The sequence below is a fragment of the Candoia aspera genome, chromosome 4, assembly GCF_035149785.1.
Source record: "Candoia aspera isolate rCanAsp1 chromosome 4, rCanAsp1.hap2, whole genome shotgun sequence".
Taxonomy (NCBI): Eukaryota; Metazoa; Chordata; class Lepidosauria; order Squamata; family Boidae; genus Candoia; species Candoia aspera.
In genome coordinates this window covers 40,667,628-40,955,985 of record NC_086156.1, presented here as the reverse complement: position 1 = coordinate 40,955,985, position 288,358 = coordinate 40,667,628, and the positions used below count along the sequence as shown (strand labels likewise).

The 288,358-nt window shown below is 38.2% G+C and overlaps 2 protein-coding genes across 5 annotated transcripts; both read left to right on the top strand.

Moving 5' to 3' along the window:
- The first annotated feature begins 47,554 nt into the window (after positions 1 to 47,554).
- On the top strand, positions 47,555 to 141,780 carry SLC4A7 (solute carrier family 4 member 7). 3 transcript variants are annotated; one of them, XM_063303915.1, is made up of 26 exons: positions 47,555 to 47,705; positions 76,353 to 76,434; positions 81,505 to 81,648; positions 87,870 to 88,008; positions 88,491 to 88,651; positions 89,637 to 89,825; positions 91,265 to 91,603; positions 97,254 to 97,369; positions 101,495 to 101,652; positions 103,945 to 104,032; positions 108,899 to 109,045; positions 109,932 to 110,035; positions 113,203 to 113,377; positions 116,275 to 116,408; positions 117,785 to 118,030; positions 118,533 to 118,638; positions 122,269 to 122,430; positions 127,091 to 127,204; positions 128,395 to 128,556; positions 129,758 to 130,009; positions 131,371 to 131,439; positions 132,324 to 132,497; positions 132,678 to 132,809; positions 134,136 to 134,236; positions 135,828 to 135,935; positions 137,810 to 141,780. In XM_063303915.1, exons 1-26 carry the CDS (start codon positions 47,658 to 47,660, stop codon positions 137,889 to 137,891), a joined length of 3,732 nt encoding a protein of 1,243 aa, XP_063159985.1. In that variant the 5' UTR covers positions 47,555 to 47,657; the 3' UTR covers positions 137,892 to 141,780. The 3 variants fall into 3 exon arrangements, with proteins under 3 accessions (XP_063159985.1, XP_063159983.1, XP_063159984.1); XM_063303913.1 differs by lacking the exon at positions 91,265 to 91,603; XM_063303914.1 differs by lacking the exons at positions 47,555 to 47,705; positions 91,265 to 91,603 and adding an exon at positions 66,686 to 66,856.
- An 8,713-nt stretch (positions 141,781 to 150,493) lies between these two features.
- On the top strand, positions 150,494 to 278,444 carry NEK10 (NIMA related kinase 10). Of its 2 annotated transcripts, XM_063303910.1 has the most exons (36): positions 150,494 to 150,555; positions 150,845 to 150,905; positions 153,541 to 153,674; positions 154,784 to 154,882; positions 163,944 to 164,028; positions 164,946 to 164,987; positions 167,680 to 167,758; positions 168,429 to 168,496; positions 170,794 to 170,873; positions 173,572 to 173,658; positions 181,496 to 181,720; positions 183,455 to 183,594; positions 183,942 to 184,003; positions 184,744 to 184,821; positions 185,386 to 185,450; positions 187,590 to 187,692; positions 188,082 to 188,210; positions 189,173 to 189,310; positions 190,427 to 190,472; positions 191,716 to 191,837; positions 192,501 to 192,603; positions 204,868 to 204,943; positions 218,689 to 218,818; positions 220,144 to 220,214; positions 224,769 to 224,982; positions 227,088 to 227,265; positions 227,344 to 227,430; positions 230,940 to 230,988; positions 232,134 to 232,171; positions 232,282 to 232,422; positions 246,245 to 246,345; positions 259,054 to 259,164; positions 263,835 to 263,943; positions 274,014 to 274,066; positions 274,172 to 274,227; positions 275,447 to 278,444. In XM_063303910.1, the coding sequence occupies exons 1-36, from the start codon at positions 150,494 to 150,496 to the stop codon at positions 275,493 to 275,495; spliced, it is 3,471 nt and encodes a 1,156-aa protein (XP_063159980.1). In that variant the 3' UTR covers positions 275,496 to 278,444. The 2 variants fall into 2 exon arrangements, with proteins under 2 accessions (XP_063159980.1, XP_063159982.1); XM_063303912.1 differs by lacking the exon at positions 232,282 to 232,422.
- The last annotated feature ends 9,914 nt before the right edge of the window (positions 278,445 to 288,358 follow it).

Sequence of the window (288,358 nt, the reverse complement as noted above, 5' to 3'; positions counted from 1 at the left end):
AGTGTACAGTGAAGATACTTGTCTTTGCATGGATGTTTCTAACAGTGGAACCTCCCTGCAAAACATCCATGCAAAGCTCGCCAGGAAATATCTTTTTTTATATCAATTACCTTCAGGAAATATACCATACCTTTCTGGTTTACATGTACAACTAATCTATAATGTTGGTTCATGTTTGGCTTAGCATGAAATGTGAACTACTGAATAAGGCGTTAGTGTCATATGCAACCTTGTCTCTGATGACTTGTCCGAAGAATCAATATTCAAAATCCTGATTTAGTAATATTATATATGAACACTTCCATCCTTTCTTTCTGCCAAAGCTTTCTTCCAACTTTTCTTCATTGACTGAAGCCTTATCAAGATCTCATTATTTTCAGTTATTAGAGATTCTTTTCCATTCTCAAGAACCAGGTTTGTTAGTTGTTATTCCAGCAAACTGAGTATTGCAAAGCAAAACCCTTTGCAGTTCCTGATCACAACAGGCTTAGAAGTTCTATCCTCTGTTTATCTGTTGTCTTGGAATATAATATTCTCCATCTTCATTTCTATACAAGCTGTTTCTCCATATATGGTCAGTTCAACATAGGTCCTTCCACATGAAGATTCTGTCTCCATTTGAAAATGGACCCTGTTCCCACAAAATTGGTTATGTTTCAAAGCTCCTGGGTTGACTTGTTTCTGGCTCAATGATGATATATTGGGAACCAAAGAAAAAAATAATTATTCTTTTTATTTATTTATTTGTCAAATTTTTATCATTGCCCATCTCCCCCCTAAGGAGAGACTCTGGGCAGTTTACAATAGAAATAAAATTTAAAATTCAATACGAACTATAAATAATACATTATATATATATATATATATATATATATATATATATATATATATATATATATATATATATATAAGAGAGATAAAAATATAAAATACAATAAAATCCAGATGGCAGTAAGGTTCTACTTCAGTCTGCGAATATATAAGGGGCCATTCTAGGGTGCCAGCCATCCCCAAGGATGGCTATTCCCCTCCCCGCCCCGCCCCAGGCACCATGGCAAAACCAGGTCTTCAGTTTTTTATGGAAGTCCAGGAGAGAGGGGGCTTGCCTCACCTCCGGGGGAAGAATGTTCCAGAGGGTGGGAGCTGCTGCAGAGAAGGCCCGCTTCCTGAACCCTGCCAGATGGAATTCTCTTACAGACAGGGTCCATAATATGCCCTTTCTGCATGATCAGGTGGGGTGGGTCAATATAATGGGGATGAGATAGTCCCTCAGGTAACCTGGACCCATGCCATGTAGGGCTTTAAAGGTAATAACCAACACCTTGAATTGGACCCAGAAGCAGACTGGAACCCAATGCAGCTCGCGCAGCATAGGTGTTAGGTGTGCTGATCTTGGAGCACCTAGAATTGCCCGTGCGGCCACATTCTGGACCAGTTGTAGCTTCTGGTTACACTTCAAGGGTAGCCCCATGTAGAGCACATTACAATAGTCTATATGGGAGATGACCAGGGCATGAGTGACTGTTCGAAGGGCCTCTCGATCCAGGAAAGGGCATAACTGGTGCACAACATGAAGTTGAGCAAAGGCCCTCCTGACCACAACTGCCACCTGCTCTTCAAGCAGGAGTTGTGAGTCCAGGAGAATCCCCAGATTACATATCATGTCTGTCTGGGGCAGTGCGACCCCATCCAGAACTAAAGATGGCAAACTCCCAGATATCGAGGAACCATCAATCCACAGCCACTCTGTATTACCAGGGTTCAGCTGAAACCTGTTGTTTCCCATCCAGACCCCCACAGCCCCCAGGCACCTAGAGAGGATGGTCACAGCATCACTTACTTCACCTGGGATGGAGATGTATAATTGAGTATCATCAGCATGTTGATGATACCTCATCCTGTGGTGACAGATGATCTCACCCAGCAGTTTCATGTAGATGTTAAAAAGGAGCAGAGAGAGTACTGAACCCTGTGGCACCCCATAAAGGAGGGGTTGCAGGCCAGATCTCTTACTCCCTATCAACAGCGATTGCGACCAGCCCTGGAGGAAGGAGGTGAACCAGTGCAGAACCATGCCGCCCACCTCCAACTCCCTGAGTCACCCCAAAAAGATATCATGGTCAATGGTATTGAAAGTCGCTGAGAGGTCAAAAAGAGCCAGCATAGATGCACTGCCTCCATCCCACTCCTGCCAGAGATCATCCTAAGTGCAACCAATGCTGTTTCTGTCCCATATCTGGGCCTGAAACCTGACTGGAAGGGGTCTAGATAATCCATTTCATCAGAATCCTCTGGAGCTGCAACACCACCACTTTCTCAACCACCTTCCCCAAAAAGGGGAGGTGGGAGACTGGATGAAAATTGTCCAGTACAGTAGGATCCAGCAATTGTTTCTTGAGGAGGGGGCGCACCAGTGCTTCCTTAAAGGCAGCTGGAAACACCCCCTCTCTCAAGGATGTATTTGCCATCATCTGGACCCAACCACACATCACCTCCTGAGCTGCCTTCATGAGCCAGGAGGGTCATGGATCTAGTTGCTAAGTGGTGGCATTTACAGTCTGGAGGATCCTGTCCACTTCCTTGGGCCCAGCAGGATCAAACTGTTCCCAGATAACTGGGTAACTACATGTATGCTGCATCAAAGTGAAATTGTGGGTGTCTGCTTCCCCATTTGATGGAAGTCTTTCCTCATCCCACCTATTGGTTCCAGGCCTTCAGTCACCCAAGCAGGTCTTCCAAGGAAAAGGTTGCTTGATGGCTTTCCATCTTATGAGCTATCCCTCATAAGAACAGCTCAGATTTGGGGGTTTCTTTTCATTGTTGCTTTGCAAATAATGTTAAATAAGGACATAGAGAGGGGTGGGAATGTAAGCAGCCTTTCCCCCCCAATTTGCATAAAATGGTAGCGAAGAGACTTTTGCTACTTCAGGATTTGCAGAAGGTTGGAATGGGGTCAGTAAGGTTGTCTTCTTTTTTCAACATTTTGAGATCAGCAGAAGTGAAGACAATTGCTAAGAATGGTATCCACTAGGGTGTGTGTCCAAAGTTGCTAGGTGGTGGGGTCGCGGTCCAAGTCCCACCCTTTTATAGTGCATAGATGCACACATATGAATGAAAGCATGGGGCTTGGATCACAATGCCACACCAGTCATCTTGCAGATTTTAACCCTCCTCCTCTTAAGATGTCACTGTTTGCAGTTGCCTTCAAACTGCTTTAGAAAAATTGGCTGATGGAAGTGGTGTCAGTGGAGAAGTGCCCATATTTACCAATTGTCTCCCTTTGAACTCTTAATTCAGTATCATTATTATGTTGTGACCAAAACATTGTACTTGATATACAGATGCTTTATAATTATAGGAAAGGATGTAGCTCATGGCATTCAAAATACCAGGTCCAATTCTTGTCATCTCTAAGTACAGTTGTAAAGTTCACCTGTATGAAAATGTGGAGAGTTCTGAGTTCTAGTCACACTGCATTATGCCATAATGCGGTTTATTATTGATTTGACATAACATATGATCTGCTTTATTATCTCAAGTAATAAGTGATTCAACATATCAAAGGTTAAATTGGCAATGCCTAATATGTGAACACAGCTCAGTTGGTTGGACCAATAATTTAGGACACTTTTTAATGTCTTGGATTGAGAAGTTAAATTATTTCTAATGCAGAAAAATGGGGGCAAAAGATTCTCCTAATTAACCTAAATCAAAATCCAAAACACAAACAGATCAATTCATTACAAAATGTTTTAATTTTTTGAATGCATTTAAGACATGTGTGGAGTTCTTAAAATTAATGTATTCTACGAAACACTGAAGAAGATGGGTAAGGAGCTAGACTAAGGTCTGGCTAGAAGTGCTCCACTCTATAGCACTAACATAATGATAAATGTTAACTACATAGAGCTGTTCATCTTCAGGGCCAATTCACATTAGTGAGTGCACATATGCCTTTATGCTTACAAGCATGTAACAAGAGGAAAACTTAATTTCACCACTGCTTATATAAATCAACCCTTCATCAAATTCACAATGTATTCCTTGTGTTGCTTCAATATCAGTGTAAAACAATCATTCACATTTTGAATTCTGTGATTAACCATCAGACAAAAACTTGCTTATACTGGTTGGGTTCTTATATTTTGCTAAGCTATAAATGTAGCTTGCTTTGTTCATTTTGCCTAGCATTAGCATATTGTGCAAATTCAGGCAACAATGATTTATAAACCATTATTGATGGTTTACTGTATTGTGCAAAACTAGACAATTATGTTTTTAATAAACCATGGTAAAACGAACAATGGCTTCACATAATATGCATGTCAGGTCACTGAATCACACCACTCTTCCACTTAACCCAATATTTGACCATCAGAGCACTTCTCAAAATTTGGATAGGTTTTTTTTGCAGCCCTACATCAAGATGCCAGAGAGCAACAACTGGGATTTTGTGCAAAATTCTATATTTAGGGATAAATGTTGATCATTGTCAAAAATAAACAACCAGATACTAGATCAGGATGTTACTGAAAGAAGGAACAGACGAAAATTGTATCTCCTGTCCAAAAGAGATTTCTAGCCTTTTATGTAAAGCAGGTGAGAGAAAGATGCAAAAGATCACATTTGAGACAGAGCAGTTACTGGAATTCTTTCATAATGGCTTCATAGTTTTGCCACAATAAAACTACTTATTTGAGCCTTTGTATCCTAGAAAGTATTTCTGGTAGTGTTTTGTCTTGCCAGAAATTCTTCTCAGTCTTTCTCTTGAGAAACACTTGAGAAACACGAATATACATGACTGTATTCTGGATATTAGACTGCTAGGACCTGCGTCCCTGGGCTGTTTCAGCAAGTCTCTACCATACATGGAGAAGAAATAAAGTTTGACCAAATTATTGCAGCAGCGTCAATGCACAGCGAAGCTGTCATTTCACCAGGAATAAATGTAAGTTGTATGTAGTTAAGTTAGCTACAGCTGAGAATAAAATATAAGCAGTGCAGTGCATTAAGAACTCGTTAATGGAAGAAACTCCCAGGGGAGAAAAATGTGTATTCAATTGTATATCGAGGGAAGTTAGTCAAATCTTTATGGAAAATATCTGTTGATTGGATTAAATTGGCTCCTTTCTAGACTGTTCAGTTACATAAGGCTTTGTATTTGTGCTAGCAGCATTTTCTTAAAGGGGGAAAAAGAAGATTTGTAATAATAGAAAAACCCTTCGTTACAATCTTCTGATTGTTAATTCCCATGTTATCACCAGTAGGGGGCAGGTTGGTCTCATTTGCATTCTGATCATTTAGTTAAAGTTGAAACGTTGGTGGAAATGTTACTGTATACATAATATCAGATTGCTGGAGAGTAAGTACTGTAGAGAAAGTTAGATTGTCTCAGATGGAAAGGAACAACCATTCAAAATATAATGAAGACATTCAGAGACTAAGTGACTGTATTACTATGATTCTTAAAGCTCAAGGAACTGCTTGTAATGGGAATATTTTCCTCCCTTCAGTTCTGGTAAACACCAACATGTGTGGTTTAATCTGTATTGAATGAGGCTAAGCCCTAGCTAATTTGTCCCATTTTTAACGGAACCTGATTACAGTGAATATAGATTCCAAACCAACCGAGGACCTCTGGAATTGCAAAATATATGCTTGGAAAAACACCCCAAATATACAACTGTCACAGTTGATTGCTGCAGCTGTTCTAGTAAACATGTATCAACGGAACGGCAAATATGGATATAGTTGTAAACCAAATGGGAGAAGCATATTTATATCATCATCTACTGCATATTCTTCCAGAAAAGTCTGGAATTTAGACAAAAACCAAGGGTTCTTGTAGGAAGAGAGCTGTTTTAGACCCTAATATCATAATCAACATGTTTTGAAGAAAATAAAAAGGATTCATTCATTCATTCATTCATTCATTCATTTTATTCAATTTATATGGCTGCCCACTTCAACAAAGGGACTCTGGGTGGCAAAGAAACACAAAAGAAATACATAACTGGCAGCTGAGATAAAACAACAGACAACCATTTACACAACCACTTCATGGGCTATAACTGACACTTCGACCTCCATGCCCAGGAGTTGATGAGTGTCTGACAGCATGTAATCAATGATTAATAGGCAGTGTCTGTGATAGTGAGCCATACAGTATGCTTTGCAATTATACAACTCAGCAAAAGAAAATGTTCTTTTGAGGAAGAGTGACATTATCAGCCTTTTTATTCAGGTAGCAAATGATGAGTAGGGATATGGACGAATATGCGTTTGTGTATACATTCAAGAGGGTTGTATTCTTACAGTACAAAATTGGAAAGTTTTGAGTGTTTTGTCTCAGAGAACAATGGAAACTTGAAATAAACCTCTTGCTCCCTTGTTTATCATCTTAGGGCCACAAAAGTAGGTGGAATGGAGTGGTAGTCCATGCTGACTGCTATCTATCACTCTGTCTACAGACAAATTAGCCAAGGGGATGATGTTTTTAAAAATGAAACATTTAAAAACACTTTAAAAACTCCCATAACAAGCAGTGGAAACAAAAATTTGCCATGCAAACAATTTTTGCACAAAAAGCCATAGAACTGAGCCCAAGGGGCAGGAAAACATGCTATCCATTTATTCTGGAAACAACATAACAACCATTTGAAATATTTTGCACACTCCTGATATGGAGATAAGAAGACACTGGCATACCACTTCATATTATTGCTAAGATAACCACATGGCCATATCTATATAGTTGCCAGGAACTGCACTGGTTTACCTTTTAAAATCATGATACAGATGTTTCCTAAAGTCCCCAGAGAGCTGCTGTCTGGAAATGTGAAGATGTCCCTATAAAGCTCCTGCTTGGGGAAGGTTAGAGCTGATCATCTTGTACTAAATCAACAAGGAGTCAGATCTGGTATAAAGCAACTACAGCATATGCTCAAGTCCTGCTTCTACAACTATCTGTTTTCGTCAACAACAGTTCTCCACTATAACATAACGCTAAAGCAACCATTTGGGAGGATGGGCTGGGTGCACCTAAATGGACCGTTTCTCAAGAACAAGAAATCAGTTACCCAGTCTTGACTCTTTATTCCAAAACCTAGTTACATTTTTTAAAATCCTGCATTTTTGTATTGCCCCAATTGCCAGACTCTCCGTGGTTTGATTGAGTTGGTCATTTTGGACAGTCCACTCATTAGGAAAGTGTTGCTTTCGCAGGTACCCATAATGTCACAGTGTTACCAGCAGCCCTGAAAGCTTAGCATTAATCGGCTTGGCTTCTGCTTCAGAGAAAGTGCTTTAATTACTGTCAGAAATTAAAATTGAAAAGAAGGCTTACACATTCCAAACAAATAACACATGGAAAAAGATACAAACAATAAAACCATTGGGAAGCCTACAAAAGCATAACACAGCAACCACGAAAATAAAAGCACGGTCACTGTATTTATTTACTAGAGCAGAATAATGTTGTCTGACCTTTGCCATCTTCCGTTACTTCAGTATGACCTTGTTTCACAAATGCTGTTGTCAAAATTTAAAATATTCCATGCTGTGATTGAACCTTTAAACCGAGTGAAACATAAATATCCCATTAAATGTGTTGATATTTGCACTATAAGAAACAGTGCAAAGGTCACTACATTTTACACCGCACTGGTTACGATGTCATTATTGGATTCTTGCCTGATAGTTACTGAGTGACATTTGGGATTGTGAAGGGAGTCCCTCTGACCATCCATAGCATATAAAATTGGGCCCTGAGGCCCTGCTGGTCTCCTATAGATGTGAGCAGTGTTTGTTCTGTTTTTATTTGTTGGCCGCTCATTTCAGAGGGCGGAGGAGCCTGCTCTTCTCCACCTCCCTAAGAATGAATGATAGTGCAGCTGGTAAAAGAAGCATGCATGCTTTCTGCATCAGGAAGAAACCATGCAGAAAATCATTAGGAAATTTTAGCCTATGAAATTTTAGCCTTTTCAAATGCTCTTTGCATCAGTAGTATCCTTTGTTTATATCCCTTTGTTATAACTGCTTTGCAAGCTGCCTTGAGTCAGTTGATTTGGTGGGGTTTAACAGGTATAGGTAGTAAATAAATTTGGAAGTGAGATTTGCTGGCTGTGAGTGAGGTGAGATTTGGTAGATTTATTCTCTTTTCTCTGTTCACCAGCCAGCCTCCAATCATTTCTCTTCTAGAATATGCCCTCTCCATTAGCACTCCTTTTCTGAGTTCCTTTTGTACCTGTCATTCCCCACCCTATTTGTGAAACAAAATTCTCTCCAGACTTCCTGCAAGGTAGAGGAGAGGGGAGCAGACCACTACTATTTTATTTGTACAAATGGAGGCATGCTGGTGCTAACCTGCTTTAAGAGTATTCTGAAATACTATTCAGGAAAAGACGTTGATAAACTGGAGGGCAAGTTGTAAGAGGCCTGGGAGGAAAAGGATTAGGAGGAAAGATTGGAGATATGGGGTATATTCAGCCTAGAGAAGTGCAAGCTATGGAGAGATACAACAGCTATCTTCAAGTATCTAAAGGGCTGTTGTGTAAAAGATGGGGTCAGATTGCTCAGAGTTGTTCCAGAAGGCAAGAGACAATGAATTTCAATTACAAGAAAGAAAATGTTGGTGGGACATCAGGAAACACGTTGTAATGATAAAAGCTGCTCAACAATGGAGCAGACTGCTGGGGAAGCAGTGGATTCTCAGTTGCTGGAAGTGCTTAAACAGAGGCTGGATGGCCATTTGTCAAGGATGCTGTGTTAATGGATTCCAACACTGGTCAGGGACTGGGCAAGGTGATCTCAATATCGGGGATAGCTTTGACGGTGTGGTCAGTGAGCTAGAGCCAGACATCCTGAAGAGTGAGGTTGAGTGGGCCTTAAGAAGCATTGCTAATAAGAAGGCAGCAGGAGATGACGGCATCCCAGCTGAACTGTTCAAAATCTTACAAGATGATGCTGTCAAGGTAATGCATGCTATATGCCAGCAAATTTGGAAAACACAAGAATGGCCATCAGATTGGAAAAAATCAACTTATATCCCCATACCAAAAAAGGGAAACACTAAAGAATGTTCAAACTATCGCATAGTGGCACTCATTTCACATGCCAGTAAGGTAATGCTCAAGATCCTTCAAGGTAGACTTCAGCAGTTCATGGAGCGAGAATTGCCAGATGTACAAGCTGGCTTTAGAAAAGGTAGAGGAACTAGAGACCAAATTGCCAATATCTGATGGATAATGGAAAAAGCCAGGGAGTTTCAGAAAAACATCTATTTCTGTTTTATTGACTATTCTAAAGCCTTTGACTGTGTGGACCACAAAAAATTGTGGCAAGTTCTTAGTGGTATGGGGACACCAAGTCATCTTGTATGCCTCCTGAAGAATCTGTATAACGACCAAGTAGCAACAGTAAGAACAGACCATGGAACAACGGACTGGTTTAAGATTGGGAAAGGAGTACGGCAGGGCTGTATACTCTCACCCTACCTATTCAACTTGTATGCAGAACACATCATGCGACAAGCTGGGCTTGAGGAATCCAAGGCTGGAGTTAAAATCTCTGGAAGAAACATTAACAATCTCAGATATGCAGATGATACCACTTTGATGGCTGAAAGTGAAGAGGAACTGAGGAGCCTTATGATGAAGGTGAAAGAAGAAAGTGCGAAAGCTGGCTTGCAGCTAAACCTCAAAAAAACCAAGATTATGGCAACCAGCTTGATTGATAACTGGCAAATAGAGGGAGAAAATGTAGAAGCAGTGAAAGACTTTGTATTCCTAGGTGCAAAGATTACTGCAGATGCTGACTGCAGTCAGGAAATCAGAAGACGCTTAATCCTTGGGAGAAGAGCAATGACAAATCTCGATAAAATAGTTAAGAGCAGAGACATCACACTGACAACAAAGGCCCGCATAGTTAAAGCAATGGTGTTCCCCATAGTAACATATGGCTGCGAGAGCTGGACCATAAGGAAGGCTGAGAGAAGGAAGATCGATGCTTTTGAACTGTGGTGTTGGAGGAAAATTGTGAGAGTGCCTTGGACTGCAAGAAGATCAAACCAGTCCATCCTCCAGGAAATAAAGCCAGACTGCTCACTGGAGGGAATGATATTAAAGGCAAAACTGAAAAACTTTGGCCACATAATGAGAAGACAGGACACCCTGGAGAAGATGCTGATGCTAGGGAGAGCGGAAGGCAAAAGGAAGAGGGGCTGACCAAAGGCAAGATGGATGGATGATATTGTAGAGGTGACGGACTTGTCCCTGGGGGAGCTGGGGGTGTCGACGACCGACAGGAAGCTCTGGCGTGGGCTGGTCCATGAAGTCACGAAGAGTCGGAAGCGACTAAACGAATAAACAACAACAAGACGCAGCAGCCCTACTTTTACTCATGGCAGTGTTCAGAATATAATGAATTATGTTGAATAGGCTTTTATTCCTTCCCTGTTTCTCTGAGTGTATTAATTTCAATTACTCCCTTCACCCCAAGTAATGAAGAAAGTTACTCAGTAGATAGTCAGTTTCACTTATCAAACTCTCCAGCACCTTGCTGGTTGCATAATCATGGCTAGGCCTGCCTCTGTCTTCTTTGGGGCTACTTCTGCCCTAGTGTCTTCTCATATGTTTCTGTATTTCTCAAAAGTAATCTGAAATGGAATGAGGGAATAGGGAAAGACAAACCAGCCTAGATAAAATGCACAGCATCTTGAAGTGGGGTACATCCAATTCCTGCTGCGGAATCCTTATACAGGTAGTCCTCGCTTAAGAACCATTCATTTAGCGACAGTTCAGACTTATGACCGTCCTCACACTTACAATCATCACAGCGTCCCCATGGTCACATGATTGCAATTCAGACGCTTGGCATTTATGGCCATTGCAGCATCCCGCAGTCACATGATCGCCATTTTCAACCTTCCCAGCCAGCTTCCAGCAAGCAAAATCAATTGGGAACCATGTGATTCACTTAACGACCACATGGTTCTCTTAACAGCCACTGCAAAAATGGTCATAAAATCAGGACAGATTCACTTAACGACCACATCATTTAGTGACTGACATTCTGTCCCAATTGTGGTTGTTAAGCAAGGACTACCTGTAGATGGATGCTTTTTCTGCTGGCTAATGTGCTGCAAAGTCAAAAGAGTAAACCAATCACCTTGTCTGCAATGACTGACATGCTCACAAATCAGAACACGAATGACTCAAAATAAATACTGTACAAGACAGGGACAGCATATTTCAAGACAGCATTTTTTGTACCAACTCAAGGATGGGTGAGGGGCACCTTGTCCCAATACTGAGTTACAGGCCCATAATGTAGGATAGGGGCCAGTGGAAAAATGTGACATTTTGAGAGATGTGGCCCTTCAGAGAAAATGGCTGCTTACTCTTGCATGAAATCATTCCACAGTGGGTGTGGCTAATTATATAAACCACTAATTTACCAGAAGATGGGTACCCATAAGGAGGGGTCAAAAACTCCAGATAGCAGCCACATAATTCTGGTTTATTCAATAAACTGTAGTCAATACAGCATTGCTTAGTGCGTTCTGTGAATCAGTTCAGTATGTTCTTCAGCTGAGGGGTTTATGTTATCAGTTGCTAGAGCTAAAATATTTGAAGCTGAGACCTAATGGCTGTACACTTTTGAGCAGAAAAAGCCAAAAAGTAGATTCCTTTCATTTGGCCAACCCAAATACTTTATACCACAAGCAGGCCTGCAATGAGGGTCTGTGTCACCCGCGGCAAACATGGATTCCACACCCATTTTGGCGCCCCTCCAGTGCTCATTTTGGCACCTCCCCAGTGCGGCGGCCAGGGCACATATCCTGCTTGCCCCCCCTAGTTGTGGCCCTGACTACAAGTCTGAAACAATGTTACCTGTCACTAGTTAAACCAAGACATATGCCTAAGGCAGTATTTCTTAACCTTGGCAAGTTTAAGATCATCCAGCCTTGCTGGCCGGGGAATTCTGGGAGTTGAAGTCCACACTACTTAAAGTTGCTAAAGTTGAGAAACATTGGCCTAAGGTAACAGATATTTGGGGACAGCAACAAAAGCCTTATTTATTTATTGGCTTTAGAAGGCTGCCCAACTCCATAAGACTGTAGATAATTTAAAAAAAAAAAAATCAATAAGAAACCATGTACATCCAGAAAAACAATTACTCAAACTAATGAAGTCCTGCAGGGACTCAACACCTAATCTATGGCGTGGGAAGACAGCCAGACTTTCAGAGACTTCTTGAGCATCATCAAGGTGGAAACCATACAAATCTCTGGGGGATACAGGTGCTGCAACCGAAAGATACCTAGCTTACCAATACTCTTAAAGTCACCCTACTTCCATCTGGTGAGGTGGAGAAAGCTGTCCCTTCAGCAGTGCTGGAAAATATTCAGTTGCTTCTCATCTGGTACATGGAGTAGGAGAAGGTACCATCTTGTTTTTCATCTCAGGCAGACAAATATCTAAGCCAGGGTGGCATTGCCATTGTGCCTTGCTGCATTCCTTATCTTTATTCAGTGCGTGTCTCTCTTATTAATTTATTGCTATGGTTCCTCATGTTTGTTATAAAACTGCAAAATTGCAGGGTGAATTATCTAATTTCTTCATTTTATTGTCATATCTTTATGAAGAAAACTGCCTTGGCAAAAGTATAACAGAAATTATAGAAATAGATACATACATGTGCACATATACACAAAACAAATATACAGCAGGAACATGAAGCCATCTAGCTGAGAAGAATAAAAAAAAATAACCCTATTTAAAAGCTAGCAATTGGTTGGACATACTTCTCAGGGGAGAGAAATCTAAAAATAAGGAGCCATCACTGATGAGGCCCTGTCCTTGGTGCCTTCATTCTGATGTTTTTAGTAGTAAGCCAGAATGCAGGGTTTGTGAACTTGGCCTCAGGACTCAGAAAAGTCCTTAAATCTTCAGGATGTTTAGGTAAGCTGTCCTTGAACTACTCTGGAATTGAAAAGTAAATACTGGCATTTTAATTGAATTTGAAAATGAATAGGCAAAGAATGCAAATAGTAAGCCTCTCTAAGCAGCCTGAGCAGAATCTAAATTGCACTCCTCTCTGAGGCACCACTCTGTATTTTTTCATATGCACTTCCTACTCTGTTGGTACATTTTGATGAACACGGTGCAGCATTCTTTGTTAAAAATGCCAAGAGCAAGGAAAGACAACCTGGCAATCTTCTAGAAATCTTGAGCTACAAATCTGTTGCCTTTGGCTGTGCTGGCTGTAGCTATGTGGAACTAAGAGTGTGAAACATTCAGAAGGCATTTTAATTGTCTAACCCTGGCCTAAGCATGACTTTAGTGCAAGATGGTCATGTTTAAAAACTGAATCAGGGTACTTTTGGAATCATGTTTTGTCTTGGACAAGCTTGTTTATTGGCTTGGTGATGACAGGAGAAACTTGGAAGTGATCTCACAGTCAATATGCATTTTTGAAGCACACATTGTTTATCCCCAACTTTTGTATTGCTTTAATGAAATAATGGTCACAATTCAAAAGAAAAGGAGTGCCATTATATGAGGCAAATGCAAACTTAGTTTTGATAAATTTATTATCTGAAAATTAAATAAAAAACTGTATTATTAGTGATAGGATTTGCTATTTTTTTACTTCAGGCAAGACTGTAGCTGAACTTAGGAACTGTAAAAGGTAATAGAAATTGAAAAATCAAGGTATTTCTGTCCTTCTCTAAATCAGGGGCAAATGCCTGTATGAGAGATACCTGATTAACAAATATTTTTAAATGTTATAATAATGACTCATGTTTAGGGGTTGCACTTGAGGGAGGAGAGAGTGCTTGATACATGGAATGGTAAAAGAAACGATGGGGAGAGAGAAGAACCAAAAAGATCATGAGATTCAGAGGTGCACCTGAGATGAAATTCAGATTGGGACTAACATCTAGGGCTCCAGAGCCAACATCCCCCTCTGCCAATGGCAAGGATTTAAAAGGTTATTTAAACAAAAAACCAAATCAACTTATATTATCTATTTCTACAACAAAATGTTGCTTATTTCCAAGTAAACTCTATAGTAAACAATGCTATAAACTGAGTTTAAAGGACCCAAAGGGTTTCTTTGTTTGAAAGCAGCCTTGTCAAATAGAGCAAAACAGCAAAACAAAATAAAAACTGATACACAAAGAATGCAGAAACAAAGCTTGAAAGGGATGAAGAAAATCAAGGTTAATTGATGGGTCAGGAATGTGCTATACTGCGTTAGTACAACACAGCTGTTCATAAGAATATTAAATTCAAGATCTGTAACTACTTAGCTGCACTACTAATTGTGAGGGGTTTGGTTGGTTCACATTTGAGAGAGGGGGTAAAGGGTTCATTAACTGGGTGGGAATGGATTTAGGAGACCAAAGGAAACATTCCCTCAAGTTGCCCTTAACCTCTGATGACACCGTGAATACATCCTAGTTTTTTCTTTCTGACAACATTACAGAAGCATTTCATCTTTGCCACCTTCTAGAACTGATTTTGCCTTCTCAATCTACCCTGTACCCCTTGGATTTCCTGGTAGTATCCCATTCAACAACTAGTGAGATCCTGTGCAGCTTAGCTCAGTGCAGCTTTCTGCTGTGGTGTTTAGGGTGCAACTGGAGCCCTGTTCAGTTTAACAACAACAAACAAACAAAAATGGAGGGAATAGGTCTAGTTACCAATTGATCTGCACTTGGGAGCCATTTCTAGCCATGAAGCCTACAGAATTTAGCTCTAATTAGTTTCATCGATTTAATCTTGAACTTATTTTCATTGTTACTCCAATGAACTCTCTATACAGTAATCCACGTGGAAACAATCTGAATATTTAGGCGGACACCTGCATCTGCACAAAGGAGTTAGTATGGTAAGAATACAACATCTTTTTTCTATCAGCCACAGAATTTAAATCTATTTTGTAATAAACCATGATGATGGTTGCTTTCTACATCTCTCAGATGTCAGCTGACACACTCCCACTCCCATTCCCAACTGTAATTCTGGACCAGGGCCAGTTCCCTCTTTCCACTTACCTTAACACTTGAAAAGGGATCTCCTCCCACCTGTTTCCAAACTTAAAGCCCAACCATGATTCATTACAGGATTTAAATATAACTTTGCACTGACTGTTGTTTCTCCAAATATGGTTCAATTTTTTTTAGAAGGCAATTTGAAATTGAGGACCATATCCACAACAACATGAGTACAAGGAATATATGGAATTCTTGCAGTGGCATCTAGGGCAGGTTGAGGGGAGGTCAAAGTGATAAAAGCAGTGTTGCATCATTGTGACATAAGCCATGCCCCTTTCTTACACATGTTGCAACCTTGCACCCATGGCCAATTAGAAAACAAGGAACTTTTTCATGTAATGAAATTGGTATAATAGACCTATGAGTGGATAGATGTAGTGTTCAGCTACGCTGAAACTTGTTTGTTCTAGCTTCAAACGTTTTGCAACTTACCCAGCCAAATCTGTCAGGCCACAGCCCCAACAGCAGTCAACCAAGCAATGATGGAGGGAAATCAATACAGGTAGTCCTCGTTTAGTGACCACAATTTGGACCAGCAACTTGGTTATTAAACAAAGTGGTCACTAAGTGAAGCATCAAGATTTTATGATCTTACTTCAGCAGGCCTGCAACTAGGGTCTGTATCACCTGGGGCAAACATGGATTCCGTGCCCATTTTGGTGGCCCCCCAGCACTCATTTTGGCGCCCCACCAGCGTAGCACCCGGGGCACATGCCTCGGTTGTCCCCCCTCCCCAGTTGAGGCCCTGTACTTCAGCTATCCTTTGCTTTACAGACATGCAAAGGTCGTAAATGCAAGGACTGGTTGCAAAGTTATTTTTTCATTACTGTCATAACTGTGTACGGTTGCTAAATGAGGCAGTCGCTAAACAAGGACTACTAATATTGTTATATCACATTTCCCTCCCAACTATCCCATGTGTTGCTCATGGCAGTGTGTATGGCATCCCATTAACAACTTTGAAAACTCTAAACAATTTACCTGATACAAAATAACAGCTATTTGTAATGTACATATATTCTGAATGCTTGATCACATCTCTTTTTGCAATGACATGACTATATTGAAACATGATATTATATCTCTGCTGTAATGTTGTCATGCCAGGTTCAAGAAATCAGTCTTTTCCTACTTTTAAGATTTGTTCAAAATTATTTTAAAAGACTTTTCCCCATACAAAGCAGCTTTTTTCTTTTCCTTTACAAGGAAAGAAAAAAGATGTGGGGGCAGTACAGGTTGTAAATGGGTATTAAAGAAAAAACTTTTTGTTTGGTGGCTTCCACATTAAAAAACATCTCTCAAAATTAATTGGGAAATTAGATCAGATTTATTGTGGGTAATAGCAATTTCACTGAAAAATATCTGGAAAGCTGTCAGTCTTGAAGATTTGGGCAATACCTTGTGTCTTTCTAAATTATTTTTTAGAAGGATGGTAAAATCTCCAAACACTTCAACCATTTGATGGCAATGCTCCTGATGAGATAGGACTCTTTTATAAGATAGTGAGTCTCTTCATTCAAGATGTGGCTATGATTGGGCGACCTGCCCGTGAAGCGTTCTTTTGGAGCTGGCCCAAGAATTAACAGTGAGCATCCAAGAATTTCTCTCCAATCATGTTCTATTCCTTCAGCAAATACTGAGAAGTTATATACACATCTATATAAAACTGACCCTCCCCCACCTTTTTTTTTTAATCATATGGCATAGCAGTTCAGTGTTCATGCTGCTTTTTCTTGCTGGGAAATCCTTGTGAGGTCCAGTAGCCAGATGTGTAGACTATTTTGCCGTGACAAGTCACATTGCCCGGGGTGCACCATGAGGAGGCTAGTCTACTTTGCACCGAGTTGGGTTGAGAGAGAGTGACTGGCCCAAGGTCACCCAGCCGGCTTTCGTGCCTAAGGTGGGACTAGAACTCACAGACTCCTGGTTTCTAGCCCAGCACCTTAACCACTAGACCATATTGGCTCTCCCCCCACCTTATAAAATGTGGGAACAAAAGGGAAGAAATATTCTAAGGCAGAAAACATAAAATCTTAGCATCATTTTTTTTCACCCCAGTCTATATTTATTATTAGGATAAGTGACCTTACATGACTTTTCATGAATTGATTCACAGTTCAGTGGAAGACTCTGAATGGCTTCACTACAAGGTCCAAAGAATGGTCAGTACATTAGCAGGTATTTGTGCCTGCGTAGAAGAAATGGATGTATTGCTGTATAATGTATAATGGTATAAACACAACCTTTTCCCTTCAACTTGTCCTAATTTCTACTCCTATATTACCACATTATTTGCCATATCATCTTTGTTCTGCTATAGAAGTTGTGACTGTGAAGATCAGCCTGGCTACTTCTTTAGATAGGTGTATTTTTGTGCCTTATATGTACTAAAAAAAGAGGTTTACTTGGAAGTTAAATAGTGTCTGCATTTTGTTCTCACAAAAAAATGGCCCAATTGGTAAAGGGTGATGGAACTACTAGGAACAAATGTGGCCTTGATTTCTATTTTGTATGTATAACTGAATAAATAAGAGTTGCATACCTTCCTTTTCTGATTAAACTGAGGAGGTCTTCTCCCTGAGGACAGAAAATACTGTATTTCTCATTAAGAGCTATGATGCTGCATATATAGGAAACTTTTGAATTAGCTAGTTGAAAGTCCTGGCAGGAAATAGAACCCAATTACTAAGGCAGTGTTTCTCAACCTTGGCAACTTCAAGCTGTGTGGACTTCAATTCCCAGAATTCTCCAGCCAGCCTTCTCTGCTTCTAGTGTATGATTTCAACATTTATAGCTCCAATAGCTTTTAGACAAGAGTGGTTTATTTATTTTTTTTCCTGACCATGCTTTTTAGGATATTTTTGAATAGGATTTCTGCAGCTTTGTTTTTTTGTGTCCAGTGCATATATTTGCTTATGCAGAATGGAGTTTGAAAAGTTCTGGGGGTAGCCTGTGCAGCCTACAATACTGCTACTAATAAAAACATGGTATATAATAAATCACTGCATCCATTTAAGTGCATACGGGAGAGCTCAGAGGTCACTATTTTTTTATTGTACCATTAAATTGCTTTCTCAATCTTTATATCAGAACAATTAGCTGGTATACAGCAGGGTATCGCAGAGGTTGAAGCATTTGATCCCATTAAAGCTTCAGCTAAAGAGTCCAGCAAGATTAATATCTCATTAAAAACAGAAGCATTCTAGAACACTTTGTAATTGATTAATGCTTCTATTTCAAGGATTTTGTTTTATCGTAATTTACCAAAAGGTAAACAGCATTAAACCTAATGGTTATCTTATGTGCTAATACATTGCATGTGCCTCCTAATTTGTGGGATGTGAGAAACAGCATGCTGTGTTGGGCTTTGGTTGTGCTTATGGCATACTGGCCAGAATGTGACAAAACTGTTGTAACGATTAGCAGGGAATGCTGCTGCAGGTGGCATGGGAACAACAAGTATGGACTGAATGCAGAAGTGAATGGCCAGTATGAAAGAAGTACATTAAAGTGGTTTGGTCAAATAGAGGGAAGGACTATATATTGAACTGCAGAACAAATATATGAAGGAAGAGTGAATGGGTCAAAAGGAAAAGGAACATCAAGGTTGGATGGAGTTGATGAGATTCTCAAAAAGAGAGAGGTGAGAAGCTTAAAGCACAGAAGGCAGTACATGAATAGGTATATGGATGGGATAAAAGCAAAGACTGTTTGCAAACACAGAAAGATATGGAAAGGTCTAGTGAGTGGTGTGGATGTAAACTAGATTTAGCTATATTTCCTTTTCTCTTTCCTAATGCCTTTAATTTACTTTGTTTACACATTCTTCCTCTTTTTCTGCACTTTTTCTGCACTTTCCATGTTCATCCCTAAACAAGATAGGTATGAATGTATGAACCTAATGGGATATACTTAGGGGTAAACACAGCACTACCACATCACTCTTTTTTTTCTATTTCTTTTCTCTCTGAAGCCAATCTTCAATCATCATTTCTGCTGACCATGAAATGCAGAAAATGTCATGAGCCAATCCATATTCCATGCCCAACTGACCAACAGGCAAGTGCAAAAAAAAAAAAAAAGTTCAAGCTGTGCCCAGCCCTCTGACTACTATAAATCCCTGCACTCCTACTCAGAACAACATGGAAAGAAACTAACTTGCTACCCTGTTCCCCATTTTCTCTTGGCACATTTCTCAAGAACTGTAACTATAGTTTGTTTGTTTATTTGGTGATCATAAGACCAAAGTAATAAAAAAAATCAGAAAATGATACAGCATTTAGAGAGAAGTAAAAAACATACAAGCAGGAATGTTTAGTACATAGTAAAAGCTAATATGACATGGGTAAATCAAAGCTGGCAGAGAATAAAGCATGTTGTGGGGGTTGTTAAGGTTCTATACACAAATTGGTGGAACCCCCTATCCGTTATTTTCCACTATTTGGTCACCTGTTTTAAAAAATGATTTGTGAGGGTATCTCAGAAGCTGTCAGCCCTACTAGCTAGACCAGACCAGGAAATCAGCTCCACAGGAAGGCTAAAGACACTTTTATTGAGATTGGCTATAGCCAAATCTTGCAAGTCTGTTTGCGTCTTCCCTTCTTTCCCTCGGGGGTGGGGGTGGGGGTGGGGGTGGGGCTAATCTGAGTCTTTTCACAACACTCTCCTGCTTCCCTAATGGCCTCTGGATTCCTTCTCCAAAGTCATCTCCCTGGCTCTCTACAGGCATGAAGGCTATGATATTTAGGTATGAGAAAAGGAGCACCTGCAAGCTCACAAAAGTGAAGATGTGAATTTTTTGATCTCTTGTTTGGACATCAAGGTCCAAAGCTCTCTCCCTGAGCTCTGCCAAAGTTTATCTGGATCTATAGAGCATACTGATAGAGAGGGTAGCCCATAATAAGACAAATTATAATCTATTTGCTTTGTCAGAGGAGATGTAGCTATCCAAAAATGTAAGCTAGGTGAAGGACTCACTCCAGAAGGTTGGTTTTAGTCAGAATCTGTCAGCAGACTTTCAGGTGGGCCTCAAGAAAGATACAGCCAAGTTCCAGCTGAGCAAGTATGTTCACAGTTGATTGAGGGGCATGGAGAATAGCCTTCAAAAGATAGACTGAATTGCTTCCAAGATAGAAAGGTCCTTGTATGCACACAGTTGTGCACCATATAGCACCAAATGTAAGATTTGCTCTGAATAATTTGACTGCTTCAAGTGCATAGTTATTGCATTTGTGGCTTGCAAATCTGATAATCTTGTTGGAGGCTTTTGTGCTCTTGACAAGAGGTCACTTACTTGGTAACTGCAGGAGGTAGATGGTTGGAAATGAATACCTAAATATTTAAAGTTCTTGACTTGCTGAATAGGTTTATCATTTATTTTCCAGTTATAAGAAAGGTATAAATACTTGTGTATTCTAAAGATTGGAAGCATGATGGAATAGCTCCAGTCATTAGATAGCAGTAAGGAATTCTTGATAGTATAAATAGGAGAACTGATACAGAGGCCTACCAATCTGGATTTATTTTCAAGAATTCCTGGGGAATTAAGTCCCCTCCTGGCACTTTACTGTTTTTCAATTGGGAGATCAGTTTAAGGATTTCTGAATTTAAAAAGGGACCACTCAGGCAAGGGGGTCAGAAATTGGGAAGCCTAAGGTTTCTATCTTGACTGATGTGCAAAATAGATCAGGGTAATAGGTGGTGGTCTCAGGTGGGATTGAATTATTAGAGCTGGAACTTGGTCTACCAGCTGCATGGGATACAAGATGCCAAAACAGGCTGTGATTTTTGTTGAGAACTGCTGGTTGGAGCCTTCCCCAGTTTACTAAGAAAGAGTGCTGCTTTTTCCTTCTCAGGAGAAACTTAAATTCCTTTATCAATTAATTTTTGGGGGAATGTTGGTCATTATAGTGTCTTGCAGTTCTGTATATGGAAATCAGCCCAGCCCTTGCTGAAACACATTCTTCGTCAAACCAGGGTTTGGAGGTTCTATTATTATTATTCTATATATGAATGGAACTGAACTTTAAATGTACCTGTGCAGACCTAGTAATTTCGTGGATTTCCTCTTCATCCTTTGCAGCATTCATAGACTGTTTTAAGGGAGAAGAATTTAGAAATTGGATGGCAGCATTTGCAGATTTGTTTGACCATACAGTAGGTCAGAGAAACCTTTCAGATGAGAGTTTGGCCAGAGGTTGCTGAAGTTGATTTTCATCTCTCAAAGCAAGGTTGAAAAAAAAAACTATTAAAGGGAGATGGCTTATGATAGCCTTCACAGTGGACCTCAAGACTGTATGATGTTAGGATATAATTGGGGGTTGTTGCCCCTCCACCTTCCAAGAAAATGAATTTTTCCTCAGTGTCTTCTGGGGATGAGCCATTTAGTTTCCAAAGTACACATTTTACAGCCAATTGGAATTAGCCTCCAGTTCCCAGGGTAACTACCTTTATCTTTAGAGTAATGTGGTGCAAGGGTGGATGGTCTACGGGGCAACTGTGGTTGTATGTTGCTGCCACAGCTAAACAGGGAGGTATAATTTAAATGGGTATATCACAGAAACTAGGGAAGTGGGAAGTTGCTTTGAACCCAGGAGCTTGGAGGAAGGGATGGAGAAGAGTTCTCATCAATGGAAAATGGATTGCCTACAAACTCTGTAGAACTGCAGCTTTACAAAGAAAACACAAGTTTTGCTCTGATTTCATATCAGTCACAGTTGAGCCAGAAAAGAAGAAACAAATCTCATTTCTTAAAATTAGTTGATGTTACGCAATCACACATATCCAGATCTAATTCTGTACTGGTGCAAAGCTATCATGCTGAGGTGCTTATACTGAGTATTGCAGTGTGGATGAGTAAATGAGACTCACTGATTTGAGGCGTAATCCTATAAATGCTTGCATGTGTGCAATACAATGCACTGTTGAATAAGCACCATGCAGTTGCACTACAAATGTTCATCCTCACACGATTAGTTCCTCTTAAAAATAATGTCCTATTCCATGAAGTACTTTATATATTAACACTAAGTTAATTTGAAAACAATGAGCAGCTTTTCCCCCACTGGTACCCTTTAGGTGCACTACATCTTCTTTGTGGCTGAAATGGAATGTGGAACAGACCCTGGGAACCCAGAGGAGGAAGCAAGACTTTTACAGGAGCCAGCTGCACCACTGCAGAAAAGATTCCTTAGTCCAGGGAGTGGGAAAATGTAAAGAAAAGGCTTAGAATAACGCTGTCTTAATCATGCTAGGTGTAAGTTGATCTGGAGAACTGCTTTGACAAACTTTCAGGATACTATTATACTGCTCTCCTAGCAATAACATTCACTCCAGAAATCCAAGGGGTTCTTGTTTCCTGAGTTTGCCAGCCTCAAAGGGCTTGAATTAAAACTGAATTAAAATGCTATCCCACCAATCCTCGAGCCCTCAGAAAATTACACTGGCTTAACATTTTCTGCCCTGCTGGTGACCTGTATCCTGCCACAAGTGCTATGCTGACCAATGGTACTATCCTTGTTTGTTTATTTATTTACTCATCAAATTTTGCCACTGCCCATCTCCCTCCCGAGGAGGGATTCTGAGCAGTTTACAATAAAGGTAAAAAGATTTATAATACAATAAAACCATAAATAATACATACAATATAAATATGCATACAAGCTATGAATAAAAAATAAAATAAAATCCAGGTGGCAATGAAAGTTCTAATTCAGTTCATGCATATATGAGGGCCAGTTTAGGGCCGCAAGAATGACTACTCCACTTCCTGCCCCAAGCGAGATGGCAGAGCCAGGTCTTCAGCTTTTGTTTATGTTGTACAGAGCACATTAAGGACAGGAACTGGTGGATTCCCTGCCACAAATCATTACCAGCATGGCTGGAAAACCTCCATAAATTGCTAGGGAGGAGATGAGCTTTGACAGATGGCTAGACAGGTGGCTTTAGTCATCTGGTAAAACTTGCTGTTTTTGCACAAGTTTTTACATGGGTGTGTTCAAAGGGAGCCCAAAAGGGAGCACTATTCTGGAATGGCACCATGACTGGATGAAATGCAAGATGGTTTTTCTTCCTCACAAGGAGACTTTTTGTTAAACTTGTAAGTTCTAAAACCTGCTACTTGATTTGGAGCAGGCTTCTTCCTCCATTCCCTTTTTTTTTTTAAATAACAACCTCATCCCTGCAGAAGAGTTCTGGAAAACTTCACTATTTGCACCCTCTTTTGCATTATTTTGTTTGCTCCTACTCCTAGTATTTTTCTTTGTTTGTGCCTTCAGGTCAGTTATTGACTCCTGGAGACTGCCTGGACTAGTCCTTGCAGTTTTCTTGGTAAGATTTTGGAAGAGGTTTGCTATTGCCTCCTTCCTAGGGCTGAGAGAGAGTGACGTCACCCAGTTGACTCACCCAGGTCACCCAATTGGCTTCATGCCCAAGGCGAGACTAGAACTCACTGGTTTCTAGCCTACTACACCAAACTGGTTTTCACTCCTAGTAATACCCAACTATAAATTTGGAAGTTCTTCTCCAGCTTGGTGCCCTCAGAATGTCTTGGCCATGTTGGCTAGGAATTCTGGTAAGTGTTGTCCCAGGTAGGAGACTGGAAAGGCTATTTTAATAAGTGAATTTGAGTTTGTTGTGTTAACTGCTTTTAGAGACTTGCTTGACACCAGGGTGGCATATAATTTTTTAAAATGCAGTCTCTATATTTTTAAAAGGTGTTTCCTGTCCTCCAAAAGTTACTACTAATTTGCACTGTATTCAGCTAGATACTTACTGAAAGTTCGTATGTATCCCCCCCCCCCTCTCTCTTCTCTTTTTCCCAGTCTTGCTTCTAATTCATTATAGACTCTCTCCCAACAGCAAAACAGAGATTGATAGTAAAACATCAGGCTTCCAACACTGAAAGAATGTTATCAGGCTTATGACTTGGCATTGTTCTTCTGATCAAAAGTCCTTTAAATCATGTAATCAAATCCATATGGCTCTCTTTTTACCCTATCAACAAAGAACTTTGCCCTGAAAGACATAAGGAATTATTTGGGCTTTAGGCCCCTACTTTTTTATACTTGAACCATTCCTTGGCTATTTATGGCTTGTTATCATCAAATGGCTTGTTTTTCTTGGCTGCCTAAGTGCTAATGGTTCCCTTGACAACATTTTCTATAGTAATTTCTCCCAGTTTCCACAGGGCTGATCATTTCAATTATTCTCCTCATGTGAATACAGAGGTGCAGCACCAGTCTAAAAGATTTTGCTGCCAGAGGCAGATGGTAAGTTAGTGCACCCACCCACAACATTTCATTTACAGAAACTGGCCAGAAAAGCAGTTGGTGGTGGCATAAATTGTGCCCCCTCCTAAACTTCAAATTAGAAGGATATTATGGAAGATGTAGGACAGCCAATAAGACACATCCAACACTGAAATCACTGGCATTCACTTCAGACTTGGGAACAGCTATCTTCTGTGGCCGTATCGTTCTGCCTAAGAGCAGGGAGGGGAAATCATAGCCCTTCAAGGTGTGATTAAACAAGAGTTCCTTTTTCACTGCTGCTAAGAAAAAAGCCTCAGGGCATAAATATCTCAGGAAGCTATTGATTGATCGATTGATTGATTGATCGACTGATTGATTCAACCGATATACCTGCTCATTTTTTGCCACTATGATGCCAGTGTAATATGCTGGTGTAAATATTTCTGAACAAATATTGATATGGGCGAACAACTATAAGTGTCCATACTGAATATTATTTAAAATCATAAAGACCTGAAAAATATGAAGATTGGTGTACATGTATGTACACCCATAAACCAAGATAATGCTTTCTGCCATCAAGATGCACTTTTGCTCCAGTAAATATTAATATATGTTTATAAATATGTTTGATAAAATAATCTTCTAATACCAAAATGTTTTTTTAATGATAATTTTGGTACATCAACATACATTGGAATTTGGCTACATATATATATATATATATACACACACACACACACAAACCGTGAAGGGCCACCCAAAATGGGAAGGTCATGACAGAGAGGTCAGACTAAATGTGATCCCTGAAGAAGGTAATGGCAACCCACCCCAGTATTCTTGCCGTGAAAACTAAATGGATCAGTACAACCAGAGATATGTCGGTATACCATCGGAAGATGAGACTCCCAGGTCAGAATATGGTCAAAATGCTACTGGGGAGGATCAGAGGATGAGTTCAACTAGCCCCAGACGTGATGACGCAGCTAGCTCAAAACCGAAAGGACGGCTAGTGGCCAATGGTGCTGGTGGTGAATGGCGAATCCGATGTTCTACGACTGACAGGAAGCTCTGGTGTGGGCTGGTCCATGAAGTCACAAAGAGTCGGAAGCGACTGAACAAATAAACAACAGAAGATAGATAGATAGATAGGTAGGTAGTTAAAGTTGATGCCTAAAGAGCTACATATAGTTGTTCCCAGGCTCTAAAAATATTTTCCTTTTACACTTTAACATTCTATATCTTTAGTCCTAAAATTATTAATCTGAGAGTAAGTTCCATTGAAAATTAACTTATTTGGGACTACACTGTCACTGACTTGAAATCAAGGTAGCTGAAAGTCCACCTGTCCCTTTAAGATCACAAGAACATTGGTGATGGAGCACAGTATAAATCTAAATCTGTAACATAAAGAATAATTCTGAACTTGGAGTGCTTTCCGAAACATCCCCCTCTTTCTCAGGCACCAAGAAGACCAGGAATTTGACAAAATCAAAAGAATAGGAAAAGCAATAAAGGGACAAGGTGCTGTAGATGTTTCACAGGCCTATTGCTACCTTTCCCTTCAATTTGCATTTAGCCCAAAAGGTTAATTATGATTATTTTATAAATGTAGATGGATATAGTTCTGTCAAAAGAAACTTTGGACTAAGTTTCCTTTTTTCCCCTCTTATATCAATAACTCAACCTATGCTTTATTTAGCAAGCTTTTAGGGCTGGAACCATTCAGAAGCACTATTATATTCATATTTGTAAATGTGGTATTGATGTTCCATCTCAGGGAATAGCTAGACATGATGGTAGCAGACAATTGTGTCTAAAAGTGACTTCCCCCAAATTTTTGTGTAGTAGAAGTGGAATAAGTAGCTGACTAGACAGCAATCCATCTCTCCCATCTCCCTTCTCACTCAGTTCATCCTCTCTAGACATTTACTCCTTAGCCTTGCTATAACCCACAAACCAACAAAATCCCTCCAAAACATCGTAAGCAAACCCAAAAACCCAATAGCAAAAAAAGACAAAACAGAAGCCATTTACAATATACACTGTAAGGATTGTAAAAACAAGAATGTACAATTAACATTGGCAGAACACATCCACAAATCTTAACTGGCAGGTAGAAGACATGATGAAAATTAATTAAGTTCACAGAACATAGACAATTTAAACTGGGAAGCTGTAGACATTTTAGATCAAGAGAACGTTCTGACAATTTAGCAATCAGTAGACATATAAAAATAAACCCCATTTATGACCCATTCAAAATGAACAACCAAAGGATGAAGAAAGGGGCTAACAGCCCTGACAACATCTTCCTTACCACATATCTATTACCTGACACTATATTAAGCAGGAACCAGCAACTAGTCATCACAATAAGCACCAGACAATAGCATGCCAGTCAGAGAAGAAACAAACCACCTATCAACACATCAAGCCAGAAAACCTCACTTCCCCACATCAAAGCATTTATGATGTTACGTAGACTAATGATGAAACATCTGCAAGAAGAAAGCCAAGCTCAGAGACCACCAGGAAAACTGTTAATTGGAGCAGCATAAATTATGTCAGTGTACCTTTCTGATGACTCAAGGATGGGAGTAATACACATTAATGCAACATGAGGAAGAACCCCCCAGAATGTCTCCATATAGTCCCAAAAGTGCAACTTGTATAGATTGGTCTGTGATTAGCATGTCCATCCTAATTAGAAGATTTTGATCCATACATGTTAAGCCATGGGTTATTTACTAAATAAACTTTAACTGGATATACATATTGGGATAAGCCAAAAATCATGGTTTATATACTAAAAAGTCAAATGCTGAAAGTAGGGTCAAATAGTTTCATGTCCTGTTTTTATAATTCTAGGGAACTTTGGTGAATTTAATAGTGCCAACACATGTTTTTTCTCACACAGGCTTAACACATTCATTTCTAAACTTATCCTCCCTACGTCATAACAATATTAATGCCAGAATCAGCCATTTTCCAGCTACATTCAGCTGTGATATAGGAGTATCTGGAAACTGCAATAGGGTCTGGAGGTAGGAAGCATCCTCTGGGCCAGAGGTGTACATTAATATTAATATAATGTCTGAATCAACTATTCATTTGGCTGTAACTTCCATTGATACCAAAGGGACAAATAAATGTGCTCAGAAACAGAAGTTGGGATTGTTGTTATACCTGTAGTTCACTTGCTTTAAACCTAGGATGAGGGATCTTTGGCTCTGTAGAAATTGTTCAACACAGTTCCCAGCAAACTTCACCACTGTCTGCACTATTTACATCTGCAAGGAGATGTAGCTCAGAAATACCTTTTGGTCTACTTTTTCCTCATGTTTGCTTTAAGCCATTATTGTCAATAAGTTTATTGGAATGGTACATGATGTAATCAGTTTTCCAGCTTTATGTCATGATGGCACAGAACATCACAGAGACACATTTATTCTTTATTGACCACCAGGCTAACAAATGGGGAGTTGGCAATACCTTTAGAAATGATTGTATGTTATTGCCAGTTCTTAATTCCACATTTATAACAAGATAGTCAATCTTTTCAGTGCTGAAAAGTATACTATTTGGATTATCTTCTCATGGGGAAGAACTGGAGTTAATTAATCCATATTAATTGACTACATGGTTTTTAATGTACTTTGTATTAGAAAGTGATATTCACTCTTTGGCAATGGCTAGGGCTGTGGATCCTGATGGAGTTTTTAAAGGTTAACAAAAGAACTCCAAGTAGCTAACAGCAATCTTGCAGAGTAGAAGCGTGGACCAAAAAATAGAACTTGCACATCAAGCTTAATTATGTTCAGAAATAAATTCAGTCTTCACACAGCAGTTAGATGAAGAAAAGTAGACGTAGCTTAGTTTTATTCAGCAGATCTGGATGCAGGTAGGTTCATAGTAGAAAGGCACTTTATCACTTATTCTTTGTAGACACTTTCTATGTGGAACAGAAAGCCTGTGTGCAAGCAAGATGGTAGAGGGAAGGCTGCAAGCCTGCAGCCCTCCCTGCTTGCATGTCTGCCCATGAGGTAAAGATGGAGACTATGAATCTCCCAGACTCAAGGAGGAGGAGGAAGGGGGAATCAGGTGACCTATGTGACTTCCCACAAGCACAATAGAGGCACACCTACCAGATAAGCCCTCTTATTATGCTTGTGAGACAATGCTGAGTTGACCCCTGATAATTCCAACAGATCCTACTGCATAAAAAGTGAACTTAATTTGCTAGGGGGCAGAGAGAAGCAGAAAAGAGAGCTTATTTCTCTTTTTCAGTTTGCATTTCTCCCTGATTACTGTGTTATGGAGTGCCTACCAAATTTCCAGACCCGTCTTCTGAGTACCCCTTGCTATTTTTCTTGCAGTCTGTGAGCCTCTCATTCATTTCCTCTGACATTATCAGCCTTATCAACATATTTTCCTGCAAGGCATGTATTCTAACTGAATCACATTTGTATCATTGTCTGTGAGTACTAAATACAATAACTAAACCTACTCAAGCATTCCATATGCTTTTTTTTTCCTTGGATCCCTTTGAGTCATTTTTTTGACTCCTGGTGACTGTCTGGACAAGACCGTGCAGTTTTCTTGGCAAGGTTTTTTGGAAGTAGTTGGCCACTGCCTTCTTCCTAGGGCTGAGAGAGAGTGACTGACCCAAGGTCACCCAGCTGGCTTCATGCCTAAGGCAAGACTAGAACTCATAGTCTCCTGGTTTCTAGCCTGAGGCCTTAGCCGCTACACCAAACCGGCTCTCTGTGTGCTGCTGTTCCATAATAAAAGACACAAACAAATTAGATGTCCTAATATTCTGCCTGGACATTTACTGCTGAAGGGGAAATAAGTGAAGCACAGAGATAAACATGGTTTATCTAAGACCATATTCATTCCCATTTTTAATTCTATATCCAACCATTCACCCAGAGATACAAAAATAATGTAAATTAATATATTGTCCTTTTATAAAGAAGAGCTAAAGGCAAGAGGATTATTGCTTTCCCATTCAGTAAATTTCCAGTAGACTGAGCATTGTTGTTTATTTGTCTAGTCGCTTCTGACTCTTCGTGACTTCATGGACCAGCCCATGCCAGAGCTTCCTGTCAGTCATTGCCACCCCCAGCTCCCCCAAGGTCAAGTCCATCACCTCTAGAATATCATCCATCCATCTTGCCCTTGGTCGGCCCCTCTTCCTTTTGCTTTCCAATTTACCCAGCATCAACATCCTCTTCAGGGTGTCCTGTCTTCTCATTATGTGGCCAAAGTACTTCAGTTTTGCCTTTAATATTGTTTCCTCAAGTGAGCAGTCTGGCTTTATTTCCTGGAGTATGGACTGGTTTGATCTTCTTGCAGTCCAGGGCACTCTCAGAGTTTTCCTCTAACACCACAGTTCCAAAGCATCTATCTTCCTTCTCTCAGCCTTCCTTATGGTCCAGTTCTTGCAGCCAGATGTTACTACAGGGAACACCATTGCTTTAACTATGTGGACCTTCATTGTCAGTGTGATGTCTCTGCTCTTAACTATTTTATCGAGATTTGTCATTGCTCTCCTTCCAATAATTAAATGTCTTCTGATTTCCTGGCTGCAGTCAGCGTCTGCAGTAATCTTTGTGCCTAGAAATACAAAGTCTGTCACTGCCTCTACGTTTTGTCCCTCCATTTGCCAGTTATCAATCAAGCTGGTTGCCATAATCTTGGTTGTTTTTTTGTTTTTTTTGAGGTTTAACTGCAAGCCAGCTTTTGCACTTTCTTCTTTCACCTTCATCATAAGGCTCCTTAATTCCTCCTCGCTTTCAGCCATCGAAGTGGTATCATCTGCATATCTGAGATGATTAATATTTCTTTCAGTGATTTTAACCCCAGCCTTGGATTCATCAAGCCCAGCATGTCACATGATGTGTTCTGTGTACAAGTTGAATAGGTAGGGTGAGAGTATACAACCCTGCCGTACTCCTTTCCCAATCTTAAACCAGTCCGTTGTTCCGTAGTCTGTTCTTACTGTTGCTACTTGGTCGTTATACAGATTCTTCAGGAGGCATACAAGATGACTTGGTATCCCCATACCACTAAGAACGTGCCACAATTTGTTATGGTCCACACAGTCAAAGGCTTTAGGATAGTCAATAAAACACAAATAGATGTTTTTCTGAAACTCCCTGGCTTTTTCCATTATCCATCGGATATTGGCAGTTTGGTCCCTAGTTCCTCTGCCTTTTCTAAACCCAGCTTGTACATCTGGCAATTCTCACTCCATGAATTGCTGGAGTCTACCTTGCAGGATCTTGAGCATTACTTACTGGCATGTGAAATGAGTGCCACTGTTCGATAGTTTGAACATTCTTTAGTGTTTCCCTTTTTTGGTATGGGGATATAAGTTGATTTTTTCCAATCTGATGGCCATTCTTGTGTTTTCCAAATTTGCTGGCATATAGCATGCATTACCTTGACAGCATCATCTTGCAAGATTTTGAACAGTTCAGCTGGGATGCTGTCGTCTCCTGCTGCCTTGTTATTAGCAATGCTTCTTAAGGCCCAATCTACCTCACTCTCCAGGATGTCTGGCTCTAACTCACTGACCACATCGTTAAAGCTATCCCTGATATTATTATCCTTCCTAATCTTCCATATATTCTTTCCACCTTTTCTTGATCTCTTCTTCTTCTTCTTCTGTTAGGCCCTTGCCATCTTTGTTTCTGATCATACCCATTTTTGCCTGGAATTTACCTCCAATGTTTCTAATTTTCTGGAGGAGGTCTCTTGTCCTTCCTATTCTATTGTCTTCTTCCACTTCCGCGCATTGCTTGCTTAAAAATAATTCCGTATCTCTTCTGGCTAACCTCTGGAATTTTGCATTTAATTGGGCATATGTCCCCGTATCACTGTTGCCTTTTGCTTTCCTTCTTTCTTGGGCTACTTCTAGTGTCTCAGCAGAAGGCCATTTTGCCTTCTTGGTTTTCTCTTTCTTTGGGATGTATTTTGTTGCCACCTCCTGGACAATGTTGCTGACTGAGCATATTCACATTTAAAGCCAGCTTGTAGGTTGCTGAGGTAAAAAAATAAAGATGCCCCCAAGTCAAGCTCAACTCCTGCTGATTATGTATAATGCATTCAATCTTCTTGGCAACAGTAGAGAAATGATTTACAATTGCCTTCTTGGAGGATGCTTATTCAACTTCCTAGTCTAGCCTACTATTACAATTACTTGTGGATCACCCATCTAAGTACTAGCCAGACCTCACTCTGCTTAGCTTCAAAGACCAAGCAAGATTCCCCAGGTGCTGCTACCTGCTGAGACCATACCTCCTCCTCTCCACCATTATCCTCCTCTAACCCTTTCTCCCTGGCAACATTTTTTACACAATAATTATACTGGGATGTATTGAAGTTACATGTTAGTCCCACTGAAATTAATGGAACTTGTATTATTTACCCAGTTTACATGGCTGCCAATTGGTATTCTTTGTGTATGAAACAAAATTGATAGGGTCTCTGAGCAGTGAACAAATGCAATACTGGATTAAACTACTACATATGCTGATGAAAATTCAACACTAACAGTACAGTGTGATCTAAAAATGGGAATAAGGCACAACTGGCAAAGCTCATATGATGTGTAATTTATAAACCACAGTAACTTAAGTTCATATATTGGGATAATCAAATCAAAATCAAACAAACCACATTATGGATTGAGCAATGTATGAACTCAGCCACTGAGTTGCTCTTTTTTTCCATCAGAGGCAGCATCTTCCCAACCTTTCCAGAAGAGATTTGTCAGCCATACCCAAACATAATGGGTACTGAAATCTTTATAGTCTCTTTTATCATATTGTTTAACTGCCTTAAACTTACTCCCATTAAATACAGAGATTCTGACTTAAATATGTAAATATGAGTAGGATCAGATGATTGGACATATAATATGTATATTAATCAATAGTTACTGCAAAACTAATTTTAGCACTGTTCTTGTGTAGATATGTTCAGAAGCTATTCAAGATAGGCTACAATAGACAGGTAAGTCTGAGATTCTATGCACAATTAATGCAAAATAGATAGGACTTACTTCTAAGCAAATTCATACATTCTTTTCAAATATGGCTTTGAAAGGTTTCAACAAGAGGATACAAAATATCTAGTTATAATTTCCCTATAATTTGCTTTACAGCTAAAATTTAGGATGACAGGAGACATCTTAAAGAATTTTACATAATAATTTGTGTGGGTTGTGTGTAGAATGGGTGAGAAGTAAAAGTCTAGCTCCAGATGGTAGTATTTCCCAACCGTCATTATGAATATGCATTCAGTTAAGCTGCCATCTAGCCCTTCCAAATGAATGACTTATTTTTTTTCCCCATGAGTCATATCAACTCTAACAATTACCACCACACCTTTCCACTTTAACAAATATGATTACTTTTCTTGTGTGTGATTAAAGTTCACATGGCTCTTTACCCAATATCTGTGTTCTACTTCCTTTTAAAAAATATTATTTCCTGCCTTTCCTCTTTCTTTTCTGTCTCCACATGAAACTGGGACTTGAAACCATTTCCTCCAATTCAAGAAAAATATTTTAAGATGATTTCATAAAACTAGGCATGGTATAGAGGTGATTGGAGGGTGTGGGAGAGCTGCTAAAGCACTCAGTTTTAACAACCGTAATATATATTTTTCAAACGTAACAGAAACAGGCAATGAGCTACAACCATCCCATAACATTCAGTAACCTGCATCAACTTAAGATATCTCTTCTACATAATTATTAAAGGAATATGAATTTTGTCCTCCATTTTTTCCAGTCCCTTAACACAGTTAAGCTATAGGTTTGCCATTTCACTTACTTTGTGTATATATTGGCTTCTTTTCCTTGTTCAGGTCTGGGCCAGAATCATTAAAGGGAAGGAGAAACTCATAAAAAAAAAAGACCTACTGTATGAATGAAATATATATATAGGTTTGGATCTACAATTTGGAACTGGATTCACATATCAAGCTGAGCAACAGTTTATGTAATCATGGTTTACTGATTAAACCCACAATATTGTAGGAATAACCAAATGAAGAGTTCATAGGAGACCTAAGCAAAAAAAAGTTGCAAATATTTTTTAAATGTGCAACGTATTTAGGAGATTGTCCTCTATCTTCAGTGGCAATGCTTGCTAAAAAGCAGGTAAAAGTCAATGCAAGCTTGCTCAGTTAGAGTGGAGCAATAGGGCATACTTGGTAATACCCACTGGAACTCTGCAAATACAAAAATTTTCTCTTGAAAAATGGTCTTGGTGCTCTCTTTGGATAAGTTAAACACAAGAACAGTGGCTTGAGTCACTGATGCTTATTTCAGTATCCTATATTTGTTGTTTCTGCACTATTAATAGATAACTATAATACTGAGTTATTTGTCAGAATGAGTAGTAATAGACATGGACTAACTACAATTCTTCCACCTTTAATAACACAGTTTAAACCAGATGCCGCACTACAATGATCCATCTGATTCCTTGTCCAGAAAATACAAGTTTTGCTTCTGGTTATTTTCCCACATGCCCTTTGGACACTCAGAAAACTGCACATGCAATTAACTTCAGGAACAATTTCTTCAGTTAATTCTAAATTATGTGGGATTGCAACTTTCACAGAGTTCCAGAAGATTTGCTATTTTCTTCTCTGAGAACTAAAGGATGGTGGATGGATGGTTGGCCATGCTAATATATTACTCCCCAGGCTGCTGAGTGTCTGAGTGCAGCAGCTGCCAGGGAAGTTATTGTGGTGGTTATGGAGGTGACAGTGAGGGTGGATAGAGATGTACCCTATGACTTGGGAGTGGGGAGTGGGGGGGGAGTTGGGAAGAGGAGAAGGCAGGCAGGCAGTTCCACCAAGGTTGTGGTAGGCAGTAGCAGTCAGGTGCCTATAGATTTAATAAGTAAGTAAATAAATAAAACTATGCAAATTGAACAAATGCACCAACATCCATCATTTGTTATTAGTCTACAGACATAATGTTCTTGTTGAGTATTTTCATGAAAGGGGGAATAAGATCCTCAACTTAATTGAAGTATGAATAACTTTATAGATCATCAAAGCAATATGCAAAAATTAGAAAAACCCAATATAACCATAAAATCCAATAATAAAAGCATTCCAAAATAAAAGAGTAAAGCCGTATTCACATATAATACTATATCAGAATTTATTTAACCATGTTTTCTTAAACTACAGTGAGCTGGTTTGCACATTATATTAAGTCACCATGGATAGATTTATAATTGCTTGAGCATTCCTGACCTCCTGTTTGGAGGTTTAGTTCCAAGGTGGCTAAGGGAATGTATGAAAAGAAACCATGAAATAAAACCAGTTTATTTAATTATCTAATTTATCCCTGCCCATCTCCCCCTGTTGGGGGCTCTGGCCGGTTTACAACGATCAATTAAAAACCATAACCATAAATACACAAAATAAAATACAGTAATAAATAATATAAATAGAGGTAAAAATAAAGAATCCAAGTGAAGAATCTAAAACAGTCCAAGTGTGGGAGGAGTGGTCTATAGCAACCATCCCCATGTAGATCTATTCCCCTCTCCACCCCAAGCGAGGCGGCAGAACCAGGTCTTCAGACTCCACCGAAAGGCCAGGAGCGATGGGGCCAATCTCACCTCTGGGGGCAGCATGTTCCACAGGGTGGGAGCTACTGTGGAGAAGGCCCATTTCCTGGACCCCGCCAGATGAAATTATCTTACAGACGGGGTCCGCAGCATGCCCTCTCTGCACGATTGGGTGGGACGGGTTGATGTAATGGGGAAGAGGCAGTCTCTCAGGTAACCTGGCCCCATGCCATGTAGGGCTTTAAAGGTAATAACCAACACCTTGAATTGGACCTGGAAGCAAACTGGTACCCAATGCAGCTCACACAGCAGCGGTGTTACATGTGCCCTTCTGGGGGCACCAAAAACAGCTTGTGGGGCTGCATTCTGGACCAGCTGGAGCTTCCGGATACTTTTCAAGGGTTGCCCCATGTAGAGCGCATTGCAATAGTCTATATGAGAGATAACAAGGGTATGAGTGACTGTTTGAAGGGCCTCCTGGTCCAGGAAGGGGTGTAAGTGGTGCACAGCACGTAGCTGCGCAAAGGCTGTCCTGGCCACGGCTGCCACCTGCTCAGTTACTCTTGTAGCTTCCTGGTGAAGGCCATATATATTGGAGGGTTTATACTTCATGATAAATCAAAAGCAAACAAACTACATTATGGCTCAGCATTGTATGTAAGCCAGACCTGAAAGTAATTTAAAATGACAAAATAAAAATATGTGTCAATGCCTTTTTTAAGAATCAGGCTTTAACACTGAATGAAATAGACTGAAGAATTTGGCAGTGACAAAGGAGAAAATCACTGTCAATGAGCATAACAAGCAGATCCCTGTGTGCAATAGTGTCTTCAAAATTGCCTCTCTTGTGAACTTTAGTAATTGGTGGATTTATAAGGAAGCAACAGATCCCTTAATTCTGGGTTTTAATGTTAAACAGCATACTTTGAATTGAGTCTGAAAAACAACTGCATATCATTGCAATATGCTGATGCAATGTAATGTCAATATTATCATAATAGAGCACACTTGTACACATATGCACAAGGATGTGATGGATTGAACTTCCTGGCTCCTTTAGGGAGGTTTTGGGATCTTCTACCCACAACCTTCCTGTATCCTCCTATATCTTATTCAGTGAATGCTGCCACCATCCAGTTTTTTTAATTAGAGAAATTTCTTTTCTATTCTGGTTTACTTATAAAGAATAAAGTGGCATTTTTTTTCTGCCTTTTCTCAGTAGCTTAGTCAAACAAGGGCAGTAAGCTAAAGTTAAATTTCATTTGGAATTAAGTGATGATTCAGAAAAGAAAATCAAGTATTCTACTATGTACTGTATATCAAGGCTACAGAAATGAACAGGATGAAAGATGGAGAAAAGGAAATAAAATACTGAATTTTGCAAAGGTTATCTTAGTGGTTACTCTCCCAATGAGGAATGTAAATACATAGAACAAAATAAAACAATAGAGAACAGATAAATCAGAGCATTTCCCATAAAAAAAATTAAGATTCTAATTCACACCTGCAGTAACTTCTGGCAGTTCCTAGATTTATAAGTATCTCCTATATCTCCAGTTTGAAATTCCCAAGAACTGAGTCTTTGTTTATTTGGCTTTGAGCCAGCCAGGAAAAGAGTTGCTTTGCTCCAGTCATGAACAACAAGTTACAACTTGTTCTCCAGCTCTTTTTAAAAGCTCACCTGAAAGAGATGGAAACTCTCCTGTTCCTGATTAATTGTTCAGAGTTTGAGTTTCCTGCATTTGAAGGTCTCTGCTCACTATCTAGATTAGTGTTTTTCAAATTTGGCCATTTTAAGATGCGTGGACTTTAACTCCCAGAATTCCTGGTTGGCTGGGGAACTCTGGGAGTTAAAGTCCACACATCTTAAAATGGCCAAATTTGAAAAACACTGATCTGGATTGACACATCAAGTTGAAACTTTCCTTTAATTCCTTTGTGTTTAAATTTCTCAGGATGAGATTTCTGTTGTCCACTACAACTATGTGCATATCTTACTTCTCATTTGCATTAATGAGTGTCCAAATGCCCAGGTATTTGTAAGGATGTCTTATGCTTTTCCTACTCTTTTAATTCATGCCGTTTTTCATGCAGGGTTTTCCTGCAAAGACTGAAGTAGACAGGTGGTGGTATAAATCAGATAAATATATAAAACATTTCTTTATTGAGTCATTATATGATCCCATAGTTACATTCTACATTTCTAAAGTTTGAAATTGCTTTGCCTTTGAAACATGAAAGGTGCAGTCTCATTCTTACTGAACACAGTCATACTTTATTTTGAATATATATGCATATGACCAAGCAATGCTCTAATCAGATATGTTTGGGCATGGATTGAGAGAGACTCTGTCTAAAGTAGGTTTGTATCCTGAATTCAAACCTGAGATTTCCTGATTTGTTCTACTAAAGACTTGAGATGTTGTACGGTTTCTCATTCTACTTCTGACAACCCCATATTCATTAAGGAAGATATCTGGGTTTAGATTTGGTATTTATTTATTTATTTATTTATTTATTTATTTAATTTATTTAATTTATTTTTATTTGCCTGTTGCCTCATCTGATGATTCTATGAGGCTTTCATTTCATAAAACCATGAAACATACACTAAAACCATAAAACAGTAAACTGATTAATACACAAAATCAGCTACATAAATTAATATCCATCCAATAATGGTCTCCACTCATCTTGCACCCTCTCTTCCAAAGGCTCTGTAGAATAGCAGTGTCTTAACAGCCTTCCTGAATGTTAATATATTAAACATATAATTGTCATATTAATCTAGTCTATTCTTTGAGGTTTTGGTTTGATATAGCACCATATTTGCTTGCTGAATTCAAAGCACTGGACACATATATTGATGGACTTCTAATAACTCAAATTCACAGAGAAGAAATAAAAAAGTACTATTTGATTGCTAATATTGGTGAGTATTACTAAAATATGCTATGAAAAACATAGAAATTGAAACCCCAAGATTTTTTTCCTTCATGGTTTGCTTAGCCATAACTGGCTGATTTTAAATGTAATGTTAGACCAAACATGATTTACAAACCACAACAATTTAGTTCTCACCACAGATGAACCAAAACCATTAGAGTGGCAAGTGAATCTGGTCTTAAGAGTATGGATAGGATCCAGTTAATTGCACTTAATTGTCATTGAAATTACTAAAGTTGTTAGGCTAACTTGCTCTTGTCTTCAAGAGGAACTAAGTTCAGCTGACTTAATTTCCTTCTTCATCTCTGCCTTTAGTGAGACAGTGACATTTCCACTGTGACGAAGTTATGCAACCATTACTACTTTTCTCTTGTCTGAAATATTTTGTTGAGCAATACTGAAATATTTGTAACTGTATTACCATATGATTTTTTTGCACTCTGACAAAAACAGTGCTGGCGCTCTAACATGCAAAGGCTTGTGGTGCATCTTCTTGGCTGCACTCCAAATACAGTTTTCATGCTACAATGTTTGTATGGAGAAATGTTCAATGGTACACTAGGGGTGTGCTAGCTTTGCATCAACGAAGTTTTGCATGAAGCTCTTTGAAGCTGCTTTATGAAGCAATGCACCCCTCTTCTCCATTCCCCAAACTGAAAGAAAGTGACTGGATTGCTTCATTTAATTATGGTTTGAGCCCCTTCTCTGGCAATTTTAATAGCTGAAAGAAACATCTATGCACATGCAAAAACTGATGTCAAGAAGAAGTACACTGCTGCCATGGTATGAAACACCTTACAAAATGAATTAGGGCAGACCTCCACAGCTTCTGTCTTCAGTCAAAATGTTGAAAGATCTTGCCCAAAACTCTGGAGGGAGACAGCCAGTCAGCCCGGAGCCAGATGAAGCAAGACTCCAACTTAAACTACAGCAGTTTTCAAAGTTTCTATTTTTGCTCAATGAACACAGATTTGATTAACAATCTTTTTCTTGGTAGTCTCGACTCAATAAAGAAGCAGATTTCCCCCCAGAATATTGTTTTTCAGGGGAAATAGTTCCTGAATATTATTACACTGTAGTCTGCTGTGAGGAGCCAGTGGTATATAAGCATTGTAAATAAATTAACAAACCCATAGTTCCCATTTCTGTTCTTAATATTGTCAATTTCATTGTCCTCTGCAATGTTTAGAAATGCAGACATAGGCACAGCCAGATTTTTTCTTCTACTAGTCTATTCTGCAACCTTTTCATTAACGTTATTTCAGGAAACATGCTAAACCATCCATACCTGGCACCCATGACTCCAAGACCTATCAGTACCACTTTACTTATCTCTTTGTCTACATTCACTTTCTTCCTATTTGCAGAGAGCTGCAAGCTGCCCTTCAATTTTTTTGTAATGTTCCTGAATAATGCTATAACAGCACTGTGTAAAACTGAAAACGGAGGAAGGCTTAAACCACTGCAGATTATAGAGCTCCTGCTATTACCCACTACTGCTTGTAAGGTCATCATCAGACCTTGCTAGTCACTCCCTTCTTGAATCTAAAGCAGGTCCATCTAATCAAATAGCATTCTGAGTCATACAGGTTATAGTTCCTAATGTTAGTACAGCAGGAATGAAACTAGTTATGTGCCCTGAACAGACATTTTTGATCTATCAACACTTCTGGACCTTCCATCTCTCAGCCCTCTTGATTCCAATATAAAACACACCCAAGATTAACCCAGGCTTACTTTGATTGTGGATCTACTGCTTCTTTTTCCTTCCTTGCAACTCTTCGCTGTTTATAGTAGCTCATGGAACAGGGCCAGCATGAAACTGACATGAGCTAATTACAGCCCTCCTGCTGCAACTGTCTTTTGAACTGTATTTTTTTGGGGGGGGGGAGGGGTCTACTGAGTTACAAAGACCACAATTGTCTTGAAAGAGGAATTACACAGATATTTTAGAACATTACCTTCAGTGAAAAGAAATGTTGAAATTTTTAAAATATTCTTTGGCTTTGAAGATCTTTCTGCATTTTTAGAAAGTATTAGCTAGTCTGCATGCAATATTAATTATCCTAATCAGCCTTTTAAATAATAATTTTTCAGTTGCATACACCAATTTCTCCACTAACGGGCTATAGTTACAGCTTAGTTAAAAGCTTGCCTGTCTTGTTACCTAGGGCTAAGAATTTCAGCTAACAACTAGTAGAACAAAGGGATCTTACAAAAGTTAGAAAACTGGCTCCATGTTACTGTACATCCTGTAGAGGATTGTCTACCTGTACAAATAATTAAATACTACAACAGGGCTGCAAATTCTGGATAACTATCTAGCAGCTGTCTGGACTCTTTGCAGACCAGATGTGGTAGCCTATGTGGGATCATACGATATGAGATGCTGAAATCAAACTCTCTCTATACATAAGGATGCCTGTAACATTTTCCACTATCAAGTCTGCTCTAGAATATTAGTGTGATGGTTTTGCACAATACTTCATAAAAGCACTTTTAAATATAAATAACTAATTCAACATTCTTGCCTTGTATGCTTTATAAAGATTAATATTATTGACAAAAGACTATTTGCTCTCAAATGAACTTCTTTAATGGTTTAACAATCATATAGGAAATGATGTTCAAGAAATATTTTTTTAAAATTCCATTTGACTTCATAGTTTGCCACTTTGCTGTTTGGTCCATCAGTAATCCGTCAGCACTTTGTAGCACAAGGGTGTGTTGCTGGAATGCTTGTAGATACTTTACCAAACTGATAATCATATTAGTGACTCTGTTGTTCTATGTAAGTCTAGTGGAACTTCCACTGAGATAATGTTTACCAGTTATAAATGGGCTAAATTTTTCTACATACCATAAAGGGATTATATATTAAAAAGCCCAGGCTCAGAAGTTTACAGTCTAATAAATGAATTTTTAAAAGAAAGAATGTGGAGAGAAAAGGCAAATTGGCATGCCAATTTTTGGTCTGAGGTATCTGATTGCAAAAGGCAAGTGTGTCTACCATAAATTAAATACATGTATATGTCATTCAGAAGTTTTCAGTCCACATGGTGGTGGCAGAACATACTTCCACTCAGTTCTGCAGCCTCAAGGCAATCAAGGTTTTTGGAATGATTTAGATTTAGATTTACATTGACTTTGATAATGATCTCTCCCTTCCTCCTCCATACACTCTATTGCCAGAAGTCATTTTACATTCCTTCGGAGAACACAGTTTACCCTTTAAAGCCAGAGGGTGTAATGTCTTTTGGGCTCTAGGCTGCACTTGACCTTTGAATGGCATGTGAGGGGTTGCACTCCAAGATGTGGTAGGGCCAGGACAAAACTAAAAATGATTTAAACAATATTATCTAAATACAAGTATCATGGCCGTCCCCTATGTATGGAATAATTTCTCCCTTTTGCCAAATTAAAAGTTACAGTTCTGTAACTTCTTCCAAGTATTCTTAGAAGAGGTAAAAGAAATAAAAGGCAATTTTGTCTTCTAATGTGCCAACTTCCCATTTAATTTTTTTTAATTTAAAGGAGTGCTTTTGAAAAAGTTAAGTGTGTCAGGGAGTCTTGAATGCCACTAGGAAGTGTGTATTTGTGTGTGTGGGTATGCATGTGTGTGGGTATTAGCAACTACAGTTGCCACTTTAAAGGACTTACAATCAGAGCCAAATGTTCTGGTTAAAGATGGAACTTGGAAGAATATAGTAGAAAACCTAAAAGAACAATGATCAGACTTTTCAGAGCCTAATATACTGGTAATAACCCTAACCTTTAGAACAGTAAAGGATTTGCTGATTAGCAATTTTATGTCCGTGTGATTTTACTTTATTTTTAGACTGTATTGTAAGGTTCATTCACAAATACCATCAAATTATGAAGCATAAATAGACCAAGTTTGCTAATTATGAATAGTTTTTAGAACTCTAAGCAACTGTGTCAGAGAGAAATTAAACACACAAACCTACTTCCAGGGAAGAAATGGTGAACTGAAGACAGCTCCATCAAAAGCAGACCTGACAACCACGGCAGAACGAAGAACCAGCGAGTAGACCGGCTCTACGTAATTCCTCTCTAGACAAGGAGAGCACTTGAGATTGCCCACAAGTGCTCCAGACAATTACTCCCTGCAAGGAGACCACAACACAGCAGTCTTTGGTGGGTTTAGAGCTCTGGGAGACGAGGGAATAGCCAACTTGCTCAAACCGCGGTCAACGCCTTTAAAAAGAACACTGGGTTTGCATACTTCCTTTTCTAATCACTTTCAGAAATTGCTTGTTAACGGCTTTTCAGCTATTATGAACCTTTGGATCAACAAGTTTTACAGCACCAGATGAGTTTCCTTCAATCCTTAGCGAAATAAATTTTAAACACAAGTTTAAGGACTTAATTTTTTTTTCTGGAATAAGCAGCAAAAGGGTGATTAAAACTTTGATTTTAGAAAGTTACCATTAGAGAGTGACTTGGATAATTTTCCTATATTGGATTTACAAAAGACGCTTGTTAAAGCTTTGAAGAATTTTGTGAGAAGGGACAAAGAAAAAAATGAAAAGAAATAAAGTTCTCTGACATTACTTGAAGGACTAAAGATCAAGATCGTTAGAAAAGGAAGGAATATAAAGTGGATTTATTTGATCAAGGTTAAAATAGATATGTTATCTCTGGTAACCCTTAATGGACTTTTGATGACATCGGGGCAGAAATGACAAGGTTTTATGGATTTGTTTATCAAGAGATGGGGTAGGGGAAGAAGAGATCATTTGTTGTATTTTAAGAGGTGATAAGTTACTAAAATTGTTTATACTTATTGTGATGAAGGTTAGAAGTCACTTCTTTATATATTTTTTTTATTTACAATATTATTTTTTCTTTTTCTATTTTTCTTTTCTGCACTATTTTTTCTTTGTAGTCTTATTTTTTTTAGTTCGTATTAGTTTTTATAGTTGTAAATTGTAATCTTTAATAAAATTACTATAAAAAAAGAAATTAGACAAACTGTTGGTTTGATATAAGAAGCATCTGTTAGAATGCCATGAAATAAAATTTGAGAGAAAAGATATATAACATGTAGCCTCATAAGTCATGACCTTGGTTTACAAACAGGTTTTTCATTTTGCTTTCTGTTCTCATTAAGAATATTTTAAATCTCCTCCTTAGGAACTGGCCTCAAGCTAAGGAGTAGCCTTCTTAGTTTACTAGCATACTTTGGGGCAAATTTCTTATGAGTTTCTTAGATCAGGTTTCTCTTGACAGATTCATCCATACATGGAACATTAGAATTATGCAACTTCGTATTATAGGCAGCTTTAAAACAGGGTGGATTAAAAAAACCTGATTTGTAATTTAATTATGGTTTTAATGAACATTTCATTTCATTCAATTTCATGATACTGAATTCCATGGAACTTACATACCATGTAAATGATCTTGTGTAGTATCCAGCTCTTGCACAGAGAATTCAGTAACAATCCTGCTTCACTAAGCAAATAAAAGCACTATAGTGCAAGAAGAATATGGTTTCATGATTCAGAGGTTGCAGATGTTTTGTTAGCAACACTTAGTGGAATGCTCATTTAGGAAACATCTAGTGTGTAGTTCATGCTCATGCATAAAGAAGTACATTAAGTCATTAAAGTTTTGCCTTAACATGTTGTTTGTACCTAGCCATTATTTTTATTTTTATTATTAGCTTTTTATCCCACCTTTTCTTTATATTTGGTCAACCCAAGGCAGCAAACATACCTAAAACTCCTGCTTCCTATTTTCCCCATGACAATAACCCTGTGAGGTAGGTTGGGTTGAAGAGAGTGACTGACTCAGAGTCACCCAGCTGGCTTTCATGTCTAAGGGAGGCCTAGAACTTACAGTCCCCTGGCTTCTAGGCCCACCTTAACCACCCACACCAAAGTGACTCTCTGTGTGAAGCTGCTAATTGTTAGTCAAGAATCTGAAAGTAAAAGAATTCTGGCTCAGTGGAAATTCAACTGCCCGACTATTGAATAAACTATTGAATAACTTCAGTTCTCAGCATTTGTCAGTTTTGGTTGTATTCGCTGAGTGTTGGAAACATATGTAAGACTGCATACTGCATACTTTGAACTACTACAGGATTTCTTAAATAGATAATACCCAGGGTAAAAACTAAGATTCCTTCAATTCTATATTCCCTCTGCCTATAGTTAGCTAGTTAGAAATTTGAATTTTGGAAACTTTAAATAAAATTTGGAATCACTTTGCGCTAAATTATGTTTGTATAATTTAATAATAAAAATTCTTTTAAAAACTTTAAAAATGAAACCAAACATTTTAATTTATCTACTTATTGGTGCTGGCAGCCAGCAAAGTAGAAACTCCCTGGACTTGATATTTAGCAGCTACAGACTGGAGCACATTACTTAGTGCCTCTCTACTGAGATAATTCAGCATCAATCCCACTCATATTTGATTGTTACATTTGTAGCATGTTCTTCCTCCTTAAAGGACAGTCAAGATACATGTTTATGTGTACTCGATTAGAAGTGGAATTATATATGGCATCTAGTTCAAAAAACAGTTTTCATTGCATTTAAGGATTTTTATATTATAATCTCCTACCAACTAAAATAGATTCTGGAGATATAAAGTACATTCTCCTGTTTCATTGTACTTAGGCCTTTTTCACATTTCCATTGAAATAAGTGAACTTACTGGCTTAATGTCTTCAATGTATATGACATACTTTGCTGGAAAAAAAATCAGAATGCAAAAATTTCACAGAAAAAGTATTTTATGGATATCTTGCTATGTACATTTCACCTAAGAAATGAATTAAGAGATCATCGAAAAGATGCCAACTGGAACAGATGAAAAGCTCTTCCTCAGCAAGGAAGATCACTGAAAATGTAACACTATGTTATATGACCTGGATCAGTAATTTTAAATAGGCACTGAGGTTCACTTGTGATAAGCCATCAAATTACTGTTAATAAGCTACAGAACATACATCTTGTCTTTCCTAACATGAGTAAAGCCAGCATCAGCTATAGTAGTAAGTGAATAATGGAAGTATTTACTGGAAACAAACTTCTTGACTGGCATAAAATTATGATTTAACAATTCCTATATCTGCTCACTATTTTACCTACAATTTTATAACACAGCTCTGGTTATTGCATTTTGTAATTGCATTTTATCACAATATTTATAAATAACACAATATTCTCTAATTTATTTCCTACATAGATCAATATCATGTTGTTGTTGTTATTGTTAGTTGCCATCGAGTCATTTACGACTCATGGCGATCCTATGTATAACAGAATGAAATGCTGTTCAGTCTTGCGCCATATGCCTGACTGTTCCAATGTTTGCATCCATTGTTGCGGTAATTGTATCAATCCACCACATTGAAGGTCTTCCTCTTTTCTGCTGGCCCTCCACTTTACCAAACATGATGTCCTTTTCAAGCGATTGGTCTTTCCTGATGATGTGCCCAAAGTATGTGAGTCTAAGCCTAGTTATCTTCACCTCTAGGGAACATTCTGGTTGTATTTCTTCTAAAACTGATTTGTTTGTTCTTCTGGCAGTCCACGGTATTTTCAATAATCTTCGCCAACACCACAATTCGAATGCATCAATTCTTCTATCTTCCTTTTTTAATGTCCAACTTTCACAGGCATATGTGGCAATTGAGAAGACCATGGTGTGAGTCAGACACACCTTTGTTTTTAAACTGACATCTTTACCTCTGAAAACTTTAGATGCGTCATTCATGGCAGATTTTCCCAGTGCAATACTTCGTTTGATTTCTTGGTTACTATTTCCCTTGGCATTGATTGTTGATCCGAGTAGACAAATAGTCATGTACCATATCTAATAAGGCCTTTTTGGAGGTTACACTTTAACTGTGTCTCTGGAAGAAAACTTGATATTAATGCAAATTAATCCTTATTTGAAAAGGGAAGAAAATAATTATGGGATAGAGAATGTATTAGGGAAGAACATGTATTCTATACATAGATAGTCACATTTCTTATTTTTATTTATAAAGATGCAGTAAAACAGGCTGGAAAAGAATCTGGTCACATCTGGAGAGACACTTCCAGTCAGAGTAAGCACTAATAATTGCTCTAAGATATCAGCTTGGTCCATTATAGAGGAGCAAGCTTTGAAGTGTATACTGAGATATTGTTTAGTTAAAAATATCTAAATAAAACAGTTCATGTCTCACTAAACCATAAGCCTACATGCTCTCACTGACTCTGTTTATGAGAAGATGCAGCTAATCAAACAAAGGTAAGATTTTATTTGCAATAGAAGAAATCATGTTAAGGCTTGTTTACATCTTATCTGTTAGCCAAACTCACTTATGGGTGGAAGTAATGGGTATTCAAAGATATATTTGCTGTCAAGCCAGTGTATCATGTAAATGAGTTCACAGAAAATTTACTGTCACAAAAGGTTTCATCTCATAATGAAAGGCTACAATTCTTTGCATGCTTCCTTGTATATAAATGCCAACCATCAGTGGAATATACTTCTAAGTATGTATCTAATCACTATTAAAGTGTCATACATTTGCCAGTTACTCCAATTCAAAGGCAGACTTGCTTCAAGTTTTAAAATATAAATTAACATATTATCCAATGTTCAGTTTTATACAAGCTCTGCTTAATGCTGTTTTAAGAACAGAAAACAGTCTGAGATGGCTTATCTACAATTATGCTCGGGAAACAATCTTTCCTGCTCAAAAGAGATATTAGTAAATCTGACTAAGCCCAACATTTTTACAGACCCAAGGGGTGGAAAAGCTGAAAATCTCAAGCCACCATTTTGTGACCCCCTCCATCGGTTTTCAAATACAGTTTCTAGGGAAAAAAAAGTTTCCCACTGCCAGGAAGCAAAACCTGTAGCATAAGCCCTCAAGTTTTGTTGTTTTTTAAAAATTAAACTCACTTGGTGGCTTTGGACCAGTCTCTCTGGCTCCACATTCTGTGCCTGGTTCCACGCTGAAATTTCACGTAAGAGGCCCTACCCTTACTAATCTGAATTTGATCGAAGATGCATCCAGATTGCAATAACCTGAGCTAATGATCCAAAAGTGCAGGCTATTTTCAAACAATAAATTATGGTTACGTTAGTCATGTTTTATTCAATTAAACGAATGTTCTGGCTTCTCATGAAGCCCTGAGCCAACAAGTAACCCCACAGGCTGGGTTCCCCAAACACAGAAAGCTAAAATAGGGTCGGACAGTTTGCAGGGCAACATGCCGTGGAAGCACAGACCCCGAGTTCGGGCTCCATTCCCAAAGGCAGGCGATTGCGCCCTAAAAGCTCCGCCTGGAAACTCTCCTTTAGCTTAGCTCCTCTCCTCCTGCTCGGTTCTCGGCACCGAGAATAAAAAAAATCCCGTCTGGTCCGCGGGACTTCTATTTCTAAGCAGAAGAGAAAACCACCGTCACCTGAAGAGGCTCCCCTTGAGCGCAGAGAAAGGTCGCGTTTTAATCCCTTTACCCTCCGAAAGTCCGTTCTGCCCTCCCGCCTCCACAGAACCACTTCGTCTCTCAGCGCCTTTCTCCCCGTAGAGGAGGAGCCGCATTCTTGCGGCGATTGGTTAGGCGTGCTGCCAATCGGGCGGTCGAGGGGCGTGGCTAGGCGCGAGCCGGCTAGGCTTGGCTAGAGCAGAAGCGGGCGTCCAAGTGAAAGCCTCGTTGTTGCCGGAGCCGCGGCGTTTCCTTTTCCTCACCCGACGTAGCCAGACAGCGAGCGCAGACCTCGACTCCCAGCGCTGTCCGTCTTGGGCGCGCCATGGAGGAGGAGCGGGCCGGGGAACAGATGAGACCGCTACTCACAACGGTAATTCAGCGCGGGGATGAGGCGGAGGCGGTGAAAAAGTTGGGGAGACAGAAGGGAGGCGCCCCCTTTCCCGCTTTCCTCTCAGCCGGGGCTCTGCGGTCGCTGCTGCTGCTGCTTGCTGCTGTTCCCCTTTGTGGGGGCGGAGCCCGGCGTCTCTTCCCTCGCCCGGCAGCCGGGAGGAAGCGCCGCCGCCGGGCATTTAATGCCCGCGGAGATAACCCAAAGCTCGGCGCTCGTGCTCTCGGTCTCTCTCTGTCACAGGTGTCAGTCCGGGAGCCATGTGGGGAGGGTTACGGAAGACTTCGCCCTCCTTCGTTCTTTTTCTTCCTTCCTTGGTTCATCCCCAGGCAACATTGCGTGCACCCAGAGCCCAAAATAATAGTATTGTTGTCGCCCAGTGAATTCAGGGGTGGTTAGGATAATCTGAGCAACAGTCCGTGTAATTCTAGTGTTAATTCTTCCCCTTCCTCTGGGCGAAATATTTCTCGTCAGCATCTTCTCATGCCCCAGTTGCTCGTTTCCTGTTTCTGTGTATGCGTGACAGAGAGACAGAAAAAGACTTTTCTTTTTACAGCAGCTCCTGGCCTTCTGTTCGTTGCTTTTGTTTAGGCCGAGCCCTAGATACGGTGAGGACAGGCCAGAGAGGGAGCTTGGGCTTTGTTCCCTGGCTCGCTCTCTCTTTCTCTCCCTCAGCCTCTTCCATCCCACACACTCATTTCAGACCATAGTACACACTGAAGAGTGTCAAGCAAGGTAAAGGAGTACAATGAGCAGACTGTAAAATCAAACCTGGTGTATGTTCTGGGCTGGAATACAACTATGTAGGTGAATCTCTGGAGGCAGTTGCTGTGTCTGCTTGTGAGACTCTGCTCCCCTGTTCTTTACCGTTTAACTCCCTTTGGGAGTGCAAACACATGGCTTGCCAGCACCAGTTCTTTTGTCCTCAGAGCTTGCTGTCATATGGAGCTCAAGGAAATGATGTACTGTTTCTAGGCCCTTTTCATTGCTGGTGTTTATGGAGGTGTTCATCAAGGGATAATATAACAATGATTCACTTTACTTCCGTTAGAGACTGCAGTTGAAATGAAGCAGACACAAGCCTGTTCAGTAATAGTACTGGGGTTTTTTTCCACTTTCTTTTTTTCTTTTTTTTTTGAGGAAGTTTGATTTGGGGGGGGTCAGTTTAGGTGAAGTTTTTGTTGAGTTTCTGCCACTTGTCCTAAAGTTAACCTTGAGTTCATTGCCAAGGTTTCTTGAGGCTATGCTTTGGCAATTAATCTAACTTAATTGAGTGGTAAAAATGGGCACTAGGTACTGGAAAGCTTTTCTGACAGGATGATAAACACTTTGCTGTACATGCTTTTTTCACTATTATTTTTTCCTACTACATGATCTGTATTAATAAACAAGCTAACTAGTAGCTTTAGCCACAATATGCGTTACTTATAATGCAAAAGATTGTGCACAAACATTTTGGATAACATCACAGTGGCCCAGAAAAGCAGTTTAACTAATACCTGGTCAGATCTTGCAGGTCTGGTGCACTTGAAACCATATCCAAGCAATGCCTTAAAATTCCTATCTAAATGCACAAAATGTTTATAATTCAGACTATTTTGAAGTCAGAGCATCTTATTTCAAGTTGGAAACTATTGTTTCAAGTAAAATGTTTTGCATTCAAAACAGGCTGCATGGTTCATTTTGGATGTGCTTTGAATTCAAAATATGCATTTTGAATTTGAAACAAGTTAATTTTGAAATGTTGTGCACATCCCTGTTTCGTAGGGTTTGTGGTTCCCAGGCAAGAGCTCATTTAAACCTCTTGGCTACAGTGGGGTCTCCAGAAGCGGTGCAACAGAGATGGCTTCTGGACTCCATATATGGCTGGAAGTTTTGAATGAACAACTTTGTAGTTCCCTGAAATGCCTAATAGCAAAACTTTATTGTGAATCAGGCCTTATATTTGTGTGATAATGACCATGGTAAAACAGGGGAGGATACTTTTTGCCTGCATTTGGGCCAGTTTCCTTCTCATTCCCCTCCCTAAAATGGCATAATGTGTGAAGAGAATGATTTAACATAATGTTTTCTGGTAGTTTACCATAGTTTCCGTTATGGAAGAAATCCATCAGTACTCACTTTGTAGGGTTTAAGTGTTACTGTCTTTGGACTGCTTTCATGTACAGTATATGCAGTACTTTTAGCTCCTCTTTGCCTCCTCTAAATATTATAAGGCTAAGTGTCTGAGAAGATTGAGTGTTATTCAGTGAAGAGTTGTATATTGAGGACAGGGGAATGAAAGTTTGATTGTATTATTTGTTCTGTGATAGTTTTAGCTATATGGATTCTCCTTGTCCTTTTCTCACTGCTTCAGCTATTGTCTCATTGGGCTAAGTATAATTTTGCATATACACATTGGACATTGTTTTCTGTTCAAAGTATACTTGAAGGAATAATTTTGGAGCTTTGAAAGATCACCAAAGGTGGCATTGGCTCCAGCCCATTTTCTTCTCTGTGGCAAAAAAAGCACTAATTTATGTTAATTAAAATGTTTACATAATGAAATGGATATAGATTTCTTTCTTGTGCAGTATTTAACTCTCCAGTTAGCGGTAGTTTATTTAAAAGCAGAATATTCAGTTGCTATCTCCTTTTTATTTTAAGACACTGCTTTCTGATCAACCCTTTCTGACCATTCACAGATGATCATACTTATCCTACTCCTTTCCTCCCCACCCTGCGCTTCTGTGGAACATACTGTCCCTTGAGGTACAGTTGGCTCCTGCCTTCCTCTCATTCAAGAAGGCTCTTAAAATCATCTTGTTTCAATGGACCTTTGGAGCCTACACTGATTGTAGGTGTCCATCTATTATTTATTTCCAATATTATTGTGATTGCTGATTATTGTACTTTTTAATTGCTTTGTAATATTCTGTTTTTTTGTTTGCTTGGTATATCTCTCAGTCAGATTGGAGTGATATATAAGTGTTGTAAAATAAATAAGCATTCTGGTGCTTTCCTCCTAGCACTACAAATACCTTTAAAAGTTTGTAGATAGTGCATAGTATTCTTTTTAGAGGGTCTTCACATGGAATATGCAAATACCACCTGTTAAAGTCCTTCTTTTCTTGTTTTTACAGTGTATTTTCCCGTTTCACATTTTAACTAAAGTGTACCTGTAATAAGGGGGACGCGGTGGCGCTGCGGGTTAAACCGCTGAGCTGCTGAGCTTGCCGATCGGAAGGTCGGCGGTTCGAATCCGCATGATGGGGTGAGCTCCTGTTGCTAGTCCCAGCTCCTGCCAACCTAGCAATTCAAAAACATGCAAATGTGAGTAGATTAATAGGTACCGCTTCGGCGGGCAGGTAACAGCAGTCCGTCTAGTCATGCCGGCCACATGACCATGGAACTGTCTATGGACAAACACCGGCTCTTCGGCTTTGAAACGGAGATGAGCACCGCCGCCTAGAGTCGGACACAACTGGACTTAATGTCAAGGGAAACTTTTACCTTTACCAACCTTTAATAATCACTATTTGGAAAGTAATTTATATATAAAAGTAAGGTTTTATCATACAGTAACATCCTACAGATACCTAAAACAAATTAACAAATAAGTGCATTCTCTTATTTGTTAAAAAGCAATGCTAAATTATACACATATAGTATCTGACATATTATATAACTACATCTATTGCATACTGAATTATTCACTGAAATTTGTTCTACTGAAGGACATTAACAGGTGAAGCAAGCTTCACATACATGCTCCATGCATTTTGGTACCAAGTAACCAACATCATATTAACCGATGGAGCCCACTTAAAGGTCCTCCTAATTTGCCCCTGATCATCCATGTATTTTCCAGTTTGCAATTAGCTTTGCCAGATGGATCCTGGATGTGGGAGAGATGGAATGATTTTTTCCATTGCCTACACAATTTATGCCTTCTTCTCTCCCTACCCCATTTTAAGTTATCTGAAATAAATGAAGAGAAAGAGATGAACATGCTGTCAAAAGGAAGTTATTTCTCTGTGCTTCCATACCTTTCTTTGTTTTGTCGAACATGGAAAACACTAGAGATTCTAATTTAAATGGAATCCTAGTATTAATAGACCTGATATATTCTATATGATTTGATTTTGAAGCAGTCTATTACTTGATAAGGATGAAGGATCCAGACTTTATTACAGAACTTCTTAAAGTTTACATTTAGCTTTGATTTGAACCTGCATGCTTACAGTTAAAATTTCAAAAAGTAAAGGCTTTCTATGTTTTTCATCATAACATAGTAACTTAAGATGAAAATGTGGTGAGTATATGACTATCGTAAAAAGAAAATAACTATTCAAGTACTGCTATATAATTCTTGTTCTTTTTTTAACAAAGTATAGTTTGAATAGTGAATCTGAGAATTATTTTCTACCTGCTCTTGCTTTGACTTTTCACTGTCTTATACATATGTTCATATTATGCACAGGATTCCATAGAATCCAGAAAAATCATCAAACCTCTATGGACATAAGGTGGTTGCCATTTGTTATAGTATACTTACTTTAAAATGGTATTGCTTTTATATCTATCCATCTAATATGTGATATGATATATGAGGCTGATGATGTGAAGACCCGGAAGCTTCTAACAATGTACCGAGGCTTCCACACCAAGTCCAACACCCAGAGACTGTACACCAGGCGAAAAGAGGGAGGGCTGGGTCTGGTGAGTGTCCAAGCCACTGTCCTGGATGAGGCTCAGAACATCCATTTTTTACATCAGTAAGATGGCACCTATAGATGAGCTGTTGAGAGAATGCTTGAGGCAACAGCAGACCTGGAAGGAAGATCAAGTAGAGGAAGTGCCATGGCAAGACAAGACCCTGCATGGGATATACCATCGACAGATAGCTGAGGTGGCTGACAGGAAATCCTACCAGTGGCTGGAAAGGGCTGGACTAAAAGACAGCACTGAGGCACTGATCATATCAGCCCAAGAACAGGCACTGAGCACCAGATCCATAGAAGCAGGGGTCTACCACACTAGACAAGACCCAAGGTGCAGACTGTGCAGAGAGGCCTCAGAGACAGTCCAACGCATAGGGGCAGAGTATAAGATGCAGGCAGGAACAGCATACACTGAACGGCACAACCAAGTAGCTGGCATTGTATGCAGGAACATCTGCACAATGTATGGGCTAGACCCTCCCAAGTCCAGATGGGAGATTCCACAGAAGGTTGTGGAGAATGACAGGGCTAAGTTCCTGTGGGACTTCCAGATCCAGACAGGCAGGTACTGGCCAATCAACCAGACATTGTGGTAGTAGACAAGAACCAGAAGACAGCGGTGGTGATAGATGTAGCAGTGCCAAGTGACAGCAACATCAGGAAGAAGGACTATGAGAAGCTGGTGAAGTACCAGGGCCTGAAGGAGGAATTAGAGAGAATGTGGAAAGTGAAGGCCAAAGTGGTCCCAGTGGTGGTAGATGTCATTAGCACTGATGGTGATCAGGAGGGGGGCCCTATCCAGGGGGGAAAACGCATGCGTAGTAGCGAGGATTTAAACAGTCATTCAAAGAGACACAGAACTGACCCACCTTGACTTCTGGGGTTTATCTGTAGGGGTTTTCCCAGGCTTCTTCAGTTTGTTAGAATTTTCTGTCTAATGAAGCAGTAATAAAACACTAGAGACTTATTCCTCGTCTCAGCGTGGTTCCTGCTTGTTAGGACATCAATCCTATCAAACTGAAGAAGTGTGAGAAAGCCCCTACAGATAAACCCCAAAAGTCAAGGCGGGTCTGTTCTGTGTCTCTTTGAATGACTGCTCAAATCCTTGCTACTATGCATGCGTTTCCCCCCCTGGATAGGGGCCCCTTCCTGCTCAGCATTGGTGCTCATGACAGTAGGGGCACTTGGGACTGTGACTCCCAAGCTGGGAGAGTGGCTCCAGCAGATCCCAGGAACAACATCAGAGCTCATTGTCCAGAAGAGTGCAGTGCTAGGAACAGCTAAGATACTGCACAGAACCCTCAAACTCCCAGGCCTCTGGTAGAGGATCCGTGGTTGAGAAAGACACATACCACCCATAGGGGTGAGAAGGGAATTTTATACATATACACATACACACTGTATATATGTACTGAGTTATCAGCAGGCAATATCTCATACTGTAATTTTTTTCCTAAGTCACTGTTAACAAAGCTGTCTAGGTGCTCAGCATATTTTGACTTGAAATTTCTTCTGTTTTTATATTTCTTGTTTTCTTTAAGTCTCTTTGAAATTAGAATATTGCTTTCTCCAATTTAAATATAATAAACCTAAAAGATTTACAGGTAGTCCTCACTTACTGACTGCCAGTTACAGCAACCATTTGAAGTTATGATGGTGCTGAAAAAATAACTTTACAACCAATACCCACATTTATGAACTTTGCAGTGTCCCTCAGTCATGTGATCACCATTACAGTCAGTACATGTTGTCCTATGCCTGACCTGTTGTGTTTCTCCCCACCCCCCTCTTTGCAGAGTGGAGAGATTGGAGAGGAAGGGATTACAAGAGAAGAAGCAGGCACACAATGGGGAGTACACCCAGCTGTTTGCGTAGTGTGCTTGTGGCTGCCGGCACCAGTGCATTGCTTTTGTGTATTCCTCATAGTCTACTTGCTTACTCTCTTGTAATCCCATCCTCTCCAATGAATGTAAATACAAACATTAATTCCCTTCTTGTTAATTATCCCAGCACCAGGGTGAGCATTCCAAAGGGTGGGGGAGTGGCTAGGAGGCAAACAAAAGCTGAAGATGTAAAACTGATTAATCTTGTCAGTTTTGAGCCAACTATGCCAATGCCTCTGGGATGAGCATTCCAAAGAGCAGGGGAGTGGGGAAAAGGAAAGCATAATCGCAGTCACATGATTTCCCGCTTAGCTACTGCTTTACTTAGTGATGAGTTGCCAGTCCCAGTTGTGGTTGCTAAACAAGGACTATCTGCATTGTTTCTTAAATAGTGAAAATAACTAAGATACCTTCTAGCTGACTACCTAAACAAGGCATCTCTTGCAAAAAGACTTGCCATAATAATATTTTATTGGTCTTGACTATAATTATGTTATGCTATGCCTTAACTGAGTTTGATGTATTATTACTGGTTATTTATAAATACAGTAGACTCTCAGTTAACCAGAACTCAAGCAACTGGCACACAAATTGAACTAGAAAAAAACTGGCATTCTCAAACAACCAGAAAAAAACAACAAGCCAGCACTCTCAAGCAACTGGCACAAAAATTGAACCAGAAAAAAACCTGGTACTCCCAAGCAACCGGCAAAAAAGGTCTGTATCTCTCTGCTGCCATCTAGTGGGTATTAGGGTTTAATAGTAACTCTCAAGCAACCAGAAACTGCATTTATCTGGCATCTACCAACCCCCATGGGTGCCGGTTAACTGAGAGTCTACTGTAATTACGTATATATTTATAGATAATATAAAATTATGGAAACAGTTTGAAGTTGTAATGTGGGATTCATAAGTAGATATGTGGTATTATATGCATTAATTTTACCTTAAACTTTGTGATTAATTTTAATGATTGAAATAATCAGATCTATTCATTAGGTATTAAAGAGTCCACTCTAAAAATAAATAGGGGCAGTTCTACATGGCTATTATATCCTGTAACTGTTTCTACTGCCTGCCTCATAGTGCAGCCGATGCATACTCCAGCCTATTTCCCTGATACTATTTTCCTTCAAAAATCTTCTTTAGAAAAGCTAGTTTATGAAAATTTATTCTCAGATATATCTAACAAGGATGCATAAGCAGAACACAAAGGCAAGAGCAAATTAAAGCCAATCTTCCCTAGTTACTGATGTTAAGAAATGTCCTGGAAGTATTCTTTTGGAGAGCTTAACTGCCTATTTTTGTTATAAAGCATTATTTATTCTTTAAATAATAGCGAGTTACTCTTCATCCTTAACTTCAAATAATTTGTGAACTAATTAGAAGGTACCAGTTCCCTAAACAAATCATTGGAAATACCACAGTTCCCATCGTTTTACTGTGAAAAGTTGATAAAAATTGATTTGGCATATCTTTCTATATGTGCTATGTTCTACCAGTGTGCTCCAGTTCATTTTCTTAATAAATTCTTCTCTAAAAGCAGTTTTTCTCTAGCTGCTTTTATGACAGATTTTTTGGGCAAGTACAACTTTTGTAATCTGGTAAGTACAATGTATTTCAAAGTTGCAACACTATCATGTTACTTTTAAGATGCTGTTAGTGAAACGTGTATGCTACTTAAATAAAATGAAAATCTAATACAGTAGGCATTGTGAAAATGACTTAAAGGAATTCAGATCTGATTTGCTGATAAGATTTATTTATGAAATCAATTAGAGAATAGACATTTCATGGAGAGGAAGTTAAGCGCCAAGTTGTTTCCAGCAATAAATTGATAACTAAGGAAGGATTTACAGAAACAAACTGTGTCATCACCATAGTACACAAACCAACTAAAGCCCTCCAAAACATCTTAAGTAACCCAAAAGACCCAGTAGTCCAAGAAGAAAAAAACAGGAATCATCTACAGCATACAGTGTAAGGGCTGTAATAGCCTCTATGTAGGACACGCAGGCAGAAGACCAGCAGAGCACATCCACGAACACCAACTAGCAGTCAGAAGACACAATGAAAACTCCTTAACTTCACAATACATGGACAGACTCAACCATAGTTTCAACTGGGAAACTGTGAGCATCCTAGATGAAGCCAAATCCAAAAATACTAGGGAATTCCTGGAAGCTTGGTATTCAGACAAATCAGCCATCAATAGACACATAGAAATAAACCATATTTACACACCATTTAAAAGAGACAAAGAGATAAGGAAACAAGAACAGACAAGTACACATCCCCTCTAGCAGCCAACACCCAGATAAGCAGGGATTAACACCAGACAAACAATCAAGTGGAAAACAATACCCTAATCAAGGAACTACCAAGGAGAAAACCACACCCCCACCAACACTGGCAGGGCAAGCTACTGTATATAAACAGGGAGCAAACTCCACACTCACTAGCACTGATGATCTTACCTACTTGGGTAATAAAACATCTGCAAGCAAACAACCAAGTTCAGAGAGCACCAAGGACTCCACAGTTCAACCCTGAGCTACATATATTCTCTTGTATTGAAACTGTGTTTTATGTGCAAATATGACTGTTTGTATATGTTTACTGGAATATGCACCTGTGTTATACTTAACCATCACTTCCTTAAAGGAGCACATCTTTTCTGGGCTTGCAGTGGTAGCCATACAGGTTTTTGGAAAATACGTTTCTGAGTTAAGGAGGTGGCCACAAGGCAGTGATACATGACTGCAGCCTGTTGTTGCCTCGATAATACCTCAAATGCGTATTTTCCTGAGGTGCACAGCTACTGTGGTGTCGGCTCTTCAAAGTAGTTCAGACAAGAAGCACAAACCATGAGTACTAACACTACATTTATTGTAAGGTTATAGCAGCCTTTCTCAATCTTTTGACCCTGGAGGAACCTTTGAAATATTTTTCAGGCCTTGGGGAACTCCTGCACATTCAGGCTCAAATATAGGCCACAAGTTACAAAATTATTCGTTTCATGTGTAGGCCTGTATATATGCATTAACAGTGTTCTTAAACTAAAAATAAAGAATGAAACTTACCTCTTTAATGTGAAGTTGCCCAAATTTGAAATAATTTTTTAAAATAAAGATCTCCCAGGAAACTCCTAGTGATCTCCCAGGAAACTCCTAGTGATCTCTCATGGAACCCTGGTTGAGAACCCTGGGTTATAGTAACAGAATTTTGCAACTCTGAAAGTACTTTTTTCCTCCTTTATTTTTACTTTCCAGAAAACCAGGGAAGATCCCTTCTGAAATGCTTCTCATGCCCCTTTTCCTTCTGTGGGCTGAGATACCTTTTGCATTATGGTTGTCTAAGCTGTGACTCTTCCTCCTGTCTCCCAAGATCATTCCAACATACCATTACATGTGGTGGGCTCAGGAAAGAATTGCTGCTTCTGTAAAAAAACTGCCACAAGGCTCTACTAGGATGCCCAAGCTGAATTCAAGACACCTTTGTCTGCTTTGAATCTGAATGTTACACATCTCTAAAGTTAGCACCTTGAATTTAAAAGTGTGTCTGTGGTAGCCTATGACCATTATGCTAGCACTCACCCAAAACACGTTGCTTTTCTAATGTCTCCTATTTCTTTTTATAAGGCATGTGTCTCACATGCTCCCATTATAAAATAGAGGACATTTTGTGGCACTATTTGTCATATGCCTTCTGAGCTGCAATCGCATTTTAGAAAACAAGTACTGTTGCAATGCCTCACATATGGAAGAAATGTTAGTGTAAATTGTATCTTAAAGTTTAGATATAACCAAAAAACCCCTCTAAGAAATAAGTGAAGCAGAGCTGATGAAGACAAAAAGTTTCTAAATGAAATATAATGTAAGAATAACAGAAGGAAAATAGAGGAAATTAAGTAGGCTATGTGGTTTTGGAAGTTTGAGGAGCTGAGGAGAGCCAGTTTGGTCTAGTGGTTAAGGTGCTGAGCCAGAAACCAGGAGTCTGTGAGTTCTAGTCCCGCCTTAGGCATGGAAGCTGGCTGAGTGACCTTGGGCCAGTCACTCTCTCTCAGCCCAACTTGCCTCACAGGGTTGTTGTTGTGGTGAAAATAGGAGGAGGAAGGAGTATTAGATATGCTTGCCGCCTTGAATTATTTATAAAAATAATAAAGATGGGATAAAAAAAATCAAATAAATAAATAAATACATTCTTAAGTCTAATAGAGTATTCAAAGGTAATAAAGGTTTCAATGGGCTTTTTCTAAAAGAAGGCATCCACATTAGTTTTTTACTTAGAAAGTTTTTTTGTTCTGGGATCCAGATTGGATTCTGCTGGGGACAACATTGTCTCATGAACAGCTCTGATGCTGCATAAAGCATTAAAAATGTTGCTTGTCTCCTTCTGCCATTTCTTGGTAGTTCAGAAATGTGTTCTATCTCCTTTTTTTAAAATGCAAAACTGGGAAGCAGATAAGATAATAAGATAAGATAAACTTTTATTGTCATTTCACTATACACCACAGTGTGCATTAAAATGAATTAAAATTTCGTTGTATTGGTTCAAGGAATAAAATAATACTATAATTACAATATGTAATATACGTTCTTTACCCATTCCACTCCTCTAATCTTTATCCTTATAAATATCAGTTCTACACCCAGCATGTGTTCCCATGGAATGAGAAGGGATTATTAAGAGTTCAGGAGTCTAATAGCCCAGGGGACAAAACTGTTGCCTAATCTAGCTGTTCTACGTTGGATGTGGCGGAATCTTTTCCCAGAGGGCAGCAAGGAGAACAAGCCATAATGGGGGTGGAAGGGGTCACTAACAATATTTCGGGCAGACAGCGTGTATGTGCCATGTCCTGAATGAGAGGAAGTGAGATCCCAATTATCTTTTCTGCTGCCCTCACCACCCTCTGCACAGACTTCTTATCTGAGGCACTACAACCTCAGAAATGCAGGTCATCTAAGATGTCTCAGTTTACTATGTCTTAATATAAACTTCATAAAACTTCAGTTTTAACTTGAAATGTGAATTTGTGTTTAATGTTTAAACTCGTTTAAAAAAATGAATACAGCTGCAGTGTCACTAGAGGGCACTGTCCTCATGTCTTGATTAGAGCGTTGAGTAATATGTAGAGGACAAATAGCAAATTAATTGATACTATTTAAGGTTTATAGACTATTATCTAGAAATTCTATTGACTTCAGTGGAACTGGCCTCTGAGTAGTCACATGTAACAGACTAACAGTCTGTTTTAGTACAAGTGACCAATAATTGTAAAAGGATTAATTTTCTTTTTATGTCAGATAAAGAATCAGAACATTTGAGTATTTTCTCTTGAAGTATGTGTAGAAAGTACTGTATGTGGATTGCTTTTTAAATATAAAAGATTGAAGTTTATTAATTTTATTTGGCTAATAATACAGAAACAGCATGTCTAATTATGACCTTAAACATTTGTAAGTAATGTACAATACGTTGCTTGATGAACATAAAAAATTAACTGAAATGTGATCAGCAATATGTCACAGCCTATCAAATTCCTTTTAGATAAGGATTCCTGATTGATTGATTGTATAATTGGATGTGGGATTGCTTCTAGTTTTAAAGCTAAGTCTTCTGAATGAACATTAGAATCTCTGATAACTTTTGCTACAGTACTTTTACTGTGATTAAAAGTATCTCATGCCTAAGGATATCTGCCTGCCCCACCAGGTTGGAAAGAATGGACACATTCCAGGTCCCTTCCCTGAAATATTTCCATCTAGTGAGACCTAGAAGGATGCTTTTTCTGTGGTGGCCCCTACCCTTTGGAACACCTCCCCCAGCAATCTGGCAGGCCCCCATCCTTTTAGCCTTCTGAAAGGCCATAAAGGTCTGGCTCTTTCACCAGGTACTGGGTACAGTGATGGGAGCGTATGGATTGTTGCTGGAGCATCCCAGGAGGATGACTGAGGTACTAAGTTTTTAGTGTTTGTTTTTATGGCTTTTATGGTTTTGTGGTTTTATTGTTCTTGTAAGCTGCCCAGAATTGTGCTTTAAGTTAGATGCCCATACTGCTACTTCTACTACTATAATAATAGTAATTTAATGCTTGATTGGTAAAATCCTAATCACCTCAGTGTAATTTGAAAGATTCATGATGTTAACCAACTGTGAACCCTTTTTAATAATTCAGAGAAAAACCAGGGTCATAGGCAGTTAGTTAGCAAAAAATTGTACATTTCACTCTATATTTTCCATATGAACACTTAAGGGAGAGAAGAGACTGCAGTTTTGTGATCAGTAGCACAACGTGTCACAAGGAATGAAGTTGTCTGGGCTCTCTGCAATGCTTTGAAAGAGATGTGAAATTAATATATTACTTGAGTGTTTTTGTGTTCAGAAATGTTCAGAGAGTTTGATAAAGGTCTGAGGGTTGGGAAACTGAATATTCACTTCTCTGTGCTAGTATGCTCTGTATCTGTTGCTGTATTTTCAGTGACTTTGGTACCAGGTGAGTAGAGAACTAAGAAAAGCATTACATTGTTTTTAATCTATTATAACTTCCTGTCCTTCTGAAATTTTGTAGATTCTTGCTGTGAACATGCATATAGTTCCCATTTTGTAGATTCTTGCTGGGAACATGCATATAGTCCAAACTGCAAAAATAGATAAATAAAAATCTATTGAGGGGGGAGGGAGAGGAAGGAATAACAAATACATTTTTCATTCAATATTTGAAGATTCCTCTTTGACAAAACCTGTTGTGCAGGTTTGCATTATGATTTTTTACCAATTTCCAACAATTATTTACAGGGGTAGTAGATATTGTAATGTTTATTCTGTCAAGACCAGCGAAATTTAAAAATATGTAACACAAAAGTAAAATCTGGCTATGAAATAAATAATGAAGGGTTTTGAATCTTCTAGATGATGATTCACTAGAAATTGTCTGGCCTTCCTGGGAATTTACATATTAGGGGCAGAATGTTAGTAGATCTAATATCCCTATAGAATTTACAGTATAATATGTGAGAAATGGATTTGATCTCCTTGTCACCACATGAGCAAGTGTGCTCAGTTAATGGGATTCTGGAGTATCTTACAGCGATGTGGATGGTAAGATATTATGCCTGGCTTTGAAAGATGCTATTCCCATCCTGGGGAAAAGTTAGATTTTGTATTCTGTTGGTTCCTAAGTGCCCTTGTTTATCCAATTTCTGCAATGTTGGGACAACCTATTAACTCCATAACCTTTATTTTTTGGGTGACCAGTTGTTTGGCTTGGTCATACCCTAAAGAAATTAGGAATAGCGCTGAAAACCTGTACAATGCCAACTTCTGCTCCATGGCCTATTTATTTATTTTATTTTATTTATTAATTTGATTTCTATAGCCGCCCATCTCAACAAGTGACTCTGGGCAGCTTACAACAATAAAACCATAAAACAATTAAAACAATTATAATTAAAACAGTTAAAATATAAAATAAATACAAAATAAATATATATGGCTGCCAAGTGAGCAATGCATAGATATTAATACAGCCAAGAGACGGGACCATCCACACGCTCGAGGCCCTAGGCCCGGGCACAAAGCCAGGTCTTTACGCCCTTACGAAAGGCCAACAGGGTCGGGGACATCCTAATTTCTGGAGGGAGGATGTTCCAGAGGGCAGGCACTATGGAGGAGAAGGCACGCCTTCTAGTTCCCGCCAGCTGACACTCCCTGGCTGACGGGACCCGCAGCATACCCAACCTACTAGATCGAATTGGACGGGCAGAAACAACTGGGAGAAGGCGGTCCCTTTGGTAACCCGGCCCCAAGCCATGTTTCCAGGGAGAAGGAAAATTATCCATTTAAACTAGAAGGGTCAGGCAGCTGGAAAGAATTGGATTTTCAGCCAGTAATTTAACATTGTCCTCCAGGCCCTTACCTGGATTGTGGGCATTCCTGTCTCAAGCCTTAACTGGGCATTTGCTGTTCCATTGGGTGCAGCAAGGATTGATCTCAACAATTTTGTTTGCACTGATTCCAGTGCATCCTTCTTTGCATAAATTTCCAGTTGAGCAATGTAAAAGATTTGGGCCAATGATTTGATCTCAAAAAGTTTTAATGCTGCAGGGATCTCTTGGCCTCCGCTTGTGTAATCACTACATGATTCTGGTGTGCATTCCAGGTCCTTTAGATAGAAAACCATCCCATGATATTTAAATGCAGTAATCTGCTCTATTTTATGCCCTTCTACTATCCAGGATTGTTGAATGGCTCTTAGCAAAGACCAGAATTTTAGATTTTTCAAAATTAAGAAATTAGTTGATTTAGTCTGCAGTACCAAAATATTGCTGCCATTGCTTGTTTCAATCCTATTGGGGTTTGTGAAATTATAGTGGCACCATCAGCATAGAGGAGTATAGGGATTTTGCACCCAGCTAGTTTAGGAGCATAGAAGTCCCAGTTACGAAGAAGGTCCACCATTGAATTGATGTATAAGTTAAAAAGAGAGGGGGCAAGAATACATTCCTGTTGTACTTCTTTCTGAACACTTACTGTGCCAGAGAGGGACCCTTGGGGAGTACACTTCACTCTTGAGGAAGTGTTGGAGTATAATTTCTGTATCATACAAAATACAGGGGTAGAAAATGCTTGCTTCCTCAACAGGCTGGCTTTTTTTTTTTTGGTGAGAGAAACAAGTTTTCTTACTGACTTTGTTTTAAAATATCAATTTATGATTTGCTCTGATCTCTGTCTAATCAGAGGAGATTGCACTCAAAAATTGCAGTTTATTCTCAAGTAATACACTCTACATGGGGCTACCCTTGAAGAGTATCTGGAAGCTACAGCTGGTTCAGAATGTGGCTGCGCGAGCAGTCTTGGGTGCCCCAAGGATGGCACATTTAACACCTTTGCTGTGGGAGCTGCATTGGGTGCCAGTTTGCTTCTGGGTCCAATTCGAGGTGTTGGTCATCACCTTTAAAGCCCTACATGACATGGGGCCAGGTTACCTGAGGGCCTGTCTCACCCCCATTACATCAACTCGTCCCACCCAGTCAGGCAGAGAGGGCATGTTACGGACCCTGTCCATGAGAGATTGTCCTGCCCTATGGAACACTCTTCCCCCAGAGGTGAGGAAGGCCCCCACTCCCCTGGCCTTCTGGAAAGGGGTGAAGACCTGGCTCTGCCATCTCGCTTGAGGCAGGAGGAGGGGTAATAAATCCTGGGGGTGGTTTGCACCTTGAAGAGACCCCAGTCCCAATTCATGAGTTTAAATTAAGAACTTTTAATATCTCCATCTTGGATTTTATATTTTACATTTACATTTAAGAAATACTGTTTTTATTGTATTTTAATCTGTATTTTTAGTTTTATTCTAAACCGCCCAGAGTCGCTCTTTGAATGAGATGGGTGGTGACGAAATTCAAAATATAAATAAAGTATGGTATTAGATTCAATGCATAGATTTTGTTAATGTGAAAAGACAGTGTATGATACCTAGATTTGATCTTAAATTTTTGAGCACATACTTTGTGTCCTAGAATTGCACTTTAATTTCAGGGGAAAGCTCAGATTATGTGATCAGTGGTGGTTCAGGGGAAGATGATCTAATTTATTTTCATTAATACATATTATGCTGAACCTATTATATACCTGATTTCAAGTGATAATAGTTTAGTGCAGTATACGTTGTCACACTGATGAAAGGAAGGCCATGCTCTAAATGGCAAAAAGTGATACTGCTCGTGACCTAGTTCTATGAAGAATAAAATACATTTGTTTCATTTTCTGCAGAGACTTCATACATTCACTGATTCTGTATTATCTGTCTGCAGGTCACACTGTTGATATTGTTCACCTAAATTAACCATCTGTAATAGAAGCTTCTTAAGCTGTGTTTTGCAGTGACAAACTGCTTAGTGTAAAAAATAAACACTTAATCAGATTAAAATATATACCTTTTCTAATTATTCTTAACTATATTTAAATGGCATAGATAAGACAATGACAAATAAAGAGTTAAAGGACAATTATGTTCCCCTTCCCTCTTCTCTTTAATTTACTAGTGCCATTAAACTAATGCAACTTATATAAGCCTTGTCCTCAGAACAAGGGAGAGAGTTGCACCTAATTTTTATTGATAGGGTCTAGGAAGCAAGCTAATATATTTTTAGGTGATTCTCAGCCAGTAATCTATTTAGATCTCATTATCATAGTCACACTAATTGGATCACAAGTCAGTTTTGGAGTTACTTTATCACACCCACTTTTTTCCAGGAAGTGCTTTTTATCCATTGAGCATTTGCAATAGGAAATTATTAGTAAAGTTTTATGATATCAGGATGGTTTGCTTTCCCATTAAACAGGCAGCAAAGCTGTGGTTTGGCTGCTACACTCAGACTGTATTTTGGTGGAGTATTCTGTGCTGTCCTAAGTTGGCAGTGAATTCTGCAATGAAAGAGCTTGCTTTTTCAGCCATTCTTCCAATAGAGCAAATGGAGGACTGACATGTCTCTGAAAACACAGAGATGTCCCTGAGGCTGGGAACCAAGACCAGGCTATGGGCCCAGACCAGCAGACCTTTTCTGGACAAGGAGAACCCAAAGAGATTGCCCATGTGTGCCCCGGAATGCGGCCCCTTACGAGGAAGCCTGCAGGACCCAGAGGGACACTGCAGGTACCTTGTGAGTAAGAGTACTAGAAACCGAGGAAGGAAGATCAAGCTTGCAGACGTAGCAGAGCCTTTAATGGACACTGGGCCTATGTTATGGAGATTGCTGATGAAGAAGAGGGGGGCCCTCTCCAGGGGAAAAAGCACACATGCAGTGTTGAATCTCTTGGGCTCCCAGCCCAGAAGTTCAGAAAAGACCTGCCTTGGGTTTCTGGGTTTTTTTCTAGTAGAGTTTGCTAGTGCCTTTCAGTTTAGCAGGATTCTGTCCAGTAGAGTAGAACAATAAACACTAGAGCTTCAGCTTCTTGTCTCAGCGTGGTTCTTCACTCTAAATCCTAATAGCCCAACCCTACTGTTGACAGCTAATTTTAACCCCTCAGGGTTAATTAAATGGAACAATTGGCTTATTTTTGGTATCCCACAACACAGTATCCCCTCCACTGACCCAGTTAGGTAGGTTATGTGAACTGGGCAAACAGTTAAAAAACGTTCCAGATCAATAATCAGTCAGAGTTGATAGTTGGATGGCATATAAATTTAATCAGTTGTTGTTGTTGTTAATTATATGCTGTTAAAAAGTATGGATCCCAAAAGCAAAAATAGAAAAATTTACGTTTTTTCATTTAGAACTCTAACAGCTAATAGCACTTGTTCAAATGGGGGCATAGGTAAAATCAAGAAATTATCATGGTGATAAATATCTGAATAATGTTCTCTGTGCAGGATGATACAGTTTTCATATTTTAAAATGATCATTTCCAATTTAGAGAGATAGCTGTGATTAGAACACATTAGAATCATGTGGACTGAATAATGATAGGTTATAAAAAATTGCCAGATATTTTTTATCACCTAGATAAAAATGACAAGGAAGTTTACCTAAATGAGGTTTTGAAACATGAATGTATAAAATAACCTGGTTAGTTCAAGTTATTTAGACAACTTTAATTACTGAGGAAAAGTGAGTTTATTTAATAAACTCTGAATATTTTAAATGTATGACTTGGAATATTATTATAAGCTTGATATGGCAACTCAGTTGACTTTCTTAGCTGAGCGACCTGCCAGATAGTTTTAGACAAAGAGAGACCTTTTGGACCACAAATGGCTAATATGGGCAAGTACATTTAGATGCGAAAGGTTAAGAATTAAAAAGAAATCCATATATACATACACAGACAAAATAAAATATGAACTTGATGGCAAAACTGGTGACTTTTTGTTATTCATTCTGGAATAAGCCACATTCCAGTTATATTGGAAGTTATACTTCAAATAAATAGCTTTTAAGAAACAACATATAAAAATAATTCTTGACTTGTGCTTTTTTTATTGGGGATCATCTCCAAGCTTTTCTTAGAACCCTAAAAGTGCTTTTTAAAAATGATGGTACATTAGGAAATCTGTTTTTAAGGCATTAAGACAATCTAAATATGTTTAGTGCTTGATTTTTTTTTTTTTTCAGATTTTGGAATTTGAATCAAATATTTGTAGTTAGTAATGATGAAACCTTGGCCTTCAAAGAATAATATTTCAGTTGGGAGGCTGTTTTTAGTTACTGCTGTAGCTAAATGCTAAGTCACAAACCGCATAGTTTCAGCTCCTTTTTTGGTGTTCCCTCTGTGGGAATTGAAGCCATGCCATGTTCCTCAATTCTGCTATTCTGTGACCCTGTGCTGGTTGCAGTTACTGGCTTGAAAGATTAAGTATCTTTGTTAGATAATTGGCTGCAACAGGGAGTTTTGTACCAGTATACATCTGCGTTGGATATAATGTTATAAAGAGGTTATGTACAGTCTGGTATCTTGAAGCACATTACACTGCAGTCTTCCACAAGGACATTCTCTCTTTTTCTGCATCGGCATGGAAGGAATGCATCTAGACAGAGAGCTGCTACCTGTATGTAAATATTTTTTTCCTTTTTATCTTTTCATATTGCTAGCATAGAGGTTATCCTTCATAGTTTACCTTCCTAATGTGCATAATTATTTATCATCTGAAAAATATTTGCTAAATGTTATAGTAAATTTCAAACAGTGATGAAATTCACAAAGACAAATTCACCATCATAACCTAAATGACTTCTTGTAAGTTGTTTTTAGATGCAGAAAGTTAAGTGTATTAAAAACCTTTGAATCAAATGCATTTTGTATTGCTTAGTAGCTAGTATCTCTTTAGTGAGGGATGGGGGAGGGATATCTATTATAGTGGCTTTTTGAATAGGAATTAATGGAGGAATATTTATCTAAAATATGTTTCATTAAGATTTCTTTGTCATCCTTCCTTTGCACTGCTTTCTTAAGACTGGCATATCTCATTTTTATATGCTATAGAAACACTATTGATTGTGTGTGTTTTGCTGTAGATTATTTTTACTGATAACACTCTAGCTTGAATTCTTACTGAAAATGCTACCATGAGTATTTATATCATCAACAAATTCAATACAGATGTCATTATAAAATAATATTCAACATTATCTCAATAGGTAATAAAGGGGGGCATGTTTAATCAGAATAAATCTATTGCAGCAGTTTTTTGGAAATATGTAATTTATATATGCTTACGGCACAACAAAGACATTTCTTTAACTCCCTTTCCTGCTATTTTCTTGTGAAAGCTTATCCCTTGAACTGCATTGTGTTCAGGTAGGAAAAACATACTTGCCTGCTACCATTTTTTTCTGTACCAGGCAAAATAACATTTCAAGGTATGTAGTCAGTGAGGGAGCAGAAGTTTTAGTGAGGAACATTGTAAACAAGTAAAATATAAAGCTTCCTCTCTTTAATGTTAGTGACTGTGGCACCAAAGTCTAAGTTAATATATCCTCCAAGGTACTATTTGGGAAAAAAAAGTTAGATGCCTATAATCCTCATATCAGTTTTGCCCTTAAAATGGATTCTGATCTATTTTGAATATGGATTATGTTATACCAGCTTATATAACATACAATTTTGAAATTTCATAAGGCTTTCACATTAGCCAGGCTGGATGCTCTGCCCTAAGCACTTGTTTTTGGACATTTTAAGGGTACTCCTGTGCACCTTCAGTTATGTCCATGTGGTGATGGCTCAATAGAAACTCTAAGCCATATGTTATTACACCGTTCCTTTTATAAGGACTCTAGACAGACCTTTATATACCCGATGTTGAAGAAATTTCCAGGTAGGGAGTGTGATTTCTATTTAATGCTACCACTTTCGTACAAGGACTTGAAGATATCCTCCCATATTGCCCAGTTTTGTGCTACCACCTGTACAATACGCCACATCATTACTTAGGTTTAGAATTTCTTAAAATAGTTTTTTATTTTGATTTATTTTAGTATTTTCTTAATTATTTTTAGATCTTATCATACTTACTGTTTTTCTGTTTTATATATATAGAGAGGGGGGGGGAGAGGGAGAGAGAGAAGAATGTGATACTGCTCTTACTAGATATTTTGATTATATCTGGCCTAAGGGCAGTAATAAACTTGATTTGATTTGATCACCAGCTTATAGTCTCTGTTAATCATTTTGGAGAGTAGGTTACAAAAAAAAAATTCGACAATAAACAAATAAATATTCAGATGGATGCCCACAACCAATCAAATGGAACTTAAAGCCTGATGGAATAGCAAAGTTTTCATGATTTTCTGGCATGTAAGAAAGGGCACTACTTTAGCCTTTGGGGGAAGCATGTTCCATAGTGCAGGAGACACCACAGACAAGATCTGGAATCTCAGCCAGGTCCTATGAACTTCCCAAGGGGGAGTGGCTTTCAGAAGGCTCTGTTGAAATGACTGGACTGGATGAGCAGAGTCAATAATAGCAAGGTAGTGCCTGACATTATACAATGCCATGCTGTAATGACTTTTTATAAGGGATAATTATCACTCTGAAGTGGGCTCAGAAGCTAATGCAAAGCCAGTGCAGCTACCGCAAAATTAGTGTTATTGCAGTGGCAGGATTGTTCCACCAGTAGTCTGGCTGCTGCTTTCAGCACTGATTGGAGCTTCTGTGACATCTCCAAAGAATGTGGTGCATCTTTCTGAGCCTTCTTGGAGTAAAGTCTTGAGGTTTTGCGTGTTACGCATCTACATACAGTTTTGTACATTAGGTGCACTATTGTACATATAGTTGTTCATGCCCAGGCAGAATTTGAATGTATAAAGCTAAGAGCTGCTTCATACTCTGCATCCACGTGCAAGGATATGGCTTCTATCTTTCCAGCTCAATTTTTCTTTGACTACAGCAATGGTACCTTCAGGGAGAGTGTTCTCTGGAAGGTTGTTTACCTGAGAAGACTGAGCTGATTCTTCCACTTTATTTTTGCTTGCTTTCCTTTTTAATTACTTATTTTGACTTGTGGATATCCATAAGGAACAGTAAATCCTTAAACATAGGAAAGATGAAAAAGGGCAGTCCTAAATTATCACAAGCTCAGTTATGTTGAAAGGTTGTCTCCATCCTGTATTGGTTCCAGTATTCTGAGATTTCTTTGTTTGAACTGTTGCTTTGATTCTTTGAATACAGATTCTCCCCCACTGCGATTAATGAGCCAAGAGGTTTGAAAGAACTATGGTTTTAAATCTCAGGAAAGCAGGTTTCTAATGTATGTATGAATCCTTAGAACAGAATGGGAAACTGTTCTGAAGAAAGAGCACTTGACAATAAAGATGAAAACTTCCTCTTTAGCATTCAGCTGATAAAATTGAGAGGAATGTTAATGGAAATGCCAGTACTTTGGACAGTTTAAAGCTGTAGAAGGCATTTAAAAGCAGATTTAGATGTAGCCTTGATTACTATTATTCCCTCATGTATAACTTGGTAAATCAATGAAAGTGAAGGAAAAAAGAGAAAATAATTAGATGAAAAGACTAGTGCAACATTCAGCTGAAGAACTCTAATATCCGGGAAATTTCTAAAGGGAAGAGGTTTTTTACAAATCAGCTTTATCCATTTTCTGTATGAATTATGAAACTGGTTAGAGCTGCTTCATGGACTGTTATTTCCAGAGAGTACAAGTTATATGTAATTTCTGAAGTGACTTAACAGAGATGTGCTGTAGGTGAACAGTGGAAAATGTGTAAGACACAGTGTATTTAGTACAGCTTTTTGATGTGTGAAAAAATCAAGCTGTGTTAACTTTAATTTGTTCCTAGCTTGCTAGACAAGATGTTCACAGCAAACTATTAGCAAATCCTAGCAAATATTTTATAAGTGTTAAGCAACTAAATACCAAATATGTTTTTGTTAAATGCATGTTTTATAAAACATCAACATCAATGTAGATTTGGATGGAAATTATTATCTGACAGATAAATTTTGTGTCTAAATACTGGAGATGCAATCATTCTTATGATCACAGTATCTATTTGAAACATTTCATCTGATAGATAGGTAGATGATTTGAGAATGTCTATAAATCTGGATTTGCAAGGGTGATAAAGTCAAGGCCAACAGCTTAGCAAAACTAATTAAGCCACCATACTATTAGTTCATGTTACATTCAGATGAAAGCCAATAGCCTATCCTTGTTTCAAATTCTCTGTTGCTGTTGGTGGAGTGGGAAGCTCTTAGTTGTGTTGTATTACATCAAAAGTTCATATTAAAAAGATAGTGCAGGGAATGCATGGGGGAATATTACGTGCATGCTGTTAGCTAAACATCCCTTGTATATTTCTATGCATAGACCCTGAAAGATCCCTTAGTTGGAAAAATACGCATATTGGGGAAAAATTGGTGAATGTATTAGTTATTTGTTCTGTTGGCTAACTTTTCCCACTATGACTTTTTAAAGTATTTGAACAGCGCAGTAGTTTCCACAGTTCTCAAAGTTAAAAGTACCATATGATAATTATCCTTCATGAGACTAGAAACTGGTATATAATAATTTTGGATAATACATATTTAAAGTGAAGTTGCCACTAATGAAATATGTTCAGAAATAGTTCATTAAACTATTAAACTTCTACTTAAAGAGGCTAAAATTGGTCATGGATATGTGAATGCTTAACAATTCATGGAATAAATATTCTATACTCTTGTAAAAGGGAAAAAATTTCTTTAGGAAGACTGTAATTATATATAAGGCTGTTATTTTTATATATTTTGGCCATAGAACATGACAGTAGTATCAGTTCGTTCAACAAGCACAATAGATAGATGGCTTCTGTTGAAAAGTATCCAGAATCTGCAACTGGTCTGTAATGAACTGGTCAGGCAATTAATAGTGTCACATTCATAGCATGTGATTTGCTTACTGAAAAAGTAACAGTTTGTTATATGTCATCTGCTGTGATAACCTTTAAAGTCCTTTACAGTTTGGGAATAGAATAGTTGAAGGACTAGACATATGTAAACTTTGTCTGTCTGGAGAACTCTAGAACATTCCTTTTTATTCTGGACCCTGCCAAACTCCTTCTGTAGCCTGTTACTGTGGGGACAATTTAAAAGTTACTAGAAGTAAATCATTTGAACAAGAAGTGGGTTGGTCCAGCCTGTTTTGAGGCTAGACTAGCTTCCCAGACCATTTAAAATCATTTCCAGTTTGGATGATTTATTTTCCCAAACAACTTCACCAAGTTATTTTTAAATTTTATTTTATTTGACTAGGCTGATATGCCACTCCAATCGTGACTTACTCTGAGTGGCTAACAGACTTCCAAGCAATAATAGCACTAAAAACAACAACGCTTCCATTGTTCTCTCAAAGGTTGTGTTCTTGGATTAATAAAATTTTGCACAACCCCTTGGAGGACCTATAATTTCATCTGTTAGTTAGGTGTCTTATATTAATTGAGAGAAAACATTAGTTGTCTGCTGAGACTCTGAAATTTCTTACTGTCTCTTGAATGAGTGATGGGCAGTCTATTAAACACATTGAATGCAATGTGTTTAATGGACTGCCCATCACTTTTTTAATTGGCCATACTGGCTAGGGCTAATAAGGATTGTAGTGTAAACTTTCTGTAGGGCACTAAGGTAAGGCTGTGGTAGGGAAAAATGAACCACCAGTAGTGTAATAAATCTGAATGTTTTTAGGAATTTGAAGAGAGATATGGGGTGCTGAAACATTCAAGGTAACTGATTACATAACTACTGAAAACAGTATGCTGAGTAAAAAGTGATTCAGGCTTTCTTTAATTTTTTAAAATGAATGTTTCATAATGGGTTTGGGGGTCTTGGGAATTCCATTACTTTCAGAGGATTACAAAGAGAAAATAAATAACAATCTATATTGTTTCTCCTTATAAGAATATAACAGTCTATTTTCTCAAGGAATTCTGTAAATGCAACACAGTTAATTATTTTTTCATTGTTCATTTAAGGGGATATTTAAGAGTGTTTTTTAAATAAGTTTTAAGACTGTGTAGATACTCTTTTTAAATCCATATTTTCTTTCCTTAGATAACCAAAGTTGAAGTAATGTGTAATTGTATTTTGCGAGTAAACATGTATTTACACACCTTATTTTGTCTTTCAAGAAGCTCAGATTGATCTAAATAATTAACCTTACAGCAACTGTGTAAAGTTAAACTAAACAGTTATGTTTAAGATCATGATGTGAATTTCAAGGCTGAATAGTGATTTGAATGGAGTCACCATAATTTAGTCTGAAACTTCTGTCATTAGTTCACAATGGTTCTTTTGATTATGTGCTATCAAGTCATTGTCAGCATTTAGCAACTACATAGATAGGATCTGTCCCTAACCTGGTGTTTACTAGGATAAGAAGCATCAATATTTTTTTCTATGATGCATATTTATGGAATGCACTTCTGTATGATAGGAATATGACCAACAGCTTAAATGGCTTTAAAAGGTACTAGAAAAATTCATGAGAGATACATGTTAGTGACTATTAGCTGTATGTATGTATGTATTTATAAATTTGATCTCCCTGTTAAGAAGGAATATATTTTGGAATACTGTTAATAACAGATTGGGCAAAGGCCTACTTGTGACTATCCCAAAGGTCTTTGGCTAAGCCTTTTGGAAACAGGCTAATGTCAAAACTAGTCTAATGCTAACAGGGTAGTTCTCCTGCATCTCATTTGTGATCAGTTTAGCAGCAATCCTAATACAGAACTAGAGTAGCTAGTTCTCTTAAAGCTTCACATTATGAGGCAAATTTATTAAAGTTATATGTTCTTTTTAGTTACATTTTTGCCATGGAAGTGATTGGTTGCAGCCATTAATGTCATTGTACTAGGAGTTTAATGTTCTACATGACCTTTGAATCTGCTGTGGAAAATTGGAACACCTTCCCCATGGTACAAATCTCAAATGCCCATGGTTAGGTGGGGAGAGTGACGACAAGTCTCACTGAGCTAAGGGAAGCTCACACTGATAATGTTGGGTATAGTTTGCTATTAACATAATCAAAAACATGGGGGAGTACTATGAATGCTGCCTGAGCTTCAGGAAGAAAAATAAGATATCATCTTGCCAATAATGGTACTGCATATTTTAGGTATTATGGTATCAGAAATAATATTATTAAATATATGGATCAATAACATATGAACACTTGTATAGCAGTTTTTGAATATGATTTAAAAAGAAAAACACACAACACAGAAGTCAAACATTCAATTAGAAAAGCTGAGCAAGCTCATATAATTTAGGCAAGCTTTTGTTTGCATACTGTAATTTCAGGCTGTCATAATGAAATGAAGCTTTGGTTCTGGTAGTTACTTCTGATGGGGCACAAGGAGTTGATTTATGACTTGTGGGTTGTCCTGGACTCTCAGCTCCTGCTGAAACAGTAGGTGGAAACTGTGGCCAGGGAAGTTTTTGCCCAGCTGTGGCAAAGTTGTAGTGTACCAGTTGTAACTCGGCTTGGACCCAGATACCCTGGATATGGTAATCCATGCCCTGATCACTTGACTGGATTACTGTCACACTCTCTATACAGGAGTTGCCTTTCCAGATGGCCTGGAAACTATAGCTGGTAAAAATGTAGTGTCTAGAACCGTGATGGGACAGCCCCATCAAGCTAAAATAATATCTATTTTGAAATCACTGCATTGGTTGCTAGCTGACTTCCAAACCCAATCCAGAGTGCTATCATTACCTTTAAAGCCTTTTTATTCTAGACACTGGTATATATTAAGCAATGTCTTCAAATAGATTAGAATGGATCACTGGAGGAACGCTGGAAAATCATAAAATAAATAGAGTAGCCCTTCATTGTCATGAATGCTGAAGTTCATGATATTAGCTTAAAACATGACAGGATAATTTTGAGTCCAAGGCAAGCCTTTCAATATTATGTGGGAGAGCCTGCAAAAGAAGCAGCCAAAGCAAACCTACTGCATAAAACAGTCCAGGTGCAGAGCTTCACAAACCAGTTCTAGGAAGAGAGGAGTGTGAGTACAGGGGAAGAGAAGAGCTTCATGTACAGGTTTATAATGGAGTGAAAAGGGATTTCAAATGTAAATGGATTGATTTTGGCTACAAGAGCTGAAGACTTGGGGAAAAAGGAAAGACTCAAAGAACTAGGAAACAATCAAAACAGGAGAACATAGAGCTAGGAACATAGAACATAGAGCTAGAAATTTGTGGATTATAGAAAGAATTGTAAATTTATAGTAATGGAAGACTCTAAATTCAGTAGGAAATAATGCTAATTCTGTGCTTGCCTCTAAGATTAGAAGTAAGAAATAGGAATTTTGTATAATAAAACAACTCTTAGTGGGACAAAAGCAGATCCAAGTATTTATCTCTGTAGTCGGTGTCTGATTAAGAAAAACTCTAACAAATGGTGTTAGTAGTAGGATATGATACAGTGCTCAGACAGACAGACAGACAGACAGACATACATGGCTTGCATGAAAAAGAAGGTGTTCCTGCTCCTGTGGGAAAAGAGACTGGGATCCAAAGGGCTAGAACTTCACAGGTAATTGGAGTATACTGGCACAGGACTCATATCCACAGACTAGAACCACATATTCATGATACCACCATAAGGAAAACACTGAACAACAGTGATGTGCATGGGGAGATAACAAGAGGGAAACCATATTGCCATTATTCTCATGTTTGCCAAGAATCATCTGGGTGATTCAATAAACTTTTGCACTGTTCATTATGGACACATATAATGGAAATGGAACTTTGGGGCACAAATGAAAAATGTTATGCTTGGAGAAAGCAAACCACTGCATCCCAACAAAAGAAGTTCATCCCAATTGTGAAGTATGGGGGTGGGGGTTTTATGGTTTGGGGCTGCTTTGGAGCCTTAGGTTATTGCAATGTTTGAAAAAAAAGTGGATTCTGGATTGTAGCATCAGATTCTAGGGGACAGTGTCAGGTTATCTCTTTATGAGCTAAAGGTTAAATAAATGTGAGTCATGTAGCGTAATTAGCCTAAACACATAACTAGAACCACAATAGAATGGCTAAAACCAAATAAATTTTGTGTTTTGATATAGCTGAGTTGGGCCTTAATCTGACTGTAATGTTGTGGCCTGATCTAAGGTGAGCAATTCATGCAAAACAGTCCTATAATATCAGTGAGTTGAAGCAATTTTGTAAAGCCAGATTGAATGTCTGGTATCAATTTTTCCATGCAGGACTCTAATCTGCATTGGATGATCCTAGCATGTGAAATCAAGGATATTGTACAATAGTTTGCACACTCGGTTAAGTCTCTTTTTTTTGATATTGGGTTGTAGATTGACTTCTTCCAATCTTTTGGCCACTGTGTTTTTTTCCAGATTTGCTGGTATAGCTTAGTTAGAACCTTTACTGATACTTCTTCTGTTGCGTGCTGCATTTCTGAGGGTATTCCATCAGTTCCTGTAGTCTTCCAACTTAGTAATGACTGGAGTGCTGATTTAACTTCATCTTATAATACTAGAGGTTCTTGTAACTAGGGAATATATGAAATATTAATTTTATCAAAGTCAGTATTCTAGAAATCTAAACTTTAAAAAATGTTCAGCATATGTTTTGTGAGAGGCTTTTAGTGTGAGAAAAGAGAAATGGATGTAGAGTCTGAATATAAAAAGTTGAAGGCTTTGATCATGTATAATGGAAGGACTTTAAGTATTGTGCATATAAATTAGCAACAGTATGACTTAGGTAACATTTCAGGTACCTATTGTAGGTATAATTATTTGCTATTTTTTCCTAACTTTACCTTGCTGTACATCTAAGTAAGTACCATGTTTGGCTCATCTTGAGAAGAAAAAAGCCTAACTGGCTGTTTTCTAAAGAAGATGTATACTAACATACATTAAGTGTTAATCAGTGCACTTATAAGAATTGTATATATAATCAGAAGATTGAATAGCATAATATCAGTGAACCGATCATATCAGAAGATGCATCAGAAATAATAGTGGCATTGAGGAGAAATGGTTTATGTAGAATGAAAAATCTAATTTTTTATCTTGTTCTAGGGACATGATGAAGAAGCTGTTGTGGATACAGGAAAAATCAGCTCTACTATCAACACAAACTTTGAGAAAGAAGAATTAGAAAGTAAATATTAAGTATATTATGTTCAAGTATATTACAAAGAAATGAAATAAATTAGGAATCCCAGTACTCTTATTTGTAATACAGCATATGGCATGATTGTTATATCATTTACAATACTATTTGGAATTTCTCCCTGTGTAGTGGGTTCATTGCATAATATTGATAAGATATTGTTTTGAAGGTCTACCAAAAATTCCATTTTGCCAGACCCTCCTCAGAATGTATAATCTATTTGAGAAAGTAGGGGTGAACCTTCATGTAGCTGGCAGCAACAGTGATGCCAGAGCTGAGGAATACTCTTAGGTAGTTCTCCCATTTCAGAGTGATATGCCTGGAAATGAAAGATAGAGTTGAAAGTTTTTGGCTGGTAATCAGTTTCCAAATGAGAATGTTATCTGGAGGGCAAAGTATAAGTAACACTCTTGAACAAGAAACCTGAGTGAGCTTTACAATTTTCTTATCCAATGGAATTAAAAGGATTATGAAAAGCCTGCTTGTCTGATTCTTCTCTCCCATTGGTAGGATATTTCAGTCTACACAAAAATACCGATGCCCCCAGTGGCTGTACATCGCTATTATATATAGTATATTTAATTGCAATGCAACACTGACACTGTGGTGCTCTGCACAACGAGCCCAGATTTTAATACTATTTCATTAATGAAATTGCAATGGAATGTTTAAGGAATATGTAGGGAGCCATATGAATACTCTGTACTTTCTGCATAATAGCAGCCAATTAAAAATAGGGTACTAATATATATTTATAAACATACTAGCTCCATGCTTGTCACTGCCATTTTAACATTTTTTTCCCTTTTTCTTTTGGCTTGTTGGTTGCAGAGAAAATGAAACAACTTGGTTAGATAGCTACTTAGAAAGGATTACATTATAGTTGCAGTAATCAGTGTTATTGAAATGATTTATAGTGTGTAAAATGGAACAGAAGGAAGCTCACTAAAAACTTTAGTCAGACACTTTAAAATAGGATTGTGGTCCTGAGAGTAATTTACACAAAGGTCTCAGGACTTCAATTGGAACTTTTTGAAGTGAGCAGTGCTCAGCAATTTGGCTCCTGAAGATCCTTGAGAAAAATGACTTGTGCCAGCTTTTACAGCATAATTTCATAGCACACACAATGGAGAAGAGGGAGTTCTATTAGCTTGCATTTTATTTTATTTTTTTATTAGATATAATTGTTTGCATTTAATAGTACTGATAATTTAAAACAATTATTTTGAAGTACCTTATTTCCCATACTCATTTGCCAGAAAAAAAATACATATATTTGAATAAATTTAATAATAATGAAACTGAAACAAAAATTACTTGGGTAGAGGCTTCTTGTATGAGAGAATTCATTGCTAGCATAAGAATGTCTTTAGTGTTATTTTTAAAAGAAAGTGATCATGCATTTATACATTTGCATTTGTGGTAATTGGAAATTAGTAACTTTGCTATTTTTTAGTTTTCCTTAAATTATTTGTATAAAAACCAGTTGACTTGGAATTGTCTTGTGCTGTGATGTGTGATCTATATAAACATCTTTTAATTATTTTTTTAAAATATCAGTGCTAATGACCTTAGCAACTAAATACAGTTTGTGGATTTTGTCAAATGACCTTGGATAAAGTCATGTCTGATCAAGCCAAACAACTATCTCTGGAGCTATGTACTATATTTAGTATCCTACATTGTGTTAATGCTGTTATATATTGATTTAAGCTAATACGGTAACAAGCTTTGTTTGGGATCAGTACGTTACAGCTATTGTGCAGGTGAGCTTTCTGAAGTTCAAGTAATAATTCACTTGTATGCTTTATACTAGGGATAGTCAACTTTTTGTTCTCCAAATGGTTTGGATGATAGCTTTCTAAAGCCTAGCCAGCATGGCTAATTCAACAGTTCTGAGAGTTTTTAGTGTGTTAGGCTGATTCATGTAGAGGAAAGAATTCCAGCTCCCCCCTTGAGATAATGATTTATTAATCAGCAGAGAGACTGATTCTAGAGCCCAAACAATCAGGAGGAGGCCACAGGACAGCTGGATACATTTGTAATTAAGTATTGGAATGCATTCAGATTTCAATATTCTTGCCAAAATAAGCTATATTATTCATTGTGGTAGAAAAGGATATTGTACATTGTTCAAACTATCAGTTATCTTGATCTGGCAGTATAGCAGTGGTAATAATGAATTTGTTACCAAAGATTCTTGTGTATTCCTATTCCTTTAATAGTTTTTTAGTATCAAATCAATTTATAGGAAATTTAATTATGAGATAAATTTGGCAAAACAACTTATACAAGGTTGCAGCTTTGTAAACCAAAACAAAGGAAGAGTTGGTGCCCCTAAGATATAAAAAAATGTGCTGTAAAATTGACTTCCCTATCAAGTGTTTTGCCATGAATAAGCTACATGTAACAAAAAACCTTACTTTTGGGAGAAACATTTTTGTTCTGGTTCCACTGAAAAACTCTGAGGGAAATTTGTTTCTCTGAAACTTTTTAAAGTTTAGTGCAGCTTTCAGAACATTCTCAATTCTTATTTCCCCTCAGTAACATTATTTAGTATAATTAATTTACTGGAAATTTAACCTGATACTAGGGAACTTTCAATGTTAGTATCAAAATAAGTTGTCAGCGTAGTGTCAGATGGTGAAAAGCAAATGTCCTTACCTTGAAAAAGGGGGAAAAGGAACAACATACTTGGAAAGATTCTAAAGCAGATAATAAAGAAATCTGTAAGCACCTTAAAAACATTGCAGCAATTACTAGTTATCAGCTTGGTGTTGTCAGTAACCAATAAGCCAAATATTACCTTGCTTTTTGATCAGGTAACTTCCTTAATTAGGTTGTGGTAATGCTGCAGGCAGCTTTCCTCATAGGTATCTTCTTGGCTTTTGACCTTGAGGCCTTTTGAAAACTTTGCAGGAGTAAGCTTCCCACCACTAATAGGCATTCCCTGTGACTCTTCTCTCTGACAAGATCATTAGGATAACAGTGTCATCATGGCACCTCAAACCTTACTCTGGAAGTGAGCTCTTCAGGTTATGACCCAATTAATTCATATCTCCAGACTTTCAGATCCAGCAGAAATAATGGCTTGGTACAGTTTCAGATGCTCTTTATTAACATTAGCATGTTACCTGATCAAAAAGCTATCTAACTTTGATCAAGTTACCTGATCAAAAAGCAAGGTAATACTTGGTTTATTGGTTACTGACAACACCAAGCTGATAATTACTAATCGCTGCAATGTGTTTAAGGTGCTTACAGATTTCTTTATTATCTGCGTTAGAATCTTTCCAAATATGGAAAGTATATTGCCAGTTACAGGAGCCTCAAAGTTAGCTTTCTGGTGTGCCATAGCATTTGTGTAGTTGCCTAAATTCAGGCTGTTTTAAATCAACAAGGGATTACCCACTTTGTAGTGGGTCAGTCATTTGCCTAATGATAACTTTTACATGGGCTTGATCAGAGGAGAAGTCTCTGGTTTCAGGGAGATATTTTATTTATTTATTTATTTATTTAATCAATTTATATGGCCACCCATCTCAAATACATACATGACTCTGGGCGGCCCACAATGATTAAAAACAGGATAAAAGCTATTACAACCCCAGTCCTGGGATTACAGTGGTAACTGAGACTGCTGGGATTGGCATCACTAAACGGTGCAGTCATATGCCATGCTTGGCAATGGCAGTCCCAGTCCCAATTGCCTTTGTAACCCAAGGATTACCTATAACAGGACAGGTAGCTACAACTGGGGAGAGATGGTCCTGAAAGTAATCCAGCTCCAAACCATGAAGGGCTTTATAGATAACTACCAGCACCTTGAACTGAACTCAGAAGCATACTGGCAACCAGTGCAGTTCATAGAGCACAGGTGCCACATGCACTGAAAGAAAAGTGCCCATATCTCTATCTACACACACACACACACACACACACACACAAAGAGAGGGAGAGAGGGATGAGTTCACACTGAGTGAGGAAGGCAGTAAATTTGTTGGATTCCCATTATATTTGTCAGGCATTGAGCTGGACACTTGGTGTTGGAAGACTGTGTCTGCTGCAGCTTCTTCACGATTTGGGACTGAAGGCTGTGTGTCTGGTCCATCTGGGTTATTGCTTGGTATTAATACTACAAGAAGATATTGATGACTTGATCAATGGTAATCAGGGTTCCCAGAGGCTTTGTAGCCAGTGTGTTAATTGTTGGTCCCTTGGTGGTGACACTGGGATTATGAATGGGCAGTCAAGTTGTCAGGCTCCATGCTTAGGCTCAGCTATAAATCATGGTCTCCAGACACTTAATCTAGCTCTCAGTTAATTTGACAGAAGACTCCTAAACATGACTTGGCTAGTTTAGAATCTTCGTTGCAGACAAAAATGAAATCTCAAATGAAACAAATTATAAAGAAGTCAGAGACTTAAATTTCTATGTTCCGGGGTTAGATTTTAAACTCTAAGCATCTTCATCATGCCTTTCTGAATTAACAGATACTTGATGGCTCACTTGGTGGCTTTGTGAAACAGATTAAATATATTTACTTAACAGCTTCCTATAGTACCACCACCCTCAGCCTTTACAAATACTATTCTTCTTGTTACTCTTGCTCATTTTGGGATCTTAGCAAGTGTTTAGTTAATTAGAATTTAGCTGTGACATAAGTTAGAGCTGAAAGTTGCTGCTCTCAATTTATAGCATATAATGTAATATATAGGGGAATTCAAACAAGAGAACAAACTTTAACCGGGAAGAGGCTCTGGATTTTCAAGGAAAAAAAAGATGCATGTTGTATTCCTGATCATAAAAACAATATGAAGCATTTGGATCATATCACTGCTTTGTTTCTACCTTTAAAATCCTTAAGGTAGAATATTAAATAATCCTAAACTAGCAGACATGGTAAATGTTCCTTGCTGTTTCATTTTCTTTTCAGCAGTTGATATCTAGTAATTCGAACTTGTTTTACAAGCCTGTAGTTTGCTCTGCATTTTCCTTTTTAGGGTAATTTAATTGTTTTTACATTCCTAATATATTGAATAATGTTTTGGATTAAGGTCATAGAGCTGTATATATTGGTGTGCACGTCCCCTTTGGAAAACAGGGTCGACGGCGTCATAGGCACCGTGGTCATAAACATCATAGACGAAGAAAAGAAAAGGAAACTGATAGAGAAGATGGGCGGGAATCTCCTTCCTATGGTAAGAACTTTGTTAATACTTTTACATTTGTAATCAATCTAAAATGGGTCCCTGTTTGTCTGGTGGCATATTATTTTCATGTAGTTCAATTAAAAAACAGTTTTTCTAGTTTCCTGAATGTATGGTATACCATGTGGCATCTCTTCCTGGAGCAGATTGTCACGGTCCTGATCTCATTATTGCTTTTTCAGGGGAAAGAGCTGCTCTGCCCATGAGACTAGTCCTATCTAAGAAACAGAACTATCAGGGAAGAGTTGGTTCTCTGTTAAAGACAAACTTTTGATTTCCACTTCTTGGGTTTTTTTCCCTTTTTCTTTCTACCTCTTCCCCAGCTGTGGTCTTCTTGACTCTTTGTAGGATGGGAAAGGGGTCTTGTTGCACAAGACTCATGCCCAGGGAGTAAAGTGATCTTATCCCCAGTTTCTGCTTATGGAAATTGGACACCAATATGATCAACTTCATTTCACTGTGCTCCCAGGGCAATGTAAAGAGAGAAAGGTATGATGGTGTAATAATACAGGAAAAGGCTGTGAGGGACCAGTGGCAATAACTGGGGACTTTCAAAAGAAAACAATTAGAAGCTTCTTTAATTTTGTCTAAATTTTCCCCAAGGAATGTTTTCTTTCAGGAAAGTTATGCATTGTTCGGATCAGACTATTTCCTGTCATATGTGATCATAGGCAGGGATGGTACTCCTGAATCACTGCTCACTTCCAAAGGGGGGTGATGGTTTGTTGGTCTTATTTTAAAAATTATTTCAAATTCGGGCAACTTCACTTTAAAGAGGTAAGTTTCATTCTTTATTTTTAGTTTTAAAACACTGTTAATGCATATATACAGGCCTACCCATGAAACAAATAGAATAATTTTGTAACTTCTGGCCTATATTTGAGCCTGAATATGCAGGGGTTCCCCGAGGCCTGAAAAATATTTCAGGGGTTTCTCCAGGGTCAAAAGTTTGAGACAGGCTGAACTACTGTAAAGGAGGAAGATATCGTCCACTGTGTTGTAGCCATGGGCACTATTAGATGCAAACTCAATTATTGTTTCTGGGCAATCCAGGAGAGGAAGGAAATAAAAAGTATGAACATTGACAAATGCTAACCCATTAATAATCTAGTAACTAAAGGAAGCTTGCATAGAAGAAATCAAAAATGTTTATTTTGCTGAAATTGATTGTCACAAGGTTTTGCAAACTTTAACACATAAATACACAAAATAATTTTTCTAGGCTGTCTATAGACATAGACAGTAAAACACCAACAACAGCATGGAGCAATAGGGGCATTTTGGAGCTAGACAGTTTCGGGAAATGGAACTCAGGGCATAAGTAATGAAAGTGGGAGTCAGGATCATAATAAGTTTAATAATGTAGAGAAGGGGGAGAACACAATCCCTGTCAGACACCTTGGTAGCAGGAATGGGACTGCCCTCCAAACTGCATTACACATACTGTATTACTCTGACATCTTCAGCAAAGGATTGTTACCTTGTCGTGGTGCTGGAGCTTGAGCACCTCAGTGATGCCATGAGCTAAACCGTGAAGGGCCACCCAAGACGGGAAGGTCATGACAGAGAGGTCAGACTAAATGCGATCCCTAGGGAAGGTAATGGCAACCCACCCCAGTATTCTTGCCGTGAAAACTCAATGGATCAGTACAACCAGAGATATGTCGGTATACCATCGGAAGATGAGACCCCCAGGTCGGAAGATGGTCAAAATGCTACTGGGGAGGAACAGAGGATGAGCTCAACTAGCCCCAGACGTGATGACGCAGCTAGCTCAAAGCCGAAAGGACGGCTAGCGGCCGACGGTGCTGGTGGTGAACGGCGAATCCGATGTTCTAAGGATCAACACACCATTGGAACCTGGAATGTAAGATCTGTGAGCCAGGGCAAATTGGATGTGGTTATTGGTGAGATGTCAAGATTAAAGATAGACATTCTGGGCATCAGTGAACTGAAATGGACTGGAATGGGCCACTTCACATCAAATGACCACCAGATCTACTACTGCGGACAAGAGGACCACAGAAGAAATGGAGTAGCCTTCATAATTAATAGTAAAGTGGCTAAAGCAGTGCTTGGATACAATCCAAAAAACGATAGAATGATCTCAATTCGAATTCAGGGCAAGCCATCTAACATCACAGTGATCCAAATATACGCCCCAACCACAGATGCTGAAGAAGCTGAAGTAGAGCAGTTCTATGAGAATCTGCAGCACCTACTGGACAACACGCCTAAAAGAGATGTTATTTTCATCACGGGAGACTGGAATGCTAAGGTGGGCAGTCAAATGACACCTGGAATTACAGGTAAGCATGGCCTGGGTGAACAAAATGAAGCAGGACATAGGCTGATAGAATTTTGCCAAGACAACTCAATGTGCATAACAAACACTCTCTTCCAGCAACCTAAGAGACGGCTTTATACATGGACTTCCCCAGATGGACAACACCGAAACCAGATTGACTACATCCTTTGCAGCCAAAGGTGGCGGACATCTATACAGTCAGTAAAAACAAGACCTGGAGCTGACTGTAGTTCAGATCACAAACTTCTTCTTGCACAATTTAGGATCAGACTAAAGAGATTAGGGAAGACCCACAGATCAGCTAGATATGAGCTCACTAATATTCCTAAGGAATATGCAGTGGAGGTGAAGAACAGATTTAAGGGACTGGACTTAGTAGATAGGGTCCCAGAAGAACTATGGACAGAAGTCCACAACATTGTTCAAGAGGCGGCAACAAAATACATCCCAAAGAGAGAGAAAACCAAGAAGGCAAAATGGCTGTCTGCTGAGACACTAGAAGTAGCCCAAGAAAGAAGGAAAGCAAAAGGCAACAGTGATAGGGGGAGATATGCCCAATTAAATGCAAAATTCCAGAGGTTAGCCAGAAGAGATAAGGAATTATTTTTGAACAAGCAATGCGCGGAAGTGGAAGAAGACAATAGAATAGGAAGGACAAGAGACCTCTTCCAGAAAATTAGAAACATTGGAGGTAAATTCCGGGCCAAAATGGGTATGATCAAAAACAAAGATGGCAAGGACCTAACAGAAGAAGAAGAGATCAAGAAAAGGTGGCAAGAATATACAGAAGACCTGTATAGGAAGGATAACAATATCGGGGATAGCTTTGACGGTGTGGTCAGTGAGCTAGAGCCAGACATCCTGAAGAGTGAGGTTGAATGGGCCTTAAGAAGCATTGCTAATAACAAGGCAGCAGGAGACGATGGCATCCCAGCTGAACTGTTCAAAATCTTGCAAGATGATGCTGTCAAGGTAATGCATACTATATGCCAGCAAATTTGGAAAACACAAGAATGGCCATCAGATTGGAAAAAATCAACTTATATCCCCATACCAAAAAAGGGAAACACTAAAGAATGTTCAAACTATCGAACAGTGGCACTCATTTCACATGCCAGTAAGGTAATGCTCAAGATCCTGCAAGGTAGACTTCAGCAACTCATGGAGCGAGAATTGCCAGATGTACAAGCTGGGTTTAGAAAAGGCAAAGGAACTAGGGACCAAATTGCCAATATCCGCTGGATAATGGAAAAAGCCAGGGAGTTTCAGAAAAACATCTATTTGTGTTTTATTGACTATTCTAAAGCCTTTGACTGTGTGGACCATAACAAATTGTGGCAAGTTCTTAGTGGTATGGGGATACCAAGTCATCTTGTCTGCCTCCTGAAGAATCTGTATAACGACCAAGTAGCAACAGTAAGAACAGACCACGGAACAACGGACTGGTTTAAGATTGGGAAAGGAGTACAGCAGGGCTGTATACTCTCACCCTACCTATTCAACGTGTACGCAGAACACATCATGCGACATGCTGGGCTTGAGGAATCCTAGGCTGGAGTTAAAATCGCTGGAAGAAACATGAACAATCTCAGCTATGCAGATGATACCACTTCGATGGCTGAAAGCGAAGAGGAACTGAGGAGCCTTATGATGAAGGTGAAAGAAGAAAGTGCAAAAGCTGGCTTGCAGTTAAACCTAAAAAAAAACAAAAAAACAACCAAGATTATGGCAACCAGCTTGATTGATAACTGGCAAATAGAGGGAGAAAATGTAGAAGCAGTGAAAGACTTTGTATTTCTAGGTGCGAAGATTCCTGCAGATGCTGACTGCAGTCAGGAAATCAGAAGACGCTTAATCCTTGGGAGAAGAGCAATGACAAATCTTGATAAAATAGTTAAGAGCAGAGACATCACACTGACAACAAAGGTCCGCATAGTTAAAGCAATGGTGTTCCCCGTAGTAACATATGGCTGTGAGAGCTGGACCATAAGGAAGGCTGAGAGAAGGAAGATCGATGCTTTTGAACTGTGGTGTTGGAGGAAAATTCTGAGAGTGCCTTGGACTGCAAGAAGATCAAACCAGTCCATCCTCCAGGAAATAAAGCCAGACTGCTCGCTTGAGGGAACGATATTAAAGGCAAAACTGAAATACTTCGGCCACATAATGAAAAACAGGACACCCTGGAGAAGATGCTGATGCTAGGGAGAGTGGAGGGCAAAAGGAAGAGGGGCCGACCAAGGGCAAGGTGGATGGATGATATTCTAGAGGTGACGGATTCGTCCCTGGGGGAGCTGGGGGTGTTGATGACCGACAGGAAGCTCTGGTGTGGGCTGGTCCATGAAGTCACGAAGAGTCGGAAGCGACTAAACGAATAAACAACTTTACTCTGACATAAGCAGTTTATGAGATGTTCGTCAATGTGGACATTATAAAGTTTTGCCTATAACTTACCTCTTGGAGCTGAATCAACAGTAGTTTTACATCAACAACTGTGTCATAAGGACCATTGTCGAAGGATACCAATTTTTTTAGTTAGATTATTTATGATTACACAATAGTCAAGTATAGATTTACGTTTTATAAATGCTACTTGCTCATCTCCTTGTACTCTTTCATAGAAATAAGATTATGGTTAAGTAACTGACTTGTGGATAATGTGATTCTTATGTAATTGGTACTGTATTATTATTGCTTCAGATTATGATAGTGGCAAGGCACAGCCTTACTTATCTGAGAAAACAAGAAAGCCAAAAAGGTCCATGCCATGAGAAATCAGCCTTTAGAAGCAATCTGGATATATTGAAATATGGGAGGCTTTGTTTCCATGCTACTGACTGATTTTTTGGTATATTAAAATACCAGTGTTTTTAGCTACAATTCAGTATTTTGTAACCATTTTGCCTTATATATAAAATCTCCACAATTGATTTATCATTTATAAATGAAGTTGTTTGAGCATTGTATCTTTAAATATGATTTAAATATAGTTTCTTCAATATGATTCTTATCTATATATTTTTTTTAAAAATGATAACCTTATTTTTAATTTTTTATGTTTGCAGTAGTGATTACTGTGGGGTAAATAATATTCATCTAGTTCACACACTAGTTAAGACTAGTAGGCTTTACTAATATTCTGTATTTTGTCAAACCTTTAATAGGTTGCATGAATCCATTATCTCAGTATCACTTTCAATGTGGAATACTCACGCTCACTTTCTTCTGTGTATCATCTGCTGCTATGTTATCTGTCTTTGCTTTTTACCATTTCAGATAAAGTTGTAAAATGCTCTGATTTAATTCAGTCATGTAGAAAAGCCAGCAAAGTGTGATTTATGCTAAAAAGGAAGTAATCAGAATATGGAGGAAGAAGGAGATTGCTCAGTCATACGTCTCATTCACATAATGTCAAATTATGATTTGGTTCAGTATAAGCAAGTCCAAGGAACTCTTCTGCCTAAGACCTAATTTACATACCGTTCATGAATATCAGGGTTTTATGAGTATGCAGGATAATCTTTGTCTATTTGCATTAATAATTTCTGTTCATAAGATCACCCACATGGGCAGACAAATCCATGAATTGAACCTGTGTGTACTAAACTTAAGCACTTTAATAACTGTATTTTGTCATGCTTTGGTTTGTTTTTAATTAGTTTTTTCATACAGTTATCCTGAGTTATTACCCACCAATCTATTAAGTTCTGATGAACTAAACATCTAACAATATTTTGAATAATACTTTTATAGGAAGATAATGATAGAATATTTACAGCCCTTTTTATTTGCTTTTTCTGTCCTATTCTATCATGAATAATTGTAAATTTATGATTAGCATTGTGTTGATGTGGATAAGAATGTGGATATTTATCTAATAAGTGTCTCAAATTCAATTTTCATCAAGACACACCATCCCAGCGGGTACAGTTTATCCTTGGTACAGAGGATGATGATGAAGAACACATCCCCCATGATCTATTTACTGAAATGGATGAACTTTGTTTTAGAGAAGGAGAAGAATATGAATGGAAAGAAACTGCCAGGTAACTTGGGGGATAATTCCCTTTGCTTCTCGTTCACAATTATAACATTCAGAGAAGTGGCATGCATTAGAATATTTGAGGATCATTAAGTAACTGTAACTTAAAAATCCTTAAGCATATTTCTTCTTGCTTACTGGCTATAGATATTACTGCTTTGTGTAAGTTGAGTTTTTTTACATTTTTGTAAAACCTACACTGTCAATTTAGAACCTTGAAAAAATAAGTAAACTGAAAGTGAAATCCTGTACTTGGTCCCACTGAACTCTTTAGATTTTAATTCTGAACAGGCAAATATAAATCTATGTAAGTCTCTTTAAAAAGCAAGTTTCTAAATTGTACAAAGTACCTTAAAAAGAATAGATCACATATAGATTTGAGAAACTGGCAAATGAGAGAGCGATGTAGACTGAACCCAATGTCTGTATTTAAAAAATTAAGACTTTTCTTAGTGTACATGTTCATTATGCATATGTATGTTGCAGATGGCTAAAATTTGAAGAAGACGTTGAAGATGGGGGTGAGCGATGGAGCAAACCTTATGTGGCTACCCTGTCTCTCCACAGTCTATTTGAATTGAGAAGTTGTATTTTAAATGGAACAGTCATGTTAGATATGAGAGCCAATTCACTGGATGAAATAGCAGGTTATATACATTTTACTTAAAATTTTATTTTAATGTGTTTTGTATGTTTTGTAAAGTAATTGAAATATGTTTTGGTCTGTTTGCAAAAGAAACATGATTAACAAAGCAATTCTGTGCTCTAGTTGTAATGCTCTGACGATACTGCAACGATGTTTCAAAATCCTGTTGGTTGCAGCCCAGCAGAACATAAATTAAGAGACACATTAGTATTTCACCATCTTTTTCAGGGCTTTAAAAATAGTTATTTCTCATTGGAAGCAGTGACAAGGACATTATTTAATTCTACTTGGTTTAGGATAGATGTCTTCCTTTTTTCAGATCAGAATTTCTCAACCTAGCACACTCCCATTCCTCCAGTGCCTTTCAAGCACCATTATGTATTCTAACAGACCATCAGCAGAGCTGCTAATATTTTTAGGATTATGCAGAAGATTATGATCCAGAGTAGCTTTCCTTGATTTGGATGTGCTCCGGATGGGTGGACGAAATTCCTGAGGCAGCTTAACTATTGTTGAGAATTCTGGGAATTGAACTCTTAAACATCTAGAGGGTGCCAAGGCTAGAAAAGGCTGTTCTAGAGCAGGAATGAGGTTGGTGATTATTTTTCCTATAAATAAATGAGAAAAATGAACTGTGGCCAGCAGCCAACAGTGGGTAGTTTGTAGAATTGTTGAATTATGTAGGATTTTTTCTTTATCACCTCATCCCTATACTAAGCCACCCTTCCTGAAAATACCAAAACACAATACATTCCCTGAGGAGAATTTAAAAACAAGAATATGTCTACGATAACCCAGCAACTGGATAATACAGAGAACCACAGGTTCTGAGTGTACTCTATTTTTGTTAGGCATTTTATGATTTAGTCCTAAACATTTTTTTATACTGTCTTGTTAAACATTTCCTTCATATCCAAGGCTTGAAGATGTCTCTCAAGTTATATTAATATTTAATACTTATTTTAAATTTCATTTTTCCTTCACAGACATGGTATTGGATAACATGATAGCTTCTGGTCACCTTGATGAATCAATGAGAGAGAATGTCAGAGAAGCCCTTCTCAAAAGACATCATCATCAGAATGAAAAAAAGTTTAGTAATCGGATTCCCCTCGTCCGATCCTTTGCAGATATAGGCAAGAAACATTCTGACCCTCTCTTGCTTGAAAGAAACGGTGAGATAAGTTGTGGCATCCAGTTTTTAAAAAAATGTTTGATAATATAATGCAGAGATGTGAGAAAAGTCAGCACATGCAGAAAATAAGATCAGAATTCTTTCCTAACAGATAAGTAATTGTATAAACATTTCTGCAGAGAATAAAATTATATTTATACATTTTGAATGCTGAAAGTTTAGGTCAATGATTATACCATTGAACTCAAAATAAATTATTTTATAGTATTGTCTTTCTAGTACCTTAAACCAGGATACATGTGAAAGCAAGGCTATGGATATTTTTTTACAAATGCAATGTCTGTTTCTCCTTTGTTTTCCGAATGTTCCTGTTGTCAAATTCAGTAATGTTAGATTTTTGTTGACATAAGTGTAGAAGTTAGCTTTCCTTCAGTACTAATTAAGGCATCAAACTTCGGAGAAAAGCTTTTTGTTTTTGCCTGAAGGGATACTTTGGTTTTGCAATTTTGAATATTATGTATGTCCAGGTGTACATATTTGATTTATTATAGGAATATAATATTATTATAGGATATACAGGCTGTATGCTCTTTATTCACTGATTGCTCCTCCCCCTGCCCCTGTCACATTTGGAGTAGTTTCTGATATTCTGGGAATCTGTCATCCTTTCAGGTAATTTTTGTTTTAATTCTGTTGCCTGAATTTTTCATTCTGATTGCTGCATCTTTGTTGGCTTTTGAAGATTTATCTTTCTCAAGTTGCTTAATTTGGTATAAGCTGTCTAAAGATCTAAACTGGTAACCAGAAATTGGATTGCTTTCTAGTGAACTGTTCAGTATTGTTAGGAACTAATAATAAATGCAGATTTTTAAAAGATACTGATCTAAACATTTCTCCTTTATTCTACTCTATGGTTACTTCTGTTTGGAACTCTCACATTAATTTGGGGAGACACAATAAAGGTTTATGTATTTTTATATTTGTGGCAAGGATAATTGTTATCAATTTATTACTCATATAGACATGCATGTTTTTGTTCGCTGCATATTATTTTCTAGAAATTTGCATTAAGAAAGGGTCTTGATGTTTTTATTGCATATTCAAAATAAATAGATTTCTATTGCAAGCAAAGCATTCTGGCTAGGGCTGTACAAACCATTAACATGTGATGGTTTGGGGGAGTACTTAATTCAGTTCATAAAGCAACCCTGTGAATGGTTTATACAGTGCTAACTGACATTTTCTTCAGTGCTGTTGAGCTGAAGTAATCACAAATTTTATATATATGCCTTTTAAATTTTCAGTATGTGTAAATATATGCTGACTTTTTTAACATCTAAAATTCTGCTTAGCACTCAGTATTTTGCTTATCTCACCTATGACTGAATACATTATGCCTTTAAAAAGTTTTATAGTATCAGATAATATGATTTTATCTTCCTACTGAATATTTTCCTCACTTTATTTGTTTTATCTCAGGGGAAGGCCTTTCAGCCTCCCGTCATTCTTTACGAGCAGGTCTCTCTGCCTCAAATATTTCCCTGAGAGGAGAGAATCGTTTGTCCCTTCTTCTCAATTACCTTCTTCCTGGATCTCCAACAACCTCAAGGAGTACAACCCCTTTACCTACCCCACAAAGCACTCCACCTTCCAGTCCTAGGTGTGATCCCAAGGGAACCACAAATTTCCAGCCAACTGAGCATCAGGTGTCTCCTTCTAACGATGATATCCCTAAAGTAGTAATTCATCCACCCGAGGAAGATTTAGAAGCTCAGGAAAGCAAGAAGAGGACAGAGGAAAATAGTGACATAACATCAGGCAACTATTTGAACTCAAATTATCCATGTGTGGTGCTTTCTGCAGCTAAATCACTCCCACTGCAAAATTTTTAATCACACAGCTTTAGCACCCATGAATTGTACATCAGTCTGCTATTTGTTTGCATGCTTCATTATTTTTGTGTGATATTTTCTTGGAGAACTTTATTTGGTATTTTGAAATAGATGAAAGAATTGATCCTTAATATTAATATAAATATAGAATTGAAAGCAATTATATGTTTGAGCGTTTCTCCATACTTTTTTGTTCCTTAACAAAATGAATTCATTCAGCAAGTGCTCCTGCTTTTTTTTACAAAAAAAAGGGGGGGGGGAAATAAGTTACACATTTGTAAACTACAAAATGGTGGCCTTTTCCTTATTTTCAAACCTCATAATTTCCATAGGTAAAGTATGCTAGACAACTTGAATTTCATGATCTCTGTTGTGAAATCTCTATCTGCTTTTGCACACAACTTGCAATTCCTAGTTTAAGATAGGAACTATTAACACTCTTTTTGATATTACATGAGACTCTGAATGATAATACAGAATATTTTATATTATCTTACATGACAAAGGGTTATTTAAAGGGAGAGAGAGAACTCTGCAAGCCTATTTGGGCTCTAAAAATAAATTGTAGGATAAGCCAACACTTAACTTGTGCTTTGAAGATGGTACAGACAATTCACTTCCTGCATGATGCATCTTTCATGGATTTCCTGTACTTTTCATGCAGAGATTTAGGTACTTGTTAGCACCAGAGTATGGGGATGTATACTCTGGCTAAAATGTGCATATCTAACCATAATCATAGCTGTACAGCAAAAATTGATTCAGTTTCATGTTATCTTTTTTTTCCATGCTAGTTATATAAAATATTTTTATCCTTATCTTTAGCTAAAGAAGTCTTCCAGAGTGGCTTATAAAGATGAGGGCAGTCATTGTCGTCATGATTTTAGTTAGGCTATAAAAAGTTTGTAGGAAAGAATACAATTTGCTTAAATTGCTAAAGAATAGAAAGCAGTTTATATATCTTTTAGGAAGAATAATAGGACACGCATTTTCATAATAATTACACCACATTCGTATTTCAATGTATTACAGATTTCCATAAATCTGCAATAAATTTGCCTTTAACTGATACTGAGTTATTTAGCCAATCAGATATTTAATCTTTATTATTTATTTATTTCCTGTTTTATATATTCATTTACCCTAAACTCATAGTGCTAGCTGATTTTAGTGTGGGATACAAATGAGATTAACAGAAGGCTTTCCTCAAGTTGATATATAATGACGTGATATATAGAGAACCATGTATGATGTATGCTTTCACAGAAAAGCTTTGGCATCTCTCTCTCTTTACACCAGAGTAATTGGTTGCTGCATGGCAAACAACTAGTTAAATTATGGGGAACTCTGCCAGGGCCATGCACTGGAATTAACAGGAAGACTTAATTACCAGTTGTGTGCCTTTAAGTGTTTTAAGTTGCATCTTTCCTTCACATTCCATATAATTTGCTTCAGGGCTCTATAAAGTATGATTTAGCTTTGAATATGTGCTTGAAGCTTGATTGTGGAATTGCGATTTGTCTGCTGATAGATTTCTCAAGCACATTAAGATAACGAAGAACTGTTTAGTTTCTTCTATTTTCTTTCTTTCTTTTGCTGTTTGTTTTTTTTATCTTGAATGAGTTCTATCATTTGAGACATTTAATATTTCACATTCTTTGGTCTTTGAGGTTTCTAGTAACTGTTATGGAAAAATGTGTCCATTACATATATGGAGCTTTTTAAAGAAGTTTCTTTCAGTAAATGATACTGAAACTGACAACACAACCCAAAAGTCAAGACTATCAATTTTCAGCCAATATAGAAGAAATGGAGCATTGCAAATAATTCAGTACAAAATAATATAGATTAAAATTCCAGACTTCTGAAATGCAATTAATGGTACTTCTACAATTGTACAACATGCTAATTACATGCAAAATGACCTAATGTTAATCCATTACAAATCCAAATTATTTCTGTTCTATTTCATTCTCTCTCCCACCACCACCATGCAAACCATGCACAGAGTTTTGTAATAAGATATGTTGTGTATGGTTTGACTCAAAAACAAAACAAAACAAAAATCAGTGTATCCTTTAGTTATGGGGCTGTCTTTCTGCTTCTGGTATTTACAATTTGCAATTTTTAAAAACTTACCTGCCTTTATTGTATAATTAAAAAACTGTGACCTTTTTCTCCTCAGCATTTTTTCCTCAAAATATTCTATAAGTCTTTGGCACTGTACCTTTCTCTCACTCTCTGTAAATATGTGTTTATTTTGTTTTAAAAGCTCCCTTGAGGTGCTTTATATGGTGTGATAGGAAAAGTTATTTAATCAAACAAAAAACAAGAACAACCTAAATTCTGCACCAAGAGAAGCTGAATTCTCCATGCATTTCTGTATGCTGTGATATTCTGCTGGTTTTAGTGCGATGGTTTCATGGATAAGACACATTTCAGCCCTCAAAATTAGTTTCATCCTTTTAAGTTAAATGTTAATGTTGAAAGTAAAAATTTTAAAAGCTCTTCTTAAAGCCCAACTTCATAGAAATATGTTTTAAAACATTGGTCAGTGCCCAAGTATGTAGCATTTTGTGTTCAGTATGAAATTCTGTAGTTTTTTTCAAATCAGACTACATGTTTCTGAGAGTACAGCTGGATATTAAGAGTACTATAGTGAGTTTAATGGCATTGGGATTTTAACATGGTTACATTAAAGCAATATTTGGTGATAGCAAGGCTAAAATTAGATCAAAACAATGTAAATAACCAAAACTTCTACATAAAGCAGTTGAGAAAAATATTCAAGAAAGTTGATCAACAATGTAAAATTGGATATATTTTGAGTGGTGTATTTCATATTGCTCATGGTCCTAGATTCTTGAGAAGTATTTCTCCTTGCTGTGTGTCTCCTGAAATTTCAAATAGGGCAGGGCTAATCTAAACGTTATGTCTGTCAGTCAGGAGAAATGGACAGAATTGTGAATGTTCTACCAACTTGGGGTGGTGGTGGTGGTAAAAGGTTGGTACATATTGGGATACTAGTATCATTTGAAAATGTTTCTTAAGGTTGTTTTTAATTCTGGAAAGAAAAAATTTAAATGTTACGTGTGTGTGTGTGTTCATTCCTATGGGACCCATCAAAATAATAGTTAACACATAATAATTTCAGGGCATTCTCTTTTAGGTGCTACTGAAATTATCAGATCCATTTAAAACCAGTCTGAAAAATAGGCAAGCTAAAAAAGTTAACTATCCATCAGTAACTGAACTAGAGAAGGAAATTTGTATCCAACTAAGGAAGGAGTTCAGTGACCTTGCTGCTGTAACTGGGAAAGTACTCTCTTGCTTTCCTTAGGGATGTTAATTGTAGTGGCTAGGAAGATGCTTTAGATACTCTCTTTTAATGTCCTGCCTTTGGTAGATTGGATATCTTTGTTGTGTTAAAAAAGCATTGTGAAGAAGACTAAGTGGATCTTTTGTAAGTCAAGTTACCATTGCAAAGAGAATCTTCTATATAATTACTAGCTAAACTAGGATAGAATGTAGAGAAATGCTCTCATTTGAGTTGATTAGAAGATTCATGCTGAAAAAGCTGGATCTTCAGATTTTCTTGTAGAGAAACTGAGTCCATATAGGAAACAGCCATTATCTAGAAATGGGTTTGAAAACATGACAGAAAGTAGTGTAGTTGATAATAGAGTACCGAATTATCAAATTATTGGCCCCAGTCAAACTTCTGGTATAGAATAAGGTGAAGTTTATTTTAGCAGTCTTGAGTGTGATGGAATTAAAATGTTTATGAGCCTTGATAAATTCCAGATCAGTTGCTATTTATTTACTTGCCAGATTATATCTCATATTTCCTCTAGGAGGTCAAGGCAGCGTTACAAAGGCATTATAGAGTTTCAGCAGATTCTGTTCTATCTCTGCTGTAATTCATTTATCAAGAATGACCAAGGTTATTAGTTCTAAAATCAAGTCAGAAACACGCTGAAGTAGATAACCGAGAATGTTTATATTCATTTCATACTTTTAAAAAGGGCACGTACCGTGGTTGTTCTTGCTCTTGCTGTGCCTGGACATGTGAGCATTCTCTGTGGCTCTCCTGGATTGTCCATGTAGAGCAGGTCCTCTTGAGAATAGCAGCCATGTTAGAGTACAGTCTGACAGCTTTATTCATAGGAGGAGATCACACAAATTTATTTATTATTTTAAAGGGTAATGATACCACAAAGTTTGAGAATCCCTGGTATATACAGTTCATTCCCTCAAGGTTGCATATGTTCATATTACATACTCGCACCTGCCAGCTATGAGTCTCCTTAGCGTGATTAGCCCACATAGTTTGTTTTTTATCATGACCTTCTAGATGTTGCATTATATTTCCTCATATCTAACATTGGCCATGCTGGCCACAGCTGCTGGGCATTGTAGCTGAGCAACATCTGGAAAACTACAGTTTTCCTACACCTGTTCTAAATGATAAAAAGTTTGACATGAGACGTTTCACATGCTGTTGCATAAGACAATTACATCATGGGTCTGTTAGACAATATTGATACATTGTATCTAATGAATCATTTTCCTCTTGAAGATTAACCTACAGTTTATATTCAGTAACTATTTTCTAGATATGTGCAAAATCTACTATTTGACTGGATTTGTATGGTCCAGAGGAGAAACAGATCATTCTGGAGTTCTCTGCAACATTCTGCTACCAGAATAATAGATTTTATACATACCTACTATTTTCCTGTCTTAGTTCATTGAACATTGAATGAATGATATGGGATTCACACCAATGTGGTATATTGAATTAAGTTTTGGGTTAGGATGTAAGAAACTCCACTAAATCTTTAATTAGCCATGAATCTGAAAATCAGCTACCCATTCCTTTTCATTTTGCTACATACAAAACTGATTACTAAAATTAGGTACAATAACTGTGCCATTAATGTTCAAGTAAATTGATTTTATAGATGGCATACTATTTGAAGTTTATTCTTATGAAGGTAAGCAACCAATTAAAATGGAATGTTATGGTTTGCTTACCTTCATAAGAATAAATTTTAAATTTAAACTTCAAACTTACAAAACCTTACTTAGGAATAAATGAATTATTTGGATCATGGCTCAGATCCTACTTTAAAAAGTATTCTTGCTTTAGGACTGCCACTAATGGATGATTGATAACATTCTAATGGTTCACTATGATATTGAAACACATATTTATTTAGGCATTCTAAAATACATTTTGCTTTATTTTGTGATTTTTCCAGACTTACAGAAATTATGACATTCCTATAATGCATGATCCACATTGGTGGTTAGATGCACATTTTAAAATTTAAAAGTAACACCTTTTTGGTGCATTTTGCAAAAGGCCATCATTTAGGTAATAGCTAGTTTTAACATTTAATAAGCATTCATTGTTTTTCAGAAAAAATAACTTGTTTGGCGATTTTGGTACTAATGCACTTTTTGTTTATTAACTTCCACATTTGCTTTTAGAAAGCTGTCACTGTTATTATGTAACCATACCTATTACCAGATGACATTATTTTAAATATACTTGTTTATTCTACTTGTAGGGCTCTTAGCATCACCACAATCTGCACCTGGTAACTTGGATGTTGGAAAAAGTGGAGAATTTAAAATTAGTGGAACAGGAGGGAGTAGAGAAAACAGCACTGTTGACTTCAGCAAGGTAAAGTTTTTAAGATTTAGAGAACATGGCTATGTGAATTTTAATTTTTTTTCTCTTCAGAATATAATACTTGTTTGTAATTATGTAGTATAATATAATCACTTGAAATATAGTTGTAGAATAAATTAGTAGCAATACAGGTATATTTCAATAATTGGCTGAAAGTGCAGGATCAGTAAGAGCCACTTTGGTATAGTGATTAAAGGCACTAGGCTAGAAATCAGGAGACTGAGTTCTAGTTCCACTTTAAGCATGAAGCCAGTTGGGTCACTTCGGGCTAATCATTCACTTTCAGCCCTAAAAAGGAAACAATGGCAAACCATTTGTAAAAATGTTGCTAAGAAAACTTCAAGGACTTGTCCAGGTAGTCACCAAGGTTCAAGACTGACTCAAAGGTTACAGATGTACATACATACATACGCTGCACCACTTTTATTATTTTGCTCTCTTTTATTTATCGCTTGAGTTAATATTCTACATAACTGTTTAAACTGTCATTTTGTTCTATTCATCGTAAGCCAAGAGTTTACTGGATATGGTCGGGTATGAATGAATGAATGAATTTTTCTGATTCCTATTTCCATTCAGCCTCCTACAACTGGGACTGGGGGGTTTTGTTGACAGTAGGGCAGCTATAATTCCTTATATAAATATGTTATGAGGGAGAGATTATTCTAGGACCTTCTTTGAAGGTCAAAGAGAAAAGGAAAGAGGATGGAGAGGAAGGTGGAGTCAGGGTTCAATGGGTGGGTGGAAGGTTCCAGACTGATGTGGCTAACTTAGAATGGGATAGTAGGAATATAGAGAAGGATCCATCTCTATGATAGCTAGAGATAAGAGATAATCTCTAAATTTCCTCTTCAAAGAGGGTGGCACTGTGAACAAAATGTTAAAGATTGACAGGTAGATATTCTGATTTAGCATTCATTCTACCCTGAGCAGTCTACCCTCAGCCATGGAAGCTCAGTGGGTGACTTATGGTCAGTTATACTCTTTCAACCCAATCTATCTCTCAAAGGTGTTTGGGAGAAAATAATGGAGTGAGTGCTATGTACACTGCCTTGGGCCCTTAAACTGGAGGCTGGATATAGCTCAAATAAATTGATAGAATAGTTGACACATTATTTTTACAAGTCAACCCCTTAGCACATTATAAAAATCACTAAATACCATTGCTCCCTCCGTTTATATTAAAATAAAAAAATATAAATCACCTAATCAATTCCCCCCCCAAATAACAATTACTTAATTATTCCAATTGAAGTGAATAATTATTCCCTTCCTAGTACTATTCTATACATTCCTGTCTACTATAATAAAGGTCAGCCTCATGTGGCGCAGATTGGTAGGCAGCAGTATTGCAACCAAAACTCTCCCTATGACCCAAGTTCATTCCCAGCGGAAGCTGGAGTCTTGGGTAGCCGGCTCAGGTCGACTCAGCCTTCCATCCTTCCGAGGTCGGTAAAATAAGCACCCAGCTTGCTGGGGAAGGTGATGACTGGGGAAGGCAATGGCAAACCACCCCACTATAGTCTGCCAAGAAAATGTCGTGAAAGCGGCATTCCCCCCAAAGGGTCAGACATGACTCCATGCTTGCACAGGGGACCTTTCACCTTTCATCATAATAAAGATCAAAAGTAAAAAAGCATGTAAATTGTCTACCATTATAATTAATAATACAAAAAACATGAATAAGAAGAAACCTTAATAATCATAATCCGAATCATTAATGATAAGTAAAATCATCCAAAGCCAAAAAACCATCCAGATAAATATTTTTAATCCCTTAACCCACTTCAAAATAGACCAAGACATTTACAATCCCCATAGTAGGCACAGAGCTATTTTCTTAAAGAAATCAAACAGCCCAACTGCTCCCCTCACAAACACATAGTTCTCTTCAAAGAACCTCCCATACATAATAACCTCTTCTTTTCCATAACATTCCATCAGAAAGTCAAATGCACTCATGTCTTGCAGCTCAATTTCTCTGTTTAAGATCTTCAATTCAGCATTGCCAATTTCATCCAGGATTTTAACAGAAGCCCAGTCTCACACCTGGGAGAGACATTTCCATCACCGTTAGATCCGTCAGGTTCATTCACATCATACCAAACCAGATGGCACATTTTAGACCACATATTTTCCACAATGCTCTGAAAGTCTTGCATAATAACTTGGCAGGAATCAGAAAAAAATCTGCTTAATATCTGCTTTGATATCTCGGTGAAAGTCAGAGAAAGACTGGTTAATTATGGTGCCCCCTAGAAACTTAACTGGCAGAAGTGAAAGGTAATGGAAAATTTCTGAACTGAGTTAAGGTAAGATACCAGACAGTTCCCAGAGAAAGTAGAGGCAGGAAAGTTAAAGTTCAGAACAGCAGATTCAATGTGTAGGAAAAATGCTAAAAATCTTCAAAATTAGCACAAAAAGAATAACAGGGAGATGATAACATACTCTCAACCCTCCTTAGTATTGGATGGAAAGCAAAATCCAAAGCTTTAATTTTTTTTTAAAGAAAATTAATCATAAAAATAATGATAAGCGCCAAGAGAGATCATTTCTTCTTAATGTAGGAAAGCCTCTCTTAGGGTTCAAATACTTTAATAATAATAATAATAATAATAATAATAATAATAATAATAATAAATTGAGTGCTTTAGAAATGGGGTTGCTGGACTTAATGTCCCTTTAGGGCTGCAGCGCAGCTTGGAAATGGTGTCTTCCCAGCCTCCCGGCAAAGTCTTAACTGTTGAGAATGAACACTGTTTATGATCTAGCTGCAACTCACTGTCTGGAGGATGAATGGGTCAATTCCAAGCATTTTCCTTGGTCCAGAAAAATGATCCTGGGCTTCAGGAGAAACCAGCCTGAGCCCAAAGAAAAAACTGCCATGATGCCAATTACTGTATGCCCGTGGAGCTCATGGACACAGGTGTTCAGTCCGCCATGTTCCCACTGGAAGTCCTAAGGGCAATGACTTTTACATGCAGTGTAGTGGGCTATAAGATTTATACAAGGGTCCTTATGGTCTTGTCATTGGAACTCTGCTGTAGCATGGACACAGCCCATTTTAGATGTGTATACAGACTCCTGAATCAGCTAATATTGTGGCTTCCCAGGTCTAGTATGAATAAAGAACACTTAAAACTGTAAGTGGGGCAGAACTGTGGGGTTTAAAGGAATAGATTACTATAGGTTGATGGTCCAGTTACAGGGTTAAAGCCTGGTGTGTTTCACTTTTCACTGAATTCTCTATACAGAATTTCTTCCTCTAGTGTAAAAAATGCTAATCTGCAATGAAGTTGCTATTTGTATCATTTATAATACAGTATTTTTCCTTTCAATGTTTTGGTTCCGATATATAATTCAGCAAAACAATATAACTTTACTTAAAAGTTGTCTTAATATATACTTATGTAAACAAAACAAATTTACATTATAGTTTAATCATGGCAAATGCCATTATTCCAGCTCCTCTATCACAGTTCTTATATTTTTACTTGGCCTGTTCTTCTCTGCACCTGCCTTGTCTCCTGTTGGGCAGGATTCTGCCTCCTGGCACTGTAGTTGTGGCACACTTGGTGTGGGACTCAAGAGGCCAGCTGTAAGTGTTTTTTTCTAGATAGCTGTGTAACTGGTGTCTTAGTTTCAGTGATTTTTGTGTTTCTGTGTATATGTGAGCCAATAGTTTGTATGATGCTATATATTATGGTGGTGTATTTTTATAATTATATACACAGTTCCCATGTGTAATTTGAATAATGCTAATGTATAAAGAGTTAATTCTCCAAAAATATTCTTTTTTAGATTAAATTTATAAAATGAAGCAATTGTGTATATAATTACACTGATTTAGTGGAATTTGTAGATATTTATTATAAAACCCTTTTATTCCCAAGATATAATTTTAGAAAGTTTTTGTGACTGTATATTTTAACATAGATATTCAAACACAATATTTGTATATGTGGTTACATTAAAATACACTTCATAACATAAATCACCCTGTAGTAACATAGTATATGTTGCTTGCAACACTGTCACTTATCTTTAAACGTCAGTTTCAAAAATGCTTTAACATACTTTAAATTAATATACTTTCAATCATTCCTTTGAAAATAGGTGGATATGAACTTTATGAGGAAGATTCCAATAGGTGCAGAGGCATCAAATGTGCTGGTTGGAGAAGTGGATTTTTTAGAGAGACCAATTATTGCTTTTGTGAGGCTGTCACCAGCTGTGCTTCTCACTGGTCTCACAGAGGTTCCTGTTCCTACCCGGTAAAATAAAAATATACATATAATAAACCTTTAATTGTGTGTATGATTTTGAATCTATATTGTGTGACACAGGAATTTTTTCTTCTTAGAAAAGTAGTCTTTGCTGCTGCCTCTTTGTTGTGGGTTTATCATGCTGGTTTAAAATCTTGTATGCATGGTTTTAAAAAATAATTTATTTTAAATAAATATAAAATATTATTTCCTGCCATTTAGAAGGAATACTTGCTGTCATCGAGCAGTTCTTTAACTTCATAGTTCATAGTTATTCATAATGTTTGGGTTCTCTTTAGTGGCAAGTGCAGAAAATTAAACTTAAAATCACTTTCAGATGAAAATAGCTAATGGAAGGAAAGAGTATTATTAAGTAATTGTTCTTGAGAACGTATATACCTGAATAAATAATTTAAAAAACAAAGAGTTAATCATATAGTTTTGTCTTGTGGATATGGAGTTCACCTTGCTAAATATGTCATAAATTAAGTAGTGATAATCTTTTGTCCAAGTTTTCATCTACTTTTACGGGCTATATCTGCATACCATGACAAACCAGAATTCTTCAGATCGCTCTTGCTTGCTTCTTCTTGCCATGCTTCCATGGTTTATTTACTGTGATACACCAGTGTCATAACCCAAGGTTTATTCTTGGCTTTTGACTCTTCTGGGTCACATGTGACAGTAAACAGATTACTGAAAGAATGCACAGCTAAATAGATAAATGGTTCAGTCCTACCTAGTCTACTGTTCTCTAAGTTTGAGAATACCAATAGCAGACATTGGCTTAACATTAATACCTGGTACATAATATGGCAATTCTATAATCATACCTACTTTCTTTTCTATTTGGTAGTTAATAATTCTTCATATTAACTATTGAAAGATATATCAATTTGGTGAAGACTTTTTAAGAAAGGGCAATATAAAAAAAGAATACTACACACGAAAGGGATGTTGGTTTTTGAGTTGTAAAGTCGTAATTCCAGGTGTCTTTTTCTTCAATTCATGGTGTCTGATCAACCTGAATGATCTACAATATTTGATGAATACAACAGGCCATCTGCATATAGAAGCCAACCCTCTGACATTGCTGCCTTTTTATTTATTTATTTATTTGTTTGTTTGTTTGTTTATTTATATGGACGCCCAGCTCAAACAACATGACTCTGGGCAGCATACAGAAACCAAGCAGAATAGGTGCAGAAAAATAACAGATGCTACTAAAGCAAACTAAAACAATTAGATGGTGATCAGGACTAATATATATCATATCTCATCTGGGGAAGAAGACAGCTCTTGCCTGCCTTTTTAAGGCTTGCAAGGTCCAGCCAACCATATATTAGGGAGTGGTAGGGGTAGGGGTAGGGGGGATCATTCCAACTAGTAGGAGTTGCCATCAAATAGTCATGCCTCCTGGGTCTCACCAGGTGACATTGTTTCAGAGAAGTGATCCACAGTGTGCCCTTCCTGTTGGAGCATATGAGACATTTTGATGGGAACTCTTTGTACTAAAATGTATTCATTCCTTAAAAGCATGCAGTTATCCAGTAAGGCTGCTTAAATGCCATGTCCAGTTTAGCGAATCAGAGGATGGGGATGGGAATATTGATAATGATGTCCTAGCAGTTAAAATTAAGGAAATGCATGCATCAATGTTTTATATTTCTTAGAATTAAAAATATCACCTTGAGCTAAACTGTTAAATCAGATACCACCCTTCTTTTGTGTAATCTCAGTTTCACCTCCTGAATTATATGTGACTGTTGCTACATTCCTTGACTGCATACTTGGTTTGTGCAAAGGATATGTTGTGGTTCAATATATTTCAAGTATATATTAAAATGGGGCAATATATTATAAAACTAGTGTTTATTTTGGTTTACAATTTTCAGTGTATGCCAGTTTTGTCCTCTGATCACCCAACCAGTAGAGGCAAAATAGAATTTTGTAATAATTTTGATATACAAATTCTGATAGCTATTTTAGTAGAATGGAAAATGAATCCAGGGTGAACTACACAAAATATTCTGGCAAATTTAGCAGATGAAAAATCATGGTGTCATTACCATACATTAACGTTGGATTAAGAAATTTGTTTTGATTGATGCAATTTGCCTTTCTAACCCATTGAACCTCAAATGTGTTGTGAGTGCAACTCACAAAATTTCCAGTTGTTGTTGTTATTATATGCCTCAGCATGCTGACATTTAATCATAAAAATTCCAGCCCTCAATAACAGTTGTCATTGAATTACTGTTATAATATCTGACCTTGCAATCCATTTTCATAATTCCACAGATTCCTTTTTCTGTTGCTGGGGCCAGCAGGTAAAGCACCTCAGTATCATGAAATTGGTCGATCAATAGCAACGCTCATGACTGATGATGTGAGTACTGCCATTTAGTACATACCCCAAAGAACTATTTACTCTAAAATTGACTGAAGTCAATATGCATTTATATAATAAACTTAAATTTATAATGGTAGAGTATAATATATCATCTTGTACATACTTAAATATGTGTAAGTACAGTATATACACATACTGTAAGTACGTACCCATTATGCCTTTCCCTGGCAAGTGGAGAGATGAAGCCCTATCTGCAGGACTGTATCTCTCCACGTGAGTCAGCCCAACCTCTTTGACTGTGTTGGGAGAAGCAGCTGGCTATCCCTCATTTTTGGGAGGTCAGGGGAGCCAAAGTCCAGAAGTGTCATTTCTCCGTGATGGGACCAACCCTCTGGAATGGCTTCCCACAAGAAGTTGGATTACTTCCAATGTTACTCAACTTCTAGAAGTAGCTGAAGATGGAGCTGTTTTGGATGGTGTTTGGTATTGATGCCAGATATTGTGTTGGATTGTATGTTTTATTATGGATGTTATTTCCTTTTTGTTAGCCAGTGAGAGTCCACATGTGATTGCAGTGTGATATAAATTTGATCAATAAAAATAAATAAATTTGCTTTGAGTTAAACAATGTTACAAGAAGTGCAGTAGGAAGTAAGAAATATTAAGCCAAATAAATTAAAGGCATGTAATAATAAAAAGGAAATTGAGTTAAATCTAGTTTATATCAATGCTGTTCTTTATGCCTCTCTGTACCTTTTTGTCCTTATGAACCATCCTTGCTTCTATCACTTCCATGAACTCCTTTGTACATTGCCTTTTCCTTCTGTTTTCAGTCTTCCCTTTCATTTAACTAATTCATTTTTTTTCATTGTTTTGTTTTGCAATGCATATAGTTTGGCTATATGCCCAAACCACCTTGAGGTACTTTCTTCTAGTAGTTTTTAATTTCATATTCAGTGCAGATACATTCAGTATCCATTAATTCTTGACCTTATCCTGTTTTGTTTACCCCACACGTTTTAAATGCCTTACTCCTATTGCATTCAACTTATTTTTATGTTTCTATTGATATACCTAATTCTTACTTCCAGATAACAAAATGGACAAAAGTATGCTTTTAGGAATAGCTATTTTCCTTTCTTTTGACAAATATTTCTTCTTGCAAGAGATCAGATTACTATCTATTACCTTTCTACCAGAAGATCTTAACAATTCTCCATCAATTGTCCTATTTTTAGTAAACTTTCTACTAAGGTACCCAAATCCATCTACTTGCTCTAGTTTTTGCGCTTTATATATAACTTGCCATTGTTCTCTCCATTTTTCCCAGTCAAAGACAATTACTTTGCTCTTTGGTCTGGAAATTAATGTATCATACTCTTCATTGTATCATTTTAATTTATTTGTTAATTAAAATTCATTTATTAAAAAGTTACTGTGCAATATCTGAAGCTCTCTGGGTAGTTTACAATAAAACACACTAAAAACGTAACCTGAATAAAAATATATAGATAAAATGAAATAAAATAAATAAATAAAAAACCATATAAACTAGGCAGCAGCACTAGTCTCACAGAAACTAAAAATTAGAATATATATTATTCTAAAATTATTCATAATGTTTTTTATTTGTGTCTAACCATTTTTATATTAAGCTTATATAAATATCTCAAGAATATTTTACTTCATATAAATGAAATAAGGTGCTAATCAATAAGTACTATTCATAGAAGCTTTAAGTAGTAATCTGTCTCACAGAATGAGATGGGTGTATCTGGGACTGTAAGATACTGTAAGTCATTTAATGTGGCAGCAACAAGCTATTTTTTACTATTTACTATTCAATCCAGTTTTGAGGCTGTGTGACTCCTTGATGACTCTGGGCGACTTACAAACAAATAATCATGCACTTGTGATGATCCTCCTGATTGGACTACTGAAACATGCTGTACACGGGGCTGCCCTTGAAGAGCATCTGGAAGCTTCAGCTGGTGCAAAATGTGGCAGTGTTGGCATTTAATGGGACCAGTTATTTGGCAATTGTGACACCACTGCTCCATGAGCTGCATTGGCTGCCAGTTTGTTTCCTGGTGCAGTTCAAGGTGCTTTATGCCTTACGTGGCTTGGGGCCAGGTTACTTATGGTACCGTCTCTTCCTGGTTGTTTCTACCTGGCCTATCTAATCTGGCAGGAGGGGCTTGCTGCGGGTACCATTGACCACGGAGTGTTGGCTGGTGGGGTCCTTTAGGAGAGCCTTTTCTGCCATGGCACCTGCCCTCTGGAATGTCAACCTTCTAGAGATTAGGTTGGACCCAGCTCTGCTGATCTTCTACAGGCCTTGAAGACCTGCCTGGTCCTGTGCTTAAACCGAAGGCCCCAGGTGTGTGACAGAGCCCTTTTCCTGGCTATGCTGAGGGTTTTTATGATTCTATGGCTGCTGTGTTTTTTATTTCTTGTTTTATTTGTGTATATTTTTATTTGTTTTAATGTTGAGAGCCACACAGAGTCATGTACTGAGATGGGCAGCTATATAAATTGATTTAATAAATAAATAAATTAATAACTTTGATGCATATAAAAAAGAGAACACAGCCAACCAGAAGAATAAACAGCCAGTCTTAAACCAGACAAAACTAAGCTACTGTATATTAAAAGGGGCTCTACAACCACCCTGTCCCAAGCCTTGTGAGAAGAACCAGGTTTTTAATAATTTCCAGAACGTCATGTCATAAGACTGGAAGCTACACAAATCTTCGGGGAGGGTATCATTTTGGAGGGCAGGTACTGCAACTGAGTAGGTTTGATGGACCCTAACCCTAATCTAGAGTACTTGCTCAGTTTTTCAGGCTGCAAATCCTAATTCTACTCGTATTGTAACCTCTACCATAGGTAGTCCTTGACCTATGACCATTTGTTCAGTGACCATTCAGAGTTACTATGGTGTTGAACAAATGGTGGTTACAACCGGTCCTTGGAGTTCCAACTGTCCCAGCACCTCCATGGTCACATGATCACGATCTGGGCGCTTGTCAACTGGCTTGCACTTAAGACTGGCTGCAGTGACTCATGATCATTTGCAATCTTCCCTGCCAGCAGGGAAGCTGGCAGGGAAAGTTGCAAGCTGCTGGGGTAAGTCCCCCTCACCTACACACCTCTTCACAGCCTCACGTACCCCCTCTGACCCTCACCATGCCTTCCTCACATCCTTGTGCACTTTCCCCAAACCTTGCACCCTCAAGCACCCTCTCTGAGACTTGCACCCTCCAACACCCTCTCCAACCCTCCCTGTGCCTCCCCCACACCTTCGCGCACCCTTCCTGAGTCTCACCGCACCTCTCTCGCACTCTCACTTGCCCCCTCGCTATGCCTCCCTTGCACCCTCATGCACCCCCACGCACCCTCCCTGAGCTTTGCAGCACCTCCCCCACACCCTCACACACCCACTCAGGCCCTCCCCCACTCAGCAGCAGCCACTTACCTTCCTGCTGGCCTGCTTGCGAGCCACCTGCGACTTGTAACTTCTTGCCAGCTTCCCCACTGACTTGGTTGTGGGAAGCTGGCAAGACGTTGCCTCACCTAATGACCATGGGATTCAGTTAATGACAGCAACCAGGACTGCCGGGATTGCTGTCACTGAGTGATGCATTCGTGCTTTATGACCATATTGCTTAGCAGAAATTCTGGACCCAATTGCTGTAAGTTGAGGAGTATCTGTATGTGGGTCCTTTGGGGCTAGTGTGAAATGAAACTTGTGATGATGTTGATTGCAAAAATAAGCACTTCAGTTAAAAACACAGTACAAGCAATTTAGCAAACATATACTTAGACACACATAGTCAACATTTACCCAAACAGTTGTAACAAAGGCAAATTAATTCAAACAGTTGTCCAGAGAGGGATATGCAAATTTTGCTTTCAGCTTTATAGTAAGGCAGATTTTGGCAATAGGATAACAACAGCAAGGAACAAGTTAGAATTTTAGCTTGAAGTCACAGTCATGCAAGTAACAATACTAATGAAAGTAATACTAGTGTAGGTATATAGAATTTGATTCCCCATTTTCTTACAATTTGGCCATATACCTTTATCTGTTCAGTCACCTTATTCAAGGTGATTAGAGCTTCTAAGGATCAAACCATTGCATTATTTTAAGCAGTAATACCCAACAAAGTCCACTCTTTCTCCTCAAAGATTCTCTATCAATGGTAACTCTACCTTTACAGGGCGAAATCAAACTGTTCATGGAGTTTATATCATTACTGCCAATTATACTGTAAGAGATTATGAAAGTTGTCCAAAATGTCTGAAGTGTGCCACAGTGTTATTATATTATTTATTGGCTGCACACTTCCTATTATTTGCTGTATGCTTGCAATATTTAAGCTGTATTTTAGAATCATTATTGATGAACAAAATTGGTTTGTAGAAATCAGTTCCCAGATGCTTTCTCCTTGTGATCTATCTGCACAGATTATAGAATCTTCCTTTAGGTTTTTAAGTCTATAGCATTTGAGCAATTGTTGAAAACATTGTGAAACATATTTCACATAATGTGACTTCTGAAAATAGTTAGCAATTTTATCAGTTTAGTATCTGTTTGGCCAAATAGGGCTTACGTGGCCAATCTAGTTGCCCTCCAGAGATGAGGACTTCACCTCCCAGAATCTCCCAACAAACATGTCTGTTGCTGAGAATTCTGCAAGTGGATATCCACATCTCTGGAGAGTGTTCATTCGGAAACCTAATGTCCGCATAACTTAAATATTTGAATGGAGATGTGTTACTTTATCCTAATTCTTCATTGTGACCTTTCAGCTGCACTGGTCATGTTTTGTACTTCTTAGGAAAGACTTTTGTTATGTCAAGAAATCCAATACATGCTTATCTGCCTTTTTTTAAAAGGTTTTCCATGACGTTGCTTATAAAGCCAAAGACAGAAATGATCTGCTATCTGGAATTGATGAATTTTTAGATCAAGTGACTGTTCTTCCTCCAGGCGAGTGGGATCCATCTATAAGAATTGAACCACCCAAGAGTGTTCCTTCTCAGGTAGGTTCTTCTGAAGATGAAGACACCTTTAAACATGTATAATAGTGTGGTAAGTGTGCGCAAGACAGTATCACAAACCTGAAAAATAATTTTGCAATGAGGTAACAAATTGATGAAATGATGAGATCAAATTCATAGTATTGTTTTTATCCTATAAAAAGTGATTCAGAAAGCAAAGGAAAAAGGAAAAAAAAAACACCCTGAAACTTTTACTGCTTTCAGATAATTTCTTAAACATGAGTGGCTATCACATATAATATGACGTATCCACAGCTTCGTTTAAATTTCACTATACCTAACCGGATAAGTAGTCCAGCTACAATTGATTTTAACAAAATATTATTAAAATATTGTGTTAACTGTTGAAAATGATTTCTGATTTAGAGTTAATATTAGTATTTTAAAAATCCAATTGTGGTTTTGAAGAAATACTGTATTATATGGTTAGCCTGGAAGACTACCATAGATGTGAAGAAAAGAGCTTGAAATTATGCTTGTTATTGTAGTGTGACTTGGAGAGTGAGCATGGTATCCTACAATGCTGGCCTAGAAATGGGGAGACCCAGGTTCTAGTTTCCTTTAGGCATGGAATCCATCTGGTGACTGTGGGCCAGGTATTCCTTCTCAGCCCTAATTTATTGTCAGACTCTGGGACAAGTGGGCTGAAAAACAAAACCCTTCATCAGATCATACGTTGATAACTTCACTATATGAACTTCACTATATAACTTCACTATATGAACTTTAATACATAGCTTCACTATACGATAAAGCACAATGCTAAACAAGCAGACCCTGCAACCAAGCAGGACAAATACTAAGAATAATAACAACTGTAGTGTGACTTAAAGGCAAAACTCATTTAACAGGTTAATGTTAAATGCAGGAGAAGAGGAAGATTCCTAAGTTTCCAAATGGAGCTGCTTCTCCAGGAGAATCCCTTAAAGAAGAAGGTCATCTTGCTGGATCTGAACTACAGAGAACTGGAAGGTGTGTAGATTTTACTTCAGTTATAACAATATCAATGTAAAAATCTGAATTATTGCCGCTTTAAAAATTTGCAAAATATAATGGATTAAAATTTTTACATGAGTATGTTTTGATTCCCAGCTAATGGTCTGTTTTAGTCTCTCAGTACAGTAGAAGTATTCCTTACTAGACTCTGTGGACTATGGTGAAGTTTTAACACAATATCTGAAACCATATTATGAAGATAAAGATATCTTGAAGCCAAAAATTGTTTATAGAAAGCTAGATATTCAAAATATTGCAGTAAAGAAAACTTATAGAGATTTCTCACATATGAAAATTGTATAGATGTCCTGTAGTCTCCCAAACTTGGCATTTACAGCAGAGAAAATCTTTGAAGAAGGATAATAGGGTCTTCAAATAATATCTTTGTTAAACTGAATTGTACTGAAATGTCTTCATATGGAAAATCCTTGTGAATATATGGTTGCCTAAAATTTAAAGATAGCTACATTTTAACTAAGGTAGCTAAGGTGGTTAAGGTGCTGGGTGAGAAACCAGGAGTTTGTGAGTTCTAGTCCCATTTTAGGCATGAAAGCCAGCTGGGTGACCTTGGGCCAGTCCCTCTCTCTCAGCCCAACTCACCTCACAGGGTTGCTGTTGTGGGGAAAATAGGAGGATGAAGGAGTATTAGGTATATTCACTGCCTTGAGTTATTTATAAAAATAATAAGGGCAGGATAAAAAACAAACAAACAAATAAATAAATGCTATTATTATAGGAGAGATAATCCTGACAGGTAGAAGATTTAAAATTTTAATTTCTCTCAAAAGCTGTTCATCTTCCTTTTTTTATAAGAATTTTATTAAGTTTCAAGCAAAGATAAAAGCTACAGAAAAACAAAAAACTACAAGGAAAAAAAAAGAAAAAACTAAAAGAGTGTAGAAACACAAGAGAAAATGTTTCAGAATTACAAAAAGAGGTGACTTCCGACTTTTAATAGCAAGGATATACAACAATTTTCCATTATCAATCCCTTATTCTATATTAAACCAAAATCACATTATTTCTATAAATCATTCCATTGGCACATTATAAAAATCACTAAAGTTGCTCCCTCCCCTTATATTAAAAGAAAAAAATATATAAACCTCCTAATCAAGATAACATTTATTTAATTATTTCTTTCCTACTACTATTCTATACATTCCTGTCTACTATAATAAAGATCAAAGTAAAAGAACATATAAATTGTCTGCCATTGTACTTGATAATACAACAATTTTAATAATCTTAATCATATAAAACCCAAAACCAGACATTTATTATTTTTTTATGATCCCTTAATAATCTTAATCCAAATTGTTAAAGATAAATGAAATAAGCCAAACCCTAAAAGCAATCCAGATAAATATTTTTAAACCCTTATCCCACTTTAAAATAAACCAGAGCATTTACATATCCCCACAATGCGCACAGAGCTTTTTTCTAAAAAAAAATCAAACAGCCCAACTGCCCCTCTCAAAAACTCTGACTTCGCTTCAGGAGACCTGCCATACACAATAACCCCTTCTTTTCCATGGTGTTCCATCAGAAGATCAATTTCACTTATGGCTTGCAACTCGATCTTTCCCTTTAATTTCTTCAACTTGACTATCTGACCTTCATCCAGCATTTCAACAGAAGTCCTGATCTCACTCTTAGAAAAGACATTTCTGTCGCTGTTAAATTCCTCAGTTTCATCCACGACATCCCCAACCAGATGACACATTTTAGAACTCATATTTTCCACAATGTCCTGAATGCCTTGCATAAAAACTTGGTAGGAATGAGAAAGAGTCTGTTTAAAACCTTGGTGGAAGTCAAAGAAAGTCTGTTTAAAATCCTCCATGTCTCACATAGTAGATTATGGCGCCCCTTAGGAGCTTAACCAGCGAAAGTCGAAGATATGAAAGAATTCTGGAATGTGTTTACACAAGCAAAAGTGAGATATGCAGATAGTTCCCCAGGAAAAGTAGAAGCAGAAAACTGAAAGTTCAAAACAGCCAATTTAACGTGTAAGAAAATGCTAATATCTTCAAATTTAGTACAAAAATAATAATAGGGAGACAATTATTTACTCTCAGTCTTCCTTAATATTTGGATGGAAAACAAAGTCCAAAACCTTAAAAGAATTTTTTTGAAAAAGTTGATCCCAAAAATAACAATAAGCACCAAGAGAACCCGCTTCTCCTTGCTGTAGAAAGAAAGCCTCTCTTAGGGTATGCGTACTTAAAAGAAAAATAAATTGGGTGATTTAGAAATGAGGTGGCCGGTCTTACTGTCCCTTTAAGGCTAAAACACGGCTTGGAAATGGTGACATCCAAGCCTCTTGGCTGCTCTTACCAGTCAAATGTGAACACTGTTTGCGATCTCCTGGCTGCAAGCTGCCATCCTGGAGGGCAGATGAGGTGATTCCAGGTGTTTTCCTTTTTCCGGAAAAACCTGCCTGAACCGAAAAAAACTGCCAGGTTGTCAGTTCTGCCCACTAAGCCTGCAGGCACAGCTGTTCAGTCCGCCATGTCTCCACAAGAAGTCCCCAAAAGTTGTTAATCTTCCTGAGCATGAATATCTGTCCAGGGTTTTTTTTTTCTCACTTAGTTGTAAGCCTAAATATAATGGGCATTGTAATTCAGCTTTTTAATTTTTTTTTAAAAGATTTTTTTTTAATTGCAAGGTTAATTCTTTCAATATCTTATAAACAGTGAAACAATGCTTTCAAATACTTGCAGCTAGCTTCCTCTTTCTTTAAATATATCGAAAATATTTAATATCAAGATTGTATGTAAGTCTATTATAAAATTGTTCAAGGCATATACTGCTATTCACTGCAACCAGTGTACATGCACAGAACTTGGTAATGAGTGCAGAAGTTGATGTCCTGAACGTGTTTTCATTAAAAACAAGTGCCTGAGACTAACAATAGATACTGTACTTTTCCATAAAAATACATAAATCAGAATATCAATTCATTCTACTGAAAATGTATAGATGAAATTGGTATGTTTGCATCTGTATTGTCAATAGGTTTGGAGTATAAGGCTAATTTATGCTAAAAATCTGCACGGTCAGTCTTGTGTGTCCCATAATTTTAAACATTCTGGAGTCCTATAGAGTACAGTTTGATGAGTTTCATCTCACCTATTTAGGCTTTTTGGTGGTTTGATACTTGACATCAAAAGGAAAACAACTTTTTTCTTGAGTGACTTCAAGGATGCATTAAGTCTGCAGTGTCTGGCCTCGATTCTTTTCCTATACTGTGCCTGTATGTCTCCTGTAATCACTTTTGGAGGGCTCCTTGGAGAAGCTACAGAAGGCAGAATAGTGAGTACAAAGAATGGTAGTAGCCAGGATTTTAGCTTTTCAGAGGCAAGTGACTGTGTTCATTTGTCTCCTTTATTTCTACCTTTATTTGAAGACTTTTATCAACATCATTTTGACTAGCCCTGCCCAATAATACATGTTTCTCAAATATGTGGAAAAAATGGAGAACAGGAGAGGATGCACAGTTAAGGTAAAAATTATCCTGCCTTGATGAACCTGTTTCATGATCTGAGAAACAACTTTCATTGTGTTTGTTTTTAAAAGGCCTTAAGCTAGTAATGGAAAAATTATTTGTTCCATCTTCAGAATATACTCAAGAGTGCTAATTCAGAGATCTTGTTTGTCTTGTGAAATAATAAAACCATGAAAATAATATGCTTTTAAAATGTTTTGGAAATAAAAATTCAGCATTCTGCACTAAACTAAATGTAATGTACATATGCATGTAATAAAATTCAAATGGATCTCTTTGTTAGAGAAAAGCTGTTTCAAAAAATGATGATTTGGAACAGATATGGTGAGGAAAGAGTTCTTTATCCTTTCTCTATCATAAATGACCTCAGTGTAAAAACCATTTACTACTATCTTTCCTTCCCCACCAACCCAAGTCCAGGCTTGAATGTTCCTGGGGATATAGCAGTGGAGAAGAGATGGCAGAAAAATGGTAAAACATCCTTTCTTACAGGTTCTCCACGCAGAATAATTCTCTTAAATCTGCTTTTCTCTACAATAAATAATTGGATTTGGATGCATGTATGCAACACCTAGTTTGGTTTTCAAATATTTATTTTCTGTTGCTAGAGGAAAATATATATTTCTAAAGAAAAAATGAGTGTGAACTCTAAACAGTTTTGTCACTTTAACCATCATATTTTCATGATGATTTCAAGTATATCAGCTATCATAACAGTTGATTTATCACAGCTTTCAAATTAATGGAAATAACTGAATATATATAAGTTATTTGCACTCAACATTTTAGTTTGTATTTGGCATTTGTGAAACAACTTTTTTAAAGATGTTATGGCACACTAATATGCCACTGCAAATGTATTCTTCAGAGCATGGCGTAGGAAACCAATGGCTTGTGAGTCACATGTTGCCCTGAATTGCATATTTGTCATCTCTAGAGAATTGTCAGTTTGCTTTGCTGAAATTTGGCAGCAAACTATGGATCTCTGGCTGTGGGACTTTTCACATTTTGGGGGCAAAATAAGTGACCACTTAGCTATGGTCATCCTCCATAAGGCTTAATGAATACATTTTGCTTAATGAATACATTTGCATTCCAAACTCACAAAGAGGGTGTAAAATTTGGCTCTGTTCATTCCATTATTGCCATGCCCCCCTGCAGTCTTTGGAGATGGATAGCTTTATAAATAAAAAAGTGTAGCTCCCTCCTACAAAAACGTTATCCACCCCTATTTTAGAAGGAAAAATATTCATGCTTGTAATTCTCAAGTTTATTTTTATGTATATTGAAAAGTTAAACTTAGCTTTCCAGGACAATATCAATACTTTAAATTTTACTAAATTTGTTATATACTTGAACACCTTTAGAAGTTTATATTGAATTATCCTGGTTTCAAAAACACAAAAACCACCCCCCCTTTCTACTTGCTTGTGGAGAGCTAGTTTTCTATAATACAATACATCCTGGTAACGTGATGTCCAGTGTCTGCGACTATTGTACTTAGATTACTACCCATGGTATTGGTGCTAAAATACTAGTTTAACTGTATGTCATCAACCAACTGATTTAAAAATGTCCATTTCCTTTGTGTACAATGAAAAATAGGTTATACCGTATTTTCTAGCTGTCTGGAGTTGTTTGCTGCCTTCAGTGGCTCAGAGTGCATGAGTACATTAGTTTTTGCACAAGTGTTTGAACATAGTAACCTAAGGAACATGCTTGAGCTCACATCACTTTCTCATGTCTCCAAAGCTGTCATTTCTACAATATACCTGCCCTGAATACCTAAGGTTAATGCACTGATCAGCTCAAAGACTAAATTGTGTGTATCTTTTGAAGTCTGATTTTGTATGCTAAGGGTAACCCATGACATTATGCTGGTTGTGCCCCATTTTAGCATAGTTCTCCCACTGGCCCTTATGTTTCTGTTGTTATTGATTATTTTTAGTGTACACAGTATCAACCTATATTATATTTGCCCAGTAAGTATCTTTATTGATCTTAAATACTGAATCAAAGTAATTAAAACTTAGGTTGCTTATTTGTGTATTTTAAGTTACTTTTGGTATTTTAAAACACATAGCAACATAATTTTAAGTCTTCTGATTCTCTGTGAATGCTTATATAGAAAATTATTAAAGGATAATAATAAAAGGGAAGACAGTTGCTGGACATCTATGGAACACTGTAACTGATAAAATGCATTACTGGATAAGATGATGACTTTCTGATCTGCTTATTATTTCCATTGTCTCTTTATTTCTTTTAAATATTAAATCATCATTGCTCTGTTGCATCCGGTCAGTTTTTGATTTCCATGATTGGTTTGTTTTAATACAAACATCATGCCCAAGCTTGGGTAAAGGTTTGTTGCAAACATGCTTTCTTTATACAGGAAAAGTTATCTTTGTTTTCCTACTTTAATTAGATTTGGTATGTTACAAATATTGTAACGTCCTTTTTTTCCCCTGTAATGTGACAAAATGAATAACTTTGCCTTAGGTTTTTGTATATATTTACACTTTAATTGAACCACTTCAGATTGAACACTTTATTGCTAATCTACAATGTAAAATAAAATATTTAGCCAATAATGTTTGTAATATTCTAACTCTTGCTGCTATAAACTAATATATGGAAGATACATTAGTAAATGTTTAATCTTATCTTCAGTGAATCACAGGATTTTTTTTCCTCCCTCCAGAGTGCAATAGAGTCTTTATTTGGAGCGTCATTAACTGGGATTGCCTATTCACTTTTTGCTGGGCAACCTCTGACAATATTGGGCAGCACTGGACCAGTACTAGTATTTGAAAAAATATTGTTTAAATTCTGCAAGTAAGTACATTTTTCATTCTCAAAAACTCAGCTTATTCTAATAGCTTCATTTTATCTAAGGCACATTTAACTAAAGGTAGTTTCAAACAGTTGTAATATTGCATGACTTAATTTAGCAAGAAATCAAAATTTTGTCTTCAGGGTTGCATTATCAAAGACTTTTAGACTTGTCATTAAGGGCAAATAAGGAAAACATTCCAGAACAAAAGGTATTTCATCTTTCCAAATATTAATTTTTGATTCTCCAGGCATGAAGTTACAAATTAACTTTTTGATTTCATCTCATCAGCAAATCTTCAAGGTACTTACATTAATACAAATTTTAAAAAATACTAAAAAACAAATTACACAAAAATGGTAAATAAATACCAAAAAACAAAGTGTCATCAAGCTGCAGATGGAAATAAATTGTTCTCAGACCAGGGCCATCTACTGGGGCGGGTGGCGCATCAGGAAAATCAAGATGGTGTCCCTGACTGACAATTGAAACCCTGCTCCATTTTTTATTGTGTCATGTGCAATACATGTTAAAAAGGGGGAAGGGCTTTGATCACACTGTTGCAGTCACCATCTTGACTTTTTTTTTTAACTTCCCTGTAGTTGTACTTGTCACACACTAAGTCAGGAGCCCCCATCTGGTACCAAAGAATTAATAAGGAAGTTCTTAAAAGGATGTCAGGAATTTAAAAAGTGTATAAGCATTGAAAAAGTTGTAGTTGCCACACATCTCTCAGAAGGCAGTAATGCCCTGAAACCAGCTTCTGGAGCAAATCTGTTATTCCTGATTTTAAAGGTTTACAGTTTAAATTCCCAATCACTTTATTTCAATTGTTAAAATGTCATTAAAAATTAAAAGATTAAAAAAATAACGAATAAAACCAAAACCACTAGTGTGGCTACTCTTCTGGAAACAGAATAAAAAAAAATAACTTCAAATTCATTACCGATGCATAGGTATGTTTATTTGCTTCGGATGATTCAGTCCTCCTCAAACTTTGTTCTCTAGTAAAAAAAAAAAAAAGTCCCTTTCTCACCCCTATGGGTGGTACGTGTCTTCCTCAACCTCGGATCCTCTACCAGAGGTCTGCGAGTTTGAGGGTTCTGCGCAGTGTCTTAGCTGTTCCTAGCACTGCACTCTTCTGGACAAAGAGCTGTGATATTGTTCCTCAGATCTGTTGGAGCCACTCTCCCAACTTAAGCATCACAGCCTCAAGTGCTCCTACCACCAAAGAAATCAGTTTTTCTTATCTAGTAGTTGTGTGTGTGTGTGTGTATCTTGGTCAACATAATTACATAGTAGCATGCATTGCAACAGTGAAAATCATTCTTATAAATCACTCTCATAATATATGACTTTATGTTGCCTTTTTCAACAGGGATTATGGGCTTTCTTATCTTTCCCTACGAACCAGTATTGGTCTATGGACATCATTTTTATGCATCCTATTAGTAGCAACCGATGCAAGCAGCCTTGTGTGTTACATCACTCGATTTACTGAAGAGGCTTTTGCTGCCCTCATTTGCATAATATTTATATATGAAGCACTGGAAAAGCTCTTTCATTTGGGAAAAGTATATCCTTTCAATATGCACAATGACCTTGATAAGCTGACACTGTATTCGTAAGTGTGGTTTTTCAATAAAATATGTGAGAGGGCCATAACAGCTCTTTTACTGTTTTCTTCTAACTTTCCTAGAAATTTTGAGAACCAGATTAATCTGGTAATTCATCTAAAATAGTAATCCAATACTGTCTGATTAAATTTAAGTCTAGATGCAGTGGAATTATCTTCTTCTTCTATCATTTCTCTTGTTTATTACTCTTGATACATATTCCAAATCATTTGCTTGGATATTTCCCATTCCAGTCCTTTTCTATGCTTTCTGCCTTTTAATGTTTAATATTGAAAAGAAGGAACATGGGTTTTTATTTTTAGAATGAATCTTGAGCTCTTTATTAAACCAATTCATTTTTTAATTGTGCTGCATTTCCTATTTTAGGTCATTTCATTGTTTTATAACAAACTTTTTTAGTTGCCATTGTTCTATTTTCAAAATATGATGTTAAAATATATAGTAACAAGATGAGCTGCTGATTCAAATGCTGAATTTTAAATTTGCTAGATGTGTATGTGCTGAGCCTCCAAATCCCAGTAATGAAACCCTGGAGCTATGGATGAAAGCCAATAAATCTCTGGGTACTATACCATGGACCAACCTCACAGTTAAGGTGAATGTCTTGAAAGGTGATGTAGAATTTCATATTGTAGTAATGTAAAAAAAAAGGGAAAAAAGAAGTGGCATCTGACAATCTCTTAATAACATGGCATACCAATTGTAATCCCCCCTCCTTGGGGCGGGAGTACTGATTGCAATTAGGACTGCCAGTTTGAATTATTAATTTTTTGTTATTGTAAGGTAAACTCATTCCTTTTTATACATACGATTCACAAATTTTCCATTATTAGCAGAACAGTATTTAAGATTAAGATAATTTATTGGTCTATTGGTATTCAAAGGAATGGCTTCTCTCATTGATTTTCAGCTGTGTTCCTGTTTCAGGATTGTGACAGTAAAATTTCAACATGTGCTTTGCCTTGTTGGGCTTAGGAAGACTTGTAGCATGTGTAACAGGGTTGTGTAACAGTTTAGATTCAAAGATGCTTCAGAGCCCAGAGTGTAAGGCTGATTAGTCTTTACCATTATAATGGAGAATCTATGAGAGTCCAAGCACATATTTGTCAAGTGAAAGAACAAAATCAGTGACATTACAAGAAAAACTTAACTGTGTAAAATTTTGTCCTAAGAAGTCATGACACATCCTTTTCAAATAAGCAGTTTCTTCTTTGCAGAAGTCTCAGTTTGAACTGTAATTCAAGAATTGATTGATTGATTGATTGATTGATTATGTGCCATCAAGTCAATGTCTTAGCAGCCACATAGATTTTCTCCATGATGATCTGTCCCTAACCTGGTCTTTCGGATCTTCCAATAATCCACTCATTACCACTGTAAATGAGTTCATCCACTTTGCTGCTGGTTGTCCTCTTTTTCTTTTTCTTTCCACCTTTCTTAGCATTACCACTTTTTCCAGAGAGCTAGGCCTTCGCATAATGTGTCTGAAGTAGGATAATTTGAGCCTGGTCATCTGTGCCTTGAGTGAGAATTCTGGGCTGATTTGTTCAATAATCCATTTGTTTGTTTTCTTGGCTGTCCACAGTATTCTCATGATCTTCTACAATACCGAAGTTCAAAAGCATCAATATTCTTTCTATCCTACTTCTTCAAAGTCCAACTTCTGCTTCCATCGACTGTCACAGGGAATACCATTGCATACACTATTTTTATCTTTGTAGATATAGACATATCACAACATTTTAATATCTTTTCCAAGGCCTTCATGGCTGCTCTACTAAGTGCTAGTCTGTGAGGCATTTACTGACTGCTTGTTCCTTTACTGTTGATGGTTGATCCTCAAAGGCAGAAACTATCTACCACTTCAGTAACTTCATTATCAATTCTAAGGTTGTTCTACTTGTTGTCATTAGTTTAGTCTTTATATTTAATTTTAGTTCCATTTTTTCACTTTGCTCCTTGACTTTTATTACTAAAGCTTGCAGATCCTTTGCATTTTCAGCTATCAAAATAGTGCTATCAGCGTAGTGCAGGTTCTTGATGTTTATTTCTCCAATTTTAAAACCATGCCTATCTTTTTCCAATCCAGCTTCCCTTAATATACTGTATATTCAGATTGAATAAATATGGAGAGAGTACACAGCCTTGTCTCACTCCTTTACCAACCTGGAGCCAGTCTCTTTCACCTGTCTGTATGTATCTGTATAGGGTTCTTATGAGAACAATGAAATGTTCTGGGATTCCCATTTTTCTAAGCACATTCCACGACTTGACATAATCAACATGATGAAAGGCCTTTCTATAATTGATGAGGCACATACTGACTTCTTTGGATATTCTTTAGCTTTTTCAGTTATCTAGCGTGCATCAGCAATACTGTCTCATGTTCCTTGGCCTTTTTAAAAGCCAGTGTGAACTTCTGGCATCTCCCTTTACATGTATGGCTCTAATCTGCATTGGATGATCCTAAGCATTAATTTGCTAGCATGGGAAGTTAAGGAGATTGTATGATAATTTGCGCATACTGTTATGTCTCCTTTTTTTGGCGTTGGAATGTAGATTGATTTATTTCAATTTGTTGGCCACTGTGTTGCTCTCCAGATTTGTTGGCATTGCTTGGTTAAAACTTTTACTGATTCTTCATCTGTTGCCTGCCATATTTCTGTGGGTATTCCATCTTATAGCTTTCCAACTTGGTAATGATCAGAGTGCTGATCTAGCTTCATCTTCTAGTACTAGAGGTAAGTGGGGAATATTTTGTAAGTAGGGAATATCTTCTAAGGCATCTTGGATGTTGATATCTCTACTGTACAGAATTATAGTACAGATAATTGGTTATTATCTGTCAATTGGTGTTCTTTAGCATACCAATTCAATGTTGGAATTTCCTTCTAAGTTCAGAGATCTTTTGAAGAGTTTCCTTGTTTTTCCATGTCTGTTTCCATCTTCAGTATCTTTACAGATGTTGATGTAATACTGATTCTTGTCTCTTTCAACAGCTCTCTGAAACTCTTTGTCAATTTTCTTCCTGAGATTTTTGTCTCTTGGTTTGGCTTCTCTTACCTTCTCGGCAATTTCCACTATTTGTTCTGACATACAGTTTCTTCTGTTTTTTCATCTTTGGCAATGTCTTTTCACATTCATCCTTAACAACTTCTTTAAGTTCATTCCACAGTTCCTCTGCTTCTCCATCAATGAGTTTAGGACTTCAAAGGGATTCCTGATGCTCTCCTTGAAAATGGTGGGTATATGTTCAAGATCATATCATGGAAACTGGTTGGCTTTCTTCTTCTTTAGCCTTAACTTGGAGTTTGCACATGAGCAGTTTATGATCTGTTCCACAATCAGCATCTGCCAAGTCTTTGATGCTATAATAGAGCTCCTTTTAGGAAAATATGGTTAATTTGATTTCTAAGGACTCCGTCTGGTGATGTCCATGTACAGAGGCATCATTTTGGTTGTTTGAAGGCATGTTACCTATGAAGAAATTATTGGTCTGGCAGAAATTGAGAAGTCAGTCTCTTGCTTCATTTTAGTTTCCTAAGCCATAGAATTCAACTACATTTTCTTCTTTAATATTTCCACCTTTGGCATTCTGCTCTCCAGTCACAAGCTTGCATGTTCTGTTGATTTCAGATTGAACTTGATCATAAAGCCTCCTCTTCTGCATCAGGGTTTGGAGCATAAGCTTGAATATTCATTTTAAAGGGTTGTCCACGAAGTCTAATTAATATTATTCGGTCATTGATTGCATTGTAGCCAAGTCCTGTTCTTGCTATACCCTTCCTAACTATAAAAGCAATGCCATTCCTCCTTTGTTTTTCGTGTCCTGAGTAATAAACAGTGTGATCTTCTGACTGAAAGTGTCCAATCCCAGTCCATCTCATTTTGCTGATGCCTAAGATGTCAATTTGCATGCATAGGGCAAATTATGTTAAACATGGAAATCAATTTGTTTATTTATTTTACAGAGCTTTTAGGCTGTTCCAGCTAGAACAGACTCTGAATAGTGGGAACTGATTATCAAACTGATACGCATTTTTATATATTAAAACATTAAACTGTTTTCTTTAAATTAACAAACAAATGTAGTAATTTAGTCTATATTCACCCACCTGTGAGTTTTTAATCTCACATCTGGTTATACTTTTGTCTAACAGACACAAATTTAATTTCAGATCTGAATATTCTTAATATAACATCTGACTTATGTTTGTACTTACAGGAATGTAACAATCTTAATGGCATATTTGTTGGATCAGCCTGTGGACACCATGGTCCATATTTCCCAGATGTTCTTTTTTGGTCTGTCATATTATTCTTTACAACATTTTTTCTCTCCTCTTTCCTCAAGCAGTTTAAAACCAAACGTTATTTTCCCACTAAGGTAATTGTGATAGCTTTTATGCATTTCCATGATTTTAAAGTAAGTATTTTGCTGAAGATAACTTGATTTGCAATATTAAAGGGAAAGAATTTTGACTTGGCATGTATTCCAATATTGCTGTTGCATCCATAGTTATACTGATACCCAAAAGATCATGAAGATGAGTTATATATCCAGACTATTGCAGAATGGCTGCAGAATGAATATTTTTTGCTGCTCCCTTGCTTCCAGTCCTGTGACCACAGTGTTATACATTAAGACTACAATACTTAATACTTAAGTATTAATTAATAATATTAATAATAGCAATATAATAATTAATATATTAATTAATTATATTATTACTAAGTTATTTATTTATTTGTCAAATTTCTCTGCCGCCCATCTCGTATACGACTCTGTAATACTTAATACAGCCCTTAAAACAGTATCCTAAGCACTATAGGATAAATTGAATCCCCCTCTCCAAAGTCAAAGGCTTGAGAGGACAAATTTCAAATTTGTTGATAAAGGGAAAGAATCATTAATAAAATCCAGAGAGAGAGGAAAACTTTTCTTCCTCTTCCTTGTTCCATCCAGGTTTGCTTTTTTGCCATCTTGTTTCTTTGTATAGTTATTTGTTTTTAAACATTTTAATGTTTTTAATGATTTGTAAACTGCCCAGAGTTTGTTTGTTTGTTTGTTTATTTGATTTCTATAGCTGCCCATCTCAGCAAGTGACTCTGGGCAGCTTACAACAATAAAACTATAAAACAGTTAAAACAATTACAATTAAAACAGTTAAAATATAAAATAAATACAAAATAAATATACATGACTGCCAAGTAAGCAATGTATGGATGTTAATACAGCCAAGAGGCAGGACCATCCACACACTTGAGGCCTCAGGCCCAGGCACAAAGCCAGGTCTTCACAGCCTTACGAAAGGCCAACAGGGTTGGGGACATCCTAATTTCTGGAGGGAGAATGTTCCAGAGGCAGGTGCTACGGAAGAGAAAGCATGCCTTCTAGTTCCCACCAACTGACACTCCCTGGCTGATGGGACCCGTAACATATCCAACCTGCTAGATCAAATTGGACAGGTAGAAACAACGGGAGAAGACGGTCCCTTAGGTAACCCGGTCCCAAGCCATGAAGGGCTTTAAAGGTGACAACCAGGACCTTGAATTGCACCCGGAAGCACACCGGCAACCAATGCAGCTCATGTAACAATGGTGTTACATGTGTCGAGTATCCAACACCATTTACTATCCATGTGGCTGCATTCTGCATCAGTTGAAGCTTCCGAATGCTTTTCAAGGGCAGCCCCATGTAGAGCGCATTACAGTAGTCCAGACAGGAGGTCACAAGGGCATGAGTGACTGTGAGCAAAGCCTCTTGATCTAGGAATGGGCGCATCTGGTGCACAACCCGAAGGTGTGCAAAGGCCCTCCTAGCCACAGCTGCGCTGGTCCAGAAGGATACCATGATTGATGGTATTGAAGGCTGCTGAGAGGTCAAGAAGAGCGAGAATGGTCACACTGCCCCCATCTCACTCCTGCCAGAGGTCATCTAAGAGTGCGATCAATGCCATCTCAGTCCCATAACCCAGCCTGAACCCTGACTGAAAAGGGTCCAGATAATCCGCTTCATCCAGGGTCCTCTGCAGCTGCCACATGACCACTCTCTCCACAACCTTCCCCAAAAAGGGGAGGTTGGAGACTGGACGAAAACTGTCCAGGCTGGTTGGGTCAAGCGATGGCCCCTTGAGGAGAGGACGCACCACCGCCTCCTTAAGAGCCGGCGGGACCACCCCCTCTCTCAAAGAGGAATTAACCACTGCCCAGACCCAATCATGTGCCTCCTCCCGGGCAGCCTTGACCAACCAGGAAGGACACGGATAATACAGAAGTGGCCAAACTAGTAGCTACAAGGGCCCTGTCCACTTCCTCAGGTGCAACCAGATCAAACTCCCTCCAGTTAACCATGCCAGACTTCACCCCCATATCCTCCACTGGCCCTGCCTTAAAGCTTGACTCCCAACGTAGAGCGAATGCGAGCAACTTTATCCGCTAGATGCACAGCATATTCCTCACAGTGACCCTTCAGGTGAAGCTCGGTATTACTCCATCCAAGGAGGGACCGAGTCACCCGAAATAGGGCCACTGGACAGCAATCTGCCGATGCAATAAAAGCAGAGAAATAACGTTTTGCCACCCTTACTGCCACGAGGTAGGCTCTAATAGTGGCTGTAGCTCATGTTCAGTCGTCTTCGCTCCCCATCTTCCACCAGCAGCGCTCCAGGCGTCTCTTAGCCCACTTAAGCCTCCTCAGCTCCTCCGTAAACCACAGGGAGCCCCAGGAGCAGAGAGGCCGCTCAGACACGATCTGATCCAAGGCCATGGCTGCTCCCACGTGGCCACCAAGGCCTCAGTTGCCTGGGGCGGGCTGATCTAATAGGCCCTGCCTCCCTGTGGAGGGGGGTGGCGCCAGAGAACTGGAGGCTCACCAGGCAGTGATCTGACCATGACAGGGGAGAAACCAAAACCTTCCCCAATTTCAGAGCACTCTGCCACTGCTCCAACAGAAAAAACAGGTCAGACGAATGACCACCATTATCTGTCAGGCCCTGGATTACTTGGGACAGGCCCATGGCTGTCATGGTAACCATGAACTTCCGAGCTGCCCCTGCCCCCAAGGACAGCAGGTTGAAATCCCCCAAGACCATAAGCCTGGGGAACTCCACCACCAACCCGGCTATGGAGTCAAGGAGCTCAGGCAGGGAGGTTGCTATGCAGCAGGGAGGCTGGTACAATAGCAACAGTCCCAACTGGTCCCTGGAGCCCAACTTAACAAACAGGGTCTCGCACCCGGCAATCTGAGGAGCAGCATCCCTGGATGCCTCCCAAGTATCTCGGATGACCACTGCCACCCCACCACCCCTACCCTGGAGTCCCGGCTGGCGCCACACCCGGTAACCAGCTGGGCACATTTCAGAAAGGGGGACTCCCCCTTCCTCTCCCAGCCAGGTGTCCGTAATACAAGCCAGGTCAGCTTTCTCATCCACAATCAAATCATGGATGAGGGTGGCCTTATTACAAACTGACCTGACATTCAGTAGCAGTAGCCGACACTCCAGGGCCTTGGAAGTCTGCCAACCAGGATCTGGGAGTGAGTTCGAGGGGCTAAAATGTGCCATAGGAACAATATACCTGTGACCCCTTCCACATACAAAATCGTGCCCCTCATCTCCCACCATTTGTCCCTCTACCCGTCACTACTGGGATAGTCTACCCTCATTTCTTCAGAACCCTTCCCCCTCCCCTGTCTATCAAAATCCATGCCCAGGCCTGCACCCCCCACCTCACAACAACATACAATCCCAACAAAACTCCTTAATACCTAAGGTGCTTCTGCAGTGTTAGCACTCAGCACTTCAAGTTAATTAAGAGTCACCTCCTTAAACCCCATCTACCAACCACACCAACCATTCCATGCCATAAGCAGAGTTGCTAGGAGTCAGACAGCATATTATGATGATGATGATGATTGATAATAAGATATTACCACTCCTCCTCCCTCACTTCTGCCATGCTAGGCTCTGAGAATATCTGAACCTGCAATATTAGAGTGCCCTGAAGACTGCATTAGGATTACTTTGAAAATGCATGTAAAGTAAATATGGCTACACAAAAAGGCTTGTAACCTGTCAGAAATTTTATAAAATGGATTACCTACTTTAGAAAGCTTCTAGTGGATTTTTTTCCAGCTTTTTTTGGTTGAGTTGATTACTTGTGCTATAGAAATTAGCGTATTTCACAAAAATGGATATGATAATGAAAATATCTTGTTTAGAAATTATATGAAGTAGAGGCTAAAATAGGTGAAAGCATGAGCGTATTTGTTACTGTGTCAAGAAAAACATTACCACATTTTAAGAAAATGAGTGATACTTTGTGATGCATAGAATTTGAAACATATCACAGGTTTTAGCTTAATCAAGTACACAGTTAACCCATGTTATATTTCTGTTATATGAGAAAGTCGCTTATCTGAACCTGAACCTGAACAATTGCAATCAAAGTTTTTCAAAGGCTAACACAGATGAAATGCATTACTAGTTCCTTTTTAATTAATATTAAAGTGAAGAATTAAATTAATCCTAGTTAATATGGTTAAAGTTTGGGATAGTAATGATGAATCAGAGCAATGCTAAATTATATTTAATGAGACAGAAAAATTATTGATAATAAGGAGCATAGAATCATGCTACCTACTTCCAATTTTCAAATTTCTATTTAAAACCCCATTACTTCATTTATATTGAGGCATGTCATTACATATTGTAAAATAAGGATAAATATTTTAATGTTTCATAGTTGACATGTGTGAAAGGTGAAAGGTCCCCTGTGCAAGCACCGAGTCATGTCTGACCAGGTTCTTTAAATTAGTTAAATAAATTATTTTGCAAGATTTTGCTTTAATGTTTAGATTTCTTCATGAAGAATATTTTTTCATTGATGGATGATTCCTATTTCAAAATACTCTGAAATTAAGACTTTAGAGCATACTACAGAGTCTGAATAATTATAAATGTTATTGTCCTTTAAAACTATTGCAATACACATAAGTATTTGAAGTGCCAGAGTGCTTTTATAGTATGTCTTCTTTCTTTTTTTAGGTACGTTCTACAATAAGTGATTTTGCTGTATTTTTGACAATAGTGATTATGGTTTTCGTTGATTATCTTGTGGGAGTTCCTTCCCCTAAACTAAATGTGCCTGAAAAATTTGAAGTAAGCAGATGCTTTTTAGTTTTTTGCTTAATAAAACTGTGAATTGATATTTATTAAATCTACAGGCAAAATTACTTAAGTTTAAAGAATCAGCTGTTGATGTGATATGCTGCTGCTGCAAGACTATAGCTTTGTAGATGCTTGATAGAATAACATCCAGTGAGAAATTGTACCAGTGGAATTCATATAATTGATTGCATATTTTATGATTTAGGCTCTAAGCAGGTATCAGGACACTAGAAAAAGCATTGTTTCTTCTGTTTTGCTTACATATCAGCAATACTTGTTTCATAAAATAGTTTGTATTTTTCTGTTGTACTCAGTGTCCTGTCTTTTTAATTTTGGAGAAAGTTTTTAAATGTAGCAAGACTTTTTTCTCAATCAATATATAAATGGTTGGGATGATTTATTGTTTGTGCCTTCATGAACAAGATCCTTCTGCAAACTGTTTACAGCACAATCCTGTGTATATTTGGAGTATATTCCACTGAATTAAACAGGATTTGATTTCAAATAAACAAAAACAAGTTTGGACTATTAATTAATTCTGATTATTACTTGCCTACTCCATAGCAGATTGAGATGATTTACATTAAAAGGCCATTTGACTGAGTTTGGCAGTGATTCCCAATCTGTAGCCTATGTGATTGATGTACAAGTGATTGCTAGGGATTACATTAAGATAATGTAATAATACTAATCTTTCCCCTCCCCAATAACAGGCTTATTGCAGATAAATTTATTTTAAGAAGTACATGTTTTTGAGTGAGCACAATTTAATGGAAATAACTATTTTTAAATGCTGCTTGGTATATGTTTAATTCCTGACAGCCATAGGCTATAATTAAAATGTTTAAAACAGCTTGCTTATCTGGTGGTTCGCCGAAGCTTTCAATGGCAGTATAACAGATCTTAAAAAAGAAAAGGTTGGGAACCACTAAAATATGATGATAATATGAGATTATGCCAAACTAACCAATTTCAAATAGTCTATATCCTAAACTAATGGAATTGTTATATTAATTGCATCTCATATGAAATGTACTTTGATTTTAAATAGTTAATCTGACTATCATCCTAAATTGCTTTTATTACAGTCTGTATCCAAGTATTTACACTGAGTGTTTCTCTTAGAAATAATGAAAGATATATTTTCCTTTTGGTAGCTGTGTATTTGTGTTTTATTTTAGCCTACACGAAGTGATCGTGGATGGTTCATCAGTCCTCTAGGAGGTAATCCTTGGTGGACACTTGTAATAGCTGCAGTTCCTGCTTTGCTCTGTACCATCCTTATTTTTATGGATCAGCAAATTACAGCAGTTATCATAAACAGAAAAGAGCATAAACTCAAGGTGGATATTTGCTTCTGCTTCTTCATTTATCAATGCAAAAGTTAACTCAGTTTTTAAATAAGTAATAATGATAGTACTGTAGTAATTTCCTTCATACAGATATAAAACTTGGAAGTCGAAATCTCGTATTCAGCTTAATTAAAGACATAAATAATTTGTAGCAGACCTAATTTATTTATAACTTAGACCACTTATTCTGGGAAAAGTTTCATTTGAAAATGACTTGACGCTGGTGACTTCATGGACATGTATATTTTCTTGGCAACAGTATACAGGTAGTTTGCTATTGCCTTCATCCAATATGTTTTTTTAACTTCCCAGTCTAGTGTACAGCTCGGGACTTTCCTCTTAGTCTCATACTGAAGTATTAACTACATCCAACCCTGCTGAGCTTGTTGAAATCAGCCAAGTTTTGCTAGGGCCTGCCATTCAACAGGACTATTCTTGGTAAAACTGTTTAAAAATTGGTAAAGGGACTCAGCTGGAAGATATGGTAAATGAAATACTGATGTTCTAAGACTGTAGGAAGAGGAGGCAGAATTAAAAGTGGCCCAAAAGATTACTAAAAGTGCTGTTTGGGCCAAAACTGTATTTCAAGCAGAATCTTGGGAAATGATCAGTCCCAGCATAAGTGTTGTCTGTGCATGTATCACACATGCACGCACATACACACACTGATAAAGCCTTCAGTGCAGCTGCATGAACCTTTCAAAGGACTCTGCTAAATTAACATTTTGAGGAAATATGTTTTACTTAAGATCACATACTTTGCTCTGCACCTCTTACAGAAGCTTTGCTCAGCCTTATTTTGAGCTGAAAATCATAACTGTAACATTGTTGGCTGTTTTTACCAATTCAGTGAAGGATTTAATTTTCCCCACACACTGCAGCTGTAAAACCTTTTTATTCTGAAAATCCTTTGCCACTGCACTGTATTCTAGAAAGCCCAATCCTACAATTTGTAGGATAGTATTCATCATACTTACTTAAGTCTAATTTAAAATCTTGTACTCCTTTTCCATTTTACTGACCATTGCATTCTGTTTGGGTATCTTCACTGACACACTACGAAATGTGAAACAATTTTAAATTTAGTCCAGTTATATAATAAATCTTTATATAAACATTCTAAATATTTTGTTAACTTGTCATCTGTTTCCTGTGATACCATTTCAGCATGCATTTGTGTTTGACTTCACAGAAAGGTTGTGGTTATCATCTTGATCTACTCATGGTTGGCGTTATGCTAGGTATATGCTCTATCATGGGCTTGCCTTGGTTTGTGGCTGCAACTGTTCTTTCCATAAGTCACGTCAACAGTTTAAAAGTAGAATCTGAGTGCTCAGCTCCAGGAGAGCAACCAAAGTTTCTGGGAATCCGTGAACAAAGAGTGACAGGATTGATGATTTTTGTTCTGATGGGGCTGTCAGTGTTTATGACTTCTGTATTGAAGGTAAGGAGCAGAAAAAAAACTTTTGTTCTATAACGCCTTTATAAGCTTAGTGGATTAAAACATTTGTGAAATTCTTACTGTTGGGGTTTGGATGAGTTGATCTTTGCTCTGTCAAAAAGCAGAAGCATATCAGTAGAAAATGGTGGCTTACAAAATCACTTGTATGTGGCATTATCATATATTTCTGCAACAATTTGTTGTCTTGCTTTTGACTAATGGCATTATTATCTCATTGAGGCAGGGAAAAGTACTCCAGAAGAAATGAACTGAAAATTATAGCTAGCTATCCTTGTAGTAGTAGTGAACGATACGGGGACCAAGAATTTTGTGTTGAGCTAAACTTATTAGATGTTGACATTTTCACACACTGAATTTATTATGAATTGAGAAAGTTCATAAAAGTTTAAAGAGTAAGCTTAATACTCTACATTAGGTGGTATACATGGAATTCTTTCTCTTTGATCCATACAGATCCTTCTGTAGCAAGCAGAAAACATACAGTGCTCAAATGTTTTCCATATATTAAATTTAATCCTCTAAAATTGCATATTTTCTTCCTCCATGAATCTGGTAGCACAGATTTCTGTGACACTCAACGCTCCATTTTACCACACCAACCTACTGTCTTTAGCAACCAAAGTATGCAGGTTCAACTCTGTATTTACACATAACATCCTATAATTCAAGCCTATCCACTGAATCATATGCTTTGTGTGAATCTACAAATGTACAATAAACTGCTGGTTTATTTAGAATTATTTAATTGCATTCTTACTGCTGAAGAGCAAAAAACTGGGATAGATATTTTTTTTTTCTTGGCATAAAGCTGTGCTTTCCAATTTTTTCATTCCTTGTTGTGAGATTAATCTATTTTCTAATGCTTTTTTGTATACGGTCTATACTTGCAGTGGTTCTACTTTCCTTCTTTCCTTTTCTTCCATGTTCATTTTCCCAAGATCCACTGACACTACCAAAAACCAATCTGTCCCACATTCTGAACCTCTCATCACCCTTGTATCCTTCACTATATTTTTCAATCTTTCATCATCTACACACAAATCAGTTATGCTTTTATATTAATGTCTTTGCCATAGATGAATAAAGGTATTTAAACTTAAACCTTCTATTTGAAACATTTTTTTTCCTTAATCAGATACTTGCCAATCATTTACGTTCTAATGTGAGGCAGGCTCCTTTTTAAAAAATACACCTGCATACCTCATTAAAAAATTAATCTTGTTAAATTCTGTGCAATTTTTGGGGGGTGGGGATGACGTAGGTGTCTTTGAAAAAATTGCTTAATATTTTTATATTCATTGATCTGTTGGTTTTTAAAGTCTATTTTGCTGCTTTTTTCACAGTTTATTCCAATGCCAGTTTTATATGGTGTTTTTCTTTATATGGGAGTATCCTCACTAAAAGGCATTCAGGCAAGTTTTATTTTTAATCATGTTGCATCTATAGCAAAATTGTGATATAGATGTTATAGTTGGTCTTCCTGCCTTATTCTGCCCACATACATGATGCCTTCTGAGTGTCAGGGGACTCTCTGAGCAGTATAAAAACCAAGAAGTCCCATATCTGAACTCTAAAGAACATAAGATGGGCTTACACAAGATGGGTTTCTGCATTTCCAATTCCAGTAATAGCCAATTAGGTGTAGTGGTGAAGGTGCTGGCCTAGAAACCAAAAGACTATGAATTCTAGGCCTGCCTTAGGCATGAAAGTCACCTAAGTGACTTTGGGCCAGTCAGTCTCTCTTAGCCCAACCCCCTCACAGGGGGGTTGTTGTGGGGAAAATAGGAAGCAGGAGAATTAGGTATGTTCCCTGCCTTGAGGTGTGTGTGTGTGTGTGTGAATGAATAAATAAATAAATATTTAATAATAACAACAACAACCACATACACACACACACACACACACACTTATTCCCAGATCCTGTGTCCTCTCCTCTTCCCCAGTAGTGTGCACTGAATTCATCAGGAGGGAAGAATTCTCCACTGTCTGAATATGTGATTTGTGTTCTTTTGCAGCCTAGAATTATGCTTACTTTGGTGAAAAGTCTCACCTTCTTGAATTTTTACAAATATGTCTATTTGCATAATATTGTGAATTATAAATAATGGACTAGATTCAGAAATTCTTAAGATTTTTAATAGCTAGTGTAATTCTTTATTACAGATTTAATAATGTTATTTTTTTACTACTCAAAGGAGTGTCATGTCTAATTTGGAATCAGTTTATATTTCTAATTACTTTTGTTTTCTAAAATTGTTTTTAGAGATACGTTTAATAATTTTTCTTTTCAATGCAGTTTTTTGATCGTATTAAACTGTTTGGTATGCCCGCCAAACATCAACCTGATTTGATCTATCTGCGCTATGTGCCACTATGGAAAGTACATGTTTTTACGGTAGTTCAGCTTACGTGTCTGGTACTTCTGTGGGCAATTAAAGTATCAGCTGCTGCTGTTGTTTTTCCTATGATGGTAAGCTAATATTTCAGTGTATCTGCAACTTTATGCACTATTTATAAATGTTGTAAGTGTGAAATCCATTGATTATATGAAATCCATGCAATTATTTCTGTGTACTGTAATTTATTTTACATTGGTTCTATATATTAGTATTTTGATTTGTTAGTAATTTATATTTAATTTTTTTTTAAGGTTTTAGCTTTAGTTTTTATTCGCAAACTTCTGGATTTGTGTTTCACCAAACGGGAGCTTAGTTGGCTTGATGATCTTATGCCAGAAAGTAAGAAGAAAAAGGAGGATGACAAAAAGAAAAAAGCAAAGGAAGTAAGTTGAATAGTGTTCAGAATTTTTTTGGGGGGGGAGACTAGAAGCAGTATTTTGTGGGAAATGGAAAATATTCCATTTTTGATTCAAACATATCAGTGAAACAAATGGGAATGAGCCTTTAGTTCCTCTAAATATATCCTCCTTATTAAAGCTCTATAAACACATGCAGAATGAGATAAGATTGATAGGAATATGACAGCAGAGACATAAACAGAATATATACTAAATCTGGATATTGTATGACTGTCAAACTTATGAGCCTTAAAGCCCCAAATGACTACCCTTGTAATGGCTTTTTCCCAAATATTGGGAAGGCTTTTCAAAGATTAAAATAAAAGAAATATTTTCATGCTGTTAACTGCTTTCAGCATTATGTATTCAGTAAACAAGTCACAATACATTACTTTAGGAAATACATATTGTACTCAGAATATAAACAAATGTGAACCAATAGCTTCTTTAGATATATTTGGAATGAAACATACTAAAATTTGTCTAGGTCTGATGTTGTAAACTGACATCAGTTCAGTAAGGGAGTTTTTATTAAATGGTATGTGGTACATCTTTTTGTGGGTAAGATCACTGTTTCATTTGTTTGTATACATTTTAATGTATTGTTTGTGTAAATAACACAAGTGTTAGAGGAAAACATGATTTGGAATCATGCAATATATAGAGAACTTGTACTATAGTCTCTTCCACTATGAAAGGTTTACATTTAGAAAGGCTTCATCATACAGCATTGTAACCTAGGAATAGACTGTTTCAAGTGTTCTGGAAGTGATTGTGCTTTGAAACTGGAACTGTTTTTAAAGTGGCCTGACCTCAAAATGGGCCCATTCCAAGTGATGGGACTGTTCAGGACTGTTCAGATTGGGGCCATTTCAAGGTCAGACCACTCCCTAAATAGTTAAAACAGCTTAATCTGTACTCAGAACGACCCATTTCTGGGTTAAAATGTTCCATAATGAAAAATTCTGCACACTTCTGGGTTCTAACAAATATTCAGTCTTTTTTGGTGGCTATTGTGGTCCTAAGTTTGAATGCCACTAGTACAATGGCTTGTCAACTTGCATAGGAAGCAGTTTTCCAGAAGATGAAATAGAGTACCATTTTCTGGGCTGAATTCTTCACAAACCCTTCCCCCTTTATTCCACAAATATTGGGTGGGGTCTGTTATTGTGCAGTTTCCAAAATGCCTGCATTTAGGTCTATATTGAAAGCAGGTGTTTTATAAAGGTGTTGTACAAAGATTCATTTTTATGCCTTTCTCTTATAATTCAAAAATTCTTAAATACGTATCGGATTATATATAACTTTCAGGAAGCTGAACGAATGTTTCAGGCAGTGGACAGTGAAACTGTACACCTTCCATATGAAAGAGGTGAAGTATTACAGATTCCCGTGAAAGCTCTAAAATACAGGTGTGATATGTATCTATTATTTTACATTTCATTTTATATAATAGGCTATTCCATTTAATTCTGAAGGATGCTTGTATAATCTAGAATTTATCTAATTGAAAAGAGGACCAAAGAAGACCACTTTATAAAGTAGCAGCATGTATCTATAATGCATTACATATTACTTATTTACATGACCCTTTTGAACAGATCAGATGACTCCTTTCCAACCAGCTGGTGTCAGTGTGAAGAAACTTCTTTGGTCAGTTCTGTCTTGTCTCTTATTGTGCATGGCTAATAAGGAAGGCACTGAAGATACTAAACTGAGACTTTTTATCATTTACTGAAAGCCTGAATGATATTTTCACATGTCCAAATAGCAGTGGTTGTGTGCTATGAAACTGGAAATGTTATTATTCCCCAAATAACACACCTGTTTATCATTTTTTAAAATTAATCTTCCTTATATGATACAGCTACTACTTGGATTCAATATTGTTTGGGTATCTTTAGACTGAAGGGAATTTGATGGATTTTTTTTTTTTGGAAGTACGACTATCCCTTCATTAAAAACGAATTCCATATGAGTAACTGCTATTAGCCTGAAGACTATAATGCTTATTCTTGCTTTCACTTTCTGCTGAATACAATTTTAATTATAGATTCTTTTCCTGCTCAAATTAGTAAAAATATGTATCACGAATTGCTTATTGTCAGTTTTCCATCGTTTCTTACTACAAGCTGCTAAAATGGTATTATATGTTAACTGTACATGATTTCATTTTATTTTATCTGGAATACTAAAGCTCATAAAGCTCCAATCCTTAACCAATTAATTCAGGAACAATACCTCTGCCAGTTATACTATCAGTTGGAAATAAGATGGTGTGAAATTCTTAACTCACTTAAGAAACTTATTTTAGGAAGTTTTCTCAGCTAGTATCATCGATCATATTTTAAAGTTGGTTTTATAATAATATTTTTCATAATTTTCTTAAGGCAGAAGGGTTCCCCAATCCCAACCTTCATTGCCTGTAGTCATATTATACTGTGAATATCCTTACAAAATGGTTACATTGGGATTGTGCTCATTCACAGAACAGCTGCCTTCATTAGCATGGCAAGTCACAAAGCACTGATTTATCAAAGGACACACTAGTAAAAATGCTACTCACTGCCCCTTCCTTAAATCCAGCTTACCTTTGTCTTCTTTGCTTTGAAGCTGGGAAAAAATGTATTCATTTAATTTATGGTTGCATGGAGCCTGATGGACACAAAGGAAGGTGATTGCAGATATATGGGTGTCCATGGGCCTACGGTAATTCCAGTAAAAGATACATGGTATAGAAAATAGGTAACAGTCAAAAGACTTTTCATGTGTCCATTTTAATATGGTTCAGATCGAAGTTACCTGTTTTCAAAATAGACTAATTTAGAACTAATACTGAATTGGAAAGTGAAATCTTTTTAACACTGAGATCCTTAGCTTACATGTGAGGAAAATAATGCAATATTTTCTAGTAGCTATGTAAAAAGATAATCAAATGTAAAGAGCATGAGACATAATTAATGCAAGGCATGTAGAACTAATCAGTGTGTGTTTATTATCTAGTGTTGACCCCTCTGTGGTGAACATATCAGATGAAATGGCCAAAACTGCACAGTGGAAGGCTCTTTCCATGAACACAGAGAATGCTAAAGTGGCAAGATCTAACTTGAGGTAGCCTATACTTACTCATACTTTCTGATTCGGCTTTTGCTTTGTGTGTTTAGATATGGAAACAGGTGGATCTGATTGTATATTTATACCCTAAACACATACCAAATAATTTATGTTAAGCAGCTGTGATCCCTGCTTAGAATGATGGTTATAATGAAAAGAGGATAAATATTATACCATAAATAAACAAAACTGAAGATCAGATATCCATATTAGTAAAATAGTGCTTTGAATGGGACAGGCAGTGTGCACTAGAATGTTCTCAAATGATAGTGCACTGTGTTGCATGATAAATATATTGGAAAATGAGTTATAATTGATTACTGAAAGAAAATAATCATTTGGACTAATATAAGCTCTTTGCTTGAGCATAACGTGTTTTCTTTTACTATTCATTAAGAACTCTGCTCCAAATTACATAAAATAGGGGTGGACGATTTTGTTTGCAGCCAGTGACTAAAATCTTTTCAGCTTACATTGATATAGAGCTATAGAGATTGATGTGGCAATGTCACTGACAGGGATGTGCTTGAAGAATGTCCCCTCTTAAAAAAAAATTAAATAGGCATGTTAAATAGAGGCATAATGCACATAATTTGCATAATCTTTTGCAAAAACTAAAAATTGTGCTGCCATATTTCTGGGATATACTGGCAAATTTTGGCAGTATTATTTGTAGGAGTTTCTTGGGTTGCAAAAAAGGATCTGGTGGATTGCCTATTGATGCAAAATATTCCCGTTTTCTTTCATAGAATTTAAATTTGTTTTAGTAGTTTAATTTTAGTATTGCACACTTGAGTGTGTGCATTTTGAGGCTCACTGTAGAAATATATAATTTCTGGGTTGGTGTATAAAGAAAACCTCTTTTATCCTAGCAGTTGTTAAGAATCCAGTTTTTGTTTCCATCTGCTCATGACTCAACTTCATAATTTCATTCTCATTTTGTAGTGCAGCAAATTCAGTGAAGCAGTGACTTCAGCTGATTTTTCAAAGGACCTGTGAATTTGGCTATAATAGCCAACAAAAACAATAGGGAGTCTTGAGTTCAGATATTGCAACGATCCATGCTTCTGTATTTATTTATTTATTATCCCGCCTGTATTATTTTTATAAATAACTCAAGGTGGCGAACATACCTAACACTCCTTCCGCCTCCTATTTTCCCCTCAACAACAACCCTGCGAGGTGGATTGGGCTGAGAGAGAGTGACTGGCCCAAGGTCACCCAGCCGGCTTTCATGCCGAAGGCGGGACTAGAACTCACAGACTCCTGGTTTCTAGCCTGTTGCCTTAACCACTAGACCAAACTCATTTTGCTCAAATTGCTCATAAACACATCTTAGATCGTTACTACTGGGTATTTGCAGTGCAATCCTCTATCTATCTAGTTCTGATGAATTCAAAGAGGTTTATTCTCTAATGGTTATAATGAGTTATAACACAAAGGTCAAATAATTGATTTTTCATTTCTAATACATATAAACTGTATAGGATGGGAGTCATTACGACTTCATAAATATCAATCCATACCCATTTACCTAGAAGAATGTTCTATTGAACTAACTCGACTTTACTTTAAAGAAGATATGTATAGGATTATACTGTTAGAATTTATAACTTATAACTTAATTTATAACTTTTTTTATTAAAAAAAGAAATCATATATTTACATCTTCATTTATAGGTTAAATCTTGCTTTATGTTCCTAGCAGTGTGTGTTAGAGTGTGGGCATATATCCTTAGACAAAAATATTTTGCATATAAAATTATCTATGTCAATATCAGCATCTACTGATGTTGTTTGTACATCTATATCAATATATATTATTAATACCCATTTCTTGGCTTATTTAACCATGTTAATTTTTTTAACAGCCCTGAAAATGAAGCATGTGTGAAAATAGACATTGAAAATACATCGGAAACAAAGTATGTAGATGCTGAAACCTCATTATAGAGGTAAACAAGGGTATTATTTTATAGGGTATATTGAAAAAGGGTGACTTCAAGGCTTCTTTTAAGTACTACGTACTTAAGTGAACAGCAGCAAGATTTTCCAACAAGAAATGTCTATCACTCTGGAAATATTTATTTTAGTGGAATGTTTATTTCAATTTTTTAATAGGAAAAGTAAAATTACTTTTTAGTTACCAGTATGTCAAAGATCACCTTTAACTGTAAATTATTGGTTTGCATTGTATCGATAAGTGTTTTATATAATTTATTGCAATACATATGTCCTGTTATCAGGCAGTTACTATTTGGGTTTTTGCAAATGTTATGCCAGTTTATAAGAACAAATCTTACATATGCAATTTAGTGAATTGCTCTATTTCAGCCTTCATTTCATATTATTTTATGAATGATTTAATTGTACTTGTGTGTGAATTATTTCCTGAGTTGTACTATTAAACACCATTGTATTGCATTTTTTAAAAAATCAGTCTTATATGTAGTAGTCAACTTCTCAGTTTTATTTCTAAATTCAGCAACCACAAAATATTACAAGATTAGATTATACTGAAAGAATAAAGCAGTTTTCTAGTACAGGAGTCTAGATTGGCATTTAATTAGGGAGCCTGTTAAGAAGGGTAAACATGATTAGGGTTCTCTTTTTAATAAGATAAAAATTTCATTTCCTCCTGTGCATCCTGCAAATACATTCCAGAGAACTGGAGGAGTTAAATGTTGATTTGTAGCTGTAGGAGAGCAAAGAAACTTCTATCACATAAGTGGAAATTTATTCCAGTGGTGCTGTACTGGAGCCTGTGGATTTACGTTAATTGTTGAAATCTCTTACATATACATTATTGCTACTGGGCACTGAAAATAAATTTACGTAGGTTCTTGAATCCTTCATTTTAAAATTCAATTCCAGGCAAATAAAACTAGAATTGTTTTAGAAATCATAGCAATTTTTTTTAAAAAGGTTTCAAAATATATTTATCTTAGACCAATAAAAGCATTTATATAAAAATGCTGGGTGGAACTGAGTTTTATCTAGCCAAAGCTTAAACCCTGTGTTTTGCTCAGTCTTTATAGATTTCACTACATATATATTCCACTGAAATGAATAAGGTTGCATTGTGGTTAAATAGTACCTGCCAATTTGATAATAAAACATTTTGTCTAAAATTAAAGTTCTTATTTTAGCTCACTGTCTAGTACTGAAGAGAAACCTTTTAATATAAGCATCCATTTTTATATGGCACTATATGAAAATTGTAGCAGAAAACCCGCATAACTTAATTTCAAACTAAAATTGAAGGTACTTTGTTTTACAGTGCACCAAAGAATTGTTTGTTTCAAATCTTACAATGTAGAACAGGGTTCAGAATGTGTAATCCTCCCAATATTGTTGAACTTCAAAGTTTGGCAGCAGGGCCTATCAGTAAGGGATGCAGGGAGTTCTAGTTTGAATTGACAACATCTAGAGGATGATAAAGTCTAAAATTCCAGCAAAAGCAAATTCTTGAATATACTTAAACTAATTGTGGATTTTACCTGAAGCAAGTGAGAGCAAGTAATGCAAATAAAAACTTTAGTAGTGATAAGGTTTTGTTGAACAGGGCCCCTTCATTCTCAGAAATGCTCAAATGTAAAACTGAGCAAAGAAGGAAAAAATAAATCACTAATTTGTAGGCAATTATATTAAAATGAAAATATGATGCTGAAGAACAATCAAATTAATGTTAATATATTTTGGGTTTGTATGAAATATTGGAAACAGGATAATACTTTCATTCCTGGATGCTTGCATAGCTTGTGCCTTAGCTTTCTTTAAGAAATATGCACTTTTCTTTATTTGAAAATCATAATCTTGTCTATATCTCATAAATATTGTTGTATCTTTGAAATTATGTTTCAAATTTGTTATTTAGTGTAGGCAAGTGAGAATCATGTTCATTAGTATTGGTAGCATTCAGAGCTAATTAGGCTTGTCTTCCATTATTACAGATGTTCATATTCAGAGCCATGGGTAGAAATTTGCAAAGACCCAAACAGATTGTTTTGAATTTTAACCCTTTGTTTTCAAATGCCTGAAATACAGTAATGCTATTCAGATCAGCTTTTCAGTGCCAAAGGGTTAATACATTTAGTAATTTAAATAAATATCTGAAAATTATTGAGAATCACTATTTATTTCTTAATAATGTAAAATAATTCCTAATGCCAGGAATATCATGACTTGCAATATAGTTTACATTGTTTGCTCAAATATTGGTTATTAATGCATTATTACACATTTTAATTTTTTTGATAGCAGATGTCCAAATAGCATGTTTAAAACTCCAGTGATAATTTATAATTTGCTGCTTATTGTACGTTGTAAAAACATTATTTCCTTTTCCATAAATAAAATTATAGTATTAAGGTAAAACAATAAAAGACATAGCTTTTATTGTATGTAGATATAATTATTGCCTTAAAAGGTGTAAATGAATAAACTTACTGTGCACTGATTCACCTTACGGTGAAATCTAATTTATAGCCAGTATATTCCCACTAGCAGAATAGCTAGGTGACCGTTTTCTAGAGAACTTGGTTGCCTCCTCAGGAGCAGATTGATTTAGTGTGGAAATAGCTGCAAAGCAATCCCAGGAAACATACTTTTTCTATCCTTCAAAGCAACACATTTTCAGTACTGTTCTACAGGATGTCTGAATTTTAATACTATGTAGACATTTTCTTTAAAATTGTTTAATGTCATATATAGAACATAGTCTTTTTGATTTTTTGTAGGAATTCATAAAACCTTTTCTGCATATACATAAATGATTCATTATGCTTAGTTTTCATATTCCATATTATTACTATATTAAAAACAAATTATTCCAGATTTTCAAGGCAGTCGACAAAATATGTAAGATAGTGTTCAAAGCATGTTCATCACTTAGCATCCAACAACATGTTTTTATTTTTCCTCTTTTACTTCAATTGAATTTATTTCTGTATATGGTAGTCTTATAAACTGTGCTGTCTGGGAAAAATTCCAACTATAACTGTAATGTCAGATAACTGTAGTGCATTACAAATATTCATGGCTCTTCATTGTTTAAAAGAGTTATGTATTATACACATTTGTTAATGAATTGTGTTGATGTCCCAAACATGGTGCATGTTGGTCATAACGTACTGAATGTTATTTCTTTTTGACACATTTTGGTCAGTAATTTAATGGTTGTTAGAGTGATTAATGTAGGTGCCATGTGTTATTCAAAACAAATGTTATGAAGAACCCTTTAATTTCATGAATGTACAGGTACATAATGTGTCCATGGATACTTGTATTAGGAGTATAAAATATTGTCTTGTGATTTTACTATTTTGAATTTTCTTTATTACTTTTTAGCAAATTTATCAGTAATAGGAAAATGGTTACAATTGGTGTGAAAATAAAAATTTTCATATTTAGTGTATATCGTCACTGTTTGGCAGACTTAGAATAACTTATTTAATGGGCAGGTTTTTATAAATGAAATTTATTAGTTAGAAGATGCATCCTTTGATACCTTCCCTTTTGTCATTGATATTTTATTTTGTAAGTGTCTTCCAGTGTTCAGAGCTGCTTCCTGAACAAAACCATTTACTTTGATTTGAGGTGTAATTCCACAGTGTATTCCAGTTTATATGACAGTTTTCTAATCATACAGCATTTTCTTGTATAATTACATCCAAAGTTACAGTTTGAATGTAGAAATAATATTTTATTCTTTTATATAAAGCCTACAAAATTCTCCAATATGTAATGGAAAAAAATCCAATCTTTATCATTTGTTTAATAACTATTTTTTGTAATATTTCAAAAGGTTGACAAAAAGCAATAAAATGTCACTGCTTTTAAAGGCCTGAGTTACTGTTTATTTTATACATTCTTCCTGTAGGATTAACATATGTAATGAGGGAACAAAGGCGCCCTCAGGGCCGAGTCAGCCCCTCCTCTGAGGTCCATCAGTTCTGAGGTAACAGCAGTGTTGCCAGTTGGGTGGTTTCCCCACCCAGTTGGGCTAGTTTCGGAGATCAGTTGCGGGAAATTTTTGGCGTTTGCAGGTTTCATTTTTGGGGGCTATTTTGGGCTACTTTTAAAGGGTGTAATTTTGGGGCGATAGCCTCGGGGGCAGGGTAGGTGGGGCGGCAGTGTTTAAAGAGCCTCTCTTTTCACTCTTGCACACACTCGGGAGAGCCTTCAAAGTAGGAGGGGAGCTGCTTCCCTTTCCCCCTCCCACAAGCATTATTTTATGCCGGTAGGGAGGGGGCTACTGAGGGGGTGTGGCATCACAGCCAGCTGCTCCCAAGCCACCTTCCCTCATAGCTCTCATGCATTATAGACACACAGAGCACATGCAGTCTCTCTCTCTCTGTTGCTGCATTTCCAACCGCCCCCCCTCCTCAGCTTATGCTTTGCCCACCTCCCCACTTGCAGGTGTGCATGCAATCCCCACCCCTGTCCAGAGTCTGTGTGTGCTTCTCCAGTGTTGGAGGTTGGAGGGTTAGGAGGTTTGGAGATCAGTTGCAGGAAATTTTTGGCCTTTGCTGGTTGTGGTTTTTTTGGGCTACTTTTAAGGGCTTGTTAGGCTATAAAAATTTTGGGCATCTGGTATCAGTCAGTGCCTGTGGATGACAGCGACTGGCCTATTAGGTGTCCTTGCTGCCACCACCCCTTCACTATAAACCAGCTTCTCCCTTCCTCTGGAAGCCCTCTGGCGAACCAGGAGAGGATTGAAGGGGAAATCCTCGTCCCACCCACCAAACACCAAAGGGAAACTAAAACAAAACTTTAGGAGTCTGTAGCTCAGCCAAGCTGAGGCGGGTGATAAAAGGCAACCAGTTAGGAATGAAACAAAAAATAAACTTTATTAACAGTACCAAAAGAAAATAAGTTTCCACACACACAACACACAGTTTAAATACCAAAAGCAAAACAAAACAAAAAAAATCCCCTAACACAATTCTAACTAAACTAATTTTCAACCTTGCTTGAGGTAATCCCCTCATGCAGGACTCCAGGCAACTCCCACACAAAAGCCTCACCAAACTTTTTCTCTGTTATTGGCCCTCAAGGGTCAGGTGACTCTCTCTGGGCATAAAAGGCCAGTTTTTGATTTAAACGGGCCAACTGTTCCCTACTACAACATAGTACTCATAATCCATTAAAAAAAAAAACAACTACCAGATTAGTTCGCCCAACCTTGGCTTGATTGTGAATGCCAGGCTAGGAAGTAATTTGTCAGCTGTTTTTTTACTTTTTTTTTTTAATCTGTTCAATCGTGTCAGATTCTCAGAGATTGCCTAGACAAGTCCCTGCAGTTTTCTTGTCAAGGCTTTTCAGAAGTGGTTTGCCACTGCCTCCTTCCTAGGGCTGAGAGAAAGTGACTGGCCCAAGGTCACCCAGCTGGCTTTGTGCCTAAGGAGGGACTAGAACTCATGGTCTTCCAGTTTTTAGCCTGATGCCTTAACCACTACATCAAGCTGGTGTGTTTCCCTCCTGCCCGCCCTCCCTCTCTCCCTCCCTCCCTCCCTCCCTCTCTCAATAAAGATGATGCTGTCTCACATATGGCCCAAGATCTACGATCTCTGAAGAAACTATACAAACATTTACTTCAGTCCAAGAAGAGGCAAGCCCTTAGGAACTCATGGCAACAATTAATTTTGGTTTCTTGGTTGAAGAATTCAGCTTTGCTTTCACACCTGATAACCCCCCATCCAGCTACTAGCCTTTCTTGTTCTTCTTTATACCTGCTTCAGCATGGGGGGGATCATTTTAGGGCACTATATTTGCAGGAGAATCCAGTTCAGCTTGACCTGGAGCTTAATATGAGTCTGCTACCATAGTGGTCTTCGATAGCAAGCTCACAAATAAAAATCTTGTTAAACAACTTAAGCCTGGGAAAACCCCAGGCAATGACCTTATCATTACTGAAGTTATTCAGAGCAATTGGTGAACCCCTGTCCTGGCCTCCTTAATTATATTTATAGAGAGTAAAGCATTGATTCCAAAGTACTGTTAGCTTTGATAGTTCCAATCTATAAAAAGGCATCGGGGTTCTGCCTGCTAATCACTGGCCTATGGAATATGTTGTTCAAAATGCACAGAAGTCAGCAACAGTCCTGCACTCTTTATTACACTAGAGGTGCATTATTCATACCTGCTGCGCTAAAAGTATTTTTGGCTAGAGTCTGGGCAAAATTTTTGCTTGGAGTCATATAGCTTGTTCACCCTCATAGAGAGAGTGCAATCTAAATTCTGAAGGGACTTATTTCAAGTCCCACAACGTGTTCCCAACATGGTCTTGCACCATTAGGCTGGCAGGACCAAAATTGAAACTCACATTTGGACATGAATCCTTTCCTATTGGCTAAAGCTTTTTTTTTTCCCACTGTGAGTTTGACACCCCTGATTTTATAACTGATGACTCTATTTCATCTTGGGGTAGGATACTGCAAGAGAAAATGAAATGCTATGGTGTCTCGCCTGATGCAGTCATGATGATGGGTGCACAGTGGCAGTCTTCAAACTGTATGCTAAGGATTTGGAAACCAAATCAGACCTGGCTGCCAAAGATATGTTTACCATGTTTCATGTCAGACATGTATGCCAAATAACAGTACCCCAATTCAGAAGAGCCCTAACCCTAACAACATTTATTGCCCTTCCAACAGCTGTTTTTGAAGGAAATTACAGGGTTTCCCTTTTCAATGAAGACTTTGACCTAGTGGTGAAGAAGTTCCTGAAACATTAACCCATGTTTTGTTATATTGTTCTTATTATAAAGATGCCTGGTTGCAGCTACAGGTAGTCCTCGGTTAACAGCCACTTGTTCAGTGACTGTTTAAAGTTACAATGGGACAAAATGAGTGGTTATGACCGGTCCTTGAAGTTATGGCCATCCCAGCACCCTGCGGTCACATGATCACAATCTGGGCACTTGGCAATCGGCTCACACGATGATTGCAGTATCCCACGGTCATGTGATCGCCATTTGCAACCTTCCCTGCTGGCTTCCCACAAGCCAGCAGGAAAGCCAGCAGGGAAGATCGCAAGTCATTCAGGTAAGTCTCACCTACCCATGAACCCTTCCCCAGCCCGTGCGCTTGCAGTGTGCCTTACCAGCCACTCACATAGTGTCATGTTCACCGTTCCAATGTTACCGTTACATCGTAACGTTTCGCATGTCATTTGGCTGATGCGTGTTTTGTCTGGGAGGGGAGGAGGATTCCATCTCGTGGGATTGTTATATGTTAGCAGCTGGATTGGAATGTTTTTGGGTTATCTTGTGTGTTCAAGGTTCCTTTCCCAGGACATCAGCAGAAACGGTTACTGGCACCTGGGGGGGGGGGGGGAGTTTGCAACGGCAGGGTGAGGGGAGGGGTTACGTTTGAGCCGAGGGTTTTTAGTTTGTATTTGGCGCGCTTTTGCTCATTCTCAGCTTTCTCTGTATTTGCATACTATTCTTTAATAAATCAGATATCATTAAGTTCCTGCTTGTGAGTCTGAGTCTATTAAGGTAGGCAATCCTTACACATAGCCTTGCACACCCTTCCCCACCCAGCAGCAGCCACTTATGTGCCTACTGGCCTGCTTGTGAACTGCCTGGGTTTTGCAACTTCCTGCCGGCTTCCCCACTGACTTTGGTTGTTGGAAGCCAGCAAGAAGTTGCGAGGAGGTGCTCGCTTAATGACCAATGATCCTCGCTTAATGACAGCAAAGGGAACTGCAGGGATTTCCACCACTAAGTGATGCAGTCATGTGACATCGTACTTTACAACCGCATCGCTTAACAATGGAAATTGTGGTCACCATTGCCATCATAACTCAAGGACTACCTCCCCATCTAGTCAGATTTTCAGGTCACTCAGATCCATTTTATTTATAGTTGTTACTGTCTGATCAATGTGATTTTATTTTTCTAAACATGGCTGCTTTGTTTTGCTATTTGTATAATATGCCATGCTTTGACCACATCAGTTTTAGAATCACTAAGTTTTACTTTGGGTTTTATCTGCAGTCTCAGAATTGATTATCTTTTTGTTTCCGAATTGGCCAATGACTAATAAAGTTTACTACTATTATCAGCTGCTACTGCATTCTAGTTAGAATTACAAAAAGCTGTGCCTAATTGCAACTGATTAGCAAAGTGAGATTATATAGTATAGTACTAGTTCCTAATGTTTCACTAGTAATATCAATCTGGGATAAGTATGTTCTGTTACATTAACAAAGTCACAAAACTGGTCAGCAGGAGTGGTAATGGAAGTTTGATAGATTTGAATGACTGGCAGCTATTAACTTGTAAATGTACTCAATACAGAAAGTGTGGGTTATCCCGTCCTCTGTTGAGATGTTTGCCCAGTCTCCTGGCTTGAAGGGGAAAAGCTTAATTCCTGGAAATCCTGGGAAGGGAGATTGATAAAATTTTTGTGAAAAAGATAGCAAAAGACCATAATCTCTGTTAGCATGGTCTTGGAGTAGGGAGTGCATTCCTGCAAAAAGGAAAATGATCCCTTGGCAAAGACCTGTTGCTCTCATTCTTCAAATACATGCTGATGGGGATTCCTAGAGGTGAATGCAGCCTTTCTCAACCTTTTGACCTTGGAGGAACCCTTGAAATATTTTCCAGGCCTTGGGGAACCCCTGCACATTCAGGCTCAAATATAGGCCAGAAGTTGCAAAATTATTATATTTGTTTCATGTGTAAGCCTGTATATATGCATTAATGGTGTTAAACTAAATATAATAAAGAATGAAACTTACCTCTTTAATGTGAAGCTGCCTGGATTTGAAATACTTTTTAAAATAAATCATGATCTCCCAGGGAACCTCTAGTGACCTCTCACAGAACCCTGTTTGAGAAACCCTGGGTGAATGTTTACTTGTAACAGAAAAAAGAGCAAGATTATGGCACACATATGGTGACTTCCCTGTGTGATGTAACAAATATCCACTCATTATATGACATACAGTACTGAGGAGAAATAAGAGGTCATAGTGTTTCTCAGCATATATAATAGGAGGAAATGAAATGTGCCCTGGAAATCATATGTAAACTGTTTGATAAGAGATTAACAATTTTATCTGAAATGCTATTTGATTCATGAGCAGGTCTGGCTACACAAAACAAGATTCTGAATGTGTGGATAAGACTCTAGGGTACGGATAAAGAGTTTATATTTTTTAGGCATTTAGGACCAATTTGTGACAAACTAGGTCTGTACAAATGGTTTGTTCCACTTTGATTAATTAAAAAAAGTATATGGTGCCTTTCAAAACACAAGTTTCCCAGGATGGGAATAATGTGCGCAAACCTTTGAGTCAGTTTTGACTCCTAGCAACTGCCTGGAGACGTCCCTGCAGTTGTCTTAGCAAGACTTTTCTGAAGTGCCATTGCCTGCTTCCTAGGGCTGAGAGGTAGTGACTGGCCCAAGTTCACCCAGCTGGCTTTGTGCCCAAGGCAGGACTAGAACTCAGTCTCCAGGAATAGTTTAAATCATTTTGTGCTATTTTATTTTAATTTAAATATTTTGAACCTCCATTAGGCAGCAGAAATTAAAACCACAGAAATAAAGATAATTAAAAGGCTCCACTGCAGGAGTGTGTGTGTTCTTCCTCAGAATGGTATTCCAGAGATTGAGGGAGGGGGTATCATTGAGATAACTGATCCTGTGCAACCTTCCACCATACAAGAGTATGGAAGCAAAGAGAGAAGGGCTTCAAACATCATCTTAAGGTTCAAAAAGGAACATACTAGAAATCCCTTTTGAGTTTGTGGCCCTAAACTTAACATTAGAAAGGGGGCAAGTAGTTTTTACACTGAACCGTTAGGGAAAGCAACAATACCTGGGAAACAACTAATTCAGAATGAAACATTCTTAGTGGGGCGTGGGGGAAAAAAGCCATATTGATCAAGCAGGAGCTCAGTCCTGCAGAAAAGCCAGAAGCGTGCGTATCATAGAACAGGGTATCCAGTCAAAGCCAAAGAAACAATGGAAAATATAGGTCAGAAACAGTGGGAGGGGATACCCTCAGGAGAGAACCATCCATGACTGGAAAATGGTATTTTTAAATCTGTAAAGGAATACACTTTATAAACTGGAAAGTGTGCCTACTTTGTTAGGGTCAAGATCTTCCTTGTGCACAGCTTATTACAAGTAATACATAGACCAGTGTTTTTCAACCTTGGCAACTTTAAAATGTGTGGACTTCACCTCCCAGAATTCCCCAGCGAGCTGGCTAGGGAATTCTGGGAGTTGAAGTCCACATATCTTAAAAGTTGCCAGGGTTGAAAAACACTGATATAGACGTATCATCCGGCTTCCGCTTCTTGGAGGAGTACAATCACCCTCCCTTTTACAGTTTCCCTTCCCCCCTTTTACAGTTTCCCTTCCCCACTGGCGGTTTTACGTCACCGCTCTCAGCTATACCCAAGGGATGCTAAGTGCGAATCGTTCCTTTCGCTTCTGGGCGCGCGGCTTCTCTGTTGCTATGACAACAACGGCGGCGTTAGTCGTCGTCCCGGAACCATCTCGCCTTTTTCTACGGAGCTTAAGCATTGGTTCTAAAAAGCGACCTTTACGGAAAAGGCGCGTTTTCATTGGCTCTTGCGTTTGTCGGCTGGATCGCTTGGCGGAGTAGAATTTTTTATTTGGCTTAAAAAAAGAACTTTGGCGTAATTATTACTATAAAATTAAATAGTAAACAGGAGAGCTGCCATGGTGTGAGAACTGACACTCCAAGCAGGTGAGGGACAGAACGGCGGTCGAAGGGCAGCGATGTCACGCTCCCTTCCGGGCAAGAAGTGGGGAGGGGGAGACGGGAGGAGTTATGGTGTCAAATCCCCCTGCCCTGCTGAGGTCAACCTCGTATTTTGCGATTAGAAGGAAAGGTACGGAGACGGCTGGAAAGTAGCCCTGGCTGTGCCTCAAGCCTTTTACCACGTGAGATTTAGCCTCGGCGCGTGTGAGACAAACGGGTTACAGAGCATGTGCAGAGTGTGTGGCTTTTCTCTTAGTGGAAACTAGGAATAGCTTTGAGGCATCTTTAAACAAGAGTTGACTTACTGGGCTATAATAAGTCTCTGTGGAGCCCATTCAGCCAAGTAGGCAATGCTTGCCACCTCCGTGGTTATAATATAGATGGGTGCAGGTTAGAAAGATAGATGTATGTTGTGTATAAACGAAGGGCCCCAAAGGTCATGAAATTTAAGAGGTACAGCCTGCCATTTCTTTACCAAGAATTGTATTCCAGGTTTTATTTCCTTTTTTTTATGGCTCCATTCTTCAAACATTTTCCCCCTATTCCTTTATAGAAAATTTATAGGGTAGTATAGGTTTGAGAAAACCAGGGTAATCCACTTAACCTTATGTACTGGTGAACGATGGTGATGCAATGTATTGCTAGGAAGCTGGATCTACTCTATAATTTCTCTAGTGAATTCAGAAGGCAACAATGCAAGGGCAATTCATTATTTTCTGTTTGTTGCATGAGAAGTCTGCTGTCACTTACTTTACAGTGCAATGTAGATTATCACATCTATTTCTATTAGTATATACTGTATCAATAATTGACGTTGGCTAGTTTCAGAGGCTAAACAGGATCATCTAAACAGATGCTAAACTGGGCTGTTAGATTGGGAAGTAAAAAAAATATAATGGAAGACAATGACAAATCTCTTCCATAATACTGCTAAGAAAACTACATGGATGCAGTCACCAGAAGTCAAGCTTGACACTAAGTGTTCTCTGTCCCTAGGAACTTCTAATTTAAATGCATGAATGGATATGGATGAGCAGTTACAATTAGATCAGTGCAGTATTACTTTGGAGCTCTATTATGTGTGAATGTATCTATTATGGCCATTATATTTTTGTTTATAGGTTCAAAAATACAATTTTTGCATTAAGATTTATAAAGGCTTTTGGGCACCAATATATCTAAATTATCACTTCCTTATTTGTGGGGGGAGGGCTCTGTAGGTAGAATTTTGCCTTTTTCGAACATGCAATAGGTATGGCCAATAGTTATGTGTATCTTCTGCAGACCATTGGCTTTTTTCTCCAGAAATCGGTGACAGAAGATTTTGCATTCAGAACTACAAGATCTGCTCAACTAGTTCTGTGCTCTCCAGATCTGAATTCTTTGCAGGCTTGTCGCAACCCACGCCATGCTACATTAGAAACCACTGCCGGAAATGGAGAGGTATCTCAAAATTAACTGATGAAATGAGACTCAGTGTGGTGTAATGGTTAAGCTGTTGGACTAGGACCAAAGAAACTCATGTTCTGGTCTATACTTATACAGGGAAACATGCTGGGTGACTCTGAAAATTCAGAGATAAAATAAATCCCACTTAGGGATGATTTCATGAGTTAACTCAGTTAATATTTTCAGGATAGACTTTATGTTTTAGTTAACTTATGTATTTCTTTTTTTCCCAACCCTGTTTCTTTTCTTTCAGTTGCTGAAACTCTGTACCCATTGCTCTTCACATGTCAACAAACCAATATTCTTTTTTACATTTGTTTCCCTTTAAAGAATTAATCCTGATGCCTTGAGGATATAAAATGCCTGATCAAGTCAAGAAGGTGAAGACCAGAGAAAAGGCAGCAGACACCAAATCTCAAAGGTATAGTACTTTTCATGAAATGTCAGCAATAACTCTCAAATTGCACCAGTGCCTGAACAGAATAGTCTGAAACACTGTGTGTACATGGTAACTGTTTCTCTGGTCACCAAGTTTGACAGAAATAGCTTGTGGCTGAGAAGTCTATAGAAATGTGGACAGAGGCAGGAGGTCATAGAAAGGTGCTTCAGAAATATTTTTTTTCCACGGATCAGCATGGATAAAATTACATTTCATAATGATGTATGGTAATTATGTGTTGTTAACAAGTATATGATTTTTTTCCTCCTAGGGATTATTCTGATCTTAAAAGGCTTCTGGCCCTTCTAAATGTCCAGTCAAGCAAGCAACAGGTATTTCTCCAAATAGCTATAATTTGAATCAAGGTTCTAAAAATACCAAATAAATAATTCTTGCATAGTAAATTTCATGGTTTCAATATACTTACAAATCCCTAATAAGTGGAATGAATTGCATAGAAAGAACCTAATGAGGTTTTATTAAGTGCTCATGTTCTGCACTGAATTATTTTGTGGTTTTTCTGTTCTGTTTGCTTTTGGATTGCCTTAGTACCATTTTGTTTTGTCATGGGTAAAAGTTTTTCAGGGTTTTTAAAAAGCTGAATAATCTCATTTCATGTCTGTCCATGTCTTGGGTTTCAGTGTAAAATGCTTCATATTTTTAGCAGAGCAGTTTTCATTATGAGTTTTGAAAATATGAGGTGTTGTAAATTCCCGAAACAGTGATTGAACTAGCATTTGATCTAAGCTACAGTACTGCTCAGATTAGATTAAAATGGCTTTGTTAAATAGATCCATGTGTGAAACAGAAGCCTGCTGTAGGTATTCAGTATACACACAAGGGATTACATAAAAGTACTGCCCTCAATGCTTCTGCATTTTCCCTCTTGCGGGAGGGAAATGGGTGGTGGCAAAATCTGAAAATAAATAATAAATAAATAAATTTTCACAGCTTCCTATTCAGGAAGATCAACCTGTATAGGCTAGCTCCTATTCTATTCTGCTGTACCACACTGAAACTGGACACTGATGGGTAGGTAGTCTGCTTCTGGGATCAGTTCAAGGTGCTGGTAATGACCTATAGATCCCTACATGGCATAGGGCCAGTTTATCTGAGGGAACGCTTCTCCCCAGTTACATCGACCCATCCCATCAGGTCTGACAGGAAGAGCAAGTTGTGGGTCCTGACCAAGAAGGAATGTCATCTGATGGGACCCAGAAGAAGAGACTTTTCTGCCACAGCACCCACCCTTTGGAACATCATTCCCCCTGAGGTCAGATTGGCCCTGACCTTACTAGCCTTCTGGAAGGGCCTGAAAACATCTGACCTGGGGATCCAGTAACATGGGTATGGAGCCTGCAAAGTGGCTGTATTGCTAGTGAAATTGAGTGCACTCTCCTGCAGTTTATAGCTTGTCTAATGGTTTTTATTTTTTTTATTGTTTTTTAATGATTTTTTTGGTTATTTTTTGTTTTTTTTTCTGTTTTTAACTTCGTATGCTGCTCAGAGATATTTAATTTACCAAATACATACATACATATACTGTATACTATACATAGATAAAGTCCAAAGCAGAGGCTGCAGCTTAGCCTCCAAATCTTCAGGCCATCAGGCCCAGGCCACCTGGCAAGAGCTGCCTAGATTCTTACACCAGACCAGGTCTTACTTTGTTCTATAGCCTTTTGCCGCTCACAGCCAATTGGCAGACCTCAGAGCAAGGCTCTAAAATTAAGTTGAAGCCTATTGAAGCTGCCCTATCTATGCTGCTGATCTTCTAGCTGGATGCTCTAAATGGTGGGTATTTTCCTCCAGGAGCCCAATGACCTTTCAAGTGTGACTATCTACCTTGCCAAGGCCATTCTTTTGGTGCTGTCATTGGCACACTCTGCTAGTCAGTCACTCTCTTTCAGCAGTCCCCTACCTGCTGGTGTCCTTGTTGACTTGGCTCCCAACTGCAGCTCTGTCTTGTCCATTTCTGTTGCTGTCCAGGAACAAACTTCTTGTTCTTCCAACTTAATTTTGAATCTCATCAATTCTCTACTTCTTTCTTTTCTTCTTTGTTCCTTTTATTGTTCTCCCATCAGCCTCAATCCAATTCCTTCCATTAACTTCTGTGACTCTTAAAAAGCATAAAACAGGAGTAGAGCCTTTTCTTGTATAGTTCTTAGAGTGGCATATACTTTTTCCCCTCAATTTCTGTTGAGAGAGTCACTGTCACTGTTGAGTGATGCTATTGTTCTGGTGGATCATATAATTGCTTGCAATATTTGTTGTATAAATAGCTACTGTAGTATGCTCTCAATACATCTTTTTACTCTGACATATAAAACATTTTTGGAGTAACTATTGAATTAAATTAATGTGGAACATTGTCTAGGAACAAGGAAGCTATACAGTATTACATTTATATTGAGAGAGAGAGATTTTATTGTGGTGTTAAAATCTTGAACCTGTTGTGTGGGAGAGTCAGTACTTTTTTTAACAAAATAAATGGCTGAAGTATTTAATCATGGAAGCCCTGTTTCTCCTCCATTTCCTTACAGAGAATGGTGTTTTTGATATCAGGTTCTTCTGAAGATTTCAAGAAGTAAGAATGCTAGGTTTCTGCTTCCCTTAGAAAAATTCAAAGCAATCATGCTTAGCTTGAGCTCTCTATATCTTGTTTCTGTCCAGTTGTCTTTTTATCTTCCATATTCAATCCATATCACTTCAGCTCCTGTGCATAATACTGAAAAACAGACAATAGTAAATTCAAACATTTGTGTGTGTGTGTATAAAGCTACTCAGTCTAGATGAATATCAGTGACTAATATTAAACACAGAGTAATACCAGTGATTGTATCAGTTATCTGTATTTCATATATCATTATTACCATAATTGTTAAGGGATTCCAGTGACAATCACTGATATTACTCTGGCTCTATTAAGTAATTTACTTAACAGTCAGCCCTGTCTTGCATTTGCAGCTGCCAGCCCTTAACTTTGAAAGTGTTAATAATAGCATGACCAAGACTGAACAATATTCTAACAACTCTTGCAAAGAGAGATACAGAGGTCAATGGCAAGAATCTACTGAAGCTGTTGAACTGGAACATTTCAGGTACATTGCATTGAAATTAATTAAGGCTTATAGCATTTCCATGGATCTACTCTAAATCCTGACATTCAATTTTTTAAACTTTATTCTCAAACAGCAGTGCAAACTTGAGGATGAGGTCCCTAAAAGCCTTGAGTACACTTAAAGTATTTCCTTGAGTACAGTTAAAGAGCCTTCCAAAAGTCTGCAGTGACCTCCAGAAGTTATTGCTAAATTGGAATTGTTTGTGTGACAGAAGGGGAAAAGTCTTAAATACTAATAATCATATTAATTATACATACTTTTTAATTAAATGAAATCCAAGTTAGTTTTTATTTTAGCCCTCCCACGATTTTTGGCACAGCACTAGAAATGCCAAATGAGATGTTTGGCCTGGAAAAACTTGTGTATTTTTGTTCTAAAGCTTCTTAGAGCAGTGATGTACTTCTAATGAATGGTTATTCTTGTTTTTGTGAATTTAAGACATACCCCCCGTTTTATTAATCTGTTAATTGATGCCTTATAATGGAAGACAACAATACTTCTTGAATGGTATTCATTCTATTCTACAACTGGCACATTATGACTAGAAGAGGGCCCTTGCCCCCTGCTACTGATTGGAAGAAGTTCTGCAGTTGACTGCACAAATAAGGAAATAACTGGTCTAATATTGCCTTTATTTGTTCTGAGGTAGCCAGGGGACTGGAATTATAAGCAGACAGAGGCTTGACAGGAAAGCTATGCATCTCTCTGTAGCTAGCTAAAGGCTGTCTTGGGGCAAATGTATGGTTGTATTATTAACTCTTAAATTGGGTGAGGACAGAGTCAGTCACATTTCATTTTCCAATATACATATTTGGCAGTTTTCAGAGTATACACTACTAAAGATAATTGCAATATTCAAGGAAGAGGGAGTAGCACTGCTGGTATTTCCCCAGCAACTGAGCAGTGAGTTCATACCTGAACAGCAATATGATTGTAGTTCTCTTTGATACCAGTTCAACTTCAGTTGTAGGTTGGACTGGACTACATTTTCTGGAACTGACATTTTTAGAATGCTTTTTGTTCTCAGTCATCAAAAGCAGATATATTTGTACCTTCTGCAATATCCACTTTGCCTTTTGTGCCTTTAGTATGAATTACAAGAACGAAAGAAATTTTAGTCAACACCCGCAGTACAAGTTATTTCAAGACATCTTCACTGCTTTGGTTAAAAACCGGCTTATTTGCAGGTAAGAGTTACAGACTATATGTATAGCTTGTTAAACAAAGAGTACTGCAAAATTTGGGGTTTTTAAAATCCATAAATTTATATAATTAGATACAGCAATAGTTTGATCCATTCTGACCAAAAATTGATACTTTGTGATTTGTCTACACCAGTAGGCAATTCTATATATCAATACTCAGATGTAAATAATTAACTGGCACAGGGTGATTTAGGACTGCAGCCTAAATTGTTAGCAATAATTATTTATAGATACTTGATAGCAGAACCTAATTTTAACATTAATATATTCTTGTAATTATATTATGTTTTGACTCCCAGTGGTGAACGGATCTCATGTTACCATCTGTAAACGTTCTCATAAGAGATTATTGCTCTCCTTTATGTGACCAATTCCCAGATAGCTCCAAGAAGTTTGTAACTTTTTTATCAATAGCTATGGCTTATAGAAGGCGTTTGGTTCCTTCTTTACATTCTTAACTGTTCCGGGCCTGTCTTGTAACTCACACTTTCTCTCTCATACATCAAAAACTGTGTGTGCGTGTGCGCGTGCATGTGTGTATGTGTACCTATCAATGCAAAACCTATAGTACACAATAATATACCACATTTTCAACTTGCAGGTCATAACATTAAATGTAAATTAAATTTAACTGTAAAAACCAAGGTAGTTTATATTCTTAAATATTCCAACAAATTGTGCATATTGCTTCTCATAGAATGGATATGGCTGTTTAAATAAAATGTAAATGTCAGCTTTTGTTTATTAAAAATAGTATTTTATTACTTATTACCACATTTCCCCTAGGACAGGGTGGGAAACCCATGGCCTATGGTCAGCCTATGGCCATTAGCACACAGTTGTCAGCCCCCCAACAATCTTAGATTTGACAGTACAATTTTTTATCTCTCCTCCCCGCCATTAAGCTTCCAGATGGAAGCAGGACACCACCAAGAGACAAATACTCTCCTTCCCATTCTCAAAACCTCCTCCAAAATAGCAGCCAAATCAATGTTTCTCATATTCATTTTGGCTCATTTGTTGACATTTGGCAGGTTTAATTACTGCTAGAATCCAGAGCCTTAAAGTGGCATGCACAAAGGTTTCTCTAAATTTTATGCTAACAAGAACAATCCAGTGAGGTAGACTGAGGTGAGAGATAGTGACTGACCAAAAGTTGCCCAGTGAGTTCTGTGGTCAAGGGGGATTTGAGCCTGCATCTCTCAGTGGGATAGAGCACACTCACTAAAATGTATGGGATTTAATTCAGCCATACATCCTGTTAAGTTCAGTCAGCATTTAAGATTGCATTTGAGCTATAGCCATTTTTTATATATATGAATGATTTGGCTGAATCTCAAAGACCTCTTTGAGACTGAAGACCTCTATGCTTTAGTTTTACATTAAATTTATTTTTTCTTTATTAAATGAAACATAGAGCAATTGTTAAGTAGTTTAAATAAGTTGGCTTTTTTGCATAAGTGAAATAAATCCCCCAAGTGAAATCTTATTTTGGGGAATGAGGCATCTGTGATGGAAACCTGGAAAAGAGCCATAGACCCAGAGAGACAGTTCCAAATAATCCAGTTCTTGGGAGTTTATTTGCATCCACTGCAACACCACCTTTGTTTTTACTAGATTATTTTTAGCAATTGACTTGATGCCCAGCATAACCTTGAACTGTCATACTAATCACAGCTATTTCTGAGAGGGAAAGAGTGAGGTGAAAATAAATTGAAAATGTGTGTTACATTTGTCTAGTTATATATCTGCATTTCATAAGGATGTTAATCAAAAATAAAAATAACTTGGAAACGAAAAAAAACAAATGAAAAAAGACAACTGAGGTAAGTTCAAACATAGTCTGCTTTTGCTTTTGTCTTACAAAAGCTACAGAGTATTGAAACTACTAAAACCTTGATTTAATGGAGCATTGGAGGACTGGGATGGAGTATCTGTTACTCTCAAATGTCTATTACATCCAGAGTATGAGATCTGCAGTGATTTATTTATTCGCATAATGACATCATTATGATGCAAATCATTATGATGATATCAAGAGACTAAAAAGTTGTACCTGTCCTGTTCAGACTATGCAACCAGGCAGAGTAATATCAAAAATACTCTTCATTAAGTAACTATCTACAATAAATAAATCCTTGATATACGAAAACTTGGTTCAGTGAACCCAACTGAAACACGAGGCAGCGGACAGGACTTCTGACTGGCACTGGAAGCTGAATGAGACCAGAACGCAAGGTATTGAAGACAACAGTTCTCAAACTGGAACAGTACTGGAACTGCTCTGGCACTGGAGCACTGGGTAGCTGAAGACTTGCGCTGAACTGAAGCAGCAACTGGAACCTTGAAGCAAGACTAGGAACTAAAACAAGGCAGGACTTGACTAGAGACTCTGACATGGGTTGAAGACTTGAAGCAAGACTAGAACTCGAACCACGGCTAGACTAGATTGAGAGCCCTGAATTAGGCTGAATTATCTGGACTGGAGACTTGGACTGACTGGAAACTAGGAACAACACTGGACTCAGCTGGAAGCCCTGGGCTAGGCTAGATTCTCTGGACTGGAGACTTGGAACAAGGCTAGGAACTTGGACCAAGACTGGTGTAATGATCCACATGCTCGAGCATTCACTCAAGAACAGTTCTGAGACTTGGGTTCTAGTAACTGTTTAATGGTACAAAGCAAAGTAGTGAATGGCTTCTTTCCCACAAATTCTACAATTTAAAATTCACATTCTCTACCTTCCCCCCTTCTACCCATCAAAACATGTACTTCCCCCTTTGCCACCAGATGGCTAGGATGGTATTCCCCCAGATGGCCTTGGCAATAAATGCCTAGTCTAAACAAACGAATTCAAACGAATTCACACTCCAAAGTAACACCCCCTCCCTTCTGGTGCCACTCTGTCGGTTGACACGGGTTCGATGAAAAATGGATGGAAGTCTGATCAGGATGTTCTGAGGACATTGTGATTGGGGATATAACATGCTGCCCCTCTGAAAAAAAACTAAGACAAGTTAGAGATATTGTAAATAATGCAGAGAAAGCAAGGGCTGGGAGGGAAGGGATGTTAGGAGGGGGAAGGTTTGTTAAGGTATTTGGAATGAAAATGGAATGAGTTAGTGCAGGAGCATTTACATTTCAGCTTAAAACCCATTCATGATCAGGAAAGTGTTTCCACTTGATAAGGTACTGCAAGGAGCCACGGTGAATATGAGAGGCCAGGATTTCTTTGACTCCAAAATGTTGGTGGCCATCCATCATGATGGGAGGTGGTACAGGAGTAGTCGGGTGCCATTTAGAGGAATCCCAGGCAGGTTTAAACAGACTGCAATGGAAAACAGGGTGAAGTCTCTTTAAACTGTGAGGCAGTTGTAATTGAGCAGTAACGGAGTTGATGACTTTAACAATAGGAAAAGGGCCAATGAATTTTGGTCCCAGTTTCTTAGATAGTTGTTGTGATTTGCGAAATTTAGTGGAGAGGTAAACATTGTCCCCTACTTTTAAATCTCACTGTGGTCTTCTGTTATGGGCAGCAATTTTTTTATAAGTTTGTTGTGCATGAGTTAAAGCTTGTTTGATGACTGGCCAGTTGGAAGCTACCTTAGCACACCATTAACTAGCAGAACAGTCGGGGGGGGGGGGCTTCAGCGGCAGCTTGGGAATAGGGACGAAGTCCTGTCCAGAGGGGACAATTTTCCCAGCTCTGGTGAATGGAATTATTGTAAACCACGTCAGCAAAGGGGAGGAGATCCACCCAGTCGTCCTGCTGAAAGTTGATATAGCAGCATAAGAGTTGATCTAGGGTAGCCTTAGCCCCTTCAGTCGATCCATCCGTCTGCGGATGGTTTGACGAGCTCAAAGATTGTTGCACCCCAAGAAGCTTTAAAAAGTTCTTCCAGAATTGGGAGGTGAACTGTACCCTGCGATCGGAAATCATGTGTTCGGGACAGCCATGCAGGTGGTAGACCTGTTGTAGAAAGAGCTTGAAAGCTGCTGCGCGGTTGGAAGTTTGGCACAGGGAATAAAATCTGCTTGTTTGGAAAACAAGTCAATTACAGTCCAATAACTGTTTTGTTTTTACTTTCGGGTAAGTCCACTATAAAGTCCATGGCAATTTCCTTCCATGGGGCGCTAGGGGAAGCCACGGGCTGCAGGAGTCCTTGAGTTTTCCCCCCTTTATGCTTAGCCTGGGTGCAAACAGGACATGTGAGGATGTAAGTTTGCACATCAGCTCTTAAAGTGGGCCACCAAAATTGGTGCCTCATGAGGTGCAGAGTCTTGGTGAAGGCAAAGTGCCTGGAGGTTTTGCTGTCATGGGAACATTGCAAAAAATTTTTGCATAGGCTGTGTGGGATGTATAGCTTGTCATTGCAATACCAAAGGCCATGGAATTCAGTGAGCTTAGTTTTGTTACATTGTAGCCAAGGATCATTAGCTAACTCCTGGAGCAGTTCCTCCTTTAGCTCGGAGTGCACTTTCACTTTTGGAGCTGCTACTTGTTTACGCATTACACAAGCCAGCCCCAATTGGTTTTCAGAGAAAACTGCATCTACTACCTCAGTTTGTTTACTGTTATGCAGAGGTAAATGTGAAAGGGCGTCAGCCAGAAATTTTTTCTTGCCTGGGAAGAAGTTTAGGGTAAAGTTGAAACGGCTGAAAAATTGAGCTCACCGAAGCTGTTTCCCATTCAGCTTGCAGGGAGTGCGGAGCGCTTGCAGATTTTTGTGATCAGTTCATACTTCAAAAGGGTTCTTGGTGCCCTCGAGGAGGTGTCACCAGTTGGTGAGCACAATTTTAACAGCAAATGCCTCCTTTTCCCAGACATGCCAGTGCCGTTCTGCCTTGGTAAATTTACGGGACAAATAGGCACACAGTCTGGGGACCCGATTTAAGTCCTTTTGGATCAGGACAGCCCCCACGGCTTGGTCTGAGGCATCTGCTTGAATAATAAAGGGGTGCTCTGGATCGGGGTGTGCCAGAATAGGTTCAGCCGTGAAAAGGGCTTTGAGGTTGTCAAAAGTGGTTTGACATTCTGGAGTCCAATTTAAGCATCCTCCTGGGGTGGTTACCTTGCGTGTTTCTCCCCTCTCCCTTGTTTTCAATAAATCAGTCAAGGGGAGAGCAATCTGTGCAAATTGCAGTATAAATTGGAGAACCCCAGGAAGCTTTGTAGTTGGCGGTGTGTGCATGGGGCCTCCCATTCAAGAATGTCCTGTATTTTACTAGGGTCCATTTCCACCCTGTTAGTGGAGATGCGATACCCCAGATAGTCCAACTGAGATTTATGGAACTCACATTTAGACAGTTTAGCATACAGCTGGGCATCCCTCAGCTTTTGCAGCACTTGTCTAACTAGTTGCACATGCTCCTCCTCAGTCTCGGTATGGATTAGGATATCGTCCAGGTAGACTAGGACCCTCTTATAGAGGTGGTCATGTAAGACCTCATTGATGTATTGCATGAATACTCCTGGAGCCCCAGCCAACCCGAAGGGGAGGACTTTGTATTGGTATGCACCCAAGGGGCAGTTGAAAGCAGTTTTCCACTCGTCCCCCTCTCTGATTCAGATCCTAAAATATGCCTCTCTCAGGTCTAGCTTGGTGAAAATCTTCCCTTTCACCAGATGTGCTAGCATAACTTTCATTAGGGGGAGTGGGTACTGATTGTTAATTGAGGTGGCATTGAGACCCCTGTAGTCAGTGCAGAGTCTTAGGGTCCCATCCTTTTTTGTCCTGAATAGCACCGGGGCAGCCATGGGTGAATTGGCAGGCTCAATGAACCCCCTGACCAAATTTTTGCCTATGAATTCCCTCAGCACCTTTTTTTCTGTTTCTGACATGACATACAATTTTGGCTTTGGCAGTTTGGGCTTAGGGTCTATCTCAATGGCACAGTCCATTTTTCTGTGGGAAGGCAACTGGTCTGACTCTTTCTCATCAAAGACATCTGAAAAGTCTCTATACTGGATGGGGATCAAGGACTCAGTCTCTGTGATTAGCACTGGGCTCTGCTTGATCCAAATCCCAGCAAACTGACTTGGGGGTTGCTTGACTTCCTGCTGCTCAGGATGATAAGCCCTGTCGCTGAATTTTAAAACCCCCATTTCCCACTGCACCCAGGGTTTTCGGCTCCTCAACCAAGGTAGACCCAGGATGATTGAATAGTTTGCAATGGGGGCTACAACAAATTGCAGAGTCTGAGGAATTAAGCAGCCATTCAAAGAGACACAGATCAGACCTGCCTTAACTTTTGGGGTTTATCTGTCTGGGTTTTTCCCACACTTCTTCAGTTTGTTAGGATTTTCTGTCTTATGTAGCAGCAATAAACACTAGAGATCTATTCCTCATCTCAGCGTGATTCCTGACTGTTAGGACAAGTCTAAGATCTTGCCAGCTAGGGCTTTAAACTCTATAGCGTATTCTGCCATGCTCTTCTCCCTCTGCCTCAGCTGCTGCATGGCTGTCTTCGCCCTGAGCTTTTCTAGCGGGTCTGCATGAAGTCTTTTAGGCTATGTAATTCAGGGGCCATGGCATTGTGGAGTTGCACAAACCAATCTGCTGCTGCCCCCCTTAATTTGGCCCCTACTTGGCTCACTATGCATATTCTGTCAGGAAGAAGCCTCCACACTCCTTGATGTAGATGGAGACATTTGTCATGAAGAATGACAGCTGCTGCGGGTCTCCATTAAATTTGATTTGTAGCTTTCTAGGTGCCCCCTTTGGGGGGGGTTGCTGGTGGTTCCGCAGTTGGGTCTTCCCAGGTCACCAACTGCTCTGCTCCGCCTGCTCCTGACTGGTGATGCCTCCCGTCGAGGTGATACTGCAGGGCGATGTCCACTGCGATCAGGCAAAGCCATGAGGCAATGTCCTCTGCTGTGATCAGGTGAAGCCCTCCAAGAGTGGTTGGCTGACCCCTTATCTTGATGGAACACCAGGTAGTTGATTGCCTTAGACATATGATGCATCATCTCCTCCATCGCAGCCTTCCTTCCAGGGCCCAGACTTTCTGTCAGGTAGCCCTCTTCTTGCTCCCAGACCCCTGGAGTTTGGGCTCCAGATTCTCATTTGGGTTTCGATGGGTTGAAGAGGCTTCGCTGCTGCCCCGCCCACCCCCCGCTGCAGTTGTCACGGCCGCTGGGCTTAGAGTAGGCATCTCCGGGGTTCTGAGTTCTGGAGCCAGATCAAGGCTAATGAGCGTGCTCTCCAACTTGGCCGTGTAGTTCACCACCATCCCCGCGCCCTCTTCAGCCCCATCACTCTCTGCCTCCTCCAACATCTCCTCTATCTCCGCCGTGGCTTTCCCATAGAGGATGGTCTTGTTGGTGTCCTGAAGGTAAGGAATCGGCAGGTTTCATTGTCAGGGTTTTAGAGATCTTTCCCAACTCTCAACTGGTATATTCCCCAGGAAGAGTTTGGTTTGATGATTCACAACTCTATGTAACGAGCCACATGCTCGAGCATTCACTCAAGAACAATTCTGAGACTTGGGTTCTAGTAACTGTTTAATGAAGCGAAATGTCTGGTACAAAGCAAAGTTGTGAATGGCTTCTTTCCTGCACATTCTACAATTTAAAATTCACATTTTCTACTTTCCCCTCCCTTCTACTCATCAAAGCATGTACTCCCTCCTTTGCCACCAGGTGGCCCGGATGGTATTCCCCCGGATGGCCTTGGCAATAAATGCCTAGTCTAAACAAACAAATTCAAATGAATTCACACTCCAAAGTAACACCCCCTCCCTTCTGGTGCCACTCTGTCCGTTGACATGGGTTTGATGAGAAATGGATGGAAGTCCAATCAGGATGACAACTGGACTCGGCTGGAAGCCCTGGACTAGGCTGGATTCTCTGGACTGGAGACTTGGAACAAGGCTGGCAACTTGGAAAAAGACTGGACTCAGCTGGAAGCCCTGGACTAGGCTGGATTCTCTGGACTGGAGACTTGGAACAAGGCTGGGAACTCGGATCATAACTGGACTCTCCTGCAGCCAAGTAGGCTGCCTTTTCCTTCGTGCACTTTTCAGCTGGTCATTGGTGTGCACTGATTGGAGGATTCAAATCCTCCCCCGAGTCTTGGCCAATCAGAGCCTTGGATTCTTCTCACGCTGCTGATTCATCCTGGAGTTTCATTTTCCTGGTTTCAGCCCAGTAAGTTTCCAATTCCTCCTCTGACTCTGAAAGAGTTTCACTTTCCGAATCAGGGGCAGGCTTGACTCTGACAGTACTACCCCTTGATCTTCTTGCCGCTGCTGTTGATCAGTACATCTACTCCCCAATCTTACTACCACTTCTGTCAATCTTTCCACTGGCTTGCCCACTCACCCCCATGCACCTTCCCAGATATATCAATAAAATCTTGAGTTAATGGACTTTGTCCATTATTTGGGATGGGATATTTGGACTCAGTTTTGTCATTGCTGCTGGGCTTTGGTAGCTGCCTGAACTGATAATGATTCTTTTACAAGGACAAATCTCAAAGAGTTCTCCTTAGTAAGATTTACTGAGATAAAAGGGTAGAACTACAAGAATTCCAGTAAGTGAATTAATGTTCAATTTAAAACCAATATATTTCACACAGATATGGATGAAGCTTTCCTGGGTCCCTCTCTCACAACCTTATGGTGCACCAGAAAGAAGATGTCTCTTTTCACCAATTATGGGGAAGCCTGAAGTTGCTTTTTATATAATGGTTGCTTGAATTCATTAAATTGAGGTTCATCAGCTTGAGGTTTTATTGTACTTAAATGCTCAATTCTGTGTTGCTGTTAGTAGAGCTGCTTTGTAGTCAAAGCCTGAAAGTAATCAAAATATGTCCTAAATTTGTTCTAAATTCATACTATGGTAAACAGCATATAGTTTAGTTAATTAAATCAATAAGTTAAAATACTTGGGAATAACTTATTTGTATGCACCCAGTATATGAGATGCTATTTTCTTGTCCATTAATTGTCTGAATATTTGCTATAAAAAGATGAAGTTGCTCAATTGGAATATATTGGCCTAGAGTTATTAATATGTGGTGTTTTTTTAATTTGTTGCAGGGAATGGACTAACCGAGCTTCATCTGTCCATTTTCTAAGAGTTTTAATTTGTATGAGATTGTTAATGAGAGATCCATGCTATCAGGTTGGCTTGCCTTTAGTTTACCTCTTAAAATATTCAGCACTATTTTCTGTAACAGAACTGTAACTACTGGTTAGTAATTAAACTGCTCATTAATGTAGTTTAATGGGACTTTTAGTAACAAATTAATGTATTTGCTTATGTCATTTGTCAAATCTAGTTAGTAAATTATATTCTGATTATTAACTTGCTAATATGGAATGATTTACTGAGTGGATTTTCAATTTGTCAGGATTGTCCTAAATCTATAAGTCAACTTAAAGTAGCTGATTATTTTCACTATTGCATTGAGGTACATGTCCACAAAAGAACATGAACTAATTTAAAAATGCTTTATTCAATTAATTCAACATAACAAAGAAGGCAGACAGGCAAGCAGGCAATGTGGTTTTCAGTTCTGCTAAATCTAGAGTGGTCTAAACCTGTTTTCTGTTTGCCAACAGAAACTGTTGAAAGTTTATTTATTTAGCAGGTTTATATAACCAGCCATTTCACGAAACATGAATCTGGGTAGTGTACAAAGATAATAACAATTAAAACCATAAAACACTCAAACATAAATAAAAAGAAAAAATAAAAACCCCAAGAATGTGGTAGAACAACAGTCACTTGACATCATACAACCACCTTGCAGGCTTACCATGGAATCTCCAAGGCTGATGGAAAAATCACGTTTTAAGGACTTTCCAGAAGGCAAGAAGCGATGGGTCCAACCTTACCTCAGGGGGGATGATGTTCCAGAGGGCAGGGGCCACAGCAGAAAAGGCACGCTATCTGGGTCCCATCAGATGGAACTCCTTAGTAGATGGGACCTGCACCATACTCTTCCTGCTTGACCTAATGGGATGGGTAGATGTAATTGAGAAGAGGCAGTCCCTCAAACAAGTTTGACATACTTACGTTTGTTTTCTTTTGTTTAGGAAGCTCTTCACAATCTGGGTGGGATTGACAGTTTAGCACAGGTAAAGTTATTATAAAATAGATGGTTGTGTTTTACACATTGTCTTCAAAAGTTTTTATTTTCTGTTTTCAAAGGACCACTAAACAATGGCTATTACAGTTCAGCTTTTGAGATAATCAGAACTCTTCTTTAAACTAGGTTAAGCAAAAAATGTGTGATGAAATCTAGACATGGCTCTGGGAATGGGAAAGGGATGAATGAACTGTTAAGGGAGGAGTTTCAGAAAAGATTACTCAGACTGGGAAAAAAGAAAGCATGACAAAGAAAATAAAATAACTCAAAATAACTTTGTCTTGATTTTGTTTGATACAAGATGTGATAAGAGAGAAACTCTGAAAGGCTTTCAAGATTCTGTTTATTATACCCAACAACAATAAAAACACATTTCTGAAATCCTTGCTGTTCCTGTTTCTGGACCTCTCCTACCTCAAAGAGCTGACATCAATCTGGAAGCCTCTCTGACTGAGTTATCTTTTCTGAAATTCCTTTAATTATTTGCTCATTCCTTCACCATTCCCAAGGTGAGATCTACATTCCATTACATAATGAGAGAGAAATAAAAAAAAATCCAACTATCCAAAGGGCCAAAATGCTCAATCCCTCCTTTACCTTGCTATTATTTTTTATATGGCTCCTTGTTTAATAAACATAGGCTAAGAATGCATATTAATAAAAGATAAACTGGTAATAATTCATAACCTATGTATGATTAAGAAAACTACTATTGCTACAACTACAATAATATAGCTTGATGTTACTATTCTCTGGAAGTAGATGTTAAGTTTCCATATAACAGTCCCATTCCTGTCCCAAATTAAGTATTGATCTGTGGCAGGGGTTAGCAGCTTTTTCAGGTGTTGCATGCCTTGTACAATGGCACTGATGACATACTCTAAAATCAAAAAGAAAATTTAAAAATTTAAACTGCCAAAATCTCATAAGTTTGTGAAAGGTCATGATTCAGTAATATTCCTGAGAAATCATGCATTCTCACAGGACACCAAAATATCATTCTTGTCTGAAATCTCATTAAGAAATCTCATTAAAACCTTGTGATATCTGTCAGGTTTGCAAAATTTTGGCTATAGTTTACTTAGTTTGGGGATTCTATGAGGTCATTGAGGGGTGTCATTGGAGTGATGACATTTGGGCCATCTTATTGCTGAGCCCTGTTGAAGTCAAACTAGCTCAGTATTAATCTTATGCAAAGATCACTAACCGTTTTCAGCCAGAGGGAACATTCAAAATTTAAAGAACATTACGATCACTCTCACAAAACAGGCAAATAGCAACATTCCAAACCATGGACTGAGCTGTAATTCCCAATCATTTTTATTACTCTTTCGAACCCAACAGAAAGTTGAATATAATATAAATTATGTAAAGGGTCTTAGGACTCTGTCCTGTCTGTCACTAGGATAACTCTGCAAAAATTAGGTGAAATGGGGGAAGCCAGCAAAAGAAAGATTGAGTTTGAAAAGGAACCAGATCTGACTTTGAGTTGCAGAGAAGAACATTCTGGAAATGCCTCTGGAAAAAATTCTCCCAGTGTATCTCTATGGGAGAAGCAGATGTGAAGTGGCTTAGAATGCTGCTACTGTTCCATTCTAAGCTCCCTCTTCTCCCTTCTGGTCTCATGACCCAGAGCTTCCCAGTCCAGGCAAACACATTCAGATGCAATGCGAGAGGTTAACAGACACACACACACATTACTTTAGTACATAAATGCCACTGCTGATAAAAGGATTGGAAAGAATTTCAGAAACTGTTCTCTATATGCTTTCCTTAATATGCTTTGTGAGGATTTTTCTGAGGCCCAGATACATTCCTGGAAGGAAAGATGATGCTGGGTTAGGGTTAGGGTTAGGGTTGGGCATGCATTGAGCTATTTATTAATTTTTTTAAAATTAAAAAATGTCATGTTGGGGATGTCAGACGCATAGGATTGATCTGTCAAGTTTAAAATCACCAAAAGTGAAAGACAACAATTGTCCAGAGTTTCAGACCAGAGTCTTTTACCAGCCCTACCTGCAGATGCCAGGATTTGGTCCCTATAGGATTGTATGGGGTAAAGCTGATGAGGTGGAAACCATCAGTTCCCAGAAACAGAGAATCATTACATAAACTTAGATAAAAGCCATCAAGCAAACCATCAAGAAATCATTAACTTAGAAAGCTGGGAGGCAAAGACAGCAACTTTAAACTGTGGACTACAGATATCCCCATATACATTTCAAAGGCTCTGAAATTTATTTATTTATAATTTTTATCCCGCCTTTATTATTTTTATAAATAACTCCAGGTGGCCAACATACCTAAAACTCCTTCCTCCTCCTATTCTTTGTCTGCAGTAAAGTTTCTAATCCATAAGAGTCATGTCTAAGCTAAGAGCTGAATAAGTGGCTAAGTGTCAGGAAATCTGTAAGAGGAGGAAGAGTTATTAAATTTATACGCCACCCAACTCCCAGCGACTCAGCAGTACTACCAAGCCATAGTATGAAACCTGACAAAAACCACTTTTTTTCCTGGCAACCTCAGTGTCATAATATTGTAATTTTTGTTTTATTTTTGTAATATTAGTATGTGGTATGTTGTGAAAAAGTATGCAATCTACAGGTTGTAAGCACATGTGTTATAAAACGTTCTCATAACCTTCTCTTGATAATACATTTTAATTGCTTTCCCATTTACAGTACATGGAAACAGTAACAAATGATTATCTTGCCTATGGAGAAGAGCAACATAATATAGACAAATTGGTCAACATGACATGTAAGTTTTAAGTAATCCACATATCAGTTAGCTCCCACTATAATGAAGTAGTAAAGTTGTAAAATAGGAAGGTTGAATGCTGGTTGAAATGCTTATCAGTATTTCTAAGAGTTCTAATATTATGCAATTGTTCTAACATAGCAAGTAACACTAAATAAGCAGATTAGACTGCAAGTATTAAAGGAACACCAAATTAAACCTGGTTAAATCTGGCCCAATGAAACCATGGCATTTCAGTTAGTCAGGACTAATGAGGTCACACTAATATAAATGGGCCTTTTCTAAACATGACTTAACATATTCCACCTTTTGTTTTAATGTATTTGAAGGATAACATGGGAGGGCCAAAAAAATCAAGATAAGGACTACAGCCATCTGACCAAATGCCTGTCCTTTTTTAAATGTGTGCCAACACAGTTAAAATTGGCAGGTCTTCAATTGCAGGGTCACAGTCATCTTGACTTTTTAAAATATCCCCTTCCCCCCACCCCACAGACACCATTTTGAATCTTAAGTCTGACATTGTGTCTTCTAAATCATGTCTCAGAATCTATTAAGTTCTGAAACAAGTTGCTATTTTGTAATTATGCCATGGATTTTTCGTCAAAATTATTAAAATAAGAATTCTTTCTGAGAGGCATATATTTTACTCACTTTCTTTAATTCACAGATATTTTTCAAAAACTTTCAGCTGTTAAAGATCAAAGAGAATGGGTTACAGCCAGTGGAGCACATAAGGTAAATGAATTATTATTCTAATTAATCAGTTTCTTTGATAGTTATTCTTTGCTTCTTCTTTTTTTGGTTTAGTTTTAAAATAGGACTTCCCAACTGAAAATTGCTGTACAGTTAAATTAGAATTAGGAATAATTTCTTCATCTTATTGATCTATTTATATTGAAAACTAGCAGAAAATCACTGCAGCATATAAAAAAAATCACCAAAAATAAGGTCTGAAAAAGCACATGGAAACTCACATGGATCACAGTGATTTTGACAATATTGCTGCATGGAAACTTGTTTCAAAAATAGCAAACCCAGAGAAAGGGCCTAATGTTGTAACAATGTACAGGTGTAGAGAGATGTATTTGCAGAAGGAATTCAATGACTTATGTAAACATCAGTTTAACCCAGATAGAAGGGCGTGAAGAAAAAAGATTGCTCCACCTTGACTCTCTTTAGTATAAGAGGGAAAAGAGAGAATCTCTGTCAGGCTTTGAAGTACTATAGGGTATAATAACAGCATCTTCTGTTGTATACATAAGCTATCTATAAGATGAAGAAATCATTCACCATTTTAGAAATGAAATGTACTTTCTTTTCACTTTCCGTCCTAATCCTAATTGTGTGTTAAGTTGTATGGACATCTGTGGAACCCAGACTTCTTTCAGTTGCATGATAAGGTGTCTCTAGGGGCAACACTTATGTGGGATCTGTTTCTTGACTTGGTCTATCTTGAAGGGCTGACAGCATCACTGATATGGAATTACTACAAGCCAGATTTCAATTACATTCAGGCAGCAAAGCTGCTTTCTGTGGCTTCTTCTATTTCTGTTCTAGGATGCTTTGTATGCTTCCTCATATAAGTAAAGTGGTTGTATTATTCTTACCTACTCCTGATGGCTGAGGGCAATACTTAGAAGGGAAGATAGCACGTAAGCTATATCCACACAGCTGCTTTTCCCCTGCCATCCTATCTTGCCACCATAAATTTTGCTGTGGGAATTGCTGTGGAAGCTGTAAACTACCCTAAGAATATAACACAAGGAGAAGAAGCAAGGATCCAGGGCTTCCCTGGGAACAGCAGCAAGTAAGAAGATAATTTGTTTGTCCTGAGAGAATCTGCTGGTGGTTCCCCATTTCTACAAGGTACATATTATGGAGGCTGTTTTCTGTTGTAAAACCTATACTTTGAAGTAGCCTCCTGCTTGAACAGGTTGGTTCCTACATTTCCCACCTTCAGGAAACTATTGAAAACAACTGTTCCAGAGAGCCTGTAGGTACACACAATGCCCTGGATGGATGACTGTACTATGATCATAGGGTGTTACGATTCTGTAATTAGTTAGTTATTTAGTTATTAGTGTGGACATTTTATTTTATTTTATTTTATTATGTTTCATTTCTGTAAATTGCCAAGATAATACTGGGATGACACTGGGTAATTATTTAAATAAATTCCTAACCACACAGGTTACAGAAGTACAAGAGATGAATCTTTTGAATTACACTTCCAATTACATGCATTAAGCCAGGCATGGACTTGTCAGTTTCAAGGCTTTGTACCTTCCAGTCAGTCATAAAAAAAACAAAAACAAAAATGTGCCTGTGGAAGCCAGATTTCCCATTTCCCTTGCAACCCAAAAGGACTGTGTGGTGGATGAAGAGGTTAGGGAACAGACTGAAGGAGTTGGTTCCATAGGAAATCTACAATACCAGTTGGAGCCACAAGTTTGCCAGCGTATAGCATATCATTTCAGGCCACCTCCCCAGTGCACATCATCATGCCTCATATTGCCTGCACACAGTGCCTTGAGGTGGGATATTTGAGGAAATGCCACTTCACATAGCCACTGAAGCCATCCTTGAGCTGTCTCAGCTTCAGGAGGACACTGAGATACAAGCAGAAGTATGTGGACATGTGCTTGGAAAACAGTGGGCCATCCTCCCACCACGGCCCATGTAGTTCTTAGCCAAAAAATCTCAGCATGTCATGGGAAGCAGATCTGATGCTGCTTTTATTTAAGCATGAACCAAGTCTGATAATGGCATATAATTCTCATTTTTTTACATTGTTTCATTATTACCTATGTGTGTGGGAAATGTGTTCCTTCCTCCTTTTAATATGATCCAAAGCAGTACATAGGGGTTTACTTCTTGAAATGCCTCAATTAGTTTGTTAGATTGTTTTAGAGCTTTTTCAGTTTCTGATGCTATTCTGTAAAAAGTATGCAAATTTTACTTTTTAAACACAATGTTCATTATAGCTGCTAGATTAACATTTTCCATAACATATTTGCTTCTTGTTTTTGCAGACTTTGATTAATTTACTAGGAGCTAGAGAAAATAATGTGCTAGTAGGTTCACTGCTTGCTCTCACTAGCTTAGCAGAAAGGTAAGCTTCAGTTTCTTGGCTTTGCTTTACCCTTTTCATTTATAATGACATCTTCCTCCTAATGTTTATGACAATTTAAAAACAAAGCATGTATCTTTTGTGTTTTATTTCCAGTGTTCTAATGGAGGTGTGGCAAGCCTTTGTGTTCTGGGGGCTGTGTCAGGTGCCAGGTTGTACTTCCAGAGGCTGTAACTTGCCTGGGTACACAAATATATGCAGACAGATGCACACAAAACACATTACCCCACCTTGCATGTATATGTGTATGCATATACCTATGCGGCCAGACCTTTTACATGTGGAAATGACTGCAAGAACACTCTCACATTGATGTTATTAAGTGAATTAATGCTTAAATAAAAAAGTTATATTTATTGATGGCTGCAACATCAAGTGAAAATTTCCAGGCATGAAGCAACTGTAAGGCAAGCAGATTTCATATCACACCAAATATTCTTTCCAATGGGGGAAATTTATATATTACATCAAAGAATCTACAATAAGAAGCTTATTCATATATGTCTTGTGACAATATTCTCTTAATTATACAAAGCTCATATTTGTATATATAGTTTTTGTCTATTAAAAAGTATTTGTAGTAAAATAAGAGGGAGCTCAAGAATGAAGTTGAGGAGAATGAATGTGGATTGAGTACAAAAGTGAATGTCTAGTATGAATGAAGTACATTGAGGTAGTTTGGTTGTATAGGAACAGTGAAATGATTGAATTTCAAAATGGATAAATAAAATAAAAGTGAATGTGTCAGAAGGAAGGGGAAGGCTGAGAAAGTTGTAGTTAGATGAAGTTGCTAGATCTGAGGAAAGAGAAAGATGAGAAGTTTAAAGAACAAAAGGCAATGTATGAAGTTGTGGAAAGACGTGGTAGAAGCACAGATGGCTTGAAGAGTAGAAAGGTGTGGAAAGGTATAGGGAATGGTTTGGTGTAAATGCCATTAAATGTTATTGGTGCAAGCTATGTTTACTTTTCTTTTTCTTATGCCTTTTAATTTCTTTCGCTTTCGCTTTCTGTTTCTAACTCCTTTTCTGTACTCTGCATACTGTTACTTACCCCCAAAGGGAGTTGGGTAAGGGGGATATACTGTTGTATATAATTCAAATTGTAATAATGCAGTCAAATAAGTCAGTAGATAACTCTAGGGAATCTGGTACCTCTGTTGTTGTTGTTGTTAGTTGCCGTCGAGTTGTTTACTACTCATGGCAACCCTATGTCTAACAGAATCAAATGCTGTTCTGTCTTGTGCCATATGCCCAACTGTTTCAATGTTTGCATCCATTGTTGCGGCTTTGTTCTAATATGCACCTGCTTATTTGCAACCAACTAGATTTACTTTATTAAGAGGTATGATTGAACTGGTGAAGGCTACTGTAAGGGGCAGTGATTTATTTATTTATTTATTTATTTGTATTGGTTAAATTAGTATAGTAAGGCTTAGAAAACTATGTTGCCATCAATTACTGCTGTTGTAAATCATCACTGTGTTTATCTTTTACACATTTTAGCTATGCATACATCTGTATCCTTCATGAGATTGGAGCCAGACTTATTTCTGCTTATCATTGGTCAAGACAGAAAGGAAACCGTTGAGCAAATCTGGACTAAATAAGCTATATTTAAAATCAATGAAAGCTAAATATAGCTATCTTAGATCAAGATATCTTAGGCTGCCACTGAGAAAAATAAATGCTCTTGAGTTCAGTCATAACAGATCCCTGTTGTTATGAGTCTGTCTCCTAACAGAATCTGGGGTAAAAAAAATGGAACCTGCTGATGTTAATATAATGTAGTAAGCCATAGTTTTCTCCCACAGTCCAATAGCAGATGCCTGGTGAATATTGCTTTCCTTAGGATACCCAACTCAGATTACTTCAAGATTCACAAAGTTTAAGGAGCAGAGCCTGGGCATTATCATGTGTCATATGACCCAGAAGGGATAGAATTGGTAAAAATTGGTTGAAAAGTTAAAAACAAATAAAAATAAAAGAGAAAGAGAAAGATCATAACCATTTCATAGCTTCCCAAACTAGCCTCTATCGTTTTGAGCTAGAATAATGTCCTGTCACTAGTACTGTAGTAAAATTGAACTGCCAGTGCAGCCAACTTCTGGATATGAAATGGATGTGCATATTAGCTATCTTGTCTTTCAGCTAGGACAGATTGTCATAACCAGCGACCTATGCCTAAAGGCAACTAAGTTGTGTCTATATATTCTGACATACATGCTTTACAAAGGGGGAGGTTATCATTACCAGGCATGCTGTATCAATTCTCTTGAGTTTCTGGATTTCCATAGTAGTCTCAGAGGCATAGTGCAAGCTGCTTTCTGAAACATTTAAATTATGAGCTGTACCCATGACCAAGAGTCCAATTTTAATCATACTACAGCTTCAAAGTATATAAATGACAAGATCATGTCTAGAGCAGCTGCTCCAGAATTAGACTGCATACTTTGCCAAATGCCAGTCATGCCATCCCAGGAAATAGTGTTAAAATTGTTGAAGCTAGGGTTTGGTAGCTCCAAGATTTCAATTTCTCTAAAGGAAAGAAAGTTTAAATTTATGTTTCATTTATACTATTAATTCTGAAACTTCAGAAAACATACACTCAGTGACATACTTTGGATGATATTCAAATTCTGTCCAGTTTTAAAAAATTATATGTCTTAATGTTTTTATTTTAGCCCTGAATGTCGTGAGAAAATAAGTGAGCTCAATGTTGTGGAAAATTTGTTGATGATATTGCACGAATATGATTTGCTCTCTAAAAGGTAGGATATGTCATTTTCAGTTTACTTTTGTGTTGATGGTTTCCAGCTATTTAGCTAATGTACATTCAAATTATTCTCTCTCTGCAGTACTCTGCTTAAAACTTTTGAAGTATAACATGAGGGAAATCCCCAGATCTGACATTTTAGTGAAATGTAGTATACTTTATATAGTGGAAGTATAGCATTTAAATATGAAAGTAACTGAGAGGTTGCTTTGGTATGTAGGTGTGGGGTTTTCTATCCTTAGGGCTGATAAGGTTTTAGGCAATTCCTGTAATTCAGTCACCATGTTTCAGATGCTTAAACTTTTCCTGATCCATACAGGCATAGTATATAATTAAGAAGAAGAAGCATATGCTAAAAAAGTGTGTCCTCCAGAAGAAAATTTATATTGTTAATTATTTATAATTTTAATCTATATTAATATTAAGAGTCTTTGTTGTGTAGTAGTTAGACTGGCAGTGGGGAGACCTGAGTTCAAATATGCCCTCAGCCACAGCAATTCACTGAGTGATTTGAGGCTAGTCCCTCTTTCTTAACCCAAAGAACTTCACAGGATTGTTGTTGTAAGGAAAAATAGAAGGAGGGAATACTTAAGTGCAATGCCTTGAGCTCCTAATTGAATGTTAGGATCTCAATGTAATAAATAAAATAAAATCTATCTAAGAGGAAATCACAGTAGGGAAATTAATAATAACAATATTATATTAATATTGAGAGCCCCCGTGGTGGAATGATGAAGGTGTTGGATTGACACTGGAGGCTCAGTTCAACATCATATGAACCAATATAGCATTCAGAGGATTGTCTGTCCAAAAATTAGCTCAATTCATTAATTTCTTTTTTAAAATATAGATATCCAGTAGACACAAATTAATAATTATTGTTGAATTAATCGTAATTTTATATCTATAGAAATGTGACATATGATACTGAAATGCTGTTGCATTAACATATTCAGTCTTAAAGCCTTTTCTTAGTAAGAAGTATAGATGTATTATTTTGTAAAAATGTTATATCTTTTATTGCTATCCTGAAGAATTTGCTGGCCCATTTCTATGCATCCTATACTGCCTTAACCATATTAAAAATGCTTGTATTATATGTCCTTAAATATCCAACAGTCTTCATCTGATCTTATTAACTGGTTGAAAGTGTACACTCTGCTCTGTGCCCTGGTTCTCCAAGAAAAGGTTCCTTTGCTTTTTCAAGTTTTGATTCTTCTATAATAGTAATTTTGGTCAGAGCTGCTAATAGCACCTAGCTGACCATGACTGATTAAAAAAAAAAAGCTAAGCAGGGTTAGGCCTGATTAGTACTTGAATGGGAAACCATAAAAGAAATCCCTGGGCTATAGATTAAAGTAGGTAGTTGGAAAAACATTCCAGAAAAAAGCAGTGGCAAACCACTTTTTTATTGCTGCCAAGAAATCCCAATGTGAACCTATCTAGCAGTCATTTGGAGTTAAGCTCAGAGAAGACTCTACCTTTTTATAATATTAATCTAATGTAAACGTAAATCTCAAATGAGAATTGGTACGCTAATTTAGAAAGCGGGGAAACTCTATATTTTTCTTGTCAGCAAGAGCAAATGTGGTTAGTGATTAAGGTGATGGATTGACTCTGGGGAGATCTACTTTCAGCTGTGGAAACTCACTGCCCAAGTATATTACAGAGTTGTTCAGGGAAAGAACTGGAGGAAGGTGCACTTCTGCACTGCCTTGAACTTCTGCACGGAAAGACAACATATATATCTAACAAATAAATTAAATAGTTTTTTGATTTGAACAGCCACCAATTTCTAAGGAATGCCAAATATGGTCCATAAGACTAAACTTCCAATAGCTTTAATTTAGCATTCATTAGAAGCTGCAGTTGTACCATAATAGGGATGGATAATTTTGGCTCTGTCTTTTAGTAAATCTAAATCTAAAGCAGTTTATATATTATGACACAAGGAAATATTGGTTCCTTAATTTTTGTTGTGATGTATGTTAAGGTTTTGGGCAGATTCAGATGTAATCACATGAAGGCATAGGAAGCTAAGTTATCAACCATGACTGGTATAAGCTCATTAGGGCATTTCTTCTCAAACTTTCTATGGTGGTGGTTCACTAAATTAATATTTGGAAAATGTGGGGATCTTTCCAATCAAATACTGTAAATGCACCCTTCTCTTTATTTTCATTTTAAAAAGCATGAATGTTCTCATTTCAGCAAATAAGGTAATTATTATAGTTGCATATGTCTATGTCTTCCCATTGTCTCCATTTAAAGGCCTTTTTAAACTAAATTTTGTACCAAAGATTTAATCCAAAATTAAGTACTTTACTAATTTAATTTTTTATGTATCCTCTGCTAGAATAATAACAATTTAGCAGAAGTTTGTTGGTCACAAATACTCTCCCATATAAATTTTTGAGTATTGAGTGGGGGGATCTCCAGCCCAATGGAATCCCATTTTTAGATATGTCTGACCGTATTTCCTATTTTCACTTTTCTTTTGGATTCCTTATATGAGATCACAGTTCCACTTAGCATAGCATGTGTGGACTTGCAGTCACTAACTGTACTCCAGATCTGTTCACTTGCCAGTTTTCTGAATTTGCTACTGATGATAACTGATCCATTTCAGGACAGAAACTGTGTCTCTCTGCATGCAATGTATGTTCTCTACCACTAATCTGTGATCCTTTACCAGGGTTGTTACAAGGCTTGCATATTTGACTTCCCATACCCATCATACCTGACAAAAATCAAGCAGTTTTTGTTTTCAGATTAAGCAGTTTTCCATGCCATAAAACTTGGAGAACTTTGGTTTGTTCTAACTGTGGTTTGTTTCCGTTGCGTAAAGGGGAGAGTATGGACAACTAGATAGATGGATTTTTATAATCACAATTTGTCATTATGTGTGAGCCAGCCACTTTATTTATTCATTAGTTGACTGAGTGATAAAATCAATCGATCTTACTTTTTCATTGTTGCTCAAATTTAATTGTCCTTGCCCATCGCCTTGCAATAAGAGGGCACCAATAGAAAAGTCTGAGGCATCGACTTGCACCACAAATGGTTTGTCAGGATCAGGGTGTTGCAAGATTGGTTCAGAGGTAAACAGTTGCTTGAGTTGGTCAAACGCCTGTTGACAAGCAGGCGTCCATTTTAGGAGTGCCCCTGGATTCTTTGATTTGTGGGTGTCTCCCACATCCTTTGTTTTGAGTAATTCAGTTAGGGGTAAGGCAATCTCAGCAAATTTTTCCAAAAATGGACGATAAAAATTCGCAAATCCGAGAAACGATTGTAGTTGTTTGCGTGTGCGTGGGGGCTCCCATACTAAAATAGCCTCAATTTTGGCAGGATCCATTTCAATGCCTTTATCTGAAATCCTATACCCCAAATAATCAATTTGTGTTTGATGAAATGCACATTTGGATAGCTTGGCATACAAGTCAGCCTTTCTCAATTTGGTTAACACTTGCCTAACCAATTGCACATGTTCCCTCATGGTTTTTGAATATATTAACACATCATCTAAATAAACCAAAACCCCATTGAACAAGTGGTCGTGCAAGACCTCATTTATCAACTGCATAAAAACCCCAGGTGCCCCAGCCAATCCAAACGGTAACACTTTATACTGAAAAGCCCCAAATGCACAATTAAAAGCTGTTTTCCATTCATCCCCCTCCCGAATGCGAATGCGATAATACGCCTCCCTTAAGTCCAATTTAGAGAAGATTTTCCCCCCCGCCAAGTGGGCTAACATTTCCTTGATGACCGGGAGGGGAGATTTGTTTAATAGGGAGACTGCATTTAACCCACGGAAATTCGTGCATAGTCTTAAAGTTCCGTCTTTCTTTGATCTAAAGAGTACTGGAGCACCCACTGGTGAATTGGCTGGTTCTATGAAGCCCCGCTGTAAGTTTTTGTCTATGAATTCACGAAGAGTAGCCAATTCCTTTGGGGTCATTGCATATACCCTTGGTTTGGGCAACTTGGCATTGGGAAGAATTTCAATGGCACAGTCAGTTTTCCGATGAGGCGGCAGCCGATCTGCCTCCTTCTCCCCAAACACATCGGCAAAGTCCTGGTATTGGTCCGGTAGCCCTTCCAATGGTACAGCGAGGGTATGCAGTGTTGACAGTGCTGCCCTCCCCACATTGGTATCCTCCTCCTCATCATCCCCAGGAGGGGCTTTATAGAACCCATCTGCAAAAGTAACAGTTCGGTGTACCCAGTTTATACTAGGGTTCTGTTGAACAAACCAAGGCATCCCCAGAATGACCAAGGGACCACCCACCGGTGCAACTACAAAGGGCAACTTTTCCCAGTGGCTACCCAGTAGACTGTAACGCTGTAGACTGGGTGACTGGTTTTCCCCCCGATATAGATCCATCCAATTGGGTGAAAATCATGGGACGTTTCAACGGGAAGGTGGGTAACTCCAAAGCAGCTACTACATCAGGATGCATTAAGGAACGTGAGCATCCAGAATCAATCATAGCCCATAGTTCCACAGTTTTTGTAGGGGAACCGAGCTTAAGTCTCACGGTTAACGTTGGGAAATTTCCACTCACCGAGACATGATCGCGCCCCTCTTCTTCCACCTGCTCTTTGGCGCTTTTTAGAGCAGGTGGCTGGAGTTTTCCGCCGGTTGGGAGGCTTCTTTTTCGTCTTGCCCACCATAAAACAAGTCTACATCCTCCACCAGCTCTGCTACTGTCGCTTTCAGCTTCCTCGGTGCCACTGGTGATTTCCCCCCCGATCTGTCTCTCCGTTCCTCTGGCTTCCTGCGGGGACATGCAGCTGCCAGGTGCCCCTCCTTACCACACCGCAGGCACAATCCTTTGGCAAAACGGCTTTCTTTTTCTTCTTGCCACGACCGTCTCACTGGTTTGCTAGCAGTAGCTGCTGGCCTTGTAGGTTTCCCCATCGCTTGTTGTTTGGGACCTCTTTTAGTTTGAGTATACTTAGCTTGGGCTTGCTCAACCTTCGCAGCCAATTGTATCCACTCATACAGCGTTGCTGGGTCGTCCCGTACAACTGCCCATCGTAGTATATCTGGTCTTAGTCCATCTTTGAACATCTCTACAAGGGTGGTGGCAGACCAATCCTCTACTTTGCCGGAGAGTGCTTGAAACTCCAGCGCATAATCCGAGACTGATCTGGAGCCTTGAACCAACTCCCTTAGGGCTACCTTTGCTTTTTCCTCAGCTAGAGGATCACCAAAATGCATTTTCATTGCCCACATGAAATCATCAAAGCAATCCAACTCCAAAGTGTCCATGTCAACCAGTCTCACGAACCAGTCTGCTGCCCTCTCCTCTAATTGGGTCGCGACAGCATTAATCTTAGCCCGCTCAGAACGAAACACGCTCCCAAACTCTTCCATATAGCTGTGTGCATTCGTCAAAAAAAATGACAGCTTTGTGGGATCCCCATTAAACTTCACATTAAAGTCTCGATATCGGACCCGGGTTGGGCTATCGTGTCTCTTTTTGTGCTTAGCCTTTCGTGGCTGTGGTGGCTCTTCCTCCTGCACCTCTGGTGCTATTTCTTGAGCCTCTGCCAGTCGAAGTTTCACACGTCTCCCCCCCTCCCGGCTCCGTCCTCTCTCCTTCTGCTCCCTACTTGGGGAAGGTAAGGAGGCTTTCTTTGGAGGCCTGCTCGGCGGGGGCCCTCCCCCCCAATATTTCCGTTGCTTTCCCTGTTTGTCTACGGGGGGAGGGGGGGTTGGGGACGTGGAGGTGTCAGGAGAGTCACTACCTTCTTCACCTCCCATCTTTTCCTTTTTCTGAGTGTCCCTGGTAAAGGTTAACTTTGCCAACAAATCCTCTATGGATTTCATCCTCGCCTCCAGCTGCTGGGATTTCTCCGTCTCCATCTCCGTTGGTGTCACTGCTCTTGTCCTTTTGGTGATCTGCACGGTCGGAAACAGCGAGGAATACACCGGCTTGGCTGGGGCTGGTGGCGACCCATACAAGGGTCCCTCCGTCTTCTTGACTACCACTGACTTCACTGCCTTCTCCGTATCGCAACTGGAATCCGTTGCCTCGGAGAGGTCATCCGACCCTGGCGTGAGAGTCCCCTCTCTCCGCGGTCCCATGGGCTCTTGTTCCCCACCTCTGGAGAGCTGACTTTCCCCCGAGCCGGTGGTTGAGGTTGGGGCAGTTTCAGTCATTGCTAATTAAACTCCTCACAGGAAACTGGATGGATGCTAGCAGACTGATATTAAATATTCTCAGCTTTATGTAATGATTGCCTATTCCAATAAAAGGAGTCTCATCAGTAATTACTAGAGAAAACTAATTTATTGAATGAATAGTATGCAAAGTACGAAGAAAGCTGAGAATGAGCAAAAGCGCGCCAATTACAAACTTAAAAAGCCTTGCTCCCGTTGCGAACCCTCCCCTCAGGCTAGCATAGCAACCACCCACCCCAGATGCTAGCAACCGTTAGAATCGGCCTGAGAAAGTAACCTTGAACAGCAGAGATAACCCAAACGTACATTCCAGAAGATCACAAGTCAGCACAAAGGAAATTTACCAGCGTGGCCAGGCAGGCACGCAACTGCAGATATGACATGTGAAACGTTACGAGGAACCATAAACATCGGAACGGGAACATGACATGCTCATTCATTGATGCTGTTTCTACCTTCTCCCAGCACACACTTAAATGCCCTTACTCTAAATAAGAATCTGAAAACCATAATAAAGCTAGTCACCCTTAGAAATAAAGGGGAAAAATTACAATTAGATGAACTCAAAGATTGGCCTAAATACCATCAGCTTTAAGGGGATCCTTGGCTCTACCCCAGCTCATCCTTTGCCTTTCTCTGTTCATGCCCTGCTTCCAGGCTTTTTTAATGTTGGAGATTCATGATGTCAGAAAGACTCAATCCCTCTTAGAGGTAGAAAGCCAACCACTCCTATCACCCTGATACAGTGTCCTCTGGATTGTGTGTTCTGTGGTAATTACATGCAGGAGCATGTTCAGGAGAAGTCAGGGAGGAAATTACAAAAGCCACATTCTGCGTCTGTTTGGTTTTTTTGTCCATGCATTATGATACTGCACAGATGTACAAAAGAGGCACAGTTTACATAATGACTTCCTGAGACTACTTTTATCAATTTGACAAGAGTTTCCAATCCTGTGGATGCCTCTGGTTACATTAACGCCTAAAAACAGCGTAGACTTATTTCAGTTGACCATTGTAACAAGCGGTTACTGAGCTGGCTACTTGAAGAATAGGTTAATCTGAAATGGTGATCTTAAATTTTAGATGTGAATTTTATTTATAAGAGAATCAGACAGATGGAACCTATCTATCTGCCTGCCTGCCTACTCAATTTTGAGCTGACTTACTCCTTAGCAACTCTGTGTGGCTTACAGATAAAAAGAAAAAACAGTACATATAAAAAGAAATTGTGGCCAACTGGAAGAACAATACACTCAGTTGTAAAACCAAACATAACTAAAGGGGAGTCCACAACTACCCCATCCCAAGGCCTCTGCAGAACAATCACTTATCTCCAGCTCTTTCTGCCTATCTGGTACAATCAAGCAGGGTAAATGTGCTCTGGGTTCCATCAATTAAACAGTGTCATCTTATGGGACACAGGACGGTAATCTACTCTGTTGCAACACCTGCCTTCTTGAATGATATCCCCTCAAGATTTGTGCAGCTCCCACCATAATGATGTTAAATAAAACCATTTACTGCATCAGTTTCTCCGTGTTATGATGGAGTAAGAAGACAAAATTTGAATATTTGTATAATTTAGCAAGCATGCTAAGTGTATCTACTGGATTATGAATGTTTGCTGCTTTCTCTGCAGGCTGACCGCAGAATTACTCCGCCTCCTTTGTGTGGAATCCCAAGTCAAGGAACAAATCAAGTTGTATGAGGGGGTGCCCATTCTGCTTAGCCTGCTTCATTCAGATCATCTAAAACTACTGTGGAGTGTAGTTTGGATTCTGGTACAGGTTTGTGAAGATCCTGATACCAGTGTTGAAATTCGAATTTGGGGTGGAATCAAACAGCTCCTTCATATTTTGCAAGGGTAGGTTTCTGAATTCATCTGTAGTAAGGGCAGCCACAGGCCTTCAGTTACAGTTTGTATGTATGTGAGTATGTGTGTATAGGTGTATCTGTACAATACTATAGAGGATATTTTGTGTTGATGTGCATATATATACACACACACATACATGCACATACACACACCTATACAAACCTCCATATCTAAAATTGTACTTACTCTTGGTATAATCGGCTTGATTTCATGTGAAAAATTGATTCCTATTAACATACAGATTTGCCTTCTAATGATACTGTTTTATAGAACCGTTTTCTAAGATTCATGTTGCAAGATGCAGGTATAACTTTCATGAAGTGTAGATATAACAGTTCCTTTGGGAAGGAGAGATTAATGCACTGAACTCACTAAATAGATCAGTATGGATTGTTCATTACTTGTACAGACCAGTAGGGAGGCAGTGTATGACCAGTTTCATCCTTTATTTGAACTTGCCAGACATATGTAGCTAGATTGTATTCTCTGGGGATCAAATCCTCTACTGGCAATTGAACTCCTGGACCATTGCATTTTAGATAACTATGTACAGTGCGTTAGCTTTAGGAACTATCCAGTTCTGGGTGCTCAGCAGTGTTGCAAGAAGAGATATATAGAATCAATCAGAATGATATGTACTATCTACCTTCCCTTAATTGTCCAAATTCACCTAGAACGTGGCTTCTTCATTGGGATCTCTCTGATTCACGCTTACTGGTTCTGAACCTATACAGTAGCCTATTTGGAAGTTCCAAAATTAGGTTTCTTGGTTGGAGTTCCACTCCAACATATTTTAGGTACAAGGTTCACGCTCAACTCTTCAGTTGTCTAGTGACTGCTGCAGCTGCAGTTCTTTGACATTTTCTTGTTCAGTATCATCACTACTGCACAGGGTTGCCAGATACCTTTCTAAAAAGTGTGCTTGTAGGCTAACCCCATCTGATCATGCCTCATTTGTTTGACTAATGGGCATGTTGTGAACGAATGTCCATGTTGTCTGGTTTATTAGAATTGATGTTTGTGACTCAGAATGTCTGTTTGGGAGCAGGCCCACAGTCCCATGGATTCCATGGTTAGCTTCACTTTGCAGAAGGATTCCAAGGGTAGTGTGATGGAATATGAGTGACTTTGGAGAACAGAGGGAAGAGATTCTGCCTAGGGAATGAGCAGATAAAAGGAAGGGGAGTCCATGAGAGGGTAATGGTCTAAAGAAGAAACTGAGGAAATACAGCCTTACAATAAAGTAGAATTAGTTCATCTAGTCGTGTTTCCTGTCTGGTTTACTTGGAAGGGCTGACAGCTAGTTCTCCATGGCAGACTAAGCTGCTTGTCTCATGTGCTGCTCCTGTCTGTTCCTGAAGTTAGCTTTAAAAATTCCAGTCCAGATTGTAGTGGGTTGGCAAGGGGTCTAGGTTGGTGCTTAGTCCAGACACCAGCCTCTGCAGGCCCTGATTGGTCGTTCTCCTGCTTCTTGCCCTTCCCATTCATGCAAGAATGGCGAGCCTTGCTGGCTGCCCTCTCTGGCCCTAAGACACCCTATAAGCTTTCATGGCTGATTAGGGACTTGAACTGCAGTCTTACCAGCCCAATACTTTAACCACTACATCACACTGACTCGTGATGGGTAAGGATGCACAGAACATATGTGTTCATGATTCTAATTACCAATCACCTTATAGATATATCCAAACTGTTTCTTAGATTATATTTGTACTTTTCTAGGGAACGAAATCTGTTTTCAGATCATTCTTCCATTGGGAGTTTATCTAGTGCAAACACAGCTGGGAGAATCCAGCAGCTTCATTTATCAGAAGATTTAAACCCCCATGAGATACAAGAAAATACATTTTCTCTTCAAGCAGGTACAGTTGTCCTATGATGATTTGTGTCAGTGAAGTAATCTGTGCCTGAATAATGCATGAAATGCTAACCAGAGATCTTTGGAGCAATTGAACAGTAACTTCAGTAGGTTCTATTACAGATATCCATATGCTGATTTTCCTATAGAGCAAGATGGGTAAGTCATATGGAACCACAGGCATCTTATTCTCCTCAGTCTGTCGAGTTCCCCAGATTATACAAAGTGTAAAATGTGAACAGATTAGTGGCATAGTTTAGAATATTATTTAAAATTCAAGGAGCATGCAATTGATAAATACCTTTATATATAGGCGCAGTATAAGATGAGTTTTTTGGTGGTTTATTCTAGCCTGCTGTGCTGCCATTACTGAATTGGTCCTTAATGACACCAATGCCCACCAAGTAGTACAGGTGAGAAGTCTTTAAATTTCTTTGAGGTTAAACTTGTTTATCTGTACTTATAGTGTTTTATTTTACTCTGATTTGTTGTGAATACAAAATATTTGCAGATGTCTCAAGTGATACTGTTCCATATGCTTATACTCTGTGTGTAAAATATCGCGTTCTTATCTGTGTGCAGATAAGAAAACAGTTAGGAATAAGCTTTTGATTTAACTTTCAAATACCATGTTTCATAGGAAGGCTGAAAATAGAGAAGACATAAGAAGTAAAAGGAAAGAGGTTAACCAGGAGGGAGCTGGAATTTATACTCTTGTGAGAAAAGACTGAGAAGGTATAAATAATATGGCCTAGATCAAATTTGATCCTGGCTGTATTATCAGGATTGAGCAGGGAGAGATGTTGACTGAAGAGAAGACAATAAGATTATCTACTCTCAGACAACATACTTAGTGAAAACTAAAGTCTCCTTTAAATTGATCTTACCTTCTGGTGACAATGTGGACAAATCCATGTATGTTTCTTGGAAGAATATAGAAATAGTTTGCCATTGACTGAGTGTGTCAGCTAAAGCCTGCTCATCTTGCAGGTCCTGCTGCAAAATGAACAATGTCTGTCTTTTCTGATAATTTTGCAATAGACAAATAAGTTCCTTGCATGAATCTGACATAATATTTGGAATTCATTTCTTCTTCATTGCTAAACATTTTGTTGTTCTCTGAAACATTATTCCTTCATATATGCTTTTTCAGGAGAATGGGGTATATACGATAGCAAAGCTGCTTTTACCTAATAATCAAAGGAATATAGCAAAGGCTAATTTATTACAGGTAATCCTTTTTATTTATTTATGGATTTTCACTGCAGACAATTGCAACTGTGAAACAGAAAAAATGTGGTTTATTATGTATTTCTTTACTGTAAAGTGGCTTTTGACTAAAGAGCAAGATAGTCAGAAAGAATAAAATCCTGGCTGGGCATTGTATTAAGCTGTAATATCCTACCTACCTACCTACCCCCCCCCCCGCCCCCATATGCCTTCTAAGGCAGTCTGAAATTTTTAACATTCTAAAAACTCTTCAATACCTTTATATTTTTTTCATTGAACATCAATTTTAAAGGTTAATAGGGATACATGAGGCTAGGAAACCCAACAGATTGGTAATGGTTTTATAAACCATCTTACACTAGATTCATACTAAAATTGGTATTCTTATTTCTAGTATTACAATTTTTTATTCTATTAATCTAAAAAGAGCTCAGGCTTTCAGGCCATTTGTCAAAGCTACAAACAAATGGTTTTTAGCATGCTACTGGCACTGAATCTTTAGACAAGAGAAACCAACTGTGGCTAGCAGTCCTTCTGTATGGAATTGTCAATTTTCTCATTCTAGTGTTATGCGTTCAGAGCCCTGAGATTTCTTTTCAGTATGGAAAGGAATAGACATCTCTTTAAAAGGTATGCTGATGACAAGCTGTATTTCAAGATGTTCCTTTGAGTGAATGTTTGTGTGTATGTGCATGTACATGTGCACGCGTGTGTGTGTGTATGGATTTACCTGTCAGACTTTGCTAAAAACATTGGTTTCCAATAAAAGCCTGTTTCCTAACTGTATATAGTCAAAGGGAATAAAATTGCAAAATACATTCACATTTTAATAACAGAAGACTTCGGAAGGCACTGGAACTCAATGACACCTTGGTGCTACAATGAGCATTCCAGACATAATTGCTGAATCTCTTATCTTTAAAGCCTTGTCATTCAGTCCTGGTTGAGAAAAACCCATTAAGAGCTACTAGCAAGAACATCGTATATATCTTAACCTTGATCAAATAAGTCAACTTTATATTCCTTCCTTTTGCTTTTAAAAACCTTTCAACAGTGCCCCCAAAGCTGATTTCTTTACCTTTTCTCTTTGTCTTTTCTCAGGAACTCCTTCATAAGTTTAATATGTCTCTTTTGTAAGTCCAAGATAAGAAAGGTGTCCAAGTCACTCCTCTGATTTATTATTTGTGTGTCCCTGTTAGTTATTAAGGCATTGTCGGTTTCATTTGTAAATCCAGCGTAACATCTTTTTCCGTATCATTCTTGCAACTTGTCATTTGTAAATCCACACCCAAAACAGCCTGTTTCTCAGCCATATCCTCTTCTATCTCCTCTTTTATAAACCCATTTTTATGATAGCAGATAATCTTAAGAGAAATTTCTGAGTGCTTGAGTTCTTCCAAATTTATTTTTTTCTCCATTCTGCATTAGTGGGTCTCTTCTCCTTTAATTATAGTATTTAGTTGTTTCTGGATGCCTCTAGTGTTCAGCCTTCAAAGTCTCCTCTTACCATGTTTTTCTCTAATCCACAACATTTTCCTATAGGAAGGTTTCTTACACTTAGATTCAAAATCTTCATATATTTTTAATCAGATTTTAAACAACCCACGGGAAGGATTCATATAATTAATTTCAAAATCTTATTCCAATCCATCTGGCTCCTCAGTCCATTTTTAACTTTCTAAAATCAATGTACTAATCACCCTTTTGCTGTTTATTTCAAAATAAAAAATTTTTTAAGTCACATGAAACTTTTTCCCCTGAGGATTGAAGGAAAATCACCTGGAGTAATAAAACTTTTGTTCTGAAGGTTCTTAATATCCAAAAAGCAGTTAGCAAGCAATTTCCAGAAGTGATTAAGAAAGAAAGTGGGTGAATCCAACGTCTGTTTGAAGGCTCTGAACCATGGCTTGGGCAAAGCTGATTTTTCCTCAGCTCCCAGAGCTCTAAAACCTGCCGGAGACTGCTGTTTTATGGTCTCCTCACAGGGAACCTCTGTATGGAGCGCTTGTGGGCAATACCAGTCTTCTCCTTTATCCGGAGAGGAATTTCGAGGTGCTGATCCATTTGCCGGCTCCTCATTCCGCTGCGGTCATCGGCTCCACTGAAAGCAAAGCTGTCTTCAGTCTGCCATTGCTTCCCTGGAAGTCCAAGAAAATTCTGAAGTCTATATGCAGTTGCAGATAAATTTTACAAAAAGGGGACTTATTTTACTGGTAATTACTTTTAACCAATAGTAATTACTTCAGATAGTGCTGCACTCTTTTTTTGTCCTTCTCATTTTGAAGTTTGCCCTTTGCCTATCTATGCATGCACGCACGAACATGCACAGATAAATATGCATGCACACGCACGCACGCACACACACACACGTGTTCCATACACAAACATTTTGCAGGAGGGAATCCCCTGGATTGGGTTAAATGGATTTGGTAATCTAGATTTGTAGGGAAGCTGTGCATTGTAAAGGATTTCTAATCTTAATCTTCCTTTTTGTGTGTGTGCGTGGAGATTTACCTTAAATTAATGGAAATCTTCCTTTCAGATAAATACGGAATTTTATGAAGGAAAGGGATTGAACCAACTTTCCTTTAGCAAGAGAAGTCTAATGTATTACTCAGATGTGTAAAGCATCTTTGTAGGATTATTTTGCCCTTAGTACATTTGCCAGGCACAAATTATTAAATAAATCAGTTTTCAAATTGTGAGAAATGAAATTGGGTATAAATCTGATTCAGTATTCCATAAGTATCCACATTTATATTTTTATAGGCTCTTTCCTACAGACTTGTTTGAAAGCTTCATAGATATTGGGCATTATATTCGTGAGATCAGTGCTTACGAAGAGCTAGTATTGAAGTTAAATGCGTTACTGGTAGGTAGTACATTATTTCCTTATTCAAATGAACTCAGTCTCTGCCAAAATGTTTCAGCTTACTCTGGCTTTCAAATGTCAGCTCTGAATAAAATCTTGCAGAATTTTTTTTTAGAAGACATTGTGAAAAATGCTTTTGTATAGGAGATAGCTGTAGGATGCTTTGTGGTATGCTTTGTGGTAACCAGTTAAGACACCACACTCCTTTTCATGTGTTCTAGCTGTCTAAATTTAATTCAAGAATGGAGTCTAGAAAGTGTTCTTGATTGAGATGAAAAAAATGGGTAGAGGTGGTTTTTAAGGGGAAAGTTAGTAGGACTTTTATAAATTATAACCATTGCCTTGTTTGCAAAAATTACATTTATAAAGAGTTTAACTTTTGTAACCAGGAGGATGAAGTTAAGCAAATTGCTGAAAATATTGAAAACATTAATCAGAACAAAGCGCCTATGAAATACATAGGCAATTATGCAGTTTTGGATCATCTTGGCAGTGGAGCTTTTGGAAGTGTTTACAAGGTAAAACTGCCTTTGATTTGTATTGAATATTGCCTTACTTTCATATTTCTTTTGATAATTCTCACACTTGATTGCAAATATGTGTTATTTATTTTTTATTGATGAAGGAAGGCATATGTTCTTTTGACTTAGTACAATTTGTATTAAAAATAATTGTTGAGAAAGTTAATGTAGTGAAGACTGCCATTTCAATTTATACCTCGATCCTGAGTTTAATACCTGTTCCTTACGCAAGCCACTATTCCTTATGGGGGAGATGGGTGGTGATAAAAATGTGACAGACAAACAAACAAATACATTCCACAGTACTCTAGGAATGTGCAGAATGTTTTGAGATCAAAGCTTCCTGGCCTTGGACCATCCCTTTCCAACCTCAGTACAATTCTGTTTCTAGTATTGTCTGACCATACTAGAAATGTTCTCCCCATGATCTGATCATACAGAAATGTTCCAACTTGCCAATTGACTGTTTTGACTGCAACACTGATGGCAGAATTGTCCACTTTTAAGATTGAACGCTCCCAGTAACTCCACTGAAACAGAATCTTTCAAGGTTGAACCATGTTAACATAAAACATTGTTCACATGTTGACTACTCATCTATTTCTCCAGATTGTAGCAAGTATTATTTTATTACTGTAAACATTTCTGCGATAATACATCTCAAGTACTTTAAATAATTTGCAGCTGACTATATAAATGCTAAGTAATAGTAGTTACAGTGTGAACTGGCCAGGTTTTAGAGATTGCCACTTTCTACTCCAATCTCTTAGGACATTCAGATACTCATACATCATCCAACAATATTCTTATTGCAAAATGGGAACTTGGCTATTTTCAATTTGATTGTTACATATGTAAAAATATATTTAGAAAATACATATATCATTAGTTTTATTTCCTACGTTCTTATTTCTGTTGTGTACTCTCTGTTCATATCACAGTTTTTCTCCTTGCTATAGGTTAGAAAACATAGTGGCCAAAACTTTCTAGCAATGAAAGAGATTAATTTACATAATCCAGCATTTGGAAAGGATAAAAAAGACCGAGAGAGCAGCGTGAAGAACATTGTCTCTGAATTAACCATAATTAAAGAACAGGTGAGACTAAACAAAAATGAGCTTCAGAGAAATTGTTGGGGGGAGGGTCTTTAAATTATAGTTTAGATGCCAGTTAAAGTGAAGGTCTTTTCAATTACCGTGCTACCCTGAGGATGTACTGGCTAGCCACTTTTGTTGCCCCTGCTCAGCCTTTTCATTGCATGCTGCCTGTTCCTGGGTAAGTTTGTAGAGGACTAGGGAATTGCTACAGTGCATTTGCCCCACTCAACCTGTTGCAAGCCTTGGTTGAGCTGTGTGGTCATTTATACATTTATAACTGCAGGCTAACCAAGAAAAAGCTGGAATTAGTAATGAGTGATGACTGAGTTCTAAAAGCAGAACAGTCTGTTCTATAACAGACATTATAGTATTGATGCCGTTCTTTTACCTGTTGCTGATGCAATCCCTTCAATAACCACAAATGCAACCAAAATACCAAAAGATGTAATAGTATTCAAAGCTTGCCATAATTGCCATTTAGAAGAACACCACCAGGCTGACTTTCTCTGGACTTTGAATACAACCAGGGAACATTCAGGCTAGATTGAAAAGTCAAAAAAGTATTCCAGGGGACAGTGGCAAACTATTTCTGTATCGTTGCCAAGTAAATAAAGGGGATGTATCATGAAGTCACCAAACATCAAGCTCAACTTGATGGAAACTACTTTTTCTGAACATTTTTAAAAAATTGATAAACTGAGATGGCAAGTCCCAAAGTAGTATGACAGAAATTCACCTTCCTGATCTGCTGGATGACCACAGAAGGTCTTCCAGTAATGTGCTGTCTCTAGAAGGGGTAGGGTTGAATATTTTTGTCAATTTTTCTCTTGGAGGTAGAGGGGTTAAGAGTAGGAATGGAAGTGTTTCACCTTCTAAAAGTCTCTTACTCCCATGCCATTCAGCCTGAAATCTTCCTACTGAAATTCAGCTGGTTTGCTGCAACATTTTGCAGGCAGGGTTGATGAGCAGTTTAAGGGTAGGTATGACGGTATTTTGTGCTTCCATTCCCACTCTTGTTTTTGAAAAAAAAAAAAAAGAATATTGGGGTACTGGCTCATACCCAGTGTGCCACAGGCTGCCTACTCCTAATCTAACACTTGTACATTTTTATTTTAGCTTTATCATCCCAATGTTGTGCGATATCACAGAACCTTTTTAGAAAGTAAGTATAAGCCTACAAGGTTACAGTCCACAGTGTATTGCTGTCATAATTTTTTAACAAATCAAGTAGGAACTATGTCAAAAAATGTCTTCTTTTGTCATCTTCAAGAAGGTTCTTTTTTTTTTAATTAGGCAAATTGCTTATATTAGAAGGCCCAAAGTCATTTTGTCTTATGCTGCTATTGTATACTTGCTTACATAGAAATGTACTGTTCAACATTTTGGCAAATATTTCAAGTATTAGGTTGTTAGTTAAAAGCCAAAGGAAGAGAAGGGAATATATTGGAAGCAGAAACTAGAAGTTCGAACAGGTATCATAATGTTAGCTTAAAAATGACAGACTTTGTCTTTTCTAGAGCTCAGGTTTCTAGATAGCAGGAGTAGGCAATCTGTTGGGTAGCCAGGGGTTGCACTTGGGTGTATGTTTGTGTGTGTATGGGGAAGTAAGACTGAGGACCATAGTGAATGGCCATTGACTCCAAGTGAATGGAGCCCTGATGCTCCATTTTCCCCCTGGTGGTTATAGGGAAGTTTGAAGGTTCAGGATTTACAATACAGTATAGTTTTGGTATCTTTCTTACCTCAGAAACTGCCATTGTTTTTCAGCAGCTACAGTCAAATGGAGCTTGAAAGACCTTAGGTTGCCCAAGACTGCTCTCGAGCACAGGCTGCATTATGTGAAATCTCCCATTTCATATTTTCTTGACATATAAATCACTTCACAGTTAACTACGGGTCCCTAACTATTTGTTTGTTTAGGTTTACATGGCATCTCACCATAGCAATTTTGGCAGCTTACAACAGATAAAACACCATAAAACTACAAAACATTTTAAAAACCCCAATATATCAAACCCATAATAAGATAAATGTTGTTACTGTAAAGTTGTATATTTTTAATTATAATCCAAGATGAAGAGAACTCAGCAGTCATTGATTTTGTTTACCACTGTCAATCTGTTCCAAGGGATAACTAACTTCACATAGTCAATGAATTAGATTTTACGTTAGGCAGTTCAGTTTTTGAGAAACATCATTTAGTAATTGAACCAGTTTGTGTTGAGGGCTTAGGTACCTGTGCTATGCTCCTTTGAGAACAGCATTTGAATAATCAGTTTGCCTTTAAGCATCATTTACATTTCAGACTCTCCGGGAAATATGCCTGCTTGATGTCCCTTCTCCAACTACTGTTCAGAGAAATAATATACTTCGTTGTTGTTACTGTTTTGTTTCGTTATGTACAGATGATAGGTTGTATATAGTCATGGAGCTCATAGAAGGGGCACCCCTTGGAGAACATTTTCACTCTTTGAAGGAAAAACAACAACAGTTTACAGAAGAGAGAATATGGAATATATTCATTCAAGTAAGAACCTGAAGTTACCTTCATTACTTTTCTCTCTATGTTTTCTGATTACGGAGTTAATCAGGAGTCTGGTAGCACCTTTTCTGACTAACAAATGTTATTAAAAGACCTGAGCTTTTGTGAGCTTATTTGTTAGTCAGAAAAGGTGCTTCCAGACTCCTGATATTTTTTGCCATCATGGCCTAACATGGTTCTCCACCTATAATGATTGTGGAGTAATATCAGACAAGGATTTGTCATCTTGTCCTTTGTGAAATATCAGTGATCATGCTGTTTGTAATAAGACATTGGAACTAAAGGTCATTGATCATGAAACTTTTTGCCAAGGGTCTGTCTAGACAATACAATACAGAATACCACAGTGTCTCAATGGCAAGCTCCTCACTTGAGGAATTTAGCAGAAATGAAAATCTGTGTCCTTTCTCCTCCAATGATAGAGTTCACATCTACCCACTCTGCAAAACAAAAAATGTGACTGGTATACTTTGATGTTCAAGTCTGATGAGCTTTGTGGCAAGCCATTTTGTCTGTTGTAGGATGCTCACAAATGATCTTTTCTGTTTGTTATGCTTCAAAATTTCCTTCCCAATTAAAGCAGCTATTTAATTATTGCTGATATATCTGGCTTTGCATTTGCATTAAGATGTTTTTTTTACTATAAAGCTGTGTTTAGCTCTTCGGTATTTGCACAAAGAGAAGAGGATTGTCCATCGAGACCTCACTCCAAACAATATCATGCTGGGAGATAAAGATAAAGTAACAGTCAGTAAGTTCTAATTTTATGATTTTATTGACATGTGATGGAAGATAAAATGAAATAAACATGATGCTATTATCAATAATCAACTTGTCATAATGGCTATATGTGACATTTGCTCTGAGAGTCATCTCAGTACAATTGGTGGCACCACCTAGGTAGGGAAGATTTCCCCTTTTTAAACATATTAACATGAGTTACTGGGAAATAAAATCAAGTGAATGTCATTATGACCCATTTATGGGGTTCATATAAGTATCAGATTCGCAATGTATGTGTAATGGTACATGGGAATCACCTTGAGGGATGAGAGGAAGAGATGCTGCTTAGGGAACAATCAGATAAAAGGGGGAGGAGCCCACAGCTGTATAAAGGGAAAAGAAAGAAAAAGGATCCACCCTAACGTATCAGACTGTTAAAAGTGACAGCAGGAGTATTTTCAGACTTGCAAGATTCTGTTAAAGTAGCCTTACAATAAAGTAGAATGAGCTCATCTGGTTGTGTTTCCTGTCTGGTTTACCTGGGAGGGCTGACAATAGTTATTAGAAAGCATGGCCTTTTCTTATGTTCTTATTTTTTTTAAAATGTTAGCAAGTTTCTTGAAAAAGTGCAGAGTGGTGAATTACTTCTGCATATGTTAAAATTTTACGCTATTTCTAACGCACATTCCAGAAAATACAATGCCCCTTGCATATGTATACAGGTAGTCCTCAGCTTACAACCACAATCGGAACTGGAATTTCCATCATAAGTCATGGCGATCGTAAGTCAAGTCACCACGTGACCGGACCTGATTTTACGTCCATTTTTATGGTGTCCATTAAGCAAATCACAGGTCATTAAGCGAATCCAGCTTCCCCAATAGGTGTTTTTTGCCAGAAAATGGCAAAAAAATCACAAAACACGGGACCCTGAAACTGTCATAAATGTGAGCCAGTTTCCAAGTGCCTGAAATGTGATTGTGTGACCACGGGGGTATCAGCAATGTTTTGCGACTCTTGGAAGTTCCTTACAGGCTGTAAAACACCAATTCCGAGGCTATCGTAACTTTGGACCATCATTAAATGAATGGTTGTAAGTCGAGAAATACCTATATATTATTCTCTATGTGTGGAAATAGTACATTTTCCAGAATTACTTCTGTTATGTACATTTTCTCCTGTTCATTTGCCTGTTCTTGCTGTTTTTAGTCTAGATGTTTTGTATTTTTCCTGCAGAAAGAAACATTCTGCACAAGTATATTTTCACTGTAATGAGTGTTAATTATCCTTCCTCAAAAAATTTCAGAGGCTCAGTAATTTGCAACCCAATAATCAACTGCATGATTTAGTCTATATATGAAGATTTTACTTAAATGTTATGTTCACCCATTGATGGATGAAATAGGAAAGGCATGCCTAGCTTATCATATTGGATATTTGTATACAAATATAATAAAATATGAATAACCCCTGCTGCTGTTCCATAAAATTGCCCTCTCCTATAGATAATCAACCTTTACTTTTGTATTGTTGCACAAGGTCCATGTCTGAGTTCAACAAGATAAGCTTGTTATTGTTGATGAACCATTCAAAAATATAGAAACAACCTATAATGTCTTTGCATAGTCACCTCCTTACAGCATTCTCTTTAAAGACAGGTTAGACAACCTGTCATTTTCCACTTGTCTGATTATTTTGCATGTTATCTGATGGGAGTAAAAGTCTACAATATCTGGAGTTTCTCTAATCCCTTTATAAATGTTATGATGGTTGAGATCCTCTTAGATTAACATACCTCACACTTGATTCATATGCTTTCTGTATGTAAGGAGTAAGTAATAGTACTTAATTCAGTTTTGTTAGTTCATTATTAAATAATTAGCAATTATTAAAAAGCCAAGATTGCCTGACTAACTGAAGCTCTGTGTATTTTCTGTGGTGCAAACAGTTATCAATATAGGGATGTTGCTGGTGGTAAACAGTTTATGCAGCACAGCTGCTGGTATGTCCCACTTTCCAACCTGATCTTCTTGAATGCATTGGCTTTTCCTCCTTCATCCTGGAATGGACACTGCCTGCAAGAAAGTATCAACAGGAATATCTTCTTACTGCATTTACTTTAAGTAGAAAGAAGAATGAAGTAATTATCAGTGTTGCTGCAACGCAGAAACTTAATAATTCTTCATTCAATTAATTTGTTGTTTGGGATAAACCATGCCTCTGAAATACAATAGCACAATTCAGTTTAGTGGGCTGTAATAATGATGTGTTAGATAAAGAATAAATAAGTGCCATGGGGAAAAAGGGAACATTGGCTTTGTTTCCTTTGCAGCAGAAGAGCTTTCTTAATGTCTCCATTTCTCACTTATGCTTCATGAGTAATTACATTCTGTGATTATGACCTTCTGAGCATATGTTTAAGCAACTAAACTTAATATAAAACCCTTTGAAAAACAAGGGTTTATCACATTAATAGCTGCACAACTATATACTGGAATGCTACTGTTTGGGGAATGTTTGTCTTGTCTAATGTATCATGAGAAGCTAGAGAGAGGGACAAAATGGCTCTCAGCTTGCATTAATTAGGAGCATGTTAAGGACAGCAGGCTATGAAAGTGCTTTTTTAAAAAAAAATACACTGTATGTCAGTATACAGTTAGACTACGGCTGTGTGGCTCCTTTGAAAAAGATAGTACTTCTTTGTATTGTTAAAGCAATCACATATTTTTTTCTAGTTTCATGCAGCAGCTTTGGAAACTGTTCCTGGATAATGCACAAATATTTTTATACATGGTCATCTCAGTCCCCTGAGAATAATGCAAAGTTCTGCAGATTCCAAAACAGCTTGAAGGATTTGCACACCTTAATTTAGACCATTGCCAGGTTAATAGTGAAGTTCTGATCTAGAGCTACTCTGTATGACCAGCTGACCCCAATGTGAGTTCTGATAATAAATTGAGTTTCATAATTCTATTCAGGTTTATATAATGGATTTTTGTTTTAAATAATGAATATATAATCTTGCCAGTCACCAAAAGGGAGTCAGAAGTCACCACCATCTTGCCAGTCACCAAAATGGAGAGTACAGGACTGTATTCATGAATACATTGGGTCCCCAAAGTTAAATTTTAACATGTGTTATTGTCTGATAAGATGCAAAGGAGAACTTTAATTTTCTGATGAAACATTTCAGTGGCATTCATCAGATGCTAATATTAAGTGTAAATTATAAAGCATGAAATACTTTCCATTTTCATTTCCATTTGGTTGTGTTTAACCAAATTAGTGACACTGATATTGAAACATATACAAATAAAACAGCATTAAGATATTATTCAAAGTGAATGTTGAATGCAAACATGCCTCTGGTTTTGCTTTTATTTTTGCATGTTTACAAGCATTTATGATTGATCTGTTGTAACCAGTGAGAATATTAACAATTAGACTGTATTCAAATGCTCAGCGAATGTATTCTGTCTGTCTTCCTGTACTAATACTGAACAAATGTGCAGATTTGAAAAATCATTCATGCATACAGAAAGCTAATATACAGCAGAGAGTCATACCAGTCTTGTATAAATATATTCTTGCATTTTAGTATTTTCTAGAAAGTAGTTAAATCAGGAGCTAGGATGTACTTAAAGAGATAGCCACTGCATGGTGCTCCTGCACTACAATTGGAGAGCTCTCCTCTTGCTCATTCAACCTATTTCAGTAGAGGATTGGAACAGCATCTGCAATATGCTCAGAATAACTCCTGAAAAATATTAGTATGAAGTGCAATAGAAACATGGAAGATAGTAGAATCAGCTTTATCCACTATGTTTGGATTGATATTATTCCATCAATGGGGTACTTCGTGCTCTCTGAGCTTGGTTGTTTGCTTGCAGACATTTCATTACCCAACTAGGTAACATCAACAGTGCTAGTGAGTGTGGGGTTTGCTCCCTGTTTGTACACAGTAGCTTGCCTGCCAGTGTTGGTGGGGGCATGGTTTTTGTTGGTATTTGGTTTTTTTTTCTGCTTTTGGCTGTAGACCCATTAAGGTTACCATGGTAATTGAGTACTTCCTTAAGTATCGGCAGGGTGAAGAGGTCGAATTTAATTGTCCTCAGTTTGGGTGTTAATAGCTGCATTGCCTGGGGGAGGGCAGCTTGCTTGTTACTTGTTTAGTTTACTTTTGCAGCCCAGTAAGCAGTTCAGTTCTTTCTGAGTGCGTGTGTGAATGCACAAGCCTGTAAATATGTTTTTGTGCTTTCTGTAAATAAATTTATTTTTATAGAAATGCCTGGTGTGTGATTTCTCTGATCTCTCTGGGCCAAACACTTTCCAGCACTCTGCAACAGTTTTTTCCTTGGTAGTTCCTTGATTAGGGTATTGTTTTCTGCTTGATTGTTTGTCTGGTGTTAATTCTTGCTTACCTAAACACACAGAGATAAGCCACATCTAGATACATAGAGAGAGACTACATTTACTGACCATTCAAAAGAGATGATAAAAAAAGCTTGGAAGAAAACAAAAAGACCAAAACATATCCTTGCCCTCAGCCAGCACCCAGATAAGCAAGCAGATAAGCAGATAAGCAAGCAGACAGGCAGCCAACACCCAGATAACCAGACAATCAACCAGTTCCAGTTGGTGTTGGTTGGGGGCTGATTCCAGTTGGTGTTGGGCTGGCTCCAATTGGTGTTGGTTGGGGGGGAAAGATAACTCCCTAGGCCCCTCCTGTTTGGGGGGTGCTGCAGGTTTCTACTCTCTGCCCCCTCCATTTCAACATCTACATGAAACCACTGGGTGAGGTCATCTGCCAGTTTGGGGTTTGGTATCATCAGTAGACCAATGTATCTTTTGACCCTGGGATAGCCAAGTGAGGCTGTCAAGGTTTTGTCCCAGTGCCTGAAGACTGTATAGGTTTGGATGGAAAAGAACCATCTACAACTCAACCCTACCAAGACTGAGTGGCTGTGAGGTTTGAACCACCCAGATGTGGAGATATTCCATCTCTGACCTTGGATGGGGTTGCAGTTCCCCTTTTAGTGTTGGTATGCAATCTGGGGGTCTTCCTGGACTCACAGCTCCTGCTTGAAGAGCAGGTGTCAGCTGTGGCTAGGAAGACTGTTGCACAACTCCATCTGGTGCACCATTTGCCCCCTTTCCTAGCTTGGGGGGCCCTTCAGGCAGTCACTCATGTCCTAATCATCACGTGGCTTGACTATTGCAATGCTCTGTACATGAGGCTGCCCTTGAAGATCACCTGGAAGCTTTAACTGGTCCAGAATGCAGCAGCGCAAGAAGTAATGGGCATGATGTCTTTCTTATCAACAATTGTTAAGTCTGAGTATTGTGTGACAGATGCTTGTCTGTTTGGATTCTAAAATCCCAGAGCACTTTAGCTTCTTCATTTTCTATTACTTCGTCTATTTTGTGGTCCCACCAGTTCTTGCTTGCAGGGAAGCGGTATTTCTTGCAGATATTCCAGTGTACCATTGTTGCTACTTTATCATGCCATTCTTTGTAATCAGTCTGTGCAATCTTCTTGCAGCAGCTAACTAGGTGGTCCACTGTTTCTTCAGCTACTTTGCAGAGATGGAATTTGCTGTCTGTTGTTGTCTTCTCAATTCTGGCTTTATATGCATTTGTTTTTAAGACTTGGTCTTGTGCAGCCAGAATTAGCCACTCTGTCTCTTTCTTCAGCTTTTCTGCTCTTAGCCATTGCTAGGTCTTGTTATCTGCTTTGTCTGCTAGTTTTTTTATGTATTGGCCATGTAATACTTTGCCTGGCCATGTCTCTTTTCTATTCTTCGTTTGGTCTTCCTTACAGGCCAGTTTGGTCTCTTTGGTATTCAGTAAGTCTTCATGGTGTACTAGCTTCAGTGCATCTTCAGATATTCTTCCAATGCCCTTTTTTCTTCTTCAACTGTCTGGTATACTTACAACATTCCACATCCACCTATGCTCCTTGTAAATGGTGTGTGTCAACATTGCTGCATAGATGAAGGGCATGATTCATTGTCATTATTTTTCTGGTCTTATCCAGGGCTTCTAGTTCAGCTTGAGTCCAATCCACTTTTCCAGCTGTATATCTAATGACTGGAATTGCCCAGGTGTTAATCGCCTTGATGGTATTTCCACCTTGAGTTTGGACTTTAAGATCTTCTTCACTCTTCTGATATATTCACTACTAACCTTCTTTTTGAATTCAGTGTGCTTGATGTTGCCAGCCTGAAGTATGCCTAGGTATTTGTAGTGATCTTCTTCATCCAGACTCTTGATGTTATTTCCATAGGCATCTTGATTCCTTCAGTTTTCACTGTTTCTCCCCCGTTGATGACAAGGGTGGCACAATTGTCAAATCCAAACTCCATTGCAATATCTTGGCTGTATTCCAATTTGGGTGGCGTTTCTCCATACAGCTTCAGATTGTCCATGTAAAGGAGGTAGGATAGCCTAGCAGATGTTTTTGTTATTTGATAGCCATGGCCTGACTTGTTCAGTATTGTTGACAGAGGAATCAATGCAATGACAAACAGTAGTGATAGTGAGTTTCCTTGAAAGATTCCTCTCTTGATGTTAACATCTCCCAGTCTATCACCATTGACCAGCAACTGTATCTTCCGTTGTACCATTGATCTTTGCACAAGGTTTCTGATATTTCTATTGACTTCTGTGATTTCTAGGCGTTTGATTATCCAGTCATTTGGCAGGGAGTTGAATGCCTTCTTACAATCAATCCAACTTACATTCAAGTTGGTCTTCCTTCTCTTACAGTTTTCCAAAATCATCTTGTCAATTAGGAGCTGATCTTTTGTTCCTCTGCTGTTTGGGCAGTTCCCTTTCTGTTCAGATGGAAAGAGCTTGTTTTCAACTAGATGCTGTTGGATTGCATCAGCTACAATAGCAGTTAGCAATTTGAAGGTTGTTGGTAAGCAGGTAATTGGCCTGTGGTTGCCTGGTGTTGCCCCTTTTGTTGGATCTTTCATGATCAGGTAGGTTTTGCCAGATGTTAACCAATCTTCAATTTCACCTCCTTGCAGTATGTTGTTCAACTGCTTGGCATTGAGTGGGTGCAGACCAGTCAGATGTTTCAACCAAAAACCATGCAGCATCTTTACCTGGTGCTGACCAATTCTTGATCTTCCTTGCCCTATTCTCCACCATTTCTGCTGTTATTTCAAGTTCTTTCATTTCAGCTTCTTTTTTTCCTTCTCCACCTCCTTTATCCAAGCTGTCTTCTTGTTGTATTTCTTTGGGTTGTCCCATAGCTGCGCTCAGAACTGCACTGTTTCTTCTTTGCCGGGTGTTGGCTGGTTCATTGCAGTTGCTCCATTAATGGATGGGTAAAAACGTTTCTGAATCAACTGAAATTGGAGATTCTTCCTGTAATGTGCAATTACAGGAAGAATCGAGCTTCATATCTGCTGATTTTCTTGGCTATTGCTGCTATTTGCTGCTTTATTATTTCCAGTGCTTCCTTGATCTTCCTTGTCTCTAGTTGATATTTCTTGATCAGATATTCTTTGGTCTTCTGATACTTCAGCTTCTTTTATTTCATCTGTTCTAGCTTGCTTGCATCTGATCTTAGCATGCTGAGCTTCCCTATTTGAGGGAGATGGGTAGTGATAGAAATTTGAACAATAAATAAGTAACTTTTAGTGATGCACTGTTTGACTTTTTTTTCTTGTTTGTTGATTTTGCTTCTAAGTTATTCACTTATAACTGCAGCTGTACTGTAGATCAGTTAGTTTGTTTCTTGCAGCGAGCTGGTACTTACATTAAAAATATAAAAGTATTGGCTTCTTTTAATATTTGTGCTAGCTTTTTTTTGGTTACAAGCTTCGATGCAGGCAACCTTATTCTGCTGTTTTTGTGCTGTTCTAGATGTTCAATTATTCTTTGTTTCAGTTCCTCTTGTTTTTCAGTTAGAGGACTTTGTTCTTTCTGAGTAGGAGTTAGAGGAGAGGATGCCTGGTTTGATAATGAAAACCATTCAATAGCAATGCTGGCTTCCTCTGCTACCAACTTCCCCTGGTTTGTCTCTACTGTCTGAGCTACTTTTGGCAAGGCTTCAATTTCTTTGCCCTGGGTAGACCTTTGCAGTTCTTCCAATTCTACTTCTGTGAATACTTTATTTTGTATTATAAATCAACGTTAATCTGCTAGCTTCTGTCCTGTTATTCTGATTCTGGATGTTGTTCTTTCCAGAACTGGTGCATTCTTTTCAGATACCCTCTTCTCATTGGACTTGATTTGTAATAATATATCATTATTGCTTTGTTTTTAGTCTTTGTATATTTGCTATGAGTAAGCATCTTTTCTTCCAGTAGTCCTACAGCTGCTGGCCCTGGTTGCTCAGCCAACAGTCCTGAGTCCTGTGGCCCACTTGTCACCAGATGTCCAGGAATTCCAACACCTAGTGCAGTCCTTGTTAACTTGGGCAACAACCGATCTGGTACAGGTTTCTGTAAGTTATGTCTCACCATATTGCTTATGGGAAAGACACTCTTCGTCTGGCTTCTCTGATGAGGCCTGTCCAGTATGGTTGATCCTCTGGCATAGCTCTCATCTTCAGAGCACGCAAGCCCCACAACCACCTCAAGGTAGTGCCTCACTGGGGGATGATGATGATGATGATGATGATGATTTTGCTTCAGATGATCCAAAACAATAAACTTGCAGTCTCAAAACACAACATTTTTGTTTGCTTTGTTTTTTGAACAGAATGAAAATGAAAATTTACACAATAAGCATCTTTGATTTAAAGCCTGTATTCTGATTGTAGTAAAAGAATCTCACATATAAACTTTTCCAGGAAGACTTCTATAGACTGAACTTGTTCAGCATTATAATGTTTGTTAGAAATTGTAAATTAGTTCCAAAAAGTATACCTTAAATAGGTCACCTAATCCTGAACTTTATTCATATTCAGCACTTTCAATATCCATGTTATTTATCAAAAATTTTAAGCTGATTAATTTTTGTCTCATGTGAATCAGTCCTTAAAGTTTTTAGCTTTACCATTTTCTGTTCCAAAGCATCAAATCTTTGCTTCAGCTCCAAAAAGTTTTAATCTGTACAAATTCAGTCATTCTAGATAAATTATGGGGAAGATCTTTTAAAGTGATACACAACTCTATATAGCTTTTTTTCTCTCTGCCACTTTCTGCTGTGGGTTAGAAATACTTTCAGCCATAGCTAAATCTTTAATGGTTTGAGAAGCTGTTCTCTCTTAGAAGAAGAGATAGGTAATTCCTGTTTTCTCTGTCTTCTTGATTTTGGACCCGTAATTGATCAGATGAAAGACACCACAAAGTTACATAAAGCAAAAGTTTTCTCTTTACCAATTAAGCAATAAAATAGTTAAACATAAGTAAATAACCTGGTTGGTTCAACTTGAGAGAAAATCAGGTTAATAAGTTCAGCTGTCACCAAACCAAATAGAAGACTTACAGAAGTACATGTCAACTGATAGTCTATGGTTATGTTAGACAAACACAATGTCTATATTAGCAGAAAGGCCTACATTGAAAAGAAAAAAGTTTACTCATATGCACAACATATGGAAAGTCATTTATTTATTTTAATTTATGGCTATCATTCTGGCACAAATCCTTTTTCTCTGACTCTCTGGTATGACCTAAGAATATCTATAGACAGATCTATAGACACTACAATAATTTATTCAAGTATTTATGTTAATACAACTATGACCATACTATTGTATTCCATGGGTTTAATTATTTGAAAGTATCCCAAGTCAGAATCCCTTGCTGGGGGGATGTTCCTGTTTAGAGAGAATAGACGTTTTGCTTTTCATAGAATCAGAAACTTATGTGATCATTTGCAGTTCCATGAGAGGACTCTACCACATGCTGGTAGCTGCTCTAATTGAATTAATAGACATAAGCTGAAAGAGAATTTGGTGACGTTAAGACAATTCAAAAGTAACAATTACTTATTCCAATAAAAATATAAAACACCACACTTGACAGATGTATATATTTCTCATCAGAGTAGCCAAGGCAAAGTGACATATAGATTTTGATTCAGCTTTTCTAAGCCAAAAAAAATGTAATGCAATCCCACTGTGAGTACAGATAGAGGCTAGCCAGAAAGATTATAGGCATGAAGTTTTGCAGAGGTCAATACATTACATTTACATGGAGACATAATGGATATCTACTTGCTAGAGTGACCCGCTTTGAAAAACACACAGTTGATTCACATTTTGAGGTCTTTTTCATCTCTCATCCATTTTCTTTCCTTTAAAATTATGTTTAATATTGAATACTGAGGGTGTTTTAATATCTTTGGTAAACAGTGAGTACTATTCCCACTAGTGTGTATGGTATTACTGATTAATATTAATTGGGAGGGTAGCTAGACAGGGTCATAAAAGCCATAATCACAAACAGAATAGCAATATTGATAGAATTCAAATTCTGCCATATATTAAGCATTGACTGGACCATGCCTGTTATGATGAATGTGAAGCTGTCATTTCTGACAGCCATTTCTCAAGGTAGTATCATTTTTCTGCTATGCAGAATGTCATTAAAAACAAACAAAAAAATGAATTCTGGTCCAGAGCTAGGGCTTGTCATTTTGACTTTTTAAAATTTGAATAAGCCTGTCATTGAACATGGCTCAGTCTAAACCGACAGGTTATAAGTTTGGTGTTGGGGTTAATTAATAACTTAGCACTACTTGACTTAAACAAAATAGAAGGGTCATTTGATGGCTTTGGCACCATTTGGAGACCAAGGGAGCAGTGTTTAACTATTAGCTATGTCACATTTTTATTTATTTTTTAACACCGAACATTTTATTTTATCACTTTTTTCAGATATTTTTCTCTCTTCTAAGGCTGATCATGCTGCTTGTTTACTCAAGCCCTATGGTTGCTTTATTTACTTTCCAAAGTATACCTAGAATTTCAGCCCTAATTTACTGAGTCCTGGGATAATATTCCAGGGGCCATACTGTTCTTCTGATTTCCCCCTCTAAGGCTGGAGAGAGCATAGGGCTTGGAGTTGCTCCAGCATCAAATCCTGCCTTCCTCTAAGTTTTTGCATTTTACTCTTTATGTGGTTAAGAACATTACAAAAGAGAACAAGTGCAGGATTAGGTAGGGGTGTTAGTGACAGGCAGGGAGGTTCCAAGAATCTGTATTTCTCTCAGCCTTCTTCTATGCCCAGCTAGAAAAATATATAGACCAGCTGAGAGGGGAATTGTACAGTACAATAACAACTCATGAAGAGGACAGAGACAAAAATATCTCTCTGTCCTCATTTATACTCCACCAGGGATTTGGAAAAGTGAAGTGCTCTGATATTAGTGCTTCAGTGTATTACTAGGTGCACTGAGAGGTAAATCTATTATGAGGGTATGTATAGAAATGATATTTGCTGTATTTTTTTACCGCCCATCTCATAACAATGACGATATGTGCATTTCACTTAAGACGTGCAACATTATAGAGCAAGTTTACATTTAAATGATACCTGAGGACTTTAAATGAAGATACCATTCCTATAATGTTACGTGGTTGGAAGTCATACTGCTCTGGCTGAAGTGTAAACCTTTGTAATTACCTGTCTGCATTCGCAAAAGCAACACAATATCCAACTGATTCTATATAGGCCAAAACTGATGAACGTAACAATCTTGCCTCACTTCTTCCCAGAGCTATTGAAGCCAACATTGCAAGGTAAATCTCCCAAGGAAGGAAGAAGCCACTTCCTGACAGAGCTAATTTAATACTTGAAAAAAGAATTGAAATATAATAACATACTGACAATTAAAATATTTTAAGGGACCTTTTCAAAGATCACCTTGCTATTTTACTATTGGATTTGGCTTCAGGAAATTACTGCTTTTCAATTACAGTATTGCCAAGAATGGTAGCTGATATAGTTTAAAGTAAAAAGTTGCTTAAGTATTTCTTTAGTTGGTGTATTGTTGGGCTTGGCATCTGTTCAGTTTTAATCTTTATAAATGGATTTTGATACATACTTAAACACTGTTTAATTTCCATGCTGAAAGTACAGAGCATCAGAATGAATGGCACTCTAAATTGGAATTGTGGCAGTCAACTGCCTGAAAATTGTTAGATCTAATTGAAATCTATTTCATCAAAATCAAAGGCAAATGTGAAAGATGAGCAAACTGAATGAATCAAGGCCTGGTGATATAAAAGGACAGAGAAATAAGTTCTTCTATATGAACTTTTATTACTCTTAAAACACTAAACTTTCTATAGAAAACATAATGTGCTTTTCTTCTATATTTCCAGCTGACTTTGGTCTTGCAAAGCAAAAACAGGAAAACTGCAAACTCACTTCAGTTGTCGGAACTATTCTCTACTCCTGGTAAGAGAATGTTAGGTTTAGAGTTTGGAAGTCTTTTTTTTAAAGTATAACTGTTTTTTGTGAATGTACCAAAAGTTGATGAGTGGCAGACATAACAGATATATTCAGATGACGTGCTATGCCATTATATGGATTACTGACAGATATGCCTGCTTACACTTGCTGGTAACTTTTCTGAGTTTGAATCTTACCCTATTCCTGCTGCTCATGGGTATTGGCTCTGGCACAGGTAGGTTACTAAGAGGGTACATCTGTTGCTAAGTTGTGTTATGGCTTAAGGCAAGGACACATTTGGAAGTTTGAGAGAGTTATAGGCACTCTCACAAAATGGCTGTTATGGTGGACATTGCCTTTTACAAAATACCTCTAGCCAAAGTTGCTGTCACTGGCAAAGCTTCCTTTTATAATTTCTTCTGGTGGACTGGCACATTTCAAAACAAAGCATTAGGCTGTAACATGTGCCAGTTGTAGTTTCTAAGAGTGGCTCAGGGGACTACATTTAAGGCTGCTACTTTGCTCTGCAGTGCAGTAGCTTCCCATTTACTATTTAAATCAAAAGTATCTATAAAAAATAAAATTAGATTAGGTGGGGAACCTGGCAAGCACCAACAAACATGCCATCAAGCTCAGTAGCACACCTGGATACCATGCTAGGACCCAGGTCTTAGCATGATTTATGATTGTAAGCCACCCAGAGTCACTTGTTGTGATGGACAGCTGTAGAATAAATGTATGTATGTATGTATGTCACATGAATATGTCCAGTAGTTTGATTCTAACCACTACAAGAAACTTTGATTTCCTGCTATATAAGTAATTTGCAGTAAGACTTACAGTAGACTCTTGCATCTTCCTTCCTTCCTTTCTGTCCCACAGTGATGGGTTTGTTTAATTTATCTAATTATGGTTCTCCACTACATTAAAAGTCAAGGAAATCTGATTGGTTTAAACTATTATTGGAGATTAATCCAGTATATAAAACTTCGGTGTTTTAGTAGCCACTCCAATTAAGCTATTTTCAGAATACATGTTTTGAATTTTTACTCTTAACCAAACCATATCCTAACAAATCACTTCATTTGCAAGCCTGCAGAATGATTATATTTGTGTGAAAATATGCACATTTGATCAAGCTATCACACTTTGTTTTTCTGCTATTTAACTATCTACAGTATCAGTAATCAAAACTTTAAACTCTATGACATATATAATTATTTTCATTCCCACTTTCCTTGTGGCTCTTTTACAGTTGTCCCATTTATAACACAGTTATGATTTAATGTTCAGTGTTGTTTCTACTGGATTATTCCATTTCCTAAAACCAGGATTTGTCATTTGATCCAAACCAGCAGAACTTGGCTAAATTTAAACTATAATCTATGTTCAAACCAGGACAATGAATTCTCTCAAAAAAATATAAGCAAGTTAAAATATAATTTAAACTCTAAAAGAAGTTTAAAGCTTGGGTACAAAAGAATGTTTCAACTAGCAGTAAAAATTATAAGGGTTAATAGCAGTTAAATTAAGGAGAACATTCCAGGGGTAAAGTACCTCTGCTTAGAGGGAAGTAGAACTCCAAAAAGTTATTTGAACAAAACTGATAGCAGGAATAGATGGGTCCTCAGAATACATTCACAAATATGTTGACTTGGACCCCTATGCCAATATCATGCTGTCTCCATTGGATAGGTGACTTATCCAAAAAGTTTGTAACTGTTACAAAATCAGTTTGAAAATGAATCCAAGTACCTTAGCTCCAATCATACTGTGGAATTCCCTGTATTTTATTGCACAAAGCTAGGCATTGCATTGTGTAGCATAGAACACCATCTCTGCTCTTCTTGCTGAGTAGATAGCCTCCCCTTCACACTTGGAGGCAAAGTTGGAGCATCTGAAGTCTCATGAGCACCACTGCAGCTATTGTGCAATTAAACCACCCCAGCATCTTAGTGAGGGGGAAGAGACAACTAGTAGTGGCAATGAGGTTTCAGCATTAAGACCTCTTGAGTGCTTTGGCCCCTGGTTATTAAGTATGAGTATACCATTATGCTCATACTTAATAACTCAACAGGTTCTGGGGACAGAAATCCCCCTTTGTTATTTTTTTTAAAAATCCAATAGAGTTTAAATACTATTTTATTCAGTGTTAGTCACAAGCAACTTGAATCTTTGGTTTCAAACCCTCATATAAAAAGGAATTTTATTGGGCTCAATTATTAAACTATTTTTGCCTCTGGAGTCAGTTCCCCCTTTTCTGCATTTATTGTCTAACTACTTTTCCTGTCCTTAAGACACCCTGACTCCTTATCATTTCAGAGTAGAAAAGTTAAGTGTTAAAAACAATTGTGCTTGGAAATGGACTAGAAACAAATCTAAGACTGCAGATCCATCCTAGTAAGCCATCTAACTGCAGTATTTTGTGGTGGCTAAAGTTGCTGACCATTTTTCATAGGCAGTTTCACACAGAACACAATACAGTACTTCATACAGGATCTTACCAGCACAAAAATGAATCTGTTTTTAAAAAAAGAATATGAACTTTTGAGTTCTGTAGCAAGTAATCTTGTATACTGTTTTGTGACAGTTTGGTGGTCCTAATAAAAGGAATTGGCCAACTTGGTATTTGATACTTTTCTCCTATGAGCAGTTTGGCTTCCAAACAGAATAATCTGAGCAAACGCATAAGCATTTGTTGATATCATCTTTGGATTTAATTTGTTTCCCTGCTGGCTCTTGCCTGCTTTATTTAATGGAGAAAGCAAAGGTTCGGATGTGTCAGATAGCTTCCATTGATTGGCAAATTATTTAATGCATGAATTCTTTGTCTTTGAATACTAAGTAAAAAGGGAAATATTGGTGGCAGAATAAGATTGTCGTGTGTCAGTTTCAACAGCATTTTGGCCTGAAAAGTTTGCTGACCAAAAAATAGAAATATCAGAGCATTGCATAGGCCATGATAATAAATGTCTCTCAACCAGCACTTAGGTTAGTAATGAAAGAATCAAGGATAAGACTTAGATAAGTTGTTTTTGTTATGTCTGTTTGTCCTGCCCTTACATTTCAATAGATTTCTTGCCACTCATTTCTTGGCTTTTGATGTGGAGGACACCTGTATTGTGTTTGATAATGGTCCTATCTGATCTCAGGTTATTTGCTTCCAGTTTTAGTAACTTTAGCCCTCATACTAATTCCAGACCATTTGGTTATGGAGGACTAATGAGGTTTTCCTTTGGTCCTCAACTAGTGCAAGTAATTTAAACTAATATAGCTCATTAAACAAATCTGAAAATGCTGTGCTTATAATAGAACATTTGACTACCACAATATCTCTTGGGATTGTTCATCAAGTTATCTCTTGCATGTATAGCCAGTGGACTCTACCCAAAGTTAAATAAGTCCCCATTGAAGTGAGACAATTTTATAGGCTCTGAAAGATAGCTTTTAAGCATTCAGTTTTCAGGAGCAGTAAGAACTCTCCAACTGACAATAAAATAAAATCGTTGAAGACCTTATAGTCTGCAACATGAGCACAAATGAAATTGCAGGATTTGCAATGAATCAAATAGTAAGACTGCTGGTATTCAGGTGATTTTTTAAAAGTAAAGTTTTAAACTGGTTTTCAGTTAATAAAGAATGCAATGGCTAGGCAGTTGGATATCTTACTATGCATATGTTACAGTTATGCTAAAAGTTTTGTCCAGGCCACCAACTCTTGTCAAGCCAGATTCAAGTTTTGGGTTTTGGGCATAGCTAGACAGCTGTGTTAAAGTGCTATGCTCCACACTCTGCAGAAAGTTATGCTGGCAGATATTGGTCTCCTCTCATTGCGGTTCCTGGTTCTGCCTCATTACTGAGGCTGGAGAGCACCTTTATTGTTTTATTGCAGGTTAAGTTAAGGAAAGAAAATGGTGGATCCCATAGCTACATTTCCCCTTCCACTAAGCATCATCTGTCAGTAAGAAAAATGCCCATCAATCACTCTCCTTAATGTATGCTGGAGCAGAACTGTGCAAGTGTAGGCAGGTGTATGGAATTGCTAGTTTAATTGACGAATAAGTCACAGGCATGGGGGAGTGGCATAGGATGAAGCAGGAGGGAACGATCAATAACTTGCAAGCAACTAGTGCTAGAGCAAGTGGCTATGGCTGGCAGGATCCAGAAGCAGCCTGTGGAGTAGGCAAAATGCTACTCTCCTCCACAGTCATAAAAGCAGGACAAATTATAGCCATGTGAAACCTTGTCAGCAGAAGCAGTAGAAAACCTGCAATGCCTTCACTGATAGAACATACAGCTGGTGGAACCTAGCTCTCTTTCCCAGGTTAAATCAACCTATGAAGCTAAACCCATGTTTAAAAAACAAGTCTAGCATTCTTTCAAAGGAGTGCTAAACCTGTGTATAAGGGAACCCTGATAAGACCCGACAAGTATTTCAGAAATCACTGGTCACATATTAGGTAGACAGATTCTACTGTGGAAGCTAGGTGTTCAGTCTGTCCTATAGCCAAAGCCAAAAGTGGTTTGCAGGGCACTTCCTGTTGGAGATCCAAATCAAGTGACACTGATTTTTCAGCCTCTCCTGACATACTGATGATAAGGGACAGTCAGGTATAAATAGAGAGTTAAGAACTTACTTTGTGGCCTCTCTTTGTCTTATCACTCTGTCTGTTATTTGTCTGAGAAATTGCTAACCTGGGTCACTTCTTTCTACCTTTCTTCCCAAGCAGATATGCACAGAGTACATATTCTTGGGCTTTTATAATGGTAGGATGCAACTAGCTAGGTGCTAGGCTTTGCCTATTCCTATAACACATTCCTGTAAATAAATCTCCTTTTCATTATATTTATAAAGCCTACTTCATTAGTCATTGCTCAAGTCAGATGCCCATTCTCAGGGAAGCTGATGTGCACATGCAGAACACTTCAATCTCTAACAGTTCCCACTGAGCCAGGGGGAAGGAATGTGCCTGTAACTGGCCAGTAAATCCTGACCTCTGACCATCATCCAGCCACATACTGGATCATGTGTAGGGCAAAAAGGAAATGAGGAGAGGAGGGAAAAAACACTTTAAAACCAGAACAGTTAAAAATATCTTTAAGCTGCCTCAGCTGTGGGCTGGGAGGAAATGAAAGCGATGTCATAAGGACATGTTAAAAAGATGATTACCAGAATTGTAGTTAGAGGGATAAGAAGATGAGCTCTTACAAAACATAATTTTTAAACAGTGTTAAAGAAGTCTCCATTTATACTAGCCACTACAATCTTCCCGTTGACTGATCCTGGTGATAACACAGAAACAGACCATCTTTGCAGTAGAGCCTGCTGTATGTAATGACTTCTCTATGATTCACCAGACCTCAATTTATGTTGACCTTCTTTAGCCATTAGTTCCCATTAATATTAATCTTTTAAATAAATTGCTTTTATTTCAACTATTTTTGTACTGTTTAAATCACCTTTATATATTATACATATAAATTGCTTTTAAACTCGTTTATCACTGTCTATATAAATAAACAGTGATAAACAGTATGTTTAAAAGCAATTATATTTTTATTTAATCTTGACCCCAGTGTTCTCAGTGTGAGTGTAAGGAACTATCCATACAAGGCCTAAATAAGGCAGGCATCCTTTTTTCAGGAGAGGTGCAAGGGGCACAAGCTGATTGGAAGTGATGTGATAACCTCATCAAAGAGAGCAGGACTAGAATTCTTAGCCCATTTTTAAATTATTGTTATTTTACAATTTGGGAACTTTTTTATATCACTAGGCATATTTACTTCATCAGAGGTTTAATAAACTTTTTGCTGTTATTTTTTTTGCTGAAAAACAGTTAATTTTTTCCCCTATGTTATTTTTGGTGTTTTGATGCTGAAATGTGATGGTACAACCTTGCAGGACTTCAGAGGATGAAAAAAAAGGGCTCCAGGACCACATATGAGTGGTGGGTCACAGATTGAAATGCAAAGTAATGTATTTACTACTTGCTCTGTTCACTTTCTCATTCTGGGTTGAAGCTATAATATATTCAAATTGATCACGTGTGCTATTTGGAGCTGTTTTTGAAGCTGGCTTTGAAGTTTCAGTTTTGAGGCCAACCACTAGTTGGGAAGGATTAACCATATATTTAAGTGTATTTTGCTACAAGGCATAATCCTATGGGTAGGTTATTTCTTTATTATTAGATTTCTTTCCTGCCTTTATCTTGTACAACTTCAAAATGCAAACTTTCAAATACAAAGCTCAAATACAACTTTCAAAATTCCCAAGGATCTTGATCTTAGTGTTTCAAGGAACTTGACCTTAGTGTTGCAGAGAGAGATTATTTTTTTCTGTACAAAAGCCTCTCTTGAGATTTGCAGGCAAACTTCTTTGTGTGATCATTCTCTTAATTCAAGGGGGAAGATAAAGAAGGGGAAAAAAGTAAAGTAATAATACAGAGAAATCTGTGGGTGATACTAAGTAGAGGAAATTGAAAGTAGGACTACGTTTCCCAGGATTTGGTTAAGCAGTGAAGATCCTTCTTACAGGGCAAGAAACAATAATAGTTGTACATGGCCTCCTTGGAATGACAATGTTGGGAGCTGCTTTTTTAATCTAAGGTACTAGGAGAGTAGGACCAGAGTTAGGGGAGTATTTGCCTGTAATTGATAGATGATAAATAATTTACAGATGGGTAGGGACTATACAGACAAGAGTGCCTTGGTCAAATGACTTGCCTGCCTTTGGGATTGTGTTGGAGAGGGCAATACTGGTTAGACCTTGGAAAGGAAGCTCTTTGATGTTAGGTGAATTGAGAGCCCAGAAGTCAGCATGGATTGATAAGAGCAGAAGACAGATTACTAGAGAGGGAAAGCAGATGGAGATATGCTAAGAGGCTGGCCACTCAAGGAGAAAGGAGATTGGCAGTTTGGTGCTGATCCTCTCTTCCAGTCTTCTTGCCTCTTCCCTGGGTCTGGCTACCTTAGTTTTAGTCTGTTGTTTTGAATGCCAGGCCTGTATGTAAGATCACATTCACCCATGCCTCAGTGGGGCACATGAATGAGTGGACATAGTATGCATTATTGAAACATGGCTGGGCAAGAATATAGGTGGGGCCTATCTAAGGTTTAAAATCCTGGACAGCAGCCTGGACTGCAAGGCCACAAAGTGGAGTGTTATTGTTCCTCTAAACCACCTTGGCTGTGGCTATGTACCTTGCTCTGCAGATGACTAAATGTGAATTCCTATATGTAAAGCTGGGCCATAGTGACAAGTTAGGGATATTGCTGATGTATTATTACCTGCCCTGCTACACAGCAGTGCCATTTGTGAACTCTTGGATCTCACCTCAGGATTGTTAGTTGGGAACTTCCAGCTGCTGCTTTTGAAGAATTTCTGTCTCCATACCCTAGAAGTGTCCTGAAAGGACTCAGACGTTCATAGCCTCCACATGGCAAGCATGGGTTTGTTCCAAGTAATAACTGAATGAAATCATATGTGTGATCATGTATTGCATTGAATCTACCTTGGAGCAGATGGCATGTGATGTCATCTGTCTTGTGGAGGACATTGTCATCTGTCTTTGGCCATTGTCAGATCACTCCTTATTGAATATGCAGCTCCTGTACCTGTAACCTCCATGAGGGTAATATTTTTCCGGCTGAAGTTTGTACTTGTTCTTTAAGTACTAGCCACAAGCTGAATATAAATCAGCTTAATTAAATCAGGTAATAAATACAAAATATTATCCTCTTATAGTTAATATTTTTACATTCAAAATATTATTCTTTCTTTCAGCAAAATATTGTGTAATTTGCTTGAAGTTTTTTAAGGAGTTCTGAAGAATCCATCCAAAATCTGTGCGGCATCATGCCGCTCAGTTTGTTCACCCTTACTTTAAACAGCCCAGTCATAGGCTGTGGATTCTTGTCCTCGGAATCCCAAGGAATGCAAACTATGAGAACATATTTACATTCCAGAGTAAATAAATAAATAATTGTGTGTGTGTGTATACATAAAACCATGTCCCTTCAGAGAAAATAGAAAAATAGAAAATGGAACAAAGAAAAATAAAATATAATAGTTATATTTATTATAGAAATATAATAATTTATCTAAACATAAAAAGAAAATAGAAAATGGAAAAAAAATAAGTAACAGTAACTATTTTAACCAGGATACTGGTGGGTTTTTTTTCTTGATTACAGTATGAGATATGTGATTGAAAATTAAAAGCAGATGATACAGACTTTTTTGAATAAGTTTCCTTTATGTAGAGCACAAATTTTGTTGAGTTCATGGACACATCTATGTTGTTTCCTTGACAACGATACAGAAGTGCTTTGCCTTTGCCTTCTTCTGGAATGCTTTTTCAACTTCCCAGACTATCCTACAGCTACTATAGGCCTACCATCCAAGTCCTAACCAGGTCCAACTCTGTTTAGCTTCTGGATTCAGACAAGCTTAGCCAGCTGCTGACATGGTACAAATATAATATCTGCAAAATTGAATGAATTTATTCAGTACTCCTCCAGGGGTGTTTTCTAGCTAGTTTGCTCCAGTTTTATAAACCAGTCGTTGATTTTTTCATGAGGTCTAAATGGAGGAGGGTAGCAGTCCAGCATCTTAAGGCCACTGAATGAAAACTGGTCACAGCCACTCAGGCACCCTAAAACAGATGAGGCATCTGTTTACATGGCAGCAGCCCTCTTAGAAATGTGAAGGGGCAATTATTAAATGATTCCATAAAAAACTTTTCTATTGATAGGGTACACACAAGAAACTCAAGTAAATGCAAGCCTGTTTGTTTGCTCCCTTTTGTAAAATAACTAGTGCTGCAGGTTTGGGTTATGGTTCTGACAACAAGAGTAATGGCGCTACAGTGCCAGGGCTGCATGGCTGACAGGAGGGGCACCTGGCAGCAGCCCCAGTTAGCTGTTTTTAGACTAAGGGACACACAGAGATGGAGAATATTGAACAACAAAGAGGTAACAAGGAAAACATGGGCGAAAGAGAGAACAAGACACACAGAGAAGACAAGACTGAATGAAAGGTAAGAGAATGCAGGGAAGGGAGAGAAAGAGAGAGATGCCCGAGCTAGTGAGAAAGACTGAGTGACAGAGAATGTGTGTGAGAGATCAAAAGGGAATGAGGAAGAGAGAAAAATTGAATGAGAGAGCGCATAGGAGAGAGAATGAGAAAGGAAAAGGAAAAAGACCAATCAAGGGAGAGAACGACTGACTGACTGACTGACTGACTGACTGACTGACTGAGAGACAATCCACGGATTTTCTGCAGAATGGGTAGGGGCTTCTTGATAATGTAGAAGACAACCTCTCCTGCTTTACTGCAAAACAACCCACCCATCTCACAGATGAGGTTCTGATAGATATCCAAACTGATGGATCTAGGCATCTGTCAAAATTTGCCTCCTTCCTAGCCCACGTTAGGGATAGTAACTAGAGAAGGTTTTGTTAGCAGATTGCTAGGAAAGCCTTTGGCCCAGGAGAGATCAGAAAAGTCACACACCAGGCATTTCTATAAAATAATTTTATTTACAGAAAGCAAACATATTTACAGGCTCTCAGTGAGAGCTGCTTAACTCTCTACATGCCTACACAGAAGGGAAACTGAAACTAAAACAAGTCCAGGCAAGTTCTTCCCCCCAGGTGCAAAAGTTAACATCCAAAAAGAGGACAATTAAATTCAACCTCTTTACCCGGCCAAAATGATTAGTTACCATAGTATCCTTAATCTGTAGTAGAAAACATATTAACACTCCCCTTTTTATACTACAGAATAAGACACAAACCAATTTTCTTTGACAACTCTGTATGTCTTTCCATTCATAATATTTTAACATTATCTCCCCTTTGGTTTAACAGAAAGCTACCATCCTTCTTCCCGTGTATTTCCAAACCTAGGTTATTTGTTACAGTTCCAAGGCTTTTTAATGTGAAATGGCTTTTCATGCAGGCTTCAAAATCAAGCCTTTGTTTTTCTGTTGATGTGAACAGCAGCAAATCACCAACATAAATGCACAGATACATACAGCCTTGTTTGTCTTTCTTCATATATACACATGGATCTGCTTTTCCTTTTTCAAAACCAAAATTCTGCAGTTTTTCATCTAATTTTTGGTTCCAGGATCTAGCAGGTTGTTTTAACCCATAGATTGACTTCTGCAGTTCACAGACTAGATTCTCCCCTTTTTCATAGCCAGGGGGTTGCTGCATGTATAATTTGTGGTCTAAATCACCATGGAGAAATGCAGTTTGAATGTCATAGTGGTGAACTGACATTCCTTTGAGTGCATCAATGTTTACCAGTAATCTAATTGATTCACCTTTAGTAACTGGTGCAAAAGTCTTGTCAAAGTCTAAATCTTTCCTTTGAGTGAATCCTTTTGCAACTAACCTTGCTTTATATTTTTGACAGCCTTCATTGGGAGGTAGATTTACCAGTTTCCATGTTTTATTTTCTTTCAAGGATGCTAACTCCTGTTGCATGGCAGAATGCCAGTTTTGTGCAATCTCAGGTGGTAAAGCATTTACTTGTTCTAAAGACTCAGGTTCTGTGAATATGTGAAAAGCCTTTACTGTTTCAGCCTGAAAACGTGATGGAGGAACGCCTTTATTACTTCTCTGAGATCTGTGAGGTAATACAGGGCTTAAATTTTGACTCCTATCACTTTCCTGAGAAGCATCTGTCTCATCAGACAGATCTTCAGTTTGCTTTTCTGGTTTAATGTCCTCATCAGGCAAAAGATCACCATCAGCAAGTCCTTGCTGTTCTTTTGTGGTGGTCAGATCAACTGGAGAGCTAGAATTTAATCTCCCCCAGTTTTGTTCAGCAAAAGAAGCACTTTTGCTAATTATTAATTTCTCTCCCACTATGAACCTGTAGCTCCTTTGGCTTTGTTCATAGCCAACAAAAATGGCTTTCTTTGTTGTGGGGCCTCCTTTCCTTGTCTGTTGTTTTGGAATATGAACCCATGCAGTGCTACCAAACACTCTAAGATGGTTTACCTTTGGTTTCACACCATAAAACAAATGGAATGGAGTGTCCTGAATCACAGAGTTATACAGTCTGTTTTGTACATAACAGGCAGTAGATATTGCCTCTCCCCAATACTTAAAAGATAAATGTGAATCTTTAAGCATGCATTCCATCGCATTTTGCAAGGTTCTGCCCTTTCTTTCAGCAACACCATTTTGCTGAGGGGTGTAAGGGTTAGAAAGAATTGGTTCTATCCCCTTTTCCACTAGGAACCTTTTGAATTTGTGAGAAAGGTACTCTCCTCCTCTATCACATTGGAGTGCAGATACAGGCCTAGGGAATTTTCCATTTGCCCATGTCACAAAACCTTTAAATTTCTCAAATGCCTCATCTTTGTGTTTTAAGATATAGGTAAATGTGTATCTTGAGAAATCATCAGTGATGGTCATTGCATACCTTCTTGTCCAAGACTTGGAGCAAAAGGACCAATAATGTCAGAGTGTACAATTTCCAACGGTCTAGTTGTAACCCTGTCACTGTGCTTGCTCACAGGAGCTTTTAGTGTTTTGCATTCTTTGCAAACTACACAGTCTAAGTATTTAGCACAGGGTTTTGTCTTTAGGTCAGCACACATCTGTGGCATTTGTGCTATATACCTGAAATTAGCATGACCAAATCTCCTGTGCATCAGGTGTACACATTGGTCATGATATGGAGTGTTGCCAACTGCAGCCTTGCAGCTTGGCTTCCTTGCATTTTGCACAATATACAAGAAGTCTTTTAACAGACCAGTAGCACACAATTTTCCATTTTTATGTATCTCACAACCATTTTTCTTAAATGTTATGACATACCCTGTTGCAGCCAATTGTGCCACAGATAAAAGGTTTGATTGTAAATTTGGCACATACAACACACCTTTTACAGTTTCTCCCAAGCAGGATAAATACAAGTCACCTTGTCCCATAATTTTGGTCACAGACCCATCAACCAAAGATACACTTTGTCTTTCAGTTTTAGACAGTGACACAAAAGAGCTTTTACAATTACATAAATGACAATTGGCCCCAGAATCTAACACCCATACACCAGAATTACCCTTCTCAGCAACCTGTGCAATTTGTGTTGTCTGAAGAGCCTTCTTCTATGTTAGCCTTGTGTTCTTCTTCTCTGTCTTTCTACTCTTGGGTCTCAAGGCACAGTCTTTCTGCAAATGTCCAGCTGAACCAGAAGTGAAGCATCGCTGGCTGGCTAGCGCTGTGGCCTCAGCTTCCCTTCTTTTCTGGTACTGCAGCTTTCCAGAAGAGATGGGGGGGGGGATCTTTCCTCTCTTTTCTTCCATTCAGCGAGTAAGCGCTGTGTAACATACGATGGGGTGAGGTCTGCTTCAGGCATAGCCTCCAGGGTACAAATCAGCATGTCCCACGTTTCATTCAGTGAGGACAGGAGGATATAGGATTTTGTGAGAGGTGTAAATTCCATTCCTCTCTCCTGCAACTCAACAAACAGCTGCTGAATATGATGCAGGTGCTCAGGAAGGCTATCTCCTTCTGCAAAGTAGGCTTTGTACATCTTTTTTGTCAGGGTAACTTTACTCCCTGCTGTTCCCTTTACATACAAGTCTCTCAAAGCGTCCCACAGTTGCTTTGCAGACTGCATACCTCGCACGTGGACTAGCTGATTGTCCTCAACTCCCAGGATAATGGTGGCTCTAACCCGCTCATCCTGTCTAAGCCATTCAGCACTGGGATTTGGGTGGGGGGGTTGCTCACCAATTGGCAGCCAAAGATTCTCTCTGTGAAGATACATCTCCATCTTCAGGGCCCAATTCAAATAGTTGGTCTCTGATAGGCGCTCCAGAGGCATTGCTGAGGGCTGGGAGGTAGCCATGGCTTCTTCCTTCTTTTGCAAGTCACCTCAGCTGGCTTCTTTGTCCTGTAGACCGGCAGTTGCTGGAAAATCTCCAGGTGGCTCCAAAGAAAATCTTCACAGGTCTTTGCTACCTGCCTTTAAATTGTGCATGAGGTGTAGAGCTGATCTCTCTATTCTCTCTGGGGTTTTACTGGGCTTCTTAGTGGGTTTATTGGGCTGCTTACTGGGCCCATAACCTGTTAGCAGATTGCTAGGAAAGCCTTTGGCCCAGGAGAGATCAGAAAAGTCACACACCAGGCATTTCTATAAAAATAATTTTATTTACAGAAAGCAAACATATTTACAGGCTCTCAGTGAGCTGCTTAACTCTCTACATGCCTACACAGAAGGGAAACGGAAACTAAAACAAGTCCAGGCAAGTTCTTCCCCCCAGGTGCAAAAGTTAACATCCAAAAAGAGGACAATTAAATTCAACCTCTTTACCCGGCCAAAATGATTAGTTACCATAGTATCCTTCATCTGTAGTAGAAAACATATTAACACGTTTTTCCCACCAGCAGAAAAGCCACCAATCACTTTCGTCAACTTGTCCTACTGGAAGAACAGCACCAGCTTGGCTGTCAAGATTATGCTAGCATACTTTTGTGCTACCTCAAGACTGGGGAAATCACATTAATGCGGCTATCAGGATGAATCCCACTCCAAGTCACCCTGTTTTCGTAGGCTGGATTGGGAAAGTTAATAGCCATTATCATTCTACATAAACTCTGAATTGTTTGTATTTTTTTATAATGATTCTTCTGGACTCTTAAGGACTTTCATGGTAATGTATATTTGGTGACCTCTCCCCTGAGAGGTCACCTGAGTATTGCATATTTTGTTCTCATTTATGCAGCCCTGAAGTTGTAAAGAGTGAGCCATATGGTGAGAAGGCTGATGTCTGGGCTGCAGGATGTGTCCTATATCAGATGGCAACTTTGAACCCTCCATTTTATAGCACCAACATGCTGACCTTAGCAACTAAAGTATGCAGGTTTGCTAAATGAGACTATACCATTTACCTTTTCATATTTGTTTTCTCTAATTGCCTTTTTCCTCCTACGTTTGTCATACCATGTTGAAAATGTTCTGCAGGCAGCAATCCTGCATCTCATAAGGATTTTATAGCAGGCCTACAGAAACAGCTTTGATAGTTGTTCTGACATAGAGAAAATGCTGGATTGAAGATATGAAAGATTCTCCAGCTGCCCTGCATTAAACACTGGACTAGAAACTTTGCTGACTTTGGCCCTAAGAACTTGGCAGTTCATTCTTTAATTTTAGAAATCAATTTCCTTAACTTTCCCCCTCTTCTTTATTTTTACATATGCATTGTGGTTCACATTAAGCTAGTTTATCATTTACTGTTACTGAAGTATTACATAATATCAATTAAAACAGGGCAGGAAACCCAGGGGCCACATGCACTATTCCAGTCCCATTTTTGTAGCCCTTGGCTTTTTACAGCTCCCACAGCCTTCCAGATTGTTACATTTCAACAGCAAAATGTAAAAATGTAACATTTAAAAAATGTTTTGGAAATAAGTAAATTAAGGCTCTACAGGGCATAATGCATCTATTTCCCTTCAGTCCGCCAACCTTGGTCTGTGGGCCAGTGGCAGATGCTATGTCCCCTGTGGATTTTGCAGAATTAAACCAAAGCAAAGAATGCTTCTCTCTATGCTAAAATACAGTGTCATCCCCTATTCTGGAAGATAGATTTATAGTAAGAATTTGTAAAATGTGACATATTTCTTAAAGGGGTTCAAAATTAGTTTTCTAAAAAGCATAATAATCTTTAGATGGCAAAAATTCTCAGTAAAAAAACCTACAGGCTATAAAAAAAGTTGACAATTATTTAGCTGCTCAGTACATAATGAATATGAATTTATTCCATCAAATCATAATTAAGGACTACCTATGGTTATAGAAGGGGAACTCCTACTGTTGCCAGCCAAAAGGTATTGCACAGCTATTTTATATTCTCCTCTTTAACAGATTTTCTCTATTAGAAAAGAAAAAATTGAGTAGAAAGGTGAGATATAAATTAAGTAACTGCTTTTATTCAAATGAAATGTGGATCATTATTGGTATTTCTGATTAATTTTGAATGAGTTGCTTATATGGGTATCACATTCATAAAGTAACCTATTTACATATAGTCAAATGTAAAAATTGTACATGTATCTGTTTTCACTTCTTATAAGTGACATGGATGAAGTTAATTATGTGATGTGTGCCATGCAAATCAAATGGAAAATTACAATATAAAAATCACTTTAAAAATGGAAGCACACTATTTATTTTGCAGATAGTAGAAGCTGTTTATGAGCCAGTACCAGGAGGTACCTATTCTGGAAAGATATCAGCCGTCATAAAAAGGTAAGTATGGTTTCAAATTGTAGCTTCTTTTCACTTTTATAAATGAACTTATTTGACTTGAACAGTATTCCGTATTTGCCTCTGAAAGGCTAGATCCTTTTATTTAGCAATAACATTTATTTATATTGCATTTAAAACCTAAGAATGGAACAGAAATAAAGGAATATCAACTGAATTTGAATATACAAAAATGCAAAGCAGTTATATTAAAACTTAGAAATTATAAGAGATTAGTGGAATACCAACAAGTATTTTGCAATAAAAAACTTTGCAATAAAAAGCATAGATAAACTAAACCTTATAACACTTACTACCAATATATAACTAGTCAAGTAAAATTAAACAATGTGCAACATATAAGCCACAAAAGTGTGTTATCGAAGCCAATCCAGAAGCCACAAGTCCCCAATCAGAGGAGTACCCCTATTGCTCAAAATCAGATTTAAAGTAAAACAGAGTATTGTGTTTAAAAACATACAGTACAGCTAAAAATTGCTTCCTTTCTAAGCAAAGTTAATAAGGAGAATTTGTTCTATTTCTATGATTTCTTTGAGATCCTCTACTAACAAGGCTTTTCAGGACAATAATAGAACATTTCTTATTACACAAAGGATTAACTGGAGGACTTGCTGAGACCTGCAGGGTAGAAGGCTGGAGATCCCAAATCTCCTCTTTCAGAAGCTATGTGGGTCTTCATTCCTTGGTTCCATCTCCTGCTTTGGAGTAGCAGTGTGGTAGTTCCAGCTGCCACCAGCTATCTTCAGAGGGGTCCTTCGCTGGCATCTGTTTTCTAACTCCAGTGAGATAGGGTGCTAAGACTGTATGCTGAGTTTCAAATTATTAAAATGCAAAACTTAAATTTTATCTAAAGCACCACCTCCTAATCATGTAGCACAGAGGTATGGTGTCTAGGGGATTCAGATCTTCCTCTCCTCCTTGAGAGATGAACCAATCTTGCAAGAGATAAAAGGAACAATCCATAGTTTAAAAATCTATAATAAAACTGTTTAAACATTAAAATGCAAACATTCAGTATTGAAGGAGATGAGGAAAAAATGGTGGTAATATACATAAACAAAATAAAAATCCAAAAGAAAATTCAGTGCTCTGCACAGAACACAGGATTGTGCTTGGTTGGTCACAAATAAAGAGCTCTCCAAGACTCTCCAGAAAGGGGAAAAGATTCCAGGTGTTATTGTTTGGTCTAGTGGTTAAGGCTCCAGGCTAGAAACCTAGAGACTGTGAGTTCTGGTCCTGCCGTAGGCATGACAGCTGGCTGGGTGACTTTGGGCCAGTCACTCTCTCTTAGCTCAACTCACCTCACAGGGTTGTTGTGGGGAAAATAGGAGGAGGAAGGAGTATTAGGTATGTTCCCCGCCTCAAGTTATTTATAAAAATAATAAAAAGATGGGATAAAAAAATCTAAAAAAATCACAAGTAGATTCTAAATTTAAAATATTGTCTTTGAATTCCTCTGGAAGTAAGAATAAAGGCTGAAGTTGAATATTTAATTTCGTAAGTTATACAGGGAAATAAAAACATGAAACAATGAGACTTTAGCAATTTGAAAGCAAAGAGAGATCAAACTTAGCACAAATTTCTAGCAATACATTTTATCTATTTTTACAAAAATAGAAAGGTCCTGAAAAAGATGTTTCCTTACTTTGAACTACCTTGGTTTCGTCTACTTTTGGGGGAGATTCCACTCTAATCGGAGGCTGATGAAAATGGAAACCGCCCCTTTTTTCACCCTTGGTCCACAGTGAACTTCTTGTTTGAAGAAGGCTAAATTTTTCTGTTTTCAGCAGAGGCAAAGGCTAGGATATCTCCCTTTGTGCATATGACACAGAGTCATCTACACACATAGGGATGAATACTGAACTTGCAAACTGCAGTCAGACAAGCAGGCTATATCCACAACATCATCTTATACTTGAGTGAAGCCTATTTTGCACATGGAAGCACATGTGAAGCTCTGGGCTTGGTAGCATCTTTATATGGTTCTTTATATTAAATACAGTTAGTGGGTTGAGACTCACAACATTGCTCTCTTCAACAGCAGTCTTTAAAACTATTTTGAATTACAGAACATAATGTGAAAAACCAAATCAATCAATCCTATTTAAAAAAACCCAAATCTACTGATAAAGAAGAGGGGAGATAAAGTGTGCGCTCTCTCTCTCGCGCGCGCTCTCTCTCTCTCTCTCTCTCTATATATATATTATTATTATTATTATTATTAGAGATTTTAACATAGGTAAAAGATGAACATGAAAATATATAAAGAAAAATTAAGAAAAATATAAAAGAAGAAGTGCAGGATATAGTACAGATAGAAAAAGATATATAACGAAGTGACTTCCATTTTTCTTTATAGCAGTTGCAAACAAACTTATTATCTGTCTTCCCTCTTTTAGATTACACTACCTGGTTCCCTTCTTCCCATATTCAACCGTTTTTAATAAGCAAATCCATAAATCACCAATTCATTTTTTTCCATTTTCAGCAAAAAGTCCATAAGCGGTTTCCAGTCTTAATTGCTTAGTTAAGCAATTATGTTATGTTATGTATTGTTTTATTGTTTAGTTATTGTTTAGTTATTGTTACTTATTGTTTTATCCGTGATCAAACATATTCTGCAAATTATGCCATCTTCACAATCCACTCCTTCATTGTTTTTCCATCTTTGTGCATAAAGTAGTCTTGCTGCAGAAACCAATCTTCCATAAGTTGTCCTAATTGGCTATCCATAAGTCCTAATAAAAAAAGTTCTAGTTTGATCTGAATATTAATCTTTAAAATCCTTTGCATCATCATGTTGTTGTACTGAATACAACAATATTGTATCCAAATTTTTTTTGCTTTTTTGCAAGTCCACCATACATAGTAAAATGTCCCTTCATGTTTTTCACATTTCCAACATTCATTAAAAGTACCTTTATACATCTTAGATAATTTCACTGGTGTCATATACCAATGGTACATCATTTTATAAAAAATTTATCTTAAATTATAACATAATGTAAATTTCAGTCCTTTCAGCCACATGCTTTTCCATAGGTCCATCTGTATATTATAACCAAAATTCTTAGCCCATTTTATCATGCACTCTTTAATTTGTTCTTCTGTTTCAAATCTCAACAGAAGTTTATACATTTTAGCAATCACATGTTCATTTGTACATAATTCAATTTCAAATTCCATCTTACGTTGTTCAATTCGTTACGTTTTTATCTATAATAAATCTCTCTTAACTGTGCATATGAAAGCCATTGAAAACTAAACCCCTCTTTATTGTGAGGAAAAAATAAAACACAAAACACAAAATAAAAATAAAATAAAATAGTCCTTACCTACTGAAGAAAAGACAAGAGCTTCCCCAACCACTAAAAGGAACAAATGGTATAAGAAGATATCCCCAGCATAGGAGTTCTTGTGAATACTATTGTTGTAGCATCAAAGCGCCTATATCCTTTAATTCTTAAATCACGGGGACAAATTCAATGGGTAGTACAATGAAATAAGATATAAGTTGATTATTCTCCATGTTAGGAGATCCCATAGTGGTTGAAAAGTGGTTGAGGATACTCCCTTTAAAACATCAAATATTTTCAAAGTAATGTGTATGTCTTGATTTGCTTATGCATCCAAACTTCAGCTTAGTTTTCCTATGCAAATCCTTAACCTTTTGGGAGGCAGGGTGCTGGGAATATTTCTTTGATACTGTTCAACATACTGTTCTGACAATTCATGGACCCACAAATGATCTAGCTTCTGATTGTGTGTGATTTGTGTGAGCAGCCACATAACAATATTTCTGCCTAAGTGTTATATTGCTAAAATAATTTTTCCAATCACTTGAGCAACAGTAAGCAATGTACAGCTAGCTCTGTACATATTGCTGAACTCCTATCAGTCCTAGGCAGCATGAGCAGTGGTGAGGGATGATGGGGAATGTACTGCAACAGTATTTGCAGGGCCACACATTTTCTCTCTGCGTTAGAACTTCTGAGGTAAAACACAAAATTAATATGTTTGTTAAGTTCTTAGTTTTAGTGTAGTCCTACAAGCCTCTACCTAGGCACAGTAAATAATTGTAAGTTGAAGTGTCCATCACCAGCATATGGTTTCCATCAAGGCTGCACTTTTAGAAAAATAAAGTCAGGGTCACATTGGTAAATAATTTTTCAGTGCTCATTTAAACTTGACTCCACCAATCTGGTAGATTTAGAGACTAATGTTATATGTAACAATATAAACAGGCTTGTGATACACACATGCTGGGTTTATTTCTGTTGGGATTTTTAAAACTTTTGTTGTGTAAAATTGATGCAACGTTATAAACAAAGCAATACTTGGTGAGGGCTTTTCCTCTATGCCTGTAAAGATAAGGATTTACACTAGAATCCTGTGTTTTGAACTGTTTTGGTATTTTCCTTAGGACAGACTTCCTGAATATATTTGCATAGATGTATCAGTCATTGATTTCATGACAGTTAGTTTCATATAAATGTTGGCTGTCATCCCTAAATAACAAGAGTTTTTTTCCCACAGATGTTTGACCCCTGATGCAGAGACTCGTCCTGATATAGTAGAGGTCAGTTCAGTGATTTCAGATCTTATGATGAAGTATTTAGATGGATTATCAAATTCCCAGCTTGTCTTGGAGAAGAAATTGGAACGTGAGAGAAGGCGTACTCAGAGATATTTCATGGAGGCCAATAGAAATGCAATAACGTGTCACCATCAACTTGCTGTGTTATCTCAGGTAATGTAAACATATATAGTTATTTTGTTACCAAGACTATATTACATGCCCCATTATATGTTCCAAGTTATCAGTGAGCATATATAGTATAGCATTAGCCTGCTCTCATACTTGTCATTTATAAAATTTGTACCACATTACCAAGCAAACAGGTGTATACACAGTATGAATAATTGGTTGCTTGAGCTAGAAAAGAAACAGAGACAAAGAAGACCATCACCAGCAGAATGGATGGACTCAGTTACAGTGGCAATGAGTGCACCATTGGAAGACTTGAAAAAACAGGTTAGGGATAGATCGTCATGGAGAATATCTATCTGGTTGCTAGGAGTCGAAAATGACTTGATTAATCAATACCAAGAAAGCCTGCCTTCTGGTCCACACCCTTCTTACCTCATGTGGAGGAGATACACTGATCTCTCTTGATATTCAGGCCAGACAGGCAGAATAATGCTTGGTAAGACAGTATTGGTGCCACACCATATATGGTTTTATAGGTGATAAACTGCAGTGTGAATTGGGCCTGGAAGCCAAGCAGTTGCCATTGCAGTGACCTCAAAATAGATGTTATTCTTCAAGAATGTCTGTCCTGACTAATAATCTGGCTGTCAGATATTGCACCTACTTTAGCTTCTTAACTATCTTCAAAGTCAGCTCCAGATAAAGCATACTGCAGTTTTATAAACAGGAGGTGCCAGGGCATGAGTCACCAAGGCTTCCTGGTCAAGGTATGGCGGTAATTGGTGCTCCAGCAGAGTTAGGCCAAGGCCTGTTTGGCAGTGGCTTCCATCTACCGATCTGGCAAAAGTCCAGGATGATCCCCAAATCACAGAGCAGCTTTTTCAGGGGGAGCACAACTATATCAGGAGCAACTACTGAAGCTGTGTCAGCCTTCCCAGGTAGACCAGACAGGAAACACAACTAGATGAGCTCATTTTACTTGATTGTAAGGCTACATTAACAGAATCTTGCAAGTCTGAAAGTACAATTCTCCTGCTGTCCCTTTTACCACCTGATAAGTTACAGAGGTTCCTTTCTGAGTTTCTTTCTCTGCTTGTTATGCAGCTGCAGCCTATGCCCCCTCTTGTCTGATTGTTCCCTAGGCAGTATCTCTTCCCCCATCTCCCAAGGTCATTCCCATATACCATCACAGGCTGATTTGCTGAATAACAATGGTATTTAATGAGCAACAGCAACTCTGTCTTGACAAGGTTGAGTCTGAGATTGTTTCATCGCACTAGGTTCCTAACAGCCTCCAGGCCCTTGTTCAAGGCCTCCACAGCATCTTCAGCCCTGTGTGGGGTGGCGATGTATAGCTGATTGTCATCAGCATACTGATGATACTTCACTCTAAACCATTGGATGACCTGTTCCAGTGGCTTCATATAGATATGAAATATGGTGGAAAGGATCAAATGCTGTGGTATCCCACGTTGGGGCAGCCAAGCCATAATTAGGCTTCAACTGAAATGGATCTAGATCTGCTTCCTTTAGGATAGTCTGGAACTGAATCTGTACCACCTTCTCAATGGCCTTTCCTAAAAAGAGAAGATTGGAGAATGGGCAAAAATTGTCAAATAATTGATAGTTTCTTCAGGAGAGGATATATCACCACCTCTTCCAAGGCAGGTAGCATCACAACCACCACTAAAAAATCTAGTCATCACCTCCTGAACATCTGGTCAAAATCATACAGTGCTTCTAGCACTGCTTGAAATATGTTTTAAAAACGAGACAGAAACTATACATCCTACCCCAAAGAGAATGGCATCAAGCCCATTACCACAGACAAGTGGGACAAGGGGGGGGCAAGAATTTGAACCTTGATTTCACTGTATGTGGGCTTGAGCAGACCCAATTCTTTCATCATGGTTTCATGGCTTTACTACAATAATTCTTATCAGAATTTGGAAATTTATTCATGACAGTTTCTTGCCTAGCTGGTAGAAAGAAGCATGATTACTACTATAGTTCCTAAAAACCTTCTAAATATCTAAGGAAGATTTATGAAATTTCTTGAATGCCACCTAGTGTGAACTTCAGGGACCCATATTATCAGGGCAAATTATTTTTATTCTGAAGGAATTATTTCTATTATTTTGAAGGAACGGTATGAAAAGTCAAGTCTCAGCAGCAGTAGTAGTGGAGCAGCTAGTTTAAAAAGTGAATTTTCTGAAAATATTGATATTCTATCTGAAAACTTCCATCAGTCTTCTGGAAAAGATGAAGAGAAAGATGAAACCCTGTCAGATGATAACTGCACTTTAGAAAACACGGATAAAGGTAGGGTTAAATAAAAATGTTTAGTACTCCTGATTAGAATTGCAGAGAAAGTTAATTTCTGCTTTTATTTTTACAAAGATGTCTTCTCCGAATTAGATGACGAATTGGATATTTCAGACCATTCCAGCAGTTCTAGTTCAAGTCCACTTAAAGAGTCAGCATTTGGTACGTCCCTTTAAGAATACTTTTGAATTGTTGAAAACAATTATTTTCCAATTGTTCTAATTGGAAGTTTATTGGTGATGACAAAATGACTTTGCCATATTACCTGAGCAGGTAATAAGATAGCACGCATGGATCGTAAATGGAAATATAATGCTGGTCCTGTAGTTTCAGAATAAATTGGGAAAGACCAAATAAGACAGAGCCAGAAACAAAAGAACAACTTGATTCAAAAATCAAGGATTTAGCAAGAAATCCTCTATAAGTGAATTAATGTGGTTGAAGAAGTTCCAGATTTAACTAATGCACATTTGGTAGCATGGTCCTCTATCTGCTTTAGGTGTAGCTGGGAGAGGTTGTATGTTGCAAAGTTTGCTCCATGGGCTATCTTCAGAGAGGTTTTTGCACATGCTTGTAACTCTGTTAAGTTTTAAATGTACTGATCTAATTATACAGAGTTACAATATAAACAATATTTATAATAAATATCTCATTTTATTATTTATCCAGTCTTTTTAAAAATGGCATAAATAAACTGAAAAAAAAGTATCAAGTTTAAAGGATTTTTATGTTTGAAAAGGTATGATCTGTGTTATAAAAAATAAAGCTGAGCATTAAGGTAAGTGTCCCTTTGCTATTTGTTATATTATGATAGTGTATGTTTATCCTTTTTTCAATAATTTTATTTAGGATTATATTAAACAAGTAAAACTAATACAGCAACCTAATACATACATACATAATTTTTTTTTAAAAATTAAAAAGTGCAGAGAAAAACTAAAGAAAAGAAAAGAAAAAGAAAAAAGGAAGAAAAAAAAGAAGAAACTTCCCTCTTCATCCCCAGCAAGTATAGTCAACATTAACAACTTATCACTGTCTTTTAAAATACAACCAAATACTTCTTCACTTCCTCACCCCATTCTCTATAAGCCCATCTCTAAATCTTCAGCTCTCCTTATTAATCAGCAAAAGTCAAGTAAGGGTTATCAGAAATAACAACTTAAACATTTATATCTCCAGTTCCATTTAAACAAATTCCCCCTAATCCCTCTCTTCAAATAATCAAAGTCCAATCCCAATAAAAAAAAAAATTACCAAAAATAACCATCATCATCCATTCCCAATCAAAAAAACCATTAAACATCACCAGAAATAGTAGCCCATTGTTTATATATCAAAGATAACAATGTATTACAAATTAATCCATTAGACCCAATTAAACATTACCCAAAATAATTATCATCCTATCCCAGTAAAAAAAAAAATTAGACGTCACCAGAGATAGCTGGTGTCTCTTCTCTCAAAATTCTTGTCACCTTTATCAAAGTCCTTTTGTAATTCCAGTATAGTAACTCCAGTAGATCCCGCATATTCCAATATAATAAAATAATCCACATCACTCTTTTGATTTATTATTTGTGTATCTTTTTAAATTTTTAAGTCATCATCCAATTCTATTTGTAAATCCAATATTTCCATCTCTTTTTGTAAGTTGTAATTTTTAAATCCACCTTAAAGTCCATTTCAGTTTTATTCAACGGGGCTTGTTCCTCTTCAATAACCCTTAATTCCATTATAATGTTAAATAACTCAAGAACCTCCTGGACCCACCATCTGGTGCCCTCTAGTGTCCAACCTTCAAAGTCATCTTATCAGCTCAAAATATAAACAAAAGAACTTTTCTACAGGAGAGGATCCTTTTAATTAACTTCAACATCTTTCTTTAATTCAAATTCATTTGAACCCTTAGTCCATTTAAAAACTTTCCAAAATCAGCACTATAAACCCTTTTGCCCTATATTGCAAAAAAGAATTTTTTTACAAAACTTTAAACACATAAATTTCTTTCTTTCTATACGGATTGAAGAGAAACTCACCCAGCGAATACCAGACTTGCGGTTCTGAAGGTTTTTCAATCTTTATCAAACAATTTTAAAAAACCCTCCAAAGTTTGGTCAAACTTTGAGTCCATAAAAGGCTCATTAACTGCTCTGATCTCGATGGAATCCCGCGACTCCCAGCTGATTGCAAGAGACCACAAAAACATCAGTTTCTTCCTTCTATTTACCCCCCCAAAAAACAGCTGTCCAGAGTACATATGGGTAATCTCAAGATCTCTCCTTGATCCAGAGAGAATTTTCAGCAGTCTAGATCCAGCTGCCTTTTCAGCTGTACTGTATCCCATGATCCACAGAATGTCAGTTCTCAATTCCTCACTGGCAGTATATGTTTATCCTTAAAGCACTGATGTCCTTTATATTTTTCAAGAGTGAATATTTGTATGAAATAAATTCTTGTGGATAAAGTTAATATCAAAGAACATTCTCTTAAATTTGATTCCTGACTTAATAATAAGATTGGAAGCTTTATGGTTTCAACTACCCATGATTACTCATTATATCTAAATCATCTATCTATCTATCTATCTATCTATCTATCTATCTATCTATCTATCTAATTATAATGTTCAGAGCTTTGGATTTAAGTGTTGATTCTCATAGGAGATTTGTAAGAATTGAGCCCTTAATTTTTATTTTTATTTATTTTGAGATTCAAAATAATATTTTGAACAGGGATATATATCCTGTAAAAAACCTTTCAATCCAAGCTCTAGTCAACCAAAAGTCCACATTAATAGAGAGCTAGTCTTTCAGATTCTTCCAGTTAAAATACAGCAGAAGTTTATTATATACATTGCATATTAATACTGGAAAATGATCAGAAGAAGCATAAGACCCCTAAAGATTATACTGCTTAAGGCTGCATCTTTATCAGAAAAATAATATACCAAATAGAATTTCAAACAGAATGTACGGCTTTGGGCAATGTAAAAATTGCACATAACTATATTATTTTTAAATGGCCTTTTATTTTCTTCACTGTTCTGTTACACATTTGTTGAACTACCATGTAGGGAAGAAAGGGACCCTACATATGCCAAATCTTTCAACCTGTAATTTCCCTGGCTACATGCTGTCATTGGCTATATTCTGGGTGAGTGGAATAATTTATTCTTTCCTAAGCTAGTTCCTAATTACAAGGCTGATGGAAAGGTTGGGGAGAAGAATGTATGAATGTATTTTTTTTTTGTATGAATGTATTTCTGTTTCATTGTGAATAAAGGTAAATTTGCCTACTTTGAGCTCTGGCCCAGGAAACATATATCTCAGACAAGAAAATGGTTTCCCACCCCAGTGTGCTCTCTTGGAGCCATGTGAAGTAAAAATGCTAGAAATAAGAAATTAGTTACTATTATTCCATCTAACAGATTGTATGGCAAGCAAGTAGGATATTCCTATGCTTTGCCCAGTGTGATTAAAATGTGATATTTAGGATAAGTGTGAATCATTATGCACTGTTTACATCTTGATACTTTTTCTATTTAGGGTTGTTTTTGATTGCCAGAATATTTTTTTTAAATTACTATGGTATGATACAAACGTTGGAAGACAAATTATTTTAGGAATTTAAAATGTATGCAGCCTCATATATGTTCTATACCTTTGTTATAGGTATTATAAAACGCAGCTTCAGTGCTTATGAAAGACAGCCTCAGGCAAGGCAAGTCTGAAATCTTATTTACAAATGTAGATTGTTTGCCTCCCTCTGAATTCACCTTGAACATGACTCTGGAGTACAGCAATGTTGACATTTTCAAAGAGTGTAATTTTCAAAATAACTGAAACACAAGTTAGCAGTTCAGCATCATAAAAAATTATGTTGCAATAGCACATATAAATGTATTTATTTTAAATAATTTTCAAATTTCTATCACCCAAATTACAAAAAGATGCTCATGTATTTTAAAAAATCCTTCACAGAATAAATCTGTCAGATTTATTTTTTGTATTGTTTCAGTGGTATAAATTTCTTAAAATAAATGAGCAAAATAGAAGCAGAAATTGTTATTACAAAATTTAATTATGGTGATACATATTTTTTATCCACTGTGAAGACACCTTTTATATTCCTCTTCAAGGTCCATTCAGAATAGGAGTGTGCAACATTTTATTGTCCAAGGGCCACCCTTGCTTTTGAGCACCATGCTGGGGAACATACTCCTGAAAGAACTGAGTGCTCCTAGGAGAAGAACTAAATCTGATCTTATTTAATTTGCATTTAAATTAAACTAAAAATAAATATAGTTAATACAATAACTCCCCATTATGTAATTAAAGTTGTTCTCCTTTTGTCACCATTTAATTTTTTAAATAACATTTTTGCCACTTCTAAACCTTTGGGGAACTGCATATGGCTAGGGCCCCAAGTTCTAATTAAAACGCTAAGTAGCAAAGACATGCATTTTTTGGTGTCAGCACTCCACAGAGAACTGCATCGATTTAGTGTAGGATATTCATTCATTAAAGTTAATACAACTCTTAAAGCAACTGCTTTTTTTTAAGGCTTGCTCAGAAGCTTGAAAAAAGAGGGGCTGCTTGCCCAAGGACCAGTACATTCTTTCAAATAATTTTTGAAGATGCACAGCCCTGGCATCTGGTAATGCTGCATGATAAGAAAGATGTATAAGGATTTTTAATGTATGTGTGCATTTGTTTCTTTATAAACTTTCGATAAAATTAGAGGCATTATATATAAGACTCACAGGTGATTTTATTTCCAGGCGTTGATACATCTAGAATACTAAATTTCTCATACAGTAGTTATCTGAAAGATCATTCATGGTAATATCCTTTCTGTTTTTGCAGAGATTACACTGGAATTCCAGGATTCAGACCAAGACCTGGTAATTTCACCCCTGCCCTAGTTTTTAATGGACTCCCACCTTGAATTTCTTCTAATCTTATTTTTAAAAATTGTTAGTTTCACATGCAGTTTCTTCTTTTATTTCTTCAGCTTTGCTGCCCCTTGATCTGCTTCTGAAAGCGCCTTCGTTCATGTTCAGGGCCCACGTTAAGAAAATAGAGGATTCGTTAGTGACAGGGTGGAAATCCCATAGTCTTCCTGCTGTGATTCTGCGCAATCTGAAAGATCATGGTAGTACTTAAAAGTATCACTTCACCGTTAAGCAAGTTATGAATAGAACATAGGTGTACAGAGAAGTTAGAAATAGGGCAGATACTATATGAAAGCAAAAGTCTTACATAAATAAAGTTATTTAGAATTCTCAGAAAAGGTCTAACTTTTCAGGCACCTGGAATCTTACAATATACTGTAGAAAAAAAGGGGACAAAGAATGGTTTCAAAGTTTAATTGGGGTAGTCCAAGAAAGAATGGAATGGTGAAGATACCAGGTGAGCAGAGGAAAAATTGAGACAGGAACCATAGGCTTGTAATGTGGTATACCAAATGTGTAGTTTATTTGAATTGTTCATTTAGTAGAGTACTGTTACCATTCTAGACCAGGGTAAAGGTGTGATTATGTAAGGAAGGCAGATTGGGACACAGATTGCTTAAGAGTTAAGATCTGAAGAACTGTGATCATTCATTAGTGTGGTGGTCTCTCATGAAGGATACACAGGCTGCAAGTTTTCTCGGGATGAGAGCCCCGATTCAAGCCGTAAGCTCTCTTTTATTATTCTTTTACTATAAACATGAAGCTCATATTACAAAGAGCTGACTGGTCTAAATAGCAGTGCTTGGCTCATGTAGTCCTCGTGATCTGCCTCCTGGCACAGCTCAGGTTACAGCTCGTGTTGCCTTGTGAGGAAAGTTTTTGCTATAACCTTATCCACTATGGAAGTTCAAGGAAGGTTCAATGAAGATAAGCACAACAATGCCACTGCCGTGGTTTGCCAGCCAGCAGGATGCACGCAATGCTCTCTACACATTAGTTTCAAGTTCCTGCTGTGAATTGAGAAGAATTCAGACACTTTATATAAAATGGCTATGATTTTGTATGGAAATCATATTTGATTTAGAATCAGATACGATTCTAAATGACCCTAACCCTGGTCACTGATTTCAGAAATTACTGTGATATTCTTGTTGACAAATCCTCCCTTTTACCAAGCTATATTTCAGTAGGGCTAGTATATCTGAACTACAAAACTACAGATGACTATAAGTTGGCAGCAAGGAGATAGAGTTTTCAATAGCTCTTCACTCTGTCATCAAGTGGTAGTCTGGATTTTTATAGCCCAGTTGTGGTAACCTTAATTTCAACAGATAAGCAGACATTAATTGTTTTCTCACACATTATTGCATGTAACATGACATTTAATTCTCATCTGGTCCTTTTTTCACCTCATCTTCTGATTCCTATTAAATGAGGCCAGGGTTCAAACAGTTGCATTGTTGACTAGACTAGACTAGAAAAAGGAACAGTTAAAGATTTCCTTGCCTGTACTCTATTATGCAATTGAGGTACATAATGAGGAGGATGTTTTTGAGGTAATTATTTCAGCAAGATAAGAAGTCTCTGGGGTTTGAATTTAACTGCCACTTGATTGTCTCTTGAAGGTTACTGTCCTCACAATAAAAGGTTTTTTGACTCACTTTAGAACTTTAAACGAGGATGAAACATCTTAAACATCTTAAATGCCATTGGGAAAAGGGGAAGAGGGACCAAAATCTACCCTAGAAAACAAATGAAGCATGGAAACTAGTTCTCAGGGTTAAATTCTTAATTTTTGATCTTGCCAGGTGAAATGTTGGCAGATTAGGGTACCTCATGCATGTTACAAAGCTCAGCGTGCACAGGACATTATTATTTTTTCCACAAGAAAAAATGCTTTATGTGACATTTACAAATTAGGTCTTCCTGTAACCCAGGGTTGTACTTCATGAGGTGAAAACTAGCAGATGTTTTGTTTGTCTCAATCTTTTACAAGAGGTTCGTCTTCTAGAATTTAGAGCATGTGAAGGGGTCAGGAGAAAATACCAAGTAAACAGCATCTTTTTTAAAAATATAGAGATATATGGATTGTGTAGATGCCACAAAGCATATAGTGTAAGGTAAAGGTAAAGGTTTCCCTCGACGTAAAGTCCAGTCATGTCCGACTCTAGGGGGCGGTGCTCATCTCCGTTTCTAAGCCTTGGAGCCGGCATTGTCATAGACACTTCCGGGTCATGTGGCCAGCATGACGACTCGGAACGCCGTTACCTTCCCGCCGAAGCGGTACCTATTGATCTACTCACATTTGCATGTTTTCGAACTGCTAGGTGAGCAGGAGCTGGGACGAGCAACGGGAGCTCACCCCGCCGCGCGGTTTCAAACCGCCGACCTTCCGATCGGCAGCTCAGCGGTTTAACCCGCAGCGTAAGATAATGTAATATAATATAATATGGCCTTAATATATGTAGGACTTAGAGATTAGAATGAAATACATTTGCTAGGAACTCCTGTCAGTGTTTTCTAAACCAGCATATAACCAGGGTTATTTTTCAATAAATGCTGTACGGTTTTTATTGAATTCTTTGTAATGGTCTATCAGTTGAATGGACTTTTTTTCACCAATTCTTTGAGCACCAATTAATACAATTCCCATGAAAAAAATAAATTATTAATATTTTAAGAGGCTATTGCATTTTCTGTTTTGATATGCATAGCTACATTACCATTGTTTACAATCCATATACAGGTAGTCCTCGCTTAACGACCATTCATTCAGTGACCATTCAAAATTACAGTGGTGCTGAAAAAATGGATTTACGACCGGTGCCTGAAGATATATCTGTTGCAGCACCCCCATGGTCACCTGATCAAAATTCAGGCGCTTGGCAGTCCACCCACACTTAGACTGCAGGAAAACTGCAACTCTTCCCACCTGCCTATGCCTTTTTGGCTCCCTGCGGTCCACCACCCCAGCTGACCTCGTCTGTTTGCTCAAGGCATGAGCAAACAGACAAGGCTGCTGACAAGGCATGCCGGCCTGGCTGCTGGGCCAGGCCGGCTTTGGATGCAGGGGAAAAAAAAATGCTAAAGACAGACCCTCAATGGCAGCGTGCCAAAACGCCCCTTTTTACTGCACTCCTGGGCAGAGCTGGAGTTGGCTTCAGCTGCGGAAAAAGAAAAAAAAGTGGTAAAGGCAGCCCCTTTGTGAAGAGCTGCTGGGTGGGGCTGGCTCAAAGTAGTCCCTTTGCAAAGACCTGCTGGACGGGGCTGAGATAGCTTCACTTAAAAAAAAAAATGCTACCTTAGCCCTGCCCAGCAGCTCTTGGCAAAGGGACTGTTTTGAGCCTTCTTTTTTCTTTTTGGAATGCAAGGCTTGCTTAGCCCCACCCAGCAGCTCTTTGCAAAGGGGTTGCTTTGGGCTATTTTTTTAAATTTGCAGCTGAAGCCCAGCCCGGCCAGGCATGCCTTGTCAGCAGTGGGAGCAAGAAGCTGGCGAAGGTCATCTGGGGCGGCAAAGCACAGGGTGGCAGGGGTGACTGCGGCTGGGACTAGGCTGGGGTGGCTGTGGCTTCCCAGGACATGGCAAGCAGCCCCAGAACTGCGTGGTTCTGGGGCTGCTTGCTGCCCTGCAAGGCGGGGCGCAGGGTGGCCAAAAGGGCAGAGATGGGAGGAGATAGATGGGTGGGGGGAGTTGGAGACAGTCCTTTACCTTACTAAGGCTCAGGGCTGGGAGGGACCAAGCCCAGAATGGCTTAGACTGGGGTAGGTGCTCTAATGACCAGTAAAATTCACTTAACGATGGCAAGGGGAATTGCCAGGATTGCTGTCGTTAAGTGTTGAAGTCACATGATATCTTGCTTTACGACCAGATCGCTTAGTGACAGAAATTCTGGTCCCAGTTACTGTTATTACAGGGCGACTACCTATAGTGTATTTTGCTCAGTTGCTGATCAGAAATAGTTTAGCTAGGTAAGGGGAATAATTGCTGTCAGATTGCATAATATCTTGTTTGTCTAAAGTGTCCAAAATGTAATGTCTGTCTGGAACAAAAGCATAATGCTTTCTTCCTTTTGATTCATACCTTTTTTCCAGAATTCTTGTAAACACTCTTCAGTAGTTATTCTGATTCTGTATTTGATAAATACGCTCAAAACCTATCCATTTTTATTTGGACTAGGATGGATCTGGTGTGAGGATAATATGGAAAAGGATGGACAAAACATTTTTGGAAGTTTCTTGAAAGAAGTTTATAATTTCTCTAAACAGTTTGTCAAAACCATAAAATAATATAAGGAGATCTACCTTTTCAATCTATTTTGTCTTTTCTGTTCTCTCTTTCCTGTTTTTCGCATTTGCAAGATTCAGGCTGAAAAAGAAGATCCTGTTCTCAAGAGGTCTTGCAAAACCAAAGGGTTCTTTATTGTCTTTGAGCAGTGATGGTTTCTGAACATGCCCAGACTCTCCAGTGATGCTACAAATGTTGAGAACTGCATTTGTTGTTATTTTTCATTCCTTCTGAAAAACGAGTAAAGAAGAAAACAGCTACACTTTCTAGAGACAACAGTGTAGATTGCAAGCATCCACTGGTTTCTTTTTAATGGAGAGTGAAAAGCATTTTGTTTTATGATAGGAATGACAACGTTTTGGAAAAAAATCTTGGTCAATGAGCAAGGAGAATGCAAACTATATTTCCAGAAGTTCATGTTGGTAAAAACAGCTTCTTTTGTCTCTTTCTCTTTACATCATGGTAAATAGGTGGAAATATGAGAAAAGTTTGTGATAGGTTAACACAAGAAAATGAGGACTGAAACCAAAGCATTACAAAGGAGAAATTCAGAAGGGAACTGGACTTTATTATATTATTATATCATATATTAAATAATATTAAGTTATATTATTATAACTTAAGAAACATCCAAATGGGGGAACTTCCTTTGTAAGTCCATTCACACATTCCTGAAATTCTTCTGTCTTCCCAGTTTTGATTACCCCCAGACTACTATCACTTTCTAATCTGTCAATGTGGAATTCTTCAGGCTGCCTTTCATAAAGAACATAAACTATTTTGTTCTGCATATACAATACTAATGTCAGTGACATTATATTTTATGTCTTATAACCAGGGAAGAAATGGAAAAGGAAAACTGTGCCACTCCTCTCTCCTTTAATTGATGAAATATACAATAAATTCCTATATGATTTTACAAAACCATTAAGGTCTACACCAAGTCACAAGATGGATTTAGTCTGGACCCTGTAATGAATATAGAGGATGATCTTGAAGTATAGAGGGAAGATCCATTGCCAAGGAAATGATCAGATAACTGAAACTTGAGCTCAGACCAAGAAAGTGGTTTATGGAAACACCTCAGACAGCCCCCACCCCAATTCACATGAAGATGAAAGAGGGAGGAAGCGCTTTTAGACTTGCAAGATTCTGTTACTATACATTCTAATAAAAGTAGCTTCAAGTCTGCAGCGGGAGCCAGTTTGGTATAGGGGTTGAGGCATCAGGCTAGCAACCGGGAGACCATGAGTTTTAGTCCCATCTTAGGCACAAAGCCATCTGGATGACCTTGAGCCAGTCACTCTCTCACAACCCTAGGAAGGAGGCAATGGCAAACCACTTCTGAAAAACCTTGCCAAGAAAGCTGCAGGGACTTTTCCAGGCAGTCTCCAAGAATCAGACACGACTGAACAGATTTTTAAAAAAAGGTCTACAGTGTCTGTTTCTTAGTCTGGTCTACCTTATAGGGCTGACAGATCCTTGTGTATGTGCATTCTGAGGGCAGTACTTTTTCCTTTCCCAATCATTCCCCCACCTGCTCAGTATAAATAACATCAAAACATCTTACTTCAGTGGTATTGTATAATCTCAATTCACAGTCGCATGTACAGTATTTAAAGAGATCTTAATTCTGGTTTTCCAGCTCATATCACTGAAATGCCTAGGAGCTCCATATCAGTTTCATAATCACCAATTCCACAGCAGGTTGCTGTATTTGTGCTTAAGTGTCCAATAACTGGATGAAAGTTTCGGATTATCTGAATTTCTTCAGTACTATCATTTTCTCCTCCAGTTTCTTTTCTTAATATAATTAGTGAAATGTATTTAATACATTATACATAGAATATTAGAGGTGGATCCTTACTTTTTCAGCAGAAAATTCACAGCATTAGTTTCAAGAAGGATCATCATAGGCTCTCAGTGTGTTATACAGTATCATTTTACCCTGTTGCTATTATTATCATGCTGTGTTTAGTTGCACAAGCAAGGCATGCATATTAGGTTTAGTTAAAGGAGAGAATTTATTGACCAAAAGTAGACAAGAGAATGTTATAAATGGTCATAACCTTTTACCGGTTAAAACTTAGTAGTTTGGTTTTGCAGAGTCCTACTGTTTACCAATACTCAAGTCCAATTTGCAGACAAGATTAAAATGGGAAACAGTAGGATACCTTGACCTATCATAGCAGAGTCTGTAAACATGCACCCTTGGAGTATGGCAAACAAGCTGGGCCAGAACTGTTAAGATTTCACTCCCCAGATCCTTTATGAAGACTCCCCTGATTAGGGAATGGAGCATCTCATTCCTCACTGACTTTATGAAGCTATCTAATCCAGTGCTTCCAATACTACAAGAGATGAGGCAACTATATGGAGGCCCTCTGTATAAACCTTGGAAACAAACAAGAGAGGACTGCTAGTTGGCTTTCTTGGGTGTATATACCATCCTTGTGTACAGTATGTGCATCTTCCTGGACCAGCTGAACTGAGAGCAAGAAATAAGATTTGGCTGCCCTCTCTCCAGTATCTGCACAGTGATAATAATACATAATAAAATATTGAAAACTACATCTGTCTTGGCAGTAAATTCTGTACTAGGAGACAGAGATGTCTGCATATTGTAACTCAAAACATTTTGACAATAATTTTGAAACTACTCCCCTAGTCACAAATAACTTTCAACCAAGTGTCACAATTTATTTCCATCAAGGCTACTGAATGCAAAGGTATTCTCTAATTCCAGTATCTATATCTATCTGTCTATCATCTGTCTGTCTGTCTATCTGAATGGTTTTTTGGAAGATATTTAACTACCCTTATTTAAATGTATGAATTAGTGGCTTTGCAGCAGTGACTCTGCACCACTAACATCGGATTAAAATTCAGTACAGTCAAACAATAATAAATATAGAGGGTGTACCAAAAGTCAGGCCCCATAGACAATTTATTATATAAATTATATTAAATGTTCAAATTGGTTGCCATTTTCTTACTTGTTTGATGCACAATGTTTGAACATTCCTAGGTAGATGTCAGGATAGCCTTACTCCCAATAAGACACGGACTCACTTAGAGGGTCTAAGGATTTCCTGTTTATTGGAAGCAGATTGCATACAGAGAAAAAGACGGGAATGTGGGCGTGGTAGCGGGGTACCCCAATTATACCCATGTGGCGGACCTTGTCCTCCTCCACCCTCCATTGTCCCACAAGCTGGATCCGAATGGGCGATCTGTAGCGATATGGGTTCGTCGATGGGCGATTCGGGCGATCTCCGCTGGTCTCCTTTGTCTTCTCATTCTTGTCCGGTGCAGGTGCATCCCCCGGAGTAATGGGTGGAAGTTCCCCCGATCTGTTAATGGGTTTTAGGTCCGGGCAGAGGTGTGCCTCTATTGTGCTGGTGATTGTTTTAGGCGTTTGTGTGCTTAAAGGATAATGGTTATCCCTTCCTCCTTCCTGATGGGCATGTTCCCCGTTGTGATGCACATATGCCTTGCAACGGGGAACATGACATACTGCCCCCCCAAGAAAATTCTAAGGTGCCGGTTTGTCCGGGTATGCTTCGTGGAAGCTTTTGACAAGCCGTTTTGCTGAAACATTTTGAGCTTGGACCCACTCCGGGTGGGGAAAATGTCTCCATTTGACGAGGTACTGTAGGGTGCCCCTTAGCCTCCTGGAGTCTAGTACCTCCTTAATTTCAAAATGTTGACCATCTATCATGATGGGTGGGGGCGGGGGGGTTTCGTTGTGCCATTTTGAAGGGGTGGCTGGTTTCAGTAGAGCACAGTGGAACACTGGGTGTATGCGCCTCAAGTTGTGGGGTAGCTCCAACTTGAAAGTCACTGGGTTGATAATTTCTATGATTGGGAACGGTCCAATGAATTTGGGTGCCAGTTTCTTCGAGGGCTGTGGGGACTTGATGAACTTAGTGGACAGGTAGACCCTATCTCCCACTTTGAAGTTCGGCTGCGCCGCCCTGTGGTTTTCTGCAAATCTTTTGTAGGTTGCTTGAGCGCCTGAGAGATCCAGCTGGATGACGGGCCAAATCGTGGCCAGTTGCGCTGCCCAGTCATCTGGGGAACAGGGCGGGGTGTCAGGCTGGGGCAGTTCTGGGATCGGAACAAAGTCTCTACCGTAAACCACTTTGAATGGGGTGTGACCTGTGCTCTGGTGCACTGCATTGTTGTAGGCCACCTCGGCAAAGGGTAGCAGGTCTACCCAGTCGTCCTGTTGATAGTTTATAAATGATCGTAGGAATTGCTCCAGGGTGGAGTTAAGAATCTCTGTAGAGCCATCTGTGTGGGGATGCCACGCCGTGGACAGTGCCTGCTTTGTACCAATTAGTTTTAAAAATGCCTTCCAGAACCTGGAGGTAAATTGTGTGCCCCTATCAGTCACCAAATGGGAGGGGGTGCCGTGGAGCTTATAGATGTGATTTAAAAAGAGGCTTGCCAGCTGTTGCGCGGAGGGGGTGGACACGCAGGGTATAAAGTGCGCTTGCTTGGAAAAATAGTATTTTACCACCCAGATGACTGTTTTTCTTTGGCTGGGTGGTAGATCTACAATAAAGTCCATCGAGATTTCCTCCCAGGGGTGGGAGGGGCTTGCTACTGGCTGCAACAGTCCTTGGGGCTTTCCCACCTTTCGTTTTGACATGGCACATGTGGGGCAGGCAGCGACATACTCTTAATGTCCTTCCTAAGAGTAGGCCACCAGGATTGTCACCTGATTAAATGCAGCGTTTTGACAAACCCAAAGTGCCCCGCTGTCTTGTCATCGTGTGACCTGCTCAGAACTTCCGCTCGCAACTGTTCTGGCACATACAAGTTATTCTGTTTCCAAGCTAGGCTGTCCTTAACAGATACATTGTGTAGGTTATTTTGTAACCATGTGTCTGTTTTGATGGCTTGAACGAGCTGTTGTTGCAAGTTCGGTGAAATTGACCTGCGTCTCCCTCCGTCTGCGGGTGTTTGCGCTGGGGTCCGTTGGGTTGTTTGGCTGCGCATGACGGCGGGGCAGCCCAGCTGTGTGTCGGTCCACACAGTACCCACAATGCCCGATGCCTGACTAGCGTCCTGAGGCCACCTGGAAAGGGCATCTGCTAGGAAGTTCTTCCTCCCCAGTTTGAATTTTAATTTAAAGTCGAATCGGCTGAAGAATTGCGCCCAGCGTACTTGCTTGGGGCTGAGGCGTTTTGGAGTGCTGAGAGTCTCTAGGTTTTTGTGGTCTGTCCACACTTCAAAGGGGCAAGTGGCCCCTTCCAGGAGGTGCCTCCATGTCTCTAGGGCTGCTTTGACTGAGAACGCCTCCTTTTCCCACACGTGCCATCTCCTTTCCGTTTCTGAGAACTTGCGGGAAAGGTACGCACAGGGCTTCAGCTGATTGTCAGAATCCCGCTGAAGCAGGAGTGTCCCAATGGAGAAGTCGGATGCGTCGACCTGTACGACGAAAGGCTTGGTTGGGTCGGGGTGTTGCAGCACTGGCTCTGCTGTAAAGAGGCTTTTGAGGTGATCAAAAGCTCTTTGACAGTCAGTCCAGTTCAGGAGCGCTCCCGGGTTCCGTGACTTTCGTGTGTCCCCCAAGCCCTTTGTACGGAGTAGGTTAGTTAGAGGTAGCACAATCTCCGCCAGCCCCTGGATAAAACCCCTGTAGAAATTCATGAAACCGAGGAAACTTTGAAGTTGCCTCCTCGTGCGTGGGCGCTCCCATGCCAGGATGGCTTGGACCTTGTTTGGGTCCATCTCGATGCCCCTCGCCGAGATTCTGTAACCCAAGTAGTCAATTTGTGTTTGATGAAACTCGCACTTGGAGAGCTTGGCGAATAGTTCTGCCTTGCGGAGTTTCCTGAGCACTTGCTTCACTAAGCGTTCGTGCTCTTCTTCCGTCTCTGAATATATTAAAACATCATCGAGATAGACAAGTACCCCCTTGAATAAGTGGTTGTGCAAGACCTCGTTGATTAACTGCATAAACACTCCTGGTGCCCCCGCCAACCCAAATGGTAAAACTTTATATTGAAACGACCCCATCGGGCAGTTGAAAGCCGTCTTCCACTCATCCCCCTCCTGTATTCGTATTTGGAAATAGGCTTCCCTCAGGTCCAGTTTTGAGAATATCTTGCCCTTTGCCAGGTGGGCAAGAATGTCCTTGATGAGGGGTAAGGGGTATTTATTTGAGATGGATGCGGCATTCAAACCGCGGTAGTCGGTACAGAGCCTCAGTGACCCGTCCTTTTTTTCCCGAAAGAGGACTGGGGCTCCGACTGGTGAGTTAGCAGGCTCAATAAAGCCCCGCGCTAAATTTTTGTCTACGAACTCCCTTAATGCTGCCAGCTCCTTCTGGGTCATCACATAAATTTTGGGCTTTGGTAAGGGTGTGTTAGGGACCAGTTCTATAGCGCAGTCCGTTTTTCTGTGGGGTGGGAGTTTGTCAGCCTCCTTTTCGCCAAACACATCGGCAAACTCTGCATATCTGGCTGGCAGGCCATCCAGGGTTGCTGCCTCCAGATGCATCGAGGTAGTCACCGCCCTCCCCGTTGCAGCACGGGGAACCCGATCCCCTGAGGGTGCTTGATAGCGCCCATCCGAAAACGTAATTTCCCTGGTTGTCCATTTTATTTGTGGGTTGTGTTGTACTAGCCATGGGATCCCCAGGATGATTAGGGGTTGGCCCACCGGTGCCACAACGAACGGCAGTCTTTCCTTGTGGCTGCCGAGCTGCAGCACAACCTTGTCCGTGTATTGGGTGACCGGACCCCCTCCCGCTGCTGATCCATCCAACTGTGTAAAAACAATGTGGTGCTGAAGTGGATAGCAGCGGAGGTTTAACGCGGCCGCCAGGTCCGGGTGCATAAGGCACTTGGAGCAGCCGGAGTCAATTAGCGCCCAAACTTCTGCCGATTCTCCACCGTGGGATAGGGTGACTTTCACGTACAGGGTGGGACAATTAGCACTCACCCCGAAGTTGTCGCGCCCCTTGTCTTCTTCCACCTGTCCCCTGGCGCTCCTCAGGGCAGGTGGCTGGTGTTTCCTGCCGGCTCGTCTTGGTCGCTTTCCTCTTCTGCTATGGAGTAAGGGAAGTCCTTTGCTGCGGTTTCACCCATCGCGGCTGGCATTTTCCTGGGTGTTGGGGTTGGCTTGGTTGGCACCTTCCACGAGCTGTCCCTCGCCTTCGCTTTCAGGCAAGCCGCCGCCTTGTGGTCCTCCTTCCCGCACCGAAGGCACTGACCCTTGGCAAACCGTCGGTTTCTTTCTTCTTTCCATGGCTGTGGTCTCGACCTCGCCGGTCCTGCTGCTGTTCAGGGTCCTCTCACCGACTCTGCATGCTGCGCTTCCCTCTTTGCCTGGAGGAAAGTGTCCTGGGCGTCCTCTGCCTCTCCGGCCAGCAGGATCCACTCCACCAGAGTGTTGGGGTTGCTCCTGCACAGTGCCCACCTGAGTACGTTCATGTTTAGACCCTCCTTGACTGCTCAATGAGGGTGGACTGCGACCATACTTTGACCTTCCCGGCCAGGGCTTGGAACTCCATGGCATAATCTGCCACAGAGCGCTGTCCTTGTTTGAGGGTTTTCAGGGCTCTTTTCGCCCTTTCCCTTTCCAGGGGGTCCCTGAAGTGCAGGTCTACTGCCCAGAGGAACTCGTTGCAGTTCTCGAGTTCTGGGGCGCCTGCCTGGCATAACTGGACATACCAGTCAGCCGCCCGACCTTTTAATTTGATCGCGATGGCGTTTATCTTCCCCTTTTCCATTCGGAAGTAGGGACCCCATTCCTCCATATAGTTCCTCGCGTTTGTGAGGAAAAAGGAGAGTTTTGTGGGGTCCCCGTTGAACTTAACCCCGAAGTCCTTTATCGCCGTTCTCGGTGGGCTCCAAGCCGCATCTGGGCGTCGAGGTGTGCTTCGGGCAGTCGGGGCTCTTTGGTCTCGACGTGGGGATTCCCTCCGTCGGGCCTTGGGTGGCGGTACCATCTCCTGCCGGCTCCCGCTTCGTTCCGGCCGTCTCACTCAGCCTTGCCGCCATTCGCGAGCCCTTCTTGGTGCAGTTGCCCCGCCGCTCTCCTTCGGTTCCCGACGCCGTGGATGACGGGATGTCCCGCAGTTCCCCCGAGGCTCCGGGTGATCCGGGCGAGGATTCCTCCATCTCGTCAATGGTGACCCACGTGCCTTGGGACTCCCGGGTGGCGTTTGCTGTCGCTTCTCCCTCCGAGCTCGATCCCGAGCTCTCCTGGGCCACGCGCCGTCAGGGCATCGGGCGTCTGCCATCTGCGGGGTTGTGGGTTCCGTTGCCGGTCGCTGGGTAGCCGCCTCGTCGGGTGATGAATTCTTCCATCACTAGCTTGGTTCCCTCACAGATTGGATCTGGATTGGTGCTAGTGGAAAAAAATTTTTTGGGATTCCCGTCTTTATGTCAGGATAGCCTTACTCCCAATAAGACACGGACTCACTTAGAGGGTCTAAGGATTTCCTGTTTATTGGAAGCAGTTTGCATACAGAGAAAAAGACGGGAATGTGGGCGTGGTAGCGGGGTACCCCGTTTATACCCGTGTGGCGGACCTTGTCCTCCTCCACCCTCCATTGTCCCACAAGCTGGATCCGGATGGGCGATCTGTAGCGATATGGGTTCGTCGATGGGCGATTCGGGCGATCTCCGCTGGTCTCCTTTGTCTTCTCATTCTTGTCCGGTGCAGGTGCGTCCCCCGGGGTAACGGGTGGAAGTTCCCCCGATCTGTTAATGGGTTTTAGGTCCGGGCAGAGGTGTGCCTCTATTGTGCTGGTGATTGTTTTAGGTGTTTGTGTGCTTAAAGGATAATGGTTATCCCTTCCTCCTTCCTGATGGGCATGTTCCCAGTTGTGATGCACATATGCCTTGCAACGGGGAACATGACAGTAGAGTAATGTTTTCTCTGAAACAAAATTAATAGAACATACTGCGATTACCTATGGGGCCTGACTTTGGATAACACCCTGCATATACATAAAATGGCAGTCAAGGACAAAAATCATAAATAAACATACATCTTGTGGGCCCAATTATGGTGATTTGGCTATGTTAAAAAGTAATACTGGAGGGTAAGCTTATCTTATAATGGTCCTACTGTAGAGACACAGCAGATATTGCCCCATCCTTTACATATGTTTACATTTTAAACTGAGGAATTATGCAGGAGTTGCTATTTTAATTGTCTTATAAAAGCAAAATATTTGACAGTCTTGTAGCATATGTTCATTCATATTCTATGGTACTGAGTCAGGAAATGAAGATCTTAAATTTGCTCTGTTCTTAACAATATTGTGAATAAAGTCAAACTGCTTTTATAGATTTTTATGTCATGTTGCAAAGCACACATAAAATAATCTTATTCAGGTTTCAAAGGCTGAAAAATGGGTTTTATCTTTTCCTCCTAGAGAATGTTGAAAAAGCGTATAAAATCATGATTTGACAACCTTTCTATAACCTTCATGTACTTTTATTGCATTTTTTAAAAATGTTATTTTGCTCTTGCTACATGAATACCTCAATAGAACTGAAGTATGGAAAATGCTTTATATTTAGAATTCAATAACTCTGTTAATCGTGTTGTTACAAGAAGAGAAGTACTAGATCTCTTTGCAATCTGCAAGATCCAAATGCCATTCTGCTCTTCTTTTCCCCTTTCCTGGCTTCTGCATCTGCCTTTGAGAGAAATACTGAAACCAGCAAATTGATTTTCATTGCTGACTGTAACATTATCTTCTGCAGCATCAGCTGGGATTGCTGTGTCACAACGGAAGGTGCGTCAGATCAGTGATCCTATTCAACAGATTCTAATTCAGCTGCACAAAATTATTTACATCACTCAGGTACCTTTTGCTGGTATTATTTTAATGCAGACGATTTTTGTTGCTTGGTAGGTACAACAGTAGTTTCTCTGCTCTCAGCCAGACCTTGGAGTATAATAAAGATGTGTTGGAAGAAGTTTAGTGAAATCCACAGGCTCCATTCTGATTGTCCGTAATTATTATCAGATCTTTCTGTTTTTATATAGTAATTTTATTAAATATTACAATTAAAAAGATAAAAACTAATACAAACTAAAAAGAATAAAAGAAAAAATAGAAATTACAGGAAAAAAATAGAAAAATAGAAAAGAAAAAAATAATATAGTAAAAAGAAAGAAAAGAAATATATAAAGAAATTACTTCCTAACAAGAAGTATAAACAATTTTAGTAACTTATCACCTCTTAAAATACAACAAATGATCTCTTCTTCCCATATCCCATCTCTTATCTATAAACAAATCCTTAAAGCCTTGTCATTCAGTCCTGGTCAACAAAAGTCCATTAAGGGTTTCCAGAAATAACAACATAACTATTTTAACCTTGCTCAAATAAACCCACTTCATATTCCTTCCTTTTACTTTTAACCATCTTGATCTTTAATCCTTTCAAATAATGTCCTAGAACTTGATTTTTTTTTTTCATTTTTTGTCCCTTTTCACAAAATTCTTCAAAACTTTAACAAGTCTCTTCTGTAAATCCAATATGCAGTAGGAAAATTATCCAGGTCACTCTTTTAGTTTGTTATTTGTATATCCCTTTTAATTATTAAGATATCAGCCAGTTTCGTTTGTATATCCAGTATAGCAACTTTTTCCATGTCATTCTTGTATCCTGTCATTTTTAAATCCACTTTCAGATCAGTCTCAGTCTTGTCCAGTGACACGTGTTCCTCTTCCATAACATCTTTTAAATACAGTCTATCTATAATGGCAGATACTCTTAAAATTAACTTCTGGGTCCATTGTTCAAAAATACCTTTCAATACATCCAATATTAAAGTATTTTGCTCCATTCTGAATTACTCAAAGTTAAATATTCTTCTCCTTTAATTGTAATCTTTAGTTCCATCTGGTTCCCTCTAGTGTCCAACCTTCAAAGTCCTATCCTATCATTTTTTTTTAAAGAATTCCAAACAACAGCACTTTTCCGTGGGAAAGATTCTTATGATTAATTTCAAAATCTTATTTCAAATCCATCTGGACCTTTAGTCCATTTGTAACCTTCCAAAATCAATGTTCTAATCATCCTTTTACTGTTTATTCCAAGAAAAGATGTTTTTAAGTCCTTAAACTTGTATTTAAAACTTTTTTCACTAAGGATTGAAGTAAATGCACCCAGTGCTTTATAACTTGTTGATTGAAAGGTTCCTAATAACTGAAAAGCAGTTAACAAGCGATTTCCAAAAGTGATTAGAAAAGGATGTATGTGAGCCCAGTGTCCGTAAAGGTGCTGACTGCAATTTGAGTGAAGATGGCTTTGCATTGCCTCCCAGAGCTTTAAATCCAACTGGAAACTGCTGTTTTGAGGAGCAACTGTCTGGACCACTTGTGGGCAATCTCAAATCCTCTCATCCAGAGAAGAATTACAAAGAGCTGGTCTACTCGCCAGGTCTTCATTCTGCTACAGTCATCGGCTCTGCTTCAGTTCACCATTTCTTCCCTGGGAGCCCAATTATTGTCGGATCTCATGAGATCTTATATTGATCTCACAATCAGTATAATTACTTATGCCTAATACTAAGGATAAAAATTGAGCTTCCTGTGCCGCCTCCTTGTAATTTGAGCATTAAGGATAAAGACTCCCTCCTGCCTACCTTGACTCTTGGTTACTACATGGGCATGAAGTTTCCTTGACAACAGTGCAGAAATAGTTTGCCATTGCTTTCTTTTGGGATTTTTTTCCCAACTTCCACTCTATCCTACAACCCTGAGATTTGTTGGTAGTCTCCCATACAAATATTAACCAATATTAACCATGATCAGCCTATTTTGAGATCAGCCAAGATCAGCTAGGTACTGCCACCACTACTTCCCTTAAAAAAGCTCAAAAATAAAAACATTTACATCCAACATAGGCCTTTTTAAAAAAGACCCCTCCCACCACACACAACTGATCTTCCATTACTGTATTGCTGTTTTGTGTACGATTGAGTGTAGATATGGCCAGAATTGTTTTAGAACTTTTTTGCCTCTTTTCAGTAACTCTTTGCCCCTTTCTTATATCCTCCTTAACATTTCTTGGATATCACAAGAATAAATTAAATGTACTGGCATACATTTCTATCAAACAAAGGTAGCCTCCAATCTGCCTTATAACCTATTTCTATTATTTAGTTTAGCTTTATGAATGGTCTTATACTAGCTGAAAGAGAGTTGACATATGTAGCCTTCCCATCCTTTTTTCTGTGCATCACTCTTATGGGTCTCCTTCAAGTTACTCTCCCTGCTCTGTAAGAGCAAGCCAGCTCAGCTGCAGCTGTTTCCTAAAGCTGGTGTTGATGTCAGGTTCCCCAGATTAGGACTCAACTGTAAATCTCCAGCCTCTGATTTTACACAGTTTAACTTGGCTGCTAGTTTCAGACCCAGCAGAAGTCTCTCATACGTTCAACAACAATACAGCTAAATAAGAAATGTTAGTATTAACAAGACTGGAGCCATATTAAATAATTGATCACCTTCTGTGGGCATGCATATGTATTTCTTATACCCATGGCAATTTAAACCCACTGCTGCTGCATCCCATCTTTCCTAGGTTGCAAGTTTTGCCCTATGCTTTGTGGTCTTGAAACCAAACAGTTGTTGGTTGTTTATATAATTGCCCTGAAACATTCTGACTTTCATTTCTCACAGAAGAAATGGAATTTGTTTCTCTGGTAGAATGCAGGTAAAAGTTTGGCCAATCTCTTCCTTTTAAATGTTGCTTTCAGAAAGTTAAGAACTTGGAGGAAAGGGGTTTAAGAGAGATACGAAGCAGTGGGCACTTTGAGAGAGATGAAGCAGGAAATGGAAAGGAAAAAGAAGTAAGCAGTATGTATAAAACAAAGGAAAATATAGTAAATCCCCCTCCTCCCATATACATCTAAGGTGCTATGCTACTAGGAAAAGTATCAGTAAAAAAATAAAACCTCAATATAAGAAGTCAAGATTATCCATTTGCTCTGGTGGCAGCAAGATTTTAAAGTATATCTATTCCCAAATTAAACTTAGAAGAAATTATGCCACTTCTGATCAAATAAACCCAATTTTCACCACAGGAACTAAATAAGGAGTTGTCCCAGGAGTTGGATCACCACCAAAGGATGATACCAAAAGGAATTGTTTTTTTAGCAGAAAACCTACCTTTTTCTGTGTTGAAGTGTGTGCGTGTGGGGGTGTGTGTGATTTGAGGACTCTTGGACTATCCCATGTTGAGAACCTGGAGCACTTACATGGCCATTATAATTCAGTAGCTGGGAGAGCTATAAATTCACAGTGGGGGGAAAGCAGAAGCCAGATCCACACAAGAAAAAAGAGGTTAGTAGCCAACAGCTGTCTCTTGCTGTTAACTCTGCTGTTCCCTTATATATCTTGTATAATCTTGGGGATAATATATAAGTGGGAGAGTCCAGGATTGTTGTTTTCTGTGGGGTTGTGAGAAGCCAAGGGAAACAGAGTAGGTGTCAGGCTTTCAGAGGAACAGCAATATGAGATGGCTGGAGGTTGTTTCTTGCTCTCGTTCATTCCCTCCTTTGCAAGTCTTAACCTCTTCTTCCAACTTCTGCTGTGGGTATGTATGCACATTGATCTGTTTCTTGACCCTACTTAGTTTCTTATTTACAGTTAAAGAAAGAGTTGCGATGCTGATGGCAATTTTCCATCTGTGAGTCAGGCTGGCAGTCTTCTTTGACTGATAAAATCTTTCATCTTCCATGATCTTTGATCCTCAGCAGGGCCATCTGTGTTGAATAGAGGGGTCTGGCAGTATTTCTTCATCTTAAGCAAACTTCCCTACACTTGCTGTCTTTATATAGTGGACTTTCATCCATTCTCCAGTTAACAAGCCTTCAGAAGTGTAAATACTGCCCAATCCAACTCAGATTTAAAAGCCTGCATTTTCCGGTATTAAAACAAGAGTTCTACAACAGCCAGAGCAACCTAGGTCTATCTTGGTTACCAGCCATTACCTCTATTCCCAGTTCTCTTTTGCAGAGTTTCTCTGGTAATTTATGATACCATCTTTATGGAAGCCCAGCATCTTCAGCCCCTCTCCTCTTTTAGGAATACTTCCTATGGGAAAGTAAACTATATTCTACTCCCAGCTTCTTCTTATCAGCACCATTTGTACAAAGCATTTGTTTGGGTTTTGTATGGTTACATGAACAGCCAGCAGGAAGCCATTGTGCAGGCTGTCACAATAACCCTCAAGGATTCTATGAGTAGTTAGGCATTTAAAAAATTGTGCACAGTTTTGAGTGGTTCATGATTCCTGAGAGCTGCTGGGCATTTTTCATCTTTACCTAGCCATTTTGTGTTCCCATCCCATTCTTTTAACAATACATTACCGCATACCTGGGCATGCAGGAACCATTAGAACCATGATCTAACTTTTAGGCACATGTCCATCTAATTTAGTACTAGCAAATGCTAAAATGGAATGTGAATGTTCTTCCTCATAGATTACTACAATGTCCTTTCACCAGCACCACTGGCAAAATGAATTCTCTTTCTTCCCTATACATGCAGTCTAGATTTGTTCTGGAAGATTAAGAGACCTTTCTAAGTAAATAATAGTGGGTAATGAGAATAAGAGGAGTTCCAGTCAGTCTTTAGCAGGAGCCCTTTAGCAGGAGTTTCTCTGCGTCTTCCTCCCATTGGCCCATCCATCCTACTCCTCATAGCTATGCCAGATGTGCTGTGTTTCAGTTTGAGACTAGGTGGCTCCCAGGTCAGGCTAATGGAAACTCTTGACAGGGGCAAATGTTTCTTACTCTTGTACATTCTTTTACATTCCTTTACATTCCTATTACCTTCTGAAAATTAGTTTTCCAATCTCATAGTATGCATTCCTTCACACCTAATCTATTTTTCTCCAGAATACTTATTATAAAATGTTTATAATAATTGTGTAGGCCATTTTTTTCTTACCTCTACACTTTTGTTTCTCTAAGAAGCTCACATATTTTTGATTGCCTAGTTTGGCACGGTGTGTATGTGTGCTAATTTTTGTTTTGTGAGTTACAATATCAAAGGACTCTTCACAAAAAGCAGTCTTCTCCACATGAGTAGTATCCTCCAGATGAGTGCACAACAAATTTGTAAATTCTGGGATTATAGGAGTTGCAGCCCAACATATCTAAACCCCACATAGAAATAACTTCCTTATTAGTTGGTAGGTCCCTTGTTTTCAAACTGATAGGCAATCAGCCAACTGATTTCACTATTACGAAGGATGATACTGTAACATATCTCTATCTCTGCATATTAATTATAGAGATAAAGTTTTAACAGAATACAAAAGCAAAATGTGATGAACTAGCAAAAGCTAGAGAAAACAATAAGGGCATAGGAAAGCTGCACATTTGGTTGAAAGACACCAATCTGTTTCTTTGCATCTAAATGGGTACTTATCTCCCGCTGTCAAATCAATGTATAAACCCAAACTTAGTTATTCAAAATGCATACTTCCCAGATTTTACAATGCAATTTCACCCTTTTTACATAGATATACAGTAGATAAAGATAGAGATAGATATATGAATGAAAGCCCAGCTAGGGGGCAGTACCTAGCCAGTCTTGACTATATTGAAAAGCTAAGCAGGATTAGATGTAGTTAGTAGTTGGATGGGAAGCTGCCAGAAAATCCCAGGGCTGTAGGCTAGATTATTATTTTTTTAAAAACAGATAGAAGGTCTATGAGGTATACCAAAAACACCTCAAAAAAGACAGTAGCAAACCATGTTGTTGCCAAGTAAATTACATCAACATAGCCATGAGGTTACCAGAAATTGAACTTGTTTCAAAGGAGACTTTTTGCATAAATATATTTTAGAAAAAATTACAAACCAAAATGAATGTCAGAAGAAATATGTATGTGTGCAAACTTTTCTTAATTCTTCAGAACTTGACAAATAAAAAAAAGAAAAACTAGGAGAATTTGAAACTGATATATTCATCCATCCCTATTTCAAAGTGGTATTTTCTGGTATGTGTCTTCTACACAATCCTTTTTTATTCTGACATACCAATTACTCTACTTGAGACTGCAGTTCTAAATTACCTTTGAAGGTAAATCTCATTTAGCACAGTGAACGTTAAGTGAATATGCATTGGACTGTGCTCTAAACTGTCTTCCAATATCCAAAATTACGTAATGTATATTTATTGGCACCCTATATTTACTCCTTCCCTCTTTACTTTCTACTTTCCACTTAGTCACTTCCCCTTTAAAATCTTGAGATTACCTTACTCAGTATTCTTGCAGTTTCTTTTGTTAATGACCTCTTTGTTGTTCAAGCATCTTATCACATGTTGTAAGATTTCTTACTTCCCCTGTTTGTACCTTAAACCCATTTGCCTTTTTAGCAGATTTTATCAACTTCCCTCTTTTGAATGGATGAAGTGTGGTTTGTTGTTATTTTTTTTCTTTCAAGAGCTGGTCAGGCCAGCATGATAAACTTGTTTTTTTTTTAATTCTTATATGTAAAAAGAATTAAAAAAGAGAAATTATGTATATATATATATATATATATATATGAAAACTTAAAACCTTCATTTGCAAAATCAGAAGTAGTGTTACACATATATTCATAACATTATATAAATAACTTGTTAACATTTAAGTTTACTTAACAGTGGGGGGTATGGGAAATATAGTGTATACTCTATAGAGATACATATTTCTAAGTATATAACTTGAGGCACTCTTATAAAATGCTTGTTCAGTTATTTAAAAAACATTGGCAAAGAATGTGTATCTTTACAACCTTGTAGTATCTGTTTTTTGGAAGTTGTAAATTTAGCATAATCATAAACATCAAACCTAAGTCATATGCATGCCTCCTTAGTTGTTAATTTGAGACCTTTTCCCAAGGCTCAGTTAAAATGCTATCCATACTTTCCTAAATCAGTAGAAAATCGTACCAGCATAAACTTTTCTGTACCCATTGCTGAATGCTATCCTGCCTCTAGACCTCTGTGACACCTTGCCACTGGATGATGATGTCTGGATTTCAGGTGTGCAGGGCCTGTTAAGTAGAACATTTGGTTAAACCTTCCAGCTCTGTTGCCCTCCTGCTTTTGCCAGCAGGAAACTACTCATCAATCAAAGCACTGCTGTAATGGTTGGATGGTTTTGACAGATGGCTAGACTATGGATTGACCATTGGGCTGGGGGAACTGCCTGGTAAACTAGTAGAGGAATTCTGGCTTCAATGGGCAGCCCTCCCCAGCAGATCAACAGTGCGGGGGGCTTATTTAAAGCTCCGGTTTAGCATTCTTCCAAAAGATTGCTAAACCTGCTATCAAAAGAAGCCCACCAAACAGTTAATTGTTGGCTGGAGGAGCAGTAAACAAGATATTTTCTCCAGCTTAATCAGGCAACCCTTCCATCCCATGGATCAAATCTCAGTTGGACTTATTTGTCTGGGAATATGGGGCATGCCTGCTGCAGCCTGAAATGGCCACTAGGGGCTGTTCCCACTCCTGCAGATCACCTGAGTGCGCTGCCATAAGTACAGTTGGCACAGTGCATCAGATTCCACAAATATTGAAACTGCCTTGGATTGCTGCCAACTTAAGGGGATAAACTCTACTTTAAAACCAAAATAACTAAGGATAACTTAAGCTTATCGCACTCGTGGTATGAAGATACGCTTAAGGCAATGTTATAGGGATAAAGCAGAATAAACAGATTGACAGAACATGTTTGTATCTTGGTTATGCGCAAGTGAGGAGAGGCCAACAGCAGGAGGAGAATTCCATGCTTTCCAAAGTAGTTGGAGGTAACAGCCTCTAACTTATAAGAATGTCAAATATGCCAATTCCAGTTGGCAAAACTTGCTATTCATTAAGTCATGAAAGCAGATTACAGCATAAACTTGAATCTGGGAAATGAAAATCTTATTCTTTGACTAATGAAACTTCCTGAATGGAAATGAAAGGGAGGATTTCCTCAAATAAACCACTGAAGCAGGGCATTTTTGAAAACATGTTTTAGAAATAGGGGAAATTGTTGTATGATATAATGTTCGTTTTTTAAATATTAGTTTTATCCCAAGCACTCAATTTAAGTGAGGCATATTTTTCCAATTGTTGCTGTTTCTAACAATATAATCAAATTTAGTCATCCATTATGCAGAGTTGTAGCCTTTGCCTACAATCTCTGCATTGCTGCTATGATGAAGACTGTGTATTATTCATCTCCCTGATTCCTTCTCATTTAAATAGGAGCAAAACCCATGCCAGGTGCAGTAGTCCTGCCCTTGGTCTACAAGTTAATGTACGATGCAAGTCTACAATGAAGGATTAGGACTGGGGGTAGGAAAAATATCTGCCAACTTTGTGTATGGGTGTGATTGGACAGGAGTGCATGCATGTAAGCTTTGAGGGAAAAATGTTGGAATTCTTCAGAAGCCTTAGATTCCATATTAAGTGACCTTTTTAACTACAAGGGAAAGCAACCAGTCTCTTTATTTCTCATGTAGGCAGATTTCTTTAGAGTACTGAAAATAAACACACCTGTTGATCACTGTTTATTGCATATGCGGTCTCAGTGAAATTCATTGAAGTAAAAAGGTTTTTACTTCACTTTTATTCTTAGATGGCTTTAAAATAGTAACATGGAGTTACAAAAGATTGCTGACCAAATACTTCCTTACCTCCCTTTCTGTAGGGTCTTTGATGAGCAGAGCAGTCAGTTCTGGACCTTCTCTGGCAAGCTAAAGCTGGAGTTCATAAGAGGAGAGTTCTCATTGTCATTTCTGGGCTTCTAGCATCCTTTCTCCATTCTGTCTCCATGGCAACAGGTTTCATTCAGATCTGAGAGAAATCATGCAAGCTTTTTTAAAAACAATTATGTAAACCTCTTACCTTATTTCCACTCATCTGAGATCTGAGTCTTTGAAAACAGGAATTAAAATCCAGTAGCTGAGACTTTACTCAATTTCATTCAGAGGGAAGTGATCTCCCGAGCCCCTTATTTCCTACCAAAGGTCCCTACATGGACAAGGAAGTTCTTTTTTACCACCATATTATGCCTTTGTATGTTCAGTATCCATCTGATAAATATCCTTAAACAATTGATAAAGGAGGCAGCTTGTAGCCCAAACCAAAATAGAGCAACCAGCATCTCTCCATAAAGTACATATAACTACTCCCCCTGAGCCTTGTTGTATGTGAAACTAGCTAGCTTAACTGTGAAGCATTTGCATCTCTATTTTTTTCCTGCATTATGTTATCCTGGGTTAAGCTCTGGCATTGAAAATGAACACTAGCACTGAGTTTTGGCATAAATAAAGCTTCAGCTTTCAACTTCAGGATCAAGTTTGGCCTCGAGCTGTAGTTTTTTGTATTGAAGGTTTTTGTATTGAACGCAGGGAAACACAAAACCAGTCTTTTACGAAGACTGACTTTCCAATTCTCATACATATTTTTTAAAAATCTGCAATGAAGCTACATCTGTGAGGACACTAAGGAAATTAGCCTAAAGGTTTAAGATGACTACAGGTACTATGACAATTAAAGTATCAATGTACACCAATTTTATCTAATAATATAAGCAAATAAATAAAAGGTTTCTGTTTCAAGAAGTTGTAGTCTAAATACAGATAGTGGAGGAGAAAAAACAACTATTAAAACTAACGATTTATAGAGAACCTTAAAAGGCATTGTTATTAATATATCCATTAATCTGTTTTTCTTCCATGAGACTCAAATACCATACCTGGAGTTTTCTTATAACTTCCTTTCCAAGCAGTAAGGATGTTTATAAAGTAAAAAGAAAAAAAATATGTCCCTGTGTGTATTTTTCAAACAAGAAATGGAACATTGCATTCCAGAAGTTCTGTTATCCCCATTCTGGGCCTGCTATAGCCTAGACAAAGCAAAATCCAGAAGAAAATGCCTAATTGGGGTCCAGGCAATCCAGCACCCAAAACAGTTTGAGAATAGCTCAGACACAGGAAACTCTGTAATTCAGAACAAGACTCTTGCCTGCAAAACCCTGAATGACCACCAGTCAGCAGCAAAGAATTACAGAAATCTTTTGTTGCCATCTAGTGATTGTTCAGATTTTGCAGCCCTAGTCTGTTAGCCATAGCCCTAATCTTCTTAAATTTAGAACAACCATTTACTTGGGGGTAAGTATTTTAATTGAAAGGAACATGAGAGATAGGCTGGCTTTCTGTTTCTTTTAATTTCACGTAAGACATAATCCTACAAGGGACGCGGTGGCGCTGCGGGTTAAACCGCTGAGCTGTCGATCGGAAGGTCGGCGGTTCGAAACCGCGCGGCGGGGTGAGCTCCCGTTGCTCGTCCCAGCTTCTGCACACCAAGCAGTTCGAAAACATGCAAATGTGAGTAGATTAATTGGTACCGCTTCGGCGGGAAGGTAACGGCGTTCCGTGAGTCATGCTGGCCACATGACCCGGAAGTGTCCTATGGACAACGCTGGCTCCAAGGCTTTGAAACGGAGATGAGCACCGCCCCCTAGAGTCGGACACGACTGGACTTTACGTCAAGGGAAACCTTTACCTTTACCTTTACATAATCCTAGAGTCAGTTACTATTCTAGAGCAGGAAGATATCCTGGCAATAAATATTAAATTAAATCCAGCCAATCCATTGAAGAGCTACTTTAAAACTATTTTGATATACATGTAGACCTTGCTTACTGACTGCCTCATTCAGTGACCATTCAAAATTATGGTGCTGTCCCTCAGTCACGTGATCGCCATTACAGTCAGTATGCATTATCGTGTGCCTGACCTGTAGTTTTTCTTTTTTCCCCCCTTGCAGAGCAGAGAGATTGGAGAGGAAGGGATTATAAGAGAGTAAGCAGGCTGTCAGCCTCCTAGGTAGACCAGACAGGAAACACAACGAAATAAGCAAATTCTACTTTATTGCAAGGCTACATTAGCAGAATCTTGCAAATCTGAAAGTACAAATTTCCTGTCCTCTCTTTTTACAACCTGATAAATTAGGATGGATCTTTTCTAAGTTTCTTTCTGTGTCCGTTATGCAGCTGCGGGCTCCTCCCTTTTTATCTGATCATTCCCTAGGTAGCATCTCTTCCCCTCACCTTCAAGGTCATTCCCACATAACATTACATCGGCCACAATGGGGAATACACCTCAAAAGCAATGCACTTGTGCCATGAGCCGCAAGCACGCTAAGCAAGCATCCCAGTATATTCCCCATTGTGTGTCTGCTTACTCTCTTGTAATCCCTTCCTGTCCAATCTCTCCACTCTGCAAGAAGTGGGGGGAAACAAGCAATTTCTGTACGCAATCTCTCCTTTGTCGGACCCGTTTCCCCCCTTGCAAAGTCACAAAGAAGAATGGCTCAAGTACAGAAACTGCTTCAGCCACAAGTCTTTATTCCCAGGGGTTGAGGAGCATATGTCTGAGTGCCTTGTCATGTCATGCATGGCCACCTACGTTCAAGAAGCTTGTTGAAAACTGATAGTGCCACTGGATGGGGATATCCTGAGAGATTAGATGTCAATGTAGTTGGAACTCAACCTCGTCCAGTCTAGCATTTGCCTCTCCTTCACAATCCTGTGGAAATAACTATCAATCTCATGGCACTGGTCTGGGCCTCTTTCTAGTTCTTCCAGCCGTGGCTTGTTCAGTGAGGTTTTATAGTATGGGGTTATACTTTTAGCTGGCCCTAAACGGGGGGGTGGGTAGGAGACTTAATGACAAGCTTTTTTAAAAACAGAAAAAAGGCATTACATGTGGTACTCACCACCTGCAGTGGAGTGTGAACATCCATAGTAGCCAGTGTCCAAACCCAGAACTGCTCAGAGTCAGCAAGAATGCTTCACTATATTCTGAGATAACATACCCTATGATTATTACAGGTGCCTGTTTCAGCTGGAATTGATTCCCAAAGGTTTATTTGCAGGTGGATTTTAGAAAGGTATTTGAGGGAGGAGACAGAGGTCTAGGAAAAGAAGGGGGAAGTTCCAGGAACAAAGGAGGGCAATGTCTTTCAGAAAGCAAAATGTGCAAGACAGAGAAAAATTCGCTCCATTTTTTGTGGGCTGTCACTTTTATTTAGAGCTACTATATCTGGTTCACTAAAAGTTATCAAAAAGTTAGAATGTCTTATATCGCTTTGTACACTGGGTATTCTGCATTTGAAAGCCCTTTGTGTACTTTGTAAATAGTATAGCTACCTGCAAGTCCACAGTTGTACTGTTGCTCTACTAGGCAACCATAAAAAAGTTGCTGCTGCTTGGCCCAAGCCACCAGGATGATATATGGGGCAGTGATACTAAGATATCTTGCAACAGTTCATGGGATTAGTGACTTTATGTGTATGAAATGCTTTTAACACCCCAAGGTACTTAATAAATTAGAAGTAATAGGTAAATACATGTTAAATTGTATAAAACACATTTTCCAACAAGTAAAAGTTACTTGCTGCTTTGCTTGTTGCTTTGCTAGTTAAGAGTGGTTAATGATATCTTTTTTCATTACCATATGAGTATAAAGTGCTGTGACAAATGTTTTCTGCATTTTCAAACAGCTGCCACCAACTCTGCATTGCAATTTGAAAAGAAGAATTGTTGAGAGATTCAAGAAATCTTTATTCAGTCAGCAGAGTAATCCATGTAACTTGAAGTCTGAGATTAAAAAGGTATAGTATTCAAAAGGTCAATTCCACAATTATCATGATTTTTTCCCTATTATTTGAAATGTGGACCATATATTCAAAGGGGATGACAGGAAGCATTTTCAAAGTTTAAGATGTTCAGCATTTAAAACTCTTCATGTTTTATTCATAATAAGTGGATATCCAGATCATTATTTTAAAAATGATTGAACTTTAATTTAAATGTAGCTATTTATAACAAACATTTTAGTATGAAACTTAAACAGGAATTAATTACATACCTTCTTGAGATAAATCATTTTAAAGCTTGGGGATATAAAGCGGAAGTAAATCAAAGACTCAGTCAAAGATAACTATTCATGGGTTTTATCAGAAAGTTTGAGAATATGGGTTCAGAAATAAAATCACCCAAGACAAACCCTTAATACAGAATCCATCATAAATGCCTTTCATTTACATGCTTTTAAATATGAACAATCAGTTTAGAACAATATTAACCCATATGTTTAATGCAAAAACTTCCCATCTTATTTTCAAGGAATGCCTAGATTTCACTGATTAGCCAGCTGTGGCTGTCTGGACTGGAATAGTTTGCTTCAACTATCTTGCTTTTGCACCATGACTGGATTACTGCAATGCACTTTACACTGAGCCGCCGTTGAATATGTTCTTTAAATTGCAGCTGGTACAGAATATAGCAATCCAATTAAGTGGGGCAGATAAATGGCATCATGTGTTGCAGATCCTTAAAGCACTTCACCGACTTCCTGCATTCCACCAGTGGGAATGGCCTGTGATAGCTCACAGTAGTGGTGCATAATCTAGATAATTTTTTCCTTTCGGAAGTGCAGCTAGCCTTCATCTTGATGAACATGCTTCTTCACCTGGGATATTTGGATGAAACTAGCCTGGGACAATTGATGCTAAAATTGCATTGTTTGTGTTATCCTGGGACAATTGATTGTAAGATTATACCTTTGTGTTTTATTGGTTTTGTTTCTATGCTTTCTTTTGTATTGTTTGATTGTACGTACTTCTAATTTGGATGGATGTTACATTTTTATTGTGTTGTGTGCTACCCTAAGCTCCTTTGAGAGGAAAGACATAGATATATAAAATGATAATCTGTCAGAATGGTAAAGGGTGATCTTGGTGGGCTCGAAGGACAAGAATGGAAAAAAAGGAAAGGGAGGGAGAAAAAAAAAAGTATTTCAACCTGACTAGAAAGGCATGAACCATTAGAAGACCTGAAGAACTGGGTTAGGGATGGATCATCATGGAGAATTTTGTGTGGTCACTAACTTGATGGCACATAATCAATTAATCAGAAAGACAGGAAGTTGTCCAAATATGTTTTGATGCTAGTTAATCTTGATATACTGTAGCTTGGCAGGCCTTCCTTCAGATCATTGCTTTCCAGCTATTTCATTTTTGCAAGTGGTGTGAGAATTACATCTGTTCATAAATGCCTGAGAAACTATCAAATTCAGAACAGTTGTTTGTGGGTAATGCTGAAAACTGTAGAAATTTTTTTAGCTAAGTGAGTCCAAACAGTCATCAACAGCACATTTGGTCAAACAGAACACTGAATGATTTTTGTTTTTTGTCCAGAAAGATGGAACCAACTCCTGACATGCTTCATTCATTGTTCTTGTTTTTATATCCCCTAATTTGTAACATACACAGAGTTTTTCATAGCACTTAGCCTCTATTAATGTCCAATTACCAAAGGTTCACATAAAACTTCTTATACTGTATATTATTAACAGACTGTAATATTAGTTGATCTCAGAAATATATTACATAAATCATGCAGGCAAATTCGTACATATGTGTTGTTATTACCCCAACTTTCTATTTAAAGGATATTCAAAGCTTTCTTGTCAACAGTTCTTTGGTAGCTTTCAACTGTGGCATTACCAAAGCTCATCCCATTATTTTTTCAATCTTGTCAAATTAAAAACTGTCAAACTGGCTATGTTTCTCCTCTATTTCTTCAGAGGAGATGTTTTCTGGAGTTCTAATCGACAACACATTTCAAGTCTAGGTTTGCATTATCAGGAAAATATTGTTAGTCCTTATTTCCACTGATGAAACTGCAGTTGATTGACTTGGAATACTAACCAGCCAATACCATAAGTAACCTTTCAGCACACTTTTTAAAATACTTTTCTACACTGTCTTCATTGTGAACTCTAAACCTCATGTTGTTGTGCTTTGCTTTTAAATGAATGAAAATAGCACATTTGGCAATTTTTCTGTGAAGATCTAATAGAACTGAGCAGATTTCCCTGAGGCAGACAGACATCTCTGCCAGTTTCTTGCCTACTGCTTGGGTTAAATTTCCACTTAAAAGTAATTCTGAAGCTAATCCACAGCTTTTCACTTGTGACCTTTTAATTCCATAAGTGAAAATGACAGAATACTGTTTTTTGCTCAGAACTGTATATTGAAGTTGATAGTGTATAATATGAAAGCCTTCTACCAATTTAATTTTGTGGAAATCAATTCATCTGTATGAAGCCAGCCAGTGTTTTGGAAGAGTAGCTATCACTTTGAGAATTAGAAATTTTTTCCCTTATATCATCTGTGTTGACAGTTGTCACTTTTCTAAGCAACAGCAAAAGGACAGAGCACCCTGGAGAGATCAAAATGGCTGAAATCACATAAACATCAGTGGATCTAAGCATTCCATTATAAAAATCAGTTCAGTGCCTGCTTATAGGGATAAGAGTTTAGTGCATTTCTTTTGAAGACCTATCTCCAGTCTTCTTGCCTGCTGTTTGAGATTATGTTGTTACTGCATGCCAAATAAGCATGAAGAACAAAAAGAGTTGCTATATGACTCTGCATAGAAAAAGTCATTGAGAAGTATTTCTGGTCTACAGCCTTCTGTGAAGCTTATAACAATCAAGTTTTCACTCTTTTTCTTAACACAAGATAGTCCTTTTTTACTCTCAATTATTTCAGGTACAATTTTCATGTTACGGTGTGAGATATGGTTAGTCCTTCCCTCAAGTAGGAATCCCTAAACCTTTTCTCCTCCCTTCTACAATCTTATGGATAATGAGGTAATACATACTAATGCATAATACTAACACCCACTTTTTACAGAAAAAAAATTCTCCCTGTGCCTTTATTAAGGTGGAAGGGAATGGAGAAACTTGCCTCTGCACTCAGGTTTCTTGCCTTTCTGTGGCTGGCAGAATGGCCAGTGTGCATGGTAGACCCTGTCACAATGACACTACTGTTTTCAGAAGAAAATACATTTTTTAAAACATAAATAGAAGCTAAGGAGCTAATGCAGAGTTGAAGACAATGGGTGAAAAGAAAAAGAAAATATCATGAATCCTGCAGGCTTTAACTCACAGCTAATCTTCCAGGCAGAAATACGCAGCCACATAGTACAGGCAGAACCAAATAGGACTATGGATAGAGGGGAACAGTTCAGTTGAATTCTTAAAATAATTTTAAAGATTTTAATTTGCATCTATCTCTACAATTCCCTAGGTTGCTATTTCCTTCTGATTTTCTAACACTTTTCCAGATTGGGGTGCATTTCTTAAATGGGAAACCAGCCATCATCCAGCATGGAAGGCAAAATAGAGCCACGTCCTTCTCTTTGAAAAGCTCACCTGAGAAAGAGGAAACTTTACTGCTCCTGATTGGTTGCTCTGAGTTTGAGTTTCATGAGCTTTGCTGCTGTCTATCCACTATCTAGATTGGCAGATTTAGGTTTGATTATTTCTCATCTGAACTTCTTAGAATATTTTCTCTTCTTCCATATACATGGGCATGATCCAACTTTCAGGATAAGTTTAAGAAAAGGCAGACATTTCTTTGCTTTTCCTTTCTTGACTTTTAAGACCATTTTAAAATGCTACATTGGTTTTTCATGTTCACTGTGGAAATTTCGAAGTAACTCAGTTTTGTGCTATTTTATTTGTTATTTCTCAAAGTTTATTTTCCTTAGGGCAATTTCAGATTTCCAAATCTGTGCAGTTTCTGAATACTGAATGTTTGCAATTTTGAGCAATGTCTCTCCTTTGTCATAAACTTTGCTACCCCATTTCTAAATATAAATCATATGTTTATTTAGTAATTTAAACAAGGGAATGTAGTAGAATATGTGTAAAAGGTGCACTATTTTGTATTTACCATTTTGCTTACTAAACCTTTTGAATTCAGTTCTGAGCCCCTTTCCCTGGCAATCTGTTCTAAAGCAGATGTAGACTCCAGAATCTTTGGATTCTGTTTTATCAGTGATAAAATCATTTATCATTCTGTTTTATCAGCTGCTGATTGTGTCTAGTTCTGTGAGGCAGAACACCACACTTGTGTGCAAAAGAGAATTTACAGTTTAATTAAATGAGGAGGACATCTGTGGCCCCTTTTAAAACCTCACAAAGAGGAATGTTGTTAAAATAGTCACTCTTCCTAAATCAGATGAAAGAGCAATCATTCCACTAATCTAGCATGCAGCTGTCTGGAATTATGCTGTGGGTCATTCGGTGCAAATGTGTTATGTTTGGGATTAAACCACATCATATCCATGACAGAATTCAGGTTATTTCTATTACATATGTTCAACTTGGTTTCCTTTTAGAATAGATCTCTAGTGCTAATTATTGTCTGGCACAACATTTATGAAATGAAAGAAATAGAGTTACCATTTGTTTTTTATCTTTTTGTAGGTACTTCAAGGCTCTCCAGAGTTGATTGAGCCTAATTTTTTGACCTCAGATTGTCACTTGTTGCTTCACTCTTCAGGTGGCAGTACTTTAGTCCTAGATGACAGACCAGGTAAGTCTAGCAAAAGCCACATTACTTAGTAGTTACTTAAGTTGACAATATCCAGTAAATGTGAATAATTACTACTAAATGCTCATTTAAACCAACAGAGGTTCAAGTGTCTTCTCTGGACCAAGGCACTATTTTTTTTCCACCTTTGATATAGCAGCTGCAGTGTACCTGGTCGACCATAATCACCAATGGCCTGGTAGAAACATCCCTTTTAAAATAATCTAATTTGAAAACAAAGCAAATTAACTAGGTGTGTTAACTATTTTATAGCTATATTTTGTCAGCAGCACTAACTCCAAGTCCATTTCTGAACTCAGTGTGGTAAGGTGCTTGTTGTTGTTTATTCATTTAGTCGCTTCCGACTCTTCGTGACTTCATGGACCAGCCCACGCCAGAGCTTCCTGTCAGTCGTCAACACCCCCAGCTCCCCCAGGGACGAGTCCGTCACCTCTAGAATATCATCCATCCACCTTGCCCTTGGTCAGCCCCTCTTCCTTTTGCCTTCCACTCTCCCTAGCATCAGCATCTTCTCCAGGGTGTCCTGTCTTCTCATTATGTGGCCAAAGTATTTCAGTTTTGCCTTTAATATCGTTCCCTCAAATGAGCAGTTTGGCTTTATTTCCTAGAGGATGGACTGGTTTGATTTTCTTGCAGTCCAAGGCACTCTCAGAATTTTCCTCCAACACCACAGTTCAAAACCATCGATCTTCCTTCTCTCAGCCTTCCTTATGGTCCAGCTCTCACAGCCATATGTTACTATGGGGAACACCATTGCTTTAACTATGCGGACCTTTGTTGTCAGTGTGATGTCTCTGCTCTTAACTATTTTATCAAGAATTGTCATTGCTCTTCTCCCAAGGATTAAGTGTCTTCTGATTTCCTGACTGCAGTCAGCATCTGCAGGAATCTTCGCACCTAGAAATACAATGTCTTTCACTGCTTCTACATTTTCTCCCTCTATTTGCCAGTTATCAATCAAGGTAGTTGCCATAATCTTGGTTTTTTTGAGGTTTAGCTGCAAGCCAGCTTTTGCACTTTCTTCTTTCACCTTCATCATAAGGCTCCTCAGTTCCTCTTCGCTTTCAGCCATCAACGTGGTATCATCTGCATATCTGAGATTGTTAATGTTTCTTCCAGAGATTTTAACTCCCGCCTTGGATTCCTCAAGCCCAGCATGTCGCATGATGTGTTCTGCATACAAGTTGAATAGGTAGGGTGAGAGTATACAGCCCTGCCGTACTCCTTTCCCAATCTTAAACCAGTCCGTTGTTCCGTGGTCTGTTCTTACTGTTGCTACTTGGTCGTTATACAGATTCTTCAGGAGGCATACAAGATGACTTGGTATCCCCATACCACTAAGAACTTGCCACAATTTGTTATGGTCCACACAGTCAAAGGCTTTAGAATAGTCGATAAAACAGAAATAGATGTTTTTCTGAAACTCCCTGGCTTTTTCCATTATCCAGCGGATATTGGCAATTTGGTCCCTAGTTCCTCTGCCTTTTCTAAACCCAGCTTGTACGTCTGGCAATTCTCGCTCCATGAATTGCTGAAGTCTACCTTGCAGGATCTTGAGCATTACCTTACTGGCATGTGAAATGAGTGCCACTGTTCGATAGTTTGAGCATTCTTTAGTGTTCCCCTTTTTTGGTATGGGAATATAAGTTGATTTTTTCCAATCTGATGGCCATTCTTGTGTTTTCCAAATTTGCTGGCATATAGCATGCATTACCTTGACAGCATCATCTCGCAAGATTTTGAACAGTTCAGCTGGGATGCCGTCGTCTCCTACTGCCTTGTTATTAGCAATGCTTCTTAAGGCCCATTCAACCTCACTCTTCAGGATGTCTGGCTCTAGCTCCCTGACCACACCGTCAAAGCTATCCCCAATATTGTTATCCTTCCTCTACAGGTCTTCTGTATATTCTTGCCACCTTTTCTTGATCTCTTCTTCTTCTGTTAGGTCCTTGTCATCTTTGTTTTTGATCATACCCATTTTTGCCTGGAATTTACCTCCGATGTTTCTAATTTTCTGGAAGAGGTTTCTTGTCCTTCCTATTCTTATTGTCTTCTTCCACTTCCGCGCATTGCTTGTTTAAAAATAATTCCTTATCTCTTCTGGCTAACCTCTGGAATTTTGCATTTAATTAGGCATATCTCCCCCTATCACTGTTGCCTTTTGCTTTCCTTCTTTCTTGGGCTACTTCTAGTGTCTCAGCAGACAGCCATTTTGCCTTCTTGGTTTTCTCTTTCTTTGGGACGTATTTTGTTGCCGCCTCTTGAACAATGTTGCGGACTTCTGTCCATAGTTCTTCTGGGACCCTATCTACTAAGTCCAGTCCCTTAAATCTATTCTTCACCTGCACTGCATATTCCTTAGGAATATTAGTGAGCTCATATCTAGCTGATCTGTGGGTCTTCCCTAATCTCTTTAGTCTGATCCTAAATTGTGCAAGAAGAAGTTCGTGATCTGAACTACAGTCAGCTCCAGGTCTTGTTTTTACCGACTGTATAGATGTCCACCACCTTTGGCTGCAAAGGATGTAGTCAATCTGATTTCGGTGTTGTCCATCTGGGGAAGTCCATGTATAATGCCGTCTCTTAGGTTGCTGGAAGAGAGTGTGTGTTATGCAGAGTGAATTGTTTTGGCAAAATTCTATCAGCCTATGTCCTGCTTCGTTTTGTTCACCCAGGCCATGCTTACCTGTAATTCCAGGTGTCATTTGACTGCCCACCTTAGCATTCCAGTCTCCCGTGCTGAAAATAACATCTCTTTTAGGTGTGTTGTCCAGTAGGTCCTGCAGATCCTCATAGAACTGCTCTACTTCAGCTTCTTCAGCATCTGTGGCTGGGGCGTATATTTGGATCACTGTGATGTTAGATGGCTTGCCCTGAATTCGAATTGAGATCATTGTATCATTTTTTGGATTGTATCCGAGCACTGCTTTAGCCACTTTACTATTAATTATGAAGGCTACTCCATTTCTTCTGTGGTCCTCTTGTCCACAGTAGTAGATCTGGTGGTCATTTGATGTGAAGTGGCCCATTCCAGTCCATTTCAGTTCACTGACACCCAGAATGTCTATCTTTAATCTTGACATCTCACCAATAACCACATCCAATTTGCCCTGGCTCATAGATCTTACATTCCAGGTTCCAATGGTGTGTTGATCCTTAGAACATCGGATTCTCCGTTCACCACCAGCACCGTCGGCCGCTAGCCGTCCTTTCGGCTTTGAGCTAGCTGCGTCATCACATCTGGGGCTAGTTGAACTCATCCTCTGTTCCTCCCCAGTAGCATTTTGACCATCTTCTGACCTGGGGGTCTCATCTTCCGATGGTATACCGACTTATCTGGTTGTACTGATCCATTTAGTTGTCACGGCAAGAATACTGGGGTGGGTTGCCATTACCTTCCCCAGGGATCTCATTTAGTCTGACCTCTCTGTCATGACCTTCCCGTCTTGGGTGGCCCTTCACGGTTTAGCTCATGGCATCATTGAGGTGCTCAAGCTCCAGCACCACGACAAGGTAACGATCCTTTGCTGAAGGGTAAGGTGCTAGTTTAATGTTAATGTTATGTTGCCTGAGATCAGGTACCCTGAAAAGCCCTTTAAATCTTATGATTTTCAGAATCCTAGTCCAGATGTACTGTCAAAACTAAACAAGGCAGGGAACTACTAGGAGAAGCATATGTTTGGTTATGACACACCAGTTATGGAGCAGCCTTCCCCCAAAATGTCACCTGGTCTCATTCCTGTGATAGTTTTGCTGTTCTGTTCGCTAACACTTTTTTTAATAACTCATGTAGCCTGACCTTTAGTCTATGTATTAATTTAAGGGGTATGAGGAGTTTTTTTCATAGGGTTGGAAGGGACCTTGGAGGTCTTCTAATCCAGCCCCCTGCCCAAGGCAGGAGTCATTTTTTGCTCATATTTTATGTTATTTTTGATTAAATGGTTTTATGCTGTATTTTGTACATAATTTCTTTCATCCTATGTAAATCACTGTGAGAAGTATACTACAGGGCAGCATATATGTGTTTTAAGTAAATAAGCACCAATAATAAAAATACAAAATAAACATCTTGAAATCCTATATTTGTACATTGTATAGAGAAAAAGTCACTTTCTGCACAGTTGCTTCTCAAACCATCCCTCCTTGTACTTCTCTTAATTGCTTTAAACTATAGCTACAGAGTCAGAGCTTTGGATCAGGACCCAGGTTCAAATTCCCACTCGTCTGTAAAATACTCAGGCTAATCACTGTCTCTCATCCTAAGTAGGTTGAAAAAAAGAGGGAAGCATGTAACCTATCTTAGACTCCCAGAAACATATGAGGCCATATTACAACATATCAAGCCATCTCTTCAAATTATAACCGCTAATTGGCAACAGACTTCCAGGATTTCATCAGGATTTGTTTTAGTCTTCCCCCAGAATACAAATATTAAATTAGGAATATTCTCTTAAAAACATGGGCTTTACCTCAAGTTACAGTCATATCTATGCATGTACAGGAAACAAATGTAATAAAAATACATAAAGATTATATTCTCTGACAAGGCTTGAGGCAAGAGGAAAGCAGTAATTGTTTCATGATACAGTGGATCAGCCAAAAATTAGAGAACAAGACAGAATTTCTCATGTTGTAACCTATTTTGAGAGCTTAGTTAGGCTAATAAGAGTGATATCGATATTAAAATAACAGTAATATATAACGAAATGAAGTGTTAGGAAAGCTTAAATGGATGTGAGGAGGGAGTAAGAGCAGTTTAATTTGAAAAAAAATATGTTAGAGGAAGACAAACCATCCTGCTGCTTGGAGAGCAACATAGCAAAAATTACAAAGGAAAAAATTGAAAAGCAAGAAAATAACTGCACTTAATGAAGGTAAAAGATGAGATATAACCTGGAGCGCTTACGGAAAAATACAGAACAAGTAGGTAAAAGTATAAAGCTTTATCAACAAGAATGACATGGTCCAAGCAAAATTAGATGCATGATTTTATGAGGAACACTTTGAAATGTCAAAAGTGGAGAAAGATAGCAATTGGGAAGACCAGAAAACAAGCAGTCTGTTTCTTATGAAACTGTGTAAGCTGGTGAATAAATCATGTTAACGTAGTTTATGTAAAAAATAATTTTGGAAGTTTCCATGGATTTTGCTCTTGTTTCAAAGATTTTCATGGCCCTATATAACTAAGTGTGCTGTAAGAATTTAAAGAAAAGCCAGCATTTTGTTCCCTTTGTGGGATATGACAAAAAGAGCAGAAAGGCCTGCCCTGCTTGCAGTTTCTTTCTGTGTTTGAGTACCATGTTGGTTTTCGTTTATAGGAGTAATGAACAACAGCAGTCTAGGGGATAGCAAGAGAGACCCCTTTCAAGAGTGGCCAGCCCTGAAATAGCAAAGAGCTTTCTCCTGCATTGCTATCTTGCTGTGAGATGCACTCCTTTCAGAAGAACAGTAGGATTGACTCCCCATTCTCTTAGCTTTTAAATGCATCTTTTAAACTTGGTCTTTAAGATGTTTTAAGGATTTTGTTGCTTTGTTCTTTTTTTTAACTTCTTTATGAAATTACTGGACTTTGTTGTAGGATATTGGTAGCCCTGGTGGAAAAAATAGTGAAAAAAATAACAAAGTGATACTTTCCTTTAAATGTTGGAGAAAGCTATGGTTATAGGAAACCATTTTTCTATCCTAGTAATTTAATTTTTTTCTGCTAATGTTTTTGGGTTATTTTTACACTGTGATTTTTAAGCTATACCTACAACAGGTGGCAGTACATAACTGATCTTGATTAACCTCAAAAAGCTAAGGAGTCAGATCTGCGTAGTACTTGAATGAAGGTCCATCAGGAAATCTCATGGAAATAGATTAGGTTGGAAAGTAAAAAAAAAAATCTCAGAAAAATAATAGAAAATTATGTCCATATTGTTGCCAAGAAAACTACATGCATATATTTATGAGCTCACTAGGAGCTGAGCTCAGTTCAAGGGAGACTTCATCTTTTTCTTAAGCTACTGCATTTAAATTCTTCAGTTTGTTCAGCTTTCTACATAGGAAACCAGAAAACTTTTCTTGCTCCATGTACAAGGAGCTTTCTCATACATTTGTGTGCAGTTTCATTAATAGTCATTACTGCCCATTGCAAATGGGGTTTATTCTACTTTGAAGGGAACAAAAGAATAACCAAGGAAACATTTGTATCTGAATCATTCTAGCTTTTCAGCCTTTTGGCTAGGAACAAGTGTAGCACTGTATCTGATACCTTTAGTTCTAGAAAGTTTACAAAATTACATTTCATAAATACTTAAGGAACAGTCCTAATGTTTGCTTTACTGACAAAAAATAAAAAATGTAGACATGGTTCAGCAATCAGAATTGGGCATCTACCAAACTTTTTTGTTTCTTACCCCCAAATCCAAGTTTATTCAACTCATTATGTTCAGGAAACAATATAGGTTTGTAACAAGACAATTTGAAAGAGACATTCCAACATTGCATCGCTTTTTTTAAATCTCAGCTTGATATCTTCAGATAGCACAGTCTAGAATAATGAAGTAGATGTTGTTTGAAAAGTCCAAGTAATTCTTTTTTTCCAAGTGATTCTTTTAAGCCGATATTCTTGGACCATAGAAATGAACTCAATTGAACTTATTTTCAAGTAAATATATTTATTATTTAGTTTGTAACACCAGAATAAGAAGATGTAAAAGAAATGAAACTGTTCTCATCTTTTGAATGAGAATAGAACAGTACTTGAATCAAATATAGATAATTGTGACGCACTCTAATTCCTTCTAATTTTCATGAAATACCTCACTTTTTAGCCTTACCTATGCAATCAAGGGAGCCATCCCAAAAGGGGCCTGTTTCCAGACTAAAGGTAAAGGTAAAGGTTTCCCTTGACGTAAAGTCCAGTCGTGTCCGACTCTAGGGGGCGGTGCTCATCTCCGTTTCAAAGCCTTGGAGCCGGCGTTGTCCATAGGACACTTCCGGGTCATGTGGCCAGCATGACTCATGGAACGCCGTTACCTTCCCGCCGAAGCGGTACCAATTAATCTACTCACATTTGCATGTTTTCGAACTGCTTGGTGTGCAGGAGCTGGGACGAGCAACGGGAGCTCACTCCGCTGCGCGGTTTTGAACCGCCGACCTTCCGATCGACAGCTCAGCGGTTTAACCCGCAGCGCCACCGCGTCCCATGTTTCCAGACTAGTCATCTGATAATTTAAGAACTGGGTTAGATATATTTATTCACAAAATGTGTCAGAGAAGTAAAATAACAACAAAAGCCAAAAATGACACTGCAGAGTAACATTGTACAAAAGATGGAATATACCAATAGATAGCAAACTTAAGAGTTATTGTATCATCTCTTGAAATCACAGCAATGATACGGTTTTAGGGAGGACAACTAGAAGTTGAGTGAATGTAATGGTATGTGAGTATGACCTTGGGAGACAGGATGAAACCCACAGCCTAGGCAACTGTCTCAGTCCACAGCATGGGACTGAGCATGGGAAGCATTTCAGAAGGGACCCTCCCTAGTTTTCTGGAGACTAAAAAGAGAGGAGGGGATAAATACTTTTAGTCTTGTAAGATTCTGTTAATATAACCTTACAATAAATAGGTTGAGTTCATCTGGGTGTGCTTGTTGTCTAGACTATCTCACCAGGCTGACATCAATCTTGCAAATCTGTGGACTGAGCTGCTTTTCCTTAGAAGGTTACATAGGCTGTGGTCTCCCAAGGTCATTCCCACATACCATTACAGTGGAAGAGAAGAAATGCTACAGAGACCCCATTGTATCAGAGTATCTGGCTCAAAAGTAGCCAGCAGTCTCATTTTTCCTTCTAGCAGTAAAATTTATTTTCAGGAAGGGGAGAGGGAGGAACAGCCTTAGAGCTGCATGAGGAAAACAGAGGAGCATTATATTCAGTGCATCTAAAGCCAACCTGTTTCTTGACTTGCCAGTGTTGTGGCCAGATACCAGTAATAGATGTACAAATGCAGGATTGTTTATTAGCATAATTAGAGTCTCCCTGGATGATACATCTCTGTCAACATTCAGGCTATTTTCTTTTCTTTGTTTTCAAGTGATTTTATTAATGATTATAATTACAACAGTAAAAACTAATACAAACTAAAAGGAAGATAGATAAATAGAAAGGAAGAGTAAAAGGAGAAAGTGGGAGAAAAGGGGTAAATAATAGAAAGAAAAAAGAGTAAGAATATAGTAAAGAAAAATAAAAGAAATATGTTAAGAAGTGACTTCTAACCTTTATCATAACAAGTATAAACAATTTTAGTAACTTTTCACCTCCCCTTGAATTACAACAAATTATCTCTTCTTCCCATATTCCATCTCTTATCTCTAAACAAATCCATGAAGCCTCATCATTTCAGTTCTCGTATCAGCAAAAGTTCATTAAGGGTTATCAGAAATAACATCTATTTTAACCTTGATCAAATAAACCAACTTGATATTACTTCCTTTTACTTATATCAATATTAATCTTTAGTCAATTCAAATAATGTCATAGAACTTGATTTCTTTTTCATTTCTTCTTTGTCTCTTCTCACAAGATTCTTCAAAGCTTTAACAAGTTTTTTTTGTAAGTCCAATATAGAAAAATTAACCAGGTCACTCTCTTGGTTTATTATTTGTATGTCCCTTTCAATTATTAAAACATCAGCTGGTTTCTTTTATAAGTCCAGTGTAACATCTTTTTCCATGTCATTCTTGTAGCCTGTCATGTGTAAATCCACTTTCAACTCAGTCTCTGTCTTGTCAGGTAGAACTTGTTCCTCCTCCATACCCTATCTTAGACATAGTTCAGCCAAAGGCAGATATCACTGTTGACATTGTTAATATTAATTTCTGGCTCCATTTTTCAAAAGTGTCTTTCAATATTTCTAGTGTTAGAACATTTTGTACCATTCTGTACCAGTTAGTCAAGTTTACGTGTTCTCCTTTAATTGAAATCTTGAGTTCCCTCTAGTGTCCACTGTTTAAAATCTTACCTTACTATGTTTTTAAAAAATTCTAAACAAAAGCATTTTCCCATGGGAAGGATTCTTTATAATTAATTCCAAAATCTTATTTCAAATTTATCTGGACCCGTAGTATGTTTGTGGCTTTCTAAAATCAAAGTTTTAATCAACCTTTTGCTGTTTATTTCAAAAAAAGTTTTTTAAGTTCTTAAGCTTGTAGCTAAAACTTCCTTTTATTTAGGATTGAAGGCAAACTCACCTGGTGCTTTCAGACTTGTTGATCAAAGGTTTCTAATAGCTGAAAAGTAGTTAACAAGCAATTTCCAAAAGTGATTAGAAAAAGAAATATGTGAACTTAGTGTCCTTTCAAAGGCACCGATCACGGTTTGAGCAAGATGGTTATTCCCTCATCTCCCAGCACTCAAAACCCACCAGAGACTGCTGTCTTGCGGTTTCCTCACAAGAAGCAACTGTCTGGAGCACTAGTGGGTAATCTCAAATTCTCTCCTTTGTCCAGAGAAGTTCGAAGAGCCGGTCTACTCACTGGCTCTTTGTTCTTCACCGCAGTTGTCAGCTCCACTTTTTGTGGAGCCTTCTTCAGTCCGCCATTCTTCGTCTGGAAGTCCAATATCAGGCTATTTTTTGATGAAGCTATCTTTGCTCCATCCTACTTCTTCAAGTGAGTGAATATAAGGGTTAAGTTAATATTTTTATTTTTGACGCTTTTTATAACTACAAAAAGAGACCAGTCACCTTGAGAGAAGAACTCACAACTCTTCTAATAGCAAGAATTACTATTAATTAAAATGAAGTATTCAGAACACCTAAACTAGTGCTGTTAAAATGAGCATACATTTGGACTTCGTAATCCTAGAGCAGATTTATATTTTATAAAAAGCTCAGTTTTTAACCCCTGAAGCTAAGTTTTTGTTATTATTTTTACATTATTGCAATATGTTCTATTATAAACTGATAATAGCTTTATTGCTGGAAAAACTTTCTGTATAGGAATTCACTTTATAAAAATGTCTGTTCCGTTATCCAACTTTATCTCATGTAATTACTTATAGGTCTTCCTAGCATTTTTGATATGGATGAAGGAATGACATATGAACAAATGCAGGTTAGACTTTGCATTATTTTTAGCATTGTTATAAGCAATCTTTAGCATTGTTATAAGCAATCTTTTGAAAAACTCATAATGAAACAGTGTACTTCATTTTCATAGACTGTGATCGAAGAGGTTCTGGAGGAATGTGGATATTACAATTTTACCTCAAACAGGTGAGTTTCATTTCAAAAGGAAATGTTAAATAGAGATGCAGTGATCGAATGCAGTCATTATTTTTTTTTCTAATAACAGGTCATGTTAAGTCTAACAGAATGCATCATTTAATGGAATGTAGGCAAGTGCTAGGCAGAACTGATATTGTAAGGTTTTGGACTATATTCCAACAGAAGAATAGCACAGTACTTCACTAATGAGTTTCCTCTCATTTCTTCTCTCCCTGTAAAGCCAATTTTTGGATTTAAAAAAATAAAAATCAATCAATAAAAAGTTCTTTTGAACAAAAATAAATACTGATAAAGTATACATTAATCTAGTTAGAAGATGGTTTGAAAAGGGTTTTGCACAAATAAAACTAGCAGAAGAAAGCAAAAGAATATGAAACAGAAGCACTGTATTTGGAAGAACCTGACATGAAACTGCACTTCTGCCTTCAGTAAGCACTGCTTTTCTCCACCCATCCCTGATAACTATGGCATCTGCTGACTTCCCATTAGTGACTGGTGTACATTTAGAAGTTAATCAGAGAGTCTTGTTAATCAACCAGATTAAAATGAATCACACTGAGTGATCAAAACTAGAAGATACAGAGTCAGTTAACCCAATATTGTGAATTCTGCCTGGCAGATGCTCTCAAAGACCAGAGTTTGAGATATCAACCAAAGTTAACTTTTTAACTGCAGGTGCTATGCATGAACAATCTGCTTGGAATTGATACACTTTAGAATTAGCTATATTTTCTCCCCAATCAATGACACTAAAATATAAAGAACAGAATGTTTAGTAATCAAATTGCCATTTTACATAGTAAAGCTGAATATCTGTCTTGCTTCAGTTTACATGTATCAGATTTCTCATGGCTCACATTTCTGGGATGGAAAAAGCATCTCTGGATGTCCAGTTCTTAAGATTTTGCTTAGAAAATGTTGCTGTTTATTGAACTCTGTAACCAAAACAGATTGTTGAATGCCTTGTAAAACCAGCGTGTCTACAATTTCTACTAACTTCCAGCAAGCTGGACTTTTGCTCATGCATACTGACAGTGCTATCATCCCCTAAATGAGAAGATCATAACATGGTCTACCTGACTCTGTTGATGCATCTCTTGTATATTCCAGTTTGGTAGCACAAAGATTTAATCTGATTCAAGATGAAAATGCTATGGATTTTTTTCATTCCATTAAACAAACACTTATAGCTCTTAAATCTTTTTAGGTATCAATACTATCCATGGGGAGCAAGAAATCATCCAGCCAGAAGATGAGCACCTGGAATTCTGACTACATTGGCAGGTTTTCTAATGAGGTCTAAATGTCTTGACTTCAGCTGTTACTGTCTCACTGCCAAAAGGAAACACTTTGCATAAAATACAAGGCAAGAGGAAACACAAAGAAAAGAAAAAGCAATCCAACCTTCTGTGTAGCTTACAGAGAATCCCCCAAACAGTAGAACTATAGCACATATCTCTGGCAGTAGGTATATGCAATATAGTTTTGGTTGTCAAGGTACGGTTTGTACAGAATGTAAACATTCTTCCAGGTACTTCCATTAAGGTGACAATGCACTGCTGTTCAGCCCATTCTTGATTTTTGGAATGGTCTGTTGAATACTCAGGTTTATTGGAAATCTATCTTAGTTTTTATAGATTTGCTAATATCAGACCTTATATTTTTTATAATAGAATATATTTTGTGAGGAGAGAAATTCAGAATGTTTGAGGAAACGGGACAAACTCTTGCTATATTAGAATCAAAAATAGTTTGGGAGTCAGAAAAAAGCATTCAAAATACTACTTTAGTTACTTGAATTAGTTGGGGTTTATGCTGCAAATATGGTATATTAGACAGTATTCATAACTTTTACAGCTTCTAGTATTTGTTAAATCTGAAGGTTAAAGCTTGGAACACATTTAGATTCTATAAATAAGTAAATTCCAGTGTCCGATCTAGATATAGATATAAAGCCACACAAAAACCTGTACAGATATATCTATATTAAATAAATACCCTAATTAATTTTTATTGCTAGTCAGATATGTAGCAGATAATGCACTTTGGAGAAACTAAAAGTGTTTCTTAAAAATGCTTGTAAAATAGTAATGCACATGTCACTGTTACCTAGACATTTCCTTTCCTTTGGCATTTTTCAGTGCTATCAATTTAGTAAATATTGAGTAAATGTATGGTTATCTACAATAATGCTTTAAGTGACATAGATTGGATGTAATATTTCCAAATTCCATTGCCTTTTTTTAATGAGAACATTTTTAAAAGCTTTAACATAGGTTATAAGTCTTTTGGCACATAAGGTGAAGGGCAACATTGGATATTGTTTGAGGGGACTGGAAGAGAAAGGGGAATCCATTCTACCAACTGTATTTATTGGTAGTCACACTGTTAGAATTTACATATTATATAATCTATATGTACACTAACATTATTTTTGAAGTTACATGCTTACTGTAATTTAAATTACTAGGAGGCATAATACTAATACAGGACACCATTTTTACTTGAGATAGAAATGGAGAATGCAAGCTAGGAAAAAAGTGTGTTCAAATTGCCTACTCTAACACATCTTAATCTGCCACAAATGACATGATTGATTTGAGGTAAACCAAAAAGGACATTTGAAATCTAAACAAGAGAACTGCAAAACACTACATAGCATTGCTGTTTGTCACTTTCAAAAGGCAGTAATATTTCAGCAGTGTTTGCTGCATTTAGGTGATAAAGTTGGTAAGGAAGATGCACATACTGAAATATTCAGTAGGACTGCACAGATCAGAAATTGGCCAGGTTCCAATATGTATGTACAGTGTGTTTTAGGGGCTGTGGATCTCCTCTTTGCATTTTGCTTGTTCACCACAATAAAATCAGTGGAACTAAGCAGCTGCATGGTTCATAGGTGGCAAATATTTTTGCACAACAAACTGTGTTCAAGACATTTAATGTGGAAAGTGCAATAGTTCTGAAGGATACTGATAGACAACAACAGATAAAAATAATAGTAACTGATCCAGTGGCAATTGCAAGGGGTGGTCAAGATGGTAGCCACAGAATCATGGTTAAAACCCCACCCCTTTCTACATGCATCAGATGTTGACACGCATTCAAAAGAGGTGGGCTTCAATTACAAAGGCTCAACCACTGTTGTGTCTGTCTTGATGCTGCCTACAAACACCACTGAACTGAGCTGTCATACTTTTTGGATCAGAAATTAAAAACTGGGCAGAATTTTGTTCAGGCAATGACAGTTTTTCTATTGCATTGTCTCAAAAGTGATTCTTGATAATTAGGGAATTGATAGCTCCGAGCCATGTCAAAGACATTTTGTTGATGCTGAAATTGATAGAAACTGGTCACCCAAGAATCTCTTTAGATCCAAGGTCTCTCCCCCTCATGCTTTTCTATTCACAGATTCTGTTCTGTACCAAATTAAGCGAATGCAGAGATTTCCCTGTGGTTCTTCAAACTATGTACCACAGCAGGGGCATCTTTTCAGGTATAAACAAACTTAGGGCATACCATAAATTTCAAGGAAACTCTGCTTCCTATCACTGCTGATATCACAGTGTAGTTAAGAACCTTTGTATTTGTATAGTTTTCCTTCCAATTTTTTTATTGCTGTTACCATAGACCAAATGCTTGTACAGTGATACTGAATTTGACAGTACCATCTGTAATGGCCTTTGAAATAGGAACCATTTGAGAGTCTGATTTTGAAATTGCAAATAATAAAGCATGCTGATTACTTTTTTAAAAAAATGTGTGTAATTATACTGGCAACCTTCAAAACTCAACATTCATCATTTTGGGAATAAAAAAATAATCATGGCATCTTTCTAATTTTAGAATATCAGACTACCAAAATCATTGCAAGGTGGAACATTTACATTCACAATGACTTTGATTTAAAATATCATCTAGTGAAAAGATAGAACATTCTACCTAGAATAATAGTTTTGCCTCAAACACTGAAATTGAGGAAGGTTCTAATTATTTTTCTCTGCTCTCTTCTTATAGCAATTTTGTTTTCAAGTGTTAGCAGGAAGCAATACAAAATTGACTTTTTATGCAATTATCATCTATACAGCTTTTTATTTAGTATAGTTACAGTAACAGGGATGGCTTTTTTCTAAATTTATTAATATGCTACACTAGTTGATAATTGAAAGTATTTATTGATAAAATAAACATAATATTGAAATATATTATTTTGATAGCTATTACTTATTGCAATTACTGCTTAAATGCCAATTTCATTTTGCCTGAGTTGCAGATTGAAGAGATAAAAGGAAGAGTGCCTGAGAGGTTGGGTGAGGGAATGGAAATAAGAATGGTGGCAATAGCCACACAGTCAAAGCCCCACACCTTTTTACCTGCAGTACATGTAAAATGGGTAACTCATATAACAATACAGACATACGAATCTCACTGGTATATTACACTAATAAATATTAAAAATCCTAGTTTTTATTTTTCTTTGATCATTGTTTAAAAGAAGTATAACGTTCAGCAAGAGTAAGATATCTCTTACAATAGCTGTGTAACAACCATGGACAAGACACATCTGTATGTGGGTCACTGCTGCTCTCTGAGCTTGTTGTTTGCTTGCAGACATTTCATTACCTGACTTGTTAACACCATCCAGTGTTGTGGTTTGATCTGGTGTTAGAAGGATTGACAAATGAGCTAACATGTCCTTCATGAGGGGTAGAGGGTACTTGTTGACAATAGAGACGGAATTTAACCCTTGATAGTCCGTACAGAGTCGAAGCATGCCATCTTTCTTTTCCCGGAATAACACAGGGGCCCCAACTGGGGAATTAGCAGGTTCAATAAACCCCCTTGACAGATTTTTGTCAGTGAAGTCCCGTAATGCCTCAAGCTCCTTCTGAGTCATCGGATAAATTTTTGGCTTGGGCAATTGAGCGTTGGGGACCAACTCTATTGCACAGTCAGTTTTCCAGTAGGGGCGTAACTGATCTGCTTCCATCTCCCCAAATACGTCTGCAAATTCTTGGTATCAATTGGGCAAGCCTTCTAAATGTGGCAAGTCAGGGTGTGGTGTGGCGATCGCTGCCCTTCCAACCCCCGCATGTGCAACTATCTCCGCTGTAGGAGCTTGGTAAAATCCATCTTTAAAAGTCACAGTTGTGTGCCCCCAGTTTATATAGGGGCTTCAATAGGTCAACCAGGGGATCCCCAGGATTACCAAGGGATTGCCAACAGGTGCTACAACGAATTTCAAAGTCTCACGGTGGCTGCCCATTTGCATTGCCACAGTTCCAGTGAAATGGGTTGCTGCCCCCCCCCCGCTGTTGAACCATCCAACTGTGTGAAGATCAAAGGATGCTGGAGGGGAAAACTAGGCAGTTCCAAAGCAACAACCAGATCAGGGTGAATTAAAGACCTGGAACACCCAGAGTCAACTAAAGCCCATACCTCTGTAGTTTTTGTGCGGGAACCCAATTTCACTTTTATTGCTAAAGTGTGACAGTCAGCACTCACCATAGCATCTTTGCGCCCATCCTCTTCCACCTGCCCGCTGGTGCCCTTCATGGCAGGTGGCTGGCGTTTCCTGCCGGCTCCTTAGAGTCGTCTTCAGCCTCTCCCGAGAAGTAGATTACTTCTTCAGCGTCGGCTGTTCCTTTGGCTGCTGTCGTTCACCGTGACGGGGGGGCGATTTGGCCGGCGGCTTCCCCACTCGATCTCCAGCCTTGGCTTTTGGGCAATCAGCTGCTCAATGGCCCTCCTTTCCACATCGGAGACACCCCTCACGTAGCGCTGATCTCTCTCCTCATCCCAGGCTCTATAGCTTGGCCGGGCAGCAGTCGCAGCACTTTGGGGTCCTCTCATGGTGGTGGGTGGTTTTTCAGATTTTCTAGTTTGTATGAAGGTATGCTGAACGTGCTCAGCCTTTCCTGCCAGACAGATCCAGTCATACAATGTCTCAGGGTCGTCTCTACACAACGCCCAACACAGGACGTCCTGGTTGAGTCCCTCTTTAAAACGCTCTATTAGAGTTGACTCAGACCAGTCAGTGATTTTCCCAGCCAGAGCTTTAAACTCTAGAGCATAATCAGCTACTGACATTTGGCCCCGGGAAAGATCCTTCAGCGCCTTCTTAGCTCTTGCCTTGGCCAGAGGATCTTCAAAATGCAGCTTTAAAGGCCACATGAAATCATCGAAATAATCAAGTGCAGGGGAGTCAGCATCACTTAACTGAACATACCAGTCAGCCGCTCGACCCTTCAACTTGGTGGCAATGGCAGTTATTTTAGCCTCTTCGGACGGGAAGCATGCCCCAAACTGTCTCATATAACTTTTAGCATTAGTTAAAAAGAAAGATAACTTTGTTGGATCCCCATCAAATTTGACAGAAAAGTCTCTCACTCTGCCTCCGGTTGGAGTGGAACCAGCAGGCGCTTGAGTGGTTTGGCCCCAGGTTACAGTAGCTTTCCCTTTACGGGGTGGGGATACTGATGGCTGGGCTCTGTGGGGTGGAGATTCATCCCAGAGCCATCTCCGGCCCTGCTCCACTGGCGGTCTGGATGGGAGGATGGGGGATGGTTGCGGGAAGCTGGGATCTCCTCCGCGTCTCTCCTGCCCCTCCAGTGAAAAAGACAGGTTTTTCAACATGTACTCCATCGATTCTATTTTGGCTTCCACCACTCTTAGTCTCTCAGGGGTTTGAGAGTCCCCTCTCCTTCACGTGCCCGGTTTCCTCTCAGTTGACACAGTAGTAGATTCTTTGTCTGGGGTTAGTAGGAACCAATACTTCCAGGACATCCCTGACATCCCTGGTTGGGGTTCCCCCACTTCATCCAAGGTGATCAACTCTGTGAGCAATTCGCTGGGTGCCGGTTGCTTTGGCTCTTCCCGTTGTCAGATTCCTCTGAATCAGAATTGGAATTTGATTCATCCCTTGACAGGTCTCGGGATTCTGAAGGTTCTGTGGTGAGATTCAGTTCTCCACTCTTGACCATCGACTCAGGCATCAAGCTAGCTGTCTCCTCGAGTCCCCCAGTCATGGATTTTGACTCAGCCATAGTTAACTATTTTCTCTCACAAGAAACTGATCTTGGTAGGAGCTAACGGTACAACTTTGGAGATTCTCAGCTTTATGTAATGGTTGCCTATTCTAAAACACCATCAGGCTCATGAGCAGGAATTCAAAGATATCTGATTTATTAAAGAATAGTATGCAGGATCACAGAGAAAGCTGAGAATGATGAAAGCGCGCCAAATTCAAACTAAAAACCCTCGGTGCAAATGAAATCCCTCCCCCCGTAGAATCTTCTCAAGTTCACAATCCCAGGTGCTCCTAACGGTTTCTGATGGTCTGCGGGAAAAGTCCTTGAACAGATAACATAATCCAAACACATTCCATTGAAATGAACATAGATACAGAGCTTGGCACAAGGTCTCACAGCAGCTCCCTTCCAAACAGAAATGCGCGTCAGCGCCATGGCATGTGAAATGTTACAATGTATAAACTACATTGAATCAGTGAACATGACAGTGCTATTACAAAAAAGTGAAGAAATACAACAAAAGAAAAAAAACTTGTCATACTATATTGTTATAGTTACAAATCTAAATATATTTAATGTAAATATTCAAATGCATATATACTTCTGATATATTTATATGACTATCGTGTGTGTGTGTGTGTATATACACAAAATACAGAAGGTTTATATACACTGTGTGTATGTGTATAGAAATAGAAATATTAACCTACCGTATTTTGAATAAATGAGTCCCATATTTCATTATACTTGTCCATACAAAATCTAGGTCTATAGGCAATCTGCTTGTAAATAGCAAGTACAGTCAGGTCTTCAATCCATTGAAGACCATACATTTGGGGACATACATTTATGTAAATGGGGCCATACATTTATCTTTCCAATGCTGCAATATCAGTCTTTTGGCCACAGTAAGGGCATGGAGAATCCATTTACATTGTCCATGTCAAATTCCATGTACTACTGTAGGTATATAGTTCAAAAGAATATTATCTTCTCAGAATTTTATCTTTTGTTGCACAATCATACTTATATAGTCCACTATTTTCTCCCCAAATCTAATAAATATAGGACATTGTAAAAACATATGCTTGAAAGAGGCATTGTCCTTATTACGCCTCCCACAAAATGCTGTTTTTGACAATCCTTTTCTATGCAATTGTTGTGGAGTCCAGTAAATCCTAAATAATATTTTTGTTGTATTAAGTCATAGTTTAAGGTCCATTGACACTCTTGCCATAGAAGTTAAGACACTGTCCCATTGTCTAGCTAATACAGAAACCTCTAATTCTTTATTCCACTCATCCCTTAACATCTGCATTTCAAATTGATTTATTGATAACAAATATCTATAAAAACTAATAGGGTTTTTTTGTTTTTTGTTTTAAAGGATTAACAAGTTGTTCTAGTATCTCAGGTGTCTCAGAAACTGAAAATGCTGTGGGTCCAAACAACGTTGTTAACAAATGTTGTAGCTGTAAATATTGCCATTGAGATACATCTAATAGATGATATTTATCTCTTAACATGGCATATGTTAAAAATTCATCTTCATAATCAGTTTCTCCAAAGTCAATATCCCCGCCTCTGTCCAGTTCTTCCATATCACCATCTTCTTCCGAATTTTTAAAGTTGGGTTTCCCCATAAAGTCAATTTAGAATAGGAAAAGGGGTCAAATCTTTTATTAGACATCACATTCCATAACTTTCTAGCTGACACAGTTGTTTCTATAGATACTAGAGTTCTAATGTATTTTGATCCTAATACTGTCCAACCAAAGGTGCTATATATGTATATTCCAAAGTCACTCAAATCAGAACATGAACACCAATTGTTGGTTTCCAGTATCCAGTTGTTTTCGTTTGAGGAAGAGAGGATAAACTTATTTTGAGGTTAATGCAGAAGTTGACGTATGTTTCCTAAGTGAAAATGATGGGAAATCATGCCACTAATTTTTATCAGTCAGGGTGCCACCATTCATTGGCCTTGTTAGAGAAGGTTATAGGGTTTGTTTGTTTTTTAAAAAAAAACAGGCTTAGGGGCTGCTTGTAGCCCTAGTGCCATCACTTGCTTTTCCCTGTTTCACAGTGATTTCCTTAGCTTGAGCATGGTAGCAAGCTATAGATACACTTGTAGGACTAGACTGCCTTTTATTTAGGATTATGAAAATAACTAGAAATTCATTCTGTGTCATTTCTTATATGTTCACATACTATTTCTTTTCACTATTTCTTTTTGTTCAGTTTCTCAGCAAATCATTGTCATACTGTTCCTGTTCATATTTTTATGCAACTTAGTGCCTACCCTAATGCATGTTTTTTAACCACTGCCCATTATATACTTCCTGTAATATACAGATTATTTAAAACTAACCTAGCCCTCCTACACTTGTCTGAACACGTTTCCCAAATATACATGAATCCTGATGTAACATATACCAATTTTTATAAATCTTTCCACCAAGTATAGAGAATAGCAGCAGACCCTGCATTTCAGTCATATGTACTATGGTCAAGTCTGTCGAGATGAAACATGGTGTTTCAAGATAACAGAAATTAATAGTAGCTGTAGAGACCTAGACAGACACACTGACAGAACACATTAAGAACTGATTAACTGCAATACTGGGGTGGAGAAGCAGTAACGTACCATTTTCAGCAATATTCCCACTTACTATAGATGCTTCTAATCCATAATAGTTGTGATATATAGTGTGTACTATATTCTGTAGTGCAGTATATACTGTATAAGATATTTCCCCTTTGGCTTAAAATAAAGCTAGGAAATATTTATATTAGATATATTCCTGAGTTATTTTTAAGATACTACTTCATTCTTTGATCTTCAAGCATTAACATACAATGTACAGTTTCAGTTCTGATACTAAAGAGTCTTAACTTTGGCAGAAATACTTATTTTAAAGAGCTGTTGTCATGAGAAATGTCAAGGACTGAATGGGGAATTAGCTTTATTAGATTCAGGGACTAACCAATATTAACAGGCCAATAACAGGCAAACTCTTGCTTTACTGGGTGACAGCTTTTATATTTTATCCATTGACATATTGAGAACAAACTTTATTGAGTTTTCTTTTTTAAAAATATCTGAGCACAATGTCTGCCACAGTTTGATGGATTTGTGTACAAAATATACACCATGCACAGTATCCCTCTGTCCCAAAGAAAGTTTGTGCACTTGTTCAAGCTTCTTATTCCAGACTTGCTATGCTCAAAATCATTTAATGAGAATTTGTATATTGTAAACTATCAATACTGAGATTTACAAAACAGAACAAACAATTTTACTTCAAACTTAACAGAAAGAAGCTGCTAAAACTCCTGAACACCTGTTTGTTTGTTCAGCAGATTTATATAGCCGCCCATCTCACAAAATGTGACTCTGGATGGCGTACAAAACATAATGACAATAAAAACCATAAAACACAACATTAATAAAAAAGAAAACATAAAAACCCAAGATTGTGGGAGAACAACAGTCACTTGACATCACATAGCCACCTTGCAGGCTCACCATGGGATCTCCAAGGTTGATGGAAAAACTGTTTTTAAAGGCTTTCTGGAAGGTAAGCAGGGATGGGCCCAACCTCACCTCAGGGGGAATGATGTTCCAGAGGGTGGGGGCCACAGTAGAAAAGGCATGCCATGTGGGTCCTGCCAGACGGAGCTCCTTAGCAGACAGGACCTGCAGTATACTCCTTGTGCTCAACCTGATGGGACAGGTAGATGTGATCAGGAAGAGGCAGTTCCTCAGATAACCTGGTCCTATGCCATATAGGGCTTTAAAGATCAAAAACAGCATCTTGAATTGCACCTGGAAACAAACTGGCAGCCAACGCAGCTTGTGTAACAGGTGTAATGTGCATCATCCTAGGGGCACACATAACTGTCTGCATTCTGCACCAGTTGAAGCTTCCGGATGTTGTTCAAGGGTAGCCCCATGTAGAGTGTGTTACAGTAATCCATTCTGGAAGTGACCAGGGCATGAGTAACTGTGGGTAGGGCCTCATAGTCTAGGAAGGGGCATAACTGGTGCACAACGTGAAGTTGTGCAAAGGCTCTCCTAGCCATGACTGCCACCTGCTCCTTAAGCAGGAGTCATGAGTCTAGAAGGACCTAGATGGTGCACTACTCTGGGGTAGTGCCACCTCATGCAGTAACAAAGATGATACAGTCCTATATCCCAAGAGCCAGTTTGGTCTGGTAGTTAAGGCAATGGGTTAGAAACTAGGAGATTGAGAGTTCTAGTCCCACTTTAGGCATGAAAGCTGGCTGTGTGACCTTGGGCCAGTCACTTTCTCTCAGCCCAACTCACCTCACAGGGTTGTTGTTGTGGGGAAAATAGGAGGAAGGAGTATTAGGTATGTTCGCCACCTTCAGTTATTTATAAAAATAATAAATGGATCGTTAGTAAATAAATAAATCTTGAGAAGGCCCAAAAACCCGGAGCCACTTAGTCTTGCCAGGGTTCAGCTGAAGCCTGTTTTTCCCCATCCAGACCCCTGCAGCCTCTAGGCACTTGGAAAAGACATCAACAGCCTTGCTTAGCTCACCAGAGGCAGAGATATATAACTGGGTATTATCAACGTATTGATGATACCTCATCCCATGGCAATGAATGATCTCACCCAGCAGCTTCATGTAGATGTTAAATAGGAGTGGAGAGAGAACTGAACCCTGAAGAGCACCAGTTAGTAGGAGTTGAGGGCAAGACCTCTCACTTCCAATCAACACTGACTGATACCAGCCCTGCAGAAAGGAAGCAAACCACAATACTGTGCTGCCCACTCCCAACCCATGGAGCCAATCCAGAAGGATACCATGGTGAATGGTATCAAAGGCTGCTGAGAGGTCAAGAAAAGCAAAGACAGATGCACTGTCCCTGTCCCACTTCTGTCAGATATCACCCAAAAGCACGACCAGTGCCATCTCTGTCCCATGCCAAGGCCTGAATCCTAACTGAAAGGGGTCCAGATAATCCACTTCATCCAGGGCCTGCTGAAGCTGCTGTGCAACCACCTTCTCCACAGCCTCTGAATTCCACCATTACATTGCTACTAAATAGGACATTTTATAGATCTTTTATTGTTTGCAATCTCCAGACTGTTAATTTAGAATTATCTGCAGACTGAGAGTTCCTGAATTGTTAATAAAAGAAATCATCAGAAGGAGACTACGTATCAGGAAATTAGTATTTTAGAGAAGTACTAATGACTAAGCAAACTAATCTGGGTTTGATATCAATGTTTTGGGAACCCTGACATATCTCCAGCTTTTCCAACTGCTGACTCAGACCTTATCAAAAGCTCATTGAAGCTGCAGGTATTCATCTCTCTGTCTTAGTGAAAAATCACTGTATATTATTTTTAAAAAGCTGTAATGTATTCTTCTGTTTGTTTGTTTATTTACAGCATTTTAACTTGTTTGATAGCTAAAAATGCTGCCAAAGCAGCTAACATAAGATCTTCAGCAAAAAAGAAAGTCATCACCCAGGTCTGATACATGTCTTTTCTACAGTCAGTTGAGCAAGTTAAATTCATTTTGTTGGCACTGGAAAATTGTTGCACTCCATTTACGTAGAACAATTTTCTGAATAAAAGGCAACTAACATCATTTGCTTAAGTATATTGATGGAACTATTTAAAAGTTAGAGTGCAACTTATACAAAATTAAAAAGAACAGCTGTAATAAATGAAAATCTTGAGACCAAGCTAAAATTACACCACATACCTCTTAATTGCAGTTAAATATGGAAATATTTATATATTAATTAAACAGGAGTACTGACAGAGGATTCTAACCATTGCCAAAGAGTTAAAACTGGTTATATGATTGGTCATTTTGGCTCAATGACCAAATCTACCTCCAAGGTTCAATAAACCTCCAAGGTTCAAGGTTCTCCCAAGCAAATCTGGAGAACGTTGGTAGGGAGGACTTTTGCACCGAGAGCAAATTTCTTTACCTCCTATTTTTGCGGAGTAATGTGACATCATGATTTTTCATCAAGCAGTTGTTCTTCAACAGTTTGGGTAGGTCTCTATGGCTTAATTCATTCTCTGTTCTTCTAAGATATCAAAATAACTGTCAGATTTCGTTCCCTCAAAATAGTGACAAAATTCTATTTTCCCTCTACCAAACGTGTTCAACTGATGACAAAGCTGGGATTGCAGGGGGGAGCAAAATAACAGCTTGTTTTGCAATTTATGTCCCATTTTAATGTGGATGAAATGGAATACCTTTGATTCGGCATGTTATCCTTGTACTAAGTATGTAGTTAGAGACCGTAATGGCAGTTGTGACTTATTTTGGAAATAAGATATGGATTAAACAGGAGGAATGTTGTTTCTGACTTACAGGATGGCATATGGTGGTACATTTAAAGTCAGACATGAATATATGTACAGTACGTTACTTTCCTTAAGGACCACAACATCAGTGTTCTCTTCTTCTAACTTGGTTAAAATTGGACATATTTCAAACTGCAAAACATCTGCATAGAATCACTACTGCTTCTAAGAAATCAGTGCATTTCACAGCAAAATTGAGCAATGTTGCAAAAGTATCCAATAGATATGGAATGTTTGTTGTGTTTGTAAAATATCACAGATCATTCAGGTTGACCAGGCATCTTGAAGTAATGCTTTCATAATTCAAAATTCAACAGTCCTTATCTTGTGCTATCCTTGTGCTATCCTACAGTATTCACTAGCAATTAATGTATTTTTAAATAGTGTGGGGCATTGTAACTATTAAGTAGAAGTTGTTGTTGTTTATTCGTTTAGTCGCTTCCGACTCTTCGTGACTTCATGGACCAGCCCACGCCAGAGCGTCCTGTCGGTCATCAACACCCCCAGCTCCCCCAGGGATGAGTCCTTCACCTCTAGAATATCATCCATCCATCTTGCCCTTGGTCAGCCCCTCTTCCTTTTGCCTTCCACTCTCCCTAGCATCAGCACCTTCTCCAGGGTGTCCTGTCTTCTCATTATGTAGCCAAAGTATTTCAGTTTTGCCTTTAATATTGTTCCCTCAAGTGAGCAGTCTGGCTTTATTTCCTGGAGGATGGACTGGTTTGA

What these genes read in the sequence shown, in the direction of transcription:
- SLC4A7 (XM_063303915.1), top strand. Translation starts at nt 47,658, where the DNA reads ATGGAGGAGGAGCGGGCCGGGGAACAGATGAGACCGCTACTCACAACG. An exon ending in GCGGGAATCTCCTTCCTATG is followed by an intron (nt 81,649 to 87,869) that starts GTAAGAACTTTG and finishes ATTTTCATCAAG; the next exon opens with ACACACCATCCCAGCGGGTA. An exon ending in GAAAAGAGCATAAACTCAAG is followed by an intron (nt 128,557 to 129,757) that starts GTGGATATTTGC and finishes TTGACTTCACAG; the next exon opens with AAAGGTTGTGGTTATCATCT.
- NEK10 (XM_063303910.1), top strand. Translation starts at nt 150,494, where the DNA reads ATGCCTGATCAAGTCAAGAAGGTGAAGACCAGAGAAAAGGCAGCAGAC. An exon ending in TGAAGTTAAATGCGTTACTG is followed by an intron (nt 187,693 to 188,081) that starts GTAGGTAGTACA and finishes TTTTGTAACCAG; the next exon opens with GAGGATGAAGTTAAGCAAAT. An exon ending in ATATCAGCCGTCATAAAAAG is followed by an intron (nt 220,215 to 224,768) that starts GTAAGTATGGTT and finishes TTTTTCCCACAG; the next exon opens with ATGTTTGACCCCTGATGCAG.